This window comes from Pagrus pagrus (genome assembly GCF_965226575.1).
Source record: "Pagrus pagrus genome assembly, chromosome: 9".
Classification (NCBI taxonomy): domain Eukaryota; kingdom Metazoa; phylum Chordata; class Actinopteri; order Spariformes; family Sparidae; genus Pagrus; species Pagrus pagrus.
Window position 1 is genome coordinate 8,707,571 of NC_140193.1, and position 281,122 is coordinate 8,988,692.

The 281,122-nt window shown below is 40.5% G+C and overlaps 1 protein-coding gene and 2 long non-coding RNA genes across 6 annotated transcripts; 2 read left to right on the top strand and 1 right to left on the bottom strand.

Annotated features, from left to right (window-relative positions):
* Nucleotides 1-8,713: 8,713 nt before the first annotated feature.
* LOC311262079 lies at nucleotides 8,714-12,856 on the top strand. Its single transcript, XR_014623207.1, has 2 exons — nucleotides 8,714-9,917; nucleotides 10,041-12,856. It is a non-coding gene; the product is annotated as an uncharacterized lncRNA (long non-coding RNA).
* A 123-nt stretch (nucleotides 12,857-12,979) lies between these two features.
* On the bottom strand, nucleotides 12,980-228,874 carry pard3bb (par-3 family cell polarity regulator beta b). 4 transcript variants are annotated; one of them, XM_084361221.1, is made up of 26 exons: nucleotides 227,891-228,874; nucleotides 215,598-215,699; nucleotides 185,192-185,345; nucleotides 178,474-178,568; nucleotides 169,617-169,687; nucleotides 162,443-162,526; nucleotides 160,959-161,084; nucleotides 155,497-155,755; nucleotides 153,647-153,755; nucleotides 151,871-152,010; nucleotides 151,563-151,691; nucleotides 136,752-136,943; nucleotides 135,973-136,131; nucleotides 132,862-133,015; nucleotides 128,349-128,454; nucleotides 127,707-127,816; nucleotides 123,284-123,328; nucleotides 111,401-111,616; nucleotides 108,349-108,589; nucleotides 96,113-96,223; nucleotides 95,341-95,703; nucleotides 74,530-74,647; nucleotides 36,555-36,631; nucleotides 14,373-14,588; nucleotides 14,031-14,141; nucleotides 12,980-13,904 (listed from the first exon to the last, which is right to left on the bottom strand). In XM_084361221.1, the coding sequence occupies exons 1-26, from the start codon at nucleotides 228,005-228,007 to the stop codon at nucleotides 13,790-13,792; spliced, it is 3,720 nt and encodes a 1,239-aa protein (XP_084217347.1). In that variant the 5' UTR covers nucleotides 228,008-228,874; the 3' UTR covers nucleotides 12,980-13,789. The 4 variants fall into 4 exon arrangements, with proteins under 4 accessions (XP_084217347.1, XP_084217346.1, XP_084217348.1 ...); XM_084361220.1 differs by having other exon boundaries at nucleotides 127,680-127,816; XM_084361222.1 differs by having other exon boundaries at nucleotides 13,768-13,904; nucleotides 13,998-14,141; nucleotides 127,680-127,816.
* Nucleotides 112,207-124,647, top strand: LOC311262080. Its single transcript, XR_014623208.1, has 2 exons — nucleotides 112,207-112,607; nucleotides 124,417-124,647. It is a non-coding gene; the product is annotated as an uncharacterized lncRNA (long non-coding RNA).
* Nucleotides 228,875-281,122: the final 52,248 nt, after the last annotated feature.

The window sequence follows — 281,122 nt, forward strand, 5'->3', positions numbered from 1 at the left end:
TGTAAAACCACCATTACCAACTTTAATCCTTGGCTGTAGCTAGCTGAGGTTAGCCGATTAGCTCATGCCTCAGTTAGCGGGGGAGCCAGTGGCCCTAAAGTTCAGCTGGACCTGGACCTCAAGAGGAAAGTGGGACTGAACACAGCCTCCCAGACCGCCAGATGGCAGTTCGAAGTCTCAGTCTTCAGCACACAGACGTCTTTGACGTTGTTGATGATGTTAGTTTATTTTTTCAAATGTTTTTTGCTCCTTTAAATATAAATGATGCCGCTTTTGGGCACTTGTCGTTCTTTCTTGGCAGGAAAGCCTCCTCGTATCTTGAGGGTCCAACGTTGTTGAGTCATCACGGCAAAAGCACCAACTGTGGTACACAAACAAGTCCACAAAACTGAAAATCACGAGTCTGGTGAAACAAATACAACCTCCAACATATTAATAATCTCTGCTGGAGGTGCACAAGTGCTGAAGGAAAGACCCCAGTTAAAGCAGCGACACCAGATCCTCAGCACAGTAAATGTTTTATGATATTAAAGCAGAAAAAAATAATTGAACTGCCACTAAAAGAAGCAAAGACACCTCACGATTTCAGAATTGGCATTAAATTAAATCCACACTGTGATTCATTATGTTTGTCGCGTGAACATCTTAATAAAAGTAATAAAAGCGGGAGAGAAGATAACAGCACAAAGAAATATAAACAAGTGTGTAATATCCTCTTCATGCCACTTATCTTCCACGCTCCTGTCATCTCTTCCTCTGTCCTCGCGTGTCCTCTGCTGAAACAAGGCCTCGTTTCTTTCTCCTCATTGTGTCTCGAGTGTTTTGTTGTGAAATGTTCGGGAACAATCTTTCCTCCTTTTTCACACAAATTTATCCCTTTCAGTTTTATTTTTTCGGCATCTTGTCTCGCTGCAAAACAAGAGATGTTTGTCAGTCTGTCGTTCCCTCTCTAACTCACTGCCCTGCATAGAAAAATGAACATAAAAAACATGAGAGGGCTGAGGGACAGACTGTACAGAGATTTAAACAGGCATATACTTAATATTTGTGCATGTACGTTCATACCCACTCCTCTCTCCGTCTCCGATCCCTCTCTTGCTTCTTTCCCTCGAGCGATTTGAGCACAAATCCTCCTCAACTACAGACTCTATTAGCTCGGACAGGGACTGTGTAAAGAGGGAGATGTATTTTGGGAAGATTATAATTGCTCATGTCATGCTGGTCCAATCCCTGTGACTGACTGTTCCTGACTGTTTTTATCTCTCTCTGTGTGTGTGTGTAGGCTGAAAGCTCCCCACGGTTAAAATTAGGGGTATAATGATTATTGGGGACGATATTCAGCGTTTTCCAATTATCGTTATTGGTGATTTTTCAGTCAGGTTGCTGATAAAATAAACTAATTTAAAAATGTGCTGCCTATAAACACTAAATAATCTGAATCTGCAAAGTAAATAAAGGATTAAATAATTGTAGTGGAGAGGTATAGTGTAGTATAAAGTAGCAGGAAATGGGAATACGCAAGTAAAGTACCTCAAAATTGTACTTAAGAACTGTAATAATGGGTTTTCAGTCTCCTTGATTTCTAATAATCAGTATATTGGCCCTGAAAATGCCATATCGGTCGTCCCTAGTTAAAAATAATTACATTCAATCATGTAATTTATGTTAGATCATTACCGTACGTTAACTTACTTACGTAACATAACTTAAAAACAAATCAAACCTGACTCTTGACTCTCACAACCCGGGTCTCCGAGGGTAAAAGTCCAGTGTAAGACCCATCCAACCACCCCGATCACCCCCGACTCTGACTTCCCTCACTCTTTATACTACCGGACTGGAGGGGCGCTTCAACAAGTGACAACCACTGACCAGGCTGCTTTATTTTACGCATTGGGAGTGAGAACGAGCAGCATCAGAAGCTGCACAAACTCTTGTTTGGGGTCTGAAGACTACAAGAGAAAAGTCACATGACCAAATCTGTGACCAACTCTTGTTGGTCAAGATGTATTCTGGGTAATGTCTGTTTTTTGTTTGAGTTCAATGTTACAGGAATTATTAGGAAATAATTATAAAAACCAAAGGAATCAATTCATAGATTTTCATTACGATTCTCTTTATCTTTGTGTTTTGTGTGTCTGATTTTAATTACCATCTCTCCATAAAGCACTTTTAATACCGTATGTTCTCTATTAATATGATAAATTGACTTGACGAGTCACATAATTAGCACGGTTGGTTATTTCTGTATGATTAGCTTTTCTTTCCGGCTTATTCTGTTGTAATTATTTTAGAAAACAAAATATTATTCGCCACAAAATCATAATGTTATCAATAGTCAATTGTCAAAACAATGCCAGTGCTGTCACAGCAGCTGACTGACAGCCCCACAACTCCACAGCTGTTTCCCCTCCTCTAATTGAAATGTCACGATAGCTTGGTGCAGAATTTACTTCTTGACCGCAGAGTCAACGAAATCTTCTCAGACTCCGCTGGAAACTTTCAGGGACACATTAGCAATTATGGAAAATTAAGCCATTATTTTCCTCAAATGATTACAGCAGCAAAAAAAAAAACATAAAACAAAAACGAAATTTTCTAACAAGGTCGGAGAAACTTTAGAGAGACACGCGAGCGAATAAAAGACAAACATTAAAGGCTGATGGGAAACGTAGATACAGAGAGACGAGAGAATCGTATTAATGAAAAGACGAGCGGAGTCTGTTTGGTGGTTTGTAACTCCGGCGTGGAGAAAAAGGAGAGAAGATGAAAGAAGAGCAGACAATTACTGAGGTGAATAAAGCGACGTCATTTTCTTTTCAGAGAAAGCGGCAGTCGCCTGGTGTTCTCTCACTTTGTCTATTCTCGCTCTGATGGGTGTCATCTCTCCTTTCATCAGCTCCCGCTAACAAAATAAATACTGCTGCAGCGGAGAAATATGTGTTTACTGGAGATGAGGGACGCAGGCACAGGTGTCGGATAGTGTGAGCTGTAAAGTACGAACCTTGAGAGGAAAAATTCGGTTGACACTCGAAGTGCCACAGAAGAGTTGAAACTGACACCGTTAGCTAAGAGCCAAAGTGCAGCTGATAGTATCAGACCTTACTGAAATGAACAAACTGTTAAAAACCGACTGGTTAACGGTGACAGCACAAGTGTAAACCCATCGTGACATCACACATCTGAGAGGATGGAGCCGGGGAACTCGATGACACGCTGTGATAGCGACACGTCAATCACAAGGTCGCCACGCCCTAAATCATACACTGCGTTATCGTCTACTTTGCTCTAAATGGGACCATCATTTACTAAATGAACATCAGGATGTAATTAAGACTTGTAACTGTAGACTGAGACTGTGAACTCATTAGGAAACGTTTCACTGAGGTAATAAATACAATGAAAAGTAGAGTGATTTTCTCATAAGCTTACATACAATCAGACTTCTTTTGCAACCAGTGGAGTCTCCCCCTGCTGGCTATGAGAACGAATGAATCGCGAGAAAACTATTAGAATTGTACTTGTTATTACTGAAAAACAGAGGAAATAATACTTTAGTTTAGAGCCTGTGGGCCGAAGTTGGCCCGCCATAACATTCAATCTGGCCCGCAAGAGGTTTCAAAAGAATAAAATTGCAGTATAAATCACTGTTCATGCTGTTTTATGTTCTTTAATTAACAACTATTATTCATAATCTGAGCACAGCCGGCAAAGTGACACAGCAGGAAGTCAGTCAATTAAGGAAACTTTGGATCCTAGCACCATTTTGCTTCTTAAATACACAACAGGTGTTTGGTGCAGTTCTGGCCCTCCGACGGAAAAAGTCTGGCTGCTCCTGGTTTAAAGTAATAACAGCCTTACAAAAAAAAAAAATCATAATTCAGACTGAAATTATGTCAAAGAAAAGTTGTGTGAAGGAATCAGTGTTTGGTCTCTAACACACACGGGACAAATACTCTGATGAGTTATGTTGGGCTACACAAACCTGCCGTTGTTGCTGTCGGAGTGTAAACGAGGTAAGATCACATTGAGTACAAGGTGGAGAAATACGAGCCGTGAACTGTCAGTGTTGTGGTTTTTCACTAACCCAACCACATGAAGCTGTAGAGTGCGTCTCCAGGTCTACAGCTACTTTGACTTTGTGTTCAGGTGAGAAAGATAAATAGTGTTTTCAGCAGCTGATGAGTTTGTTTTGTGTTCAGAGAGTCGACGACTGTTACTCACACTCACGCCTGAGTTCTGTTTGTGTTCGACTCCTGGCTGCTCGCTTCTGTCCTGGAAGTCCCACGTTGAACTTGCATCATGAGACAATGCTGGCAAGCAGCCGAACACACACACACACACACACACACACACACACAACAAGAAATCCCACCCTGTGTATCTTGAATATAGCCTGTCGCACTAAGCCAGCCACACACATCTCCAGCAGCCTGGAGGATTCAGAGAGAGAGAAAGCATGAGTATCTGTGCTAGCAAGATGCCTCAAGGTTACCTCTGGGTTGCAGTGTGTGTGTGTGTGTGTGTGTGTGCGTGTGTGTAGGGGAAACAGCTGCCAGTGGAGTTTACCACAAGTCATTACTGCGCACCGGGGACAGAGGAAATGTAATTTTTACACACAAACACTTAATAGGACACACTCAGTGTTCTTAATGTACTGTCCATGACCCTGTCAGGATGTGAATCTCAGGGCTGACACACACACACACACACACACACACACACACATACACACACACACACACATACACACACACACACACACACACTTCCACTTCTCTCTCTGCTTTTTGTAGGTGGTTAGTTTGTTGTCCACAGTCCCACAGTTGAGGTGAAGTTGAGGCCACATTTTAAAGGTTTCATTTACACGAGAACAGGTTCTCGTTTAAAATGATTGGAAAGAGGAAAAGGAACGGGCCTTTTTATTCACATTTTATACACAACTTTTGCCGATTCAAGCTCAAAGAAAATAATAATAACAATATTAACAACCGAAAATCTGGGAAGGAAAACTTCCCCAGTCTTTGAACTGGTCACAGTCTGTTGACACAAAGTCAAAACAGTTTTCTGAAAGAAAAGAAAAACAGCACAGCACCGACTGGTCTTTGAAATGTGCGAGACTTGAGGCTCCACTTTCCTGTATTCCTCTGAAGTGCGCACAAAGTGCTGAATGGGACAATCAAATCTGATGACTTAATGGAAAACTGACATATGACCTTGTGTATAACTTCTGCATATAAATGCTGATTTATACAGTATTGAATTGCACCATCAGTTTCAGTCAATGATGACTCAAACTCACTGGAGTTTCAGAGGCAACAACAAACATGAACACTGTGGTGAATTTGTGATAACGAGATTAAAATGGATGTGTGTGATGTGCAACTCAATCGCCTGCATAAATGTTGGCAAAGTAAGTTTCGGCAGAACCACAGAGAGGTTTAAAGTTCACTGTTTCTTTATGGTTTCAACTTTTCATTTGTTTGGATTCAATTTTACATTTTTGTCTTGTCACACTGCTGCACTTATGCTCTGGTTAGGTTTAGGCACACAAACCACTTAGTTAGGGATCGGAAAGCATCATTTTTTGGCTTAAAATACCTCTTTTTGTCTCCACAAACACAGCTGGAGATGTACCGAGGTCTCCTTAAAAATATCCAGTGGTGCCACACACAAGAGCCGAACCACAATCACTAGCTTGGCCGCCTTGTCAGCTCTTAAGTCCACCACAATCCCATCCACCTCCTGACTCGAAAGTCAGATAATAAATTTGTACTGGAAACGTGATATGACACGTTTTGTTCAAATGTCAATATGGTCTGTAGCCTATGACGCATACACGTTTAAATGTATCTGTGCTTTGCAGAAACATTAACTGCGAACATTTTATCCTGATGTGATACGCGCTTCTCACACATGAATCCACAGCCAAGTGAAAAACAAAATAAGATCGTAAGTTGACAACAATTAATGAGGATCTCGGGAGGTCTGGCAGATCCAGGGACGGCCTTAAAGCACAGTGTGTACATGGAAAAACAATCAGAAGTCAAGGGAACAAAAAGCAGGCTGCCAGGCTGCCTATAATAGCTACAACTGAACAATACTTTGCCAAGCAGACACACACACACACACACATCCACCAACTGGCAGCCACTCATAATAGGAAATCCTAATTACAATGGCTTCCAATGATTATTAAAAGTACTAATAATAACTGCTAATAATTACAGCATGCCAAACCTGCCCCGGGAGGGAGGTTGGAGCAATTACAGCGCCAGTCAGTCAGTGACTAGTTCACACAGTCACAGTGCAGGCTGTTTGACAGTTGGCCTCAAACACAGCATCAGTCACAATTTTCTTAGCAACACGAGGCCACTCAGTCAGTCAGGAAACCCAGGATGGTACCGCAGCGTTAGTCATGATCTGCACAGATAACATGTCAATTAAAGCTGCATTAAGTGATCGTGACAAGACGTCGGACGTCTCCCAGAAACAGACGATTCGAATACACTGTCAGCTTCTTGGATCCTCGAAGTCTGAAAGCTGGGGGACACACGACTGGTTTTAAAATGTGTTTTGTTCTCCCGAAATCTGGATTCACTCAGAATGCAGACCAGAAGCATTTTCCTCTGGCCTTCCCATATTTAGCATCATGTAGCAGCTCAGCTATGCGTTAGCCTTGAGTTAAGCTACATGGAGGTAAGTTACATTTATTTGGAGTCGCGAAGAAGATTTATTAACCTAAAACCTACAGGTACAACAATTTTCTAACACTGCACTGAATATAAAAGTTGTTTGCACTATCTTGGAAACTCTTGAGGTCCCACTCTGATGCTTTAGTAAAATCTCCTGAACTTTTTCAACTCACCCCATCCAAACTACACTTTCTTTATCTTTCTGGGGCGCTGATTAGATGACTTTCCAGATGTTTTTGGTCGTCAGAGAGGTCCCAAAAAAGTGCTTAAGTGACTTCTTTTGAACACCCCTACCCCCCCAGTCTGTCATCTCAAACTAGACTGAACTGTAAGGTGTTTTGATGTATCTTTAGGTTATGTGTTAGCAAGCTACTGTGTGCAACATTAACACCTTATATCACCAGAAGTTGAATATTTACTTTATTTGGCGGACCTTGAGCCTTTAGCTTGCAGGATGTTGGATGTCTTCGACAGTCGTTCATTAACATTCTGTTATTTCAGGCTGTAGACGTCCTGAACAGTTGCTTCATGTGAGTAGGAAGTGGGTCGGTGATGAACCACTAGGACTCATCCATACCGTGAGGTGAAAGATAACAATACTTTAATCTTTAGAGAGGATTCATATCAACATCGACATTTTACTGTAGCTGTAAGTATTTTAATGCAGTGATTAAATTAATCTAAGAGACTTTTACACCCTTTTTACACAAAGATCTCACAATACCAAGACGCTTTCTTCTTTCTTCTTCTTTGTTGGCCCGATGTGTGATTTTGGATAGCATGCCGCGATTCCACACGCAGCATCACATGTAACATAAGTCAGCTTTTAGTGTGATGTTTAACATATGCAGAGATTTCTAAACAATGTCATAACATGGCAATAACAATCATTTACCATCCTTGTTAAATGACAGTTGATCTCGTCTTCTGCTCAGGCGGGAAGGAGCTCCTTGACTCCATGTCGTCTCCCCAATTTGCAGGCATTTTGGGTTGTTGTTTTTCTCCTTCAGTTAGCTGCTAACGGCCGCTAGCTGCTTATTAAATCTCTCGCTTGTGGGTTGCATACATAACACGTCGTCAAAATGTCACACCCATGTCCTGGCATGTTGGCTCACTCTTTATACAGACATCAGTTCGGTGCTGTTACTACCTCTGCTTTCACCTCAGAGGCAGAATAACAGTCCTGCCTTGAACAGGCTCTGTAAAAGGGGACTTTTGGTCAACCACCCAGGCAGCTATAAAGATCAGTGGCGTCAAAATCAGTCAGCTAAACAGTGACGTGTCTGATCCAGACAGCGAGACGAGTCCAGACTACAATTAATCTCTTTAACTAATTTGAGAAACAGCAGAACTTAAATATAATATAATCAGAATATTGGATTTTGAAACACACAGACACATTTTGTAGATCTATATTGAACACTGTGCTCAAAATGAACCTTGGCAGTGACTCGGGAGAATTTAATTACTTCCTCTCCCTCTCCCCATTGGACGAGAGGTCTGGGATATGCTAATTAAGCCTTGACTGATAAAACACTCCCACGTCTCATTACTACTAACTTCTGTGATTGCAGCCCGAGTCCAGCACCCATAGTGTGTGATAAATAAGAAAAAAGCACCTCAAGCCACAGGCTGGGACTAAATACTTATTAAACACAGGGATATGACCTAGTAGTTTGATGGCACCACGCCAGAAGAACTCAAAAAACTTTCTGCCGCAATCAGTACACCTTATCTTCTTTTTCTAATTGATAATTAGTCTTGCATTAATTTGGGGCCAACATCTATCTCTTATCACAAAGGTACAATTTATCTGCAGCTTAAACGATGGACTAAATTGGGTTGGCAATGTTAATGACTCACCTTGCAGTGTATGGGGGACATGAGGGAAATAATTTCTCCTGACTCATATTTAATTAACCTTAGCAGATGTGCTGGGCACGCATTGTGGCTTGAAAAAGACGAGGCACAATGTTTAAAACATTTAACAGATGACATCTCGGGCACATCCGGTCTTAAAATGAATATTTTAATGCAAAAAACAGGTGTTATATACATAAATATAAAATTTAGGAAAACAATCATCGTTATTGTTACAGCTTTATAAAATGAGATTTGTTTTTTTTTTCAGGATTTTCGGATATAAGATGTTTAATATAAAAACGCTATATTTCTAAGACAGACAGGTTGTACTGTATAGTAGACTCCTTCATGTACTGGTCTCTGTAAAGGGAGAACCAGGACGACCAGAACTCTTCATATAGAAGACTCTGGTTAGTACCTTCAGCTTGTGCAACTCATACTGTACTGCCAAACAATCACATTGCCATACTCACAGAATGTTTGACATGTTAACCATGCTATGCAAGCTGACTTCAATGTCTTTTTTTCTGTATTTTTCTTCTCATTTCTTGAAAAACAAGGTTGAAAATCGGTTACTATCATAATTACAGCTAATTATTTCAATGTAAATTGCGTATAAAAGTGAGAAAAACCAACAAGAACTTGATTTTGGATAAGAAAATGCCATCAGTGTACCTCTTTCTGACAGTAGCATGGTAACAGCATCCAAACGCTCTGTGGCTCTGACAGACTCAACCAACAACACAGACTACCATTAAAGACAAATACGTATAAAATAAATGCTTGTGAAGAGTTACATACATGTTATTTGCGTGCTAGTATCAGAGGAGTAACAATAATACACCTTCATGTAATGTTCACATCTCAGCGTACTGTAGCTCGATAAAGCTTCACCAGACACCGACTCAGCATTCAGATACACACAGTTAAGAAAACATCTTCCATCTTTGCATTCTGATCATTCTGTCTTAAAGAAGTGCAATATGTATCCACGTGGCCCCAGCAGATCATTTTCTCTGGTGCTGCAACATTAAACAGACTGAAACACACAGTCCACTGAACTAATAAACTGGTCTTTTGTTAATGAACTGAACTCGCTTTGTTTTGGTATATTGTAACATTAGTTGTCTAATTACCAAGAAGATCCTTGGAGTATAAAACCATTGACTAGTTTGTTATCATATTTCAGGAATGTTTTACTGCAATGACTGCAACGTAATATGGGCAACTCCACTGAAAGTGCTCTTTGTCATAGTTTGAGGTTTTGTTATTTCCTGTTTTATTTTGAAGTTCTATCCTCATGTGTCTTGTTTCACTTTCCATTTCCTCCCTTTGTCTGTGTTTCCCACCTTTGTGATTGTCTGCCCCTCTCTCTCTTGGTCAGTTCGTCTGTTCGGTTTCCTGCTGTCAACCTTTTATTTTTTCTATTTTGGGATTTTTATGGATTTCGAGTTTTCATCTTTTTGTTATTAAAGCACGCAGTTCACTTAGTTCTTGTCTGCCTGTGTGTCTTGCGTTTGGGTCCCCTTTGTTTAACCGTGACACTGTTTTGCCACTGACAGGCTGAGGTTTTATTCAACATTACGGACGGTTCCTGCAGAGATAGACCTTTGTGTTCAACAATAAGACCTACTTTGTAACCAGAGACAGTCATGCTCAAGGAGAAGCCTCGCTCTGAAATCTCGAGAGAGGTGGAAACATGAGTCAGAGAGTTGGAGAGGAGTGTGATGGTTTACTTAGAGGTAAAAGTCGTGTCTGAATATTTAACTGATTTACCACTGTTACAGCTAACTGAGATTTCAGAGCGAGACTTTTCCTTGAGGGAGAATTGTGTTTCTGAATACAAAAAGGATCTTATTATTGAACAAAAAGATTTCTCTCCATTGCAAACATTTTTGTAATGTTGTCAGACACAGAATAACAACCTCAGCCAGTCAGTTGTTAAAACAAGCACTTTTAGTGGACGCAACTCTGATGGTTGATACCGATTCTAAAACTTTTGGTAGGCATGAACAATTTTCGAACCAAACCATGTAAATATAGGGTTTAAAAATACTGGAGTTCCCCTTTGATGGGAACTGGACGCAACGTTACTCACATGACTGATCAGCTGTTTCTGCTGCTGGAGTCTCCCTGACATTAGTGCCAGTATTGAAAAATATCCCCAAAGACCTCTGTCCATTTTCGATGGCTCAGGTGACTGGTTTTGTTTCTTCTTCTTGGTTTTGCTTCTTCTTTCCTTTTTTCAGTTTTTTGTTTATGGTTCATGACCTCTACTTCTTCTACTCTGTTGACACCAGTACCAATCTCCTATACCACCAACCTCTGATGAAAACAGGGTTTGCTTAGCCCAGTTTATTTGCTCCAAACAAGTTGACGGAAAAGCACCTAACTTGCATTTTCTTTTTACACTTTTGCTTAAAATACCCTTGACGGCTATTGTTAGCACTGAGAAAATGATCGAATGGGGCACGTGTTTTATTTTGGTGTTGATTCTCTGTACTTGACAGGTGAGTGTAACACCAAGACAATCTCCTTTACTATTGTCCTTTCCTTAAAACTCTGACAGTTTTGTCTGGAAGTTTGATTTCTAAACTGGTGCAGAAAAGTGATAATAGCATGAAAAAGAAAAATATTTGGAAGTAATTCCCCAAAGTTATTACATTCAGTCAATACGAGCCCACTCCTGTGACCCTCCGCCTACTGCAGCTCAACTGCCGCCCAGATTTTTATGAACTTTCATTCTTTCTTCTGCTCTGTTGTTCTTCTAAAACTCTATGAATCAAACCATTGTGACCCACAAAGGCGTTGGGGTCCTTGCACTGCATCTGATCATATTTCTTCCATCTCCCTCCATCCATCAATACTTTCAGTCTTTTACTTGTTCCTTTAATCCCTCTTCCTTCTCTACGTCCTTTTCCTTCATTGCTTCTCTATTTATCCCTCATTTCTATTCCTTCCTTCCCTCCTTCCAATGTTTTCCTACTTTCTTCTTTCCATTCAAGATCCTACTTTGTCAAACAAACAGGCAAATGAGATGGTTTAGATACTTCATGGTTTAGTTTCCATGGGTTTTTACTCTCAGCATTGACCCTCAGAAACGCAATTCACCTAATCCTGAAATGTCATTTTTAACGTTTAATCCCCACTGAATTTAATACTGCTGAGCTTTGTGGAGAGAAGCGCAGAAACGTTAAGCTAGACTCTAACTCTTAGTTTCACTTAATTGATGGTTTAGTAAGTGGCTAAATGGATACACACTACGGCGCAGCGCTGAGAAGAGCACTCTGAAACTCAATTCACGTTTCAACGGGACTTGTGTGCACTTCAGCGCGCAGTGACGCCCACACCACCAGGTCACAGAGATGTGCCACGAACATCCATCACATCAGAACTACAGTACATGAAATACACAGACAGCGCAGAGAAAAAGAGGCTGCTAAGTAACACAGAGTGGTCAATTAAACCCAAAAAGGAAAAAAGCCTTTTTTGCCTGGTTTACGCACCAGTATGGACATTTGTGAGGCTTAACTCTGCTCCAGTCGACATTAAAGTAACACAAAATTAGTACGAGTACTGGTACAAGATGGCATATTGTAGTGGTTTTATATATTATATGATTCAACTATTCCAACATTTTGGAGTTTTGCTCATTTCCTGCATTCCCAAACGTATTTTACATTGCCGTCTATCTTGTTAAAGCACCGTTATCACGTATGTTTATATGCTTTGGGACAAAAGACTAGGTGTCGAGGAGAAGGCAGCTGTAACAATATAAAATAAAGTGTTGGACTCATCTGGCTTTGGTGTGTGCGTTACCTCGACGGAGGTCTAAGTGTTATTACGAAATGGTCGTCTTCTTCTTAATAGAGTTTCTACCAGAATGTCAATGTTCGTAGGTTGATTCGCATCCTGGTGAAAAGTTTGACAAATTTGGCTTCTTGTTTAAAGTAAAGGATCATCTCTCAAGTGACCCTAGTGAACTTCGAGTCGAGTGGATGTCTGATAAAAAACAATAATGAGCAAAAACTCTGGTCACGCTGGAATGATTCAATAAACACAGGTTCGGATGACTGAAAAAGTAATCCACAAAGTATTGCGGTGAATTCATACATTCAAGTTGAGGTCATTTTAAATAAAGTTAACTTTTCAAAGATAAACGTAGGTCAAACAATGCTAATATGTCCTGACCTGAATATAAATGAATGTAAATTTGTGGTTTGAAATGTCATCGTGGGATTATTTTAAAGCCAGATCAGGGTCATCAATAAGTGGTTGAGTGGTCCTGTACTGAAAAACATATTCAAACTCATCTCTGCTGAGAGAAATATCTTCTAGGCAATCATAGCGTCGTTAAAAGCATATTATTACACTTAAAGATAATTCAAACAGCGCACTATTGTGATTCAGTGCACTGAAAATGTTTCCATAATTAATGGAGAGACGGTGTTAAATCAGACTAGTCACGAGTATATTTTCTGTATTTGTATATTTTCGGTATAGTGGCGTTCTCCCTTTTTGGAAAATAGAGACAAAAGGAATCAAAATGCACTTCATTTCATAACAATGTAACTGTCATTAAAATTTAAAATAGGTAATATTGGCATGTATGCATATGCTGCCTTGTAACAGTAGAGTTAAGATGATATCTTCAGAGTTATTTGCTCACACAGGTTTGGAGAAGGAACATCGTGATGTTTTACAACTTGCCCTCGAGAGGAAACTAAAAGCCTGACAATATTTTTTGCTAAACAGCTGTTTGGCATGTTACACGTGACATTTTAGAATATGTTTTGTCTTGTTCTAAGAGCGGCAGCAGTGAAACCGTCAGGTACGATATGAGCCAGCATCGAGCTGTATGTATGTCTTCATTTAAATGGATCCAATTACCTTTGTGGCTTGGACTGCTTGTTGAAAGAGAAGACTTAATCAGAGTATAGTGAAAAGACCAAACCCTGCTAATTTTATACTCCTGGAAGACTCAAAGCAATTTAAATGACTTCAAACAAGACATTATGCATCACACGCGGGCGACTCTATAATTAACCTCCTTTACCTTGCTTGTCTGTGTATTACCATATACTTCAAACAGCGAAGACAATGTTTGATAATGACGGTGATTCAAATCACACCATTAAAGCGGCTTCAACTCTATATCACTGGAGTACCGAGAGCTGCACAACACAAAGCAGTTAGCATTCTGCTCGTTTTCATTTCTGGACCTGATTCGTCTACACAGCTGCAGTCATGGCGTTCTTCTGTCTCGGGTTGGTTTGGTGTTGCTGTTGCTGTCTTCCTCCCTCCCCAGGATAGCCATATTGTTCTGGACTGGGATCCACGAGGTGCCTGTAACCCATCAAACATTCTCTATTCAGGTGTTAAAGCAGATTAACTGAGTCATTTGTAAAACAAATGAGGATGGCAGATTTCAGAATTTACCTGGGATAATCTTCATCCACAAATCGCCCCTACCTGTAAGCTCCACCCCCGGCTCCACGCGTCATAGTGTCGTACCGTAGTCCGCGAAGGGGAGGGGTGGGAGAGGGGGGCACATCCTGCCGCAAGGGGCCTCTCTGCTGGGAGCTAGGAGCAGAAAACAAGCATCATCACAATATTAGATAGGACAGGTGAGGACAGGTGTGCTCCTTCACAGTAAAAGGAGTAATACAATTGTAATACAAGCTGAATTTATAGATAATTTCAAAAATTATGGGCACAGTTTTTATGAAAAAAAGTCTACTTATGTAAGAGTATAGCTCTACGTACAACATTATATATCACGTGACATAAAGCAACCTCCATGCATTTCATTACCTCGGGTGGGGGTAGTACCCAGGGTCGACGCCCCGTGGGTCACCCGGCCGTGCGTACGGCTGGCCAGGTGGGTATCCAGAGTAAGGTGGTCCAGACTGGGAGTTGGGGTTCGGGTAGGACGGTGACTGAGGGTACCCCTGTGGGGGCTGGGGAGGTCCGGGGTAATGACCTGACCAGGGCTGCATGGGGTAGTCAGCTGGATCCATCGGACCTCGCCTGGAGAACAGAAAGACACCATTTTGAGAGAAATGATGAAGAAATGTAGCAAGTGAGTTTATAATTCTTTGACCAATCATAAAAGAGGGAGACACTCTTAACTGAGGTCAGGTATGTTGCTCATTTACTAGGGGAAGTAGGGAGGAAGCCGAGCTAAGAAATAAGAAGTTAGTAGTTAGAAGTAAGAAATGAAACACATTATTATATAAATTATTGGTACAGACTGAGTGCACTTTTTCCAGGTGCACACCTAAATCATTCTGCCCAATTAGCAGCCGGTACCTATGGGACTTAGTCGCTACATACCGTGTGATCAATGAAAAGAAAGTTGAAGGCATTTTGCTATTATTTTCATATAATGCTGCTACCGCTCGCTAAATTAATATATGAACTTGTGAAAATCAAAAGCTGTGGACTAAATGTTCAAAATATTCATGGAAACCTGCTCAAAAGTATTTGTTGTGGATTGGAGAGAAAGAGAAGGACGAGCCACACACACACACACACACACACACACCTGCCCATCCCAGCCAAAGATCACATAGCAGCAGAATATAAGTGACATGTGACAGTTTTAAGTAGGCTAGGGCTCAGTTAACATGCACACACACACACACACACACACACACACACACACACACACACACACACACACACACACACACACACACACACACACACACACACACACACACACACACACACACACACACACACACACACACACACACACAGCTGTGGTAATCCAGTCCAGTCCTGTTAATAGATATCGATGTCCTGCGCCCAGTGGACAGCGAGTACACAAACATGTGTCGTCCGCATAGCTAACATTATCAGGTATTACATTTTATCTCTCTGTCTTTCTGTCTCTTCATCTGTCTGCATTCGTTTCTCAATCCGACTCATTCCACTTTCTGTTTTCCCTCTTCTTCTTCTCTGTTTTTAAATGTGGATCTTATTCTCTCTTTTTAGTGTTTATACTCATCTTTTCAATGACTTTTTTTACTGAAAGGCTTTCCTATCAAGGTGTTTACAGTTTTAAGTTTATTTTTTCTTTTTAATTTCACTATACTTTATTCCTGACATTATTCTCAGTCTTGCACGTCTCTATTTGTATGTACCCATTGCTTATTTTAACTTTTTATTCTTTGGTGTTTTTATGGTTTTAATCATCCATTGTGTTTAGTTTTATTTCTCTTTTATTACTTTGTATTTCGTTATTGTGTTTATTTTGGTTTTGATAAGTGCTATTAAAATAAACTTGTTGGGATTATCATTATATTATGTTTATTAACATTTTACTGTTTATCATTATTATTATATCATAGTTTATTTATTTTTTTTAATTTAAAATAATTATCATGTGTAGTATTTCAGAAATATTACTCATATTTATCTCATATTTTATCGCTGTCTTGGTGTGCTTAAGTCTCTAAATACATTTTTGTTTTGGTCAGTCACTTGTGAAGCGTTTGAATCACATTTCGATCCGTCTGAACGGTGCTAAATATAGTCTGATTGATATTTTTGTATTTGTATTAATGCATGCTAGAGGTGTGCATATATTAATGAAGTCTGCACCATTTAGGATTATTAATGCACTTCAAACTAATGTGGACTGAAGCATGTACTTGTTAAAATGTGTTCACAGCAGACCCACGTTACTCTCACTGAGTGTCATAATGACACTTATCATTAATATGCATAATTGAGTGGGTGGGGCTCCGCAGCCTCCAGCCAATCACAAAGGTGACCTGTCGCCTGTTGCCTGGAGATAATGTTAATATGGACATGACCATGGAGACAGACACGCAGAGAGCGAGCACACACTCGTGGCGTGCTGGTGGTCTCCATGCTGACGCCTGTGTGTGTCCATTTGGGTGGTCAGCAGTGGAAAGTGTCTAACTAACTACATGCCCATCATGTTTGGGATGTCTGCTGCTGCCCCGCCTGGCTCCATATCTGCCGTGAGAGTGTGTGTGAGAGCACACACACACACACATTACATTTCTGCTTCTCTGTCAACTCATCTGTCAACCTATCTGCCGTCTGTCTCCTGCTTTTTTCGACTTATTCTGCTACAATTATTGTAAGTCACTCTGGGTAAGTATATCGGCTACATGTCTCAAATGTCTCCCTTCTTGATAGCCGCAGCCGTTTTGTCTGCATCTCTCCGGCTGGAAAGCCTACCAACGCGTCAAGTCTGCCAGCTGCCCCGTCTGTCCATGTGTCTGACTGCCTCTCTGTCTCTCTCTTTAGATGGTTTATGGCTACACGTCTGCCTGCCAGTCAATCTGCATGGCCTGCTATCCATCTCTGTATACCTGCGCCCATATCAGTCGGTCAATCCGTCACTCAGCGTTTTGCCCCTCCGGCCACATCAATGTCACCAAGGCAGAGATAAGAGCGGTGGAGAGGTGACGGGGAGGTGAAGAAGGCATGACAGAGAGGGGACAGAGGGAGATAAGATGGAAAGGAAGGAGGGGAGGGAAGGAGAGGTGTAGGGGGAGGTATGAGGGAGAGATGAAGATAAGACAAAGATAAGAGAGGAGAGGGAGAGAGGCGTAGGAGCAGTGAGAAAAAGTTACCATCAGTAAAGTTATCAGTTAATTAAGAGTCATCAGCAGTTTGTGTGTACAAACTTTACGTAACTATTACCTGTGATTTAAAGACAATTAATTGTAACAAATGTGCAAATAGAGAGAAATGATGATCCGTTAAGGATGGGAAGGAGAATAAATGTGTGAGAGAAAAGATATAAAAATACATAGTGAAGAAGAATGAAACAAGATGAACCAGCCCAGTCACCAGAATAAAATGTTGGCAGTTAACATTTCTGCGAATCACGATTACATTCATATTTTTAGGTGTCGTACGTACCATACTGACCTTTCTACTATACATGTCATATCATGTGTACATTACATATCCATGACCTTACCTCCATATCAGGAGGTGGAGGGAATGGTGGAGGAGTCAAACTCGACAAGGCTGCCAATCCAGTGATAGCAGTTCACGTCTCTATTTCAACAGTCCTAGCTGCGAAACCACCTTGTTTTGCATGAGGTGTTTCAACATTTGTAAGCAAGATACCACAAGATATCTTTAAGGAGACCTTGGGGCAATTTTAAGATATGTTTGTGGCGACCCAACAGGTATTTTTTAGCCAAAACGTGATCTTTTCTGAAATGTAAAACTGCGACATAAAGAAATGTTAAGTTTCATCATATCTGTGTTTTACGTAAAACGTGCATTGCCAACATTTATTTTGCTCATTGGTTTGGACGAGGATAAGAAGCAACAAGGATTGAGAGGCTGGTATTCCTCCAAAGACATTTTGGCAGATCAGACACCTAAAAAGACCAACTCTGATTCCACATCATGACTGTTTATATTTTAACTCTGTGATCTTTCAGTGGTTAAAGTTATAAATTACCGCACTAGCTGGTGTGGCTCTGGCTAAAGAATTTGTTCTTCTCGGTTGGGGTGCTTGGATTTCAATACCATCTCCAAACCTCTGTCACCGCCTTATGGGAATGAAACAGAGATCGAATGGAAAAACATATGGGAAATGTTAACAATTTATTAGATCAGTTTATTGGAGGGTTCGGGTTTAACAGGTGCTGGATGAAGCTGGAAATATTCTAAAAAAGAAAAGCGAAAAAGGAAAACAAAAGGAGAATCACACATGGAAGTAGTCAAAGAGAAAATAATTGCAGCCAAATCCTGAATTTCCTTTTTGCAGTTAAAATTTAACATTATCGTCAAGCCTCGGAACAAAGTTTTCCAAAAGTGGCTCGGGAAATGCAACGGACATTTTTCAGACAAAAAGGATTAATCCTGTAGTCAAGTTAAAAAAATGAACAAGACAGATTCATCGATAATGAGAAAAATAATCATTAGTTGCAGCCTCAGAATCTTCTGAGAGTTTCCATATTGGAAACAGAGTGGAAATCCAGCGGGGATCTTTAGGGAATTCACTGTAAATCCGGTGGCAAGTTTGGAATTTCTCCCTCCAGGAACCCAGTCAGCACTGCACAGCAGCTGGGGATTATGGGGTAATGAGGATGGAAGCCATTACTGGCGCGCACACACACACAGACACACACACACACACACACACACACACACACACACACACACAGACACAGACACACAGTGCAAACCTTAGTTTAAATACAGTGCTAGTTCCTAATCACCCCCTTCCAAACCCCACGTACTCTGGAGGAGGCAAATTGGCACACAGCTGGAGAGGAGTTAAGACCAAATGAGGAGGCTGATGGTCTGTGTGTGTGTGTGTGTGTGTGTGTGTGTGTGTGTGTGTGTGTGAGAAAAACACAGAGAAAGATAGAAAGAGAGAAACAGATGTAATGAATGAGAACAGCTTCCTGGCACATGCAACAACTAGTTTAACATAATTGAGGGAGTAATCAAAGCAAAATGAAAGAATTGAAAACATCCCAAGCAGAGCAGAAAACGGCTCAGTGTGGAGGGAAATCCAACTACCTGTTCGTGCATGACTTCCTTCACATAGATAGTGCATAGGTTAGATATTTGAAAAGGATAATTGGAAAGATTCCTCCCCATGTGTGACAGTAATTGAGAGTAATGTGAGCCTTTCTAATTCCCCGGTATTTAAGAGATTTCAGCTGGATTTTGGGGGAAACAACGAGTTGTTATATGTCCTCAGCACCTGCCCCTCTCTCTCATAAACACACTTTCACTTACTCTTTCTAACAGGGCTGGATACAGCTGTTATGCCAGTGTGAACACACACACACACGCATACATCCTCACACACATTCACAGCCATCGATCATCCCGGCCTGTCTCAGAGGGACACAAATACCTTTAAGAAAAAGAGACAAGACGCGGCATTGTGACACAACACATTAAAAAACTCCTGAGAGCCAATGACAGCCGCGTGTCAGATGGATTGTCTCAATAAAACACTGACGCACAAACACCAACAATACCGCCTCAAATGAGACGAGAGGAAAAGTTCCAGATGAGGGGAGGAAGGCTTAGAGAAGGTGAGAGACAGAGCAAAGAGTGATATGAAGAGACGAGGAGGAAAACTGCTACGGCTTTAATTCAGTTATTTCTTTATGAGTCTTCACAGCGCCCACCTTGTGTTGGCATCCATTTAAAACTGATTTTAGGCTTGAGCTTGGGAGAGTACTTCATATATCCAAATTGCATTCAACAGTGTCAGATTCTTTGTCAATGAGAGTCACGATATTTTGACAGCGTGGTAATAAAGCAGATTAATAGCTCAAATTGTTCCACAACTGCTGTCGTAATGTCATTTGGCGAGCCGCATTGAAAATGGAGCGGCTGTGGTATAATGTCCCCCGAGTTAAAACTAAGTTTAGCTCAGCTCCATCTTCTTAATGCGATACTTCATTATGAAGCTTTAATCACACAGGCATCACAGTCCAAACACTGAGGCAATATAAGCTTAAGTGAGAAATAATGAAGGGTGGATAAATATTTCATCTTCTATCTAAGGATGGGGAGGAAAACAGAGGAAAGTCTGTTAAAGGGAAGACTTTACTGGAATCAAATGAAACCTGCGCCACATCTTGCGTTTTTATTTTGCAAATTACATTTAATATTGGTTTTGAACTGCTTAGGAAATTAAATTAAGTTTAGTACATCAATATACTGCAGATTGGAGCATAAAATGATATTACAACACAAGTTATGAAAGATAATCATCATTAAAATCATGTGGTTGAAGTTAAAACAAAGTTTCGCCAAGGAACGAAAAGAAGACCTGACTCGTGTCTAATGGAAGAGTTAGTAGTTCAAGTGTCTCATAGAGCTGCAACAAATAGTCAGTTAATGTTTGAAAAAGACTATTAATTGACATCAGTCAGTCTTTTATGATTGTAAATGAAGAGACTGCTTTGGACTGTTGGTTGGATAAAAGAAGCAACCTGAAGAGGTCACTTTGGGCTCTGGGAAATTATGATGAGCATTCTTATTTGTTTTTGGGACATTTAATAGAGCAGATTATCGTGAAAATATATGGCAGATTAATGGATATGAAATCTAGACTGGCATTCAGTAGGCCCAACAGTCCTCTTAAATTCAATCAAGCCTAATCTAATGTCAAACTGAATAGCCCTATACCACTCCAAATTTTAAGATTATCAGATTATTCCCTGAGAATGAAATGAAAATGTCAAAAATGCCTTATCTTGCAGTGTTAAAGAAAGTGAGAATACAACATGCCTGGATCTGTCCTGTTATCAGAAGGTAATGGGGTCTATTTTGGGCCGAGACCCACTTTCAGTCCACGTTTTCTGAAAATCCATTCAGTATAATCCAGCCAACCTACCATCCCACCCAACCAACCAACTGACCAACCAGCTGACTGAATGACCAACCAACCGACCAGCCAACAAACCTCTGAAAACATGAAACGAGTTTCAAGGAAATCGGGTGTTGCTTATGAATATGCACATTTATGCTGCTTCAAAATCCAATTATATCATCGAATCCTTAGGGGGGATCCTGAGATGTAATTATGAAGTTTCTACCATGTATTGATTGTTACTATGTGTACGACATATCCACACACAGAAACACCAGTGCCACCATGAGTACACAACACCCAGTGTGCAATGCACAACAGTGGTGGCACAGATTAAGATATCTTTGAAAATATAGTCTTAAATCATTGGTGTCCAGAGACATCAGTCAGGCAGTTCACCAGGATTTCAGAGTGATTGGCAGTTGTCTTTGTTTGACTTAGTTAAACCACACTGCTCAGGTACAGTATAAGACATCTGGGACTGTATTAACTGTGAGTATAGTGAAAAAACAACTCTTAGCAGAACAGAGCCAAGTCATTAAGACTGACGCCTGAAGCAGCAGTGAGAGCCTTTTCTGTTTTATTAGGAGAAGGCCAATGAGACACTAAGCTGTTTTCCTACTTATGGTTAAGTGGTTACATACTGTGTGTCTGAGTGCATGTGTGTGTGTGACAGAGATGGTATTCTGTTGGTTCAGCTGTCAATGTGGTTTGCGTTGGTCCTTGTGTGTGTGTGTGTGTGTGTGTTCGAGACCGCTAAACCTCCCTCGACTCCTGACCCCCTAAAGTCACATGATACTCCATCAGTTCCCACCAAACACTTAGAAGGTGGGGTCAAAGGCTAAGGAAGGGTATTATCAACCAGGATTAGGGGGCATACCAAATCCAAATACATAGACATAACATTCAAACCCTCAACACCGTTTGGTAGAGATAACAACCATTTGGTCGAGGACTGGACCCCTGATAACCTGCGACTGCGGCAATGCTGACTTAATGTTTTATTTTCATGGACATCACAAATAACATACTTAAATTCAGCTGGATTTTTGGGGTCTTACAGTATTAAATTAGACTGGTTATTTATATTTTAGAAAGAATAAACTTCACTGGAGAAGCAGCAGCAGCAACTGACCATTCGCTGAGCCTGTACGCCCTAGTTGCGGCTGCTACACCTGTCAAGCTCTCTAATTTGGCGCCTCACATGGACATTATGCATATTTACAATAATCATTTTCAAGTTTATCTTTCAAAATTCACACACTTTTTTTAAACAACGGGCCTGTAATTTTACCCAGTAGTAAACAAAAGCAGCCGTAGCCAGCTGGTGTGGCCTAACGTTCTTGTAGAAGCGAGTGTTGGTCGAAAAACTCTGGAACTGTTTCCAGCTGAGTTTTAAATGTTTCCAGCTGATTTGTTAGAAATGGATCTTAACTATGCTCATGATGGCTGCAACCAACACATGAAAAGACTAAGGCTAAAAGCTGGCAGGGTATAGAAAGCTAGCCCCTTGAGTATATCAGGGTCTAGTAAGTAAGAATGTAATTAAAATGTTGCTTGTTCCAACATCTGCGAACTGGATGTTCTTTGCAGAGTAAAAAAACATACTTGGATAAGCAACATATTAGTGAGATTTATGCTTTAATATTCATATTTCTTTTTTTTTTTTTGCTTTGCTTTTAAAGAGAAAAGAATTTGAGGACAAGGAGTGTCTACTGCAAGTTTGACTGGAGTTGCTTGAGTCTAACGTTCCCCAAACCAAATTAAGGAGCATAGTGCTGCTATTGTTAATCTAAACACTGAACTCTACAGTAGCACTTTGGCTCCCAGACAGCTGATTTTCCAGTACTCCAGTAGGTGTATTTTGCGGCTAAACTTGTAAAGGGCTGACACCAATCTTCCATCCAAGTTTCAAGGAAATACATTCAGTAGATTTTGTGCGATCGTGCTTTCAAACCACCTATCCAACTAACCAACAAACAAAGAAATGGACTCAGGTGAAGGTTTAACCTCCTTCACAAAGGTAACAAACACCCACATTTGAGTGAAATATAGTTGGTGAGACTGGTTGAATGGAGGGTTAGGAGCTTGCAGAAAAATTCAATGGTATTTCATTTGGAATTATTTAAACTTAAAGATGCAATCATTTGTTGTGTTTTTTCTTTTCTTATCTTTTTTGTATTAATTTTGTGTTTTGGACTACGTGCCAAAGCTGTAATTACTGATGACTTCAGGCCAACAATGAGTTTCCAGGCAAAGAGCAACCCACTTAAGAATACAATCTTCATCTGTATTCCTTAAATCAACCAAAGAGCAAAGGACAGAGAGCAGGCAGATGAATGCAAAGAGAATAGGAAGTTAGCATAAACAGGAGACAAAAAGATGTGACCGCAGAGGGTTGAGCCAGACAGGAGCAGAGGAGGAGGATGAGGAGGAGGAGGAGGAGGAGGAGGAGGAAGAAGGAAAAAGACAAGGGCTGTGTCCAAAATCCCTCCTTATTTATCACATAGTGCAAACATTTACTATTTGAAAATCTATCCAATTTATAGTGCCAATAAAATGGAGCAAAACAGCAGTATCAATGCTTTCTGCCAACATTCCTCCAATGAAATGCCCTGTGTTTTTGGATATAAAGATGTGTTTATGTTGTGTGGCTCTACAGCTGCTAGTGTTGATGCTAAATAATGATAATTAATGTCTGATATCTCAATTAACTGTTGAGTAAGATACTGATTCAACATTTTATAGGGAGTAAAGAATCAGTCAGAAAGCATTGGATTAGCCCATCCTGATATTCATACCCCGTCTAACTCCCCATGGCTAAACCTCAACATCCCAGTGAACAAAAGCAACCACTCACAAGTAGAGTAGGTTGGGCCTTGCCAAGAAAAGCAGTGGGCTCATAATAACGCTTCGGACACAGCCCATGTGCAGGGAGGGAGAGACCTGGATTGTCTCTTAACATTGAGATGTAGACAAGAAACAGAAGGGTTTTCAAAAAATCAGCTATAGCCAGGGAAGCCATTAAGCTCTGAAGAAGTAAAAAAGATTCTGACAGGGTTCTGACAGTCAAGTGAAAAAGGAGACAATGGGGAAAAAAGTTGAGAGGCAAGACAATAAGGTGGAGCAAAATGAAGAAGGAAAAAAGAGAGAGCGAGTTTTACATTTGAAAGCTGAAGAAGAAGAAATGACAAATAGGGCTACAAGTAAGAGAGATGGAGCCTCCCTGATGGATGTCTTGTGAGTGAGTCGGAGAAGAAAAACATGAAAGGAGGAGAAGGAAGAAAGGAGCAGAAAATGAGAAGGGAGGGACAACAAAGAAAAGTAATGGAAGGGAGGGGGAGAAGAATGGAGAAGAGGAGAAGAAAAAAGGCAGAGAAACAAGTGGTGCCCTCCAGAGAACTGGCATGCTGAAGGTCAGCATCTGCTGAGAATAATGGGCCCTACTTTAGAGGAGCGTGCACGCGGGCACACGCACGTACACGCACACACACAGTCCCGGATGCTTACTCATACAGTTCACGTCCCAATGAAACTAAACACCTTTCAGGGGCTCCTATATGTCTTTGTCAATAAAGTTCTGTCAAATATGATTAATCCACCTGGATATCATGAATTACAAACTGACCAGTCCAGGAAACTAACATGATTACATTCCCCCGTGTATGTAAGCGTGTGTGTGTGTGTGTGTGTGTGTGTGTGTGTGTGTCAGGGTATGAATGTGAATGTGTGAGGGTGCATAATACAGGGTGCTCGTATTAAAGAACACAGCCGAAGTGTTCAAAGAAAAAAAGCCAGAATGGGATGAAAATGACCACAGGAGGATAAAAAAAAGGATATTAGAGAGCGAATGAAAGAGTACAGTAATATGGTAAGTACTTAAGTGAAAAGTAAGAGGAAAAAGCTACTGCCAGAGAGAGAGAGAATCAAATCAGTGCACAAAAAGGTAAAAGAAAAGGAAGAAAAAAAGTCGGAGAATAAAAAGAGAAACAGTACAGAAAGAAAATGAGATGGGAGAGAGACAGTGGAGAAACCCATTAGAGGAAAGTGAGAGGAACTGAGGGATGAGGGCCTTCCAGATGGTGGGAGACTGTTGCCGCGGAAACACAGAGAGGGCAGAACAATGGGGATTTGGAGTGGTGTTTCGCATCCCATCATAATACGGCCATGCCATTTGGAAACTGAGCAATGAAGCTACAGCCAAAAAGAAAAAAAAAAAAAAACTGTAGAGACTGAAAATTCACTGCAGGCAGCTCCTTAAAAAAATACAATTCTGATCAACATGACACATGAGAGATGAGCTGACACATCAACAAACTCATAAACATGTTTTGTACGACGACATAGTGGGTCAAAGGTCTAATTAGTTAGCTTATTGTTGAGTCGCATTACAGGCTCGTCAAGTACTGATGCCTTGAGTTTCCTGATTCGTCAAAAGATGTTTTGGTTTGGTGGCTGGCCCGAATGAAACTCAACAATCAACTATCGTACAAATTGGACCTTGAAATGTCCTTCAAAACCGATGCTCATTTAATTGCAACTCTGTATCCACTGTATTTTCTCTCTCAATTTGCCTGTCACTCATCAAATCTACTGATCAAAAGCATCTTGACGTTGACCTATCACGATCATCTTTTTCAAATTAGATGGCATGAGTCCAACTTTGATAGAAATAGGAACCCCTAGTGTCAGCAGCCAAAGCAGATACAAACTGTAGTTAACAAAATGTGCAACAAAAACACTCTGGGCTTCAGTACCAGACTCTGCAACTGGTTATTGGACTTCCTCACAAACAGACCCCAGTGAGAATGGATTGGCAGTCGCGCTTCCTCTACTTTAGTGCTTAACACCGGAGGTCCCCAGGGCTGTGAGCTCAGCCCCCTCCCTGTTTACACTGTAGACCCATGACTGCACCCAGACATCAGGAGAACTCTATTGTGAAGAATGCAGACGACACCACCATCATCAGCCGCATTATAATCAACGATGAGAGTTCATATCTGGAGGAAATCGACAATCTTGCAGAGTGGTGCAGAGAACAATCTGTTGCTCATCATCAGCAAAACAAAAGATGATTTGGGAAAAAGGAGGCAAAGACACACTCCCCTGTCTACAACAGTAGAGCTGAGGTGGAGCAGGTTGAACAGTTTAAGGTTCCTGGAAAACAACATCACCATCTATGATGGTTATTACACATTACCATCCTGGTAAAAAACAAAACAAAACATTTCACTCAACTTTTAGAGAGGAGCAAAAGAGAGCATCCTGACTGGAAACATACATAACACCCACCTCGGCCACGGTCCGATTACCCTGCTGCCATCGGGCAAAAGATACAGAAGTATCTAGTGCCGCACCACCAGACTACAGAGCAGCTTCTTTCCTCAGGCTGTGAGACTCCTCAACTCACCCTAAACACTCTACCATAAAACATATTTTTTCTCTAGTAGCATAAAGGGACACAAGAAATGTGCGTACATTTCGTTGTACAACCCTGTGTTAGAGCTACAATTAAATGAATCATGAATCTTTTGTGCACAGTCAAACATTATTAAATATATTTGTCAGTGAACAGTCTACAGGAAAAGTGTATAAATGTCATTATAGCTTTATGAAATATGCAATACATACATCAATGTTAAATATTTCAGTTTCACTTTTGACTGTTCTGAAATGCAACTCTACAAACTATATATCTTCACATGCTTTAATATCAGAGGAAATGATAACCTTTTTGCAGGGTGAACCTCTAGAAATTGGCAACATCGTATAAAGCCATTAGTCATGTTAAATGGTGCAAACCAAGATGCAAGCCATATCAACTTTGAGATAGTTGAATGCGCACCAGCCATAAAGACAGATTGATCACATTGGCAGTGAATTGGCTCCACCTTGTAAAGTACCTTAATGGGTCGTGTTCATCTATACCAGCTGAAATGATTCAAACTGAAGATGACATTTAGTTATGGCAGTATCATACATACCTACTTATAGGCAGTGTAGTGGGTGACTTCCTGAAACATCGCGAAATCCATTACAGATATATCCCATTCATAATAGCTTCCATTATTTCACATCTTGAGCCAATAAGGTTCCCCCACAGCCAGATGTAATAGTTTCAAGCTGGGGACATTTTGCTCTGAGCATGACCACAGGATACAAATTGCTGACAAAATTACGATCCTGCAATAGACGCTAATTTGGTACATGAAGAGGAGTTCTGGAATAGTACTTTCAACAGGGAGAGGGGGGATTGTAAAAGCTCCTGCACAAGCACAAGTATCTTGAATTCATGTGAAGTGACTTTAAATGTAGGATACACACAGAAAGACATAGGCACAATCGTATTTTTAGAGTTTATGAAACACAAAATGTATTTGGACCTTTAGTAATGAATGCAGGGCACTGGGACTCCAGGTAAATGAGTATGTCCATTCGGTAACGTGACCACCACAGCCTCGCTGCTTTGTTTGAACGTCAACCCCCTGCCTGTTGCAGTAATATGAGCTGCTTCCTGTTTCAGCAGATTCATAAATCATCATAACAATTTTAGGTACGTTCCATCTGGCATCAAAATGTGATGTGAGCTCAGTTTTTTTTTTCTTGTGCGTCATGTTGCCAATCATAGTTTATGTTGTCGAGATAAAGAACATTACATGTTTGCAGGAACAATTTTAGTAATCATTTAACTATCCTACAAAACTTTTTGTTTTCTGAGATAAAAGAAGCATGTAGCAGTGCGTTTATTCCAATGATTACTTCCTTATTTTTCTGTTATTGTTGACCAAACTCAAGTTCTTTCTACAACCCTGGTGTTGTAAAATGATAAATAAATTATTTTTTTAAAGCTTTTATTGGCAGAAACTGATGACGTGACGATATTATCTTACATCCCTCGTTTGAATCTGAGGGATAAGCTGGGTGTTATTCTCCCACTATGCAAAACAGAGCTGCAATAATCAGGCAATTTATATATTAGTCAGTTGAGAAAAAATCAATCTCTAACTATTTTAATATGGCAGTAATTGTTTCACTCATTTTTCAAAGAAGAAGTTTCTATTATAAGAGTTTTTATTAGTTTTTCAATAAACAGATAAAGGAAACAGTGTATTATACCTACATATCAACACAGATATCTGTACAAGATGGAAAAATAAGCAGCACAATTAAAACAAAATAAAAAAGAAAAAAAAAGAAAGAAAATAAATAGAGGGACTATTTGTTGCATCGTGAGATGAGGGTATAGAGGTCAAACTCAACATGGACTGCGGCTAGTTTATTTTTCTTGTGACCCAATTTGCTTTAATTTAATTAATCAAAGCAAATCCTGCTTTACATACATACAGTAGTTTCTTAAATGGAAGAATTTGCTTATTTTCTCTTTCATTTATAATAGCAATTTTAAAGTTTTGGTTTTTGACTGTTGGTTGAACAAAAGGAGCCATTTTAAGACATCACTTTGGGCTCTGGGAAGTTGTAATTAGCATTTTTGTCATTTTAAAAAAAGATTTCTTATTGATGACATATTTGAATAAATTAATTGTGAAAATAATCTGTAGTTGCAGCTCCAATGCAAAATATATAAGTGTGAGGATTTCACATTTTGTGGCAAACCTTCCCTCCACATAAGCTTAGTATCACTTAACACCGTTCAACTCCAGCAGACCCAAAGACCTGTTTAACATCCAACAGCTGGGACCTGAAAGAAAAATTTCCTCCCTCACCCCGGGGTCCACACATATGAAAGCATATCATGCTCTTGTCAAGCAGGAGCCCACTGGTTCTGCAACACATTATCGTTTGTAACCCAACTTTTTGGGGTCCACGATCAAGATCAAAGCTGTGACCAGAACTCTTTAAAGCAGCAACGGGTGAACACATCAGAAATACTAGAAGCTAGGAACAAGATAGGGTCAAGAGAGGAAAAAGAGAGAAAGAAAGAGGAGGAGGGGGGCTGGTCTTTCTTGGGAGCCCCTACATGGCTAACAAACAAGCAGAGACTCGAGTGCAGAGACACAGGATAACAAGTGGACAATGGGGCGGATTGTGCAGCAGTTGTAAAGTGGTCTGGGAAACCCTCGGGCCTGGTTGGGAGGTCTTCTCAAGAGAGAGATAGAGGGAGAGAGAGAAAGAAAGAGAAATGAGAGGCATTCTCATTCATTTCCCTTCTCAGCAGACTGACACAATATTCAACAATGTCCTTTTCACCCCAAGTTCAGAGAGAATGAGAAAGGAAGGAGAGAGGCTAAAAGAGAGAAAAATGGAACAAAGTGGAGAGAATTTAATGAAGATATACAACTAAAAGAGACCCACAGAGACAGAGCGCAAGACACAGAGCACAACATCTGCCTTTTCTAATTACTAATCATCCAATTATCATTACAATGAGGAAGTGACAGCCTTCCTAGAAACCTGCACAGCAATTCCGATTGGCTCTTTTAATCTAATAAGAGTAATAACAAGGACAAATGGGAGAGGGTGTTTGGCTAATCCAATTGGGTCAAGGCTGTGTTTCAGACAACTGATCGCTGTTATCAACAAAACTTCCCCGGGGAGCAAAATCATGTTTTTAATCAAGGTTGACTCCAGTCCTGTCCTATCTGCTTTGAAACTCATATTCACAGGACTGATGCTTTCAAAAACAGTCATCAAAAGAAATTTGGGCTCACAGAGTAAAGTGGTGCCACACAAACAGCAAGGAAACACACAGAGGAGGTTCAGTTTGTGAGTTTATGGATTTTCATTATTTGTTATTGTGGTTATTGCGTCTTATTCTTTAGGTTATAGAGGTTCCTTCCTTTTCTTTTGGCATTTCCTTTTGTTCTTTTAAATACATTTAATGAATCATATAGGAGACAGTGTGTGTGTGTGTGTGTGTGTGTGTGTGTGTGTGTGTGTGTCAGAGGGAGAGCAAGAGAAAACAAAGAGTATGTAAATGGGGCATTAATGGTGCACACATGGTAGGGGCGCAACCTGCTAATGTTGACCATACACACTCTCTGATAGCCATCTACTGACCTCAGAATGACCGAAACTCACTCACACACACATGCACACAATTACACAGGTGCATAACGTATTACATGGGCGAATGCATACGAATACATGAAGTTGTTTAGATGCATGCATTCACTCAAGTTGAAACATTAACACAAAATTGGTTTGGTGTAGGACAACATTTAACTTGGGCTGGGTAATATAATATTTTTATTGTCATATGAGACTATACTTAATATTGTCTGAGATTTTGGATATCCTCAAGCATTAGGGTGTCTTTTCCTGGTTTTAAAGGCTGCATTACAGTAAACTGATGTCATTTTCTGAACCTACCAGACTTATTACTTGTTCTAATACTTGATCTTATACTTGCCGTTAGCCACTTAGTTACTTTATCGACATTACTGATGATTATTTATCAGAAATCTGATTGTCAGTGTCAGGTAGCGATACTTTTTCATTACAAGACTACTGCTATTAAAATGTAACTTGTTATGTTACAGTACAACATTACCTGCTGGGAAAGTGACTCTTCAGAGTGCTTTTGCGTTACCAAAAATGAAAAACCCCAGAGTATGCAGGTCTTCCTTTAAATTTACTGACCCTACAGACGCTGAATATACCATATTCTAGAAATCATAATCTGTAATTTTGCAGGCTTATAATAACAGGAATAACGGATGCAATTTCCCCATTCACAGCTCTTTATCAATATTTTATGTTTGATCAGAAAACATAAAATTAAGTGGGTACAGGGCGCATATAGCCTGACACGTTCATACGACATAAACATTTTTTTTTAATTCAACTGCAATCAAAAAGGCTGAATTATTTGAAGTACATAAAAGTAAAGAGATGTTGAGAGTATCTGAGAGGTAGCAGCTGTGCAGCTTTTTGGCTACCAACGATCAGACAGCAAACCTAACCAGGACGTACAGTTTAAGCAGCTGCCTCTGAGAATATAAGACCATGGGCTTGTATAGCCTACAGGAAACCAGAGCTTGCCTTCTCTGCTCTGGTCATCTTGCCAGCTGAGTAACACCTGCGCACTGATACAACACAACTGCACTCACACATCTGCAGGCGGCTGCATAGTAAGAAGTAAGGGAGAAACAGAAACAGTGTGAATGCCTCAGATATTTTCTTATTTTGTTTTTTTGTGGCAACATGGAGAAATTCTTACAAGAAAGGATAATATATTTCAAAACGTAACTAACATATTACTTTCATTCCAACAAAAAAGTAATCTGATTATTCTACCCACAACAGTGGTTAATATTCTGCAAAAGGACCAATCGCCTACAAAAGTGGTTGCATTATTGAGTTTAAGGTATTTGGGCAAAAATATGATATGATACTTGATTTTGTTGCCTAGTCTTAGCATTTTTAAAGTGTTTATGAAAGGTATATCTTGTGTACCATGATATAGCCTCATTCTGAGGCCATAAAGGTGCTATTTGTAAGAAAAGTAGATTTTTGAAAATCTCATTCCCAACTCGTCGACGACCAGCTTTTGACGGGTTGGAAAACACCAAACCGCGAAATCAACTTTTCTTACAAATAGCACCTTTAACCATAACCTTCCAGGTTTTATTCCAGGCAGGATTGTTTGCTTAATGTCACACTTCTGTCTGTCTTTGTCTCAGTCAATCTCTTGACACTCATTTCATAAAATAAGCCATAGTCCTCAACAAATGCCCTCCTATGTTTAAAATTCAAACTCACATGGGTATAGAGGTATAGGGACATATGCTCTCAACAGGGGTCCCTTGTTTCAGTATAATAACCCCACTGAGAGAAAAGTGAGATGGAAGGGGAGAGGTACAGGAAAGTGGTGAAATACAGAGACAAGGTGAGGTGTGGAGGACGGGGGGTGAAGAGGATGGAGAGGTAATTTCAAGAAAATGGCTGTGAGACGAGACCTTGGGGGATATGAAGTGAATGGACATGCGCTGTTGCGTCCTCCCCTCTTTCTTTTTCTGTGTGACAATGTTCCCTTTCCAACTCTGAGCTCTTCAGGAAAAAATACTTTTAAAAGAGTAGGAGAGTTAAGACTATTTTGAGCCAGGGTGATACACCATGGAGCATGAGCAAGTGAAAAATTGAATGTTTGAGTGGGTCACAAGCTGTATCAAACTTGTTTATCACATTATTACAGGATTATTCAACAAGTAAACGTTTGTATAATAAAACGGTTGCAACATTTAACACCAGGTTTAATTACTGTGTCTAATAACGATGTCAAACACTCGGCAAAACACTTTTATGCAGCTGCAAAATCTAAAATATTCCCTCAACAGACTCCCGTGTATTTCATCCAGTGATATTTGCTGACAGTTTGTTCGGTATGTTTGCGCTTTAGGCAGGGAAACATCATCCACTGCTGGGTCATGTTTTAATTTTAGAGCCATCAAAATCTTGTCTCGCAGTGATGCACACGCACACGCACACGCACACACACACACACACACACACACACACACACACACACACACACACACACACACACACACACACACACACACACACACACACAGACAGCACACCCAGCACTCCTGTTAACTGACTTTGAGTCAAACGTACAGTACCTGACTAAGCGACCCTACAGCTATTTTTGGACTCGCTCAGAATAATATAAACACAGACTCACAAACACACTGGTGCACATACACACACATGGTCCCTCCCACACATACATACAGGTATACAGGCATGCGGACACTAGATACACGCAGCCTGCAAGCTATTTCTAGACCAGTGGCAAAATAACATGTTTTGATAAGGTCAACAGTCGGGTTGTGGTTTCCAAACATGAGCTCTGACTCTCTGGACGCTGATATATCTCTTGAGTTAATTGACAGCAGGAGAAATGTGCAGACAGAGATGCAGACGAGGAACATAAGTAAATACAGAAGGAGGGAGGAAAACATTTCTTGGTTAATCTACCTATTTAGTAACAGCTTTCTGGCTTTCACATTTGTGTGTTTATTGTTTACTCGCTTGTTAGATAGTTAGAACAGCAACGCTCGCAAAATATTTGGCATCAGCCACACGAGACGGTGCGACACAAGGCGTTACATAGTTGTTCAATTTAGAGGACAGATCAACATCCAGCTATTTTTACATTAAAACTTTTAGTTTGTGTAACACTGAAAAATCTGCTGCTTAAAGTCTACAGCAGTCGTATTTTTATAACATTCAAAGAGGTCCAGTGTGAGAACATTTCCTCAGGCAGAAGTCCAGAACATCATGTCACCTTGCATTGGAATTCAGTGCTTTAACAGTATATTTAATTTGCCTAGTAGCTATATCAAGGTCTGTAGTCAAGGTATGTATACCAAAAACTGTCAAATAAAGTACACGCAAAGAATATTGTCAAATGTTTTTTTGTCATATGTTTTAAAATAAAACTAAAACATAACAGAGCTTTTGGAAAATGTGCCTTTTAAAATAAAGTGCTTCATTTTTAGAAATGTCATGCTTGTCCAAATGCGCAGGTTTGATTGGATAAACAGCTTTACCTGGATAGAAAAGTGGTGTTTGCTAAAAAGAGTAAAGCTTCATCAAAATTGAATAAATCACAATCATTTCTTGGTTATAAGTCCGGATCAGGATGGGATGGCATCTGGATCCAGACCTGGATCGTGGTCTGCCTATTAGTGACCCAGGCTCTAGAGCATTTGAAGTATCATGCCAAAACATCCAATGTTAAAAAAAAGGCAAAACAGGTAAAGAGGGTGGATGATGCTAGTCCTTCCTGGATGCCTCCACCCTAGCTGCACTGGATCACTGCAAAACCAAAGTTGTCATTACTTTTATTGCAACTGTATGTACTTTATCTTCTTTTTCAACTTATATTTGTTCAATTTGTTTATCAACTCACCTGCACAACACACTTTCATACATGCATGCAAACACATCTAAAAGACAAACAATAACAAAAAAGCAACTAAAAATCTGTACAAATCCAACAGTTAAACATGTTAACCACTGTTTCAGGTGTTATTGTCTGTATATTCTTATCTCTTACCTATAAGTACGATGTCCTATTTAAAAAAAACACAAAGAAATTGTAAGAAAGGTGCAGTATTGGCAGAGTGACCGTTTTAAATCCCACCTCAGCCGTGTAGAAAAATGTTTCAGAACTGTTACCAGGTTGTAAGCAGCCGACTGTCAGAGCGACTTTTATGGAAAAATCACTGGGGTCCTTTTCAAACACGAGGCCTACATGTAAAATTGGCACAGCATTTTTCGGATTACAGTGCATGTCTGAAAGTGGAAACAGAGACAGGGTGTACTGCAGGCGAGTGTGTGTGTGTCCAATTTCCCAAGGCTTTTCAGATACCACAGCCAGACCTCAAAACTATCATCACTGTTCTCGCTCCCATCTGCCAAAGTCATCACCCACACACAGACACTCTCTCTCCCCCTCTTTCTCGCACACACACACACACACACACACACACACACACACACACACACACACACACACACACACACACACACACACACACACACACACACACACACACACACACACACACACACACACACGAAAGAGGTGTGAAATAGCCGTCCCTCACCGTTTTAACAGGGGTGGGAACCTGGCTATAAACTCTCTAACGTTCTTAACTTCTGTCTTTCGGTCCACTCACAGGCTTGCTCACTCTCTCTCCCTCTCACATACGCACACAAACAAACATTTGTTGTTGGCTTGTTAGTCTGCCGAGGTGTCGGTTCTTAGAGGCAAAATAAAACGAGGTGAGAAAAAGCTAGTAACAACTACTCTGAGCTTTTCCCGTTAAAGTTTACACTTCTATTTCCACTCGATTACGTCTTATTTTTAGGTACACGAGGAGTTGACGGTACAGTGACATCAGGCATTTTGAGGGGCTTTACTTAAGTACATTACCACAGTACTACTCATCTTCAGAAAATAATGCAGGAAAAAATGGCAGAGAATATAAAGGACTGTGGAGAAGAGGAAGGAATTAAGAAAGAAGAGTTCAGGAGAAGGAAAAAATATGGAGATGTGAAGGCAGTGAAAGAGTGAAGAAAGAGAAGGGAATTAAAGTTGAGGCCTCTCAGGCAGTGAAAGTCGAAAGGTTGCAAATGAAAAATGAGATGCTGAAAGACCGGGAGTGACTGATGATGGTTGGAGAATATAGTATGTCTTCGACTGCATTTCACATTGAGATGTTTTTAATAGTGAGGGAACAGCTGTGGTTTCACACACAAATTAAACAATCTTTTAAACAGCTAAGGAGCTGAATATTTGTCTGGTTACATCATGAAACAAATCACAAGAACTTAATGGGAAGAATCCTTCGAGATTTGATTAGTACGCTCAAGAAGCTGTTACTGTTCTCGTGTTGGCTAATGTCAGTGGTATTTCATGCTATTCGGGGAGCCACGCAACAAAATGTACCGGGCATAGGCTAACGCATGCCGCACAGAGATAGTCTAAGAGCTAAGTTTTCTGCTTGGCTGTCAAGTCTGACAAGATCTGTCTCTCTGCTGTGTCCTCTGCTCTCCTGCCTTCTGGTTTTTTAACTGGTAGAATAGGTAGACAAAAAATAAAAAACACAGGGATAATGCTTAGTCTGATTGAAATTGATGGTGAAAAACTGTAAAACTGTCTTTTCCCTCTTTTTCTTTGTCTCCTCTCAAAACGGAAACAGCTAATCTGTCACATGAGTTAAATGTTATGCACTTTTTGCTGTTTCCTTCAACCTCTCCTCATGCAATACTTTAAAATGTGTATTAAAATACATTGATGGAACCACAGCTATTAACTCAAATCAAATCAAATCAAATCAAATTTTATTTGTATAGCCCAAATTCACACATCACAGTTTGCCTCAGAGGGCTTTACAATCTGTACAGAGACAACACCCTCTGTCCTTCGACCCTCGATTCGAGTGAGGAAAAACTTGCCCCCAAAAAAAGGCCCTTTTAGCAGGGAAAAAAATGCGGAAGAAACCTCAGGGAGAGCCACAGAGGAGGGATCCCTCTCCCAGGACGGACAGACGTGCAATAGATGTCGCATGTACAGAGCAGATCAACGAGATCACAATGTATTCAATTATAAGCGATGGTTGACAGGAGTGAAAGTACATAAAGATGTATTAACTAAACAATCTTTGTCTCATAAATCTCTCAAATGAACATGACCCACAAGTAAATGTTCAATGAATACTTTCGTTAAATATTTCCACAAAGAGGTTTATTTGTCGAGAAGTATGAATTTCAAGCACTATCTCTAACTGTTTATCTGTTAAAGGTGCAAACATGTTCACTTACAACTTGCAGCTGTAATAAAAGTAAGTAGTAAAATAAATTAACACCAAAAAAAACACTCATGCCAAATTCTGATGCACGTGAGCCAAAGTAAGTTTTGGTGGGGGAGCAGATTGAGGAGTCAGGGATCAGTTTTCAACCCCTGTCTGAGTGTGTGATCCCCAGGGAGAGGATAAGGTGAGTTTCCTGGCTGAGACCGAGGCCTCCAGAGACACTCGCAAAGACATACAGACTAATTAGAGGCTTCAAAGAGAAAAGGATTGAAAAGAGCGGAGAGCAGTGATTCCTGCGGTGAAACATTTACTTTTCAGATCTCCTCACACAAGGACAAGGAGAAGAGGCAGTACCTTGGCAAGGAGGCATACTGACGCTCCACCTCTTCGTAACGTGGTGCCATCCGATGATCTGTCCCTCTGCCTGGCATCTGGTGGAGAGAGACAACTGGTTAGTTTATAGCCTCTATTTTCCTGCCTCAATTACTAATAAACTGCAAAACTGTGAGCCTGAGCATGTGCAGTGTGCACCCATAAGCCCCTCGTGCTCCTTGCATGTGTGTCCGTGAGTGTGTTTCTCTGTGTGTTTGTGATACAGGGGTAATTTAGGACTGACAAAGGCTAGTTATTAGGGATTTAGAGTTTCCGTCTTCTGAGGGTTTTTTCTGGGGGGGATGGACAGGGTCTCCATCCTAGATTAGGTTACTTCAAAACAGGATGGAGTCGTCCCTCTCATACACACACACACACACACACACACACACACACACACACACACACACACACACACACACACACGCACAGACACACACACACACAGACAGAGTCAAGTCTCATCTCCATCTTGAGCAAAAAAAAAAAAAAAGATTAAGTCGAGCTGCTGACAGTTCAATCTCTCCTGCTTCCTCTCTTACTCTTCATCTCACTGGTTCTCTCTCTCACCCTCACATCGCAGTTTTTCTCTTCCTCTACTTATTCCCCTTTCTACACACCCCCTCTCTCTCTCACTCACACACACGCACACACACACACACACACACACACACACACACACACACACACACGCTCCCTCTCTTGGAGATTATCCCGGTCTATTCAGCGGGGAGATTCCAGCCGCTGTGGCGCTCCTTAAAGAAGCCGACTAAACCCCAAACGACAACAAGCTCCACAAACACACACACACACACACACGTGCTGACACAGAGACACACATACAAGCCATTTTCTCTGTATGACACACCGAATAGTGTAAATGAGACTCATTTTAACATAATGTGGGGTGAGAGAGCAAGATATGATTCAGGTGATTGAGCGTTGCAGCATTGTAAAGTATCTTCAGGGTCTGCGTAATGCTGAGTCTCTGAAAACAGCCCATCGAATGGTGCTTCTGTTGATAATGCACGCTGCTATCGCACAAAATTGCATTACACGTAACTATTTCTTCACATACACTGTCTGACATCAGGACAATACTGTATGTCATCTGCATATTTTGGAGCCACAGTGTCCTGTAGAAGTAGGATGTGTGAAGGAAAAAGCTAAAGAGTACCATTAAATCTGAAACATAGTGGAGAGAGGGTGAAGTGTATTTGTGTGTCCCATGGGTGGAGACAAAAAGGTTGAAGGTTTTATAGAAAACTAAGCTCGTTTCTCTTCGACTCAAGGTAATATCGTCAATGCAAAAAGGTGCTGAGAATTGGATATTACAGACCCCAGCCTTTTCTTCTCTCTCTGCATTCAAGGAACGATGCCAGGAGGCATATAAAACAGATTTGCTGGTCCTGCTTTCTTTTGAACACCTGTCTTTATAGCTTCAATATCTCAGGTAGAGAGAGAGAGAGTGAGAGAGAGAGCAGGATATTAGGTTCGAATAGAGAGGTGGAGCGAAAGAATGAAAAGGCATTAGACGGAGAAGAAAGGAGGAGAGAGAGGTAGAGTGAATGAGAAGTAAATGAGTTAGAGAGAGCGGGCGAGGGAGATATAGAGAGAAGGAGGGGGATATTATGAAGCCATTGAGAAGTGGCAGGGAGAGAGAAGGGATGAGAGGTGAATTATAAAACAAGGGAGTGAATGGGGTGAAGACGGGGACGACAGAACGGAGGGGTGAAAGGGACACGAACGACACAATTTAAACAAGATGTTAAAAGAGGGAGCGAGAGATAGAGAGAGGGGTGAGAGATGGGGGGATGACTGCAACAAGCAAAGAGTCATGAATGAAAGAGGGAGGCCGGAGTGAGAGAGATGGAGGAAGGACAGCAGGTGAAAGGTAGTTTTGATCGATTTGATACGGCAGAACCAGAAATATCACCCACTTTAATCCACTTCTTCCTTTTCAAAACCTGTTGCCTACATTACCCACAATGCAACAATTCAAATTCAAAAAAATTGAGTGCCAATGAAGCCATACATCTAGAAAAACAGGTAAAAAATATGTATGGGTCTCATTTTTAAAAACAGTACCCAGTAATTTCCTTTCACAAATGGCATGGTGGTTTTCAGCAAACACAACTTAAATAGTGTAAATAGTAAATAGTGCATTCTTAGGTGGGTATTTTAGACATATTTGATGCAGTGTCTATGGCAATAGTGTGTGGGATTTACTTTAAATAGACCCTATTGGAATTGGTGCTTGGTACAAGCATGGTATTTTTGGACAACAATGGAGGTCTATGGCATTGAGGAATAAGACAAATCTCAGGCTACACAGACAACACTTTTTAACAGGATCATTGGTTTCTGTTATTTTATGGGATGAGTGGGCAATAAGGAAAACTATGAAATGCAGCAAATCACAGACCTAAAGGATGACAGACTGACAGACAGTGTATGGTTTGGTGCTCTTCTGCTCAAGTGTGCATGTCTTTGTGTGTTTCCATACACATGGATTAGGGGGAGGAGATTACTGTGTGATGCCACAGGCTGAGTAAACACAAACAGATGAGTGTGTAGTGAATGTGCATGAGAAGTGAGGGAGTGTATAGAAAGCAAACAATATCTGACCACACACAAAGTGGCATATAGTGAGGTTGTTGGAAGAATGGTAACTATTACTTCATAAGAAGAAAGTTTGTTCATGAAGAACAGTTTCTGATTCAGTCTCTGAGTGTGTTACAGTCTGTCTGTTGTTACAGTTTTATTCATAGGAGTAGCAAAATCAATATGGAATAGGAACTGGATAGTTTATGATTCACAAGAAACCTGGAGAGCAGAGAGCAATGAGCACCTGACACAGACCAGCCGTGACGTAAGACATTTGTTTGTGGACTCCTGTTTTGATGCCTCAAGTTTGGCATTACAGCTGTCGCCATGTTGTTTTTTTGGAGGAACCGTATTTGGATGAGGAGATGGAGCTGTGAAGGATATACTGATTGAGAACCTGTAAGACACATCATGCTAGCGACTTATCAAATCACAAGGTAGCTACACCCTGAAACACACCCTGCTTTATCTTCTATTTTAGTCTAAAGGGGACCGTCATTTACAAAATCAACACATACAAGGATTGTTACCATAAACCCATTACAATCTTGTTTACCAAGGTAATTAATCAAGTGAGAAGAAGGGTCATTTTCTCATAAGCTTACATACACTCCAATTTATTTTTGCAACCAGTGGAGTTGCCAACTGCTGCCTATTAGAAAGAATACAGGTTCAAGGCACTTCCACATCGGCTTCACTTTTCAGACCTGCAAGCTACATCCACTATCTAGACCGAAATAACAATGCTGTTTGAGTTTTCATGCATAAGAGGGAATATTTGAGGTGACCTGAAACTTTTGAGCAGTAGTGTACATACGACTCTACAGAGAGAAATAGTCATAGCTGAAAATCTAACAAAATCCATAAAGTCAACTCAGCTGGAGCTTAAAGATCCCCTAGTTTATTTATGTCTGCAGCTATATGCTAGTGTGTGTCGAGACAGAGGAAGAGAAACAGAGGTGTAAGATGTTAGTAGACAGTAAGCATTCACAGCAGTGACAGGAGTACAGAGCAGGGCAAACACAATGACAGCTGAGCTTCCGTGGGACAAACACCCCTTGCATGCATACACACAAACTCACACACAAACACACACAGTTAAATGCACACACCTGTACCAGCATGTGTACAAAATCCATCTTTCCCAAACCATGCACAATCTCCCTCCTTCAGGGCTACTGTACACACACTCATGTATACTCTCTCTCTCTCTCTCTCTTTCTCCTCAGGTGTGCGCACACACACACAGACACACAGACACACACACACACACACACACACACACACATTTAAACACACTCCCTCTCGCTCAAGGAGGGCTGTGGCAGTAGTGTAGTGCACTGGTTGGGGTAATGGTCTGGTGAAAAACCATTTCACGGCATAGCGAGCAGAGGAGAGGCAGAGAGGAGAGCGCAGAAATCAAGCAGAAGAGACTGATACTGAAGGGAGAGGGAGCGTGCGCGCGCACACACACACACACACACACACACACACACACACACACACACACACACACACACACACACACATACACTGTAAGAGGGGCTCATCTCTCTCCTTTCAACAGACCCTTCAATTTACCCATAAAACAGACCACCCCATCACTTTCAGCACTGACACACACACACACACACACGCATATCTTCCAGTTGTTTTACTTGGTCGGACACACACACACACACATCCTTTTCACTCGAGCTGTTTCAAGGATTTCAAAGGGATTTTGATCGACGTGGTGTATTTGGTAGATGAGACTACTTAGACAAAATGTGAAGTGTCTCTTCCCTTCTTCCACGTCTCTCTTCAACTCCTTCTTTGCTCTTCTTCATCCTCTCCCTCCTCCTCCTCCTCGGACTCTTTCTCACCTCCTGCTTTTATCCTCTCTTCCTCTCCGCACCTCATCCTTTCCCTTCATTAAGCAGCTCTCCCTAAGTGAAATAAAGGGTTCCTGTGAGTACCGTTGAATCCCCCTCGCTAACCTTTAACTCTTACTTAAGGTCTCCTTTTTTTCTCTGTTGTCTTCCTCCACCCATCGTTCTCCTTTCCGTGTGTCCATCCATCACTTATCCCTGAATTTACAACTCTCTCTCTGCTCCAGTTTAATTCCATCCCTCTCCCTCATCCCATCCCCTATTGTCTTTCACTACCCTGTCCCTTCCTATAATCAATGATGACAAAGAGGAACAATATAATGTCTATTAGTCCCTTCTGTTCCTTTCAGTGCTCACCCCCTTCCTAAACCCCCTACTGTTCTTCCTCTTTTCTTCCGTACATCCGATAGAGAGAGGGGGGATGGATCCCTTTGCAACAATCCCCTACCTTCCTCCTGCCATACGTTTCTTCTACTCTCAGTCCATCTGTCTTCTACCCTCACTCCCAGTGTCCTTTTCTCCTTCCCTAAATCGATGGGAAAGGATTCTGCTCCCTTTCTATCATCCCTCCATCATGCCCCTCACCCTGCCTCCCACCCATGTGGAAATCGATGAATAAGGGAAGGCTGGTTTTAATCCGTATCAGTCATATTGTTCTGCACAGCCAGCACTTTGGGCTGACTCAATTAAAACACAGCTCAGAAGTGGCTGCGATTTCTGTGTGTGTGTGTGTGTGTGTGTGTGGTATCGGCTGCCTGTGATACACCTAATGCCTCTGCTTTGGAGAAAAGCCACCTGGAGAAGATTGTTTGCGACTGCAAAGAAGCAAGAAGAGACGAGGGATCATTCTAGTCATACACTGTTAGAACCTATATTCTTTGACATAAATACTTATTACAAGTTGTTTGGACTTGACATTATAAATGATCTGCTTTTAAAGTAAACAACAAACGGCTCGCTTCAACAAAAGTCAATGAGGCGTAACATAAAAGGGGTCTCAGATGAGCAGCAGAATAAAGAATAATAATAAAGCAAACCATGATTAAAAGTCCAATTTGTAAGATAGTGGATACTGACCCTTTGTGATCGTAGGTCAGGTTGGCCGACATCCCAAAGCGTTAGTATTAGCCGAGTTAGGAATGAGACTCATACATCTACTTTCTTACAAACTTCATATTTAGGAACCTTGATCAACTGACCAGTGTGACCAGTAGAGGACAGGCTACAGTGATTACACAGCGTTGGGACATCAAACCTGGAACTGCTGGGAATTGAGTCTAAACACCTCAACTAAACTCAATCAAACATTCAGTTGACAGAACTAGCAAATCCTATACTGATATTGGCACTGGTTCTTAAACCAGCTCCGTTCAGGATTCTCAGAACCTCGGTGCTATTTAGTGAACCAGCCCAAGTTTCCACCAATTTTAAGTGGAACACGTCATCCAACCCAGTATCAAGGCAGTTTGTGAAATAGTGACGAAACGTAATATATGAAAACTGCATACATTGGCATGAATTGTCAATTTCCGTTGTGACACCCAGCACGACTTCAAAAAGGAAAATTTGTGTCTATGTACATGAATCCAAAAGTTCAAATTTCATCACTATTTCCAGTACTGACTTTAACATGTAACCAAAATCACTATCTTTCCGTTACCACAGACCGGATGCAAACACTAGATTCTGGTGTTACAATCTTTGACTTTGTGCGTCTGCCATCCACCCTGACCTGCAACGCCAGCATGGATCACAAATACGGTGCTTAATTCAGCCAAAGAAATGGGGTGCAGGCATGAAATATAGTTATATAATAAGTCACAGAAAAACCTTCAGCATTAGTGACCACGTACTGTACATGAATCCTGTAGATTATATTTCGTGACAGTTTCACAAACTGCTGTGATACTGTGTTGTGTCGTCAACAATAGTAGCAAGATGATGATATGATGTGATATTTGTTTTTAATGGGAAAACAAGCATGGACCAACAATTAATGATAAGAATATGTAGAAGACTATTTTGTGCAAGATGCATGGTCTTCTTCATCCCCTCATTCCAACTTGTAGAATATGTCACAGACGCTGATGTCGTCATGGTCTGCACTTCAGGTCAAGGAACACAGTCTTTCCAAATCAAAACATGTTGGTTCAAGAATGGGATCTGAACCAACCTCAATGTTGGTGGAAAAAAGTTCTCTCTTGCTCCCCTAAAGTTGAATAAACTCATATAAAACTTTTCAGCTGGTGGCCTTATTGAGCTTTCTTAACTTCTACATTTTTACAATATAATGTGCATTTTACAATAGCAATGACGCCTCCGGTGAGTTCTAAAATTAAAAATGTGGCTCAGCATACTGTATGTCTGACCTTCAAATGTGAAGTATGTGGACAGAAATCTCATTTCGCCGATGTGAATAACTTTTTACAGCATTATTCCCTCAGAACCTGCTGTAGTTATACAAAGCTGCTATCACTCTGTCTACAGAATAATTCATAATACAGTTTATGCAGCACGTTTACAATGAAATACTAAATATCAGCCCTCATCTTACTACTTGTCCTTTTTTCGGGAAATGCCTTCCAGCTTTCACTCAGGTTTTGTTACTGTGTGTCAAAACTGCTCAAGGTTTTTAGAAAATTACAGCAACACCTGGCTGTGTGTTATTACTTGGATATTGCAAACGCTTCATATTGAAGGCCGCTCTTTGTGATTACTTCACCCCAGGCGTGCTTTTAGTATTTCAGGGGGATGGAGAGAGATTTAAATACACATACGCACACATACAGTACACACAAAAAGGAAATCCAAGTATCCTATCTATTAAATCTATTGATAAATGATAATATGTTTTCTTGCTCTCTAGTGAGGGAGAAACACATATCACACCTGTCTCCTGTGTGGGAAGTGAGCATTGCTTCGGCTTTTTAAATGGCAAGCACCAGAAAGAAATCTAACAGCAGTCTTTTTTAAAATTATTTTATTGGTACCAGATTTCAATTTGTGATTTCTTCTCCTTCATTTCCTTTCCAACCACATGCAATGAGTTGTGATGCCATCCACTTCCACTCAAGCAGTAAGAAACAAAAAGACACGGTAAAACAAGCTCATTCAGCCTGTTCTTCCTCACACACTTGATCTTTCCTTCCCCCCCCACGGCTCGCCAACCATACACACTTCCTTCCGTTCATTCATTCATCCCTGCTCTCCGTCACATGCATCCCAGTCTTTATTTATTCTCTCCATTAAAACTCTCCATCCATTCATTTAATACTATATACCGTCCCTCCGTGCGTCCATCCGCCCATTCATTCTATAGAAAGCAGTAATTGCCGCTGCTGGTGAAAAGCCATCCATTTTCTCAGGCTAATTACTACACCCTCTTAACAAAGTAGCATTAAAGAAAAGAGAGTTCACTCAGAGGAACATGCTTATTCACATCCACACACAAGTTCACCTCTGCACACACATTAAGCTATTCTGATGAGGCCTTTCTATAGTTCATCATTATAAAGACACGCAGAGAAAGTTGCTCAAACAAAGTCAACTTCATCTGTTGGATGTGTGTCTGCATCGTAGCAGGGTAGCTGGCATAAAAAAATCTTTTCCAGATTACCAGTCAGATAGTTACATTTTTGGAAATTAGCTTTGCATTCCCAGAGTTAGATGAGAAGATTGATACCACTCTGATATCTTTAAGTTAAATATGAAGCTACAGCTGGCAGCTGGTTAGCTCAGCACAAAGATAGGTGGATTATGTTACCTCCAGACAGAACCAGACTAGCTGTTTCCACCTATCATTATTTCTAGACAGAGATGGTCTGACTTCTCGTTAAAAATAGCCAGTTTTGGTCACCAGGTGTCCTAAATATAAATATCCGCTGGTGTGACCCAAACTGTGGTCCAGTAGCTTCTTGGGAATGTTTGGACAGATCCAGGCTAGCTGTTTCCCCCTGTTTTTGGTCTTTTTGCAAAGCTAAGCTATCTTCTCATTCAAAACTCCACCAGAAAGCAAATAAGTGCATGTATTTCTTAAAAGGGGAAATATAAAACAATGCTTTCAACATGGTAGGATATTACCAATGAATACTGGCATCAGGATATAATATTTTACATTTGTGCAAATCACAGATATGTTGACGGTTGACATTTGGTGGTTAGGGTTGCTAGTATTGTAAGCACAGGTGGACCCATCTCCTACCTGTGTGAGTCTGAATCAGATACTCTGAGTAAGCTAGCTCTGAATGAATAAGAAAAGTTTAGTGATGACATAACACAGTTCTAATAATAACACTTTGTCTTTTCTTCTTTTATCCCAAAATATGTTGCACTGTTATTCAACTGCTTGTAGCATCGTGATCCGTCTTTGAGAAAATGAAAACATGTCTACTGTAAGTGGGTGGTATAACTGTGTGTGTTTACAAAACACATTCAAAGCTGTGGGCTGGGAAGTGAAGTTTCAAAACCAGAAATCTCAGCACCTGGCAAAGCAATCGCTGAGTCATTGCTATTGATCGACCACCCCAGTGAAACCTCTGCAGTCATACACCATTTTGGTCACTTTGTGCTGTTGGGCTGTAAAATCTCAGTGGGCCCCGCTGAGAGACACAGCTACTGACAGAGTGAGGGTGATTGACAACGTTAGTCAAAGTCTCTTAACTGTTAAGAGAGGCAGAGGAAGATAGTGAAAGAATAAAATAATCATGGGCAAATTTGCTTATTTGTTTACAACACCAAAGAGGCACAACGCATCTTTATTCACAAACCTCCTCCTACTGAAATGTCAGCGAAGCACTAGAATAAAGGGCTAAGAATTAAGACTGGTGCACAGTTAAATGTCACAGCGCTGTTGAGCCTCTCATACAATTAAGACCACAGAAGGTCAATTTTCCCCAAAGCACGCAGCTTAAAGCGTCTCTCATGAATGCGGCGATTAATACAGCATATCCTGTTTACTTAGTGTAGGTTTGTGAGGGAGTGAGAGTGGCTGCATATTATGTTTGTGTGTGTGTTTGTATGCATATCAGTATGCAGAGCTATCAATCAAATTAATTCCCTTTTCTTAAAAATGGCATTTAAAAGTTATCAGGCAGGTGGCATTACAACAAACTTGCATCAGGCAGTGAAGGAAACACTGACGTGTACACACACACAAACTTGTTTTAGTCTTCATCCACTAACTTATATAATTCCCTGCAGAATTACCTTGACAGCAACCGACACGTGCCTAAACCCGAATATATAAGTACAACCTTTTCAAATGTTCCAATGAAATCAGAGAATGTAACTGCATATTTTTTGGGAGCTCATTCTTTTTGAGTCTACTTTTGTTCAGCATGAACAGGAGGTATGACTAATGTCAAAATGTTCTGACCTGACATTGTAAGTACTGTATTCAAATTCAACCACAGAGCAGAGGGAACTCTTTCTGTTCCCAGAAACCAAGTTTTAAGAGTAAAAATCTAAGGTGCTTTCACACCTGTAGTTTGGTAAATTTGGCAAGGATTAAGACCCCATCTCATTTGAGTTCAGAGTGGTATTCTAATAAAGTCACCGAGACGAGTCGACTTGAAGTCATACTGAACGAATGGTAACTCAATGAGCATTTTGCTCTGCTGTGAGTTAAAATATGTGTGTAGTTATCTTCTCTGATTTCACAAAGAGCTCCCAAGAACGACTGATTATGAGAAATATTATTTGAGACTGTTTATCATACATAGCGACAGGTGTTTCACTTGTTCAACTCACTTTTTATTGGGAAACTTCAGAAATACAACAAGTGGGACCCAAACACAACACACATCTGGCTTCTTGAATTTTCACTTTCCAATGTATGTGTTAGAAATGCACAGATTGACCGGCCAGGGACCGGAGTTCAGCATGACCAGCGCCGGCGACCAGCCAATCGGTCTCAGATATATTCGATTCTGTGCCGGTTACATTTACACACGTGCCACCCGCCCTTCAAAAGGACCACCAGCTCGAACTGACATAAAGAGACTACATATTTCATGTAATTAACCAAAACATGTGCACTCTGTATTTTGCTGTCATTTAACACCCCTCTGCTGCCAGCCAAGAAAATTGCAATCGGTGCATCTCTACTTTTTCATCCAAAGTGCATCTTTAATGCTTTAATGTCTCCATTATAACTACACCTTTAGGAATGTTAGGTTGGAGACCATCAGGCAACAGACTAAAGCAAATGGACAGCTTGAATTTAACCCAAACCAGCAGTTGGTCTGAGATTTGGCTGTTGGGTAGATATCAAAAACACAGAACATTACAACAGCAAACATCAGATTGTTCAGATCACCGTGTTTAACTATTTATTTTTAAATGTTATAGTTGAAAAAGACAACAGAAATAAACAAGTTTGCCGATTCAACATTTTTGCCGATTAAACATTTCTCTGCAATGTAAATCAACCACCAGCTGTCTACCCGAACTGATCTTAATATCTTTTGAGTTCATACAAAAAGCACATATCTACTTAAACACAGTCCCATGTCTGGTCTGCTTTTCTTTCACGCCACAAACAAATTTCACCAAAGTCTTGCTTGGAAGTGGACCAAGACCGCCTCCGGTTGTTTAGCACGCATTAGAGTTCAACCGACAGCTTTCACACCAGCCCGAATGTACTGCACTAATGGGAAAACAAGCCAACTTATGAGTTTATTTGAATGGAAGCAAATACATTAGGTGTGTGGACTGACTTTTTGTCCCTGTTACGTGAATATGTTAAGCTATTTTATTCAACGCGACAAGATAAAATAATAAAATAATAAAAAAAACACACACACAAACATTAAAATGCTGAAATTCTGATCCTAAAGCTATATGCACCTTTTCCAGTTAAAAACTGAGCTATAAGTGTGTGTATATTATTATAAATACTTATATATTTTAGGAGGAGAGAGTGAGGAAAGTGAGGGATAGAAATAAAAGAGAGCGAGAGAAGAGGGGAAGCAGCAAGTGTGGTGGGAGAGAGAGAGAGATGGGGATAAATAAATGATAGTAAGAAGGAAGGTAAGGCGATAGCAGAGAGGATAGGATTAGTCTCTGCTGCAAAGCCTTTGGAGGAATACACTCACACACACACACACACACACACACACACACCCACACACACATCCATGCAGTGGCATTGACACATATTCTACATGCAGTTAAAAATAAAATAAAATACTGGAGACACACAAATAACACATATCTAAAACTAACACACACATACACACACTCACATACACACACGTTTATCCAGTCCTTAGTGTTCTTAACAGTTAAGCTTGTCCTTGAAAGTGCAAGGTGGGGAGTTGATAAGGGGACAGAGAGAGAAAGAGTGTGTCAGGGGTGATGGCAAATATAGAGGGACAGAGAGAAGGATGAGGAGAGGAGGGAGACGGAAAAGTGAAGGAAGATAATTTGGTTTCCTCTAAGCCCCCTCCCTGCCACCCAGATAGTCGATCCCTCTACCTCTACCACCCCCACCGCTCTCCATCTGTGTCTCTCGCTCCTTCTCTCTACCCCAAACTTCCCGACTTAAAAAAGTTCCCCTTTGAGGATTAAGGGCGGAACAAAGAAAGGTGAATTCCAAGGAAGACTGAGGGAGAGAGGGAGACGTACGGGGGAGTGAAAAGACGTAGGGGTTAAAGGGGAGACAGTTTACCTGACAGAGACGTCGGGATGATGGAGGAGAGGACAGAGAATGATGGGAGCAGGGTACATTTCTACCCCCTCTGCCATTTTTATAATGTCATCGCCTTAGGTAGGAAAATCTCTGCTGGATTTTTTTTTTTTTTTTTTTTTGGGATTCTCATAACATTTATATTTTTCTCCATGATATCTCAGCAGCAGGACTTAGCATAAGCGCCCATGCACCGCCACCTTTTCCGGAAGAGAGAGAGAATGTATGCATGTGCTAGCGCATGCTCAAAATCTGAATAAAAGTCTGAAAATACACATTTTTTTTCTGGGTGAGTGTGTGTGATTGCATGACAGTGGGAGCAGGTGGCTACAGTGGCAGGTTAGATGGAGCTGTAATAGGATGAAAGTGACACTTTCTCTTTCTGGCTCCCCTCGCACACACTCTCGCTCTTTCAGATGATTGGCTCCAGTCGGAGGGGGGAAGTGATGGTCGACGTGTCTTTTGGAGTATTTCCTATATTTCTTATCCCTTCTAATCTCATGAAAGTCTTGACCTCTTCTCTCCTATTGTCTCCCCGTGTCATACCGCTCTAGTCTGGACATGTTTTAGATCTTGTCCTCTACAATTGAACATTGCTCTTTTGCCTTCTCGGCTCCTTTGTTTTTCTTCTTCTCTGGTTCTCCTCATATCCTCCAGTCTGAAGTGTAAGTTTCAGTATGTAAGTATGGCTATGTTAACATTCTCTCACCAGCCAATATAGGTCTATAATCTGAACAGTGACTTACTTTATAACAATTAATCATGAGTCTGGATTTTATTTCAATGATGATCTTGACATCAGTAATGGGTAAACAGAGATATATATCAACGTATTTTAGGCCACGGACCCCCTGCTAAATACACTGCATAAATTCTGCATATTGATGGGGCCTACAATAACAAGAAGGGTGCCCTATAGTGTGATGTATAAACAAGTCAGCAGCAGTTGTAGCATGGCTTCTATAAGGCACGTTATCCTCACCCTCTGCCGTTTCTCCAGTGGTGTTTGAGGTGACTTATCTTGCTCGATAAGTTACAAAACAATCCACTGTGGCTGACAAGAATGTCGGTACACTTGGGATAGTAATGCATATAAGTGGCCAGTATGTTTCAATAATATGTAGTTCGCGATAGCTCGCTGTTAAGGGTAGGTGCTGCACAGTGGTTTAGTAGTGTGGTTCGCCTACTCACGCCATATTGGGATTACTACAATATTTTGATGATTTTTTTGGCCCTAATATACACAGAAATATATAAACCACAGCATATTTATCCAACATTGAGCATTTGTGCGTGTGTGTAATGTTTGTTTTAGTGTTTATGTGATAAGTGCGACTATGTACATGTGAAAGGATGAGGCACACTTGGTACAACAAGACGAAATTGGACAAAGAAGTGTGGAAAATTGAGGCAATATTTGCTTTTGTGCTGGATGACGTGCAGTGGAAGGAGGCAGAAATCCACTTGCTACGCTGAGCTTTTGTTCGGTATGTGGACCTGAATCCATGAACAGATGTGTACAACATGTACAGACACAAAAAGCCTCCCAAGGGTTGTCCTTCCTGGGGGTCTTCCATAAAAAGAAATGGGCACAAAAACACACAACTATAAGGTCTCTCAAGCTTAAGTCTTTTCTGACCTATATCCCATGACCCCTGAGAAACCTTCTCTAGTCGTCAGCTTTTTCCAGACATGGAGCAACAACTACTCGTTTAAAGCACACTTTACCTATGTCACGATTTATTTTAAATGGCTGCGCTGATAAGAAGTGATGATGAGTAAGAAAACTATATTCTCCAAGCGACTGACTTAAGCACAAAATTCTCTAAATCCCGACAAAGAGATGAGAAACGTCACTGAGCAGTTTTCAATTTGTCTGAAAGCTCTGACTTGGCTGAAGGGTCAGATATTACCTTCAGAACGAGTGTGGATGGTGCCATCTATCAAATACCCTCCACGAAACGGAGATGGAAGTTTTTCTTGCAGACACAAGCAGTCTGTTGCAGATAGGCCAGGACGTGGACTCAGGTGGGGTATAGGAGGGGGATGGGCAGCGGAGGAGGAGGAGGACAGAATTAGAGAAAGCAGGATGGGTGGGAAAGAAAGAGAAATGTAAGGAGAGAGCAGGACGGGGATTAGAAACCCTCTGAAAGGCAGTCACTTAATTTCCTGGCCAACCTGGCTATGATTATCTCCTGGGTGGGAATGGAACGTTTGATGTCCTGGGACCAGACTAATCTTGGTGACTAACCTCCACCTCTCATTTCCTCTGGATTAGCTCACTCTGCTACTTAATAAAAAAAGGTGGAGGTGGATGGATATTAACCCACAGAGAAAGAGAGAAAGATTGTGTCTATCTTTCTCTGACTGTGGAGACTCTCCTCACTAGAAAATGACAGCATTTGTCGTTCGTTCCAATATTTGAGTTTACTATGTGTTTTCCTGACAAGAACCAATTGTGGCTTTGTAAGTAATGACTGTTGTTTCTGAGAAGCAAATGTGGAGGTATCCAGAGGGATGACGGTGTTGTTGTGCCAAAAAACCTTGGCAGGAGAGGAGAAAGGGTGTGACTTTAACACACAAGACTGCTGTTTGCAAATCATCTTCTCCCAAATGTCATTACAGGATTTTTTTAACTACAACCACAGAGATTCTTTAACCTAAAGGCTGTCACGTCTTATCTAATTTGATCTGCAATGATTTGTTCAAATCAGAGGGTGGACGTCAGACACTAGGCTATTGTTGTTACTTTCTTACACAACACAAAATGGACAAAAACTAGCAAGCTGCACAGATATGAACTTCAAAGCTTTAATTTTCTAAAACACATGTTTTAAATTAGGTTACGTGTGTTGCATTTAAATTAAATGAAATGAATCACATTTTGGTTGGAATTCAACAAAACTCTTGACCTGACTGGACATGCCAGAAAGTTTGTTTCACAAAACCATCCAAACCAACCAACAAGTCATTGTTGCAAGGGTAAGCGCTTTCAGAAAACACCATTTGTCCATCACAGACGTTAAACAACCAGATCAAAGAACCACATGACGTAGTAGCAGGGAGCTACCAGAAAAAAACAGCTGGTAAATCAAACTCTTTCTGAAGCCAGTCAGTCGAAGATTGAATATGAGTTTTCCATTGAGAAGATCTTAAATTAAATATACCCACAGGTTTTAATAGAACTGATGCAATAGCAGCATCTACGCCAACCACTTTAGGAGCAGCTATTGGTTTTGTTTTTGGTCGTCACTCCAAAACCACGCCGAAAGCTGCCGGTCGTTGATCGGTCTGAACCACTGTGCTTCTGACACAAGCACATAGCTTGTGGCTAAGATAATGGCCTTATTTCACGACTCAGCTGGACTTGCAAGGAAAATTTTGACCATTAACTAAAACTTTGACCATGACCACGAGCTTTCCTTAACCTAGTATTTTTTGTTGTCTGAACCAAACCAAAACATGACCATAGACATGGCAGATCAGAGAACATGTATTTTGATGCTAACGGACAAGTTGGACTGTAACAATCCACCGCTGAAGGGAGGATAAATATGTGTACAGTACACAGGGACAAGGACAACCAGGGGAAAGCATAAGGAACCTGAAAGAAAAGTAAAAGAAAGAAAGAGAAACTAAACAGTGGTAGTTAGATTTAAATCACATCGAAGAAGAAAGATAAATGAAGATAGCACAACTAGAAAACTTCATTCAGTTCTGTTTATTAACTGTCAATATCTAGCAGCAGATGAACGCACGCACACACTGTTCCTTGTCATGGTAACCAGTTGGCTGCGTCCTCTTGCCTGTTTGGATTGATATTTTGGTAAAGCTGAAGGTGACACAGTGCCTCCAACAATTTGGGACCTCATGATTGAGGATTATACCCAAATTCACACAAGGACTGCGAGGACTTGCAACTCCCACAAACACCCACTTTCACATCGCTAAAAAGCTGCAAATTAACTAACAATTTTTCAGTTGCCAAATTATACTCAACAGTCTTTCACTGTTGTTTTTTTCTCACCAGGCTTTTCTCAAGAGGGAAAGCCTGAAGTGTTGCCAGGTTACCGGCCAATCTGACCAATGACATGTCACTTGACCCTTCTCTCGGCCAATGCCCTGTCTCCAACAACCGGCTGGGCCCCAGCTGGCCAATTAGCTCGCCTCTTAGTGTGGAGCTCGGCCAATGGAAAGCCCCGGGAGACTTCTGTTCATCTGAACTCACAGATGGGAGGACAGAGAGGGAAAGAGGAAGTGTGTGTACGTGTGTGTGTGAGGGTGTGAGGGACTTGGCCTGAATTCCCAAACACTATTGAGACATCTTCACTGAAGAGGTTGGCTAGTTTTGAGTTAGCAGTTGGAGACAAATCTCTCCATTTAAAAGCGACCAATGGGAGAATCTCATTGCCAGTATGAGTAATACAAAGGAAACTGCAAACTGCTAGATTTTAAGATGAAAACAAAACCTTAAATATCTTAAAAGTTTGCACAGTATCTTTTTAATCTGATGATTAAATGTTTAAATGTCATAAAAGCTTAGTTTTCGTTGATCTAGATGCAGGTTTTTAATGCGCTACAGTAGTTTGCGGTTGTGACTGTTAATATAGATGCATTACACGTAGAAGAGGTTCAGCTCTAACTTAAAGTACCTTATTTTCTTAATCCATTAAGCCTAATTTAATGAAGAGCACTCAAAAGTGAAGTTGGCAACTGGTGAAGTTTTCGGTATTAAACACAAAAGGTCTAAATGTTACTGGGTTGGAAGGAAATTCAGAAAGCCTGTATGCAGAAAATACCACAAAATGCAGAGTGGAACTTGAAAAGCTCTCCTTGCCTCACTAGTTACACTGATACGGAGTGAAAATTCGCCCAGCATTTTAGCAGTATGTCCATTTTTTTATCACGGAAAAACATTAAGTGAAACTGACTTTCTTTCAGTCAGCATTTTGGACAGCTGTATTGAAATGCCACAGTTACATAAGCTGCCTCCTCTCTCAATATCTCAGCATGTGACTTGAATTTTCTCTATTTCTGTGCAACTCTTACTGAATCTGTCCCCGACACACACTCTTCCCCACGTTTAAAGATAACACTTTCTTCCTCTACATCTCTCTCAATTGCGATTTCACTTTGCTTTTTTGGGATGGTGTGAAAGCTCATCTGTGCTGACGTGGAAATCAGGAGAAAAGTGATAAATAAAACAAATACGCACAGAAAAACACGAGTGATATGTTTGTATGAATACTTTCATCTCTGTACACAGTGTTTTGTTTTACAGAAATGCACCACAAACAGAAAGTTTAAATCTGTGTGTGTGTTTATGTTTGTCTGTTTGTCGGCATCTTTTGCAAAGCTCGAATAGAAGTCATGAGAACTAAATAAATTGAAGATTTGATCAAACATAACCACATCAAGACCCGTGACCTATACCTGAATTAATCTAGGAACATGGTGATCCTGCACAGGGTTGCCTATCTCAGCTCACGCTGGGCAAGAGGCGGGGTACGCCATGGGCAGGTCACCACAGGGCTAATGCAGCATACTCAGAACTCAGGGGAAAAACAACCTCTGACACAAACACACGACGTTCAACCATTTTCTTGATGCTACAATGGGAAAACTGTAAATTCTCAAATATCAACTCTCATTTTGGACTTTTAGCTAATGCATGCTAATGTTAGTTGTTTGTCTAGTGGTAGCAAAAGGATCATCAACATGTTGTTTTGCCTTGAAATGTGGCCCAATGTCCCTCTAAATGATAACAATTTCTCAGACTGCCTACATGCAACATTATCCTTTTGATAACAGCGTTCGTGCAACATTCGCACTAACTGCCCACAAAAAGCTGTCGCTACTTTGGTCAAAAATAGATTTCTATTTAGTTCTCATGACTTCTTTTCAAGCTTTGCAAAGACGCCAGCAAACAGATGACTGATATGTTTCAACGACAGATGTTTGTTATTTAACGGCCCATTAAAAATGAGACATCACAGCGTTATCTGAATGAGTCATTTGATATGAGGCCTTTTTCAGAAAGATAACAGAGTTTAAGTCATGAATCTGTTCTATGCAGTTTAAACTACTGATGGTGAATCGACAGTGCTGTTATGGGGAGATTTGTCTTCTCAGGAAAAGTTTTATTTTGTGCTTCCAACAGTGACCACCAGAGTTTATATGTTTGAATATATCTTATAAACGTATATGTCAGATATAAAACTGACACCTACAGTACTGCAGCATTATAAGTATTCAACAGGAGGTTGAAAGGGGCATGTTTGTGTTCCTGATCTTCCTCCCCCTGGCTGTCCAGCAAACTCTCTCTCCTCTGAATGACTTTCAGGTGACTCTGACTCCCTCGGTCAGTCTTTTGTGACACCCAGACTTTCCTAAACATGCTCTCATAGAGGAACTCACTGACTCTCAATCTCTCCGCCGTCTTTCCCTCCTATCCTTTCCTCTCCATGTCTCAGTATTGCTTATCTACCAGATGACTCACCATATTTCAACGTCAGATATTTTCTCTCTCAGAAGCTCAAGCACCGCACGCCGCTGTAAGAATTGCTGACAATCTCCAAATACACACACATACGCATGCACTTTATCCTCGCTTGCTCACACACTGACAAATGTGTATACAGTGTGCTCACAGGTACACACATTTGACACTTAGAGGTGTGTATGTCCTCGACAACACAGCTGAGCCAACAATCAAGAACAACGCGCACACGAGCAAACACATACTCTCACACACGTGCGCGGCAGTTGGCTATCTGTCCCGTCCACAGTGCAGTGGCCATTGTTGATAACACTCTCCACTGGACCAAAACTCATCACTCTTTACACACATAACCTGGACGTGGATTTGTGTGTGTGTGTGTGTGTGTGTGTGTGTGTGTGTGTGTGTGTGTGTGTCTGTTTGTCTGTTGGTATCTTTATCAAAGCCTCAATAGAAGTCATGAGAGCTAAATAGAAATCTAGATTTGATCAAACGTAACGACATCAAGACGCATGAGCTAAACCTGAAAGTAACAACACACAGACACACACACACAGATGCGCACACAGAGCGAAACACACAACCATGACCGCAACCACAAATAGGTTTTCCAAGAATGTGACCTCTGCACAGTAAACTGTATTACTTCAACCATTTCTGCCAACAGCGCTGCAACAAGAGAGGCTTTCACGCTAGATTAAAGGCTATTTTCTATTTCTGCATGTGATATTGATATGGCCCTTTGCTGAATATGCATAAGAACCAGATGAAAACACAGGCAGGGATTCTTTGTGTGCATATGCCTTGAAAAATGTGCACTTTACATGCCCTTGTTTAGACACATATAGACAACACTGCCATTTTAAACACAGGAGTCAAATGTCATTACTTCATTTATTTGGCTTGTTTTTGGGCAAACATCAGGTTTAATACTATCTTTTCATGTGGTTTGCAAACTTTTTAAATTACAACAATGCATAACCACAAATATTTATTTTTCTTGGCTTATCCTGACCCTGTTCCCACATATATTTCTACCAATACATATTAAACTAGAATTACTGCCTCGCGGTTGTATGAGTCCACGCACCACTTAAGTTGCTGTTCCTAAGCTATGGTGTACAACAATGGTCTGAACATTATGATGTCACAGTGAAGTTGACTTTTGACCTTTGGATATAAAAAGGTCATAGCTTCATCATTTTATTCTGTAATTTTTTCTCAGAATTATCATATGAATTTTTGAGAAATAGAAAATGTGTTTTGTGAGGTCACAGTGATCTTCAACAGAAATTTGAAGTAAGTCCCTCAAGGTGTTCCTGAGATATGACACCAAGAGGTCACAGTGACCTTTACCTTTAACAACCAAAATCTAACTAGTTGATCCTTAAGTCTAAGTGGATTTTTGGCCCAAATTTGAAGAAATCCCTTCGATGCAGACAGGTAGACTACTCTTTTGCATGCTCAGTCCTTAGTTTATGTCTCATACCATCCTTTTAACTACTCCTCTCAATCATGCTCACTCATAATTGCCCGGGACTGTCCGTGGACAGCAGCTTCGCAGATTCACCAGCTTCATCGTTTCATCAGCCTATCTGTCTCAGAAGAGCCATCAGCCACCACCTGTGTCTGGACTCCATGGGGGGGATTGTTCTTGCTGCTGCTGCTGCTGCTGCTCAGGGCAGACAACTTTCGATCACTAAATCTCCCTGACAAGACTCATTGTCACATGTCATCTGCTATAATAAACATTTTCTCTGCGGATTGAAATAGCCTTCACAAGACCGAGATGTCATGAGGTCACAATGACCTTTACCTTTAACCAACATAATCTAATCAGTTCATCCTTGTGATCAAGTAGACATTTGTTCCAAATAGAAAGAAATCCCCTCAAGGCGTTGACATATTGCGTTCACAAGAATGGGATGGCGGTCAGATGGATAACCAGAAAACATAATGCCTCCAGCCGTGGATATCGGCGGTGCGAAGGCATAAAGAGCAGATCTAGAAACTGTATTCTATCCATGTATTATACATATCCTCAGTTATCCTGTTCACATCTATTCTTAACCTTTAGCCTGGAGTCATGAGACAGGGCACACCCTGGACTAGGATAGACGACCACAGGGTGAATACATACAGCCCAGACAACCTTTTACATTCTCCTTCAGACCGATGGGAAACTCAAAGTTGCCAACTGACCTAACCTCTTTGGACTGTGGGAGGAAACAAAAGCACAGACAGAACATGCAAACACAGGGTCTTATTGATATTAAAGGGCAAAATATTCCACCCTCAACTGATATATAAACATTTGATAAAATTATTTATTTATATCCTCATTGTACAAAGTAAATTCATGTGTGGCCAAGTTACTCTGCTCTATGAACAACAATATGATCTCCTGAAGAGCGTCTTTCCATTTCTGATCTGCTGTTGTCATGCCTACTGGCGCAGGTGTTTTACAGCTATGATACCAGTGATGTGACTAGCTGAGACTAAATTCATTTATCACCACAACCTCCGATTTATACTCTACTTCACCCATTTTGCACTTCGTGAATGAACCAATATAGCAGGTGCACTTGGAGACGCCCACACAGTCCATTTGCCCCAAGACCTAGCTCCTTTTCATCAGTGGATCAGGTTATACTGCAAAAAAGGAATGGCCGAGAAGTTATTGCTTCTTAAACGACAATTAAAAGAACCAGAATCTCCTTCCTGTGGTGTGCAACAAAACTCAATGATTTCAAAGCTAGTAGCCCACAGTGAACTTTGACAAGGCCACTGGCTCATACAGACAATTAAATAAAGGAATAAAGGCTTCTTCAGTTTTTCATGTCAGGGGCTACGCGTTAACTTTCGCCTCTGACCCTGGCTTCTCAAATAGATTACTGAAGTAGTCATGTGTGGACCCAAAAGTCACTGATCCACGAATCGGTCTGGAAGTTGACCCAAACTTCACGGGGCCAGACTGTAGGGAATCATGCATGTTAAAAACAGATAATAAGTTATGACATGTTGACTCATTCTGCCCTGCTGGCAGAAAGGAGACATAAATCACACATGCCACTGAGGGAGTCTGTGTAGGTCTGTGTGTGTGTGTGTGTGTGTGTGTGTGTGTGTGTGTGTCTGTTTAAGAGAGAATATGTGCATTCAGACATGCTTCCTCAGAGTTAATGTGAGAGCATGCGTTCATTCTTGCATGCGCTTTGTATGTGTGTGTGTGTGTGTGTTTCGGTATATGTGTCTGATGTATGTTTTCATCCTTCCGTACTATTGTGTGTGCGCGTAGCAGACATTCAGCCGTCGTCAGACCAGCCAGGCACCAGATCCAGACAGCGAGGTCAGAGTCATTCACTAATCATATTAACATTCCTCCATAATGACCCAACGCATAACTCTCCCTTTTCAGTCTTTTCCTCTCCCTCCCTCCCTCCCTCCATCTGCCTTACTCATGCTTTCCACTTCACCCCCCTCTGTTGCCCGTCTTTATTTCTTTGATTTTTATCTCATCACCTCATTCTTCCTGCCCCTTTTGTTTTAGCTATTCTGTCCATCTCTGGCCTTCATCAATTCTCTCATTTGTTGACTTTACTCCTGTACGCTTCCCTCCCTTCTCGTTTTCCCGTCACGGATTCTACCTCTCACTCTCTCCAACTCTCCTCTCATTTCCTCTAATTACATCCAGTTTTATCTAACTTTCATCCCCCGTCTTCTTCTCTGGTGTCTGATCCACCAACAGGTCCCTAAATTGATTGTGAGGGAACAGACTTGTGAGCAATGATCAGCACCTTGTACAGCGTTTAAACTGTTTCAGTTTATCATCAGAAAATTTGGCAAAAAGCAGTTCAGCTGTGGAGAAAAGCTCTTTGCTATATTGATTTTGTTCAAAGTTTTCATGTCGCTTCAGCTTTTTTGTCTTAACTTTTTAATCTGGAGAAAAACTTGACTCTAACCATTTGCCGGTAGATTATACAGGATTATTTCTTCTGGATAGTGAATTCACTATTTCACAATTTTTTGCAAATTCTGATGAAATTATTAAGCTAACACCAGCACTTTGGCAAACTTTATTTTAGGTTTACTTTATAACAACAACGAAAGGGAAGCACAAATACTTAAACAAGAGGACATTTGTTACTGATTGGTCCTCGAGGAAACCACATAAACTCTGGGTCATAACTTATAAACAAAATGGATGTGAGAGAGAGCAGCAACAGTCTGTTTGTCAAGTCACACATGCTCAGATGTAAAGATTACAAACAGTTATTCATGTGTGAGGCCAGAAATAGGCTATTAGCAGAACATCTACAGAAGTTGTTTGTATCAAGATCAAATGAGAAGGATCATAAAAGTTAATTTATTTTAAAAGCTCTGGACTAACTTAAAGTAAATGTTTCTTTCAGTATATGAAGCGATATTGTGGAATTATCTGGATGATGTTTGCATTAAAGCGCGTATTGTTGAATAAAAAAAAACTGAAAATAAAAAAGCAAAACAAAAATTCAGAATTTACATTATGCTAATATTAAGAAGAGGGGGTCATATAAAACTAAATCATATCATATGAAACTAAATTAATAAAAGACTGGAGCTGAACCAATTATGACTGATTGAGAAATATTGGCAAATACTATAATAATAGATGAATCATTTCAGTAACTTAAGTAGAAGTCAACATTCTCTGGTTCAAGATTCCAAGATGTGAGGACTTGCTGCTTTCCTCTGTCAGTTTACTGAATTTTTGGGGGGTTTTCAGATTGCTGGTCAAACATGAGATTAAAAAATACCAACTTGAGCTCTGAAGCAGATTGAGTCTAGGCCTGTTGTATGAAATGTGCTATATAAATAACTTGACTGGACTTGAAGCTTTGCTGGATCACAAGCAATTCATCGATGAATTGACAAGGTAATCTGCAGATGTACTGGTAATGAAAACAATCTTTAGTTGCAACCCCAGTCATGGCACAGACTGCATCTCTAATCTGGTGATGACAAAGTCTAATGCTGCGCTTTACAACATATTTGATTGGGTTTATGTTTAAATTAACTTGGTAAATTTGACAAAAACACAAGTTAAGTAATAAAGTATGATGCAACAACGAAGACTGTGCTTCTGTCTCTCAATAAGAGGATGGATTTTCATTCAGCGATTCATCCCGACGGAGTCAAAACATTTCCCCTTGTTAGATAAACATCCATTTATGATCCTAAGGAGGAGCAGAGCTCTGCGGTTATGATTTTCATTACTTTGGTGAGAAAAGAACAACATGGTTGACTGTTAGACGTAAGCTCCAAGATTTTCTGGACCAAATTCTCGCAGAGACGGCTGTGATTCCATCAGTGCGGTGAGTCTCAGTGTTGCAGTGTGTTGCAAGAGTGTGACAGAAGTATGCTTACGATAGGTCAGCTCTGTGTTGTTTTTGGTATTTAATCTTGCTTGGATAATGTGTGTGTGTGTGAGACAGTGAGCGTGTGTGTGTGTGTATGTGGATCTCTATCAACACGCGGTTTGCTTCTACTGTTCTCCAGCCAAATCAAATGGTGGCTGTGTGACTTGGCTTAGACCAGTCTGACTCAAGATGGTAATGCATTTGGCTTGATGTTCTGCATGGGCTCTAGCTGTTTTCATATGAGGCTGAAGTTAACTCCTCGCTGCACAAACACTCACGCAAATCCGTGCTTTCTTGACTTGTGGGGGGACATTGCATAGACTTATGCCCAATCCCATTTCCAGTTTTTACCCCAACTCTTTATTTGCGAGTACCCCCTTGCCCATCAGATCAGAGTTATAAGGGGTAGTAATTGTAATCTCCCCTTTGCTATGGACATTTCCAATATATTGTGCCGTTCTTGTATTGTTCTTACTGGAATCCCTTTTGAGATTTCTCTAGATTTTCTCAGTTACTACATGTGCCATTACACTGCCCCACTCCAGCACACACCCACGCACACATTAATGCACACGCCCACACGCACGCTATCTTACTCGGATGGTCGGTGTGTATGATTTAACTGTTAATGGCTCAAAATCTCTTCGAATGAGTCAGTCGTTAATTGCTCCAGTCAGTCATAACCACCGAACCTGGCTAAAGATTACCTCATGACTCAGTGTGTGTGTGTGTGTGTGTGTGTGTTAAGATGGTGCATTGGTCCACAGGGACAGAAAGGAGACAGAAGGAGAATGTAGGAGAGCAAGGGAACAATAAACGTCTGAGTATGAACGTATCTCCATTATTGACTGAGACAGCCAGAGGATGTATATCATATCTGGAGTCTCTGACTGAGTGTGTCTACGCTAGTCCCAGTGGACGCGGCTATGTGTCTGGGTCCACTGAGTCGGCACTGATCCCATCTTGTCTGACTTGGGGATTACAACCTCCTGACCTGCTGCTGGGCGTGCTCACATACATCAACACAAGCGCAGATAGAGCAATGGGATATAGATGAAAGAGGGAGCTGAAGAGGGTCGTGAAGACAATAATGAGGAGGAATGTTCCAGAATAATCGCAGTAAATGAGTTCTTCCCTGACGTTTGTGATATGCAGAACATTTTAACTTGAAGAAACTTTATAAAACGCACAGTAAAGCTTTGCTAAAAGAAACTGCCGCACACTTAAATATAGAAGAACTGTTCTCTAATTGCTTTGTATTTGCCTCCCTTCCTTCTCTGTCTTGCAGTTGCTCTGGACCATCAGCGTAAGCCCAGTTTCCTTTCTGTTCCATTAGATTCAGCACTTTTATACCGTTCCAATGCTCTACTTGTCCTTATAAGGCCAGGGTGAGTAACAGCATTGGGCTCAATCCCATGATCGCACAGGAACCACTGTCTGACTGCAAAGTATGTATTTGTCTGCAGATGCGTGACATGTGTGTAGGCTAACGTGTTTGCATGAAAAACTGTGAGTGTTTCTCGGGGCGACGCTGTCCGTGTCACTCCCGCGACACGTAACCTTTGCAAACCAGCTTATCTTAGTCACTCAGATGTCTGCTCAGCAACAGTCTGACATTGCTTCTTTATTAGCATTCGCCTATTTATCCACTCAGTCATTCTTGTATTCACTGAAGCCAACAAGGGAGTGCAGGTCTTACCATGCTGTTTCTGGAATTATGCTGATTTGTCAGATGATAAATTTACATTAGAGGTCCCCAGAGATGCCAAACACTGAACCCTATCCAATCTGCGCAATGGGTAAAATCTGTAATGTGATTCAATTCTTGGTCGAATCTGTCAGCAAAGTAAATAAAGAGCCTTTTTTCTGCAAAAATGCTTAGTGCTAAGAAAGTTCCCACAGCTGAAAAGTCTCACACAATTGAGCTGCAGTTAAATATAAGTTAATTACACCGAGGCCGCATTCAGACGGAGAGAGAAACGGAGAGAATACGATCTGAGCGGCGGGTTTTAGCAGCGCTAATGTGTTTTTCCATGAGAAAACCTGTGGTTTAATGTTTAAACTTGGCAGCATACGTGTGAGAGTGCGTTTGGGTGTGAAAATATGCACGTGTGTTATAAGTGTGTTCATGTGCTGCATGTGTTAGCATGCTGGTTAGCTAAGACTTCTTGCATCTGTGTCTTTCCCTAAAGTAGAAATACTTCGTTACTGTACCTCAGTGGATTTTTAAGGTATCTGTACATTACTTGAGTATTTATTTTTTCTGACAACTTTTTACTTTTACACCCTGCAGGCTTAACACAAACATCTGTACATTCTACATTTTCAAAACAGGCTTGTTACTTTAGTTTTAATGCATCTGAGGAGAATTATCGATTAATTTCATTTTGTGTCATTGAAAGTCGCCTCCCCAACATCACGAAACAACCGATCATTGCATATCACACATCAGATGTAGTGAGAGGACACGACATAAATTGCGTAACACGACCGAAACAGACAGAGAGAGACTGGAATGGGGAGAAAAGGCTTGTTAGTGTCTCGTATCTGCAGATACCCTGCAGCTCCCTGCCTGGATTTTCTTATTTTGTCAATTTTGTGCTGTGCTTGGGACACTTTACCAACCCAATATGTTGGTTTTTGACACCCTGGGAATGAGACTCAACAATCAACTATCTGGTATGTGTTGTGTTTACAAACAGCTCGGACAAATCCAACTGATTTGACCTTTAAGTTTAGTAGTAGTAAAATATATGAACATAGTTAGCTTTGCACAGAAATGGATGGCAAAAATGTCCGTCAGAGGGAAACTTCTTACTTTTACACTTTAAGTAAATTTCAGAGCCTGTACTTATTACTTTGACTGAGTAAAGAAGTTGAATCAGTATTCTTACCAGGGTCTTTTAATACACAGTATCTGTACTTCTACTTGAGTAATAAATGTGTGTGCTATTGCCACCTCCGTCTGTGTGTATATACGTGATTTTGAGTGTGTGTGTGTGCTGATTGTGCAAAAAATGACATATAAGACCCCTTTGAAATGCATACCCTTCAAATCATCAGATTAGAAATGCAGTCTGTGAGTGTGGTGGTGCGCGTGTATATGTGTGTGTGTGTGTGTGTGTGTGTGTGTGTGTGTGTGTGTGTGTGTGTGTGTGTGTGTCTGCTGCCAGCAGTGCAGTCTTTAGTGATTGGGTGATGTGGTACAGTATATTCCACTGGATTTATGGTCACCCAGAGCTGGCATTAATAATGGAGACAGGAGAAATATGGCCTTACTTGGTACAGACGGCTTGCTGAAGACCAAAACTCTTTACTTTTTCTGTTTCTCTCTTTTTATTTCTCAAATTCTGCTTTTCTCATCGCACGTGCTCCACCTACATACTATACTTAAGTGTACAATGTACATACACGCTGCTTTGATTTCAATTTTACGATCACCTTCTCCATCTAAGTGCTTGACCTCTGTGATACGAGGATGTAGTATTCGTGAATAGACGGATGTATCAATCATCTCAACCAAAGAACAGCAACATTTTATCCCTCAATGTCACATTTAATAGAAAAATAACAATGCACCTCTTAGAGAGGGGAGGAATGGGCATCGGATGTTTGGAAAGAGACAAAATGGTGAAAGACATGAACCAAAATGAATGCGAAGGAAAACTAGATTAAAATGGAGGGAGGGAGGGAGGGAGAGAGAGAGAGAGAGAGAGAGAGAGAGAGAGAGAGAGAGAGAGAGAGAGAGAGAGAGCGAGCGAGTGTGTGTTGGAAAACAGTTTTTATGTAGAGCACAAACAGCTCTCTTAACCCTGTCTGTTATAACAAAGAGCCACACACAGCTACAAGGTTTACTGCTGTCCCTTCCTAGAGTTGGGGTTCGATCCCCTGCCCGTCCACCTATAAAACACCCAAGGTAGCGCGGCTCCTTCTATTTTATAATGGCTGAAATCACATGAACAGTTTCGAGGTCACAGAGGAAAGGGGTGTATGTGCGTTATGTCTGAGATAGAGAGAGGAAAGAGGGAGGGTAAGGAGGTTTTATTCTCCCGAGCATTGCTATAAAATGACAAATACAAAGATCTGCCAAGTACGGCTCCATGGTATGGACAAAATATCTAATTTAAGAGATTTGTGGCACATTTTTAAGGCTTAACTTTATTGCACTGTAACGACATAACAAGTTTTATCCAAGCAGAAGCTGTTATTTGAAATTATTATTGGTGAAGTCAGATTTATGTGCACTACTAACTGCTACCTTCAGTAAGCAAAAGGACATTTTTTGTTGTTGCTTTGACTCTGTACTGCATCTCATGGTTTTAAAGGGGGAGGACAAAGACTATGACATGAGAGAGTACTAATTCTCAGCTTAGAGCAAAAGTGACGTCACCGCAGCCTGCTCGGAGGCGTGGCGGTCACGCTTTGGCACAAATCTGAACATGGTCCATCTCAGGTGTGGCTCGGCAGAACTCAGTGTTTTTTTCTGAACGTACTTTGACAGGAACAGATTCCTCCCAAGATTATGTTGCAGCCATCGCAGTCCCTGTTGTGCATGTTGGCTGAGGCAATCTACTGGACCAAATCCAAAACCTTTTGTGCCTATTAGTCATTTGGACACCAAATTATGCAACTATATTTGTTTGTTCACAGATGTATCAATGCTATACATCACAGCTCATCTCTACACTTTGTAGTCTGTCTACATTTTTCTATTGCTCAGCGCATCAAGTCACTGTTTTGATGACTTGCAACTTGATTTGAGACTCGAGGCCGTATACTGCAGGTGACACTGCAGTTTCTTGGGTTAGGGGAAGAGTAACTTGACTCGGTAGTTACTTGTGACTGGAACTAATTGATTTAGGTCACGTGTCTGTTCTGACGTTTGAGGCATTTTGGTCTGCCAGCGTTGATAATGGCTCTAGGAAATCAAAAATGAACTCATAGGTTCAATACCAGGTTATCACGACAAAATAACACGTCACAAGTTTAGATGGCTTCACTTAGTTGGATGGGGCTTACCACAAGATTTAACCACAAAAGGTTAACTCGTGGTCAAACTTGGGCAACACAATGAAATGATTCTTTCACAGGACACACAACTCTTGCCCGTAGACACAGAGTGAGAAATATTTGGAGAAAGTGTCTAACTTGAATTCACCCTGCACTCCTAACACAGAGATATGCAGCTAATGGCACTGTTTAATTCTGCTTCTGCAGGATGGAAAAACTGTGTTCATTGTTAGTCATGGGTCTCAGTGGGTGATACTCATGACTAATGTACCCACATACAGACAGTTCATGGCAACAAATTGTGTTATCGTTGTATAAAGGCTCTCTGTTTTTGCCCAGGTCAACACTCAGTGACAGTGTTCCAGCATGTCTGTCCTTTTTTAACTGTGTCTGAAGTTGTGGTTTTCATTTAAGATGTCAAGATCATTAAAAGGTAAGTTGTAGGAATTATGTTTCTCATTATACTGGTTAATTAAGTCATTTTTAACTGAGCTGAAAGATACCGAAGGCATATTTAAGCTCCCCTTTTCATACGAAAACATGTCAGTTTCCATGCTTCCATCACGTTGGCATGAAGGTTAAGCAAAACAATCATGAGAGGGTCAGATGCCTGAGAGTCGAATCAGTTTCGCACATGCCACGACTTCACCTTCGCAACCTTCCAATCTCCTTCTAGCTGTCCTGAAGTAACCGTTTGTCTCTGTGCGGGGCGATGTAACGTCTTAAAAGTTCTTCCATTTTCAAAACTTCTTCCTCTTCTTCCTGTGGTCGTGTCTCGCTTGAGCTGTTGGCTACACTGCTACAATGCTCCCAACGACTGTAGGAGGTCCTGATCTGTTGGTTTGTATCTGCAAGCTTTCAAAAGAAATCAGAAATAATGCCAAAATGAACGCAGAGTATGGACAGAAGGCTTGGTCCATATGCATTTGTGTATCTAACGCTGACCATAAATTAACCTTTGGGATAACGTAAGGCTTTTATTTCAATTCACAATGTTTTGCACACTGTACACATGTTGAAGGTGTCACATCAATGGATGAAAGTGAGAAAAGAAAGAAAACGAAACTTTCAAAATGGGCCAAAAACAATTAAGGTAAAAATAAGAAAGGTTATGGGAATCACACTCTGGGATTTTCCCAAATTCTATTGTGAATCATACAATAGCTGCGTCTGAATGGTGACAAGGTTAGAAAGAAAATTGGACACAGTTCAGAGGACTGCAACCTTGAACCAAAAGACAAAGAGAAATCCCAGAAACACACACACACACACACACACACACACACACGCACACAAACACATGCAAGCACGACAGTCCACATACGGCTCCGGACCGGACATAGTTCTGACAGTACAGGGAATTCAGTCTTGATCAACAGGATATGATACAAGATCCTCTCATAACCGCACATGGGCAACATTTGGAGGCGGCACAGATGAGCAATGCTGCCAGTTTTATGTCCAGGAGCGTTTTTTTTATATTCGCTGCCAATAACAACCAAACTGAAATTTATTTCATATGTTTTCTTGGTCTTGTTGAAGGCAACAGCGGCCACTGCTTTTAAATGTTGCCAAGCCATGATTATCTTCAATGGAAAGTAAAAGAAGGGACTGCTACTGAAACTACATTATCATTTCTTAGAACAAGAAAGGGTGAGGGAAAGTTTATAAAGCCATGGGCAACTTCTGTATCACTAACAATCACAAAGGCACATATTGTGTAAAAGTCCAACCAACTATCTACCAAAATATTTTCAAAAGGTTGTTGCTGGGCTAGACTCAAACACTGATTAAGTTGACTGCACAACAAACCTTTCATAGGGTAAAGACCCCTGTTCTCTTAAGTTGAACTAATCTGCATTACATTTTTGGCAGATTGATTTAGCAACAAAACGGTGAATTTATCCTGAATGACAGTAGTGAGTTTATATTTATTCAAATGGTTGTTATGGAGGGCAACAACTTAACAACTTAATGGCCAGATTTTAATCATATTACTTTGCACAAGCACTGCAGTGTGTATGCTTGCATGGCTTTATGTGACAGCAGGAGAAACTGAATATCCAATTAGTAAATAAAAACCTTCTGACTGTCTACTTTCAAAGATTCATTAGATGGAGAGAACATTATATTGAATGGATAAAATTAAAGACTGCAGGGGACAGCTGACTATACACAGTTGACGCACAGACATAACATTTAAAACTCTTCAGACATCAAAGTATACATTTTTCCAAACCCAAGAATCCCAGTTCTGAGACTTGTGATCTGCCGGCTGGCTCGCTGTGATCTTTCTGTTCGGGGTCTGTTTCTGTGTGGGTGTCTTTCCACAGTCAAAAGATATGAATATTAAATTAAATGTAAATTCCCTGTGCGCCAGGACATGAGACTGAATGTATTCTCGTGCATCAGTATATGTTAGCCCTCTGATAGACTCAAATCAAAGACCCCCGATACTGAACTATATTAATGGATACAGAAAACAGATGGAGGAATGTATATATATATATATAAAAAAAGATGCTGTTGTCAACAGTCCAATTATGTATCAATGCAACTTTGTGAGCAGATATCCTTCCTCAGTATTCAAACTGACAAACTGACAAACTGAGAACAGCACAGGTGTGCTGTATAACATAAATAAAAGCATTACACTTTGTAATGTTTGTTAGCATAAAAATGAAATGATTTACTTAATTAGGACGCTGTGCCACTGATGATTACATTTGTTTTTTGAGGATTCAACACACAGTTTTAGGAGTTGTGCATGTTAATTCAGCATTATTTGGATTAGACTACAATAATACAAATTTACGGGTATTACACAATAATAACAATATGCAATAATACATCTTTAATTATTAAAAAAAAAATGTTTTAGCTGTTAGCATAGCAATCTATGCACATTTCAACAGTTTATTGATGTAATTTAAATGCATTCTAAATTGTTTACACCCATTTATCATTTGTCATGGTTTATTACGTTGTGGTTCTGCCCCTCACCTGTGTCCTATCAGTTAATCAACCCCTTGTGTATCTAAGTCCATGTTATCTTCTCTGTCTTTGTCAGATTTTGCTTGTCTGCCTTTGTGTCTTGTGTTTGGGTCCCCTTTTTGTTTAAACAAGCAAACCAACACACATCGATATAATTGTGCAGTTATGTACAGTCAAAAAAGGTGACATTATTTGTCAATTTGTCAATTACATGCCGTTGGTCTAGTGACAATGTTTGAACAAAATGTTCCCCTCTACATCAAAATACAAACTTGAAGTTGTCCTGAGTCGACATAGCAACACACAACCATGAACTCAGTACTCTATGCCAAACAAAATACAATAATATGGTAGAAATCAATCAAAACTTTGCTCCGTGGTCAACTGGCGACACCATCACTCTACTGTAGTTTTCAAGCAGTAAAATATGAGTTGAGGATGACATGGACAGGAAGACAAGAACAAAGATAAAGGATGTGAATTAGAGGGGTTGGTAGATAAACAGATGAATCACTGTCTTGTCTTAACTTTGACTTCTATTGGTTAGAACTGGAATAAAACACCTGCCAGACAAGTTGACACATTTCTTTCTGTTTGTCAGCCAATAATTGTGGGGGTGGGTTTGACTGGGACCTTGGCAGCTAAATGCCTCTTTTTAACTTCAACTGTCAAGTGCACTATGAAAGGAGGACGTTAAGAAAAATTGACAAATAAGACAGAGAGAATGGGGATTAATAGTCTGAATATCTGTCTAATGCTGTCCAAGCCACAGGCAGGAAGTTGGACACACTCCCCAACTTCTTTTTAAAGCAGACTGTTAGCACATTTTTAAATTAGTTTATTTTATCGCCAGTCCGACAGAAAAATCCCCAATACCGATAATTGGAAAGTACTGAATATCATCCCTGATAATAGGCCAGGTCCGATAATCGGTCAACCTCTAAGCCACATGGTTCCCACATTATGACTAAAAAGCCAATGAACACACAGCAGTTGGATAAATGACCATCCGAGGAACACGTGAGGGTCAGCAGCTGGGAACATTAATCTTTCATTTCAATTTTTTGAAAATCGACACTTTCCGCAGACCTTAATCTCATTAAATAAAGTAGATGAAAAAAACATAAATCCAGAGACGAATCAAAAACGGCGCGGTCAGCCGACAGTAGCGCCACCTCAGTATGTTTTAAATCTGAGACTTCTGCGCTGTTTCATTCTGCATCACGCTACAAAATGCCATCGGTAATTAAACGTCTAACTGCAAATGAACACACATATTTAAGTCAGAGAAAGTGGAGGAAAAACTAGATGAAAGCTTTTCATTATAATTAAATCCTATAATAAAGTCTGTGTCACACCGCCCACAATAACAATTGGCTTCCATACCCTCTGTGTAGGATTGTGTGTGAATATGTGTGTGTGTGTGTGTGTGTGTGTGTGTGTGTGTGTGTGTGTGTGTGACAACAGCAACAGCGCCCTGTTGATTTAGTTCCCCCTCTCCTTAGGGAGAAAGTCTGTTGTTGTCTTCTAAAATACACACACCCACCCACAAGCACACAATGCACTCACTTGGAAACAAACTTGTGGTGTGGCTTTTGTTGCTTGATAATTGTTTTTAGGCGAACATAATTTTGCTAGCAGAGACAGCTAACCCATAACCATGAATCAATGAGATGGTAATGGAGCCATAGGGGAAAAAAACACACAGACACTCAGTATGCTGTGGCACCACTGCACGAGGAACTCTCTTTCTCTTTTTTTTTGTCTCACTCTGTCTTCCACACTTAAGTTTCCATTGCGTTCACTTTTCAGAGTCGTTCAGCAAATCCTATACAAAAAAATAAAAACGTCTTAAGGAGAAACAAACAAACCAATAAAAGTGAAATTGAATTAGTTTGCCATCGCCTCACCTCCATAACCATTACTTCCCCCCCTACCCTTCGCACAGAAAGCCAGTCAGGTAAATAATCGCCTCTGCTTTAATTAATAAATGCATCATCCTTAATGAGAGGGGCTTGTTAGGCGCTGTGGCAACTGCTACTGGTTTGTTTTTCTTTTGATTTTTTTTTCCCACGTTTTTTTTTTTTAAACTTTCAGACTTCAAACTTAATTTCCACCTCTGAAGCATGCTAATTGCTCTCCCTTCTCAGCTTTATAAACAACAGCAAAGTTTTCTCATTTGGAGGCACAGAGAGAGGGGTGTAATGCGAGGCTATCGATCGCAGGGGAAAGGAGATTGCCCTCTGGCTGGTCACAAACCAAAATGACTTTAAGATCTGAATGAAAGTAGACCAGGCATAACTTTAGTTAAACACACTGTGTGGATACAGTGATGAAAGGCCTAAGTTGCAGTATTGTGTTACGTAAAAGTGATGCAATACTACCAGAACCACAAATACATTTAAAATACTACTACGTAGGGCCGCAATTTAAGATTATTTTCATCATCAGTTTATCTGTCAGTTGTTTTCTTGATAAATCGTTTGTTCAATAAAATATGAGAAACCCAAGAGAGGCTTTGAGTTGCTACTGATGTTGAACAAATGATCTGAAAGATATACTTTTAAGCATGACAAGACATAAAAAGGCATAAAATGCTCAAAACTAAGAAGCTAGAGTCGGAGAAGACATTTTTCCCTTCCATTATCAAAAAGTTAATGTTCAATTTTGTGATGATCAGCGAATTGATTTATTGACTGATCATCTGTACAGAGTACTGTGGCATGCTGCAATCAGCACACACGTTTTTAAGCTTCAAATTGTGTCCAATCAAACACAATATTTGGCAGGCAGGAAGATCGTTGGATGAACTAAACAGCACGATCACAGAAACTCAACTGATGACTCGACAATGACTGAACAAAAGCTGGCAAAAACACTGGAAGAAGAGGGGGATGCAGTGCAGGTGTGGAGGCAAAGCAGACTAGGGAAGAGCTCAGGTAACAGGGCTGGGCTAATTAAACAGACACAAGGCAGGTGTGGAGCACAAGAGAACAGGAGGGAAAACAGAGAACTGGACCGTGACAGTACTCAATAATGTAATTCTCCTTTCACCTGTTGTAATCAAATGCCACATAAAACTCAGCACAAAGGCCCTTTTCTAAACTAAAAATACATAATGGGAGCATATTAAACCTCTTGTAACCTCTTTAATTAGTTCATTTCAGAATTGATTTTTAAATTATATCACAAGCTATTAGAGCACTGCATCGCCTGGCACCTGGCTACATTATTGAACCGCGAAGTCGAAGGTCCTGAGATGCCTTTTCAGCTATTCCTCACAGTGGAAGCTAAAGACCAGCTGTGACCAGGGTCCTTTTCTGCCTTTATGCCCCAGAACGATCTGCTTGAGAGGATCTCACTTTTATCAGACAGCTCAGTGTAATTTTAGTTAATTCTACTCCAGTTTCAGGTTCCAGATTTATTACAGATTATTGCTGTAAATCCTTCAAAAATAACCATATATAGGAAACTCTGATATCACAGCAGACTAACAAAGAAACAGACCACCAACATTTCATATGATGGACGTCAGAATACTAATGTTTGTAGTGAGTGGCTGCACCTGTTGGCACAAAACGCTGTGGTTTTTGTAACTATGCAGATCACTTATTTAATCCATGCATTGTTGCATTTACTTTCCTGCAAGCCACACTGAATACTACTATACTAGCTGCACCTCCTGATGAAAGTGCAAACACTGTTTTCCCATATGCAACACTAAATTGTTAATGCACATTAATGTAACACAAACATAAAGCCAAGCTAAGTGTCATCCAAACACATAAAAGCCCCGAGGTGGATTTTTCACTACTTAATAAAGAACACAATCATTTGTTTATTTCTCCTTCTAACTGCAGCGTGATGAGGTTTGACAGTATCCTGGTACAAAGACTGACTGAAGATCACGCTGCAGTGGTGAAACTGTGATGTGCTGCAATAAACCTGTCCATTTGTCATAGCAGATTAATTTTAGCTCCATCACGAAGAACTCATTTTGGTTGCTCAGGGTGATTTTCTTTCTTCATCAAAAAGCCACGGAAGCTTAAATGTCATGGTGCTGAGAAGAGGCAGGGTGAAATTCAGGAGGCACCTGACTTTACAGCAGCAAAATTTGGAAGCGAGACTTAAAGAGACCAAAGACAAACTGTACTTGATGATACCTTTACTGCCTCCCTGAAAGGGTACTGACTGGGATTTGTTGTTGCTAATGGTTTCAGAAAGGGAAGAACAATCAAAAGTTGTTATGTGGCTATATAAGGAGTCTGAAGTCGTCGGTATTACTGTGAATCAGCACAGAGCTGATGTCAACTATCAGTCTACATTTTAAAATAAGTTCCCAGCTGAATGCTTCAGCGCTGATTTGCCGTGAAGCTCCAGAAATGTTTTGTTGACTTATCCTATCCTGCTGCTCACTACACTCTCTGCTGTAGCTATCTTTGCTTGTAACTATAAGTTAGGTCAGTTCGCAATGTGGCCAGATAAGTGGAATGGAGTCTGCCTGGACCACAACATCAGGTCACGGAGGAAACAGGGCTCGGTAGCCTCCCAGTAAACACAGCCTGGACACTGGACTTGGACTGGAAACAGTCACCAAGACCAACAGAGACCAATCTGATGACAGGAAATACATTATGGAGTTTATAAATAGCGTTTCAGACGAAGGGACGAGGAAAACGGCAGATGGAGTGAGAGAGAGAGATCATTCATGACCAGCGTGGGGAAAACAGCTGGAATATTTTACAATATATTAAAACTTTATTTTGGCCAAACCAGAGATGGTTATTGTGGAAACAGTGGAAAGACAAACAAAGATGGTTTTGGTGTTTTAGTTCGGTAAAAAACTAGAATTCAGAAGGTGTACGGTTGTAATTTTGTTTATAGAGAAAAATATATGTATGACATTTTGAGAGTTTATTTTGTTTATTTAATAGACTTAAAAAGCTAAGACAGCTTGTGAAACATGTCGCCTGGCAACGCTATCGCCTCTTGAGATACGAAGTGGTGGTACGAGACAAGACGAGTTGGGGCTAACTGGGCCTTATGTTACAAATTGCTCCTTAAGAAACCTGGAATAAATCACTAGGCCGATGCCAAGCTGTTAACATTTAAAATTATTTTATACAACTGCTCTGCTGACAATGTAACCCATAAAAACTAGTACAGTAGATTTTAGCATTGATGTACTGTATGAAGAGCTAAAAGACAAAGAAAAACAAAACATGGCAGCAAGGAAGAAGAAACATAAGAGACGGGGCGAAGTAACGGCACTGTCAGAGTTAAAAAAAATAAAATCTGTAACCAGAGATGTACTTACAATAGCATGACTGAGATTTGCCTAGCAACGACAGCAAACAAAGTCATAGCAGGGTGACACCTGGTACCAGCGTGGGAGGTGATTTCTTCTGAGCACATTGATAATTTACCCGTCATTACAGCATCACAGATGTGTTTCTGAACTTCTTCCAGCGTGACTCAGCCAGCCTGAGCTCAGAAGTGGATCTGTGAGGACGTGATTGTGATTCTGCGATTGGAAAAAAAACAGTACCTGCAGGATGACAAGTGAGTAAAATCTCTACTTATCTCCTCTGTGTGTCATCCTCAGTGAAAAGTGGATCGTATCAAGTCCTATCAGCTCAGTACCTACAGGAGCCATTCACGTCAAAGAGCACCTGGCGACTGACAACTAAAGGGCCTTGATCACGAGACGAACGCAGAAAAAGCAGCGATCGCTCTGATAGTTGATAGGGAGAAAGAAACCTCACATACACACATACACATTGCACAGAGACGCTGGCATGCACACTTGGTTTACTTGAGAGACTGAACAGCGTGTATGTGTGTGTATGTGTGTGTGTGTGTGTGTGTGTGTGTGTGCGTCTGAGCTTCTCACCCTGTGAGTGTCGTTTTCATGTCCTCTGCGTCGTGGGTCCAGTTCTTCATAAGGCGGCACGATTCCTTCTCTCCTTGCCTGCTGATATTCTCTTCTCAGCTGCTGGATCCTGTCAATACTGCCACACACGCACGCACACACACACACACACACACACAGGAAAGCAGGCACACAAATGCAAACAAGCACCCACATACACACAGAGGAAGAAAAGCAAAAGTACACACAGATTAGATTTGAGATTGAGAAATAGGTATTTAGATCATGACAGCAGCGTGGGTAGTTGGATTGACCACAGCAGCCCCTAGATACTGATAAACGTGCTTTATGTGGATGGCGATCTTGATGTTATTTAGTTTCTACATATGAGAAACAGGTGATACTAACTAGCTAGAATAATCAATCAAGAGCTGCATTTTATCACCACAGACCAGTATCAGACAGGGGTTCATTGTATAGAAAGAAAAAAGTAGAACATTGTTCACTTCTTAGGACAGTTTGCATTTAATCATGTGGGGATTGTAGAGAGACCCAACAGCATTAATTGGGACATGTCTACTTTTCCATGAATTTCTCCACTTGCACCAACAAAGAACTGCATTCATGATAGTTCTCTTCTGGCATGAGCTCCTTATCAGCCACAACATCTGCTATAACCCAGGTTGCATTGCTTACAATATGTCAGCACAGTAAGAGACATGTGAAGTAATTTGTCCAATCAGCACAGCCCTCTAGTTTGCTACATCAATCTTTTAGCTTGTTCACATAGCGCGGATCTGCTAGCTAATGAAGTTATGTGAAGTTTCGAAACAGGAGTAAGAGTGTGATCTCTAAAAGTAGACTGTGGACGCCTTCAAGATTGATCAAGATGTAAAACAATCTGAGCACTTTGACTGACATCAATGATGAGCCAGCCAGTAAAAGCCATCTGTTTATTCAAATAGCATTTTTTTCCCTGACAGACGCCTGCAGAAGTTTGACTGCAGAGATAATGACTAGTAAGGCCCACCTGTGTACCCACACGCATGTGTGTGTATGTGAACGCATACCACACGCACAAAGATCAATCTCTTGATCCTTCTGACTGCCTGCATCTATATCGGTTTTTCCATATTTTCTTTTTTTTTTCTGTTTGCAAAAGGCAAGAAAACAAAAACATCAATCATATGAATATTCTTTCTCTGTCAACAAAATGTGCAGCATATCAACACTGAACCCTGGGAACCCTTGTGAGTCATGCACATACACACACGTAAACACACCCACACGTAATGGAAATATGGAAGTCATATTATACACATGCAGTATGTATCCATATGCACCATTAGAAATGCAATGTGCAATTTCATGAACCAAGTTGATGGAAGAAGGGAAAACACATCGATGCACCATCAGGCGATTAATGAAAAGCCAGAAACATATCAACACACTCCGAGGCAGTCTGTGAACGCAACTATGCTTGTTTTCTACTCGTCTTTGTTCCGCTTCCCCAATCAAAAACACATTTTTAAGTAACTGAAAACCCTAGCACTGTACTAACCTTAATTAAAAAATGATCTTAGCTCAATTGTGTGCTTAACCCACCAACTCCAAAATAGAACAAAACGTAATGAGCAAGTGCACCCGATCTTCTACTGGTGTGTGTGCCATTAGCAGAGTTCATCTCTGACTGGAGAAAAACACAAATATGTCCACATATGTCTGGCAATCAGAGACAGAGGCATTCATTAGTGATGATGGTGGAGTAGGAAAAAACAGAACCAGGCCCCGACCACACACAGACTTGTTACTACAGGCGCCGGCGTGTTAAAAGCAAGGGGGGACTGGCGGGACTCTTATGGTGCATTCATGTGCTGTTGAAATTATCAGAATAAAGTTTTTCAAACTGGGAAAATTCTCATCAATGTCCTCACAATTTGGACCAAAACACAGAAAGTCGATGTTAAGAAACTTTTACCAAAATCATGTATTGTACACTCATTCAAATACTGTAAACAGGTGTCAACTTGTCGTTTAAACGCTCTGGGCGATTACATGCAAAACAACTTCCTTTCAGCTTCCATGTTGCTCCCATATTCCTAAACAACGCACATGAACACACATGAGACCATCTGATGAGCACCTGAATGCAACTTTACAGCTACTGTACATACCAGAAGCATGCTTATAAAGGCTTAGCAACATGCTAGACATTAATGCAGAACAATTAGGTTGCTAAAAGATAAGTAAGCAAGCTCACAGAGGGAAGTAGGTGTTTGTATCCATTTCAAAAGGTACAGTTTTAATTAAATTTTTGAGTAATTTAATTTTTTACTAGAATTATAACTATCACAGAAAAGGACTGACTATAATGTTCCAACCTAAATAATTCTGACAAAATGATAAGCCTACTATCCTGAGAACAAACCCCTGATCAAAAAACAAATCTAAATGTAGTTAGATCTCTGCCTTTAAAATATTTTTTTTTCAAAATGCAGACTCGGGGTTTCTAATTCTCTATATTTTTTCTTCACCCATTTTCTTAATTTGCTCTCACCCTTTCATTTTCTTTCCTCTCTTTAAAAGCATAAATCCGGAGTGCTGTGTGAATTACTATAATAGCTCCAGTGCTGAACACACACTATGGCAGATCTCACATCTCAAATCACGTCTGCTGCATCTGCACTACCTGCACACAACGTAATTCACTTTAGCGTCCTACTTTTTGTTAAAATGTTTAACTTCTTTAAATCTGTTCATTTATTTTAAGCTCTACTGTTAATTTGTGATTGTTAATATTTATTTATTCATTCTCTCTTATCATTTAAACTCCACTGGAGCCATGGGAGTGAAAGTGTAGACTGAGAGAAGCTATTTATGTAGAGTATAGAGAAATGCATTGTGAAACACAATCTAGTCTCAAGTGTGTGTGTGTGTGTGTCTGTGTGAGTGTATTTGTACACGCCGAGCCTAGCAGAGTAGCTGTGTCAGCAGCAACACACAACACCTCCTGTGCTAAGAGTAGATTTGGAGTAGAGTGAAATCAGATGCTAAATGCATTTCATGGCTGAGAAAAACAGTCTCCAATGTTCCATTACATTGTTTTTTCACTCTGTTGAAGTCACGTGTCTCAATTGCAATTAACTTTCCTTAAATTATCTTTATTAGTTTTATTGACGTGACATTACATTTGATCATTTTAAACTAAATCCAAAATGTCTGCCGTTTGTTGTTCCGATCAGAAAGTATCATCACGTTCACCCACACCTTTTTCATCGTGATTGGGACTACAGCATCCCAGAATACAGAAGGCAGAGAAATACCTTAGGCAAGCTGGCAGCTCATCACAAGAGTATCAAAGACAGAAATAAACACTCACATTTATGGACAATCGATTTACATCCCACATCTTCCCTTTGCTCCAGCTCTCACCCTCTGAAGAGTTACACTGAAGAGTAACCTCACAAATACAAAAGCGACTGGTAAATCCTCTTCCTGCTGCTCTTAACACACATCTATCAACAGCGTTGGGCAAGTTACTTCTAAAATGTAATATATCAGACAGTACATGACTAGTTACTCATCGAAAGTATTACGTTTCTTTTCTTACTTTCACCAAAATAACTGCTGTGGATGACTGGGCATTTAACAATGGAACATGGTAATATTGTTTTGTGACTATAACCTTGGATTTCCCTGATTTCTATTGACTATTACACCTTTCACCATCATTCAAAACTTTTTTGTTGATCAACACTTTCCTTAAGTTTTGCGTTCAGCTAACAACTGTAAAAAGACGCCTCTCGCTGCAAAAACTGCCCTCTGTCTGACCAGAGCTGACCAGCCTTCCAAACTGGGAGCGCTTGCATTACTCCAGGGGCTGTCCTGGGGTGAAACCTTAATGGAGAACGGTGGGGACACTTTCATGTTGTAGGCAGGAAAATAAAGAAAACAAACACACCCAACAACACTGGGCAGTAAGAATAGAAAATATGTCTCCTGTAGGAAGAAGTTATGTTTTTGAGTAACCTGGATTAATTTTATGAAAAAACCCTTTTTTGATTCTTTTGATCAGTGGACCCGTACGGACTTAAGGAATATAAATTATCAAAGAATAGACACAAATAAGACTTCAAGACTACTTCAAAGGTAGTCACTGCTTTTATCTGCCTCTCTTGTTTACCATGCTAAAAAATCTGAATGAATTATTCAATGGTTCTTCTGGTTTCCGTTAAACAAACTGAACGACTGAATTGTGGAAAAATCCAACCGATCGAACCGTGTATAGCTTGTTCATATTTACAAAAGTTAAACATTTATACCGTTGGGGGTCTCTGAGGTGGTAACATGTTACCGGACTTATAGAAATGGATTGCATTACTTCTTTATTGCTTTAAGTATTATCTTACTGTTACGTGTTACTTTTGTAGAGTTACTCCCAATACCATTTATTAGCAACAGGTTTCACATCAAGAGCTTCTCAAAACACCACTAAAATTCCCATTAAACTGGATGTCTCTCATAACACTTGTTGTCAATGGTTTTAATGTCATTTCTGTTCCACTGTTGGATTCTTACGAGTCATGAGTGTCATCCCACACTCTTTAATTGGGCCACTTTGGATACGTTTTTAATTAGTGGAGGGGTTAAATGTGAGAAATGGAACAAAAGCTTGAGGTTTTGTTCAAACAGAACTTGAGGTGATTTTTTTTAAACTGGCGTGATTGCATTTAAAGTCAATGGAATCACATGGGAGGGTTCAAAAATACTGTACGTGCAACTCAGCAAAAAATTTGCACTTATCCTGAAGCCGTTGTTGGATGATGGTCAAATGTATTCAACTTTATTCTGTTCGTCTGCAGGCTCTGCTCTGCTCTGTGCTTTTTTTTTGCTGTGCTGTTTTATGTTTATGCATCACAGTAGAAATGATTTGTGTCACAAAGAGCTCCAGATGATACACACTTCACACTCACAGACACACACACACACCACATCACCCTGTGCTCCGTTTTATTGACAGGGGGCCCGGGAGGACAGGGTGGTAAAATGTACACAGCATTCATTACGCATGCACACACACAAGCAAACGCACACACAAGTAAACACACACACAAAGGATACTTTATACGATTTACGACCACACATAAAAGGAAGAGGGTGGGCTCGAGAAGAAATAAACATGATAAACAAAGACATAAGGCAACACTCACACTTACATACACACAGTTATGCAAATATTTCCATGACCACAGACTGAGGAAGTCATTGATTAGCTTTAGAAAAAACAAGTGAGCCACAAAAATCAGCAGACTTGTATGACTTCACTTTTTAACGAGTTTGTGGTCATTAAACACCAATGGGATTGGTTCACAAAGCAAAGCACTGTTCATAGCTTGCGCATGATGACACGAGTCTGCACCAAAAACATGTTTGCAGCTGAAATCTTTATTTCTTTAATCACATAAACTGGCAATACAAACGTTTTATGCTTCAACGGATCATTATGAAGTAAATGTTGATTGCACAATGTCATGGATGTAGAATAATGAAACCATCTGCGTCCACATTGGTTCCCTATAAACCTCGCTATCACTATACAATTTTGTCTGCCACTGAGCACACAGTCACTCGGGAAAAGGAAGGTTGACTGGCAATCCATTTCTCTTATAGACTAAATTATTCAATAAACTCACATTTTGTCCTGTGTTGTTGTTATTTGCAACAGCGGCACCGACAGTAATACCACTTAGAAACACTACAGGGGAAAAGTTGTCTGTTGACACTATAAATAAGTCATATATATATATATAGCTTAAGGCGAGTGTTGGTAAGTTATTCTAGGAGAGTTTTTTTGTTACATTTGTCGAAAATCTCTCAACATCCTGACAGCAATCAATAAATAAAACGCTCTGAAAAATAAGAGAAATAAAATACAGTAACTGGCTCTTGCAGGTCTCTAATAAACCCATCCAATTGTTTCATTCTGCCTGTATGACCAGAGTCTTCCAGAAGGCCTGGTGGATGTATTGCTAATGCTATTAGTGAGTTAGTGGCGCAAGATCGGCAAAGAAAGTGTAGCCAAAATACAATATGCTAGCTCGACAGTGGTAAGTTCTAACAACAGGCATGTCGGTTGTTTACATTCATTGTGATAATGTTCTGTGTTTTCTTACATGTGAGTGAGTTGGATATGTTTAACAATTAGAATGATGCCCAGCACTCACAGTCCACAGCATCTGCGCCTGTTGTTAGCAGCTTGCTAACCCAGTAGCACAAAGCACACAGCCCCATAACCCATCAGAGAGCCCCGTTGGCTGTAATACGGTCCTGTAGCGGCTAACGTTAACATAAAGCACACAGCCCCTAAGCCAAAGAACAGGGTTAGGGTTAGGCAGCAACAGCCTCTTTCAGTTAGCACAATGCACACAGCCTTAGAGCCAAGCTAACCCAGTTAGCACAAAGCACACACCTAAAACAGTAAGGAGCAAGTGCTGTGCTGGGTAGCCTTTTCAGACTGAGGTACGTTCATGACAGCTATCTTGCTTGTGTTAATATGATTGCGGCTTTTTGGCATTTGGGAGTTGTTTATTTATGCATTTATTAGATCAAAGGAGCTAAGAGAGCTTGTTGATCTTAGCAAACTACCTGCTAACACATCTCCCTGCTGGCCAGCGAGAGCGACAAGGCAGTCGGTGTTGTTGGGGAGGGGGTGGGATTTTTCCGATTGCATACTTTCAAATTTCAGCTTGGTTTCTACAATCGTACCCTCCCCACTATAAGAGTTTTAAAATAAAAGCACGGGTCTGAGCTTCAGTACAGCTCTTTCTTTCTCTTTCTCTCTCCTACACACACGCACACACACACAAAAGCCCAGGGAGATCAATCTCTTGCTCTCGCTCTGTCACACCAATAATAATTCCATAAATGTTTAAAATCAGAATCGGAATCTCGGCACAGCTGTTAATAATGCTTCTATTAATAATTAAGACTCCTGTTCCATTAATAACATGCTGAGAGACGCCCTAAAATATATCACTGTCCACAGTACAGCTTATAAATATTTACAAGTCTGGTTATAAAAGGTGCAATTTCTTAAAGTTACACCTTTAAAATGCGTTTTCTGGCTTGCTTTTAATCAGTTTTGGGATGTTTGTGTAAGCCATCCAAAAGTCGGTCTCCGCTGTTGACACGTAATCATAGATCATGTATATTTAACATTACGGTGTTTCCCGCAGACTGGCTGTGTACTGGTGGCGGGAGGAGGGGGATTGTTGGTATTTGACAAAGTGAGAATGAGACTCATAAGTCAACTACCTTTTTCAGAAAGGTATAAGAGCGTTAAGAGTTTGCCTACATTAACGTAACATAGTGTTGCTTTAATTGTCTACCTTAATGCAAGCACACAGGTTTGCCTCTCCTTACTGTTTTCTCTCTACAAGCAACGTTATCCATTTTCATTTTATAGTCACCCCAAGAAACACTTCGCGTTTAAAGATTGAAGCCTTTCACCTGTGATTCCATTGTCATAAGCCACATATATTTGGGCAGTCGTTAATATACCTGGGCCCACGTAAAGTCTATTAGGGGCAAACACTGATTCATTTTAATGACATGATGTGAGATCTGTCAAACATAATTCATTCAGTAAAAATATGCTACGCCTTGTTATAAATTGCTTTAAAGATACTTTATTTAATTAAACTTTAATGTCCACATTAAGTGTAAACACTTTGAAAAGGCATTATCAGCCTAGTGCACTTTAAAATAGACTTAGTAACAACATCAATAATTAAAAACCACGCTATAAAGAAAGAAAAATAGGTAAAGATGAAGATGAAGAGACGGACACAACAGAAAAAAGGTCAGACAAAGACAGAAGAAAAGAACAGGTGAAGCGAATGTTTTTAGTGCCCTCCAACAGGTGATTTTGAGCTGAAGTCTTCATAAATCTGACACAAAATGGCCAAAGGACTATAGTGTAGTCTGCCACACATGCTGCAACACACACAATTAGGTAACATAGACTATAAATAAGCTCACAGATAGACACATGCAGGGATAGACAAACACACAGGTGACGGATGGTCTCCTCTCAGCTCAGTCTGATATATCGCATGTTGGCAAATGTGTACTGTAGAAAATGAGACACTACACAAAACAATGTATAAGAACCTGAGAAAAACCCTTGTTGTAAGATCGTGTCCTGAAGTAAAATTGTACATTGTGTGTATGAGGGACACAGAGTGAGTGTCAGTCTTGCATTTTTGCAAGAAAAGGACAAGAAAAGGATAAAATTGCCAGCGACTAGCAGAGCTGTTGACCTTCTGAAAAAAAAAACTCAGGTAGTAAAGTTGTATTTCCTTTCATTAGCGCAAACACAAAGTCAAGATAGCCATCTGGAAAAATCAATAAAAGCTTGAAAACATGAACTGCAATTGATTTAGAAGCTTAAGAGATGGTACACACTGTATATAAATGGCTCCTTCACCCTCTTCAAGGAAAGTAGGAAATGTGTGACTTTGCATCCTGCTGATGCTGATCAATACAGCAAAAAGCTGTTCTTTTGAGCTGTAAAATGTCAGCGGTACAGATGACTCCATCCCCCTTTTCAATGCAACAGCAAATGAACATCGACCTTCTAATCAAATGAGATGTAATAAAACAGGAACCTAAAAACCTTTTCAGCTAATGATACAAATTACATAAATTACCTTAATTATATAATCACTGAGTTAAATTCAATACAACTTTATGCCATTACACAACACAAATAAGTATTGTAACTATTTTAACTCATAACGGAACAGTCTAAACACATTTATAACAATTATTTTGGAGATGCACTCATCGACCGGGCAGGGGCTGGAATCAGCCAGTTTTCAGCATGACTGTCGACTGTGTCAGTTATATTTGATTCTGTGCAGGACACATTTATACACAACGGAACCGCCGGTCCAAACTGAAAGAAAGAAACTAACTCTGAGAGTCTTTACGGAGTTTTGCCATCATTTAAAGTCATCCTCTCTAACACCTTTCTCCTCTTGAGCAGAGCAGAGACAGGGAAGTCGCTCAAGTTGACGTCAGGATGTGTCGCATGTGTGTGATCTGTTTCACCTGTTTTCTTAAGGGAAAGTCAAGCATGGAAGCCGAGGAATTGCACATTTACTGTGAGGATAAGGATCCGTTGTCTGAACCAGAGAGGCATTTTTTTCCCCGTTTACATGTGAATTGCAGCGCATTACCAGAGTCCTGGATACACCAATATACACTGCATAGATGCTTATACGAGGGAGCCAAAATTCACTTAGACATTTCAGTAACAGGCCATTAAGGTAGCTTACCATGTGTTAATCTTATTAGTTATTTAATTGTCACTGTTTCCTTACAAACACACATTTGAATTTTCCATTAAATAAAGGTAACAGAAATGTCTGTGTATGCTGTATGTGCAAACACATGACAGATGAGAGTGTACTGACTGTCGCAAATGACAAAGCAAAGCAGCAAATCCTTACATTTAAGAAGCTGGATCCAGGGAATGTTTGACATTTCTGCATGAATGATGCATAGATGAAAATAAGTTTACTTTTGATTGACTAGTCGAGCAATCGTCGCAGCTCTAGAAAATATAGTTTATTATTTTGAGGCTTGTACAAACGACAGGACTCAAAGAGCAGTCGATAACTGTGAGGGAGCACAACAGAAGAAATGTAGTTTAATATTGACAGATGATGACAAGAGGGAGTTGTAGTCTTTTTCTTTCTCTGTGTGATGTGTGTGTGTGTGTGTGTGTGTGTGTGTTCTCCCCGGTGTCTAGTTGTAGAGGATCGTTATCAGCTGTGTCTTACAAGGATCAACTAGATCCCAACAGCGCACACAGGTCAATGCATTACCTCACTGTTTGCCTGTATCTTGTATCTGTTTCACTCAGCTGCTCGCTCTCACTTAACCACACACACAAACACACTCACACACACACACACACACAGGATCACCTGCTAGTAAGAAAAACAACTTAATCAATGTGAGCTACTCTCCCTCTGGTGTTGACATGGATATGAGCTTTCTTTATATTATATGTTCTGCCATTTTGACATTTCCGTGATGTATTCAATTTTCCCTTCACATTTTTCTTTACTGTGACTCATTTAGAGCGGTAAATATTCACAATTCTGTCAACCTTTCTCCACAGTCTACTTTGAATTCCCCACACCTCCATTCATCCTTTCCCTCGCTCTCTCTTCCCTCCACAGTTTATGCAGGTAATCATCGCTGCTGTCATTTCCATCCCTACCTTGATACCATCCATCTCTCCTTCCCTCCCACTCCATCTTAATCTCTTCATCATCTGCTCATCTCCAATCGCCTCTGCCCGGCCCCGCCTCCCTCCTTCCTCCCACCGTTATCTCCCTCGTCTCGCTCTTCATCATCTTCTTCTTCCTAATCTCCCGAGCTCGTGCTAGGCTCTAATTAGCTGACGTCTCCGCTAATGAAGTTTGACAACAAAAGATCACCAATGCTGGCAGGTGGGTCAGATGGAAGAAAATGAAAGGGGCAAGAATAGAGAGACAGGGGAAAGGGAGTTTATGTGGAGAGTGTATGTGCTGTCAGGTTGCTCTGTTGCCCTCTTTTCTTCTGCGGGCTAACAGGAAGTGACACGTGTTTTTAAAATGCAGCTGACAGGATATGACACTGCTCCTTACTCGGCGCCGTCGAAGCACGGGGAGCAATTAGCGCTCTATCGACTGCCATGACATCAATCAGACGAGCTGTCTTAATGCCTGCGAGTGTAAAAGGAGGCTGGCATCGGATCGTCATGACGATCAGTGTGTGTGTGTATTGTACAGATTGAAAATTTGTCTGGCATAACATTATTTAGACAAGCCTTCTGTGAGTGTGTGTGTGTGTGTGTGTGTGTGTGTGTGTGTGTGACAGACAGAGAGGGAGAGGGGGAGTGCTACAGGTGGTAAACTGGCTGGCATAAAGTCACGAAGGCAGGATGTCTGGCCCCACGTTCCCTTTTGACTTTAACAGCCGTGTGTGTGGCAGGAGGCCTATTTGCTTAATAAATCTGCCAAGCACAATAGCTGTGAATGGCAACTCAGTAAAGCTGGATTAAAGCGGCTACCTACAGCGCAGGTTCAGATTTATTATTCAGAGTTTTAAGTGGCTGACTGGTGAAAGCAAAACTAGACAGATGTACCTGAGGTGGGAACAACGAGGCACCTGATAACTTGATTAAATTCAAGTTCAGAGGGCTTTGATTCGATTATAAAAAGATCCAGCACAAATTTTGATTTGAATACATGATTTATTTTTTCTCATTGTGTGACTGTTTACAGTGATCCATAGTTAAAACAGATGGATGAATTCACCTTCATTCGTAACAAAGCTAAAGAAGTAGTCTTGCTTAGACCCAGAGTTGTTATCAGGTGACAAACCGATTAAAGCATTTTGAAAATTGGTTGTATGACACATATCCCGCCCCTGAAAGCCAATCACGTGCTTTATCACAGTCAAACTAGGAAACACATCAGCTAATCGTATGGTTGCAGTTGGTTTTCAACCGATTTGGTGCTGATCCAGACGGACGGATATCGCGCTAATGCACATCGTGACCAAGAAAGGTGCGGTTATTCAGAATATAGAGAGAATCTTGTTTTTCGATGTACTTTAGTGTACATGGTCATGTCATTAGTGTTTTTATTCATATTTACCTCCTGCACAAAATCTTGCATTTACTTTGAAGAACAAAGATGGGAAGGTTTGCCTTGTCTCATTACTGAATTGAAGACTACTGCCTTGTGATGGGCTGTTAATGTCCTTTTACTCACTGTGACACAGAGTGACAGTCACAACAAACTGAATTTACACTGAACAGAAATATAAATGCAACACTTGTTTTTGCTCACTTTTGTCATGAGTTGAAAACAAAACATCTACAAGACTATTTTGCTGCACACAAAAGGCTTATTTCTCTCAAATGTTGTGTTACAGATTTGGTGAAATCCGTGTTCATGAGCACTTCTCTTTCACCAAGATAATCTATCCACCTGACAGGTGTGGTATATCAAGATGCTGATTTAACAGCATCATTACTGCACAGGTGTGACATGGGTTGTTGTCTTCACTGTCAACTATCTCTACCAGCAGTAGAAAACACAGCCCGGTCTTCTCTTTACCTCTTTTAACGGTTCCAGTACTCCATTATCTTCCAAGTCCTAATCAAACAAACAAAGGCTGTTTGTCATTGCTTTTAAAATAATCACTAAAAATGTTTTAAGATTTTCATGCCTCATTTGGCAGGACAACATTGTTTGTCAGTGCCTTCCTAAACCAATAATAAAACGATCCATACAAGCTGTCATTTTTGAATGGCCAGCAGTAGTTCTAAGATCTGGGCACAAAAAAACTACTTGGTTAACGTTAGGGAAAGAGTATGACGATGTTTCTCTCTCTTTCATCGCACAGGATAATACATAAAGATAAAAAAAGATCTTTGGCTGTATCAAAGCCATTAATCGGATGTGATCTAAACAGAAAAAGAGAGGAGAACTTCCATAGGAAAGGTGCCGTTTCAGAAAATCAACAGGTGGTCGAGGTCAAACTTTGGCACAAAAAACGAAGAACAATGTTGTGACTTTTCTCATCATTTAAAATAAATTTAAAGCATACCCTTAGGCTGTTTTACACTTGGTCCCAGCTTGATTAAGAGTCTCTCAAATCTCTCCGGAGAAGTTTGAGAAGTCGCTCCAGCTGACCTTTACTTCACATGACCTCATCTCCCCCATGCACTCTGTCAAATCCGCTTCGCTTGTTAGGAAAATATTTGCTGGCCATGTGGACTCAACCAGGGTAGTTTTATTAGATGGAAATGAGCAGCCTTAACCTCAACCGGTTCATACAGCCTTCACCATGATAAGAATCCCTAATCTTTCCCAATTTTGGGTGGGAAATTTTCATTTTAAGCTTTAATTTTATTAGAAATGTGTGATGATAACTTCAGTTAATATGATGCAAACCAAAACCTTTAGGATTTATTCAGACAATATGGCAATAATATATGAACACTTGAGAATGGCATTTATGATTCAAGCTTAACTTTCTGAACCCAACAACTCACTGGCAGGTTAGAGAGGCACGTTCTATTATTAACAATTGCTAAAAATATAAATTATTGTCGAATTTTCATATTTCTAAAAGTCCTTGAGCACATCAAGTGCAACAAACGCTTCTAACAGAAAAAATGACACAATCTAAGCTTGAAAATAGGGATACTTCATTTCTCATTTAAACTTTTACCAACTTTTAAGCATTTTTACGAGCCAGAACTTGTGACAAACATTAAATTCTGGTTAGCTTTGAGTGACTCGTCCAACAGTGACAAAAATTCAGTGATAGTTTGACTGAAGAACTGCAGGAGAAGGAGACAGCACCCACGAGAAGAGGACAAGAGAGTAGATGTTGTAAAAATGTAAAAAAAAAACAGTTAAATATCTAATAGTTTTTCCAATACTGGTAACAGCAGAGGATTCAAAAGCACAGAATCGAGCAATGCTCTGTACATGAGTCATACCAAGAAAAAATAAAAGGCACCAAATGCAGTCTGAGACATACGATGTACACGCTAAAACCACAAAAATAGAGAGTGCATGTTGCTTAGCTACAGGTAACCACCACTGAAATTAAATGAAAACAAGGAATTAGGTTGAGAACAGGAACAACAGACATCTATATAGACGGGAAAGAACATGAGCGATGTACGAAGCTGTGCGTATACCCTTTTGTGTATCGAAACTTTGAGTGCACTCGTCTGTTTGTGTGTGTCCTTTTAAGAGCCCGAGTCTATGTGCCCATGTGTCCTTTTACTGTGTGCGTGCTCCTCTGCGGGAGGATGTCCTTTGCATGGAATTTATTTTTCATTGAGAACTACTTGTGCAAATACGAGCGGCGGAAATCATAAATGAGAGGGAGAGAGTGTGCAACAGGGCGCAGAGAGACCTAGAAAGGGTATATTGAAGGAAAGAGAGCACAGGGGGAGGAAGGGATGGAGCGGACGAGTGCCTCTTGAGAGCTTTTCCTTATTAGCCAGGCTGAATCGCAGGCTTTGAGTCCGGAAAACACACACTCTGGCCCTTTTTTTTCCCTCTGCTCTCCATCACTTGCCCCCCCCACCACCTCTTCTCATTCCTCTCTTTCAGTCCTCTTCACATTCTCTACTCCAAGCATCTCAGTTCAGTCCATCCCTTACTTTTTCTCTACTTTCCCATCTCCTTTTCTCGGTCTAATTTGCCCTTCTAGCCCCGGACATTCACTGACCCCCCCGTTCATTCTCCTTGCATGTCCTCACTCCAAGCGCCTCGTTTCCCGTCTCATCTGTTGAATTATCCCAAAACATCCACTTAGCCTCTCTTCCCCTCTGAATCCCTCGCTGCCTGCCTCTTTTCTTCTTTTCACTTCACTAGTTGATCCACTTTTCTCATTCCTGCAATTATTTGGGTCCACTCACGTCTCCTTTCAGTCCACAAAATTTAGATCTCCTTCCAAATCGTCCTCTTCACGTTCATTTTTTTAAGCTCTAAACATGCGCTGACCCTCAATCATTTTCTCCAAATCTCCTCTTCTCTTTTCATTCTGTTTATTTGTCTGTTTTCCATACCCTCCCTAACCTTTCTCTCCTCTGTTTCATTCTTTTACCCCTTTTCTTCAACACTTCCTCCTGCTAATTTTGTTCCTTCAGCTCCAAACACTCAATCAGGCTCTTTCCTTTCCATACATCTCGTCTGTTTCACCCCATTTCCCGCTCCCTTTCTTTAGCTTCCCTTCTTCTTTATTCCTAATCCCACTTAACCTTCCATTTTACCTCCCTTTAGTTCGAAAACACTCCAAACTCCTCTCTCATATCCGCCCTGGGCCTCGAATCCACCTGCTTTTATCAGTTTTTTAATTAGCTTAAATTTAGGATTTCTTTCCAAAGAGATTCCATAAAAGATGCACTTTTCATTTGATGTACAGAAAGTCTCCAAGGTCTCCAACTGGTCTTTTAAAGAACCCATAATAGCATTTTGTAGATCCCCCACTCCCAATCATTTGACAAATGCTCACTACAGTACTGTTTTAAAGTTTAGTCAGGTAACACTAGTTTGTGAATTCGTAAAATTGCATGTGATTGAATGTCACTGTCATTGAAACACTTTCTTGCATGTGCAGATGTCACAAAGAGACAGAAAAACTTGTATGAGATCCTTGTAGAAGTGACTGAAATGTGTTAGAAACCTTTTGAATCAGGCCTGGGTGCTGCTGCTCCTACAGCAGCTGTTACCCAGTGCACTTTGTGACTTTGAAAAGGACAAGCTAATTAAAAAAATGCAACTTCAGCCATTATCTTCTCACCCCCGTGCTAGTGGAAAGCTGGGTGAAGTTTTGTAGTCCATAAAACATAAAACAACTACAGTGAAGATTTCTGCTTTATAAAAGGGGGTAAGTGAGATCTTTTCAAATCAATGTGGGATCTCTGGGCTTCTGGTGAGTTGGATTACACCAGCCAAACTGTTTGGAGCCATGTTATGTTTTTTCATTCATTTGTTTTCTTAATGTTTAAAACAAGTCCCCATCTCCTTCTGTTATTAAGGAGAAAGCTACGATGCTGTGTTGCTGTGAAGCTCCAGAAATGTTTTGTGGACTACGAAACTTCACCCATTTTCCCATCGGCGTGGGGTTGAGTAGATAATGACTGAATTCTAATTTTAGGACAAACTTCTCCTTTAATGCTTATTAGCGGGAAAATCATGTCACCACCCAAAGCTAGCACAGATACAGACACACATACCCACAGCCGCCGCCGCCGCCTCAACAAAACTAATTACCTACAAGAAGAGAGTGATGTGGAAAACAGCACTCGCACAGACCAACCTGGCACCCACTAAAAGCTCCCTCCACATTGTGTGTGTCTGTGTGAGAAATGTGCAAGACAAAGACAGTATGTATTACTGTGTGTGTGTGTGTGTGTGTGTGTGTGTGTGTGTGTGTGTGTGTGTGTGTGTTTGTGTGTGCGTGTGTGTGGCACTCATTGAGCTGAGAGAATGTCTGATTAATTAATATAAAGGAAAGAAAGCCTCTCCAGTGACCAACCAAGCAACGCTAAAAGCTTATCTCTCCTGTACGAGCTTCCTCTATTCTTGGTCTCTTTCATCATTCTGACTCATAGAAGACATTTTGGGAGAGCATGCTGTTTCAGTTTATGTACTCAGCAACAATCTATACATGCAAGCTCAAATGTGTCAGATAAAGTACGGTATATGGTGCGCATTTGACCATAGCAGTCCAAAAAAGGCTACGCTCCATCTAACTCATTGCCTCACACTTCACAGTCTGATGGATTGTGATACAGAAGGAAAGACTTTTGAGATATAAAGCAGTAAGAGGACGGCTGCTCTTCCAGCACAAACAAAGCTGAAGTTTTCAGAGTTTCTCTCAATGGCAGATGGTGGGACAAGTGAAAGCCATCGGCAAAATCACTTCAAACATGTTTATCCTCTTTAGTCAAGCAAACTCCAGCACAAACACAAAGTGGAGCGACACTATGGAGGAGCAGGAAGTTTGTCTTAATTTAAAAAGTGGCAACAGCTTGTAAATGTTTTCAGTCCGGCAAGTTTGGTGCTTATTTCATCTTAAATTGGTAAAACTGATGGAAGGAGGGGCTGTTAATCCTTTTTTCTGAACCCTCACCAAGTGGTTTCTGTGCCTAAACCTAACCAAACCAGAAATACAGATTTGTCACAACATAAATTGAAAATTTGAGCCCGATAACAGATTTTACCACTGATCGCAATAAATAACCTAACACAATAACTTGACTGTGGTGATTTTCATGATCGGTATAACCGTGAATCTCCTCACATGAATGACTTGAAAAGGCTGTCTAGCTAGCTTATATACAGTCCTACATTGGTTTCCTGCTTTATAGAAATTAGATTGTATTAGATCATCATGACAAGTATCACTGTATTGTATTAGATTACGAGGAGCTGCGCTTTCTTCTTGTAAAAAAAAAAAGAAATGTTGGTTGTTTCTTTTTTTCCCCGTTTCTTTCTTTCATTCTTTATTCTTCACGTTATCCGCTCTCTACTTATCTTTCACTCATGCGCTACAGTACGTCTCCCTCTCTCTCGAGCTCACTCCACTCCGGTCTCTCCAGACTGATTGTTTTCTAATTGGTGGAGTGCCAGAGGTCGTGGTTGTTATGGTAACCTGCGAGGGGCACTTGGAAGGGTGAGACGGTGGTGGTTGGGCGAGGGCGGGAGGGGGGCACCCACTCAAGAAAACGGAGGGCAGCACTCATGCGAGGCTTGGGTGGTCACTTCAGAAAATGGACTCTGTGTGTGTTTGACATCCTAACTACCTCAGTTTAGTAAAAGCAGCTAAGTGTGTGAGCGCACAAAATGTGTATGTGTGTGTGCATTCAGATGGTGGGTAAAGAATCCCGCTCACCACTTGAAAATCTTCTAAGAGCTCCTTTGCTTGAATCCTTTTTTTCTCCCACCCCGGTTCCCGGCTACTTCCTTCCCAATGTGAGCCACTCAGACCCTCCAATCTGTCCATCTGTGTGCTGAGATGGAAGAGAGGCAGAGGAGCTGCAGGAGGTTGGACACCAGGAGAATGACTGTACGTCCACACTGAGCTGACTAAATCTGGAAATTACTCTTTGTTCCAGTCCAATTTAGCACTGCAGCTACACTTGAGATTGCTGTTTGACTCCTAAAAAGTGCTTTTCAGTTACATTTTCGAAATTTAGATGCCTTATTTTTTTATGTTGCCTTATATAAACGATGATGACTACATAAATACCTCTGTTAAAAAAAGAACACTTGTGATATAGTAGATTATTTGGGCCTGTGTTTAAGAGTGTGCGCTTCTTCTCCAAAACACATTCATGCCTTCTTGTATAATCTTCACCAAATGTGTGGTGTCTGCCTGTGTGTGTAATGAGTTTACTAAATGAGTCTGCATTAAACTCTGCCATGCATAAGGAATTGAGCTGGATCTGGCCTTTAGAATTAAAGGTGTTGGGCTGGCAGTGAGGCAGACAGTGTGATATACCGCTGTGCTGTGTGGTTAAATAACTGTCCCTCCATAATAGAGGTGTTTAAGGCAAACCACTGATAAAAAAATAAAAAAAACACAGACATAAATGCACACAAGCAGCCGGGCACATCAATGTGTGCTGGGGGATATAATTGACTCTATTTTAAGACCTATATAAATTGCCACACGGCTGCCTTTGTCATAGAAACGGAGGTGATGTTTAAACTCCTGCAAAAGCGAATTTGGGCAAACTTGTTTCTTTTAGGTTATATCACCATACACAATATATATCTCGATGTATTGAAATAATCTACATTAAGAAGAAAAACTTAATTAATGCAACAATATTTGCATCCAAGCAGCAATCCTTCACCAAATATTCCAGCTGATCTTGACTTTTTAATCAAGGCCCCCTAAAAGTTAGTATTATTCCCACTGTGTGAGCCAACTAGCTAATTTCGACAGCTACAACAGTTTTCCAGGGGAGGCTGCAAGTCAGACAGGGCAGACTAATTTCAGCCGATGGTGTTTTATATCCCTCAAATTATCATCATTATCCAACATTATCAAGGACGAGGCAGCTCCGGTTCGCTGTCTGGATTTTTAATGTCCATGACTCGCTTTTTTAACAGACGGCTGTATATCTTGATCTTATATTTAGTCTGCATGCACACACAACTTTGTGAGCTGTACTGTTTTGGTGTGTGTGTGTTTTGCTGAGGTGCTGATGGAATGGAGCCCTTACTGATTTTGTTTATCTCCGTCTCCTACCGCGGCTCTCGCCTCCCCTTGAAACGCAGCAACACAGAGTCAGGCACGCACAATCAACGCTGACGCACTACCTTCTTTTTTTGGTACCATCGATTACTTTGAACCAGTACCTGGACTTCCTCCTGTCTGCATCATCAGGTTTCAGGAAGTGATGATAAATGAACAGCACTGTCTGCCAGGACTGCTGCGGCCATGGATATAAAGTACAAGGGTTTCCGAAATCAAGACGTTCTTACACTCAAAGTAACAGGATCCCTGGGACTTATTTATTCATCTCAGTTATGAGTTAGTTAAGTCGTGTCTTAAAATAAAAACATGAAGTCTTACGTGTACTATGAATGACATATTTAGCTGTACATATGATCATGCACTGCCAAGTGAACTATGTATAATTACATAAAACCTCACCCATGTGTTACATTAACAGACAGATCTTGGACCCTGCAACATTTTGCCATTTCCTGTACAACTCTTAAATCTTAAACAACATTATTCTACAACTGGTGGCACAGTGGCGCAGGTGTTGGCAGTGTTGCCTCACAGCACAGGTCCTGGGATTGAAATCTACTGGGGCAGGGCCTTTGTGTGCACAGTTTGAATGATGGCCCTGTGCTTGCGTGGGTTACATCTGGGGACTGCGGTTTCCCCCACCACCCAACTTTTATTGCAGATCTGGATAAAGAGACGGATCCAGGATTTTTTCCTCAATTTCTTTAACACTGTGAGTTTTTTTTACATTTTCGTTAATTTCTCAGGGAATAATGCATAGATCTTGATGGATAAGCTGTCTGGTATCTATGAGTGACTACATTTAGATGCGGATCCTAGATCTGGTGAGCTTAAATTATGCTTAGCACTTAGGGTGGTTTTACCTGACCTCAGTATAGTTTAAAAACTTAGGTTTGAAAACACTCTTTGCCCTTAAGAATGATTAAAGCAATTCGCTGTTAATACATATCTTAAAGGAGTCCACCCAAGAAGCCGGCGTCAAATCATCATCTTGACACTATTTATGCATGGAGGAAACAATACTAGGAAGACACAGTGTCAGAAAACATGTCTACGAAGCCTGGAACTGTCCATCAAAAAGGTTTACCTCCCCCGAATGAAGACACGCCAGAGGAATAAGGTGGATGTGTGTGAGAATATCTGTGCTGGTAGATATATTCAGAAGCAAGTGAGCTGTGACTGACATAATAAAGGTGAGGAGTAAGGATTGTGGAGCTGAGAGGAACACATTGAGCCCTGCGGTGATTTCTTCCCTTTTTTTTTTTTTTCTTTTTTTACTGGGAGATCATACACACACACACACACACACACACACACACACACACACACACACACACACACACACACACACACACACACACACACACACACACACACACACACACACACACACTCTATGTATGTCAGTGGGAACGTGAGTACACAGGCGCTCACACTGAAGCTCAAAGCAAGCACAAACAATTCAATCCTTTTTTTGTCTGTCTGTCTCCATCTCTCTCTTTTGCTCTCGAACACACACACGTGCACACACACACACACACACACACACACACACACACACACACACACACACACACACACACACACACACACACACACACACACACACACACACACACACACACACACACACGTGTGTGTACACACAAACTTGCTTGTGGCAGATAAACCTGATTTAGACAGGTGAGGGGAAAGGAGAGGGAGAAATATGAAGCATCAGCAAGATAATATTGCACTGTGCAACAGAAGAGGGATGTGAGAGGAGAAAGCTGGGAGGGCCTCCCCACCAGGTGTAGCTCCAGGAAGGTGGCCCAGGTTTATCCACAGGTTGCAAAAAGACAAAACCCACACTTTATAAGATCTTTTATATGGTACAGTTAAATGTAAGACAAATTGTACCAACCTGCAGTGGCAGGATGTCAGAGCTTTCTTTCAGATTCTTAAGAGTGTATTCTGAGAGGGTCTTACCTGTCATTGGCGGGAGCAGAGACAGGAGGTGATGAAGTTCCAGCTCCCCTTGGTTTATTGACCTTGGCATACAGCCTATCAAGGGGATCGTCATCAGGTGTGGCTGCGGGGCTGTTAGCATGTCCTGGAAAGGCAGAAGGGCCTTGGGGGGAAGGTGTGCGGGCATGTGCGTGCTGAATTGTACTGTAGGGAGGCGACTGAGGCATTGAAGGCATTGAAGGCATGTTTCTGTCCCTGAACGATTGTATTCGGGCATAATTGGGGTCTGCGTCATCATCCTCAACATCTGGATATGCCTGCCCGCCGCCACCGCTGCCAGCTTGCTGCCGAAGGTCTCTCAGCTCAGGGTGCCCGGCCTCGATTCTACAAGACAGATGAAGAGCCAGTTTAGAAATATAAATGAAACAATGACGACTTTGTAAGAAATAATGCTGACTGAGTTACAGCAGGGGCTACCACAAAGAAACATCTTAAAACAAACCACATAGAAGCAGGCCGTTACAATAGAGCTCAGGAATGATAAGAATGGAGTCGAGAGAATAGAGAGAACGGAAAGAATGAGAAGCAATAAAAGAAAGGAATGGCAGAGATGGTAATGAAGTGGTTTCAATGTGTTCCATGAGAATAATTAGTGAGCCATCATTTGCAACCAAGGAGGAAAACCAAAGATGGTTATGGAATTTTCCTCAATGAGAAAAGACAAGAAGACTTTCACTGAATACACATCTGAGTCTGTATGACAGCGAATATAAAATACATAAAATCTCCTCACCTTTCTCGCTCATCTTTCATCCTCTCGAGCTCGTGATCACTCAGAAGTTCTGACTTCTGTCGCTGCAGAGCTGCTTTCGCCTCCTTCTTCTCCTCTTTTTTCTTCCCGAATCTGGACAAAAGACAAAGCAGACAGAAGTCAGAGACAATATAAAAAGTAAGGAGAAAAACATCATCATAAAATTTAATACGTCTTTATTTCACCAGCATTCATCAGGATGTGGTGCTATGGAAGCCGATGAGCAATAAACACCAAATTAACATCATTCTTACAAACAAACACACGACACACAGTACACAGTGACATTAACGTAGATGCACACTGAGTTTTCTCTTTCCCAGCAACATTTTCTGCTTTCTCCGTCAGCAGCAGTTGCTCAAAAAATACATCGTTTGGGAATTTTTCAACCATGAGTTCGTCTCGATCAAAACTAATGTGCAGCAAACGACAACACAACAACCTGGTGCACATACAAGTTTGTACAAAAACAACGGCATAAGCAGAACTACATTAAATAGGAGAGGTCGCATCACAATCAGTAAGTTCACAGGAGCTATGTAGTGCCAGAGAGCATCTCGCTGTCTGTCTGCAGAGCATGTGCGATTGACAGCAGACGTGAGGAGAAGAGCGAGGGCAGACTGTTGACTAGTTAATCAATCGCGTAAGGCGTCGCTCTTTCAGACGGACAAAAAAAAAGTAAATAGTAAAAAATTGCTAAAATGGGTCACCAGATACACCTGGTTGGCCCATCCAAGTAAAGTCTATGTGTGGGAAACACCGATTGTCCTATATGTGCCGATGTAAAGCCTTTTTTTTTTTTTTTTTGAGAACATAGATTTGTATGTTTGTGTTTGATAACCACATTTGAAAGATCATTTGCAAAAAATGAGCGTTCATATATAGAGTATGTTCTGTGTAAACGGTAAAATGCCGATATAGTGATATCTGAATGTTTTGTTGTACGGGCATCGGCCCCAAACATCCAGTATCGGTCGGGCTCCAACAGTAACACAATGAACTCTGGAATGAACAGACTACTAGCAGAATAGTTCAATAAATTAGACAGAGGCAGACTATATGTAACGCTATTGCTGCACACTGTAAGTATGTACTCTACAGAGCTTTATCTAAATTAAAAGATGGCATACACACGATAGACTTAAAGGCCCGTTTTAAGTGGCCACATATCAATACTCAAACCACACCAGTCAATACAGTTTGTGTGTGGTCAGCATCAACAGCACACTCAGCACTACTGGACGCCGGACAAGTCATTACCTGAGGAAGCATCGTGCGCACACACAATTACACACACCTGACTCAACTTCATAAATGTGAATGAACAATGATGGCTTCAGGCTTTGCCAACTCGCTGGCATTTGCTTGTGAATGAAATGAGAGAAACAAACCATTTAGACTAATCCGTTTACCGGTACCACCACAAGCTACACGATGTGATGGTTCTTTTTCTTCTCGGTGGAAGAATAGTTGGAATGAAGTTAACTTTTATGCTGAACAAAGGTCTGATTGATATTTAGTCATCAGGAGCCATTCAGAGGCCAGCTCACGTGCTGATGCACAAAAAAAAAAAGGAAAGTGAAAAAAAGCACTCATTAAACTTTACACCCCAGCAGCTATACAGTGAGCAGGTCATCGTTAATTGAGCCAGTCAAACCTGCTAAATAGTTAATATCTCCAACATGCAAACCGTGACCTTAAAGCACACCTTATGTTTTATTTATCTGGTGAATTTATTGATGTATTATTCTTTTGTCTACACTTCCTCCACCCGCTGCGGCTGCTGCTGCTGATGTTTTTGAAGTATCACTATAAACCTGCCTGTGCATTATTTAAACCAACATCATCATTCTAAAGTGCGTGACTTTGTTTGCGACTGTTTGCAGTTTCGCCTCTGCATGTCTGTGCATCGCCGTTGTTTTAGTGCATGTGCGCTGAGTTAATAAGGTTCTTTGAAATGTTTAATGTGGACTGGGGGGGTAAAGCAGCCCATTCACCACCCACAGAGGGGGGGCTCGATGGGCAATGAAGGGCTATAACCGTGTGTGCGCATTAACAGCCTGTATTTGCCTCACAGGGGACAAGCCTCGCTCTAATTACTGCTACCTACAGAGAAAGAGACTTACCCTTCAATTCAACTCTCTCTCGTCCCCTCACTTACCCATCTCTCACCTCCCTTTTTTTTCCTTTTTTTTTTTTACCTCAGCGCTCTCCTCCTTCTCTCTCATTACCCTCATTTTAGTTTCTTTCTATCCGTAGCCTACCTCGCCGTCTCTCTCGTCGTGTCGCCCCTTGGTATCAAACACTTCTCTCACGGCACTTAACCTCTCTCATCCCCTCTTCTCCACTATGCTGTCATTTCCATTTCCTCTCCTGCCCTAGCTTTTACACAGAAAATGAAATGAGGAAAAAGGAAAAGCAAGGAATTTCGTATAATTTGTACTTTTTGCAAATTGAAATATCTACACACCCAACCTCAAACACTCATCATTGTCAAGTTAGAAAGCTTACAGAGAAGAGCCCACACACGAAACCCATAAATTGATGAGACAGATAAGACAAGCCTCTATTAGACTGTCTTGAAATCGGATGCCTCTCTAAGCGTTCTCTGTGACATGTAATGACAAATGTAGTAATCAAACACATCATAGAGAATCTAATGATAAAAGAGCCATAATCTGCTTTTATTGATGAGGAACTGAGTAAAACCCTCTGCAACTGGATATTGGACTTCCTCACAAACAGACCCCGAACAGTTCTGACTGGCAGTCACACCTCCTCTATGTTAGTGCTCAACAACGGAGGCCCCCAGGGCAGTGTGTTCAGCCCTCACCCAGAACATCACTGGTTCCCATCTACCGGGCATCAACGATATTGGTGAGGTGAGGTGTCTGCACAGAGCCTAAAGGATACTAAAAGAAAACACCCACTCTATCAACCTTCTGTTCACCCTGCTGCCATCTGGCAAAAGATGCCAAAGATATCCACTGCCGTACCACCAGACAACGGGGCAGCTTCTTCTCTGAGGCTGTGAGACTCCTGAACTCATCCTCAGCAACTCACCATATTTGTTTCTTTCTTATGTACTGTAGCACAGCTCACATTTTATAATTGGGCCTTTCAAGGATGAGGAGCTTAACAAAATATTTGCACCTGTATCTCAATGAGAACTGTCCACATTAAGATTAATCAAACATTTTGACTTTTGAGTTTTCAATGTTGATCTTAGAGACCAACTCTGACCAATAGCAATATATTTAAGAGTTATTTTATAGGCTATTTGGACAAATGATGGAAAAGTCCTACTTGCTTTAACGTAAAAAGAAAGAAAGAAAATACATTTTAGCCTCAAAAACATCTCCATTGTACTACTTTGAGGACATAATCAACTAAAATATGACAAAAATAGAGAGTAAATTCATTTTAACCAATGCTTTTAATATTTCAAGCCGTCGTTAAACACATTGGTTAGCCAAGTGAAATATGGACTTTAATTTGTGAGCGTTAAAAACCGCTTTGAAAAGAAAATAATGGCACTGGACTAAATACTGCATATAGTTTTGGATCCATCTATACATTGGACAGTGTTATATGCCTTCTGGATGAATCTCCATCCCTACATCTCTGTCATCATTTGTGAAGGCGTTTTCACCATGAGATCAGGTTTCACCGTGAAGATGAAGAAGACTGATTACAATAAACAAGCAATCACTTTTAATATGTTTGATCTACCTACAGTTTGAAGCAAATGGAAGGGAAAAGAAGAGCAAGGGAGGAGAAAGATGTACAAGATAATGGACAGCTACTGCTTAATTGGGCCAACTCTCTATCTCCAGCCCCTCTTGATAATATTATTACTGGGCTATCGTGGGAGGCAACATGCATGGATGCACAAACAGACACACACACACAGCTGAACGAAGACATACGCATAAAATATAACCAGAAGCATATAGAGGCCGTGGATATACAACAATTAAATAAGAAAGTGTGCATGTGAGGGAGGAAGTAATAGAAATAGGAGGCTCCAGGGGATACTTGATGCTACAGCGAAAAAGGGGAAATAAAGAATGTAAGAAATATAATAAAAAAGACAAGTCCTTCTCCTGACACTGTCTTCTGGGCTGAGATTCTGTGTACATGCAGCATGACTTTTTTTTGTTTCTTTTCTTTCATTTTTCTAGGTACGACTTCTGCAGGAAGGAACTTCCTTTTCATGTGAGTGCTTTTAAAATGTCTTCTGTCCAACATGAGTAATCAGTTAAATCATACACCATTAGCACGAGAAGTGCTGGACGTAAGGCAAATTTCCTCATTTTTTTGTTTCAAGTTTTATGAGTTGCCTTTCTTTTTTGCTATGTGAATTACTGAAAAGTGGAAAATGGAAATATACAGAATAATACAACTGGCTAAAACCTGTAAGTTAAACATGCCTCATACGCACCAACACACGCTGCACACACACACACACAGTAGTCTCGACATCGAGGACATGTTCTAAAATTGACAAGTTGTGACATTATGGCTTGAGCATAATTTCACAAGGAATATCAGAGTAAGAACAGCTGATTAGCAGCCAGTTAGGATGAATAAATTACCTCTTGTTCTGTCATTAGTGGGAACAGAACGATGACTCGTGAATATTCATGACCTAACACCACAATCTGTATGGAAAGTGTATAGCTATACTCATTTGCATGCGAGAAAGATTTAATTAGAAATATATGGACAGGTTTCTTTAAGCTTCCATCTGTGTAAAAAAAAGTATATTCAACCATTCAATCAGATGTCTGATCAAGGACGGAAAGGTTTCTTTGGGAACTGTTGTTTCTTTTCATGGTTGATTTTGTAGAGCTACCAAACAGTCTGTTGTTGTACTCAATAATATCTGTTGTACATAATGTATCCTCATAATTTCTTCTGATGACAGAACACGACAAAATGAACAGAAGAGGATGACTAAGCTTTGCTCACTTTGTTTGCAGCCTGTATCCTTGAATATAGTTTTTAATATTTCATTCATTTAGGGGTTAGTTTAGTTTGTCAGAGACAGATTTTTCATCATTTTCATGCTTGCTTATTTTAGATATTTTCTTCTGCTGCTTCAGGTTGCTCGATTTCTGATGGAAGAAAGAACTAGAAAGTTTTCCCTACTCACAGGCACACACTTACTGATGGGAGGCAAAGGAGAAAATCAGAAGAATGGGATGAAATGGGAATCCTAAATTCTGAAAGAGATCTTTTAATTTTTGTTGCTACACCTAACTTTACAACTAACTTAACCTAACAACAATAGAACTTGCAAATTTTCTGATCTTGACCTTAGATGAGCACTGACCAGCATGAAGGATTAAATGTCAAAAGGTCTAAAACTACAACAATTCATAACAACAAACAACTATAAGACACACACACACACACACACACACACACACACACACACACACACACACACACACACACACACACACACACAAGTTGTCTACATGCACACAGACATGCTACTTGGAATGATGAACAGCAAGTGTTCAGAGGGCTGTTCCACACTTGTGCCTCTGAATGGTCCATGAGCAGGAAAGCCACTGACAAACGAGCAGAAAACGAGTGCAAACATCTGTGAATCTCACTTCACCTATTCTCTCTATTCTTCCGCTCCTCTCTCACTCCCTCCCTCTGTCACGCCATGGACACGCCTCCCTTTGCTATCATTGGAAAATGGATCCCCGAGGGAATCGATGATTGACAAGTGTGCTGCGATAACGAGCGCACACACACACGCACGCACACGCATACAAACATACGTGTATATAAGCAGATAGACACTGTGTAAGAGGGCACGCTTTCAAACACACGCACACACAAACACACACACACACACAGATGATTGGCAGGCATGACATAAGTCCGTGACAGTCCAATGACTTCCTGTCATGATGCTTGATTGGCAGCTGGTGGGCCCTTCCCCCCTTTCAAGCATGTGCTGTCTAATTATGAAACAATGACAGGCTAAGGACAGGGTTCTCCTGCATAAAGGACTTGAATCAGCCTCTTGGCACAAATTTTCATGTTGCCTTTGCTCCCACCTGACCACAATGTTTCACTGCAGCATACTGTAGGTGAAAAGCCGACATAGAAGTTTGATATTCAAATCAAAAGAGCAATGAAATGCATAGGACACTTATCTGAGAATGTTTTTTTTTTATTTTCTTCTGACCTGTATTACAGCCTGTGTCCACATAACATAATATTCTGAGCGCTAGCACATCTTTTAATCTTTCCCATTGAGAAGAGCAGCAACATGTGCCTGACTAGACAGAAGGCGCTGCACCCATTGTCCTTTTTCAGCAGGCCGCTCTGAGCGCTTCTAGTTGAAAATATATGAACTTTTCAGAAAGGCACTGGGGTTGTTACTGTCGCTCTTTTTCAGGCAACCATACTGTATATTAGATCAGGTGGGCCATGCTAGTAACCAAGAAAATGGAGTAGAAGCTCGTTCTCGCTTTGTCTGTCTATCTTGAGCTTTATCACACAGAAACTTTGAGGCGCTGCACTACAGAACAGAGAAAGAAAAGCCCATTTGTGGAAGTTGATTATCAACCTACTCGTCATTAGCTTGTTGTTAGCTGTGCAGTCAGTCCTCTGTCGCCATAGCGTGAGCAAATATCAATCAAATCCAACATGCAGCTTTTTTCTCTCACTTTCTTTCTTCCCCACTGTCATGCTGCTCAATTGTGTAAGACACTATTTAGATGGCGTAAAACCTTACAATAATAATCACCTTGTTCTTCGAATAAAGATATGGAAAAAGCTATACTAGCTATCTAGCAATGGCCGGTAAAAGCACCCCCACCTTTGAGATGGGATAATAGTTGCAGCAAAGGGGCACTTTAAGTCTAACGGAGGTGCTGCATTATGATCAGCTGCAGATGGAGGAGAAAGGGAAAGAAAGGGCAAATATGGAGTGTAATTATATGCCTGAATGAGAGTTAAAGAAAGGAAGTAGACCGAATGCTCAAAGAGAAAGGAGGTGGTATAATTGTGACCATAATTTGAGTTGGTGGATGCATTCTCCAATCATGCCGCTCCTTAAGTTTGAAGTTTTGTGAAGGTAAACAAAATATTTTCTCACCAATGTAGTTATTCACTTACATAGCAAACATATAGATGCAAAGACACACGAATCAGAGCAACAGAGGCTGGATGGTGGCGAGTACAGCAGTGCACGATTAAAACCAAACAGCCAATCGTGCATTTATTATCATAGATTCTCATAAATTCACACCATTTTCAATCTGAAAAATGAACAGCACGCACACATACACAAATCAACGATCACATAAACATGATGCACTGGCAACAACAGCACCAGTCTCTCTGTGGTTCTGATAGATCTTGTACATTCCCAGTCTCACCTAATAGATTACCATATTTTCATTTGTACAGGCCGTCTCACAACTACACACGCACACATATACACACACACACATGCACAGACAGATGACAGAACAGCTCGTAGAACCATACTCTCAACCAATGTTAATTATGTTTGTGGAGCATGTAGTTACGGTCGTGGGTTAATGTCTGTGTGTATGTGTGCATTTTGAATGTTCGGAGGGTTGCCAGGTTTGTTTGAGTGTCGACCTTAACAGTTTGAGCAGAGAAAAGACACACAGATCAGAGAGAAACAAAGGGTCACACAACTGCAGACAATTTGGAGACAACACGGACACACATGGACGCACGGCCTCTGAGGAAGATTCACAGCAGCCATGTGTGCCAACTGTATGACGACCATCTGACTGTGTGACCAATCATGTTTTATCACCACATGAATATTCATGACGGTGGGATGGTTACACACATACACAGATGATTGGCATGTCTGATTGGCAGGTGGCAGCAGTTCAGATGACAGAGCCAGCTGTCCACTTTAAAGGGCATTTCAAACCAACATTCAGAGTGTGATTTTAATGTCCGAGTTAAAAATGTGAATGAAACATTTCAGTAATTATCTTAAACCTCTGTACACCTCTACACCCTCTTTTTATTTATTTGAATGGCTAAATTCTGATTTAAATCAAACTATGTAACCTTTTTACCTTAAAATAACAGCTTCAAAATCATTTTGATGGTAAAGTGTCTTGTAATAGGGTAAAGGGTAGGGGTGGGAATCACAGAGTAACCCGCAGATTCCACTGGATACGGTACGGCTGCGTTACGGCTCTGCCACGGCGGCGGAGCTGATCCGTAGCACTCTAGTCTATGTGTTAACTTCCACCAGGTCCGCTGCGCTGCGTGTCTGCTGTGTCCCAGCTCCGGCAGTCCGCAGCCCTGCGGAGCAGATACGCAGGACTTCTATTCTGGCGGACGCCGCAACACAACGCAGCAATTCAGCCGAATTTAGCACAGAGCAGACAGGAAGTCAGACACGAAACAACAACAAGACATCCGGTTGATTTTCAAAATAAACCACTCCGTGTTGATACAAATACAAAAACCTCAAAAAAGAGACAAATAGGAGCTCTTCTTCTAATCCGTCGGTCGGGAACACTTCCTGTTGTTGTGTTTATAACACATACATATAACTGCGCTCGTGTGTGATTATGTAATTACCGCGGGAATTCCTCAGTTTCGTAACTCCAGCTGATCGGTGGAGCTGTGCCGTGGCGGACTCAAAACGCAACTGGTGGGGGTTGCCGGACGAGGACGACGGAGCACAATCGTACTGGAGCCGTAAAGCAGCCGTACCGTAGCTGTACTGTATCCAGTGGAATCTGCGGGTAACTCACAATACAATACGATTCACGATGCGTTGCCCACAATAACGATAGTATCACGATACAGCAATTCTGTCAAACTGAAGAATACAAAATACCTCTAAAAAAGAAGTTTGAAGCTAGAAAGGTGGCAGGGTCCGCCACATGTAAACAAAGTAAAACAGTATGAAATTGTGTTGTCCTTTAAGGTCAGTTTGTTTATTCAGTTTATTCAGTCATGAAAACAAAGAAAGTTTGTTTATTTAGTTTGTTTAGGCAAAAAAAAAATCAGTCAATGAAGATCCTTCTCTTCTGGTTGCCTTCACTTACATGTTGAAGCGCTTAGGCAAGATAATGAGCCCCAATTTTCTCCCGGCGGCTCTTCCATCGGTGTAGTGCGAATGAATAGTTATTGTTCCCGATGAGCCTCTGCTATCAGTATATGAGTGGGTGAAGGCTGACTTGTTGTTGTAAAGCACTTTGAGTGGTCGCTAAGACTAGAAAGGTACGCTGTAAGTACAGTCTATTTACCATTTACATGTCTTTGCAATTCAAATAAAAAACTAAAACCTGCCAGTCCTCTAACCGGATGTGACAGTTGTTAACACAACGTTACAGTGATTCGCAGTATTGGAACATTTAACAACAATACAAATGTTTACCTTTGCAGCAGGTGCATGGACAGAAACATAAGCAGTACATTGTCTGGAGATCTTGTGGGACAAATGTGAAAACCAACCAATGATGAACATTAACATTTCCCACTGTAAAACCACAGACTGTGGAGTAAGGTTGAGTATTTCACACTACCTCTCCTCCAGACCATTAGGCCAATCAAAGCTGGCCTTAGATGAATGTGACAAATCAGCAGCTCGGCCTAGATTGAACTGTACTGAATAGCACCAATTTGCCTTCTCAGTCTACCACCATTACATGCAATCAAATGCAGATAGGGAGCTGGAGCTGGAGGGAGCAGACTGAGAGGTAAAATTGGAATGATCCGAAGATTATGGGCGAGAGAGAGAGGGAGAGAGGTTACAGAAATATGGCAAAGAAAAGAGCGGAAGGAGAGAAAGAGTGAAATTATCACTGGGCTCTAATCAAGGCCCTCTTACAGTGATGAGAGTTAGGGTGTAGAGGAAAGGTCTAATACGTCCTTGGTTGTATTATATGGTTTCTTAAGGCACTCAAGGCAAGAGGAAATTGGTGGTTAGTTGAAAGGATGGATGGAGGGATAGGTGCGTAGAGGGAAGCGGTTGGAGATATTCACGGGTGTGCTGCGTAGGCTGTCCAGACCATAATCAAACGGAGCGGTAGCTAGGCGTATGAAGGAGAGATGGGAGAACACAGAAAGATTGGGTGTAACCTTCCCTGAACCCTGAGGCACTTAAAACATTGCTAAGTTGGTAAGAAAGAGTGAGGGGTGAAGGAGGTGAAGAGAAAGACATCTTAAGGTGCGCCACAGATTGTCTTGGAGCTGTTACAGAAAAGGAGCAATAGAGGTTTGTGGGAAAGATGGAGGCGGCGACGGAATGAAGGAGATCATTTCATCATCATCATCAGTTTATCTTTTAATCTCATACATTTTCTTTGAATGTTGTTTGTATATAAATAGACAGGTGGGCTGCATCATACGTTTTAAAGTACAGTAATGGTTCACTTTTCTTCCATAGAGTTGAATTGCCATGTTAGCTCTTGTCACTCTTCACTAAATTTGGATGGATTTGCATTTAATCAAGGGTCAGTTCAACCAATTAATAAAAGACAAACATTTTCCAACTTACAACTGATTATGTGGCCATGCAGACAATTTTATTGCTAAATTTGTTTGGAAAAAGCTCAACAGCCATGTCTCTTTTAAGAAACCAGGAATTGTCCATTGACCTTGCTCTTGATGGTTTTCACTATTTCATTCTCTAGAAGAAAACAGATTTCAATGAAAATATTGCGACCAAGGTCCACGGTGAACTGGCTCTTTATCAAGCCTGACCAACCGGGGCTTCTTTGTTGCAAGGTCTCTCCTTCATTTGAAGAGTTGCATTATAAAGCTTTTATCAAAAAAAAAAAAAATAACCATACTTATAGATACCTTTTTCAAACCACACTGCCATCCAGGTATACGGAGGCTTTTAGACATTCAACTGCAGGACAAAAACAACATTTTAACATCAAGGAATATTTCTGCTCACTATAAAAAAAAAAGCCTATTTCTAATGACCAAATACTATGCAGACTGTATGAGAGAGTGAAAGCACACTGAAGTGAGAACGAGGAAAACAAGGTGGAGAGGAGGTGAAGAAAAAGGTGGAGACTTTCAGAGAAAGAGCATTGAACCTGCTCAATCAAGTAAAATTGGTCCATATTAGTCTAATTGCCTAATATGTCACTTTAAATAGCAGATTTAATCATTGTGATAAAATCTGACTTTGAATCTGGAAGTGTTTTTCTGTGTTTTGGTTTAGACAGACTCCTTTTCTAAGTGTATTTTGAAAGGCTGCGCCTGTTTGTTGTAGCTGAGATTGCAGTGCAAGTGTTTTACTTCAGATCTGTATCTTTGTAATGGTCATGTGAAATCCCATTTCAGGAACAACCATGGTGAAAAACACGGTATTAGCTTGGATGGTAGAAAGTACAAATTGTTCACTGAAAACACTTTGCCCCATTCATGCTGCCTTTCTACCTAGACCAACCTTCTATTCACACTGGAAGATAGAGTGTTAAAGTTAATCACATGAAATAGTTTCAGCAGATAATTTTCTACACCTCTTAAGGAAATTGGGGCACCGCTCTTAGAGTGGTCTTTGTGTGCCTGGGAGCATGTGATAGTGTTTCATGTGGGGGAGAAAAGACCCCAGTGTTCACGTTATTAAGCACGTTAAGGGTTTTCTTGTCTGATATTGTATAAAAGCACGATGTGTGCAGAGACTGTGCTTCTGTGCACCTATTGACAGGAAGAACATGAATACACGTTTGTGGATGACAAACTATTATTCAGATTTTTTGACATTAAATAAACACCCAGCATATGCACTGGTTACTGCAGTGAAACAGACTCTGATCTCATGTAAACAGGTCATCTAACAAGTCTGAATATTAAAACAGGCTGTATTATACATAGATTAAGACAAGTGTTGACATACGTGTGCACCTGGATATGGTATCCGGAATGCAAATGACCAGGAAGGACATGACTGTTGATTGCTTTCGTCACGTCAAAAGTGAAATGTGATTCCTGTTACTCTGTGTTTACTTCCTGTTACTCTGCCGCTGGCCCAGTAGCTGCACAGAATAGATGCTGGGGGGCGGCGGGCAAGTAACGAAATCGGTGTTTGTCCGACCACCGCCTAACACCAGGAACAATGTCTACCACTGCAAGCATGACGCTCAAGACCGACAATTTAAAATATAATCATCTAAACTTCCTTTCCCCTTTCTCTCCCTTCCTCACACACAGTTTCTTACCTCAGCAGGCCAAATCCTATTTTCTTGCTCTTCTTCTCCGTCTCCTCGGGCTCCTCTGTTTTCTTTTTCTCCTTCTCCTTCTCCTTCTCTTTCCCCTTCACCTTGTTCTTTTCCTTCTTCTTTGTTTTTGCTTTCTTTTTCTTGTCTTTTTTGCCTTTCTCCTCGATGCGATCCCCCACTCCCTGGCGGGATGAATTACTTGCAGGGGTGTCCCTTCCTGAACTCAGCTCCGAACCGTCATCTGCAGGGAACAGAAGATGAAAAGGAGAAAGGTGGGAGTTGGAGGGAGTGTGAGGGAAGAACGACAGTGTAAAAGAAAACAAATGCACTGGGCTGTTTCTGCTTTCATCATTTAGTTAGATTCAGATCAATTAAAGTCAATGCTTAAACAATTGTAGACACAGGTCATGACAGTAAGTTGAAGTAATAAACCTTGATGAGACTTAAATTAATAAAACAAGATTTAGCACAGATTAAAATGAGTTACTCTCATAAAACAGTTTACGCAACATTGTTCATCAAATGATTAAATGACAACAATGCGTAATGATGGTGGCATTAGGATTTACCATGTGTTAACCATGACCAGGCAAACCACAGGCTTGATCAACGCCTCGTATTAAAGACTCTAAAACATCGCAAGAGTCATTTTCATTCTTTCCTTTGGCTGACACTTTTGTCTGAAGCAAATCACTTCACGATGGTTTGAGGCAACGATTGTCGAGTTAACATGAAGAAGAAGTCAGTTCTGTAAAGAGTGAGGTCCACAGACACATAACCGTGGAGTCATTCTTTGCCAAAGTGACTCATTGTAGCAGAAATATCAAGTAACATTTGCCAAATCCCACAGCATAACATATCAGGTTGTGACACAAATGCATGCACGTATCCCAACAAAAACAATTACACAACAATGTACATATCCACAGATGAGCAGCCCACATACACACAGGCACATAATGCTTAACTGTCCCTACTCGACATGTCCACGGCAGATTTATTAACTTTACAGTGAATTAATTAACTCTTAGAAATAAGAAAGCAAAAATGTTCAAAGCGTAAAGTGTGATGCCTCATTACTTCTTCGACGGACTCGAGGCCTGGGCTTGAATTACAATGATCTCTCTCTCTCCCTCTCTCTCTCTCTCTCTCACACACGCGCACGCACGCACACACACACACACACACACACACACACACACACACACACACACACACACACAGAATACTTGTCAGATTTTATAAGATAACCAAACATAATTAGTTACTTCAATTGAGATTTAACTCTGTGTGGATATTCACTTCAGCCTTAATTACAAAGACTGTCTTGCAACAAAATGGAATGGTAATTTTGTTTGTGTGTGTGTGTGTGTGTGTGTGTGTGTGTGTGTGTGTGTGTGTGTGTGTGTGTGTGTGTGTGTGTGTTTGTGTGTGCAGATGCACCATTTCATGCTTATGCAGGGACCTTTAGTCTGAAGTTGGAAATGAAAATGACCAAAGCCGATATCTTTTTAAAACCTTTTTTCAGTCTTTAATCAGTTTATGGTCGTCAACTCAGTGTGTATATTTATTTTAAGAGTTACTGAGTTTAAACACTGAACCTCATTCACAAAAACTTTTATTTTCTCTCTCAAACAAAGTGCAAAGTCAGGAAAATCTTACATCTGTTTTACAGAATGCGAGCAGACCAATGATTGGTTCTGACCCACTTGGAAAGTTTGGTGGAGGTTGGTGGGGTTAAAATTGGATGTGGGCTGCAGCAACATTTCTCCTGATGTGTACTGAAAACTCAGAACAAATGTAACTGACAGCGACGCTGTTACATATTTTCCATACATTTACTTCACACCATCATAATATGGATTTGTTTTGTTCACATCAGATTCCTGCCACTCGTAGGGATGGCGTGTGAAGGACACATAAGAATAAGAAAAAGAAAAAGAGGAAGGTAAACACAAATATTCAGCATTATAATCCATCCCAGCTGACAAGAAACATCAAAGTCAATGACTCAAAGCCTCTGCTGAATAGTCCTCTTGACATCTTAAGTCACTGGAAACTGTGAAGCACTGCGGTATTAGCTGGATTCAACTCAGTGCATCAGCTGCACATGAACTCTGGCTAAATATTCACTCTACCGTCAGATTGTTAGCAGTGTATTACACCTCTCTAAACTAACCAGATAAGATGATAAGCATTTAGATTGGACAGTGAAGTGAAGTCCACAATGAGGTATAAGCACAAGGCAAAGTCTAAGAAAGAAAGAAGAAACTGTTCTCTGTCAATTAACAGCAGCTCTCAAAGTGTTGAACATTTAGAAGGATAGTGACAGATGTGGCCACTGCGTGTGTGTGCTGTTGACATGCCCTATTAGTCCTATCCTGTGTGAGTGTGCTGATCTGAAACAGCCCGACTCATTACTCTGGTGGTGACTGATAAGAGTGTGCTGCTAATAACACAGCTGGGAATTGAAACGCACCTTCCGGTGAAACTAACCAAGCAGCTACCATTCAGCTCCCGGATAAATATTTAAAGCTAAAGTCCGGATCAGAGTACTGCGAGACAATGCTGCTGCTTTGCTTCGTATGTGCTGACACTTTGAGGTATGGTGTTCTTCTGGTAATGTCCTAGTATTGCTTTGCTGGCAAGCGTCTGATAAACTGATCAGACTTGACATCTAGAGACCTGATCTGCGATGAGTTCAGTCGTGGTGTTTCAAAATAAAAGAGGTGGTTTGTATTAGGGACACATAGCCTGCAACTCAAAAAATATCTTAATTAGGGATTTTTTTCTGAGGATTATAGTCAGGATTAATTGATTAGTCTATAATGCGGTGAAAAAATCGTTAACCAGAACATTTCCAATACCAAAATTGTGTTGTGAGTTGAATTATCTTTGTCTCTACAAAAAGAAGTCACACAGGACTCTTTTTCCGTGCTCTCTCCCTGTTTCTTCAATGTAGATACCATTTACAGACTCATTAACAGCACATACATATAGGAAAAAATGAACAACACACAAAAAGACACAAATGTCTTTCTTCATCCCTTACCATCATCATCTTCAGGTGGCCCATCATAGGATTTATCAATAGCTGCTCTGAAGCTCTCGTTGCAGCCTCTTCCCCTGACCATATTCTGGCGAGGACGGTGGAACGGGAGGAACTCGTTTTTCCTGTTCACCTCCGACATGGCCGTCTGGAGACTCTCCAAGGAACTGGACTTCTTCAAGCCGAGGGTGGGTCCGAGTTCTACAGGAGTTGATGGAGCTGAGGGGACAGAGAGAGACACAGAAAACAGAACAAAGACAGATTTATGGTAAGAGATGTGTTATAGTGAGCCTGCTTAGTTTAGATGGACATTAGGGGACTTGGTTTGGTTTTGACACTTCAGTTGAGACCGTCAGAAATTATTACCAATATTTCAAGGAACAATATATTTTTCTTTTGCATAATAGTTTCATTACAATTCAAATGGAATTGCCAGGAAAATAACTGCTACAATCAAAAAACAAACAACCTCATGTATATAGTAGAGGCTATTTAATGGGTGTGCCGCTTTCCAATTGGTTTAAAAAGCCTGTAGAGGCGCTGGCTCGGAGCCAGAAGGACTGCGACATGGCTGAACTCTGGAGGGCAGAGCCAGGAAAAAGAAACAGTGATGCAGTTAACTATGCTGTTGTTGAGTTTGTGATGGATGCGAGGTCTGCTTCACCGTTACTGGTTCTTCATCCATCATCACAAGTATACAGTGAGAGATATTACTGAGGGAGGGAGGGATCCAGCAGAAAGGATGATGAAGAGCACAGCGATGGGCGAGAAGACAGAGCAATGGCGCGAGCATTCAAGGAAGAGGGAGGTGAAGATCAGACATGTGGCGAAGATGAAAACAAAAAGCGAGAGACGCCAACTCTGCATGTTCTCCTTTAAGCGCACAATCCAGCAATTGTTACTATGCTGCTGCAGAAACCCTGAAGTTGGACCACGTTCAGCCTTAATCCCACTGTGATTTTCCCACAACCTGTGAGAATTGCTGCTTGTAAAACAAAAGAGGGAGAGGAGGTGATGTGAGCCGACTGCCACCCAAAACAGGGAGACGCTGATGGTGGGCGAGATGCGGAGGAGAAGAGACGGGAGGAACGACGACGGGGAGAGAGCAAATTAAGTTTCCTCTGGGGAATACCACGGTGGCAGAGAGGAAGACAGAGAAAAATGGGGAAGGAGGGAGAAAGGCTGGGCTTGCTGCCAGCTCAAAATACTGGTAATCCTTACACACACATACACACACGCACACACATTTTGGATTCCTTGCTGGCTCTGGCTTGTCGATATGATGCCACTGTGATTCATGATAGCTAAACCTGCATCACTTTAGCTAATGATTCCCTATACACACCACTGCTCTGTGTGTGTGTGTGTGTGTGTGTGTGTGTGTGTGTGTGCTTGTTTGTGTGTTTATTTATTTTTTTCTAAAAGCAGGAGATGAGAGGGCTGATGTGACTTCCACATCTATTTAAACAACCATTAACCAAACACACAAAGAGTAATAACACACACCGAATGTATGCACATGAATAATGTAGGTCGGCTGACGAGACGGACAAGGGCCATAAAGTGTGACACTCGCATCCATAAACACAGTCCCCATGACATTCAGATGCATACTGAAGCAGTAAACATTATACAAGTGCTATGTGCTTTTTTGATACGGTTGAAAAGACACAGAGAACACAAAGTTTGCTTATCCCACTATGCATGTGTGAATCATATCTGAGTTAATCACAAACAACAGCAGGAAGTACTTTCACAACTTTGCAATTCAGATTCAGAAGAAGATTGAACGATACTACAGCGTTTCTCGATTTGTAGTCCTGTAAATGCAAACTTTCTTTAGGCAAAAAAATTAAGAAAAACACAAGAAGAACAAGGAGCCACAGGTGGAATACAAACTTTTGTTCCTGAACACAAAACTTTCCTCCCACTTCATGTCAAAAGTTAAGGCAGCGTAACCAAATTCAAGCCTACTGTATTGTTTAGCCTCCACAGTTTTCAAACATCTATGACCCTAATGACTCACTGTGTAATACCACCTTGGGAACATAATGATATTTTATTATGGCTGTATCACTTTTGGCCATATCAGTGTTTCCCATACATGTATTTTACTTTGGGTGGTTTGCCCAGGTATATTAATGCTCGTCCAAGTATATCTGTATCTGTATCTGTATATCTTTTATACCTTTAGATTCTATATTTACTGTATATATTTTTTACTGTCAATCACAAATGCTCTGCAGGGAGAGAGATGCTCTGGTATTACATCCCTCCTTTAAACGCGCTGATTGTAATGCGACATCTTCTATTAAATGTAGGCCTACGTATGACGTGCCCCTGCAACGATTACACAGCCATTCTGTGGGTAACACTGCATATCTACGTAAGTCATAGCCAAGCGGCAACCTCCTGGGCTGAAAACTGAGGCCAACGGTGCCAAAAACTGCAGTTCCTCAAATGGCCACTACAAGTGAGTCAATCCCCAAAGACCACAACTTTGCAGCCCAACTTTACAGTAGAAATAAACTTGTTTACAGCCTGGTAAAACAAACGGGTTTGGTCTCCAAAGATAATCTCCCCGTTCATGACAACTGTAACGGGGCTGCATGTTTATACAACTCACTTGTTTAAATATATTTTAAGGCTCAAAGTTATGCAAAATTGGCCACTTTGAGTGACAGATAGCAGCTAGCTGTCTAGCTAGTGGTCAGAAACAAGACTTCATTCGGCCTCAGCGCCATCTTTTTGCCTCTGCCTCTTTGATTAGCTGGGAGTTAAGTGGAGCCACTACACTGAGCTTCACAATGCTCTTAGGAAACCTGCAGGTAATGTCACAGAGATAAGTCCATTTTTATACAGTTTAATACAGTCTATGGTCATTTCCCTAGAGCTTTGACACCACTGAATTTCAGAGTATGCTTTCTTCTTTGTAATGACATCATCTTGATCAAAAATCAAAACCAAAAGAGGATGTTAAGTGCTTTAGTTATAACATTTAATACATCCGATGAATAGAAGCATCTGGATCTGTTTGATAACCAACCTTATTTCCAGAACCCTGTGTACCTTTGGCCACCAGCCTAAAGCAAACTACAGCAAAAACTTTCTTAGATCCTCGGCCAAAAAGCATGTGTCCGATCTTAGAAATAAATCTGGAACACAATTCTTAAAAGAGACATATCATATGCCAAAACGCATCTGTTCTAGGGCTGAGAGTGCTGCGTATTCTTAAAAAAAAAGGTTACATGTGCTCATTTCACTAGATAATCCACAGCTCGGAAAACTCTAAGGACCGCGGATTAGAGCTGCCAGTAACATTTGAACCAAGGCCACCAAAGGCATGAATAAACTCGACATGAATTGTCCAGGATATTTGATGTATTATTCCTTTTATTCACTCTCTAATCAGAGTCCTGAAAGCCAACGTGTTTGCAGCTGCCAACAACATTTTCATAACACAAACGCCCTCAAAGTTAAAACCGACGTCTGACGTTTTTATTTCAGTTACAATGAATTCATAATCCGGCACACTTGGGCTCAGAAGACGTGTCTAGATTTGTGCGTTTCAGTCACACCAGTCATTTAGTCACGCTTGCCCTTCTATAGATTAATACACTCCATATGAAATATGCTTGCGATGTTCCTCATTTAAATTCAGTGTAAAGACGGCAGGGGTCAAGGGTCATTTTCTACTGCAAAGTTTGAGGGCAGATGCAGATAGTTTAAGAAGTTAAACACAGAAGACACACACAGTTTGTACACAGATGGTGACCTCTGAGTCCAAACTTGTCTGTTTGCAGAGGGCTGGGTAGTAGGATGAAATAAATAGTATTATAAATAGCTTAGCGATGTTGGGCTGGGGTTATCAGGGAATGCACAGCACACGCATACACACACATATGCACAAAAATGCATATATACATGCGCACATACACACTGGGTGATGAGCATGCATCCGCACACACACTTGGTCTCTCACACACACAAAGTATTTTGCTGTGAGTAGCAGGATTTGTGTCATAAATGTAATTACTGCTGTCCAACTGTAAGATGATAGAATTAAGCTGCTTTTAAAGAGAGAGAGCGAGCGAGAGAGAGAGGGAGGGAGAGAGAGCAGGAGGGGGAGAGAGAGAGAGGGAGGGAGAGAGAGGGAGAGAGAGAGAGCAGAAGGGGGAGAGAGAGAGAGGGATGACAAGTAAGACAAGAGTAGCAAAGTGGTTTGAGGGAGAGGATGCGAGAGTGGGGGGTTGGCAGAGAAAAACAGACACTGTGAGAGGATGCTATAGAAAGAGAAACAAAGAGGCTGAGTCTGGGAATGAAGGAGAGAGGATGGTAGTGACAACGAGAGGGAGAGAGAGAGGGAGAGAGAGCAGGAGAGAAGAAAGCAAGAAATGAAAAAATGAAAAAAACAAAACACAAAGAGAGAGAACGCCAAGCTATCCCAAGGCTATTTTGTTGGCAGGACAGCAATGGGCTACTTTCAAAGTCAAAATTACACCAAGGAGCGGCTTAGCAGCACGCTGCAGCAACAAAGCCAGCAGGACTCAGCAGCAGCACCAAGTTCTAGGACACCACATCACACTTTAGAAGCTCTCATAAGGAGAGACAACTCAATTTCTCCTCTCTGTCTCTGTATTATACACACCCGGGCCCTATTTTTTCGGTAAAAGAGGGAATTCGACTTTTCTCGCTGTACTGCCAGTGGAAGTTCCCTCGTGTTCAAACACAGAGTTGAAGGAAAAATGTTACATCACATCTGAAATAGTTGACAATATAGAATATGGAGTGTTTTAAGAAAAAAGCATGGTAAAACTATCATTTCATGCAATCAGGGAATAGCTGCTTTCCAACACCCAAACTACCATCTGAAAGATTTAGTCTGTCCCGATAAAAAAATGTAGCATGCTAAAGATACCAGGAAGTCCTACTGCATCTGATCACATTTTGCAGTATGTATGCTTCTTTGGCTGTCCTGACCAACAATCCTCTGCAGTGAATAGGATACGTCACATCGACTGAGCCGCCAAAAGAGCACAGAACGATGACAGCTCATTGACAGATGACAGAAGCCACAATGACAGATGACAGTGCATTCAAGTGTAAGTGCTACATGTTTTTTGTGACTCGTGTAAATTAAAAGGTCCCATAAGTGAGACTTCCCCGTCTTTTTTAATTTTAAAGCATGCCTAGGTACTTCATAAATATTGTAAAAGTTTAAAAACCCTCAACCCACAGCCCGTATTCAGAAACACTGCCTTCAAAACGAGTCATCATTAATTCTGTGAGTTTATGATGTCACAACTATGTAGTTACCACCCTCAGCAAATGCCCCTAGCGAGGCCATGGTTACGAAAACACGCTCGGTGGTGCCTGCTCAGGCACGTGAGAGCTGACCAATCAGAGCACACTGGGCTTTTCAGGAAGGGGGCCTTAAAGACACAGGGGCTAAAACAGAGCGTTTCAGATAGAGGGTGAACAGATTTTCTAGTAGACATATAAAAGTATGAACCTGAAAATGAGCATAATATGGGACCTTTAATTTTTTTATATACCATTGCTGCATGAAGAAGCACAAAGCAGTGGAGGGTCAAAGGTCAATGTACAATGCTATGACAAAGCAGTCTGTCCAAAACTGTATGCATACGGCTTGCAACAGTATGCAGAACATACTCAGAGTTAAAAAGAAGTATGTGATTAAGTAAAGGTGATGACATAACTTTAAAGTGTTGAACGTCACTCATAAGAAGTATGGTTTGTGCACTGGTGTGTGTATTCTAAGCTGCGGAGGGAAGATCTTTCCAGGAAGCAACAGTTTCTAACATGTTATATGTGTGTTTTATAATGTGGTTCGATCTCCCAGCAGATGAAGTGAGGTTTTGCTATCCCACAGGGCTCCATAACAATTGAAGTGGCATCATAAACCACAATAACATGTGACATCATCAGCCTCATGTCACTATTTACTGGTCGTGTTGGTTGTTTTATCTGCAAGCTGGATTTTCCCAACAACTACTTTTCAAAATAAGCTGTTACTCAAGACCACCTTGTACTTTAAACAACATTTAGACATTAAAAAAATATCTGTCACTGTTTTTTTTTTTTTTTTTTTTGCATTATTCTGTGGACATTGACAGCAATTTATCTTACACAAATGTAGTTCCAGGTAGAGTTGAGAGTTAAAAGAGATTGCATCTATTGTTCTCAAGCACACGCAGACACACAAAACTCCTTCAACATGAATCCATCACGGCGAATGTAACTGATTAGTCCAGGACAGAAACAAATGGCTTCCCTCTCTCTGTCTCAAGCATCATACAATATACAGTACAGCCAATGTCAGTGATCAGTGTGCGGAGCCTGATAGAGACGAATGGCTGCACCAGCGAGAAACGACAGCGCTGACCATCTCCTGATTACTGCTCACCTTTATTGGCTTACTACGGGAGATGGAGAGGGGTCAGAGGGCATTCAATATACAGAGAGGCAGCCGAGAGTACACAGAAAATACAATATAACATCAGTGTGTGCTAAACGCATCAGACAGAAGCAACAAAAAAAACACACGCACAAGCGAACACACAAAGCGAAGGATAATGGTAAAAACGATTGGAGACGCAGCGATTGCTTCGTTCAGCTGTTTGAATTCTGCGTCCGAGAAGCGTTCGCACACAGCGGCGCAGACACACCGAGGATGTACTACTCTGCCTGCGACAAATTAATCCATCAATCCACATCAGTCTAACAAGGTGGCTTTCAGGTTAAGTCCACAGCAAAGTCTGAAAGAGCCAGAGAGACCGGGCAACAATGGAAAAAAGAGAGTGACGGCGATAGAGAGAGAGAGAGAAATGAGGAGACAATCACGGCGAGGGATATGGGGAGAAGCGGCTCTCTAAAGACGCAGTTTTGGCAGAAGCTTGTCAGTGTGTGACTGTCGTAGTCAAAGTCAAAGTTCCACCAGGGAGAGATTCAGACAATGGACTGCACCAGCCTCCCTCAGCATCACACTGGTCCCCTGACACAGACGCACACACATTTTCAGAGGGATGTTGTTCGGTCTAAGCTCCTCTGTCTGTTTGTCAGCCTCTAAGCCTGAATGGCGTTGGCAAGGAAGAGAGTGAGCGGGAGAGAGTGAGAGAGTGACCGAAAGCTGGCGGTGGATGGAGGGACCAAAATAAGGCAATATGTCACATCAGAAAACTACAACGAAAGCAGACAAGTATTTTGGGTAGCATGAGTATTTCCAAAATATGAGTCTACTACTTGAAAAAGTTGTCTTATTGTGTGTTTGAGGAGGGAGTCTGTGTCCTCACAAGTACAGACGAATGAGAATTAATTGACAAAATGACACAGCTTTACCAGTCGTTGCTTCTTTAAAGGGGAATTCTGGTATTTTTAAACCTAAACCTTTACATTTTTTGGTCTTTAAGTGACTAATTGGTACAAAATGTTTTGGAACTGGTCTCAGCTGACAGGCTGCAAGTGCTGCAACGTAATCCTTGACAGCAACTTTGATGATTAAAATATGTCCACTTAAGTTCTTGTTGTTGCCACTGACAGGGTTAGATTGTTATATTAAGTGTCTAACAAAGGATCCCTACAGAGGTTAGACCTTTTTCTTAAAGAATAACATCCCTTTTGTTTGACCACAAACAGTCGATATCGTTCTCTCCAAACCCACCAGACTCCATTCACAGAAACAGAAATTCTATCATCGTTGAACACACCTCATTGAAACTTGACAGAAATAAAATTAAACTTGCTAAAACTTTTTTTTGGTTTGTTTTTCAACTGTTCAAACAAACACAAACTCTGGTTTGGTCGAAATAAACTCCTCATTTAGATGTGAAAATATCAGGAAAGGAGTGAGAGGGAGAGCGGACATCAGAGAGGCGGCGGGTGAAAACAGCGTGACGAGTCAGAATGTTTTCACATCTACCGGGGTTTAAAATAACAGAAGTCTACTTTATGACTTATTACTGTATTGTATTTGTTTTCTTCTCTTTGCTTGTCTTCTTTCTAGCTGTAACACTTAAGCCTCCTGTGGACAGGTACTGTAAATTAGCATCTGGCTATAAACAGTGAGTGCAGTGCATCTGTTACTGTAATGTCAATGTCAAAAAAATAAACTAAATTCAATTTTAAGAAGGACCTCTGTTTGGACTTGTTGACTGAACAACCTTTCATACATTTCAGAACCATTTCTAAGAAGTGTGTGACTGCAGACATCTGGACACGTGCACACACATACAGAAAACATTTTATTCCTTTTCTCGGCAAGATTTTCATCATTCCTGTGGATATTTGCTGCTCACCATTTATTTTCACAAGGAAACATCTCCTATACACTGCTTCACACACACACACACACACACACACACACACACACACACACACACACACACACACACACACACACACACACACACACACACACACACACACACACACACACAGAGAGAGCTCCAGGCTGTCCCCATCACCAAAGGAAAACTTGGTGAGAGAAACACAGCTGCAATCGTTTGCTTTATGTCTCGTCAGCAGCGAGGTTCACTGTGCTGTCCTATTTAAAGTGGCTTCAGGAGAGAATCAGGCTAAATATGGACTTATACATTCAGTTTTTCCACCCTGACACTGATCATGTCTGTATGGCTATACTCTACATCATGACCGTGACATGAATGAATCTAATTATGATGTATTTTGAAGCATCCCGTCTGTCTGTTACTGTATTTCATGCTTTTCCTCTTTCACAGCTGATTTGATTTATTATTGGAATGATTGAGCTCCTGTGTCTGTGCCACCGCAAAGACTGCAGGCCTGTCTGACCACAAAGACACACACACACACACACATTCAAGAAGTAAGTTTGTATTTCTTATTCTGTGTTAATATTTATAACAGCAGAATGCTGGATTGAAGACTTTCTGACCCTTGTTAATGACAAGTATTTTCTAAAGTTTACTGAAGGAAGTTTAATAAATTTGCCGAGCTGAAGCCTCCGCACACGGGACGCACATTGAGTCACACACACACATTTACTTTCGAGAAGGTTTCCACACATGCACTCACACACACACACACACACTTTGTAATACGGTCTCCCATTTCCGTCACTTTGCATCTCAGATTCTGCGAAATTATAATATAATATGAATCTTCCAAGGTTCACATTTTCCACAGGATGATGGAGACTTTCCATTACCATAACATTACCATAACGGTAATAGTTTCGTGTGTGTGGAGCCCAGTGGTTTCTCGGGGTGTGGAAGGAAAGACCATTGCTGGAAGTGAAAAACAGCATTCCCAGAAGTCATTGTCTTTAAACTCCTCACTTCGCAGGACCCCACCTCCCCCTTCTCTCCCTTTCTCAAGTCCACGCAGCTGTCTGACGTCTCAGCAAAGGGTTTGTTGGAAGCATTTCGGTTATAAAAAATACATTAGAGCAAAGGAAAGTGGGTTGGAAAAAACTGCCACGCTTGCCAGACAAACACTCTCTTTAACGGCTCTCTGGGCTGTGTGGCATTATAAAAAAGGGAGACACGTTGACAAGCAACAGGTAAAGGGAACGTGTAAATAGGCCTGAGTAAAAAAACATGTCTGGAAATCTTACAAGACAGAGGCCCTTAAAGGTTTTACACATTCAACAGGCATATTACTGGAAAGAACGGAGCTAAAACGAAATTAAGGTCAGATTCTTAGATTATATCGGGTTTTATTTGGAAACGTATCACTGCAAACTAAAATTAAGGTAAAATTAGGTTCAGTTGGAACAGATGAGGCAACAGTAAACTGGGCTGAACTTGTTGAAATTGCTCTGTTGTTTGCCCCCGTCGGATATTTCAGTCAATAAAAACAGTTATAAGACGGAGTAAACTATTTTCATTCTGCAGCATATGTTCTAGATAGGTGTACAGAAAACAAGCCAAAGCCAATAAAGGAGTGCAAACTGAAGAAAATACTGCAAATTAAAGAAAATACAGTCATGTACCAAATTGGTCCTGTATTCATCTGGGGCAGCGGTGGCCTAAAGGTTAAAGAAGCGAGCTTGTGACCGGAGGGTCGCGAGTTCAAACGAAGGCAAAAACCACTGCAAGGGAAATTGAAGTTTTTAAGGAATTTTGCCCTGTGCCATCAACCTCTCCTAATGCGATAATTCAAAATGTGCATAAAATAAGTTGACGTAAACACAACCATGGCCAATAAAGGCTGACAAAAAACATCAGATCCGGTTTCTAAGAATGAAAAGCTTTGTTTTGAATGTGCAAACAGAGTCTGTGACACTGGGGTTGTGCAGTATCTCTGTTCTGTTTTTCTTTTCTTGCAACAAAGCCTTACCTCACCATGTTTACCATTTCAATTCCTGTGAAGTAATCCTCTTTTCCTGTACAAGATGTTCCTCTGCCTACCTTTTTACAACAGTATATCTTGTCCAGAACACATTTAACCACTGTCCCTCGCTCTGGCTCGTACAGCAAGCCTCCCGGACTACAGGTGGACTTAAGCTTCGATTTGGAGAGGAGAAACTGAAAACTAAAAACAGACAAAAGATGTTTTCTCCATCTTTTCAGCTGAGAGACAAAGAGGAAAGTCATTTTTTGTTTTATGAGAGCTTCACTCATAAAATAAATGTTAAAACTCTGCCGTGCATTCTTTCCATATCTTGTCTTTTATGCTCCTCATATCGCCTTGCTCGCTCCCTTTAGAGCGGTTATGAAGCCAGTACATAAAAGTCAATACCAGCATGTATAAAACCGAGGCTTGGCAAACTGTGGAAAAAGGCTGATTGACAACAATCAAGTGGCAGACAGCAAGAGAGACGCACATATAGTGGTATGAAGTAGAGTGCTCTTACAGTCGAGTAGCTGCAAATGAAACGGGGGAGACTTCAAGGCAAAGCGAAAAAGAAAAGTTTGACACCGAAATTTTAAAAAGACGTATGTGCAGGTGTGTCTTTAAGAAGTGGCCATAGTCTCGCCCCCTTCACTTCTCTCTCCAGCTATTCTGCCAATCTTGATTTTTTTTCATCTGCACTTCTAACAAATCAAGGAGATATTTCCAGAGGAAGGTAGACAGTAGCCAAGTGTGTAGGAGACACAAGATGATGCGAGAGTATAGTTGAAGTGGCAAGTAAATGCAACTGGAGAGAGGGAAGATAACAGAGGGGAACATGGTATATATTGAATTCAAACCCAGAGCGAACATTGGGTCGGGTGGAGAAGGGGTCAGTGAGGTTGTTTTGATCACTCATGGAACAAAATAAATTTGAAGTATATCATCCATATGTTAAAAAAACATTAAATCGATGTAATCTTTTGTTTGTTTATGTATTTTATCATTTTATTCTGTCGGTCAGTGCAGTCAAATGAGGCAATTTATTCTGATTAGCAACTCAGTTTCATTCAATTCCAACAAAACAGGCACACAGACAGACATTATCTCCTGTAATCTTCAGGTTTGCTCAGATTGAGTCTCAAGTGAACAATCCTCCTTTCATATACGTAATTTACCTCCTTTTTTGCTTCTCTTTCTTGGTTTGTAAATATATAGATTTTTAATCTTCACCTTTTTCACCATTCACAAGCAACAAAAAACCCACAATCACCCGCTTGTCATCAATGTGTAATTGTTATTTACTCCCACGCCAATTGACTCTACAGTAGTCACAGGTATTTATCAGCTCCAGCTTCAACCGGCTGTGATGTAAACACATCACCCAGGTGAAAACGTCAATTTTCTCCCTCTTTCGGGCACGATGATATGAAGCGAGACGTCTCACTCCTTAGCAACTTCAGTAATCAGGAAAAAAGGATGTGTTTAATTAAGAATGTTAGGAATGAAGACTTTAAGACTTTTTTCTGGATGTGCAGCTCTAAGTTGTCTCACCTGCAGTCGTTCCAACCAGGGATCCGACGTTGCTCTCATCTGCCACTGAAACAAACAAACAAAACACATGTTAACATATATACACTTAGACGTTTTCCTTTGCTGTATCCATTACTTCCTTCTGTCTTCTGCTTTTTTCATTTTTTGTGCCTGTCTCGCCAAATGTCAAAAGTCACCTGCTGTCCACATGTTCCTTATCCCTAAAACCTGTTGTAATCTTATTGCACTTCTTCTTCCTGTCCTCTCCTCAGCCGCTCCTTCAATTTCTATTATTCTTTCTGTCTTGTTTTACAAGTTGGCGGCGTAGCGGCTCTTTTTTTTTCCTGTGATGTTAACTCAGTTTCGCTGCTACTGAAGTCATTTCCCTTCCTCCTTTCTCTCTCACTCCATTTGTCTTCCACCCTCCCTTCTCTCCTTCAGTCTCTTATACTCCTCAGCCTATCCCTTTCACCTCCTGCCCTTTACCCTCACTTCTCTTGTCTGTGTTTTCATTTTTTCTTAAGTTACACTGACATCATCCAGCGGTGTACTCCTCCTTCTTTCCCCTTCTTTGATCACCAGTCTCTCCATCACTGCTCCTTGTTGATCCTCCTTTCACTTTCAACCTCTCCCCCAGTCTTTCTTTTGCTTTTACACCCTCCTTCCTAAAGCCGCAAAGCTGGCCAGTGCCAACAAGGAACACATTGACTGGTAGCACTCAAACACACACACACACACACACACACACACAGACCACAAAAACCAAGCTATATTATGGCTTCTCCCAGCAAATACTTTTCTAATGAAAACCAAGCCTAAAGCGTAATTCTAGCTGCATGTGTGTGTGTGTGTGTGTCTGACGGCATCTGTCTGCGGTGAAACAACATGACTGCTACAGCAGCACAGTAGTTTGTGGATAACAGTGTGTGTGTGTATGCCTACTTCAGCATATCTGCAGATGCCACGTGTGTGACGCACACAGAGGCACACTCAGACTGCACATACTGGGGCTGTCACTTAAAAAAAATATCAAGTTTGAGTTAACAGGATTACTAACGTGTAATTTCATTCTGATTGTTTTAACTCAACCTACGCAGCCTCATCCTAAACCGAGTTCGACAAACTGATATTTTTTTCTCTGTTTGTATTTGCAGTGAAAGGAGCTGAAAGAAGACAAAGAACAAAACCTAAAGGCAAGGAGAGGGAGAAAAACACTGACGGAGAGAAAAAGAGCCAAAGATTTGATAGAGTGTGAAGGACAGTGAGAAGGAGGGAGGGAGTTCATCATTTGGAACCAATCCTAAATTGGTCTTAATTTTTTAATTGGGCCTGGTTGGCAAATTAAATCAGGACAAATTAAATAAAAAATGAAATTATGTAACTGACCCATGAATGTTGTCTGGCTCTCTTTTTCTTTCTTTACATAAACACAACGGCCAAAACACAGCATGGACTCGCACTCAAAAAGTACCAATGACTAATTATGATGATGCCTAATGAGTTAGGCCGCAAGTATTTACAAACATTAAATGGTGGAAGTTTTAAAAAACTATACCAAAAAGGGTCTTTATTAGCTCAAGAGAGAAAGAAGAGAGAAAGAAATAAAAAGCGATGTTTCTACAAAATAACTAGAATGGCACTCTGTAGAGTGCATACCTCCACCAAGTCCCAACAGTCTATAACTTCTTAACCATAATTTGAGCTCACCAGATCTAGAATCGGCATCAATTGGACTCACTCATAGATACCAGCAACCTAAATATACTCTTTTTAAACAAGAGTCATGCATTATTCCTTGAGAAATTGATGAAAATGATGAAAAACACCCTGTCGCACGATGTTATAGAAAGTGAGAAAAAGTTCCTGGATCCGTTCCTTTATCCACCGACAGTTAATGGTGTCTATTGTGGGCCGAGACCCATCCTCCATTCAGGTTTCACGGAAACTCATTAGTTTTTGTGTATTCCTGCTGACAAACCAACCAACTAATGGACACGGGTGAAAACATAACCTTCTCAGCAGAGGAAATTCAAAAAAGACAGCGACTACATTCATAAACGTAAGAGCTCGTATAGAGGCGGAGTATTATGTCCTCATTCTGTGGCCAATAAATCAATCTGTTACTTAAAAACTGCACATGAACAGAAGCTTCATGTTTGCACCACATGTCCCCATGTAGAGCAGATATTTTTATACTTTGAAAGACAATTTGCATACACTACTAATGAGCAAAATCTTATTTCCATACTATTACACAAAAGCGGAGTATGCTGACAAAGAACTACTTGCTAATTTAAGTACCTGTTAGCTGATTTTAACAGCTCATTAACAACCTGGTTATGGTTAATATTTTGTGGACTTCAAGAGGCTCGAATGTCTCTTGATGTCGGTGTTCGTTTTTTTCTCCCTACTCTGTTTAAACCTGAATATGCACAACCTCCCATGGATTTCCATGATTTTTTGATTGACCTATAATCACAGAGGTACGTTTTTCTCCCAGGTCTGAAATTGAAATCTTAGCACAAGCATTGTTTTCTTTTTTGTCACATGTGAGCAAGCTGTTCTTACTGGACTTTATTTAGACAGCGGGCATGATGGGAATAAGAAAAAAACAGCAGGGGGGGGATCTAGAAGGATTTCAGGCTAGTCCACAGGGATAATATTTATTCTGAAAGATGTCAGATCCTCCAGTTTACACTATTTCTGGATATTAAACATCTTAATCTTAGACAAATCCTGTTCCCCTCCTGTCAGGAAAAAAAGAGACATGTTTGTTCATAAGCTGTTATTCCTGCTGCTTGATAGTTCTGCACTGAAAACACATCACGCCATTCAAGCGTTTGTCAAAAATTGAGTAAAGAGCAAGCGTGTCAAAAATACAAAGGAGGTAACGTACAGACATATCGTACATACCATCAGTCTGTAATTTATGTAGAAATTGACGTATGTGCTTTTCAAACTCCCCTGTTCTTTTGTCTCATTTCCTGTCTCTAACATACACACAAACATGCAAACGGCTGGCAGTGGAGCCAGCTTGAGGAGGAGGACTGAGGGAAGTGACATTTGAAACAATACGCTTTTGTTGTGCCTCACCATCCACTGTCATATTACATAGATGTATGCATGAGCACAGGCACAACTACACACGTGCACTTATCTCTAAAGTTGACTTTTTACCAATCACACAAATGTCACTGAACCCACGCATCAGAATATCAGCAGTCAGGGAGCAACAGGTGACAAAGCTGACGTGGAAAGCGGGATCACAGTGGCAGAAGCAGAGGTAGACTATCCTGCCTTTTTTTTACATAAATAAATAAACCACAATGAAGCTGAATTAACACTCTGCTATACATATGAGTCAGACAGAGACAGGGAGAGAGTAGATGCCACGTAGATAGAGTGTTTTCCAGCCACTGGGGCTTTGTTGGCCACAGAGAAAACCACTGCAAGGCAACAACAACCAGCTGTTTCTCCACTTTCTCCCACTGCTTCAATCTTTGTGTTCACGTACATTTCCTCTGTCTCACCTGTCGTCTGTTACCTTCTTATTCTGTGACACAAAATGGTAACACTTCATATTACGGCACACATATTCACCTTGATCCAGTTGCTTATTAGCTTGAGTCTTGTTAACAAGACCCAGTAAATTAGTTCTAAGTGAGACTTACTGAGAATTGGGAACATATTCAGAGAGAAAAAAGACACTTGTACTTTTGTGTTGTGTTATATAACAAAAGGCAATTGAGAGCAATTGCCCATGGAATAAATGTACTTACAATAAAATTATTGTACTTTGGCTCGGATGGAGCATGCAATTTGCAAAGTTACTTGTAAGACGGATAATTAAATAGATTTAGTGGAATAAAAACAACATAATTTCCCTCCAAAATGTAGTCGAGTGGGACAAACTGGCAGATGATTTATATACTCAGGTCAAGTACAAGTCCCTTAAAATTGTACTTAAGTGCATTTAATATGTGCTTCTAATGACTAATAAACAGCCAATATGCTGCTAATATGCATGCTGATAAGCAGCTAGTTCAGAGTTTAGATGTTTAACCTAATGTCAAGTGTTACCCACAAATCTGGTTGTTGTATGTATGTTTTAAACGTATGTAACATATGTGCTTCCGTACAAGCAATCATGGATGCAAACACAGAACTGTGCCCATTAAACAATCTCTGGATGACCGTTCAGATAACATGTTTTCCCCAAAATCATGCAACAGTGATCATAAGTGGCTGGACAGCATGCAGGTGTTTTATGTCTGCAGAGTCGTCAGCCTGCAGGTGGCCGTGAGGAGCATGCCGTTGGTGCAGCAGCCATGCATCAGCGGGAATATTCAAATTTTCGGTGAGGAAAAGATGCATGCAGCCACCATGCAGAGCTTATAAAACAGTAAGATCTTCCCACCAGTGTGCTGCTGGTTCTGAGTCGTACCCAGGTCCATGCTCTTCGAGGCTTTAACGTGCTGGAACTGCCGCTGGTTCTGACTCTGGCTCTGGGTGGGAGACTGGGGCTGAGCCAGGTTAGAGGTGTGAGAGGTTTCCCTGCAACAAAATTGATTAGATGGTCACTACAGACAATAATGTTGGTCGAGCTTTGACTCTGATTATTTCTTGTGGAAATTACATTCTTAGTAAGCCTTCTTTTCAATCCTTGTGATCACTTTTAGTTACTATATCTTTAGAATGAAGTTGATATGATATTTCTTCTACATTCAATCATTGTGTGTGACCCTCATGCATAGAACATGAAAACTGAACGCTACTGGCTCCAAAGAATTTCTGTCCCTTGAAGTTCCTCAGATAAATACTGAGCTTTAGTTTCATCGCACCAAATGTCTTGTGAGACAATTAGTACAGACAGTGTTAATAAAAACATTGATTAACCGTCCTCCAACTGACTAAATGACAGAATTTAAGAGGAAAAAAGTTTGTTCTAGTTATGTATTGCATTGTGATTGCTTTGCCTTTCCACCTGAATCTTATGATCTGGTTTATATTCTAAATTTAATCACCATACATATAGAAAGCACACTGTACTGCAACTTTGTAAGAATAAAGATACACCACCGCAGACCTTTCCTGCAGATAGGAGTGTTGGGTCGAGCTGCTGAAGTCTGCTTCATGTCCGTACAGCTCCCCGTCCTCTTCCTCATCCATGTGAGAATAGCTCCCATTGGTGACTGAAAAGCAAAGGAACACATCTGCATTTTAGGTGGGAGCAGTGGTGATACAGTATGATGCATCAAATCTCTAGAGCAATAGCAATGTGGATTGACTGAGTTCATTTCGGCTACAACTGAAATACTATACTTTAAATTCTACCGACCTACAACAAAACCCATGTATCTACTGACTGTACTACTGTAGTGTGACACTGATGAGCATGTTAGTGGGTGACTCAGGAAAACTCCCCTGTCCTTTCTACAGACAAAACACAGCTGAGCAGAAGATTCCCATCTGCTGTGTCACATTTATGCTAAAGGGCATGACAGGGAAAACCTACGAGGATATCCTGATCATTTTCCCCCTCAGTAGGTGACAAAATGCTCACTGTTAAGGTCGACAATAGCAGAACTCTGTTCATGGTTAAAGAAGAAGGTTACATCCAAACTCATTCAAGAGCTTCACTGACAAAACGTCTTGAGAATAAAAACTAGAGTGGGTGACAGACAAAAGAAATATGGAGTAAGGCGAAGAGAAAGATAAGCAGTTGGATGAGGAAAAAACCAAGGGGAAACAGAAAGAGGATAAAAACGCAGCTGCTCTACATCTACAGAGTTTTGCTGCAGATGTAGCTCAGCGATACGGCTGCATCTGCTTGATAAACGAGTTTATGACAACTTGATACACAGACGCACAATCCACCCAAGCACAATTTACATACAGTCATCACTTCTCAGAGTGCATAGCTGTCACACAACACATGCCGGGACTATTGCACAATCTTCGCTGTGCTTGCATCCGCACATGTGACTGGAAGTAGAGACGCGGGAGCCGGAGAAGAAAAACAGCAGCGTCTGAAGATATCACATCCTCTCATCTCTATCTCTCACTCTCTCTACACTAATCACCTGCTTTAGTTTTCTTCTGGTCCCATTCTTGCAATCTGATATTTTGGCTGCCATTTATCTCTCCTTTCAGATCTCCCATAAATCATTTTATCTCCCACTCAGTTTTTTCCCCCCCTAAACTTCCTCCCTCCTCCTCACTGCCAGCACCTTAATCAGCTGAACTGTCAAAAACTCATTCTTCTTTCACCTCACACACACACACAGACACACACCACACAGACACACACCACACACACACACACAGAGGAGCTTCTCCCTGACTCCCACTCTTTGAAGTGAAAAAGGCATTTTGCTGTGTGGATGACGGATCAATAGCAGTTTGCTCCAGTAGCAGATATATGAATCCACTTCCTTCCGTCTGTCTACAACATGCCTGTCTAATCATCTCTCTACTGTCCAACTCTTCCATCTTTTCCCTCCCCATCTGTGGGGAAACCAGTGTGTCAACAATTTTAAACATTAATTGACTGCTTTTGAGGAATTCCCTTTACTTTATTTGTTATTAAATCTTTAAAACAAACGTCTATCACAAAAAGATGCTTAAACCGTCTGCTCACATTTAAGTTTATCTTGTATCTTAACAATAATCACACACTGACAAGAATGATAAACCGTGACTTTAGAGGTTTTATAGAGGTTCACAAGACATTATCCTTCCTTCTTCACTGATTACTGATTACTCAACTCGTGTTGTCATGATGGAATTTCTAACTTCAATACAATACCTTGAAAAATATTAACATTTGATACCATGTTTGACATCACAAGGAAAAATTGAGGGCATACGATTATAAATATTTCTAAAAGATTAATATATCCAGGGTTAAATAGCCAAAATAATCAACTCTACACCTCATGTTTGTAACACAGGTGATGACATTAAACCCTGATGGCATGAGGTCAAATTGTCAAATCTGAAAAAGTTCTTCCAGAGCCACAGAAGACATTAAACCACTGTTTTCTCAAGCTGAGCAGCGCTAACCATGACGAGTGAACGGTTCTTCAAAGTGACAAAATTGGAGAAGATTGCATAATACTCAAAGCTCAACTAAAACCGTTTTTATTTTAGTTCATCTCATCCGGTAGATTAACTCTCCAGAGAGAGTGGAGAGAATACAAAGAGACAAAGTGCAGAGAAGAGGAAAAAAGTGAGCAAGAACTGTGGTTTCAGACAGAATGAGATGCAGCAATGGATAAGAGATAAAGAGAAAGATCTATAAATGCAAAAATAACACATCTGCATAAATACATATGGAGAGAATCATTAAACTCAATTTATTCTTCTGCTAGAGCACACATCAGTGCAAGAAATCCTCATTTTCAGTTGGACTTCAATGCCAAATAAAATGGATTCAGTATGTGAAATAGTTCATTAGGAGAGTAAAATACTGGCACATGCACACATGACACACACACACACAGATACACACCAACCGATAACATCAGCACACACAACAACTCATAAAGCCTGAGAAATGTGCTTACTGTATATGGACACACACACACACACACACACACACACACTCTCTAATGTGTGTATGTAAATGACACCATAACTGAGGTGAATTTGAACAGCAGAGTGTGTTCAAGGTCAGAGCTGTTTACCAGATTCAGTGTCAACACACAAAATCAACACTGTTTTATACTGGCCAACAATCACTGAACCAACACACACACGCGTGCACACGCACACGGCAGCCATTAACACGCTCCTAAACACGCACAGATATCATTTAGAAACGAACACACACTTTTTGAACTAAACAGACACACACACTCACACAAACACACAAAGACATACAGATAACATAGGGATGGTAGCAGATACAGTTAGCGAGAGTGATATGAAGCACAGAGAACTAAAATAGCTCTTTATAAGAGGCCAAACCGGCAGGAACAAACAAGCAGAACAACCTTGAGAAACATGGGAGAAAAAACAAAAGCAGGGAGAGAGAGCACGAGGGGTGAGAAATGAAAGAGAAAAAAGGGGGAGAATAATCTCTAATTAAGGCTGCAGCATAGATGGCAATATCTGTTTTGTTTATGTTTGTTTTTAGTTTGTTTTATCTTGGAGACATTGTTTATTTTTCACCATTATTAAACTTCACTGAATTTATGGCAAATGATGTGCCCACCTTTGATGATGCTTCACTGGCACGCAAATAGAGCAGAAAAACAAAATAATGGAAAAGTGAATAAAGTTCAGCTAAAATTAAACGGGTCAGACCGAACACGAGCACTGTTTCAGGAGGAGAAGTCAGGGCTGAGTAGTGTTCCAGAGGAAGAGGGTTTAAAATTGTTTTATTGGAGGAAAATTCATCAAAAACAAGCAATCAGCGGAGAGCCGTTTTATAAAAGCATGCAGGGTTCCCCTCAGTAAACTGCTGCCAGCTCTACCGCTGCCTCGAATGGAAACAGGTAAAGTAGAGGTAAAAGCATTTGGGTATACATCAAGTGCAAACAGTCTAAATGGTCCAATTAACGTCAGTGGATATGGCAGAATTTCTCCGAAGCCAATAACCATGGCTCACATGAATGCCTGCAAATGGGCAATTTTCTTCAATATAAGGGAATAATGCTCAGTGTAGATTACAACAGTTAAGTCATGGCTCTATAGGTTTTTAACGAACATAAATAAACAAGGGAGGCTGTGCTTAATGCTGAATGTTAATACTATACTTAGGTTACAAAGTAGAAAACGATAGATGTGTTGTCTTAGGTTAACACTGTTTACTCAAATAGCAATTGAAATTCATTAAAATATAATTAATTGTATAATATCATTAACCATTAATTAAAATAACTGTAAATTCCCAGACAACAAAAATACAGCAAAAAGCAAAAAGGAAACAGTTAGCCTCCCTGGGTTATGTCAAATTACATCAATTACAGAAACAGATAATTTGTTGATATCTTAGTCTTTTTTTTTTCAGTCAATCTCAAATTAGCAAATATGTTTTCTGCTTTAAATCAGAAATATACTGGGAAGAATAAGTTAACAACCCTAAGAATCTAATCAAGCATTTGATGAAACGTTTTTTGATAATCGACGCTGTGGTGACAACGTTTTCATGACTGAGGCCTCTGGTTACCCTTCTTTGCAGTTTTGATACTGTGCAACAAGGTTTTTTGGTCATTTTACATCGGGGTCGCCCAAAGTGGGGCCTGCGGGCCAAAGTTGACCCACCATAAGGTTCAATTTCGACGACCAGAAAAAAGAGAATAGAGAACAATTTGCTGTTACAATACAATATGTGATTGCTTTTGGCCTGAGGCCCATCATAAGGTTTACGCTTTGGCCATCTAAGGGATAAAGTTTGTGCACACCAGCTTTACATAAACTGTACTCTTCTGTGCTACATACAGCGTTTGAGGTGACTTGATACACACGGACCAAGAGGGACACAATACAGGAAGTAAGGCCAAGGAAATGGTTATTCCATTAAGATAATGCTGTATGTAAATGTCAAGTCTGTTAGCCCGACAGAACTCAGATGAGAAAGAAAATCCACTCACCATTAAATGCATAGAGATTGTTGTTCACCATGGGAGGATGAATAGGGCCGTTTGTCTGACCGACCAATCCCGTCTGTCCGTTCACCGGGCTCCCCGTTCCTGACAGGCCAGAGGAGCCGTCAAATGAGCGATTGGGTGACACCCCATGTTGATCCTGAAACAGAGAGTAAACAACAGCACTAAACACATTTCAAACAGACAGATACAAACAGATCTTCTTTATTCATTAAACCTTTGTGATGTTAGTCTCTGGAATGTAGTTTGCATTGAAACTGAGTGATGACCAGAGCAGTGAGTGAGGGCTTTGTAGCAGTCTATTCAAACACAATTAGATTTCAAGGAGACAGAATAAAGAGAGGAAGAGGGAGACACTCGAAAAGACGGTGGAGGATCAAGGTGATAGAGGGGACGCCATTTCCCATGGCCTGTAGGCTTGTAGCTGTCTGTGGCACTGCCTCGGTTTTCTGTGTGTTTGTGTGAGGTAATGACAGTCGCACTGACAACTATCCCCTCGAGGGATAGCCCTCATGGGGCCCTGTAACAGTCAAACAAAGCATTCATTCCTGTGTTGATGTGAGTCTTTCAGTTTATTATTTCTTTAGGAATTTAATTTGCATTTGTTTGTCTTCTGTGCGTAGATAAATGTATGTATTCATTAACATGTATACATATGTATGCAGTCTTGGCTGTGTGTTTCTCTGTCTTCTCTGTATAGACCCGGCCCTCCACTCAAACAACAAAGAAGACATAAAAGTACTTTGTGTGCGTAATAAATCCCTCTTGTCATCTTCCTCTTGACCCCCCGCCTTGCACCAGCTACCGCCCCTCGCCCCAGCTTCCCTCCAGTTCCCACCCAGGACACATCACTCTTCAGTGTGTTAGAGGTCCTGTGGGCCCCCTCCCATCCCCGGCTCTCTCCCAGCACACATCCCATTAGCCGGTGTCATAGTGCAATCAGATTACTCTCTACAAACAAACGCTTTTTCAGGCAGCAGAAGGAGGTTACTGAGGTATAAAAACATTGTGTTTAGTCACAGCTAAACATGTTTCATTTCTGCAATACATTACCCTCCATCTGTTATTCTCTGTAAAAAAAAAAGTCTTATGAAGGACGGGGTTGTAAGCTTCAGCTGGATTTATACATTACATTTGTCATATTTTTCCTATGAAACGATGTTAACCTGTTTGTTTGTGTACCACCATTTCAAAGCCTCGAGTATGGCATCATAGCCGTCGCTAAGTTGTTTTTTTGTGACCATATTGTGATCATATTTGGATGAGAGGGTGGAGCTTGGGAGGATATGCTGATTGGATCTGACAGATAACCAAGGACACATTCTGGTGGTGACTTGTCAATCACCACGATAGCAACGTCCAAAAGCATACCCTGCTTTATTGTCTATTTACTCTAAATGGGACCATATTTTACAAAATGAACTCGCAAAATCCAACTTCCGACTTCAAATGGAAAGACCTTGCTTTCCATATTTTAAACAGTCAGTGGTCAGGACAACAAACAAATCTAAAAGAAAAAACGATAAATCCAAACAACTAGACAAATGTAACTATTATAAGACAAAGTTCAGTAAAGACTCCATAATGTGAAATGAATCACTTGAAAACTATCAGTAAAGGTAGTACATTACAATGACTTTATGTTGCACTGAAATTCAGATGTTGTGACAACCACAGTGCCAATGTTTAAAAACAGCCTAGGATTACTTCCATGTAACCTGTGCAGGGTTACCACTTATTAAGCTTGGAGACAGAGGGTGTTTGGACAGTTACTGGATGAAAAGAGCAGCTGGATAAAATGAGAGATTAGAGAGGACTGGCAGGAGATGAATACAGTAGGAAGGCCTGAGTGAGAGAAAGAGCAAAGGACACAGGCAAGAAAATGGAGGAAACAAAGATCAGAGGGGGAAAAGAGCAGAGTGGTCCACTTCAGTAATGTTAAAAGCATCAATACTGAAGCCCAAAAAAAGGCTTTTAAAGGCACAGTCTCTTATCTATCTGCCTTTATCTTCCTTTTTTATCCTTTCTTTTCCACTCTTAAGACAAAGAGGGAAACATGGATGCAACTCTTTGATGTTGCCAACAGCTTTCACCATCAAGCTATTGACAGGGGGTGCCCTGAGCCCAGCGAGCCCAGCACACCATTACATGCACACATAGACTCATTATTATTAAGCACATTCACTTAAAACCAATGCGGCTTGATTTGCAATAAATCCTGCTGCATGAGGGTTATTAAGATCAATTTTTAGAAATGTGTTTGTTCAAATGTATTGTAGTGTGTGTTTCTGAACTATAATGTGTGTGTGTGTGAAGTAATGCCTCAATACTGAAACTTTTTTTATGTGTGTTTGTTTTTGTGTGCTTGTGTGTGAGTACATCATGCAGGGTGTACGCTATATGTTGCTTTTTTTTCCATTAACAGCAGGTCAGGCAAAAGGCCATTCACACTTGAGCCAACAGCCCAGCTTTGTGTGTGCAAAAGGTTTGTGCAGACGTTCTACAGAGCCGTGTAAAAGGCATCAGCTGAAAGCAGCCGGGATGAAAAGCATCTTTTATTTTTTTCACTCATACAGAAAAGAGATAGAGCTGAGTGAAGAACACTCTGGCACACAGACACAAAATCTGAATAGCTCAAGTGTAAATGCTCTTTTTGCCACTGCTGGTAAGAGCAGGGAGACTAGTGTCAAGTATCTGAAGAATGGATGGAAGGGCCAAAAAGTCAGTGTGTGTAGAAAGAGAAGCAGAGAAGCAATAGACTGACTGAAAAAGATGTTTTAAGTCAGTCGGAGAGGATAGGAGCTACAGACTGAAGATAAAAGAAGCACGTATGTTTGCTGTCAAGGCATACAAGCGCTCTGTTTCTCACAGCAGGTGTCCTGACCTACATTCTGCATTTCGCTGACAACAAAAACAGACATTTACGTATATTATGAATAAACTTAATGCAACCTGTGTTTCACCTTTGTATGTAAAGCTGCTCCAACCACACATCAGCATTAGGCTCTTTGCGCATGCATTTACGCACATACACATAAGAAATATGTAAAAGAGTACAGCTGTGTGTCAAACTTGTGCACCTATGTGTGCTTTTACCTTCAGAATTCTTAGCACCACTAGTTGGATTGTTCCTCGTACGTTCCCCTCCTGTGACATAGAGCGACGCAGAGTCTCCATGGCCACGTGATTGGAGCATCCAACCAGCGATTCTCCGTTTACCGCTACCAGCTGGTCATTGACACGCAGACGGCCATCCTGGAAAACATACACACACACACACACACATATAAGAGTTGGATTGTAGATTGTAGTGTAGTGTAATCAATTCATTGACTAATTGTTGTAGCTTAATCTTGAAAACCAAAAACTGCACATGATACACACTAAATCGCACCAACAGCTCCATCTGTCTGACTTCCCAGGTGTGTTACAAAGCCTTCACAGCAGACCTGTTTCCATCTATTCCTGTCCGTGCAGGGATAAAAGCTACACCTGTGTATGTGTTTGTGCATGTGTCTGCTTGTCTGTCCTGCTGCTGTTTATGACATTTCAACTGTGTCCTGGTGAGTAAGAGGTCAAAGGTTAATAGAACAGGAGCACATGACAGCTGATGTGGCTACAACACTCTTCAGAAGACTGTCTCATAAATAATGTGTAATGTTATTTATCACTTCCCATAATGCTTCACTCTCTGTTCATTGAAGAGTTCATTGACTCCCATTGGAGAATATTGTGCCTCCTTTTACCACAAGGATATTTGGGCACCATCTTCAGAGGCTTACTTTTTTTTCTAAATTATCAATTAGTGTTTTCTGGGACAGTTTATCTTTTTTTTTTCTTTTCTCATTTGAGTATGTATGAGAACATTATGTCACCTTGTATGCAGCCCCTCCATGTATGATGGATTTGATGAAGATCCCCAGGTCCTCTCCCGTCTCCCTGGATTTGTTTCCTTTGAGGCTGATGCCGAGCCCCGCAGAGCCGCTGTCATTAAGCGGCACCTCAAACATAAGCTGCTCCTTCCCATTCTCAGACACAAAGACCGGCCCGCGGGGCACCTCGTCCTTCTGGGAGGGATGAGAGAGAGTAATGGAGGTAGAAGTGGGGAGACATCGATGAAGAAGAGAGAGGGGTGGGGACAGGGTGAGGGTGAGGAGACAGAGGTCAACTCATTGGGCTTGAATAGTCTCCAAAAGCTAAACTAAAAGCTTTTCCATTTGAGAGAAACCATCAGAAGGAGCTTTTCAGCTAAATTTCTCCATGAGTGAAAAATTGCGTCCAGAGTCTATTTTCAAAGGGGGAAAAAAGGAAAAAGAAAAAAGCCATTTGGACTGTCTGCTTTTATATACGCATCTTTTTTCTTCTCTCAGCTCAGCAATATCAATAAAATGACCTGTGCATTTTCAAGAGGTAATTGGAGAATACGGCAAACACGGCGAGCCGGAGAGACAAAAGTGGTGGGAGCTGAGGGAAAATGGAGAGGAAGGAAAGATTGTAAAACAGACGAAGGACTGACTATATAGATAAAAATTACTATTATAAACCCACAGGGATGGTGAAAAACAACATGTTATCAACAAGGAGGTATGGCAGTAATGACCAAGTCTGAGACAGAGTGAGTGGGAAAAACACCAGAAACAAAGAAAGCAAGTGGATCCTGCCAGATGAAAGCTAGTTTAAAGCCTGTGATGGCTCAGTGGGTGAGGTAGCACTGTTGCACTACATACGGATTATACTTTTTTCATGATGTAATGACACGTGAACGCCATTTGTCAAATGGCAGTACTTCATTTCAAATACACAAACACTTGTTTGTGAAACTCTGGAAAGAATAGTTCAGTCTATATTTCTGAAATATAATCTAGTTGTACTATTACATCAAGTAAATTTTATAAAAATCAAGTAAAGTTTATGAAAATTGTATTCCAACTTTCATTAGAGCATTATTTTATTCACATGATATCCTACAATAAAGTTTGGATGTGGTTAAGGTAAAGTTTATTGATCTATTTGCCAGTATACAACAGAGGGTTGCATAACGAAATGAAAGTTTGTTAACTCCTTCAAGCTACACAAACATAGAACATATATACAGTTATTTATGTACAAATACATGTTGTGTATTCATTGTGTATTTGCGTAAACAGCAGCAACAAGATGATGATAATAATATGGTCGGCATCTTCATGTTAAAAGTTTGACATCTGGGACACACTGTCGATCAATCTTGACTGTATTTGAGCACTAAGCATCAATGACGTAAACACAGAGTCCTCTTCTTCTGTAGTTACTTTGTTGAACACGATCAAGCCAAAGCTTGTGCCAGGATGTTGTGGTGGAGACAGGTCTCTGTAAAGATGTGGGCACAACACTTGCTTGGGCAACCTGGGCCGCATTTATCCATTTAATTTTCCTGTGACCGGACATTAGCCAGGAGCAGCCTTAAGTCCAACCTGGTTTAGCCTGGCTCTTATCCAGACTCTCTTTCTCCCTGGGCTGGTCCAGCTGGTCAGGATGGATGGTCAAAAGATGCTGTACATCCAAATCCTGAGCTTTCTTCTCAAATGTTGATGACAGTATTTTTGCCATAGGCAATTCGTGTTTCAGCAATAAAGCTGAACAAATTACAATTAAAAAACATAAATGTAGCGAAATTTGAAGACGCTACCGGCCGCGACATCTGTACAGTATGTGCATTGCCATTGATTGTCAAGTGTTTAGGATTTAGGTGATGTATCGGCAGAATGGGAATATAATAGCTAAAACATAACATGTTTTCATTGGTATACAATCACCTGAAAATGTTTTGTGTTTTTGCTTCCTTAGTATTATTATTTGATATCTACAGAAGGAGCAGGTCCAAAAGTAGCTCTAGATACCAATAAATCCTCCACAGTGGAACATTGAAGGTAGGCACAGAATATATGTAGGTATTGGACTAAAAAGTGTGCTGCAAATTCATCTTTTCTGATCATTCTTTGACTGGGCTGCATGGTATCCAGAGGTGTTTTCTAATGAATATTCAGGACATATTTCAGGCTAAAAAAGTGTTTTTTAGACAGAGGAAACCTGTGTAAACAGAGTCTAGGCAGGCAAAGGAGGAGCTGTGTGTCAATTGAGTTTGTAAATGTAGTTTTCACTTTTCACAGACAATTTTATTCTGTCAGTGAGTGTGTGTCCAAAAATCCATGAATAATTGTATGTGCTTATGATAGAAAGTCCACGTCTGTTTGCTTTAGTTTGCATGTGCCGGTCTATGTATATGCATGATTTCAGTGAAAGCATGTGTGTTTCTGTGTGTGAGTATGTGGATGATTGCGTGGGTCAGCAGTGTCAGGTTTAGACAGTGTTTGTCTGCGGGGATTGTAGGTTTAACAGCGTTAAGCCGACACAAAGTCCTCTACTCTGCAGAAAACTGTTTTCCCTGCTGGAAAAACTCCCCACATCAGACTGACTGTCCAGACCTGATACGAAGCTCCACGACCTTGGAAAGAACTTCAAAACACCCAGAAGAGAAATGTTAGCTGCTTTCTGCACATAATTAGAGTGAGAATTTATTAGTCTCTGGGATTCTGTCCTAAGTAATGTTCATGATTTGGCAACTTTTCAGTTTTTCAGCCACCTCTACATTCTTTATTCATCCGATTTAACTTTCCCCGCTTTGTTAATTTATGATTTTCCTTTTCTTGCACTCAGTCAGCATGGGACAGAACCAATGCCAGAATGAATTTAGAGCAGAGGACGGCTGTTGTTCTACTGCGGAAAAGTTTGAAACAGCAGTTCTCAGCATTTGGGGTCAGGACCACCCACAGGCCTGCGAGATGTTTTATGGAATCTGACAAAAATATGCAAATGCATGTAAAGTTGTTTATCTGGGTGATGAATTCAATTTCCCTGTAAAACAATGAATAAGCACGGCCTCTGGGTTTACTCCGATAATTTACCAAACAAACAAACGGCCCGTGAGGAAAATTTAGGAAAGAAATCATAATTTTCGTTGTCAAACCTGACTGTTTTGTGGGTTCTTACAACCAGCTGAATAGAGAAACAAAGTGCTTGTATTCAGTGGGTGAACTGAGAAAAAACACAAAATTAAACAAGGCTTCTCTTTTTCATTAACAGAAATTGCTTTAAACACACACAAACACACACCGGAGTGGACAAGGCCACAACAAATTGTAAGTGCACGCTGCAATTTCATGGAACATTTCTATTATCTCAGCCTCATAGCTATGATCAGTGGTTATATCTGTGTGTGTAATACTAAAATAATAAACAGTGGTGTGCACTCATGTGTGTGCTTTCTGCTTGCCGCTATAAAAAAGGTGTTTGTATCTTTGCTCCGTGAACTCTATCAAATCCATCCGGTTATAGAAAAAGCTGTTTGCATAGATGAACCTCCTCACGCCGGTCGTTTAACATTTAAATGGGTTTGCCACAATGATGGATCAAACGGGAGGACACGCCATTAAAAAAGACAGCTCAGTGTCTGTCGGCGTTGTGTGTGAATGAGGTTGTGTGTGTCGTTTTATTAAAGCGAGGCAGTGTGTGGGAGAAAGATGGAAAGACACATTATGTTCAAATGAGCTGAGAGCGGTAAACTAAAACACACAAACACAGATTTTAAAAAATGCCTCTAACTCGCACCTAAAGGCAGAGATTAAGTGCGAGGCGGAGAGAGAAATGGAGAAAGATAAAAAAGATAAAAATGGGGGAGGAGATAAGAAGAGTGATGATCATAATTTTACTTATCAGTTGTGTGGGTAATATTAGACGTTGACTTTAATAATACTCTGCTCAACACTTTATTGTCCCTCTATTATTTGTGTGCTTGTGTTTAAGGACACCTGGTCATGGTCTTTTAATGAGAGCTGCATGCAGATGCCCTTCTGCCCAGTCATGCAGAGAAACTGTGTGTGCGTTCGTGTGCGTGTATGTGTGTGTGTGTGTGTGTGTGTGTGTGTGTGTGTGTGTGTGTGTGTGTGTGTGTGTGTGTGTGTGTGTGCGCGCATAAAGCCCCATGCAGTGGAAATGACTGCCCAAGGATCCATTTTACAAGGCCAAACAACAGTAACCGCTGTGCTTAAATGTGGCAATAGGTGTGATAACACACCCACACCCACAGAGACACACAAATGCCTGGGGTAAGTACTCCCTGGGAAAAAAAAAAACCTGACATTATGGGCTATGCTTTTGACTTATGAAAATAACTGTCCCATCACTGACCACTCAGGATGGGCCCCCATTGTCCAATCCCAAAACCCAATCACCTCCCACCATCCTCTAATGGTCACTGTAAATGCTGTAGTGGGAGACCCATAGTCCACAATCTTAGTGTGACTAAGGAGCATTCACAACCCTACAGAGAAAGGAGGAGGACGGGGAGACAAATAGATAAGGATGGAGAGAGAGGGGTGCAATCGACAGTGGTTGTTACGGCTAACAAAAAAAAAATGTTTTCTCTTTCTCATTTTCTGACATCCTTTTCACACTGACCAAAAAACCTGCTAACACCCACTAACATCTGGCCTTTGTCTTCAGTGGTAAAGGGTGCAATTGCCATTCATACCAGCGTCGCTAATTTTCACCCCTTTTCTGGTGCGTATGTTGGCACATTCGATTTTTGAGCGTGATTACCTGCTTTTAAAAATCCTGATAATGTTTGTGTAAAAATGGTATTATTGCTTTCTTAATGTAGCCGTTCAGAATATTTGATGCAATATTTGGGCTATATCAGCTTGATTAAATGCACATATTATCAGGGAAGCACAATATTTATTAGACCAATACATCAGCTCGATATTTGGAAATGTATATTATCTGCTATTTTTCGCTATCAGTGAAATTAAAGCTGTTAAATAGAGCCAGTAATATGAAGCTCAATTGCTTTCATTGACTTAACAAAAGCAGCATTTACTACTCTGATCCAGTCTGTGGCTGCTTGCATCAAGTCTGTGAGTTTAATCAAATCTTATTAGAGCTGTGGAATATTAAATCATCCATCTTTGCTCACTAAATCTTAGCCTCTTTTACACTCAGCCGTGCATAAACTACAGGGTATGAACTTCTTTTTAAAATGCAAAACTAATGTTATTGGTTATCTTATCAGTTTTGCCAATGAGAAGCAGGCAATTGTTGGTTATCAATATCAGCAGAAAGAAGTCCATATTGTGCATCTTTACTATTGTAAATTGTCAGCTAAATGCAATGTAAATTGCCCACAGTGAAAGCAATCCATTATGAGTGACAAGTGTCTATATCTAGGGGATGAAAAGACCTTTTTTGAATAAAGGAATTGGTTGACATGAATAAATGTCTCTGTGGGTGCGATACAGAGGAATACAGATACAGTACTGCATATTCTGACTTGTTGATGTCGACAGCCTTTTCTTCAAGTACAGATCTAATGCCGTCAGTGTACAATCTCCCCTGGAGCTGCATATTAGAGGTCTGTGTATGCAGGGCAAGCCGGCCTGCAGGTCTTGAGGAACCCAGAGCAGATGTTAGCGGCACGGGGTTCGTTTTCCAAGGCTACAAGTGTTCATGGGCGGTCACGTTGTAATATGGGGTCATGGTGCGCGCTGGGCAGCCTTCTGTTCATGTGCCGAAGCTCCCCACACGGACACCGAATTGCTACTTGGCAACAGTTTGTAAAATCAGCGCCGTTGTTCTTCTACATGTTGAAACATTAAAGGGATTATTTTACAGAGAATGCCAGGCTGGACTGGACTATTTGATGAGACTTGATTGAGACTGATGAGTGGGTGTGGTAACAATGAGTAGTGGGAGCAGAAGCAGAAATGTTTGAAAGAGCATGTGGTTAAAAAAAGAAAGCGGGTACAGCCTCCAAAGACATTGTGCAAACCTCTACTTGGCATGTAAAAATGTTCTCTTTATGTGTGTGATATTGATAGAGGAAGTGTTATACTGTTTATTCAATCAGCCTGAAATCCTGACTCTACACCCACAATGTTTTCACTGATGTGGGTTTAGAGTCAAAATACATATTTTATTTTCTATTCTCATAGCCATGGCAACATCAGACCTTTGATCTTTGAAATTGTTCGTGCCAGTGAAGATACAGACTGTTAGCTGTCTATTTTGTTTATTTCAGCCAGTGTTGACATTTATTCCTCCGTCTCCTAGCTCTTAAAACAGCAGTTCGTAATTTTTACACACTTCAGTTTCCAAACGGATTAAATAAAAGAGATATTTAAAGTTAATTAGTGCGCTTAATAGGTGATGTTTCCATTCTTTGTGCTAAACTAGGTAGTCGGCTGTTGGCTGTAGCATCATATTTAGCTTCTTTATCCTCTTCTCATCTAATTCTCTGTAAGCAAAAAAGTGTATTTCCTCAAACGTCCACATGAAACTGATTTCAGGAGATTTATATTTATCCATTTTTTGTTTTCTCAACAAAACTGTTCCTGTTACTTCCAATAAAACAAAGGTTTTGTTGGTAAAAGTGAGAGCAACGTCTTGCTGTGACAACACTGATGTTGATCTCCGGCGTCTTGAACCCACAACTGACATGTGTGTGTGTGACACTTGTGTGCTGAGGGCTTTAAGACACAGCAGCGACTTTAGATGATAGGCTGATGGAGGAGCAGATAAACCTTCAATAAATAGAGGAGAGATGTGAGATGAGGCAGAGCCAGAGAGAGAGAGAGAGAGGGAGAAGAGAGACATGATACCCTTCTCGGCTGCTCTCCACTGGGATGATGGCAGCTCCTGCAGAGACACCAAGCTGCCAAAGAGTTTGTGTGTGTGTGTGTGTGTGTGTGTGTATGTGTGTGAATACACAGGTCTCTGAGGGCGTAACAGATGGGGGATCTACTGTAGTGATTCTGTGAGGTCACATTGGTGACGATATCAGTGAGATGTAACACACATGCACACACACAAACGAAAATACACAACAGACTGCAAAGAAGTGCACAGACGCACACACTCTCTCTCTCTCACACACACACACACACACACACAACGCTGCAGTGGTGATGGATGAGGGATAATCAGAATGAAGAAACTGTTCAATAAAGTTGTTTTGTTTTGAATGTGCTCTGTCACCAGCTGCCAACTGTTTACTGATTTAATACGTCAGTGTGTGTGTGAGGAGCATCTGGCGCTAAGGAGAATGTTTCCTGTTGTAGAAAAAAAAAGAAGAGGAAAAGGACAGAAGACTGTCGTGCAGCTCATTACGTACTGGAAGCTAAAAGTTACACAGTTCAACCTTTCATTCAAGCCTCTTTATTAGTAGTCAGAGTGCGTTACCGGATGGTTTATATTCATATCCTCATCCATCGCGTTATATTACTTTTTATTATTTATGCTTTTGCGTTTAAAGTGAGGAAGATGGTGATGAATGGACTGACAGAAATCCCATCATGCCCTGAATCTGCTCTGTTTTCATCTAGTTTATTCCTGTTTTTGGTTCATCCATAACTCATTCCTAACTTAAAGCCTACCTCTACTTTTTTCTTTGCCTTTTATTATTTGGATGTGTGAGCTTCACCATGCAGAAGGAAAGAGTTTAACACTTGCTGGGGACCCCCTCAACCCAGTCAGGGACCCCAGTTTCAGTACCACTGAAGTTGGAGACATTTTGTGTCCAGCAGTTAAAACTTTTGGGGGAAACAAAATAAATAAAAAAATCCAGAGGAAGTAATGAGGGAGAGGAGGGAAGTGTACTTCTACAAATGTGTCATAAGTTTATTGACCCTTGTTCACTTTTTAAATATCTGAAAAACATTTTAAATGTTAGCATTTTTACTTCTCTTTCAGTTTTTGTCAGAGAAAACAGAGGTCAAATCTGTTCATATTTGAGGATTATTTACATAATCCTTGTATGGTAAATTCTTCAGATTTGCTGAGTCTGCAATATCTATGTTGTAATCTATAATCTGTGTTCAATAATGTGCTATATTATTGTTTTTGGTGCTTGTGTTTGTTTGGGTTTTTTTTGTTTTGTGGTCTAATTATTTGTTTAAGCCTTTTTGCTTAATTTTGATAGGACAGGCTAAAAATGACAGGAAATGGGGGAGAGAAAGAGAGAGAGGTCCTGCAGCAAAGGGCCCACAGGTTTAAAGTTGGGTGATGTGACATTGAACAGAACATGTCCAAACGAAAGCAGCGAATCTTTTCTTTTTTTTTTCCTGGGCGTCGGACTGAACCCCTTGCACATTGACATATAAAGCTAAAGGGGTAAAACAAGGGAGTTGTCAGTGACATGCAAGAGGAATTGGACTCCGTGGAAGAACAAGAGAATGGGAGGGAGAAGGAGAAAGAGAGGTGTGAAATGTCTGGAAGCAGAAAAGAGCATCTTTGTTTCAAGCATTAGTTTCAAGGCACCGGCCAACTCAGCAGGCGTATGCTTGTTCGTGTGTGAAGAAAAGGACTGAAAACTGTCTTTTTATGTTGTGTGTGTGTGTGTGTGATTGTGTGTATGTGTGCACAAAATGCCTTTACACAGAGCCAACACAGCAGGTGGATGTATACTTGTTATATTGTGCGATTTGTATGAGTATGTTTGTATGTCACAGAAAAAGTGACTTTGAGTAAGTGTGTGTGTGTGTGTGTGTGTGTGTGTGTGTAGAGGTGGTGTAATGTCTTTGTTCTACAGCGAGCACAGACATTAGCAGACAGCACCAGATGGTGGGCTAAAATGAGACAACGGAAGAGGGGGTGGAGAAGATAGACAAGATCCTTCCATCATTTCATCATCATCCTTCTTCTGTTTCCTCTCCGTTAACACAAACAAGTGCACAACTCTGAAACTGTAACCATCTGACAGTTAAAAGTCTGCTGGGAACACAGTGTAAATTTTTTGAAACTGTGCATATTTAATGACATTAACCCTCACAGCCATTCCCATCTGCAGCCTGACAATATCTACAGAAAGACTTCAAAATAACACAACTTGTTTTTCAGCTCTTGGTGGTAGTACAGCTTTGTTCCGTGTTACTTAAGAAACCCATTTCAGTGTTTAACAAATTTCGGGACACTGAGATGTGCAGTTTTGTCCTTAGCAAAGACTTACAAGGAGATAACCTGGAAGCAGACTAACTATAAAGGAAAAGAACCATCAAAGCTTTATCATGACCTACCTAGAAAATAACAAGGTAAACACGCTCGGCTTGGAGTGACCAAGTGGGGATTTTGATTTGAAAGTTATATCTCTATACCCTTATTTTGCTAGTTTCTGTTCAATATTTATAACAAATGAAAGTCATCAGAGAGGACAGCAAAGTGAGTGTAGTTTAGTGTTGGTTTGCTGCCAAATGTGAAGTAGTTCGGATGAGGGTCAGTATTAAAACTGAGGCTCTAATGTTCTTGTTGTGGTTGATGCCATGTTACTGCACCGAGTGATGGAGTTCAAGAATATGGGGTTCTTACTCATAAAAACCTTTTTCTCTGCAGAAACGAGAGATCTACTCTCTTGTTTCTCTTGGCACAATTTTGTTTAGGTTTGTGTGAATGCTGTTTATGTGAAACAGACATTGCAAAACTTGGAAGCCATGCTGGTTAGTGAGGTGTGATAATACGACCAGGCTTATGCTTGAGTTTGAGGTGTGAAAATACAAACATGGTGTGAAGTTCATCGTTCAATGCACTCTTCAATTTGAATACTCTTTATTTACAATATTAACCAAAAAAGGTAGGAACCAAAAAAGACTTTAATCCTCATGTCTCCCCATGTTCAGTCATAATGTTAAGCTTCCTATATTATTTTTCTATCATGCTAACCATATCACAGAAAAGTGTTTATTTGAGTCTTTACTATGCCAAGAGAGTTGCAGAAAGCTAACCAAGGAGCAAAATACTCATGACTGGTGATCGCTGACTACCCCTCTCCCACAGTATGCAGAACATTGTGATCTCACAGTGTCGAGTTGACCTTTTTGTCCTTTCGGATATCGGATATCATTTTATCCTGTCAGTGGATGTGTTTTGTGAAGTCACAGTTACCTTGACCTCCGACATATAACCACCAAAATCTAATCAGTTCATCCTTGAGTCCAAGTGGATGTTTGTGCCAAATTTGGGGATATTCTCTCACAGTGTTCTGGAGATATTGCATTTGGATAATAATAATAATAATAATGGCTATCACCAGTGCGGAGGCGGAAAAAGGCTGAGGAGCTGCACCTCTGGGCCTCTTGGTCACTTATGCTGCTGTATTACTGTATTGTGTCTGTTGTCTGGTCTTAGTCTGTAGCTCTTTTGTATGCAGTTGTCAGGTTAAGGTCAAAATGGTGGTGATTTTGCTGCAAGATTAATGAATTAATTACATTAATTATTTTAAGTAAATAACACCAGTCTAAATAACCTTTACCCGAAGGGCAACTGCCATTTCTTTTTCGTTTAATTTCCTTCTTTACGATTGTATTTAGTTAGTTCAATGGGAGTTAGAGTTTAGCATTATGATTTTATTTCTATTCAGTGCTGGTTTGTTTCTTACTTTGGTTAGGGATTTCCCCCTGACACTAAATTTAAGCTTCCATGTCTGGCAAAAGAAGATTGAAAAACTGATTATTATGTTTCTCCACTCTCCCCGAGACTAACTTGAGGTGGTAACACACACACACAGTAATTGTAACGCACTCTAACACATTTAAAAATTTCTATTGAGTGTGTTTAGAGCTACCCTGTGCAAAACTGCAATTGCATTTGTTCCTGAACACTGCTGAATGACTGCTGAACAAACACCCTCAGCCGTTAATTAGATAGAAGTGAATTCTGTTAGGGCGTACTGTCAGTCAGGAAGAGAGGGTGAGGGCAAGAGGGAGACACTAGGGTAGAGAAAAGTCTGTTGATTGAAATACCGTACAAAAGTGAATGACAGCAGTGGTGTAAATAAGTTTGTCTAATATTCAATGTTCTGTTGTTTCTTTTATCAAAAACCACCAAAGCAAAAGCAGTCTCCTCGTTCAATTTCCTGTTTGCCAGCCCACATATCCCCCAGTCTTAATTATCATCATCATCCATCCACACACACACACACACACACACACACACACTCATCATCTACCTAGAATGATGTATTTAAACTGAGCTAAGCGTGCCTGTGAGAAACTGCAGCTTACCCATGTCATTTATCAGTTTTCACACCTAACTGCAATGAAGAGTCAAACCATCCATTCTTCATGCTCATTCTTCATTTCAGGGTGATGGGCCCGGAGCCTAATCAGTCTGCCTTTCGACCAATACATCATTATACATCTTTCAATTGCATCTCTTCCATTTTGCCCAAGATATAATTTGCATACTTATTCATTTAAATTCAGCCACAACAGCGGAAATACCAATTCTCGCAATTAAAGAGCGAAATGGGATATCTCCACCACCTCCTTACCTGTGGCATCAGCTGTTAACAATGCAGTATAGAAAGCCCAAAAATATATTTCTGACATGCTGCCTCGGATCTCTGGATGTCTACACCAGGGACAATAAACTAAAATTCATGATAACAGACAATACGCTTATAAAAAAAAAACATTTGTGATTATTCCAGCAATGAAATTAAGCTGATCAGGTTACATGATGTCCTTACGAAACTCCAATAAGCCTGTCTTTGCATTGACACCATAGTTCATGGCATGTAGTTTGCAGCAAAGACTATATTTTCTTTTATTTTCTTTCATTTTTATCGGTCTTTATTGATGTGTGTTGTGTTGCACTTAAAGTACATCCTTCTCTCTAATGTCTCAATATACTCCAAATGTATTTTGTTTTATCCATGTCAAAGTCAACAAAATCTGACCAAACACAAGACGGAATTGATTTTTACCTCCACCGAGGAGGTTATGTTTTTATCCTTTATCCTTATCTTTTGTTGGTTTGTGTGATGATTTGTTTGTTTGTTTGTTGGTATATTTGTTGGCTTATTTGTTAGTTTGTTGGTTTGCTTGTTGGTTTGTTGGTTGATTGGTCACAAAAACTACTGAATGGATTTCTACAAAACTTGGATGGAGGATGGGTTTTGTCCCAGAAGGGACCCCATCAACTATTAGTGCAGACCAGGACAAAGGGATGGATCAAGGAGTTATTTTCTTACTCGCAAGAAAGGCAATTTTTCAACATTTCTGTTAAATTCTCAGGGAATCTTGATGTCACATATTTAGGTGGCTAGTATCTATGAATAAGTACAAAAAGGGACTGTTGGTACTTGGCAGAGGTATGCACTCTACTATGTTAAATTCTAGTTTAAAATGTAATAGATCAGGAAAAATCAGCCTAAGAAATTGGTCTGGCCACTGTGTATATCAAGAGCGGGAAGTTAACATTGAATAAATGTCTCTCTCTCTCACACACACACACGCACGCACACGCACGCACACACACACACACACACACACACACACACACACACACACACACACACACACACACACACACACACACACACACACACACACACACACACACACACACACACACACACACACACACACACAATACACAATTGCAGGCACACAGCCATAAACATGCAAACACCAGAGGTGTCCTTGAATCGTTGCTTGGTTTAAGCAGCCCTCCAAATAGACTGAGACAATTCAGAGAACAAAACTTCTCCTATGGGAGACATTTTGGTGTGTAGTTTTCTATGCAGGAGGACAATGCTCAGACATTTCTTTCTTCTAAGTGCGACTGAGTGAGCGTGTGCATGAATAACACTGGACCAAAGGGAGAACAGGTTTCGTGACTGAGTGAGTGACATTTTTGGTCTATTACCCTTGTGGTCAAGTTGTACGGCAAGAGGCTCAAAGTTCAAGTGGACAAGAGATGTTACTTTAAATTTATCTCAAATGCTACACAATTAAATACATGTTTTAATTGTGAACTGTACAGGTGGCAATCCTATGAGCCATATATAGGCTATATGCATATCATTTCATAACCTTAACATGTACACGTGTCAGCTATTGTTCTATCTTTGTTTTATCTGTGATCAATAAGTCAGTCAAAAGAAGTTTGAACTGAAATGTGTTGTGCTTGTATCCTACTTTGTGTACATTTTTAGAAAAGTCTTTCACCATTTTACAGCAACCATCCATCTGGGGGTCTATCAAGCATTGTGATGAATTGGCTACCAAGGGAGTTTTTGACGCAGGTGGCTGTGTAACAGTACAGTTGTAGAGAAGTGTGAGGAGCACTGCGAGAATAGAAAGGTATTGAGTGAACACATGTAACAATGTGAAGTGCAGAGGTATTCACATATGTCACAGAGTTCAGACATGCGTACATGGAGAAACTGTGGACTAGTTACAACACTTATAAATGATCCGAAATGTTAACACACTCCTGCACAGTGCTCCTTTTCCTGTCTGCAGAAACAGAATTTCCTATGGGGCTCAGGGTCGCATGCACGTGTGTGTTGGGAACTTCCTGGCAGCCGTTGAGGAAACATCAGTCGATAAGAGCGGAAAGAGACACAAAGACAAAAGAGAGACAAAAGGCAACATAAAAAGAATTAAATACAGTAAGAGATGGAAAAAATGCACATGAGTGATGGATGGAGAGGAGATCTGGGTCGTATAATATCATAAGGAAGTAAGACTGTTTGTGCTAGTGTGGACATGTGAGGCAAAGTGACACCAGACTGTGTTGAGAGCTGAGACACACCTGCATTTCTTTGAGCTCTGTTAACCTTGTCACTATTTTCTGACTGCTCATAAGTTGAGGGTGTGTTCTGCCTTTTGACAAATGGTGACCATGTCATGTTTTTAGCTGCAGCAGAAAGTTTGTAATTGAAATGGTGACTATGATATTATTGCTTTTGTTCTTTTGATATATTTAAAGATGTACCATATGATGTAGTTAATGTAAATATTGCTGTTTTTATATGGATATGGTGAGGGATTATTAAACAATAGCACAATTCATAAATAATGATATGTTAAATCTCGCAGCACTGTTGACCGCCCACAGCACCCACTTCTTTTAGAAGAAAAAACCTTTTCAGGAAAAAGACTACAGATTTATCCTACAAGTATGAAAGCAGATGGAAATGAAGAAAATATTTCAATAAGGAAAATGAGTCATTGTGTTGAAGAGCAAATAGCAGGTAAAGACAAATAGGTAAAGACTCTGTCATGAAATAACAAGAAATTTAGAAAAATAGATATCATTGGCACCTGTAGTTGGAAAAGCTATGAACGCATGCACAGTATTTGATCATGCAGAGTCAGAATGAAGGAGAAAGCATGGAAAAGTAGAGCAAAGATGAATAAAATAAGTGTTTATTAATCAAAACAGTGTTGAAATTCAGCAGAAACAATGCGGCAGGGAAAGACTGGCACAAAATATTACCAATTTAAGTACAAATCTTTTGCTTCACTCAGAATGGAGTTACCAACACATGATAACATGATTTCTTGGTACAGTAGATGTATCATCTTTTTGATTATTTAATGACATTTGTGGTTCATGTCTATAAAAAGAAGCCTTCCTACAGGCTGCTGAGCTGTGCATCATCCAGGCAAGCCTGTTGATTGGACCAAAAATTGCAAAATTAGAGTTGCAAGTTGAAAAAGCAAACTGGTGATGTAGTCATGTGTATGCCTGTCTTTCTGGCTGCTTTGTTCGAAACGTCAGAATTCTTATAGCTGGCCACTGACACACCACCCAACCAGAAGAAATTGTCACGATGGCCGAGAAAAACATGCACCGTGATTGGTTCTTACCATCTCTCGGGGCAGGAACATGTCTTCCTGCCGCAGAACCACGAGACACACACTCTCTCCCTGTCGCGTGCTGCGTAGCATACACACCAACTCTTCTTGGCCCACACCTGTGATATCCACACCGTTGACCTAAACACACACCGAGCCAAACACCACCATTATCAGCATAACCATCATTTTTCCTTGTCTCCACTACACTTAACCTATCATCCTTGTTTCTAATCTTCACTTCAATGCCTCACATATTTGAAATTCTACTAAAAAGCAAGACACAGATGTCTGTTTTTAAATGACTGAATTGCCTGTACCTCAAGTATGCGGTCACCAGACTGCAGGCGTCCATCTTTGACAGCGGCTCCACGTGGCAGAATGTTTTTGACAAGAATGGGACCAGGACCGTGGACTGAAGAATCTCTGGTTACCACAGTAAAACCAAGACCTTCTGAACCTAGACACACATGCACAAATACACAAAGAAATGTGAGTAGAGGAGTGAGGTATGTAAGTAACACTCCTAGGCGTATCTCAACATAAAAATACCCTGTATAGCTGTTTACTCCCTGCCTCTATATTTGTCTTCCACTGGCTTGGAGAGTATATCTCGTATCTGTCAGCCCACACACACCTTAAACCACTCCTGAGAACTTCAACACAATGTTGTTGACTCAGCTCCTGACTACATACTGCAAGTGTGATAATTTAAAGCCTTTTGGAGATTGTCTGTGTGTGTCTCTTTAAACCCTTTAGCTATAGCTGGTGCTACAGTATCTGCAGGTGTGAAGGTTTTAGAAACGGGTTCAGGTGTGGGGCAGAGAAGAGGAAAAGAAAATGAGAAAGAGACGAGGTAAAGGTAGAAGAGAGTGTAACGCAGCGGAAACAGGGAGTGAATGTTCTGGAAAGAAGAAGCGATGAAGATTAAAATAGTAATCAGCAGAAAAACACGTGCAGACACAATCGTGTGTGAAAGTGCTCATAAACACGCATGCATGAACAAAAACGGACCACACACACAGACAGAGAGGCTAGCTGTGTGCTTTATAGACTTCATTTAGTCTGGTCTCTTTAGCAGAGCCAAGTCAGCAGTTTGGTCCAGTATGAATTCATATCAGCAGAAATGAACAGATCAATAAAGACTTAATAGACCCTGAAGAGAGGGAATCAGGAAGATGGAGAGAGGAAGGGTGTGAGGAAGGAGAGGCAGCCAGGGAACAGAGAAAGGAAGCTTTATAAAAAATAAGCACAATGCTGGGCGAACAGCAGGAGAAATAAAGCAGGTCAATATTATACATTTAGAAAATTGAAAAGAAATAAAGAGGGTGAATAATGTACACTCGAAAATTACACTGAGAGAAGAGCAAAAAATGGGCAAATATATTTAAAAAAATAATAACAAATGTGACTCTAGAAATCTTTACAGCCCTACCTTAATCTATAAAACATGAAAGCTGATCTGATATACACTCACAGCATTTTTTTAATTTAAAGTATTAACAGTATGACAGGGCATTTTGGACAATCTATATGGTAAATGGTCTGCATTTATATAGCACTTTTCCAGTCCTCTCGGACAGCTCAAAGCGCTTTACAACACATGCCACATTCACCCATTCACACACACATTCATACACTGATGCCGGAGGCTGCCATGCAAGGCGCCAGCTGCTCATCAGGAGCAATTTGGGGTTCAGCATCTTGCTCAGGGATACTTCGACATGTAACTAGGGGGAGCCGGGATTCGAACCAGTGACCTTCCGATTACTAGACGACCCGCTCTACCTCCTGAACTACAGCCGCCCCCATATATAGGCAATCCAAAGGGCTCCAAAATAGTCATCATTCATACACAGGGACAAAAAATATCTTTCTTTTCAGGATAACTGAACTTTTGAATGTTTAAGTGTTAAAAATGAACAGTGAATTCAAAGGACACACTGTATCAAAAGATAAGAAATCTTCTGATATATTTCCACTTGTCTGTAAAGTACAGTAAGTAACATTAGCAGACCAATTCTGATCTAAGACCTCTCTAAAAATTTGCCTGACTCTGTGAGTGAGGCTCTGCTCTGCAGCCAGTTGTTCCTCACCTTTCTTTAGATCGATTCTCAGCCTCCGTCCTGCTCTCTTATTGGCCACCAAGCTGGAGAGGCCTGGACTTTTCTTCAGAAGGGGACTCTCACTTCTTCCCTTGGGTGTCTAGGTAGAGAATGCAGAGCATTTAAATAAATCTTATCATGAAAACACTTTAAAAAGATAAGGCTACAGAGGCTGCATGGGATGTCAAAACAGGGTTACGCCACCACAATTACAACCAATAAGTGGCTACATTGTTAAAGCCTTGGTCTACGCTTTTTTCTGAGTGCCAGCACTTTTGTCAGTTGTTCCCAATGAGCAGAGAGCACATGCAGCAGCATGTTGCCGCCTAGAGAAAAGCACTGACTGCAGCCAGCATCATTTTTTAGGGAGCTCCACCTTTATTGTGCAGCCGCTCCAAGCGTTTTTAGTTGATATTCTCTCAGCTTTTCAGAAAGCTACTGGGGCCGTCACTGTCACTGTTCGTCAGTCAACCAATCGTATACTAAGTTGGGTGGGACTTGCTATCTGTCATCCTTGTAACCAAGAATGTGGTGGAGAAGCTCGTTCTGGACATGTCTGTCTATCTTGAGCTTTATCAGACATAAAGGGCCATTTGGGGGAGCAGATCTTCCAGACACTGAATGTGAGCTTGAGCTTAAATTTCACAGAAAGCCAAAAAAGCACAACTAAAGTGGAAACAACTGTTGAGAGATTGACTGTACGAACAGGTTCAACAAGTAATCTGAGCTATCAGGCACATATAAATGTCAGGAAGCCTGATTGCTGGCTACATGTCAATGTCCAGGGAACACCGGTTCTATGGTAAGTTGTAAGAATCACTGTCTATTTCAACTGTAATTACCTTTAATTTGGCTGGCTTCAATTGTTCCCCTACTAAATGCAGCCAGGTTACAACGTTAACGCAAACCCTCTTTAAGTGAAATTACCCATCACGACTGGACCGTCTTTATTAAAACAACATTTAAAAAACTTACAGTGAGGTGATATTTAAAAACCTATGAGTCACTGTCAATGCCTTCCACTCATTAAGTACTGCTTATAGAACGTTTTCTCATACAAGCTTTTAATTTGTTATTGTGGGAAACTTTCTGGGTGTTTGAAAATGATCCAAACACACTTCATAAAAAGCGAAAAGGAAGTATCACATAAATCCATGAACACTTTACTGTGAAAAGCCTGGACAATATGTATCACCATGTAGGGAAAATAGTGTAGAGTTGTGCCAAAAGTTTATGAAACTGTGCTCCAGAAACTGTATTATAGAGCCAAAGATAAACTTTTTTTTTTTTTTTTTGGTATAAAATAAGACGATAATCAGCTGTTGCTTAGTAACTGTTGTCTCTATGCCAGCTGTTTTTCAAATGTCAGCCATGTCACCATGGTGATGTTGACGACACAATTACATGTGTTTGAAAAAGAAAGATTTGATAGTTCTAGGACAGAAGCAGGGACCAAGTTACAATAGTGGGCTGGACACTGTTTCTATAAACTGAACATATTCTGATAAAAATTCAAATCATAAAAGAAGCGAAAAATACATACGAGTATGTACAGACTGAGATTAATTTCCATAAACTTAAAAGCATGACATTTGATACCATTAAATCATTTACAAATTCAGTTAATTAACACCTCTGAGTGGTTGCAAATTTATGTAATAAAGGAACAGTAACTGGACGTTTATGTAATGAGTTGTAATGAGTTATTTTCCCATCAAATCAGGCAAATTTATTGTGTTTTTAAAAAGTGCTTTTTGTAATAGCATAAACTATTGTTAAGTTAGATTTTAAGTTCACAATCTCAAGATGTTTCAACTTCAACTTGGAGCAGAGCAACTTACGTTAACAGCAGCTTCCATAGAGACAGCTTCCTCTGCCAATCTCGTGGCTGGATTCTCCGAAGGCTTAAACACGGGTTTGGCTTTAACTGGTGGAGGGGGCTCTTTGGATTTGGCGGTTCTGGGGCTGCTGTCGGGACCGGCACCGTTGCCAAACAGCTGACCAATCAGACTCTTCTCGTAGCGTTCTCTGTTGGAGGAGGGAACTACTTCCAAACGGACAAGTGGGGAACGCATTGCCTGACGGAACACTTCCTGGGCTCTGGGAGGACAAGAAGAGGTGAGAAGAGAAAAGACGAACAGAGAGAGAAAGAGAGAGAGAGAGAGAGGTGAGTGATTGGTGCAAATAGTAGAGAAAATGTTTTTTTTCCAACAAGTGGGTGGAATTTTAAGCACTACATATGGCATTTATCATTATAACTAATCCTTCCATTAATCACAATTATAAATAGTGTGTAGTTATTAATGTCTGACAAGGAAAGTAATTATCAAAGGACATATAACTCAATTAGGAGAAAAATAACATTAAGATTATAAATCTGATTACAGATGACAAATTGAAAGAGTTCCAAGAAATTGCTAATTATTATAAATGAGGTGCACAAATTTAAAAACCTGTAATACACCGTAGCATATCTTCGGCTCATACATCTTAACTAAACTGATGCTAAGTGATCGTCAATTCCAAAACTGATGAGTATTGCAGTTGCTAGCGACTGTTTTAATTGGAAACTTTGTTTTTTAAGGAATCCAACTAATTATATAGTATCTTACCACAATGTCATTTTGAATTTACATTAAAATGAAACCAGATGATTAGAAAACGTTGGCATTTCAGAGGCTGGAACCCAACAGACTACTTCATCTAACCCATATAAATCTTGTGATAAAATGTCGTAATCACAGTGTAGCAGAACTAATGTTACACCGTATTCTGGGTTCTGTAATCTCTTCCTTTTAAATGTTTTGTTCCTGTGAAGACCAAGCAGCGAATGTGAAACCAGGTGATGAAACTGACTACACTGCAGGCAGTTATTCCTAGAGCCTGATGTAAATATGTTTGCAACAATTGTTGTCTGGCAAACGTTTGTTAAACAGTGAACGGCATGTGATATAAGATACATTTCAGAGGAATCTCATATATTAAGGCCCAATCCCAATACACCCCTTGCCCTTCCCACTCAGCCCTAACCAACCGTTGAAAACTCTGGCCGTTCAATGCATTATGGTCCTTCTCTTGGTAACAAGCATGAAAAACTGCTGATGTCTTGATAACTAACTTTAGCTAGCTAACGTTACATTGTTATCTCATGATAGTCCTGCATTTTCATGTTTTTTCAATGTTGCATTCCCACCCTTCTGATGGCATATGATGCCTGAAAATGAAGTCAATTCCAGTAGTGGGGTTACTGCAGTCGGTACCGCTCCTCTTATATCAGTGCAGACAGGCAGGAAAGATGCACAGGTTGCTAATGTTAGCCTATATAGCTCGCTAGTGGCCAGGTAATGAAGCATTGTTATTTTTAACTTGATGACTTGATTGATAATGTCAAGTTGTGAACAAATTGCGAGTGGCCATGCTTTTCTATATCCATCAGATAAATGTCAAATGGCACTGTGATAACACCAGGGATACCACAGTTACACAAGAGAAATCACCACAGCTGAAGACGGCATATTGGCAATATCCAGTTTCATCTGTTTACATAAATGCCATCGACCACTACTGCTGATGTATGAGGGTCTTGAAGGGTTGTCCCATTTCATAGGGGGAGACTTCAACCATCACCCCTTTGTGCTGTAACTCTGTCCTGAGGGGCAAGGTGGCACTCGAAAATGAGGGATAAGGGTAAACATTTTAAATAGGGTTGAGCCTAAGTGAGACCAGATCAAATGAGATTAAAACAAATAGACAGGCTCATTAAAACACACAGTATAAGTACTACTGTGGCTAAGAATTTACTAGTACTGTGTGTACTAAATTATGCATAACTTTATTTAGGACACATTAAAGCCTGAGATGTATGCATTAATCATTTGTTAACTACAGTTTATTACCGTCTAAGATACATTATATCGTACATTTTTACTTAAATCTGTATAAGTCTGTCTAATTCTGTCTTTTCTTAATTCATCAGTAGTTACTTGTGTGTCGCTGTTGCTGTTCATTTATCGCCATTAACTGAAGGAAGGACAGAGCAGGAGATGCAACACAGAACCATGACACCTGTGTGGCAGGCCATTATAATCTCATGATCTATAAAAGAGACAATTTTGCAGAGAATTAGTTCATATCAGATTATGCTAAGTAAATTAGAGGGACCATTGTGTCAGGGGCGATCAGTGCACACCATCATTCACCTCAGATAACCGACAGAGAAAATCAAGTTTATTTTAATTTTATTGGGTTAAGCTCCTATTATTTCCCGCCTAGATTATTATTAGATGCACAATGATGATAATGTTCCTGTAACTAGAGACTGTGTTTAGAGTCGAGTATGAAGGATATACACATTTTAATACATTGGATATGCAATGATAATACTTAATATAATAAAACTTTTTTTATTAAATGTAAGAGAAAGGCTTGCGGGTGTAATGCTGGTGAGGTAAGTTCCCTTTTCAATCAATTGATTAATCACAAGAGGAGAGCAACTGTGCTTAAAGTATGAATACCGTCCATATACAATCAACTGAATGTGTGGCTGTATCTATGTATGAAATATTTATTCACTGAGCCTTTCTTCAGAATGAGGCTTCCAAGTAAATGTACCTGAAAGTCGTCTAGGAGGTGAAGGTATGAGAAGCTTGTAATTTAATGCACCAAACTCTTTGAGCTGGTAGCAAATGAAGTGAATATATTGTGCAAATTACAAATTCTTGGGGGAAAACTTACAACTTTGTGGCCATAAAGAATAAAAATAATTGTACCACTTACACCTGTCAGCAATCATAGAGTACTAAGTGACCCATTTATATTGTGCTGCACCAACTTCTGTGAATGATGAACTCAGTAAGAGTAGTTTTAAAGTAAGTGTGAATGTGTGCGGCCAGCTCTTCATTCGTTCTACTCAGACAGGATTTGCATATTGAAACCGTTAAACACACCAGGCAGTCTTAGCGAGTCCTTGTGTCACACCTTGCTGAATGACACTTGTGGTGATTTCTATTGTATTAAGACCACAATACAGGACAATGAAACTAGATGTGAAAGCCGTGTGTGTTGATGTCTGTACAGGGACCATTGTGCACAGATGATATCATTATTGTTCCTGATTGGACAACGTGTGCAGGCACATTTGTGTAAAAGAGATATTCTAATTAAGCAGGCTACCTCAATACAGCTGCCAAGCCAGGACAATAGAGGTGTGTAAGTGTGTGTGTGTTGTGTGTGTGTGTGTGTGTGTGTGTGTGTGTGTGTGTGTGTGTGTGTTGTTTGTGCGAGGCACTCACAGGGATCAGTGGACTTTCAGTGGCCTACTTACACATATTTCACTGGACCAAGCTACACATCTCAATACACCTGCCATGACAGAACAATACTGGCAAGAGTGTGTGTGTGTGTGTGTGTGTGTGTGTGTGTGTGTGTGTGTGTGTGTGTGTGTGTGTGTGATCACAGTCAAGTCTGTCAATGTTAAGAAATGGCTTGTAGGCAAGATTAAAGACTAGCTTGTTTTATTCATATTGACATTGGTCTGTTTGTTTACATGCATATGGATATGTTGCTTGTTTGTTTTTAAGTCAGTGTGTACGGGTTAAAAACTGTGTGTGTGTGTGTCCATGTGTTGTGTGTGACTGAGTGCACACAGGACTATACACATGTCTTTGAACAATAGGTGCAAGCCCCCCTCCAGTGATAATCCATTTACCTACAGTGCAGCATAAAATACCTCTCATATAATCTCATTACCACACTGAACGCTGGACAAGGACCACTGTGCAGACTGTATAGTCACTGTAATGCGCTGTAATCATTACAACATCCAAATCAGCCCATGTAATCTGTTGCATTTCGCTTTTACAGGTGTGTCTTTTGTCATTTTAATGCTCCGTAATCGCGTTACGTCCCCAAATACCCTTGTGTCAATGTGCTTTTTCTCTGCTGCTTCGGTGGTACAGTAAACAAACTCTACGGAGAAACGCACAGGCCAGCTGTAACAGAGACGCACACACACATAGATGAATTTGGATGCAACGCTCCCCAAACATCTGCCAAGTGTCTTTTCTGCTCTTCTCTATGATGGCAGTGCAACAGTGATATAAGCCCTCTGACAATGGAAAGAGAAACAAGACACCCAGAAGCAAATCCAGCAAGGAAACGGGAAGAAAATGCAGACAAGACCCGACTTCAAGTGGTCTAAGACATGAAACACTTCTACTGATATATATATATATATATATATATATATATACATACACTACAACAGGCTTTCTATCATCATTCGATTTTATGTATAGGACACATTTCTAACTAAAAATTGTTTTAACTTTTATTTCGCAATACTGCTACTGCACCTTAAGCTATTATAACTTTTATTGCTATTTCCAGCCGGATACTACACTTACTGCTTTATGCATTTTTGACATAATACCTTTTTATTTCTATTTCTATTTTGTTTATACTTGCTTTTACATAAAGTATTTGCTCTATACCTCTATACCCTACATCAAATGTACTTGTTTACTGTTTTCTGTAGTGGAGCCACTCAGCCACAGAATTTCACACAACTGTACTTGTACAATCGGAGTGACATTAAACATCTTGACTCTTAAATTAGACTCTTTCGGTCCACATTCAAGTTGAATGTATTAGTGTGGTGACTTCAACCATAGACTAACCTGTTTTATAGATCCTAAATCCCTACAGTAATCCAAATTCATATTTTGAACACAGTAATATATAATGACAGTAACTCTTGTACAACCCCAATTCCCAAAAAGTCGGGGCACTGTGTAAAACAAATAATACAGAACGTGATGATTTGATAATCCTTTTTGACTTTTACTCAGTTGAAAAACTATACACAACAATACATTTAAGGTTCTGATTTTATGTAAACATATGCTCATTCTGATTGTGATGCCAGCAAATGTTGCACACAAATTGGGACCGGAGCATGAAACTGTTGTCGGCAAACACAGTTTTTTTGCACATGATGTATTCTGTCTTCATTTACGTTTGAGACAGCATCCCAACTTTTTATGAATCTATGTTTTATCTGCACTCACACTTTTGCCATTTTGCACTATGAATATACAATATATTATTTTTATCAGAAAAGCAAAACGTGAGAATACAAGGACCACATTGTAATATGCTGCATTAGATACTGTAGAGACAGCTCGTCTATTTTTGCTCTCTAATATCCTCTAATATGGGATGTGCCTTTGCAGCTATTAAACTGATCTCAGAGGAATGTGTCTGACGTCTGAGAGCCGACACACACAAACAGAGTTGCACTCACTGGCTAAATGTCTTGTCCATGAGGTCAGTGTTGTTGATCATGACGATGCACTCGTCCTCTTGGAACAAGCCCTCCTTTCGGGAGCGACTCTCCTCCTCCACTCCTCGAATGTACAGACCGAGGGCCCTGACGGGAGAATGAGCAAGGAGAGGAAGGATTAAGGCATGTTTCTATCACTGCGTGACTTTCAGTGTGTTTCCAAAGAGACTGATATGCCTGATGGTGTATCCCACAGAGAGCATCCATATGTTTCACTTAGACACGACTATGTCAGACATACTGTACCTCCTAACTGTCTGTCTGTGTCCCATTGTGGATTTCCATCAGTGCTTAAATGATCCACCATAACCTGATACAAGCCAACCTGGGAGCACTATGGTTGCACTTGTAAATAACAATACAGAGAGGTAGAGCAACAGACACCATAACAGATAAGGACAAGCAAAAGCAAGATATAAAGGGGAACAGACATGTAGAAAAACATGTGATGGTGACACACATGTTAGGGCTTTCAAATTTAAAGACAGTGAGATGGTAGGAATGAGTAAAAAAAAACCTATGTCAGTACCATCTGTCCTCAAAACACAGCTTAACAAAGAGGAGGCAAGGACGCTGACACACAAAAGATGTCAGCTGCAAAAGGATGAAACTAGGTTAAGAGGTGAAAGGGATGATGGTAAATGGTGGAAAGAGATGGAGGAGGTTTTCGGGAAAGGACAGGAAAGAAGGAAAGAGAGGGAAAAGAGAAGACAGACACAAGCACGGAGAGGAATTCAAGGAGGAGATTGGCAGGGTCAGGTGAGTCGTGAGAACAGCCATAAAAACTCATCCTGCTTTTCCTTTAGGAAATCCCCATCCACTGTCTGACTGTCACACACCCAAAGAAAACCCAAAGCTGTACAATTATTCTTTTTATCTTTTTCCCATTGTGTGTCTGCGTGTGTGTGTTTGCAATGTTTGCGCCACACAACACTTTTTGAGGTTAAAGGGCAGAATTTGGGCTGACACCAGTGTTGTAAAAAGTATCTTACTGAGTGAAGATATCATGCTAAAATATTACTTTGGTAAAAGTCTAAGTCAACCATATGGACAGTACTCAAGTAAAAGTCTTAAAGTATCTGATATTGAGTGTACGGTCAAGTACCAAAAGTACAAGTAAGAGTAAACTATACATATTTTTAAACGATTATATGCATGTATATACACTTATACTATGGGTTGACCGACTAAGGAGCCTGGCTGATTATCGAATCTAACATTCAGCACATTTTTTAATCCAATTTGCCAATAAAAGAAAATAATTATAAAGTAGCAGAAAATGGAAATACTCAAGTAGAGTATAAGTACCTCAAAACTGTACTCAAGCACAGTACTTGACTAAATGTACTTAGTTAAATTCAATCACTGGCTCACACAGATGGGTACCTGTTGTTTTGTGCGCATGTATTTTTGTGTGTGTGTTTGTCTGCGTGCACACAACTCACCGTCCACTGAGTGATGAGCAGTAAGGGACCACATGGATTCCCAGAGGACTGTCCTCTCCCAGGATCTCCACTGTTCTAGTCAGGCTACAATTAAACACACACATACACATAAATAAACACAAACAAACCAGTGGAAAGAAGACAAGAGAAGTTATATCTGGACACTAGAATTGGTACCACTTTACAATGAGACTACTCTTATCAAGGGTTTATAAATGGTTTATAATCAGGTTATTAATAAGGCTTTATTAATCATTAATAAACCATTATAAACAGTTATACAGCATTTTTTTATACACTGATGGAGCATAAGCATTTGCCAAGATCCAGTTACTGCTTACTACTCATTAATCTTACTAATGAGTTCATAATATCTATAACTGAAATAAAAGGCAGCAAGAAAAGAGGACTGACTACAAACATACCTGGTTTAACAGTGTTGTGCTATTCTGTTGTAATAATAGAAAGTGCTGATTCTAGGTTGAAGACAAATCAAGAGAGAAATCTAAAGCGTACTGAAGGAGTTAAAAAAATAAGAAGAACATTTATTTTCTGAATCCCTGAGTCCAGTGGGAACATAGGTGGCTTGCACCAGTGTACACCTTGTTTTCAGGCTTCTGTTTGTTTCATAGATGCAACAATTTAGCAGCCAGAGACTAATCTGTTACACAAGCTAACATTAGCTGGAAAACAAACAATATGAATGTAAAGACGTCCAATTGATCCTTCCCTATACACATATGCACAAGACAGAAAACACGATGCAGAGACAAAGTGAGGAAAGACACAGAGAAAGACAAAAAAGCACGATGACAAAATTATAGGCAAGGTGTCGTGTAAACAAAAATTCAAACAGTCTTGAAAGTGTGCGTCTCCTGAGGAAAAGTTTGAAAAGCAGCATCCTAGATTGACACATCGCTTCTCATTAATGCATTCATGGTGATAAAAATATGTTTTTGTCAAGGACTTAATCCATGTTTGTGAAGGCGACCCTTAGAGAAGGGAATGCCGACACTCTATTCAAAGTCAACAAAACTACAGACTGCTCCGTTTGTGTGTGTGTGTGTGTGTGTGTGTGTGTGTGTGTGTGTGTGTGTGTGTGTGTGTGTGTGTGTGCCAAAACATATTTGTGCCATTCATCTATACGGGTTTATTCCTCTCTTTCAGTCTCTCAATGACTCTGTCTAGTTTGGATTATTAAAGTGTGTGTCTGATTTACATTCTGTCTGTGTTTTAATGTGTGTGCGTGTTGAAGTCTTTGTTTGTTTGATTAGTTTATCTATCAGAGCACAGCCATTAATCCTCTCCTGACCTTCTCCCTGCTCCCTGTGTGTGTGTGTGTGTGTGTGTGTGTGTGTGTGCGTGTGTGTTTTGTAAGTGAGTTTGTCTGAACTTAGTTTTGTACTCTTTCGTTTTACCCTCCTCTCTCTCTCTCTCTCTCTCTCTCTCTCACACACTGTCTGCTCGTTTTGTCTTCCTCTCTCTCTCTAGACCAACCATCCATCCCTAAACCCCCATGAACTGATAGCGGTACAGATGCTGATAAACTCCAGAGAGAGGGTGGTTGTTGATGATGCTGGGTGGCAACAGGGGAGAGATGCAAAGTGCACAAAACAAGTTCTCCATCTCTCTTTGTCTCCGTCTCCCTCTCTCTCTCTCTCTCCCTCACAAGCACACTCTCACACGTACACAAAAGATGATGCTGCCTCATCGTCACTCAGCACATTTGAGTTAATCCAGACAGTGGGAAACAAGGGACTGCAAGACAGGGGGAGAGAGAGGAAGGCAAGGACAGAGGGAGGGAAGATCGAAGAGGGAGGGTATAGAGAAGGAAAGGATTAAGGGTAGGAAAGCAAGAATGGAGAGAGAAGAGAAAGACATTATTAGTAGAGATGAAAGGATAAAAGAATGGAGTTAGGTGAAAAAATAAGACTAATATGCTGCCCCAACTCCATGATCCTTTCCATGTGTTAAACTCTGAGTACTGTATATCCTGATGAATTCTGGAAGGAGGCACGGGGTCCCTTTCAGTAAGCACGTTATAAACTTTCACAAGATAAGTGCAGGTTCCACCTATTGTTGTCCGTTTGTAAGCATTTGAAGTGAGTTGCATTGTGTGTAATTTATGTATAAAGATGGCTGACAAGTAGTTTTTGCTACTAACTGTGTTTTACTTGCTGGGTTGTTTTTTAATCTCTCTTTAAGCTCTCACGTGTTTTTACTGTAGCGTAGCTCGAAAAGAAAAAAGGGAGAATGTAAAATATTTGGAAAAACTTTCTGCTTTGTTTTTGTTAAGTTTAGCTGCCTGTTTGACTGATGTGAATAGTTAAGTATGTTGATAAGAAAGATTAGTATAGTGCAGTTTATAGACTATATAGATACACTATCAGCTCATAGCATTGCTAAGAGCTAAATGTTAACACCGATGCTAAAGTGGGAAATGTTTATCCTTTTTATCATGTTCAGCATCTTAGTTTAGTGTGTAAGAATGGCAACATTTGCCAAGAAGCAGTCGACACAAACTATAGATAAGGTTAATCTCATTAGTTTTGGTTTTAAACCAAAGCATTTTAAAATAAATAAATACATTTGGCCCTAATGGTTGTGCACATCGATGGGGTTTCCATCCAAATGTATCATGAGGAATTTTCGAGGAAAAATCAGCAAGAGAGAAAGGGAATGGATGCTCATTTTTGGTTCATTGAGATAAGCAGGAGGTGAGGAAGGTCAGTCGAGCCTCAAATGGTGAAAAACAATAGAAGGCATGATGGATATTTTTGTTTGTGTCATGTATTAATGTGGGGAAGATTACATAAGATCTGTAAGGAGCGATGAGGAGAGCGTTTCAATCTGCCGCTATTTCACGTCTCTTCTCTCGGAGTGGAAACAGCCAAAAAACAGGAGAGCAGAAAAAACGAATTAAGAGAGAAACACTGAAGAAGAAAAGATTAAATCAGGGAGGAAGAGAAAGAAATAAAAAAGGTAGGAAGCAAGGGAGCTCTGGAAGGAAGACATAGTGAAATGAAGGGAGGAGGAGGCACTGAATTAATTAGACAAGGCTAATGAATAGCATTAATATGAGAGGAAAAATAACATCCACCCCTCCCTCTATCCCTTCCTGCTGCCGTGCCTCTGATCTCTAACACTCCCAGAAGAACACACAAACACACACACACGCACACACACACACACACACACACAGAGAAAGCACACAAGCACTTGAGATCCATTTGCGTTTCCTTTTTTGATTTTTTTGTGTGCGAGATGTTTGACAGGCTGCATCACTGCTAAAACTGAAGTGGGGGCTGAGAGAGAGACAAAATGGGTGAGACTTGAGAAAAGAGAGAGCGAGCGCAATGAGAGAACAAGAGACGGAGAAAAAGAGCCAAACTCACAGAGTGGGAGAGAGAAGCAGAGAGAGATGAAGAGAGCAGGTGTTCTCTTTATCCACCTGCCACTTCACTGATCCTCACTATGAAAGACAGAAACACAGAGGAGAAATAACAAAAAAAGGAGGATGTGCATTACCGAACCACTCTCTTCCTCTCACTACATTTCACCCTCTTCTTAGTTATCACCTCCCTTTCTGTCTCATTTTTCTCATTCAAACTAGACAGATGTTGGATGTAAAGTGTATGTAAACCAGCAAAAATGTGTAATACTGCTAAAGGTTAATGTATGTAAATACACAAGTATACACATTTACATATGAAAGTACAACACGCTTAATCAGGAGTCTTCAATGTTTTTAGACCAAGGACCCCTTAGCTGATGAAGAGATGCAGCAGGGACCCCCTACTACATATACCGAATAAAATTATGTTAAACTAGGCCTACAAAAATGTGTAGAGGGGTTTATAGTGCCAAATATAAATAAGTCGACAGCTAGTGTAGCACGGCTAATGTTGAGCACGTTGGCCTCTCAGCAATTTCTACATGCACATATCTCCAAAACTATTTACTTCAATTTAGATAATGCACCAGGTTAGAGCATTCCTTGTACAACTGACAGCATCAGTATCTCCTATGTAAAAGGTGAAAAGTATCTTGGTTATTATTAGAAATTGTGCAAGTGCTGCATTATGGTAATACGACTGTAAATATGAATAAAGAAACTTCATGAGGTTGGAAAAGCAGAAATAGAGAGATCAAGAGGAACAAAGGCGGAAACTAAAGGGGGAGAAACAAAAGAGAAGAGGAGGAGAGGGAGAGATGAATGGATCCAGACTGAAGTATCTCAGAACGATCACAACAGGGATCCTCGCTGTTGATGAATAGAAGTGTTAGGTCCCAGAAAAAAACATATGAATAGACTCTGTTAACACTGGAAAACCCATTTCCCATCCAGTTTGTCTTGTGCATCCAGTGGAACCTATTTACCTTTTCACCTCTAACAGTAGCTTCCAAAACACAGCCAACACAGTGCCTTATTTCACAGAGAAATATAATACGCCTGCCAAGTTATTTCAATAAACCAATTTACAGTAAATCTGTTTGCCTGTGTAAAAAGCACATTTTGATTCAAAGGTAATGAGTTTCCAGTGACCGTGCTGTGTGGTTAAAATTATGACGAGCCATTACTGTATTTATAGGTATAGCTTCACAATCAAAGGTTCACAAACACACACACAAAGAGAGCCACAACTCGCATTGAAACATACACAGCAGCGCACACACACACACACATTCATTTAACATATGCTGTACTGTTCCAATATTTATGGCTGCGTTTCTCTGCTCATTTTGGACTTTTTTGCAATTTCAAGGATCGTTTCCCCGGCGACCACAAAAACCATTACATCACTTTTACATTACTCACAGCTGAGATGGTTTGTGTGTGTGAGAGTGCGTGTGCATGTGTGCAAAACATATTCACTGCAATGAATTTAACTCTACCTATATCAATATTCTTTGATTCACTGTCTTTGTTCACATGTACTTATTTTTATCCGAATGTGTTTCTCAAGACTCCATGTCATAATTTGATCAGAGATAACTCATTTAAAGACAACAAAATGCCAATTATTGCTCAGACCTTGCATGAAGAGTACCTGTATAAAGTGCACGATGAACGTGAGTGTACATGAGCATCCGTGTACGTGTTTGTGTGTGTGCGTGTGATCTAATCTCAGTCTGTGCTCTGTGGTTGCAGCTGGTTGCCATGGGGAGAGGCTAAAACAGCTCAGGCGGAGGTCACACATTATTCTCTGCACAGAGCTCTCTCATAGCTCTCTCTCCTAAAATGTCCTCTTTACAGGTTAACTACATATTATTTTGCTTCAGTATTTATGATTTAACTGTGGGTTAATTGCACACCCAGACCGACCTGTTGATTTCAGAAGTAATAGACTGTCCATTAACAGAGGTCAGTGTTGTCAGACAGAGCAGCTCATTGATCAATGATGCAACATGATGTAAGCCACTTTCTTAAATTTACAACTGACCTATTCACTTCCTTGGTTTCCTTGGATTTGTATTGTAATTATTCTGTCAGAGAGCTACCATTTAGGTAACGGTAATAAATGAATAAAAATAAATACAAATATAAATGATATTTAGTTGTTTTTAATTGCACGAAGGCAACTGATGGAATAATTAGGGCGGTTTGGACATAATGCTCAAGGGATCAAACCACATTAACACACAAACCATATCTTAAATTTAAAGCATTTATTCTGTGACATGATGAGCAGGGAAAAAATTAATGCTTTAATAATAACTCCACAAAATCCTACTCTTATTTTTTTAGAACACTAATAAGGTAGAGTTCGATAAGGTAGATAAGAAAATATACACAATATTAGTCGTCACTTTTTGTGCCCCAGTATACCGCTTCAACCCTAACAGGCTGGAAACACTGGATGCGTGTGCAGCGCTTTTGCATGGCGTCACCTTTCGCTTTTCATTTCGGCATCCATGTTAACAGGTGAGACTGGCCACACTGGATGCATGAGATGCGCTTCTCGCGCACATGTTAAGGGTGGCTTTTGTGTTGCTTTATATAGAGATTCAGAGTCTCGCCCATTTCTACAGCGACACGCACGCACACGGTTCTCATCAAAAATAGACTTAAAAACCACATATCCACATCATACCTGCATTTTACTACAGATTTAATGTCTCTATCTGTAGAATTTGCCATAGACATGAAGAGAACACACACAACAGGTGAGGGGTAGCTTCTTTCCTTCAATTTTACTTTTCTTTCACTTTCACTCCCTCCCTCCCTCCCTCTCTTTCCCCTTCTGGCTTTCTCGCTCATTCAAAGGGGATAAAGGGAAATCACATCATCATATTTATTGATATTTATCTAAGGCAACTCCATGTAAACAGATGCTGGTGCTGCAGCAGCAACGCAGCCGGCACGCAGTACACAGGCGTCCAGTGTGTCCAGCCTGTCGGCATCATGTTACTGTATGTGTCAGGAGAGGCAAAATACTTGAGGATGAACGCTAAATGATAAGCCTTCTATGATTTGGATGCTAAATTAATTTTTAGGGGCTGTCTAAATCTTAGCTAAGACTATGCTCACAAGGAAAAAAGGATTGTTAATAGACCGGTAATAGAAGCAGCAGATGTAATGCCTTACTCTGTTTACTCATACACAATCAGAGGAGCCTAGTATATTGTTCTGCATGTTTGTTACATGTAAGATAACTGTATGTCCTTGCTCTGTTACAATGCATGAGCCCCCTACCCCATGGAGTGCAAAAATAAGCATACACACACGCTTAAGAGGCACACAGGAGACATGGGGCATGCAGCAGCTCTAGCACTTAATTAAGCAGCACTCATTAGCGTATGCATGTGTGTTCAGTTGGGTCTGCCTGTGAAAAAATGAAGAAGAAAAGATGCAAGCGTGTTTAAAGCCGTTTATTTTTGAGGCCATGTGTGTATGGCGGTCGACACATGTGTGAGTATGTGTGTATGCTTGTGTGTGTGACCCTGACCGTGTTCTGGCAGTCTTTTGTACTGGGCTAATGATGGAGCTACTTTAAACTAACTATATCTGTAAGGGCCTTGATCTGAATTAGAATCCAACTTTAATGAAGGGAAAGTAGGACACATGAACATCAATAAACATGAACTAAGACAAACACGCGCATGCACAATTAGATAAAATACATAGAAGGACTGCAGTGGAAGAGTTACAGTCACACACAAACACACTGACCTGCCAGTGAAGGTGTGTTTGATTTGGGTTTGGTCTACCCCTGCTGGCCTCGCCACAGCGGGACTGGCTGCCTGCAGAGAAAACACACGCAGAACAACTTCCTGTGAGTGGCACTTGGAGGAGAGACGATAAAAGGAGCAGAACAACAAGCTCCAACAGCACTTTCACGCTGTCGACAAGTGGAGAATTTAAAGGATGGTCATAAGAAAAAAAGAGAGGCATAATGAAATGCATATTGTTATTTAAATTAACAAATAGCTGTGAGTGAGCGACTTAGTGGAGGATTTAAGGAACTACACCCAATCTGAAATCCTGAGCTCAATCTGAAAGACATGGGAACAAGGGAATGAGTGAACTGATGAGTGAAGTGACAAGTGGAGGAGCTGCTAAATTGATGGATGGATGATGTACAAATAGCAATTAATATGTGAGGCAAGAAGACAGTGTTGTCAAGCAGTAATAAATAACACTGTCAATGGGCAGACGAACAGAGAGAAAAAGAGAGAGAGAGGTGTGAGAAAGAAGAGTGTAAATGTGAGCCAAGGGAGCTGTAATAATTACTTTATACAGTGACATATGGCTTGTGTGAAGTGTGTTTCTGTGTGTGTGTTTGTGTTAGAGACAGAGAGGTGAGCTCCACAGGGATGAGGTTACATGCCCAACGGCATAGAGGTGATGAATCATCTAATACTCGAAACGTGACAGAGGCATTCCTGAGTGGATGACAGTAAACATGCTTCTGCAACAACCTACCACTGCGACATATGTTTGCGAGTGCACAAAGTTAACACTGTATCAGGAATATCTGTAGAGTTTTATCACATTTGACAAAGACCTGCAACAAATCCCATTGTTGATAAGCTTATAATGCTTTCAGACAGTTAGTTCATAATGTTTATCAGTTTTCAGACACAGCGAAGAAGAAGTATTAATTTAATTGGTCTACAGAGACTCAAGGTGTCGCCTTTAAGCCAGCTGCTTTTGTATTTGCTTCTAAGTTTCAAAGCAAATCATTGAGGAGTTCTCTTATCCTTTTGAAAACATAAAACATGTTCCTGATAATTACTTTGTTAACATACAAAAAGACTACATCTACACTGAAATTTAACCCAGCGCATAGCACATCATCATCATCGTCGTAAATGTTGATTTCTCTTTCAGTGGCTAAGTTGCATTGTGGGTAATGTAGGCACCGGGTTTTGAAACGTACACCACTGGTCTAGCATTGCACTTCTATAACACTGATTTACTCATTAATCACAACAAATTATCAAAATCGACACAGCAAAATAAAAAATAAGTTGAATTACCATTAAAATGGCACCTACATTACCCAAAATGCAAGTTTCCATAGAGTGACATCACTGGAGGCAATTTATCAGAGTACATGCAGCTTTCTCTGGAGCCACTAAAATTACTATACTGCTTTTTGAGTACTTCTCAAGTGTTGTTACCAGAATTTAATGTGTAAAATTGGTGGATTTCCCCTTTTAAGACCACAAACTACTAACAAACAACTGAATCATTGAGACTGTTCATACCACTCATACATAGAATACAAATACAAGGACAGAAAATATAAATTTAAACACAAAAATATATATATTCTTTAACCAATAGGCGATAATATCATCACTATTGCAATATTTGGATGGGTCGATAATGTGATATCAAATTTTATATCGCCCAAGCCTCATCTGCTTATGTGTGTTTATGTTCAGAAATACATTTGTGTGTCTGAGCTCAGGCATGTACTGAGTATGCGCATGTTTGTGTGACCAGATGCAGACAAATGCATACAGGTCAATAAGGCTCAATGTTAGTAGTAGGCCCTAATGGACTCTTAACATGACCTTTCACCTTTGCCCTCTCACCCTATTGCCATCTGACCTACGCAACCTGTCAGAGAAGGGCAGAGGGAAGAAAAGTAAGAGTAGGCAGCTGAGAGCAACACACATGAATAATGAAGAGATAAAATGTGGGTAAGATGTCAGAGAAGGGTCAAGAAACAATGGCTGAAGATGTGAAAAAAGAAAAAGGATGAAAAAAATCAGAGACAGACTTATAAGAGGAGTGGGATGAAGGTGAGCTGAGGCTCGACAGTGAATGACAGACTGCAGATACTGTAACCATATGTTTGGGATTTGGTGGCTTGGAAATCAATTAGTCTGGCCTAGCTGCAGATGCTGACATGTGAGCTTAATTACTGCAAGATGACAGGTAACATTAATTATCCTAACCTCTTTGTCATAACAACAGCCACTCGTACATTAATTGGAAAGTCTTTGGTGCTTAATCGTACGTCTCATTTAATAACTGCTAGTAGAAATAGTCTCTCTCCCTTTGGAAGAGCGGCATATTAATTACAGGCTAGCAACGTACGTTACTTATCAAAGGGTAATTTAGAACAAGCAAATGAATCTGAACGCACAAATGCATCTCATTATTCATATTAACCTTATAATATCAAAGATACAGAATCCTAGCAAAATATACATTCATTGAATGGTTAGTCGTTTGTTCTTTATTGTTTCTCGCTTGAAAAAGCTTAAAACCTTTTTTCATCTCCTTGGCAACGTGTCAACCTACTCGTGTGACCACCAATTACACATTTCAAATACCACAATTATGGCTGTCATTTTCACATAATTACATTATACTTTTTTTCACCACTCGAAACATTGTGCACCTTTATTGAAAATGATAATTGAGGCTGCTGCAAAACTCTTACACATTAATGTGTTTCAAGGTTTATCAGCTCTGTCAGCTAAATATGTTTTTAGAAATTAATAATTACAATGTATTTAAATGTAAAGTACCACAAACAAAGTACCATCAAGAAGTTTTTCTGCATAAGAGGTACACGCTCACCAGAAATTATTATTTAAATCTGGATGCTTTAATAGAGAAGAAATCCCAAATATAAATGACAAAGATTTATTAGAAATACATTGAGGATAAATGCAGGGGAAAAAATTAATGCATTAGTCTGCCGACCTTGGACAGTTTAATCGATACTTGTGAGCATTAGTGGCCCTCCAAAAACTGGAGAACAGAGAAGCAGGATTTCCATTTTAACTCAATGATGGATAATCCTACCTTGAACAACTATGCCTATAATAAATGGGTCTTCTCTGTCCAATCTAATAATTGCTAAAAGTGGATAAAAACAGTGAACTATTAGCGGTATTACTAATTACAGAATAACCAATCACGCTAAGTGTTCCCTGGAGTGAGTATGATAAATTACTAGTAATGCATGCAGGAAAGTTTGGGTGTATCTGCCTGTGTGTGTGTGTGTGTGTGTGTGTGTGTGTGTGTGTGTGTGTGTGTGTGTGTCTGTCTTTAATAAAGTGATAGACCTAAGGTAATCTTTCTTCTCTTTGGGAATGTGGCTGATGAATGGAAGAGTGTGTGTTTCAATGAATACTAGTCAGATGGTCAGAGGTCTGAACAGGGAAGTAAACAAAAGCAATAATTTTTCTATTGAATACATTTAGTTAATTTGATTGGAATGATAATAGCTAACACTCCTTTACAGGGTTCATTTCTTTCTAACTTACATGTAACAAACTTAAAGGGGCCGATCGTTATTCTATATTAGCAGACTCTGTTCCTAAACTAACGTTAGCTACTGTAACTCTCTGTTAGCGGAGCGGAGAGAGGCACTTGAGAATGTGTATAAAGTCACATCCTTGGTACTTTTGCATAAAATCCGACCCAAGTCCTTCATAAAGATTTCCATAGTCCAGCAGCTTTAGACAACTTTAAAAAATCTGCCACAGTCTTGCACAAACAACAAGAGAGATGTGGTAGGTTTCATTTTTCACTCTACATTACAATCCACTCACATATGATACATAGATACATACAGTACATAGAGCCCCTTTAAGCTGTTTCCACTGTCAGCATATTTCCGGATATTCCCAAAACAAGTGAGGTTTATTAGCCGGTGGCATACCACTGGTTTTGTTTCTAGTACGCGACCTCTACTTCTACTATACTTCTACCAACATCTGGTGAAACTACGCTTTGCTTGGGCTAGGTTATTTGCTCCAAGCCTATTCATTTATAATTTATAACATTTATATTGACAATGTGACATATTTTTATGTTCTATTTTTTTTGTTCAAACAATGTAGTTGGAGGGAAAAGGTGAATTACTTAAGTAGGTATCAAACAAAACCACATCATGAGCACAACAGTAAATTCCTTTTATGTAATGGCATCGTTGTGTACCTTGTCAGATTCATTTGGCAGACTCTGTAAGTTCAGTTCTCTCATTGTACACACAGGCATTAGGTAAGGCACAAACAGGAAATGGAAAGATACAGACACAAAAGAGAAAGCACATTCACATAACAACCTGCACAAATGCACATGTACAGGCATACAAAATGGCTTCACTGACAGAGATGCAAGCAGACTGCACAAGAGCCATGACACACACGAAGTTAAACACACACACATACACACCCAGGTGGAGCACAATAAATAAGTGCTGTACTGCCTTATTAGCCCCAGTAGTATTCTGGGCAACAACAAATACTCCCAGTCTGATTAACACATTGTGATTAACCTGCAACCCTGTGTGCGTGCTTCTATGTGTGTTGTAAGCGACAGAGGGAGAGACACATTTTGTGGCTTACTGTACTCATTTGTGCCTGACTTTTAGAACGGAAGAGCTGCACCAGTAAATCTTTCTGGATAGAAATTAAATAAAGGGAGGGGACAGAGAGTGGGAGAAAAGACAGAGAGAGAAGAAAGACAGAGAATTACTGCTAGAAGAGTACTGTCTTCCCCTCATCGCTCTCACCAAAAGGCCAAGTGACAATTTGAACAATTACCCAGAGCCATTACCTCTATCTGAACCTGGCTGGTTGAGAAGAGACAGACCAATGAGCGAGCAAAGTGTGAGAGTGAGTGTGTGTGTGTGTGTGTGTGCATCTGTGTGTGTGAATGAGTGAAAGAGCAAGCGACAGTGAAGAACACAAAAAATGACTGTCACTGACTGAGAAAATGATGTATGAGGAGAGGAGAGAAAAACAGAAAGAGAATTCCTGTATTTACAGGAGTCACAGAGTCATTTACCACTTCAGCACTCAGGTGGTAGTTATTGCAGAAACAGTAGGTGTGAGACAGAAAAGCATAGACGGAGGGAAGATGCGAGGCACTGACGAGCATCAAGCAGAGAGAAAGATGTGAGGGGAAAATGGTTGAGGGAGATTGTTGACACTTGTGATGTTAGAAGTTGTCAGAAATTTCAGGACATTTAAATCAATTTGCTTTTTACCATTTTTGGTTCAAGTTTACAAAATAAAGAATGTAAAACTGAAGGTAATATCAGGTCATACTAAGGTTTATTTCATCACAGCTGATTGTCAAAGCCAGCGAGACCCTGGTTAAAGACGCATATTTAAAATGGCCGCAAGATGATGGCTCATATTTGGTATGTACAACTGAGTTATGACGTCTTTGTCAAGTCAATACATTTTTCACATGATGCAGGCTACAATGACTTCACTATATTTGTGATTTTGTAGCAATTAAGCCTGTACAATATAAGGAAAATCTGCAATGTGTGATGACATTGTTCAATATTGAGCTGATGATTTGACTTGAAATACGTCTAATAGGTCAAATCTTTGCAGGCAGAGTCTAAATGCACGGCACGTATAAATAAAACGATTTTTTATCTTATTCTTTGCATTTCAGGGTAGTCTTTTGTGATGTGTCATATTGTGCATGTTCATACTGCAGTGACTCAATAAGCACTAGTAGCAAATCTCTGAAAAATAGCTCTGTCAAGCAGATGAACTGTGTATGCATTGACTTACAGTTTTCTCTGCAGCTTCGTAACACTGCTTAGATGACATCAGCTTGCCAGGCTGCTAACTGTCATTTAGCTTACTTGGTGACTACCTGCACAACATGTTAACACATCTTACTTAAGAGAGGTATTTAATCCATTGACTCCTGTCTCTCGACTCTCAACATTTCTTTTGTTCCTTCAAAAGTTAGCAATGTTCTTGCTACTATGTTGGACACAGAGTTGACCCATTTTATTACAAAGCTATAACGGTTTAAGTTTCAGTCAACAGTGATAGCCATTTAACATAACATTGTGTGGATTATTAACCATCACAAAACTATGTGATAGGCTAATGTAAGTTAGAGAGCTATTGTTCTGATCAAAGCTTAGATGTTGTCGGTGAAATGAAGCAGCAGGGAAATCTGGGAAACTAGCATGAGCTGTAATAAAGAGACTGAGTCCACAGCTGGTGTGCTTTAGGTCACATATATGCATGCTTTCATGCAAGCGCAACAGATAAACACCCAGACATGCACAGTCTGGACAGGCCTACTGTGTAATTGACACTCAGGCATATTTCACATGGAACAGCCACAGGAGCGGTGAAAACAGAGTTGAGACGTAAGAAGTGGTGGAACGTGGGCTCAGCACACCATGATCTACATTCCTAAACTTTGGCTTAAATTTCACCAGGAAAAGCACCTAGATTAGTGTTGGCAGGCCACATTTATTAGTGTCAAGTGCATGCAGGTTTCATTTCTGCTAAATTGGACTCGGTGTGGTCGATTAAATAGTTAACAAGTCAGTACAACCAGCGTTTTGTTGTCAAACGTATAGTCACTTGAAATGTTATTTGTGCTCAGTTTACATCCCTCTCTATGAAGCCCCTCTTTACATAATATCTTATAAAAAACATTCTCTTCTAATTCAACCACTACTTCAACAGCCTCAGCAAAATTAAGCGGGGAGATTGTCGACCTCTGAGAACCAATCACATTCCCCTAAAGAACTGAACCTTGCAAACAGGTTGTTCTACAGGGAATACGGCATGGCTATAAAATGATGTTTGTCCAGTGAGCAATCTCAAGGGAAGAGGCCTAACCACTCATGAGTCCAATCAGCCGAGGAGTCACTTTAACCAGTGAACTTGAGGGATTAATCGTGTCCACCTGTCTACAGAGAGTGTGAGACTGTAACACTATCATAACAACTAAATAAAACTGTATCTATACTGGCATCAACTGGCAAACTGTGTTATGATAATGATTATTAGCTCATAAGTCAATGCTTATCTGTGTGCACGACTGTAGTGTGAATAAATAAGTGAAAGGGTGTGTATTTGTGTATAATACATGCAGATAACAAGCATCACCTCACAGATAAAGGAGTAGAAGAAGGGAACAAAGGAGGGAGTAGGTGAGTATCTGGTTTTTTACTCTCACAGAGAGAACAGAGTCAAGTTTCGGGCTGATAATTATGTGATACACCTGTCTTCTACCTCCTATAACATGTGAAATGTGAAACTCAGAATAAGCACTGACAGCAGCAGAGAATGTAAAGATTAGAGAGTGAATTTAAAGAGATGGAACAGCTCATTCTCAGCTTGAGTTCAAGTATTGGAAAAAAGAAATAAGCTTTATCTGAATGTTTAAGTCCCTTTTAGATGCTGTTTTAGACTGAACTGGATTAACAACGTTACTGTTATATTGTAAATGTACATTTCCATAGAATACAAAAAAGCATGGCTTATGATAAACAAAAGAAAGTTAAGTCTTGTAATACAACAAAAGTTAATTTTGTGCTGCTATAGGGACCCAAATTATTCATTTTGGCACCATTTTGAAGAAAATAAGTACGACCAGCAGAGGTAAGGAAGCAGAGGAATAGGAGAAGGAAGCAGATGAGAAAGAGGAGAAAGAAGGAGTTTGCCCTCTGCCCTTTTGAGAGTGGGAGAAAAAAAACAGGGATTCATCCATCTTTGTTAGTGGAGTTTGATGTGACAAAGCATGTCTGGATTACAAAGAACATGTCGAAACCACTGGCACCACTCACCTCCAACCCTTAAACACATACAGTATACCCACTACACTCAGAAACCCACTGCTGGTTTATATTAGAATTCCAGTTGCGGCAAAAAAGACAATAAGTGGTAGTCAAACTTGAAAAGCAGCGGGTCTCCTCAGAATCCTACGAGAAGAAAGGCCATAGGGTCATTAAAATCAAAGTGTTTGTCCCCTTAGGAGTATTAATGTGGTTAGTATTCTTCATGGTGATCTGCTTATAAGATTACAGCACAGAGGAACGGTGATAGTGTCCATGAGGATTCATCACTAAATCAATATCTTACAAAAACAGATCAACTTATGTGAAGGCAGAAAATCTGACCGCGAGACTTGATGAAGACATCTCATGACACAAATCAGTTTTCTGCTTACACGTCTTTTAAAAGTATTATCTGACTAATGCTAATGAGAATTCAATATACTAGGTTGTATTAAAGTAAATCAATGTCTTTTATACGAATACATGATGCTCCTTTTGCATTGCTAAGCAGCTATAGCAGTAAATAATGATGTGTATGCTAGCAATCATTAAGACACACTGTGTGTTTCTCACATTTAGAGACTTGTTGACACTTGAGGGAAGTTTATGGGATATCCAACATGAGGGGTTACTCTTGTTCTGCCTTCTTCTATGCTTGACAAAAGCTGAGTGGGCAACAAAATCTTAAAGAATATTCCATATTGGTTCACAAAATGTCAGATATAGCCATTCTTCAGCGAGGACATTCTGTTGCTAAAGGGACAAAATGTAGTAAAGTAAAGCTTTTAGGTGCTTTTTTCAAGAATCAAGACTTTTAGTATTGATTCAGTGCTGATTATTTTGAATCACTTGGTAATGTCCATTAGGCTCTCACCAGAACATGTTTGTCCTCAGTCACACGGGGAGAATATGCTTACTGTATGTGTGTACAATGTGTGTATGGTGTCTTTCAAACTGTTTTTGTTTTGCTGCCTTGCTGTCTAAGTGCCTCTTGGGTCTTACCATCACGGCGGTGTCCTCATTGAGGGAGGGTTCGGTCTCTGTCGGCTGGGGGCCGAGGGCTGAGTCACTGCTGCTTCTCACCAACAGGGGGGTGTCTGTGGAAAACACAAAGAAACACACATCTGATATGTGCAGGTAGTTTTGATTTTGATTTTTTTTTTTTGCTGCAGCCTACTCTTAAAAGATTTGGGTGGATAACTAAATCAATCAATGCCAAGGTGATTATGTGTAGTCTTTAGCAAAATCTACAACTACAAGATAATGAAAAGTTGAGATTGGATCACTACAGCCTCACATAGTTTTGCAGCCGGACATGTTGAAGAGACTGCTTCACGCAGAAGCAGAGATGAGTGTGTTTATACAGTACATCTGCATTCACTGGAAAACTGTGAAGGTGTAGAAGTTCTACATCCTGTAAATCAACCACTTTGTCTCATTTCTGTTTATAGGAGGTATCTGCAGGAGGAATTGACCACCAAACACAAACTAAAGAGCAGTTTTAGTCTATGAAAAATAAATTGATCTACAAAAATATGAAGAACCACCGATTCTAAAACATTATTTCGTGTTTTGTCGACTGCTATTTTTTTCCAGCTGTGCTCTTTTTCCTCCCAGTTTCCTCTGTTAAAAGCAGAGGCACCTGGCTCTCTGTCAATCCAAAATGACAGTGTGACTGCTTCCTACCAGACGGTTAATGGAACAAGAGATATGACGGAGAGGAAAGAATAAAGCAAAAACGGTGAGAACAGAGAAAGTCTGCATCTGCACTCTACAGCCACACACACAAACACACACGTGACTGCCTTAAAATTGCTAATGCTATTTTGATGGAGTCACAGTTCAGCAAAATTCATGTCTAATAATAATCTTTTAGATGACAAGATACAGACCCTGAGCCACACTACAGAGAGGAGTTTGTGTGTGCTTCTTTGCGAGTGTCAAAGCACGATGAGGAAGAAAGAGAGAGGAACGATGAATATTTCTATGTTGTTAGGTTGACAAACTGAATTTCCGCTCTGTCACTGCAATGTGCCTCCGCCATCAGTCCAAGTCAAAGCGTGCTTTCAAACTAAAACAAGAACATCCCGATATTCAGTGCAATAAACTAGCAGGCTGGTCTTGAGGAAAAACAATGCTTATCGTAAAATTATCTAAAGACATGAAAATAAATTGCTTAAATGTAAATATAAATGTGTCTGCAAATGCATTTATTGGATTTAAAACAGACAAGCTTTTCACTGCTACAGTATCTAAAACTTAGACTAAGACATATAAATAAGATTTTTTTAAAACTTTTTGAGATTTTTTTCTGTGCCAATGAAGACATCAGCTGAACATGTTTTGTCAAACAGATGCCAAAACTGGCTCATTGCCAATTCCATGGAAAACTCAGATAAATCTACCATTTCTTGGCTTGTAAAAAGGAAATAAAGTGTGATCCTGTGTTATGACTAGTCGTCGGGGGATAGAAGATAGAAACAATGAGAAAGACAGCATGAATCCACCATGTATAGTAAATAAAACCTATGGGTTTCATTATTACTTCCCTTAATTATCTAAACTCATCAGCCAGCACAGCCTGAGACATTTATGTGCATATGTCCATATCTGTTGATCACATACTGTAGCAGAAAGCTCATTTCTAAGTGTTGTTTTGGAAGACTTGAATGTGCATCGCTCCATGTTCTCATTTGGTCTGTAAAGAGCAGATCTGAAAGGCATGAGTATGTGAGAAGTTAATATATGCCTCCCTTCCTTTCATATCCTTTCAGTGAACACACTGGTGTTCATGCGTCCAAATGGCCAATAAGCAGCTGATTTGCACATCTCGGTGTGCATGTAGGTAACATATGATAGTGTCTTCCTCTTCACATCTCACCAGCCCACTGCATAAAATCATCATTTAACAGAAGCTGATGGATGACGCACACCACACTATTGCCTGTGCGGCTGCTGGAGCTTGAGGAACTAGTAAAATGGTGAGAAAAGTCAACACTGCAGAAAGCTCTGAAAATAAATAACATATATCAGTTGAGGTATTATTATGATCTGATGCAAGCTGCCAATCCTCAAATCCACCACCCCCATTCATAGAGTCCATCAATCCATATATACATTAAGAACATTGTCATGTTAGCCTCTACAGTACCACTGGGAATAAAATGAAAGGTGGAGATGAGGGGGGAGGAAACCTCTAGATGAGCGGACTACTCAGAACACATGCCAAATGATATTTGTAGGGTCATATATTGATTGTCACAAAATGGACCCTTGGTGCTCTTAAGACCGGCTGGGGGGTATGGATTACATGAAACCCCTTAATCAATTCATCTCTTCAAAGAAAAGCAATGAATGAGGGGTAAATGGATAGAGGACAAAAGACATAAAGATGATAGATAAGAACAAATACATATATAAAGGGACTAACATAGGACAATCAGTGAGACACAAAGATAAAAAATGTACTGTTGGTAAGTTAAGACAAAAGAACAAAAAATCTGAGCAACTGTTAAGACAACAATTAAAGAAGCCGTCCAATACAATTCAATTCTATGCTTTTATATTTCACTTTAACACCTTTCCCAGTTTGAGACTAAAGCAGACCTGTCAGACACAAATCCAGAGGTCATCTGGGGAAAATGTTCCATTGTGTTAGGGTCCATGCTGTACATTTCCAGTGGCACATTAAGATAGATATCAACGGCTACCTAGGGACAAACCTAGCCTGTAGGCATTCAGTGATCAATACTTTTTTTTACCAGATAGTTCTTGCAGAATGCAATATCAATTTTACATCACCTCATGATCCCCATTACCCTGCAGTACTACGACTATATAGAGCTAGACTATGGAAGCCAATATAGTATTGCTAGCATGATAGGCGACTGGATATTGTCTTGTATTTTGTTATTGGAATATCAGCAAAAAAAATAAATGTTGTCTTTCCCTGGATTTAAGGAGGCTGCATTGTAGTCATTGGCTGTAAAAATAGTGGATAGACTATGATGTCACCCATAGGTTTCCAAAGAGCCAGAGACTTCGCACAAGAAACTTCCTCTAGTCGAGCCAGCTAACTTCCAGTGTAACGCCTGGCTAACTTGAACGGGGATTAAACAGGCTTGTGCGATTAAACAACGGCAATATGTATCGGCAATAAGATAGTAGTTCGATAAAATGCTCGATAGTTTCCTATGTATGCATTAAATGCAAACCATCATGAAAGCACATAACAAATACGATGTCAAATCCCTTGATAATGGAGCATGCTACAAGTGACAGGCATGTTTTTTAAGTCGGACAAATATAACACCGTTGTGTGTAAACTGCGCAAGTGGATCGCCCCAACCAAGACCGGAAGTACTACAACCTTATTTTACCTCCTTAGCTGCTTCTACCGCAGTAGATAAGATGTTCTTAGTCACGACCAACTACATCTGCTGCTACATCTCAAGAAACAACCTACAGGTAGTCCATGATGGAGAGGTACTCTGCTGTAACATTGTATGACAAAGCATCTAAGCTGTATACTGTATATGTGCATGCTGTAAGGACATAACCCGATAAAAATTATCCGTGTGCCTCAATAAAGTGGTTAAATTCAAAATAAAGAGGTTAAAATCAACCTTTTTTCAGCTGGTCTTTAAAAATGATTTAAAAAATAGGACAGGTCATTAAAAATGATCAACAATTATCTATAATCAACCTATAGGAAACTTTACTATCATTGATTTTATGATTTCCAGCTGTGCATTTCCTACTGAATAGTCAAAAAACAACCCTGATCAGTGGTCTCTGACTACAGTGAGAAGGCCTTTCTTATCCATTGTAATGCTGATCATGTATCCTGACCAATCACTTCACTTTGATTCCTAATTATAAACAGAGGCGTTCAACAGCACTACTATACCTCTGTTTTTGAGTCCTTCATGGAGATTTGATCGTGAAACATCACATGAGCTTGTAGATAAAAGGGACAAGTAAAGAAAACCTCTGAAGTAGAGAGACAAAGGATACAAGAAAAGTGGGACAGGCAATTCAAAAAAGGCGATGAAAGAAGTTCACAAAACAAGAATAATGGAAAAGAATGAAGGTGATTACACAAAGGAAAGTGGTGTAGAGGAAAAGATGAGAGAAAGACAAAAGAAGATTTGGAAAGACAAAGAAAAACACATTGAGGCAGGAACAATGAGCAAGAGACACAGACAGTGAGAGAGAATCAAGTGGTTAGAGTCAGAGGCAAAACATTAGACAGTGATAGAGGCCTAAGTCTGGCCTTCTCACACTGACACTGATAGTCTCCAGAGCTCCGTTACCTCTAATCTACCATGACAGTCACACATTACTGCAAATCTCTGCTGACAGGCGACCGTACTGAAACAGACTAAACTTCCTGTCTTAACAGTGTCTGGATCATACAGCTAAGGCCCCTTCACGACTCAGGAAGGTCAAACAAGCTGAAATTTCAATTCTCATCTCAGCAGTACAGTATTGTAATATATACAGTATGCAAAATTTGAAGGAAAGAGGAAAAGAATATGACCGCAATAATCTACTGTACAACATTATGATTTTAGTTTCAGCGTGGGAGTCCTTGAGGTCAGTAAACTGTTTAACATCCTTCACGTTGACTGAGAAATTTTAATATTATCACCAAAAACAACAAGAATGAAAAATAATGAAAGCTAGAATGCAACTTATAATAGACAGAGGAGAATTATCACACTTCATTTGACATATAATGACATTTTGAAAACAACCATGACGGATTATGTTTAAATGTCAAGCGCTCAAATGGATGGATGGCGCAGCCTGTGCAACAAAGCAGATACAGAGTCTACAATTCATAACTAAAGGAAGTGGAATCTGTGATTAGCTGGCAGCAGGAGGCAACTGGAAGTGATGCATAGGTTTTGGCAAACTGTAGCTACACACAATCCATCATCCGCATGGTTTGTTATGTTAAAGTGAAATTAAATTTGGACAAGTTGCTGTGACAGCTCTAAGCTCTCTCACACTCACATCTACAGCACCTCTCCTGAACTGCCACTTGACTTGAAGTAAGACAGAAAAGAGATGAAGGAAGGGAGAGAAAGAGGAACCAGGAAAGAGAGGAAGACAGGTCATCCAGATAGGTCTATTCCAGGTAACAGTAAGCAGACACAAACATCAGAGTTCAGTCTGCCGCCTGACATTACACATACACTTCCTGTCTCATTCATCCCTATCTTATGCTGCATCTCAGAGACAGTGCTGCCAACGTTTCAGCTGCCCTCATCTTGTTTTCATCACTGTCCTGTACAAAAATGCCCATCACATCCTGACCTTTATCTGCACTGGGATTCAAAGTTAACATTGTTCCTATCGTCTACAAAACACATGTGGCTTGGTTTTTAGACTAAGAATATTATCTGCCCATTAAACCATGATTCCATGTCAAATGTGTTCTTTATTATTCCTTATTTTCTTTTCTTTTATGTTTCTCATTTTAGCCATCAATCCATCGCTGTTTTGGGACTTAGTGACTTGGCCCTGCAGTCAATCACATCAAATTTCAGCCCCACTGAACCTGTTTCTCATCCAACATCAGTTGTGATATTGACCCGTTTACGCACTAACCTACAGGTCACACCTAAAAGGTAAGACTAGGGATTCCCCAAAGGACTTTTTTACTTTGTAAAGTCAGAGGAGTAATTTGAAAGAGCATTTTAACCATTTGTCACTAAACCTTGGAATTCCCAAGTCCAAGAAAGCAGAGATGGGATTACTTCACCTACTTCGAAGGTGCATGGAGTGGGGAAAAGGGTCAAAACACAGACAATACAGCTATTGCTTCTTCATTACAGAGTCCCAGCCTAGTCAGCAGGGTGGTGGTGGGGTGGGGCGGGGGGGTACTGGAAATACTTCAAGGTTTTTGTCTACCAGAGCCAGCAGGGTCAGACACAGAGCGGTTGCGGTTGCCAGAGTTAATATAGACTGCCTTATCTCCATAGGCACAATACTCTGTCTAATTCGGACAAAATTTGTGATGTGATGACAAATGCCAGAGCCTAATTGATGTTATTGTTATTGTTATTGTCTTCTAGAGAGCAATGGCCTTACATCTTTGAGCGCAGAACTGTGGCTGGGATTAATATTTATATTACATCCAAGTAGGGATGTTCCCAATTACTTATTTCCCCAACAGAAAATATCAAAATTGAGCACAAATTAAGCTATTAGGATAAACATTGTCCGGAAAAACTTGAAACTGTTCGTCAATAACCAAACTGTATTTCAATCAATAAGTGTGTACATCTATAGAATAATGTCTTAAACCTGGTGCTGACTGTTGAGGGTAACAATATATGATCAACAAGTCAACTATCAGCACACATCTCTACACATACAGTTGGGCAAAACATCTTCATTTGTCCAAATTGCAAAACTTTGCAAAGAGTATTTACAGATCTATTTAGGTTTTAAAAGTGAACTTTCTGCAAAGTGTGTGTCAATAAAGAAGAGCTACCAAATGTCAACATGTAAATCACACAAATGTTAGAATGTAGCTCTGAATGTCAAACCTCACTTCAAACATCGGTCTGCAAGCATAAAGATCTCCTTTGATTTGATTTTAGGGGTGTGGGTTTTATAAACACAGAAGTGAAAATGCCACATGTCAAAGGTGAAGCTGAGCACTACCAACAGAAATACACAGTTAAATAAATGAAAAATTACTTACTGGATTTGAGGGCTGAGGAATTGACTTCAATCTCGCCTCCTGTGATTGGCTGGAAGACCGAGAGCTCAGACTGGTAGAGGTCTGGGCTCGGGGCTAGGCTTGTGTTAGCCACACCCCTCTGCTGGGCTTCCTGTTCCTCATACACCGCCATCAGCTAGAAAGAAAAAAACACAAACAATGAAGCTTGTTATTGTTATTTTTTTAATTTACTTCTATTCTTTTCATCCATTATGATGAACTCAATATTTGATCAGAGTGGAGCAGCAGTAATTATGTTCAAGGATTACAGATTATGACTGCACTCACAGTCACTCCAGGTTTTCTATTTGCTACCCTCTACTCATTCTCCACTCACACTGACAGCAAAGCCACTCCAATTTGCTCCATTCTGTTGCACTGAATGGTACCATATGAAACAAAATATTGAATTAACATGAATGCAAACAAAGTACAGACAAAAAGAAGGCGAACAGAGGTGACCAGATTTTTTATCTGTTCTTAAAAATGTTCAAACTTGAGCCATATTGCATTTACCAAAAGATGTTTGATTGCACTAAAGACGCTGTGCATGGACAAGACAAAGCTGGGAGAAACAGTTTTCTCACAAATCTCAAGACAAAGATGGCAATACACCCAACCGATCAGGTTTCTTTAAATAAAGCAAGAAATGCTGAAGAAAAAATTGTATTTAGAAAATGATGTGTTGCTTTATTTGTACATGCACACAATTTCCGTGTTACCTTGTGGATGAGGACCCCATAGAGGACGTCCAAGGAGCCCAGCATTCCTGCGACAGAGTGTGTGTCTACTGTTTAACAACTGCCTCCATTCGTGTGTCCCCTTTGCGTGTGTGCAACACCCTGCTAGCTCTAACTGTGTTATATAGTGGAATCCCTGTCTATTGAGCATTGCACTGAGTCTGCGTTTAGCCTAACATAGCGCAGAGCGTGTCAACAAAGTGTTCTAGGGGCCTCCACGTAAAAGCTGAATAGACCTGTGTGTGTGCGTGTATCCATACGCGTGTGTTTCGTGTCTATAGTGGCCAAGGGTAAAGAAAGGGGACTTTACCAGTAAAGCCAGAGGCTTCCTGCTTCACTGGAACCCACAAGTGTGCAACATACGGACATGAGCGTATATATGCATGCTACTAACAGGCACAACTAACTAAAGTGTGCACAGTAGTGTCACTGCACTGTGTTTTGCTGGCTGTCTCTCTGCACAAGAGAACAAAAAACAACATTATAAAAATGTCATTCTAAAACGCAAAGTGATGCCAACACTCTCGACTAAAAGCTTATGCAGGTGCTCGTATAGAGAAGCCCAGCGACGGCATTTTTTCTTTTAAAGCCAATGTGATGATTAAAGCAGGTTTTCACTGGAAATTTCTTCATTGGGTTTTTGATAAATTAGGCTCTCATTGCTCTCCCCCCCTCTCTCTCTCACTCCCGGTCCTTCTCTAACTCTTCCTACAAAGAAAAGGCCCTGTGGCACTCGTGTCAGACGTAATTGAGTGTGGAGGCACTTATTCTCGAGGCTTCTCCTTGATCTACTGTGACTGGGGTTGTACCTCATTTGTACTCTTTGGACAAACGCATCTGCCAAATGAACAAACGTAAATGTAAAAGATCCCCAGTGACACTGAAACATTTAGGTTCGCATGATGATTACGCAAATAAACCTTTTACAATTTAATAGCTAAATAAACTTTTAACATTAATAAAAACCTTTGTGTCCCATCTTTCTTGTTTTGTATTGGTACACAACTATTATTATTTATTATGTTAATATAGTGAAATTAATTTTGCATCGTCCATGTCCCATTTGGGTTTTTTACTTTATATCCTTTTGATTCCATTACACCCATGTAGGACTGACGAGAATGTCAGATTATATGGCAGTGTTTGGATTAAATGTTAACTTTAAATATTAAATGTTTGCATGATGGTAGGAAACACATAATAATTTCACGTAACTTGTTATATGGTATTATTAGGTGTAACTTTTGGCCTAGATTAGTTAGAAGAGTTATGTTTATGAATTGAACCTGTGAGCAATATCGTAGCAGCTTTAGGAATAAGCAACTATGCGACAAAATCAATTTGTATACAACATATCTTCTTTATGGTTTCTCCCAACTCTTTCCAAAAACTTACCAACTACAGTAATTAGTTAAACTACAGCAAGTCCTATGAATGTACGCAATCTAACAAACTGTTGTAATTTCACTGCTTCCTGGTTGATTAGCAACTGTAACAACAATGGATAGTTCAATCCAGAGCGAACTGGACCATATTTCAGGGTAAAACAACTAGCTTCAATTAGACAGCTAACATTAGCATTCAACCACCATTAGGGAAGGGGTAAATTAATTCTAAAAATAACAACACACATCTTGGAGACAGAGTGAAACACAGAGGTTCAGCTAATGAGTACTCAAATATGGCTAAACTTGCCTCCTGATTTTCACTATCCATCATCTTTTCAGTTCCTGATTGTTTGGGAAGCTGTAAAATGACAACGATGTGTCAGATTATCTATGTTTATATGACTTGCAACCTGTAACACAGCAGCATTACTGTATATTATCCCAGCATTGAGCTTGACATTGGAGGAAAATGGCCGACGTGTGAATAAATCCTATGGGGCCATCTGAGGAGCACATGGATGCACTATAAAGTACAAAATCCTGTTTTTAGTGTGCACATCGAACAACATGTGAGCTATCTTTCCAGCCTACCTCACCAAGCAGAGAGCAGAACAGTATCAAGTTACAGTATAGCACCTTCCACCTCATCTATATCTCACCAACTTTTCAGCACAACCAATGTCTCTCTCACACTCTAACCCGTCTTCTATCAACACACAACTCTTTTTCTCTACACTTTTCACATCCCCTACCCCCTCCTTCTGTCTCAGCAGGGATTTACACCTTTCAGGGTATAAAACCTTGGTTAAGTTAAGTAACTGCAGCGCTATTAATTTGATAATTAGCATTTGTCACTTTTCTGTCAAGCTGCTTTAGTGAAAACATTTTACAACTATTGTCCAGCAGCTACCGGCAGGGATGGCATTTAAGCAGACAGGATAAAAGGTAGAGATGGGAAGATGCTAAAAACACATAAAATAAAAAAAAAATAGCTTACATTCTTTACCAGTTTCAGTAAAATCTGCCAGTTAGGGAGAGCAGAACAAGACTAATAGCTTTGAGATAAACACACACACACACACACACACACCACACAGGGGTGGCAGAGATTCTTTAAAAAGAACATCTGAACGAATGACAGGAAGAAAAATGGGTAGACAAATTCAACATAGGCTTGCTGAGTCTCTTAAAAAGCAGAGGTGGAAAGACAAGGAAAGACAGCCAGATGAGAGAGGGGAGGACTTTGCCTCTGTTCTCTTCGACAGGGAACTCAAAGACCTGCCAAACAAAATGACACCACAGCCTGAGCATGAGAGGGAGAGGGAAGAGAGGGGTGATAGAGACATAAAAGGTGAGACTGCATAGAGAGAGAAAAGGCGAGACACGACCATTGAGCATGTGAGAGACAGAAGCTGGGAGAGGATTATAATGATAATAATGAGGGGGACTGACAGATGTGCTGTACTGTAAAAACCTTTGGGGTGTCAGAGAGTAAGAGCAAAAAGCAGACCTGAGACTCGAGATTGTCTGAGAGTGTCACGGTAACAAGTGGCAGTGCAATGATGTGTCCATTTTCAGCCAAATAAAGTTACATGCTGCCAATTCTGTCTCTGTCCCTCTTGCACCACAACCTTTTTAGTCTGGCAATGAGAGCAAAGCTTTATTGTAAGCTTACGAGCTGTTTCCAAGTAGTAGACAGCAAATGTTATTCAGCCTTTAAGTAATAAATTAATCGTTACTTTTTGGATTGAGCACTCACACCGATGTGCGTCTCCGTCATGTTATTATACGTAACATTTAACCTTCTCATCAGCTATCCTGTCAACAATCTCGACAGACGCAGAGATGCTAATAAACGTCTGATTTGTTTTCTGTTTTTCAGTTTCAGCTTACTGTCAAAACACACATTTTACTTTGATCGTGTTGCTGACAACTTCATGTAGAAATGCCTTTATCCATGAGAGAGCCTGAATACTCAAGCTCATAGATGCATCTGACTAAGGCTTCATTTTCTCTTCATTTGAGTGACGATGCTACAAACCGTAGTAAAGTGTGTTTTTTTGTGTCATTTTGTTGTTATATGTTCCTTTCCTATACTCTTAGTAAGGTCAGAGGTTGGCTCAACCACAAATGATAATTCTGTAGCCAGGTGACTTTGAGTGCCTAGCTTAAAGACACCTCGGCAGTATAGATGGCATCCTTGGGGTTGACCACAGCTTGTAAAGATGTCCATACTCACAGAATCACTCTACTAACACTAAATGTTATACAATGAATGTATCTGTTACTTTTCTTAAGATTATATATCCTTTTACATGTGCTTTTATAGCAAAACAATTTTATAAATACACAACAACTGAGTCCCAAGATGAGAAAGTTTCGGACTCATGCTCAACTGAGTCCTTGTACACTTTACCAACTTACACAAATGTCCATGACCTATTTGGTTGTCAAGTATAGAATAATTTAATGAAAACTAGAGCTGTCTCAAATATCAACTGGGGGCTTCAAAGCTTCAATGAAAATAACATGCAAATATCTGAAGCTTCAGCAGTGCGGAGGTGGGGTTGTTATGTACCCATATACTTTGCTATTTTTTAGTATTTCAGGTAGTTGAGTCTGATGAGACATGAAACAGAAGGGAGACATCAGCCACATTTGACAAGTGAGCTGCAGATGCATGCAGCTCCCTTGCTGTTTTTTATTCCCGCAGGTACTGAGAAAAACGCCACAAAGGAGCTACATCTCTCGCTCTCTTCATCAGATATTTGTCTCTTTCTGGTTGCAACTTCGAGGCTCCAAAGCATTTGGGTCAGCCCCAATGAAAAGGAAACACAGAGGTTCAAATCTTTGCCCCAAAGGTTACTTCTAAGCTCTCTCACTTCATCCCTTCTCCACTACCTATATTTATCGATAACATATGGTCAATACAAGGATTATACAAGTTAGTGAAGACAAGTGAAGACTAGCGGAAGTAACTCACTCGTGTGTGACTACCTGACCTGAGAGCATGGATCAATGAAAGGCCAGATCCAACAAGCCAAAATCAAACACTTCCACCACAACACATAAGCCAATTCTTGTGACATTAGTCCAGTGTTGTCTGTCTCAAATGCTTGTAAAATCAAGTACTACAAATTTTTCATAAATCCATTCTTTTTAACTTGGGTTGCAAATAGCAGTGTCCGATCCTAGGCTGTCTTGGAAGGCAACAAATGGGCTTCTACTTCTTCACGGGGCCATCGCTAGAAGTGTTACCTATGATTCAAACTTTTATTTGAATGTGAGAAAAGTATAAATGCATTACCAAATGGGACCAAAAACGTGCAAGCAGCTAATGCTCAGCAACGGCTCAGCATCTCAGAAAGTGTGTGTGTGCCTGTATTTGTGTGTGTGAGAGCGGATGGAGAAGTGCAGAGTTGGTGCCTTTCCTTTTATTAAAATTAAAAGAGCGCATGAAATTGGTAGGTAGATTAATTGCAGTTCAGGATCTAAGTGCATAACAGCGTGCACACACAGACACACACACGCACATACACAACCAGCTTTTCGCACATCATACCCTTTATAATCTGGTCGATTAGGTTCTGATTGATTAGCTTGGAGGGGATCAATAAAAAGCTCCAATCAGCCAAATGCATGAGCATACATACTGCTCACAAACAGTGCACACACACAGAAAACAATCTTTAAATATGCTTAATCTATCTATTCACCACTGAACTTTGATTTCCACTCATGACCACTTACCATAAAAAAATCAATGGTGTTTAAGTTTGTGTACGTGTGTGCCCATGTGTGTACTTCGGCATCTTATGCAGTCAGCAACATCCTTCACAATGATCAATCCGTCACCATACTCTTAGTTGAGGTGGCCACACATAAAGGCAGCTGTTCATCACACGTGGGATGGGTGTGCAGGTCATGACGTCTTACAACTGGTTCGGTTGTTCTAAGTGATACACTAAAGGATTGGGGGAAGGCAAGATGGTGTACTAAAATAAGAATTTTCTATTTTTCTCCCTGCAAATATGCTAATTTACTGCCAACTGTGCTATTTCAGCTTTTCGTGTTGCTTTTTCATTAAAGAGGAATGTTATTAATGATCTGCAATGATCTGAGTACGACAATAAATTCAGGATTAATAAATGTGTCTTACCGGTTCAAAATCACAAAGCTCTTCCTCTGAAGCAACTGTTCCTCATAAGAAAGGGACCAGGTTTGATCACTCAGTGACACACACACACACACACACACACACACACACACACACACTATGACAGTGCATAGACTGACAGCACCACCTAGCTCTACACAACAGAAGCTGCATCTGAAATGCCCCCCTCCCCCTGCAGCTCCTCCACTTGGCCCTTAACATACTGTTATTGTGTCATAGATGTGTTTCCTATCTTAACAAAAGAACAGTGTTGTGCTTGTGAGAAGCAAAGAAAGCAGAAGACAAAGTGCTTCAATTACTTTGTTATTATTTGTCTCTGTCAGCTCACAGGAAGACAAGCTATATGGAAAAAACAATGAATGCATGCCCGGTGGTATGCAGAATGATTTAAACTCCATCCTTTGTGTGTTTTTGAACTATGTTTCTTCACTACACAAGCCCAGCGAGACGCCTTCTATGAGCATGTCATCACTCCCCTCTCCCTTTTGATGTAATGCCAGAGTAAGAAAAAGGCATTTTTATGTCTCATGACATAATTTTGAAGCAGCTCTTTGTGGTGAGGCCATAAAAGAAGTCAGTGCAGGGCTGGGAAGATAAGGTCACTCAGGCAGGCACACAGGCACTCTGTAACGCCAGCACGAGGAGTAATTTCTAAAAAGCCTCGCACATTTCTGTGTGATGCCCATAAAAATAATTGTGCAGATCACAAAGAGAATTTGAATGAACCCCGAGGCAGGTCAACTCTTCTCTGCTAGGCTATGGAAAAGTTGGCCTTTTCGTCTTTCATCAGCAAATATTCCTGCTTAGCCCTGTTTTCCCCTCTGGCTTCACTTTGCCTGCTCTCTTTAGCTTCCTCTCGTTTCCCCTCCCTTCTCCTGCGTTTCCTCTTCTCCGGTTGCCTCCTGTCTGCTTCCTCTCATTTACCTTGCCTCCTTTTGCATCTATTTTGTCTCCTGCACCTGCTCTTCCTCCTCTTCCTTCTCCTCTCCGTCTCCCTCTCCCCTCTGAGTTGCAGTGGTTCCTTACAAATCAGCTGATGTAAATCATCATGTTCCAGCACTTTGCTCTATTGGATACACCCACAAAGCAACAAAGGGCTTATCGATTAAAACATGAATGTGATACACCCGCGCTCACTCTCTCAGTCTCGATACTTTTAATCTCGCTATTTTATTCCTTCATGTTTTGTTCTCTCCCTTTCTCTCTTGTTCTATTTTGTTTCACAATCTCCACGGAGTCAAACATCAACAACAATAGATTTATGAAAAATTACACACTGTTAAAGCATTCCTATATACACTGCACATAAAGACAGGGACAAATGTATTATACTCCGACTATGACCTCTGCTGCAGTCGATCCATCGCCGTGGTAATCAATAATCAGGACGGTGTTGTCTCCGTATGGAGAATATGGATGAATGAAATTCACCTGCTCAGCAGTTTGAAGTGTTTGTGTGTGTGTGTCTGTGTGTGTGTGACCCTCTATTGATCTCCAGTCACCGTACCTCTCAGTAGAGCATGAGAAATCCAGACAAGACAGACAGAAGGAAAAAGATTAATGGGGGACAGAAATACTGTGAAGAATGAGAAACACAGACATAAAGAGAGAGAGTCACAGGCATACAGTACAGACTGCCACACACACACACAGCAGAGAGCAAGATAAGAAAGACATTATATAGACGTATTTTTGAGAGATAGAGAAAGCAGAAATGATTTCAACTGTCAAAACTCGCACATCCTCCATCAGCAGCAGCGCTACAACTGTTCAGTGACTTTGTGAACTTCAGACACTTCAGTGTTTGTCGCTCGGCCAAAATATAATGACAACTTCTGTTTCCTCAGTCATGCAGATAGTGTGTGTACTGGCCTGCATTCATATTTGCATGCGTGTGCATGATTTTTTGCGTGCTTGTGTCTTCACACATATACAGTATGTATGTATGCTTGTGCATGAGGAAGAATATCTGTTTCTTCGAGCGTGTGTGTGTTAACCATCTACCACAAACCTCCCTGAGGCTGTGTGTAGACCACACTTGGCCATATGGAACAGCATTATGGAGACACACAGTGGCACAGATGGACACATTCTGTGCAGGCCATATTCTCAATGATCCACCAGTAGCACTCTGAACGACAATACTCATAAACCAGGGGAGCCTATTAACCAAAAGGAAACGGCACAGGATCCACCCGCTGGGAGGAAGGGAGTATTAAATCAGTTTATGGTGGACACATTATTCACAAATTCAGGGAAAATGGTGAAAGGAAATGGCATTTGGATTCATTCTTTCAGGCAAACGAAATCTTTTCTTAAAAAAATGGAAATTAGGAACATTTTGCCGAAGTTTTAAGTTTTGTCAAATTCCACAGATAGTGGCTTAGAGAGACGTTGTCTGATCACTATTGCCTTGACGTGTAAGTTACTGGACAACGTAGAGGCACTAATACTTAGCGTACACACATTTATATCAATGGGTTAGACCAAAAATCAGAAACTAGGGATAGATTGATCTGATCTGAGTCGAAGTATATTATTATATTCTCCTAAATCTTGATTACAGTTTGTCAGATGTACTGAAATAACAAAGAAAGCTGACAAAATCTGGCACACCTTATTTTTCAAAAGCTTTCTCATCCAAAAACTGAGTGGAGTTTTTCTGATTACTGCACAAAAACAGATAAAAACCAGCAAAAGTAGCCGTCAGTGCCGGCTTAGAGCTACTCCCTGAATGTTTTGTACACTGCTCACTGGAAAAAGGGAGGAAAGATAACAGATTACTTTGCGTTGAAGTTTCACAAATCTGCCTGTTACATTGTTGCACCAACATTTTAAGTACGCTAATTGTTATATGTATATAAGTGAAAAGCTGGGTTGCCCTGTCAGCTCACCTGGTAGAGCAGGCAGCCTATGTACTGAAGCCCAGATACCTTAATTTTACACCAATATGTGATTGCTGAATTTTTCATTTCAAAACAGAGGGCTTTGGTATTCTCCATGTTTTTCCAGAACCAAACTCAGAAAACCATGTTTTACATGAGGCTACTGTCATATTTAAAAGGAATTGGATATTCATTTTTTTCAAATAACAGTAATGTCTAAAATGTTAATGATTTGTCAAAGCGCAATGCATATAACCTTTAGAAGTTGATAGTGTTCAAACCGACGTCAAGGTTTAGTCTCTCACATCCCCTGATGGCTCATTTATCCAGCTTTGCTTTCCTTCCTCCTCTCCTTTCTCTCCAACATCTTATCTCATTCAATTGGCTCTCCACATAACAATGGATGTCTGAGTGGCTTTTGAAGTAGGATTTTCTGTCTGTCAGATGTGACTGATTAGGCTACACACACACCCATACACACCATGTTCTCTCTCACATACGTGCACGCAGTTTCACACTGACGGTGATTATCGGAGGATTAACATGTCAAAATGCTTAGTAGTAATAACTGTCAGCTGACAGTCCTGAACCTGGATCAGTGCACACACATCCATGCACATACACACAGAAACACAGAAGAATTAAGAGAATCAATTGTATCACACCTTCTAGTACACACTTTATTAGTTTTTCAAGAGAGAACCCCGAAAAAAATGTCTGATTTTTAATTGTTTTTTAATAATCCTTAATAATCCTTTTAAAGTTTAGAAAACTTAAAACATGTTTGGGGGAGGGTCTCTGTTCTCTTCTTTAGAACACAGGATTGCCTATTCAGCCATTCACATGCCTATAATCTGTGACCACTTTTGGGATTATGGGGTTAATTGGTGAAAGCCTGTTTCCTGACCCTGAGTCAGCTTCTCTGCCTTCAGAGATGAAGGAGAACAATAGATTTTATCTCAAACCAGCGCAAAAAAAAACACATACAAAAATAAAAATATCACAACTATTTCTACCCAAGGAGGAATAACTTTACCAAACAAATCGACCATTTCTGTCAATGAAAAAAATGAAAAAGACAACTTAATTCATCATCCTGAAGCAGCTTCCTATGTTTAGTCCGCGTCTTCTAAACAGAAGCTGGTCTTGTAAAGCTATGTTGAACATTATTTAGTTTACAAAGACAGTATTTGCTATAAGGGCATCACATTAGAGTCAATCTTGTTTGCCAAATGTCATGTTTTTACCGTTGATCAAAAATGTCGACTACTATCATCTCTTATACAACAGCCATTTGATTAATGACACAAAACAAATTATACAATTACCTTATTACTTGTGCAACATCAGCTACAATACGGACATGTCGCATACTGTATGTTAGGATTTAGTGTAGATTTGTGAAATTACCAATCCTCTAGTTTCAATATGCAATACCATTTTTGACACAACAGGAGAGTACAGACAAGTAAAACTAATCGTTTGCTTATGTTTTACAACTTACAGTGGTGTGTCTAACTACATTTCCCTCTGACCATAGTGTTCTTTATGTAGCTTTTAAATTGTAATTTCTGTTAAATGAAGAATTCCAGTCTTTTACATCTTTGAATTTGTGTGGGGTTCACGTCTCAGGCAAATGTTTATGCGCCAAAGCTAAATAGGATGACTTGGCATCAAAACAAATTGTGCAGATGGGGCAATTACAAAATGAAGTGTTTCACGAGGAGAATTATAGGCTGTTGGCAACAATTTTGTGACCTTAAGTTTGACCTAAATTATCTTCCTGATTGGAAGGATCTCTTCCTATGTGGGGCTGTGTAGCTTCACTCAGTCCATTCATTAGTGTCTGCAGACGCTCCCATTATAAAGTGTGTGTGTCTGTGACTCAGTGCGAGGAAAGACAAAGAGGGAGGCAGTTAACATGTTTAGGGGTTTAATGGTAATGTCAGTGAATTCATGCACAAGTATAACATGCTATCATTCAGATTAAAAATACATACTAACAGACAAAAATATCTTTCTCCGTGCCTGTTAGGCCAAAAAAGCTTGTTCCAATATAAATTTGCTTGCAAGGAGATAGATTATGTTAATTAACAATGACGCGTATAACCAATACTTATGAGCTCCATGCATGAGCCCAGTTTGAATAACTGATTGGTCAGAACAAAATGCTATAAAACTACAATTTACTCCTCAACAGGATATGTAGCTCACCTCCTTGTACGCCTGAGTCAAAAATGAACCTCGTACACTGTCCGTTTTTGAGTATATCTGGATCATGAGTCTTCATAGAAAGCCAATGTTATTTCTTAAGTGGTCCTCAAGTCCACAAAAGACAACCTTTACTTCTATGTCTGATTTCCAATGGAAAGATGCTGCAGCTGGGTGTATTCAACAACAGAGTTGAGCATGGTTTCCGCAGAAGTAAAATAGTAAGACTTTAAACCCTCTGCCTCTAGCTCCTACAACCAGGTCCTTTCCCAAGCATCTGTAAGGACCAAAATTAAACATATTTCAATACACATTCATATCTACACGTGTAAAACTAGGGATTTTGTGCCAGCGTCTTGCCAGGATGCAGCTGACATAGGTTAAACTCGGTTTAGGTTCAAAAGGGAACTTTGCGGATTCTCAACCAGATTTGTATCACTACAATGTCGGTAGTATATGCAAGTGAACAAAGGTTAACAATGGATTTTAAAAAAAAAACACGAACTGACGTAAACGGGTCATATGGCAGATGTACAGATTGCACTTCCGTTTTTGTATGTCCAAATCCACGGACACACATAGTATAGTCAGATCAAGAGAGAGAGAGGGGCATCTCACCAAACTCCCATCAAACTGTAAAAACTAGGCAGCGCTGATGAACTTTAAACCAATATTCTGTTCCTAGACTTTCTGCTTCTCACCTTAAATGTTATCACAAACATATTTTAGCATAGTGTTTAGCTGCAAGAGAGAGAGTCTGCAATCCAGGGCTCACTAAAAGGTTTTCAGAAACTCATTTTAGTGTAGTCTTTCGCTAACACACTATTGTTTGTTACCAGTCGGCCACCTTGATGTTTCCTGTTTCAAAACAGACGACAAGTCAAAACCATGCACTGCCCAACTTGCAGTACATCACCAATCAGCGGGAGTGTTCATTGGTCCAGTGCAACACATTGCATTCTAGTTGTTGTTAGCAAAAGGGAATACCACAGAACTTTGCCTCCATTCTGTCTGGTCATGTTGAAACAATTTTTAAAATATCTGGCGTCTTTCTACTACGAAACAGCCCAGTTTTATGTAAGTGCCATCTTTCCTGCGGTGAAATACTTCTTTAAGTGAATTTCCAACTGTTTACCAAAAGTGGAAAGCTATTAAAAAGTTAATGCAAACAGCCTCTGACCTCTTGGCTCCATTTCTCTCTCTTGCCGACTGATTTTTACTCTTTTGCTTGCTTTCTCCGACCCTTTCCATCACACTGTCTTACCTCCACCTCCTCAAGGTGAATGACAGATATAATGTGACGCCTACGCAGGGAACTGATGATCTGTGTGTGTGTGTGTGTGTGTGTGTGTGTGTGTGTGCGTTTGTGTGTGTGTGTGTGTGTGTGTGTGTGTGTGTGTGTGTGTGTAGGGGTTTGGGCAATTAAATGAGCCTGTTATCATCACTCACACACATTCAGGGACAGGTTCACTCTTTATAAAGCTCTCACCGCCCAGCGCATTACTCTGTCAATGTATGTAAATCTTTCTGCTAACTGCTGCTAGCTTTGTGTGCGTGTGATGAAAACACACATAAATCTGTCCTGAACACATGCACACACAGCCCCTACAAAGTGCACACACACATCACCTTCTGCTTTTCTTTTTAAAAGGATCGACATGAGAGGTGGTCCTTCTAACATTTCTATGATTGAGGTGAAGAGTAAAGCTCATAGCCAACACAGAGTGATTACATTAATCTTCCTAACAGATCATATCTTCTATTCACAAGACCATGAATCAAATCCATCTTGACACTAAGCGATGTGTACTTAAAGGGACAATCCACCTTAATACACATTTCACACTGCCAAAATCACATCTGCTAAAAGTCTCTAGATGAAGTTTCATGAGGTCTGCTGCAGCAAAATGCAAACTACCTTGAAACATTTGCATGGCTATGACTTGAGGCTTTTAAGTCATTAGATCAAGCAGCAAATTATGCTGTCTCAGTGTAACCACAATGAACTACAGGATGAGACTGGCAGGTCTTCAGAGGTTCCATGTGAGGGACTTAAAGGCTGTTTTTTCATCTGTACAAATCTCTATGCAGTCATATTCTCATGTGATTTGACTTTTCTCATACACCAAATAATTATGAACAAATTATTTCTTGTCATTTCAAGAGCAATGAGTTCTTTTAGCTATCTATGAAGATTTTTTTATCCCGTCATTTTTGATTAACTCAATAATAGTCATCGACTACTGAGCCTTGTACCATGGTAACGTGCTGATTTAAACGGCATCCCACTAGAGAGCTTAAAAAAAAGTATTGTGTCCTCCATTATGTCTCCATGTCCTGTTTGTTATTTTCGGATTAAACCGGCCCAGTTAGGCGAACCCAAGACACTCAATGACATTGGTGGCTCAAATTCACAAACATAGACATCACCCAACAATGTCATCAACCATCATCTTTTTTTATTGCCACATTGTGAAAGGCCTTTTAGATCATTTATTTCTAACAACTAATTTTACCTACTTATTATTTTTTTAAATAAAAAATGAATTGTGATTCAAGATATTATCCTTGTAATTATCAAAATATTTTTAAAAAAACAAAAACTGGATAATAGAATCAGTAAACAGTCTTCATTTCATATCCCTTCCTTATCTCTGCGTACATATAAAATAATTATATTATTTTTTTCTGATTGAAAGCAATGGCACAGATTGATGTGCTGCCTTGGCATCGTGATTCAGAGCCCACATTATATTTTCCAAACCCTCTAAAATGTCTAATACAGTATGAGAAAATGCCAAACCATCAATCCGAACACAAAGCTTCTTTTCTAAATCCCTAAAAATGTGATTAAGTCCTACAAGTTTGTAACACACTGTCAAACTCCTTGTAAGCAGAGAAGAGAGAACAAAAAGGGGAAAGAACAGGCTGGAAAAAAGAGCAATGAATGGGTGCTCAAAATGTCAGCTTTACTCCACTTTTCTGCTTTTCCCTTTCTGTCCATTACACTTGATTTTCCTGCGTGTGCCCACACACAGGCACATGATGGACTGATTCATAGTCATCTGGTCATTTAGTCAGCCCATCCCTTACAAACCCCACATTCAGGCACTTCATTAAGATAATTCATCAGCACAATGAATCCATGAGGAGGTGGACTTCATAACAATAACAATTAGTAACACACACACACACACACACACAATTTCATGCAGTACTGTGTATCCATCTATTCTAGGTGGGTCCCAGGTGCAGCTGTGTTTTCTTAATTAACAGCCAAGGTCCATGAAGACTACAGGCTTCATCGTTTATCATATTCATAATTAACCCTTTCTCTCTCACCCTCTCTGCCTCTCTCTTTGTTTCATTTCAATCACTCTGTTAACCCCTTCACTATCACTTAAAATCAATCTTCCATATCCTGCTGGTTGGCTGCCTCATGCTGTCACCTCGTGCCCATCTCACACACCGTCACCATTAACCCCACATTTGTCTTTATTTCACCGTATCTTCCTCAATTCTTTAATTACCAGCCTCCTCCTGTCTTTCATTTTATTCACTCTAGCAATTAACCCCTTTCTCTCTTGCACCCTCCTGCTTCTCCTCTTTTCATACGCTCTTACAAATTGCACCTATCTGCCTCGTTCTCGCTCTCTTAACGCTCTCATTCCCGTCATTTCTCCCTCTCTATCTCTTTCTGGCTTTCTGTTTCATCCTCCCTCCCTGTATCTCCTCTCTCTCTCTCTCTCAAACGCCATTGCTCAATTAACCCCCCTGGTTCCTGGCTAAGGGTCAACATATGTATCAAGTCTGGATCACGTCTGTATCTGCCTCAGTCCACATACACACAAACACATGTGCACACTGAGGTGTGACTCAAAAATGATTGGATTCATTAGAGAAAAGAGCCAAAGAAAGAGGCGTGTGGTGGAGGGGAAGGAAGGGGGCGAAAGGAAGTGGAGGGGTGGAGGCCACGGCATCACTAAGTACTGGTAGAGGACTCCGGACATGTTGAAAGAAGAGCTGTGAACAGTGAAAATATATGAAAGAGAGAAGCTAAAGCAGCACAGCCAGGAAAGCATAGATATGGAGGACAGGGCGAATGAGCGTAGAGAGGATAACTGCTGTCAATAAGTAGAGGCTGCTGTAGAGGTGGAGCACAGGGATGAGGTGAAGGTGAGAGGAAGCATTTAGGTTCATTATGGTGAGATCTCAATGTCCTCTCTTCTTTATCCTGTCATAATGAGCAACCTCTCTACAAAACAGAGATAGTGATTATGAGCCATGTCCGGACGAGCTTTAGGAAAAATTTCCATTAATTAGAAACTCTTGTAGTAAGCCTCATGTATCTTAAACACTGGTTCATTGTAGTGTTTAAGGCTGTTTAGATTATTTTGAAATTTTGAAATTATATGATGAATAAAGACATTTTTTTATTCATTTTTGATTCATTTTGAACTTTCTTTCAGTTAATTTTCATTACTTTCTGTAGGTCAACACTTTTTTTTTATCTTTTGCAATCAGCTCATTGATGCTACAACAACAAAGTCAAATGGCACTCAGCAGAGCATATACATCCCCAAGACCCAATAGTCCCTTTTAATTTACTTATTCCTAATCCAATATAAAACTCGATAGCCCTGTATCACTCTAAATTATAAACCACCCATAAATACTAACCAAAGTTGTACTCACTCAAAGATACTAGACACCTAAATACACCAGATTTTCTGGTTTTCAAAATCCATGTATCGTTCCCTGAGAAAGTTTCCTGCATCAGATACAGCTCTTCATTGATTGTTGTCAACATACTTAAGGTATATATTATATATCTTGCGTGTTTTCTCTTTTCTATTATTTAGTTAATGAGAAGATATACAATTCTGAGATTACAGCTGCAACACTTTGTCGATTGATAATCGATTGTTTCAGTTATTTTTCAAGCAATATGTCAAACATTTGCTGGTTCCAGCTTCTTAAATGTAAGGACTTCCTGCTTTTCTTAATGATTCATTCAGTCTTTAGGTTTTGGACTGTTGGTTGGACAAAAGAAGCAATTTGAAGATGTCACTTTGGCCTCTGGGAAATTGCAATGAGCATTTTTTAGACTAAACGACTGATTGAACATTTGTGGAAATATTCGGCAGATCAATCGAAACTGACAATAATCGCTAGTTGAGAGACTGCGCTGACTAACTGACTGCATCAGCCAGTTTAACATGATGAGTGTTCATCAAAGCCTTCAAAAAATCAGGCTGATCCAGTCATATGCATGTGTGTGTGCAGAAGTACACATGCATACACAGACCCACAGAAACAAAGACAGGAATGCGTGCATTTAGCAGATGGCTGGTGGTTAAGAGAGTGTGAATGATAAAATCTCCCCACTTTTCCATCGCCTTGTCCATTATTCCACTTCACTGCTTTTAAAGAGTGTGAGGGTGTATGTGTGTGTGTGTGTGTAGTAGTAGTAGAAGTATATTTGTGTGTGGACTTTTTCATCTTCATGTATCTGTATCTAAGTGAAACAATCTACTCGCGTCACTTGTGCCGTAAACGAGCAATATTAAAATTAAACCATTAAATTACAACATAAAAACAGCCATTTAATTGCGTTTTGCTCTATCCCGATTTTATTGTTTCTACTCATCATGTGTGACAGGTTGTAAGCAATCAAACTAATGGAACATTACGAACCTATTCAAAATGTGCCACATGAGTTATAATATTGAATTACCCATCTGTGTGTGTGATCAAGTGAAACGTGACATGTCTGTAGCATATGAGGCTGTGCAGCATTAAAGGTTATGCTTGCAGTCTTTGTGTTCTTGATGAGTTATGTGCGTCTGGGTGTCTTTGTGTAAAAGAGACAGACATACAGATGGAGGTGGCTGCTGTCAGCAGCATTTTACAGATGATTCACTTGGAACACACATAAAGAGTTCATTGCACACACCAATAGCCATACCTAAAATACATGCATGATTAAACGGACACATGGTGAAATCTCATATAGAGTTTACTGACAATTAAGATTAAAAAAAGGGCACTACCTTGCTCTGACTGCATCCCACACCCTGAGACACTCAAACACAATCACAGACATTGTTTTATGTGTCATAATGGATCCCTGTTAAATCCCCGATCATGAATATATACCCTTTTATCCTTTCAAAAACACAGAGGAGGATATTCATGACACAGACTGACGCTGTAAATCAATTCTAAAGATATAACCTAGTGAGTCACATATCACTAAAAGCTGATAATTCAGCGACACACGTACATACAGTATGCACATACAGCAAAGGGTGCTATTATAATATATGTTGACTGTCATTGTAGACTGATATATGTGTCAGTGTACTTCACTTTACCAATGAGGCCATAGCCTCATCAAATATAATTCACAATTCGGTTGATAGCATATATCTCAGCTCCTGCAGAAAGGTAAGGTTTATGGTCCCACTACCCTTCTCAAGGACTGCCATATACACCTTCCCATCAATGAAAGCTAAAACATGTGATTATTATATAATGATAAATGTCAGGCAACATAAAGAAAATGACAAAGGAATGACATCTGAGTCACACGTACAGTAGACAGGCAGGACGCTTTATAGCTCTTGTATCCTTTTGAAGGACTAGGAAGAGCAAGTACACATGTGCATACATACATTAGGACATAAGAAAGTGGTGACAAAAACTAAAATCTTAGGGTTGTATGACACTGGTTGACATTGTTTTACAATGTCTTATGCTTAAATGATGTTGGTCGCATTCAAATTTTGAGGAGAAAGTGCTATGTGGAACTTTTTTTTTTGGCCTTGATAAAAAAATTCAGCCCTGAAAACAACTTTTGTAGCCATATTGGCACTATAAGATCATTTTAAAAATGTGTCGGCTAGCAAGTTAAACATCAGTTCTGTCACTTTGCATTCCCCATCAGCATTTATTAATGACCTGGATTGTTTCTTTAAAGCCAAAGACAATTTTTGTATCCCCCTAAAGAGGAATTCTGGTTGCCCCGAAGGATTACATTGCTGCCTTTGCTGCCATTGCAGCCACTACCAGCTGAGGTGATCTACTGGACTGATTTCAAAATCTGCAGTAAGTATGAATCATTTACATGCCAAAACCTGTGAAAATAGGGCCCAGGTTTAAATCGACCAGAATACCCCTTTAAGAGACAGACCAAGCTCAGCAAACAATTCACACTTACCCACCTTTTCAATTGCCACCAAAGCTACACCCCAAGAAATACAACATTGGAAAATGTATCCAGCGTCTCCTTGTACTTGTGCATGTGCATATACACACATCCCCACCCATGCACACACCTACACGCTAAGAAATCCAGTATATAAAAAACCGTGCTATGTGTGAAAGCAATAAGCAGCACTGCTTTCTTTAGTGGAAGGTCAATATTATCTCCCCATGTTGGCCACTTCATATGGTGGGCTGAAGGGGCAAAGGTGGCTATAGTACTGTTAGTATAACATGACCATACTGTGTGTTTGTGGGCATGTGTCATACTGTGTATGTTTGTCCTTCCTGCTCATTCACTTAACCCTTGCAAGCTGCAATGTCTGCACACTTTTAAAGGAAAATATGTCTGAATTCAGTTGCCCTGAAAAGATCTATTGATAGATATGATTAGGAAAAGCTGGAAAAACAAGAAAAAAAGATTGTCAAGAATGTCAATGTGTAATGCAACAAAACAGCGAAGCATCGCCCTAAGATAAAATATATAATATATAAGATAAAGTAATTACTAAAGAATAAAATAGTTACAAAGAAAAAAATAGTTAATAAGGATACAAGGATTGCCAACACTTATCTCTTCTTTAAAATACAATAAAATTGTTATCCAAAATTAATAGAAATAAAAAACAGAGCGTAGTCAGCACATATTTACAATATTCTTTTCTTTCAGAATTTAAGAAACTTTATTTAGTTCAAGGCTGGTGGTCAGATGCAAGCTCAGGCACAAACATAAGCCCCTTTTTAAGATGTACTCGTAGTTGCAAGTGACTGACATGTTCTTTCAGTGGTTACAAAAATTAAAACTGTAATCTATAATCAAAGCAAAATAAAGGTGCAGGCCAAGTAAAAAATCAACAGAGAACCCACTCGAACACACACTTGAATAGAAAAGCTTTCCATTAGATAGACTAAGTCTAGGGTCAAGCCCCGTCAACCCCAAGAGCTTGAGATAACAAAGCAGCCACTCAGAGAAGCGGTAAGAAGGAATCACCCTCAGTGGTATATGAAGACATGCATATAGAAGGGCCCACTACAGACATATGGTGCCAACTATTTGCTTTCCATGTAAATATAGAATTAATACAGCAGAAGCATGCTAAAATTGGTATTATAATAAAACTTGAATTAAAAGCTTCTCAGCCACGACAGTGCAGGATAATAATGCCAGCAAGACTTAAAGATACTGGCAAGGCTACAAACAAATAATCAGCATTTATTAAATACTTAACACACGCCTAATGTAATTATTAAGCTCAAGACATAGCTCCAAGGTGAACAAAGAGATTTGTTGGATGCCTGTCTGCATGGTTTGTTAAACTGCCTGGGATTAAAATGTTGTGATTAAATGTGGACTGTGTCAGAGGCTACCCACACAAACTGCTGCTTCTCAATATGTCTGCATGTTTTTCCAAATCCCTTTCATGTCTAATTGTTTTGATCTGGGTCACGGTTCAATTAATATCGACATGTTAACCAGCAACACACGCGCACACGTTTAAAGCCCTGAAGAATCCTGTCATCAACTACCTCAATGCACAAATGTGAAACTTATACAGTGTGCTGTAGAATCCAATCAAATACTGCGTCTGTCTGGTGTCCATTGTCTTCATTATCATGTCATGCCAGAATAAGCAGCTATAAATAATCACATTAGAACTGCACCATCTTCACTAATCAATGCTTTAAAAACAGCTTTGTGCATATGTGTGTGCATGTGTGTGTGTGCGTGTGTGTGTGTGTGTGTGTGGCTGAAGCTGGTGTTCTTCACACAATGTCAGGACGTCTCTGTCAGCACATATATACTGCACTGACTTAATGTACATGCCATTTATGATGAAAACTGTAGAGGAGGATTATGGGGCATTATGCATAATAACCCTTCCAACAGGGTCATAATTGCCTCATTCTCACTGGCTCGTGTTTTGCTCCTCTAAATGACAGAGGGAGGCTGGTGAGTAGGGGAAAGGGGAAAGAAAAGAGAAGGAGAGAAAAGGTAGGAGAGAGAACAAGAGGACAGCCATGTGGAGCAGTGGGAGAGCAGGATGAAGAGTTGAGGAGGAGGAGAACTGAAACAGGTTTGAAAGCTGGAGAGCAGGTTTAGATACAGTACAAGCTTTTTCTATTATTCACTTTCACTGCATAAGGGCCTCTTTTTGTACTTTGAATACCAAAAGCCACCCTCCCCATCTCTACCGATGCTTTCCTTTTCTTGCGTTTCTGTCTTCACCTTATCTCCATTGCTTCAGCCATCCTTGCTTATCAGTGTTCATCACACATCCATACAGTACATCTCTTTACCCTCCAAGTTTATGCTCACCCATCTAGTCACTGTTTTAACAACATTCATGCACACCCCTGACTCCAAAATAGTCGGGTTGCTGTGCAAACCATAAATAAAAAAGATCATTTGCTAATCTTTGCCAAACAGTACAATTATGTGCTTACGGTGGTTTTGATATAGGCAATACGATAATGCTCAAAAAACACCTGTTTAGAATATTCCACAGGTAAACAGGTTTACTGGCAACGGGTGATAGTACAGCATGAGTGTTATTTGTCACAAAGTCTGTAAATACACCATTTTGATTAAATTCAATTTAGGGACCTGCTATCAATATGAGACAATATCATTTATACATGTAACAGTTACAGAAGAAGCTGCTACCACTTCCATTTTTGCTTTTGACCATATAGAAAATAACACCAAGTAAATAATTGTATGCAGCTATGTGTAATAAAGTTTACTTTAAACTGACTTCACTAACACACATAAAACATGACTTAACAACAAGAAAATGTAGTAGTTTCACACTGAGAGGGGAGTAAATATCCTCATAATCTTTTTTGGCTGCTTGCCACTACCTGCCTGGCACTATCACTGATTGACCATTTAGGAAGGAGGTGCGCTTAGTTGGAAAAAGGTGATGCAGATGTGCCTGGGGAATTTCAAAATAATAGCGTAAACCTAGATATGATGATGTGGATCCATATTTTCAAGTAAATCGTGAATCATTACATCGATGAATCGGATTGATGGATTGTTACACTCCTATCAAAAGGCTCAGTCATTCACAAGCAAGACTAGGGCGAGAGATTCACCACTTTTTCAACGACCTGATGTATAAAAGATATTACTACATGGGCTCAGGAACATACATTTGTAAAACCGTTGACAGTAAACAAAGTTTGTTTACAGATGATCGCATTTAAGTTTTATACACAATTTTTATATACAATTTTGACAAGTTCAATCAAAACACTGGTCATTCTTATATGTTTCATGCATTTACAAGGCCTCTTCAAGTGTCTTGGCCTTTCAAAATCTTTCTCTTCACACTTCAACAATATCTGCCTACTGTGTAAAATTTCAGACCTCTGTTACAATACCAAAAAGAGGTCAGTAATTTCTTCAACCAGACATACCTGCTGAGGTAACTAACATCATCCCGACACAGGAGGCAAAACTTGAACAGCATGTTATCAGCATAGCAGCAGCAGCCCTTGTGTCCACGCAGGACACAATCAGACAAAGCATTGAGTGTAGGTCACCTGTGTTTTGGCAGTACTAGGGGTCCAATACATTTGTGCAGATGTGCACATAAAATGGTCGAAAATAGACTTGAAGTGTGAAATTGCACTGTAATAAGCCTCTCAGAGCAACAACATTTCCCCAGGCCTACCATCCCAAATCTTATGGTTTACTCTCCTTTACTCCTTTCCTTTATTTAGCTTTTTGGTTCACATCATTTCCATTATCATACTACTACTACACACTTATCCTGGCTCCAGGATACAATGAAACATAAGTATACATAGCTAAGGAATATGACGAGATACTAGTGCACAAAACATTAAATTAGCTGGCTAAAGTACTTTCCGAACAAAACAAAAACTGTATCGGAACTTAATAAATGTGTTTTCAACCAGATGAGGCTATTAGCACCACAGTTAATTGCCTTATAAAAAGTTAAACTAAAACTATCCATAATGATGAATGTCTAAACGATTATATTCCAGCTCCGTTGTAAATGCTTTTAACGAGTTCACACACTCAGTGATGACAGCAATCAATCCGCAAATGATGCAACACATACATTATCTCGGCCAAATTACTTTTGCTGTGTGTGTTTATTTGTGTCTGTGTGTGTGGACGTCATTAACATTTCTCACTTACACTTGCTAAATGAATATTTTTTGTAAGCTCTTAATTGATTGATTAGCAGCAAGAACTATCACGTCGAGCAAATATAGCATTAATGTGCGTGCATGCTGTAAGTTACAAAGGCAGTGCTTAGACACAGAGACAGAAATAAATTAGCGAGTTTGACAGAGCTGCATCTGTTAGCAGCAGCAGCTTGTGTTATTCACCAGTGATCAGCAGAGTTTTGATGATCATGGAGAAGGAAAACTGCAGAATTAGAGAGCACAGAAGGAAGGGAAGGGTCAGCCTATAACAAGGAACCTGCTCCGAATAATTTCCTCATTATTAGAGATTTGGCTACTCTGTTAATGATTCTGGTATTGTAGCGACCTTTAATTGCTTTAATTATTTAGGTTTAACTGGCGGATAAATCATTTGAAGAGAGGATTAGAGTTGTTAGAGAAGTAAAGGAGAGTATTTTTAAATTAAAATTGAATAATAAAGATATTCAGACAAGGACAACTGCTAATTTTTGGATCCATTTCTCACCTTTGATTAAAATGTAGGATAGAGTAAGACGCTCCAAATGAAATAACTTTATTTAGAACCAAATAAATCCTCAAGGCAGGTTCTCCTGTGTTATAAAATATAAAGTTTATCTTTCTTGCACATTTTAAAGCCATATTACTTCTATGGTCGGTATGCCAACACCACAGGCGCTGTCTATATGATTGCCAGTCTGGTTGTCTGTCTGTCCCCACTGTGCTGTTCCTACCCCCCAGTGTGATGGCAACATGGGCCAGGAAAAAAGAGACAAGGAAATCAGATTTACAAAAAAGAAAGTAAAGAGGGAAAGAAAATGACAGCATTAATTAAATGTTAATTACACTGAGAGATGAACTGTTGGCCTCTTTGTATTAAGCAGCAAATGGTTTTGGCTGACTGGAAAACTTACACACACACACCCACACACACACTCACACACACACTCACACACACACACACACACACTAAGCACTCCCCACTGAGTTGGCTCGAGTCCACCAACTGTCTATCTTAACGTCTCCAAGTCAGACTTTTTAAGGTTGTTTCGTCTCATCAGCCAGCCAGACAGTATAATCGCCAGACATACTTCAAGTTTGATCAATTCAAAGTGCATTTTAACAGGATTAACGAGGCAATTTACAAACAGTTCTACAGGAAATCGCACTATTGTGGAACTGAAAGGCCTAACTGACTTCAACATCACTGAGAAGGTGCCCATTGGAGAACAACAGGAACATCAGAGATCAATCCCTTCTTTCTTGATGTTCATGCCAGAGTTGTTAACATAAGAAATTAATCTGTGACGACATTATTGATGCGCAGATCGGGGGGGGATACAAGAAAGTTTCCAAGGCGCTGAATATGCCACGCAGTAGAGTGTCAATCATTAAAATATGACAAGAATATCTGAAGCTCCTTAAACCGTTTCTGATCAAGTATTTACTAAAGAGATCTATCTCTAATCTTAATAAACGGTGTATCCTCTAACATGAATATTGATGCTGTGGGAACGATGCCTTTGAAGTGAGCGCAGCTCATTCACTCATGAATGTAACCATTTTGCTAGAAGCAGAACCAAGAGGAAACCCTGCTGAAGGCCAAAGGTATATAAATCTCAGTGAGGATGTGATTTAAACCGTTAGCTACATTTTGTGCATTTGTGCCTCTACCCATCTAAATGTACCTGTCAATGGGATAAACAATGACTGGCACAATTACCCATGAAGTTTTGTTTCAAGAGCCTTTTCACAGTGGAAAGTTTTTCTTAATATTTCAAACATGATGCATTATGCGTATCAGGGATTACAGATTACTTTCACCGTAATTGTATCATATTGATATACCTGATATAATACTGTGTTATCATGTTACAAATTGTCTGGCCTAAAAAATAATTTAAAAACAGACAAAATGATCATTATGTACGGTAGTTTTGTCATACTGTCAAATCAGATATATGAAAAACAAACGTATTAATATTGTAATATTGGTTTGGCACCTTGTCCACAGCACTTCTTAACATATATGTTGCCTGAAACTACTGACAGTACTATAGACATTTGTTGCTGTGCATTATATTTGTGACTGCTTAAACGAATGTGTTAAAATAAGCGTTAAGAAGACAAAGTTCAAATGGAGCAGTTTCACAGTGTGTGATGATTGGAAGCTTTTAATTAGTCTCCTCCACATTACTTGATAAAATGAAGCCTGCTGTTTGTGCAAGGCATATACACTCCATACGAACACACAAATGCACAGACTGCATACTAATAAACTCATTGTATGGGTTGCCAAAGGTGTAAATGGATGCTTGCTGTCATCATGTGTGTGCATGCTAGAAAAAAATATACTTATGTTTAACACTGATGTGTGCAAAGGGACGCATGCTGTGTGTGTGTCTGTATGCATGTGTGTGTGCATTTCATCAAGAGTAGTGTTATTAATGTCCCACAACAAACATCAATATCACACATGGTAACAGTGTTTCTCCCCTCTCACTCCATTACCAGCTAACCTTTTAAACAAACCCTCGTCTCTGTGAGGCTGTTTCTGCAATACCTACAAGATTGGAAAAATACATTAGGAATTACACGTCCAGCAACACAGAAAATGCTGATGGGAATCCATACTTCCTGCTTACTTTTCATTTTCTTTGGCATAAAGCTGTGAGCGAGTTTGAAAAACAACGTGCAAGGGAGACATTAGGGTAATGGAGAAAAAAGGTGGGGGTGTGGGTGGTGGTGGTCTAAAGGTAAACTTGCATGCACACCACACACAAAAATATTTTCCCCACAACATTTTCCACTTGCTATAGTCGTATCTTTTCCTTGAGGTCAGAGTAGGGCTGCACAATTATGCTGCTCGATTCATGGATTTTGGGTCAATATTGAGATCATGATTATTTAACATGATTACTTAATGCTGGAAATATGATGCATTTTTTTAACTTAAAAATTCAGGATATCCTGAATCTTGTCTCTGTGGCTTCATCATTTCAAATACGATGTGGTGTCATTTTTATTTCATATAGAAAATGTGAAAAGGGATTACTGGACAACAGCTCTCTTGTTCTTTTTGGCCACTTCAAGCACCGGTACTGCGACCGCACAGATAGACACGGTTCAAAATCTCAACAACAGCTCACTTGGCCACAATGAGCTGAACTAAGCATGCCACAGTCGGGCTAAGACTGAGTTTAGGCTTTTAGAGAGGGGCCTAATCAACCCGCTGTAAAGGAAAAGGGTACGCTGGATTTTTAAACAAAAGACAAAACAAGAACATGATTGCAAAACAGGACACGGCAGAGTAATCGTTTTATCTATTATCTTGTTTTCATAATCAGTAGAAGCCAAAATCATACTTAAGCATTAAATTGTTTTAATTGACCAGCCCGAGGTAGGAGTGGGGTTATGTTGTGGGTTTAGCAACTGACCAATTTTTCTAATTTTGTCACTCAACCATCCAAGGCCCTGGTTTGTTAGGAGAATTAAATCACGGCATCTAAATGTACATTAGATGTAGCTATTGACACACCTAGGTGGTTTTCACTGTGCTCATAGTCTTTGATTGAGCTAGGCTCTGTTCTAGACACACGGAGAAAAAAGCTACAGAGATTACTATCAATCCACTCATTAAACAAAGGATAAGATAATTGTAAGTTTGCTTCCCAAAATAACAGTGTTGTATAAACATGCTGTGCTGCTGTGCTTTTATTTGCTGGCATAACACTTCAAGCTGTTTTGAATGGTATAGTTGTTTGCCTTATACTAATATATTGCTGTTATATATTACAGCATTTTTCTGTCTATCCTAGATATACTGACATACGTGTATACCAAGTATACAGGCATATACAGATACATACCCTCAATTTAAACAGCACACACACACAGATTTCCTCACACCCTCGAACCTTCATAAATTTGAGCCATCTCTTCTTCAAATGCCTCACTCGGGTATATTTCAGCTGTGGATTTTCGAAACTGTATTTTTGACCTCCGTCTTCAGCAGACCTTTAAAAATCTTCTCTGTTTTCTTTGTGGTTATAAACCCAAAGCCAGGCAGTCTGAGTCTGCCTACAGTAAAACACTCATCTGGGATTATGAGCCATTTATTAATCTCAGCTCAGTAATACTATGAGAGCCTCGCTTCAGAATCCAATGAATATTTCACACTTTCATTTCATATGCAATCTCTGTGCTCAGAAGTGTGTATTTCTGGGTATCATTCTGTGCGGTTTATTTTTCTGTGTGTGTGTGTCTCGCCAAACGTGTGTTTGGGGAATGATTGTGTGGCACTTTATTTGATCTCAGTATTGAAATGTGTATTTTGTAGTATGTGTGTGCTTTTATATTACGTTTTTGCAAACGTATTTCAGTTTTGTACAGCTTCACTGCATTCAAAGGATATTAACAAAAAGCATTACTATCCTTTTTGAGAGAATATGAGGAGAGAGTTCAAAACATAGAGACAAACAGCCCTCCTACACACACACAAACTTACGCTGACAGTCATTTTAACTCATCCTCGATGCATAAACCTGCTAAACCAGCTTCGAGTCTGGATCCAACATTCAAATGATCCAAGACTTATCTGATCATTTTACTTCAAGCCAGACTGATATACTTTCCCTTCTCTGATAACAACTTAATGTTTCCTCAAATAATGTTCACAGTGAACTGACTACACTAAATCACCACCATCACTGATCTAAGTAGCTTTTAGCTCAGTCAGCTCAGCTGTGATCCATAGTTTGTTACTCCCTTGTAATAGTCATATCAAATGACAATAAATGCCAAAAAGATATTCGATCTGATCAATCGAATGACCTGCTAACACCAGACTGGATGTACTACTGAATTTAAAAAAAGTCGCAATCAATGCTGAACTTCAGGCTGTGTTACTAGTGATGCTTCAACTTACAGACGCGCCGACTGAAATGCAGTTAAAAAGATACAAACTAACTAACTGAAGTGATTATAATCAACAAAGTGATCCCTGAGTTACACCTCTTCTTCATACCACAAGGAAATAATAGTCTTTATGTAGTGATCTGATACAATAAGAATCTCAACAACTTCATATTGGTTCTGTCACTGTCTTTCCTACATTATTAAACTGATATCATTATCATTTTTTTGTGATTATATATTATACTGTATTGTATTTTTGTTTATGAGGATTGAGATCATTTGTTTATTACAGTGACCTGAGGAGGTTGGTTAAGGTTACGAAAACATCATGTTTTGGTTTAAAAATAACTGTTTGGGTCACCACAAACATGGCACAAGATGTTCCAAGGTCTTTTTAAAACACCTGGCTGGAAATGGACTCCTTAAAAGCATCCAGTAGTGTCACACTTGAAAGCTGAAATACGGGGTCGAACTGCAGTCATTGGCTTGGCAGCCTTCTCGCCTGTAACTCAACCGCCATCCCATTTATCTCCTGATACATGATGTAGAAAAGTCAATATGGTATGTAGTCTATGACACGTAAAAAAGGTGAACATATCAGTGGTTTGCAGAAAAGTTAACTGCCAACATTTTATGATGGTGACTGGGCTGAATCGCTGCCACATTAACGTAAAGGGGTGCATGTCTGAAAAGGGGCTATAAATAGCTTTTACTGGCATGTTTGCAACACTTTATCTCCATAGTAACAGCAGAAATCAGTACCTACTGGAAGCAGGGGCATTTGGCTTTGTGCCAACTTTTTGCCCTACTGCCCTGGAAACCCTTAAAGGTGTAGTGCATGAATGTACTGCATCGCATGACTGTTAATTCGCATCTATAAAAAATACAAAGCACTGCACTGTGAGATTGTGAGCAGACAGTAGTGGAGATGCCACAGACTACTGTTTTCCTTCCATTGTGAAACTTTTGGATGGCAAAGGGTAAATTTGCAACAGTTGGACCAATGCATGCTGCTCTCTAGGTCTCCACAAAACCATAGCAACAGGCCCCCGTAATAGTAATCCCCTGGGTCAGTTCCTGGTCTCCTGACTCTGTTATTACTCCCGTCACACAGGAGTCATAGTGCTCCTGGGCTGCAGCTTAGTATGACATGTAACAACCCCCCGCACACACTTTGAGACATTAGAGCTCATCAGGAAAACTCATCCAGCAGAGAAAACAATCAAGGATGTAAATATTTCTCAAATGTCATGTTTGTTTAGTTCTCATCAAACACATTTCTACAGCAGGTCTGTGTTAACCTCGTCAAGGCAATAACGCCGATGATAACACAAGATTATAAACATTTTCATGTTGCTAGACTCAGGCGAAGTTATTTTGGTCACAAGATCTAAAAGCCAAGATCTGAACAGAGGCCTGAGTCCTGTTTAGAGAGAGAGAGAGGGATCAGCTCAGTACTTCCCAAAGGTTCTTTCAGCCCCGAGAGAAACTGCCAACTAATGCAACTTTGTTCTTAATTAGTTCAAAGAACCTCCAACACATCCTGCAGTATTTATACACCCTTAAAGGCATACAGTACGAGCCAAGGACAGGGAAATATACTGTACATTATATTTTTTTGCCAGTAGCTTCTTCTTTAACTTTTTTTAAGCTGTGACCTAAATGAAATATTCAGTACACCATAGGACACGGGCTCATTAAAACATGTTGATACTGTTTTAATGTGCAAGAGGCACCAAGAGAAAGTTTAAGACTCATTTAAGGTCCTAAGTCATGGTTCAAAAAGCCCTTAATGTAGAACATTCATCACGTTCTTATAACACCGATGTCTATGAAATGGTATGAAATAAAAGTCCATTTTCCAAAGGGGAAAATGAAAAATGACACGTTCCTCAGGGGAATAAAGAAAAAATGGGGAATATATGGATTGAGTTTGCTAAGTCTCCAAAAGTGAATTGCTAATGACACTGCCTAACGCTGAAGGCAAGTTAAAACCTTTTCCCTTTGAATTTTGCTTGTGAGGCAATATTCCATCCAAGGAGTAGCTTATAGGCCGCTGCAGCTCAATACTCTTGAGTGGGAACACACACGCACACAAGATACCCACTTTTTCTACAAGCACACGCACACACACTGGGTTATGAGACTAATTAATAGGTATAAATCAAAAGGATCATATGCATTATGTGGCAGATATCAAAAGGTTTGAAGGGTTAAAGATGGTTGATTTTGTAGCTCTGTGTAGAGAACAAGAGCCACCCACCACTTGTTCCTCCTCTTTGTGGACTGCCTGGCCGGATATTTGGTTAGTCACATCATGCGTGTCTGTGTACTCTGCTTACCGTTGGTCATTCAGGAAACAGGCCATTTTAATTAAAGGCTATTAAAGTCTAACTTCACACGAGTTAGTTTCACTTCACGGGTATTAATTAAGAAGATAAATGTGACACGGCTGTTTGTGGTCAGCTTAAATCCACATAAAACCACTGAATTCCTTGTTCACAGTTTCTGTTCTTTTATATTAAAGGAAGTGAAAATATATGAAGTAAAACTATCCAACCAATCTTGTTGATTACTTTATCAGATTTAAAGCAGCAGCAAACACAAAAAAGATGTTCTTACCTTGTCCTTGTCCTCCACCAGATCACTGAGTATGTCATCTGGGTCCAGAATCCCCCCGTCACAGTATTCGACATGATGAGTCCGAACCAGAAAATCTCCTTCCTTTAACACAGGGCACAAGCAATGTGATTAAACAACTTCATATGTGAATAAACCTGACACCAGCAGACGATCTCCCCATTAAACTTATAGTATACACACATATGTATCTGAATAATCTTTAAAACACTGCAGGTGTCAGTCACCATCAAATCCCATTCTCATTAAATCACCCTCTAATTAAATTAAGCCACAAGCGCAAAGGCCTCACTTGCAAAATTTGACTACTAATGGTTTGTTGTAAATTATAAACACATCCAGAGTGTGTTGCATGTTGTTAATCAGAAATAAGGGTATCATTCAGACTAGTGGAAGCCCAGAAACTTCTATCTTGTTTCTAAAAGTCCACATTAACAGTGCAGCACCTGACTTCCTCAATCAGGACTCAACACTAACTTTCAAAAGTGGTTGCCAAAAGTTAAAATATGGTTGCAATTTTTAGTCACCATATATTTTCAGTATTTAAGATGCTATGCACTTTATAATCAGATTAATAAGATGTGACATTAAGGAGCAAAAAAAAAAATCTTTTTTAGCTTGTCCAGTGGGGTGTAATTGATGTGTCACTTATTGAGGTGTATGCTGTACACGTTTTGCAGTATAATTTTCTGTCTAGCTCAAAGCTGGCAGGATATTTCGCCGCCCAAGGCTTCACAAATTTCCTTGTTGTTCTTAGTTCAGATTCCTCTGGTTCTTTGTCAGCTGAATCACTTTGCACATTAATTTGTAATGTTGTCAAACTGTCCACCTCACAGTCAAACAACTTAATTTGCTTTGCCCTGGCCTCTAAAATAGGGTGCCTGTGTGCATGCGAGTGAATGCCACATTGTCCGGTTCTGGTTTCAAGTGCAACAGCAATATTCAATTGCCATTAATGCAACAAATATAAAAAAGACATAATGGACAAGACAATAACTCATGATGGGATATTTGAAAATGCATAAGAAAGGCAGTTTCAACCCATTTAAAACATGGTTTGGGATTTTATTCATCCCAATGGATACAAGATCAGTGCTCACAGCAAAAGGCCTCCTGACTGGTCACCGACTCCCTCCCTATGCTCCTGATTTACAGTATATACCTCTCCTTGTTTAGCTCCCCATCCCCACTCCCTCAATTTCTGCCCTGTTCTTTGTTTCCTTCCTCCTTACATCTTCCCCATCTTTCCCTCTGTGCCTCGTTCAGATTACAACTCCAGCCTGGCTCTTTCTCTCTCCCTCCTCACTCCCGCTCTCCGCTGTGTTGGGTCTGTGATTAATGACATCGACACTGCACTGGACAGCTGACTACATAGAGCTGGTTGTTGAACAACATATTGAGACAACACTCACATCCACGTGCACGAGTACACACAGAAACACACAAACAGCCTCAGGAAAGGTATGACTCAAAATGTTACATGGGGCTGCTCCATTAAATCACTATTTCAGGGTCAGGTGCTTGTCAATGCCTCTCAAAAACTCCCATCAGGGAGAGGGCAAGACAGAGCAAGGTGCTCTGTGTCCCTGGATATCACTGAAAGTCTCGCTGTCAATACCAGTTCCTGCAATAAACCTGGCACTACAGCAATAAATCACTTTTCAAATATGTTTACACTTTTGTTGATAATTAGCAATATGCCAATTGGCGAGTGTATCGTATTAACAAATGAAGGGTTGTTTTTTCAAATGCCAATATTAAGGCAATTTTAATTAACGATCAAAACTAAAATAATATGTCAGAAAAAGGAAGCGATGCAGCGGGAAACCCTGGATATTAAATATAAGATACTGAAAAAAGGAACATGATGCTGTGGTATTTGTCAAGTTGGGTTCTTTCAATAACACCTCCGACTACTATGAGCACCACAACTTTTATTGAACATCACTCAACAGCATTAGCACTAGGCTAATTTAACCGTAACTGTCTCCATTTGGACACACGCCCCTTGTGACCACTGAACATTGAAGTAAAGTGTTAAGGGTTAATATACAAGAAGTAATGTTTTTCTTTGATATTAAGTCTAAGTCTTCCATTTTGCCGTTTCACTAGCATGCTGTTACATAACTCCCCCCATCCCCTCCTTCAGACCACCTGTCAGTGATCTCGAGTGACCACGACTGGACGATATGATAATAGATCAATTATCTAATAGATACATTTGTCAATTTGTACATTTATACATTAGATCTGGTTAAAGATGCATCTTCCTTTCTCACCTGCACAGAAAGGTTTTGGAATATCAAGTAATTTAATTGGTGAAAGCTTTAAGTTAAAAGATAAGTGTAAGAGTTACTACACAATTGTTCTGCTTTGAAAATATGTCATGTCTGTCTCAGTTATTCATCCAACTTTTTCCTAATGGGTTGGAAAAACACAGAAAGCAGGATTTAAAACAAAGAACATTTTAAAATGCTTTGTGTAGTAAGACTATAAATAAGTAAAAGGTGTGACATGCTTATTCTATAGTAAAAACACTGCTATTACACCATACTTCTTTCATAAGTCGACTGAGATACTTCTGTGTTACGCAAAACATACAAAGTTTGATCTTGAGTTTAGTCATTCTTCACTGTCACCTGGCAACTGCTGATATATGGAACAAGTAACTAACAAACATGGTTGTTTGCTTACTTAAAATAAAGCATTTATCCCAAGTTAAACATACCCTGGGTCCATAGAAAAACACATTTCTTTTTCTATTATGTCACAAAACCAACTACCATTCAACCATTACTGTTACACAAGACTCTGACATTGTGGGTGTTTATACTGTTAAATTGTCTCTCCCTCCCCGCTGGAATTCATTGTATGACTCCATTGTAACACTGACTTGGGCGACACCCAGGCCAGATGTATGAGAGAGAGAGAGAGAGAGAGAGAGAGAGGGAGGTTTTCAAACATCATGGTTACATTGTTTTACTCTCTCTTTTTTGCACAGCATTTATCTTGCTCGAGCACTATCAGTCAGAGTTTTGGGGCATATTAACTCTGGTACAACACGTGAATGTTTTTTATTATTACTAGGGAAAATTCTGCCCATAACATCTCACAGAGACCAGTGTTTCTATTACCGCTTGGGCTTCAGGATGAGTTACAATAGTTTTACATTTTGTCTATGCTGGTTTAATTGGAAGTCCTCACTCCATCATGCCCATACAAACAGTGAGTCACTGCACAAGCAACTTCACTGACGCCTTGACAAAAAGAGAAGATTAACTCCATGTTTTACCTTCTTATAGAAAACACAGCTCCAGAGAAGTATTAAGGTGACATTTTCATTAGTTTGCTAATCTTTTATGTCAACAAAGCCCACCTTTGTCATCCTGTAAAGGTCGCCCTCGGGGTGCCTGGGGGCCCCTGCTGACCTGCAGTACAGTTCACACATCCAACTATACATTTCACTTTTCATTTCAGTTAATATTCAGCTTTAGAGGTGCAAGGTCCCAAACAAATTAGCAATTTATCAAATTACAAAAGGCCAAATGACACATCGTAAACATGGAGCTTTCAGGCACCCTGGAGATCTGTGGCCTCAGGGCAGTTTGCTCGTTTTGCTCACTTAGCTAGTAATCTAGCTCTCTGTGCAGTGTACTGTTTTATTTGAGCTGGAGTAAATATTTTTCTTATTATTATGCAGTGCTCCTGCATTAGCGCTTAAAACAATTTGTCAAGGGACAAAATATATTAGAATTAAAAACCATATTAGTAATTTATCAAACAAAAAGCAAAATAATTGTTAAGTCATTTGATGTCATACGATCACAAAAGCAAAGCTGCTTGCCTTTCTGCATTTCTTGTTAATAGAAGCCACATTCAGACATGAAACGGGCAACATTGTTGGCTTAATTCATCTGTCAAAGTGATGCTATTTTGTCACTCTGATGGGACATGTTATGTTAATGTTCCTTACATTATGAATGTGGCAGAGTTACTTTTAACATCTTTAGTTGCACTGTTTTATCTGAAAATAATCTTATAACTGGATCTAATTGATCCAAGGTGAGCCTTGGGCTGGTCACATAAAAGTCACTCTAAAATATGCAGTTATATCTTGGAAAAAGACATTAAGACATTTATTAGGCAATGAAGTATGGACTTCACATGACTCAGGCCAATATTTGGTGTGGTGTGACAACCATTTTTGCCTCATGCTGTGTGACAAATCTCCTTTGCATTGAGTTGATCAGATTGTTGATTGTGTGGCCTATGGAAATTTGGGACACTTCTCTTCACTGGCTGTGCAAAGATGCTGGAAGGTAGCATTGCACAAACCGATCCAGAGCAGCATAACAAGCTCAAAGTCAGGTGAGTATTCACACCGTAATTGGGAAAATTTCAGCTTCCAGGAATTTTGTGTGGATAAATGGCATAACGATGGGCTTCAGGATCTTGTCATGGTATCTCTGTGCAATCAAATTGCCTTAATTTGCAACGGAAATTCATCAATGAAGAAAGAACTTCTCAAAAATGCCTTTGTGAGGACAATGAGCAGGCAGATGAGCTAAATTCTCCAAGCTTCTCAAAGCAAATTCTCACAATTATCCGTAGTTGTAACACTTAATCAATTTGTGAATGACCGGCATTATTTAAAATATTTAAAACTGACCACTGCAGATGTTAGCAAGGACACATGAATCACAATTAAAATTAAAGGTCTCGATTACAGAAGGAAAACGAGACCTGTGCTTGTTTTTAGGTCAACAACCATCTTTGATCTCTTTTTACAATAGGAAAGCTGTACAGCTAAAGAGACGAGAAATGGAAAGCTAGAGAGATAAGAGCTGTGAGCACACTGATCTAATCTGATATTCAGGGGGAGTGCAGGGATAATGTGTTACATATTTTTTGTGAACTGCAGAAACCCCATGCCTCCATGTCTGGCAGTTTAAAAACCTACAGGGACATTTAGATATTGTAGGACTAAAGATAAGAGTTGTAAACACACTGATCTAATCTGAAATCAAGGGGATTAGCATTTAATACAGCTTTTTGCTTGATACTATTACAGATAATATTGGGCAATTTTAGGTTCTTGACTCTCAGGATATGATCTAGAAATTATTATCAAGTTGTAGTAAAATCCCACCAGAGTTAAAATACCATGTAGATCTGTCAGTGTTAGGTATGTGTTTAACCCCCCACCTCTCCCCCAATCTTTATCTCTCAACAGTAGGCCTTTCTAGTCTGGCAGTTGACACAAGAGTTTGGTATGCATGCTGTCGTAAAAACTGGAGGCAGTGCAAAGAAATGGACATGGTCACACCACATGACACTGATGTGGGTCATTTTGCCCCCTCTATAAAATCATCCATCCACTGCACACACTTGCAGCTGAATACTGTAATAGGTTGATTCTGTAGCAGCTCACATCACTAACAACAGAGCAAACAAAAAAACTTGATTTATATTCATGTGTGGAATTAGCACAATGTAATCAAAAAAAAGTTATGTCATTAATGCTGCAAAGTATTAGTTTATAGAGGCAGGAGGTACTGATGCAGTGGAAAATAACTGAATCTGAGTTAGATTGTCTCTTGACCCATCTTGATACCACGCAGGAACAAAGCTTGTCTTTTCTGAAAAGCAACGCCAGAAAATTGCAGAAGGAAATGCCATGGCAACCATTACTCACCGTGTTAACATTTCAGCATGCCAAATTTAAGCGGTGCAAAAGGCGATTTCTAATGAGGCAAAAGTGCATCTTGATCGTTCCAAGTCAGATTTCATTGGCATGTTAGTAACTACTAGTCAGAATTCATAAATGCTTTTTTAAACACTGTCTGATGAGCAGCAATCCTTAGGTAATTCATGTGGCATGTAAAACATTTAAACTGATCAATGATTACATTTACCAGCCAGGATGATCTGCATACAAGGGTATTCATTCTTGTATTGTTATGGCTTAGCTATGGCAAGCTTGTCAGGCTAATTTAGAAAAACATGTGTGCCGTCACAGGCTCCGAAACTTGGAGAATAGGATAGAATAGAATAGATTAAGGTCCAACATCGTCCTGTGAACAACTGAAAGAGAGAGATAGATTTGTCCCCGGGTAACCTCGGGGAAAAAAGAGATTTTTGTATGCAAGTATGTATTGTAAGTCATACTGTTACTATAGCACAATAACTGGTTGGATACTCAGTGCGAGACCTACGAAAAATGTGATGCCTTCAAATCCGAAAAGTTGGCAGGAATTTCACTATCAATGGGGAACACACCCTATTTTTTCCCTGATAATGCTACATTGTGAATCCGTTTTGTAATCAGGAAGAGTAGAACTAATTAGCTGCTACCTGTTAGCAGCAAATACAGATAACAGAGCTAACAACTAATGAAGCTAATGGCTTACCACTGCTAGAGCTAACAGGAGGTAAAAGTACTTTGAATGCTAGTACTTTTAACTAACAACTATAAAAGACGATAATAATGTAAAGAGACAACATTTTGATTTTGGGACTGTTTGGGACTAATAGAATAGAATAGACTAGGTGTCAGGCTGTATAAACACATTCCTGCAGTATGTCTGCAAAGACCGCGGCACGTGTCTCCTCCCTTCTCCTCCCTCCCCTCCTCAGAAATAATTGCCTGTGCTCTGGCATGAGGCCAGAATGTTTTACGGTTTTATCAGCTTGTTTGGCCACGCCTCATCAGCATTCCTTTCCCTGGCTAATGAAAATACAGCACACACCCACATAGGCTGGGACCCTTTGTTGCACATCCACCTTATAATGTACACGTGCAAGTGTAAACATACGAAAGTGTACACAACCTTACAAAAGGTACTTGTTTCTATATTTATGAAATACGTATAGAAATATACAACCATGAAACTCACAGCACCAACATGGTTTCTAATATAGATAAAGTCCAATAACAGAAACATAAACTGAATATATATGTATATTTTAGAGACGCAATTTATTCCATATTCATCGTAAAAAGGCATATATATGTTGATGTGATTGTCCAATTTGATATTATACTGAATACAGCAGACTGAACCTGAACCACATAAACAGGCATCCATAAACACACAACTACACACTTGTCTGTTTTGCCAAAGGTAATTAAGAAGTCTGTCAACAAGCTGATAACTTCCTGACAACTCCCCACAAAAAAAAGACCTCCGCTCCCCTCCCTCTCGTCTCTTTCTCCGTCCACGCTTCCTCTTCACCCTGCTACGCCAGCTATCTCCCTTTTTACATTCATCATCTTTGTTCTGATTGCTTCAGAAGGTTCATTCATTTCCTCCCTGTTACCTCTCTACAAGAACCTTGTGTACTATTGTTTTATTTGCTATTGGACACTATCATTCTCCTTTTCCAATGCCACAATTTCTGCTTTGCCTCCGTGTTCATCCATCAAGAGTGATAGCTCCATATTATAGCTGTCAGCAAGCTGTTTATGCCTCTTGATTTTATAACAAATTATTACAGAACATGGTGCACTTAATTGCCTGATTTAATGAGTGAGGTGAATAGCAATTAACCTCATAATCAGACACTTGCTGAGTGACAAGACTACTGACTGACTCCCTTCAACAGTATAACCCCAACCTTCAGCTTGGCATACTAACTACTACACATGTGTCAAGAATCTGTCTGAGTGGCTGTAATGGAAACACACTTCAGTAGATCGGTATTGGCTATATTAAATCCAGCCAAATTCATTTTCGTTCTAGTGCTGTCTTATTGTCTATAAATTGATATTGTTATTAAACCCTAACCCAATTTTTGGGCAACAAGGTATATATTTTAAGTAGTAACTAGGCAGCCAAAATGTCTTTCAATACATTCAGATACGTTGTACTGTACGTGTCATACATACCATATTGACGTACATGCCATGTCTTATGTCTTGTTATGCTCACATTTATATCAGCTGACTAGCATGCCGGGAGGTAGAGGTGATGGTGGTGGAGGTACAGCTACACAAGAAGGCTGCCAGTGAGCTCTGATTAAGCCTGTGTTTGAACATTTGCAAGTGTGAAACTGCTGGATATTTTTGACAAGGGGCCATGGCATTTCAACGTTTGTAAAAAAAGACACCACTGGATATTTTTATGGCGAGCTATGGACAATTTCCAGCCGTTTTTTGGGCTTTACATGAGCTGACTCTGCAGAATACTTAGAAGAGACTTTTCAATGCAGTAGTAGCATGATAAAAGTCTGGTGTATCCTCAGCTCTCTCTTGTTGTCTTTTATTTTCTTATCCCATGTGTCTCTTTTATCCCTGTTTTGATTCCATGCTTGGTAACACAAAGGGGTACACTAATTCTAATAATTGGGCTGTGATCAATGCGAAACCCAAAATAAAAACCAAAGCAACTAAAAAACAAAACAAATCCTCTCTGAAACTGAACTTAAGACTAAACCTCAAGGATCCCCTAACTAAAACATTATGTTAATGCCTACTCTGAGTGTTAGCGCCTCTTAAGCACTGCTGTGGGAACGCCAACAAAGTAACTGATAAGAGTGAGTTGGCTACAGTGGATGCACGCAGGAACACACAAGATTAAAAAAATGTTTTTAATACAAGCCACATACTTTCTGATTAGAAGGAAGCAGATAGGGGGAGGGGAGAAGAGGGAGATACGTACAGAAAGCGAGCTGTCTCTGTGACAATTTAAAAACATGATTTGCCTAGCACTGGGGGGAGGATTAGGGACTGGACTGCTCTACAACACACATATCCTGCCTTTCTAATCCTGGAACACATTAACAGCCATAATTACACAGCTACAACAGATTAGTGTTGCAGGGAAATGACTGAGTGATGGGAAGAGAGTGAGAAAAATACACAGAAACAAATACAAAGGGAGAGGAGGGGGTGAGCAGTTAAAGAGAATACATATTCTCCATCCCAGAAAAGGAGGAGGAGAAAGAAATTCAGGAGGAGGGAGTCAACGAAGGTAAAAGGGGAGACAAAAGCGAACACAAACAAAAGGAGAGTATTTAAAATTTCAAACAACAAAAAAGGAGAAGAGAAAGTGGCCAAAACAATCAAAAAGTGGGAAGACAATGACGGCAAAAGGAGAAGTAAAAACAGAAATTACAAAGGGAGATTACAAAATGCTGACAAAGGTGTGGGAGAGAGTAGGAAGAGCGAAAGAAAACAGAAGAAGAAGAGCCGTGGGAGAGCAGGCCAAAAAGCACACAGTGTGCATGTGCTTAACAAGGCACTGCATTCACACATACAGGAAACAAAGCATTTACACACTCCGTAGCCTGATCGATATAGCAGGGAGGTGCATCATTGCACACATCGTAGCTCAAGGAAACACCTGGAGCACTCACTCTGCCTCTCACTGAACATTAATAACACCTAATATGTTGTCTGAATGAAAATTAAGATTAATTTGTCTTCAGAAAGTGTAGTATAAAGTATATCCCCCTGATGTTTTTCTTTGACTTATCTACTCAGTAAGTCAAAAATGTAATAACTCAAGAAAAGAAATATATTTTTCTATGCATCTCCATTATCCATGTTGTGGCACAATCATAAGTAGAGCTGCAACTATTATCAGTTGAAGGAATATTAATTAATTAAAACTATTTTGATATTTAATTCATCATGTCAGTCATTTTTCCAGCTAAATATTCAAACCAGTTTCCTTAATGTGAGGATTTGCTGCTTTGTTGGTCATCTATGACAGCAGAAGGAAAATCTTTGGGTTTTGGACTGTTGGTTGGACAAAAGAAGGAATCTGAAGACATCAATTTGGGCTTTGAGAAATTATGATGAGCATTTTTTTTTTCAAACTTATTGACATTTTATAGATTAAACGATTTATCGATTCATAGTGAAGATAATCGGCAGATTAACTGATAATAAAGAAAAATCATTAGTAGCGGCTCTAATTACCGTGTAACTTAACTGAGCAATGACGTTAAAGTCTGATCACAAGAACTGGACACATGAAAGAAAAGCTAGCTAGACTCCCTCCTTTGTATAATGTGGGAGGAACACGAGTATACACAGGATCTGTCAGTGACTTAGCAGGAGCAAACTGAGTAAACAACAGTTATGTGTAGTTGTTTCCACAACTAGCTTCTGTTTTCAAAGTGTTTGCCTCGCTAGCAAGCGCAGGTGGAACAAATTTCACTCATGATGCCTCTGTTCTGTTCCATCACATGTCTCAGCAAAGCAATGCACGTGAGCCAGTATGCACAACACTATGACCCTGGAAGTAGCTCACCAAATAGGAATGCAGTATCAATTTTACCTGTGTTTGACCTGCTACAGCAGACCAAAGTGTCAGAAAAACAGATGCAATATCATCACAGTTTATATTTCCTGACACAAAAAGTGAGATGATTCTAAATTTAATTGACTACTAAAGCTGTGTACACTGCTCCTGCTTATACCCAGTTGTTTAGCAATTTAAATACATTTGAAATGTACGCTATTGATCTCTACTTCTAGCGGAACAGAGTTATCTCATGAAAAGAGAACTGGGGGAAGGCGGAAGTGTTGAAACAGGAATAAGAGTCCACATGAAAGGGAAGCCAGAGGTTTCCAGCTATGTGGAGAGCAATGTGGAAGGTGAAGAGGCGATGTACTTGTGAGAAGAAGAGGATGCTATGTACAGTAAGAGGAGCAGGGGAAGGGCTGATGTACAGGTAGATCAAAGCAGATTAAGAGGCAAAACAGGTAGAGAGAGAAAGATAAAGAGGAGGGTGGAAGAACTGAGTGACGTCTCGGTGTCTGTCTCACATAAACACAAAAACACACACACAGCTTCGACATCTCCCCCCTCAATCACAACCGCGGCCGTCTGTCTATATGACTGGTGTGCTCTTTGAATAATGGAGCCAATATGAAGCGAGTCACTGAGAAGATTTGGTCGTCTGATGGGGGTCACAGGGTTCCTGCCCTGAGAGCAGCACGGGGAATCAACAGCAGTCATAAAGGAATCACCAGAGGGAGTCATTTGCATTTTACACTCACAACTAAAGTGGAAACGACTCATTTCGGCTCCTGTCTGCACCATCACAACTCATATCAGACATGCTTTTAATTTTTTATACAGCAATTATGGAGAACTGGACCTCCATGGCTTTGTCTAATTTCCCAAGACTTTGAGATGTGAAAATCATATGGCCCTTTCATGGTGTAAAAATGACAGAGCTTTCGATTATTCTTTTATGACTTCAGGGAAAACCTCAAATGTTATGAAAGAGCTGTTTCATAAAAAGTTATCTCGCCTCTTTCAGGAGTTCATAAAAATCTTCACACATTATTACAAAACTACTTCTGACAAATGAATATTGTCGCTAACTGATGACTGAAAAGTCAAATCGGCTCAAAAGAGTTAAAGTTACATTTGTTAACGTTCTTTCTTCATGTTCTCTGGCACACTGAACTACTTGGTATCAATGAAAATTAAACATGATTCGACAGCTACAGTGTTTTCTATCATGGGTTTTGTAGGGGATTTACAAGGTGAGTACATTTTGAGATGTACTTGCCACAATATCTGTTTGGAGTTACTTTCGAATCATAGTCCTTTTCTGTGAAGAGTAACCAATCCAAAACTGTAATGTCAACATTCACTGAAGGGGCCTGATATACTGTATTGGCTGGTCGATCACAGATATATCAGTATTGGTGTATATGTTGTCCGATTTTGACTTTTTTTTTTACAGAACCATAGTGTGAATATAAGAATATCAGCCTTAATATCTACATCTGTATTTACACTACTGCTACTAGGGATATTGGGATATGGGTGCATGAAACAGTCAAATGAAATGTGTCGCATTATTTATGGGGAGCAAAAATATTCATAGAACACTAAATAAAAATGTTGATATATCACAGAATATCAATCAATTGAAATACTCCCAATATCCCTAACTAATTGTGGTTGTCTATATATTTACTTAATAATATTGGTATCACTATCTGCCCCAAAAATCCTATCGGATGGGGCTCTAGTATTGAATTCTATGGTGTTAGTATAATTAATTAAAATCATATTTCAAGTTTATATCAAGTTTAATGTCGGTACATAATATTGTGTAAATCTATGATGAAGCCTTGGATCCAGCCTTGAAGAACCCTTCTGTTTTCATTCCTCCAGGGATCGATGTAGCTGATACTGATAATAATACCTGACCCTCGGAGCAGATATACCAAAACATGTAGTGCTGTGTCAGAAAGTTGAGTCTAATCGTGAAGAATGGTGCAGTTCAGGATGCATGAAGGGTACCTGCTCCAGGAGTTTTCTGTATCTCTGCGTGGCTTGCTGGATGAGGTCCCTCACGGTCCAGCCCTCCTTGCAGGGCACCACCACACCTGTCTGCCCAAATGTCACGGTCACCTTCATTATGGCACTTCCCACTTCATCCAAGACGCGGGCCCTCTGGATGTGGAGGCGATGGGGATGCAAGGAGGCTCCAGAAAAGACTCGATTAAAGAGGCAGTGATGTGACCAAAAAAACTGATAGTGGGTGGCTTGAGGTTGAAGACACTTACATCACTCAAGACAACTTATTCAAAAGTCACACAGCTTGTCAAGAAACTGTGTCAAAGTGGTTTAAAGTCAAAAGAGCTTCTTAATCAGACTGTTAGGTGTGTTTACTGTCAGTCCATCCCATTACTACCCATCAAGAGTAATTACATCCAGCTCTGTTAGTACTGCCTCATGCTACAGTCACCTGGGTCATCACTCCCTTTCTCATCATCATCTCACATCTCCAGTAGCATCCAACAAGTGTTCATACTCTTCAGTTCGTCCACGTAACTTATAAACTTCAGTTTCCAGGCAGGCTTTTCGTGCTGGAGCTGGAGTGTTAGCTGGTGTCATGTCATTTTCTCCCTGAGAGTTACCGTTAACTTGACTCCACTTGACAAGAGAAGGCTAGCCTTGTCAAGCTAGCTCCACTTGGCTAAATACGGTTAGCTCGATACTCTAACCTGGTCCGTGTTAAGGCAACGAGCCGAGGGTGAGCGTAAGATATCCCCACGCCACATGAGGTGATGTGTTACTACTCGTGTGCGAAAGTTTTTTCCGAAAGTTTTGCGAGCTGACTCCCTCCCGCGCTAGCTAACGTTAGCCACCTTAGCTGAACTTTGGAGGGAGGGATGCAGTCGCTGGGGCATCACTCCACAAGTTGTTTTTTTTTTTCTTTCCTCTCGCAACTTTTCCTTCTTCCGAGCATCCACTTCATCACCGACCCGCTCAGCGAGGCCACGTCGCCGTTATGTATTTATTTTTCTTACATTCCCGGACGAGCTTGAAGCGAAGTGAGCGGACCGACAGCTCTGTGTGTTGGAAAAAGTTTTTGGGATTCCTCCACAGCCGTCCGCTCCTCCTGGCCAGTTCCTGACCAGCTCCTCCACCGCTGCTCACTGTCACTTTCTTAAAGGGGAAGTGCTCCAGTTACTGTCGGCTGAAAGTGTGCAGACACAATGAGCAGCTCATGGATCCTCATTCTCAGCACGCCAGACAAAGAAAGAAACTCACTGTGAGTTTATAACATGAATGGTGAATGGACAACACACACACAATTAAGGATAAAGCTGCTGATATTTTCATTATTGTCAATAAATCCCATGAAAAGTTGCTCTCTGCAACTCCTCTCAACTCCACGGAGCATTATCTTTAGTGTCTTTCTGCTCATTGTTTACATGTTTCTCTCACAACTTTAGGGCAGCAGCTAATGATTATTCTCATGATTAATAGTTTAGTCAGCACAGGCTGCCATGCAAGGTGCAATTTGGGGTTCAGCATCTTGCTCAAGGACACTTTGACATGCAGGTGGGGGAGCTAGGGATTCAAACCAGCGACCTTCCAATTACTAGATGACCCGCTCTTCCTCCTGAGCTACAGCCTGAGCTACTTGAGGAGTATATTGTTATAAAAGATAAGAGGTTCTAATACAGGAGAGTTGCAATTTGTTATTCATATATTTATTGATGCGTAAAATCAAATCAAATCAATTTTATATATAAAGCCCAAAATCACAGTTGCCTCAGTGGACTTTACAAGCTGTACAGTGAATGAAGAAACCTCAGAGGAGGGATAGGGACGGAACAGAATAACAAAATCACAGTTTACAAATTGCACTGACAGAATATCTGATGCAAGTAATTATACAATATACGTGAAGTGTGTGGATCCAGGAAGACTACTGAGCAGGCCCGAGGGCCGTGGCATCGCCCAGCGGTGCTCGAGTCACACGCCCTCCACTCCAGCGTGGTGACCTAAGAGAGGACACGCCGCACAAGATAATTAGCAATGAAAAGGAAAACACCAGAATGAAGAAGCATTACATTTTACAGATATAAGGAGATAGTAAAACAGAAGAGAGCAATGATCCGTCGGAGCCCAGGGTATGACGATCATGATCCGTATAACTCAGGAAGCATTAAAGGTCTGATAAGCAAGTTGTAACGTGGCATCACATCATTGAAATAAGGACTCTACAGACAATGTGAAACAACGATGTGTAAAAGAACTGAACATTGAAATACCTGAGAACATATGGCTGAATGCCTGGACCCATTGTTAAGAAAATATTGTTTGGAGCTTTAGAGTAGAAGTATAGCCATGTTTACAATCATCATAATATCACAAATAAATGTACTACTTTTGACAAATAATGGCACTATAGACCTTTTCACACAAGACATTTTGATTTTGACATGACACTAGAATAGCACAGGTCGACTATAAACAATAAAAATAATGATTCTGTTCAACTGCTTCAGTTTTAGGGCTCTGATTTTGTTCATGCAAGAGTAATATTTCATGAATTTGTTTATATGTGTGTACTGTATGTGTGTGTGTGTGTGGGTTTTTTGTCCCTTCTAAAAAGGCAAAATCGCAAGAACATTAGACTTAAAAACTAAAAATAATACACAAAAAGGGCACCAGACTGACTGAATTATTTGATAAAATTACCATAAATAGTAATAAATGTTTTGCCTTTGTTAAATCTAGAGAGTTGGCACAAGTCTTAGGATATAATTAAATGTCAAAGCTATAAAGGATCCACATTAATACAGCAGACAGTCAAATTTGCATCTCCCGAACCTTGAAACCTCATCAAACCCCTCCAAAATCTGGCTGACACCGGCTCAGCATTGTAGCGTTGAAGCCAGCCAAAACACTGTATTTTCAAAACATTTTGACTTCTCACAGTCTGATTCATCTTCAAAGAGGAATCCCCTCCCCGAGAGGTGGAGTTTGGCTTTGTAATTAGCAGCTCAAATGAATGCATGTGTATGTCTGCTAATTGATTTGGGCTAGGTTTAGTTTCTGGGTCACTGAATTCCATTGCTGCTAATGAACCCCATGGGAGGAGGAACATTGTGCATGCATGCATTTTTTTCTTCTTCTTTCTTTCTTTGGTGAAAGTTTGAAAGTTAGAAGTACACTTGAATAATCGTATAAGATGTGAATTTTGAAATGTTTGAATTAACTGCGGAGTTGAAGAGTAACAGGAAAATACGTTTTTTTTAATCTCTTTTACGTAACTTGTCTCTTTGGAGTTCATATTTTTGGACGTATAATTCTATAAATAACAAGTATATCGTGTTAATGATGATGTTTAAAATATTTACAGTCATAAACAAGGAAAAATTCACAGTAAATGTATTAAATTAAGATTAGAGGACTGAGATTTAGTTGCTTTAATATCCTTCTATTTAATCTCAAGGAATCTAGCGCAGTTATTTTCATTCTGTGACATGTGATTTGTCAACACCAATAAACACTTGATTTGTACAGATTTACAGATTTTTAACTGTCAAAAGACATTTTTCCACAAAGAACATTTTGACATGTTGTGACACAGCGCATGTGTTATAATATATGCTATAATTAATGATAGCTAACTTCCTTTTAGCTGCCTTGGTTTCAGGGTCCTGGTATTGTGCACGCTGGCTCACTGCCACATCACATGGCTTACTAAGACAATTGAAATGCATTAACCTTAAATGTGATTAGTGACACCTGTGCTTTTCCTGCTAAGATAAGTCAGAATGTCTGCTGGGAAAGAGTCCTATAACTGAGGTCTTAGTCACACAATAGTGGATAAATATAGTCTTCTGCGAGAAACAGCACGATAAAGACCAATCCTTCCTTAGTACCAAGCAGCCGCAGAGACAAATTATGTGATGTGTTTGTTTTCATGAGATAATAAATAGAAGACTAACATAACAACCAAAATAATTCTACCATAACTGTGAAAGTTACCTAATTAAATTAAATACAACAAATTATAATTACTCATAGGGCACAAAATTAGCACCAGCCGCCAGACAAATGCTGGTAAAATATGTAAGTGGATGGTAGATTTGCGTCACCCACGTGGCAAAAAACAGTTAGTTTATTGAGTGACTAGTAAAATAGCACCCTGACTGCTTTACTACAGAGCCTCCTAACCTAAGGGTCATGGCAAGGATACTTTTGCATTCCCTCGCAATAGTTTTTTCCTTCCATTCCTCCTGAGCAGCTTTATTATGGATCAAACACACCGACCTCTTCAGTCTCTGCAGTTGTGACAGCCAAAATGATGGTGTGTTTACCGGCAGGGCAACTAAGGCTGACGGTGGCTGTTTGTTTTCCCAAACCAACAGCGAGAAAAACACAAGTACAATTAACAACAGACAACCACTGAACTTTGAAAAGTGAGGAAATAGCACGCTAACTAAAGTTGGGTTTTTGGAAAACAGTTTCCAAAGACAACACCTCATAAAAACACTTACAATGCAAACATACTAGTGTTGCTACATGGAAGTAGAGGGAGATGAGTTCTTGCAGCACGCAGGTACAGCGCCATATTGGCTCTTTAGGTAGTTTGCTGTTGTTTGAAAGGAACCATTGCCTGCTACCAGTAGCCGGTAAAGGCCTCCTCCATGAGATAAACACCTGTCTACATACATGCACACACACACAACTGTTAAACATCAGATGAATTCATTCAAACCATTCAAGGAGCAACTGTAACACAACCAAAGTTCCCCCTCGGTGATCAATAAAGTTGATTCTGATTGTGATGGAGAGATTGCCGGTCATAGTGACAACAACAGAATAAGACTACTGTTGAAACACCAAACAGACGGGGCAGTAACAAAAAATCAGAATACAAATTTGAAAAACTCATCGCTGCATGACATAAACACCCAATCTCAACCCAGCTGCTAAAAAACAGCTCCCACTTTGGTTTTATTTTTCCCTCGCAGAGACACACACACTTGTATTCAGTCTTTGCACAGTTGATCCATATGGTTGCTCATTCCCTCTCCTCGCCCTATATGGTAAAATCCTAACCACAGCAGTGTCCCGTGTCGTGCCTCCTCCATTATGAACTGGTATGAACCACGGCGAACATGCTAGGATGTGAATGGCACCCTGCTGTTGGGCCAGGTGCATCCAGACCCTGGCAAACAAATCAATACGTGGGGTAGAACATGTTCTGCTTGGCGAAGAAAGAGGAGGAAAATGAAAGTGCGCAGTGGGAGAGAGCGTTATACGACGCTGGTGTAACACATGCACAATGGAGACACACACACACATACATACAGTGCATACTGTACATGAAAGCACTTAATTACATGGACACATCATCTTTTGTCCTTTGTGCAGCCTCTCCATCACCCCCTGCTACTGAAATAACACAGAATAATAATGTTGAAAATCATATACCTATTTCCACATGCACCATCCATCATGCTTCTAAATCACCCCCAAGGAGCCTCGGATCATTCAGAGAGAGGCACATCTGGCATCAAACAACAGGGGGCCACATTCACAATAATACCTACAAACACATTCTTTAAATCAGGGCAGCCATTAGGCTTAATGTTCATGTAACACACTCCCTTCTTCGGGGTTTGTATTCGACCATAAAGCTTTTTTTCCCTGTATTCATAATCACAGCCAGTTTTCACCTGAGAACAAAGACACACAGTCAGATATCTGATGTAAAAGGCATAAACGTAGATAACATCTCGACATGATTATAGTTCAGTCCAGTACTGTTCTGCTGCTCTGCATAACTCCAAGAAACATAACTTTTTTAACATTAACCCATCTCATTTTTCTAAATGAAACGTGGGAATACTGCACAGCAGAAACATGGGATTTGCTGAATGTGATGAACAAACAGACACCAGAATGTTGAAGCATATTTGCAGAGCTGGGGGACAGCAACAGAGGTAGCAGCATTTTTTGCAATAGTGATGACGATTAAAAACAGTGTTGTTCTATGGATATTATAGATAATATAATATATGTTGTGATGTATTTACAAAATACAAGGCAAATATACAGGCCAGTTGCCAGGATTCACTCACAGCTGCATGTGTCATATCGACATTTTTAACGAAACGTGTTATATCACATTCACATAACACCTTTATCAGGTGACTGTCACATCCAGAGGTGGAGGGGACAGTGGTGGAGTTACAGGTGAGAAGGCTGCCAAGCCAGTGACCGCAGTTCAAGACTGAGTTTCAACAACATATTTTAGTGTCTTTCAGCTCATTTTTGGTTTCACAGCCCATAACCTGACTGTTTCACTTTAGTCTCATCACTTTCATCTGCATTGTTTACAGACCCATAGCTGTGTTTTTTGTTTCTTTCTCTCTGGTAAATCCTGAATGTGTAAATTGAGCTTAACAACTTTGCAATGTTGTTTGCACTGCCCACATGTGACCAATAATGCAAAATATTTTTAGTTTTATTTCGTTATTTCTATCATCAATTTTAGTTGCACACAGTACAAAATATAATATTTATTGTGGAATCATATTAAGGGTGTTTTTTGCATTCGGACAATACATTGGAGAGAGCCAGAAAAGAGCAGGAGTGATGTGTCCCAGGATGGATTCAAACCCAGGACTTCATAGTTAAGTCATCAACCAATCTGAGTCATAAAGTCCCTCCTACCCCATTTTTCACTATGTGCATACAACCCGAACCCTTCTTTAGCCTTGATGGCCCTTGAATTCATTACACATTGAATAATGGTTGACTTAAGAATACATTTTTATAGTAAATGGCCTTTTTGTGGGATAAAGGATGCATGTCAAAGGGTCTTACATCACTGTCTTCTGTAACGTCTTCTTCATCTTAATGCTTTTACTTTTGCATTGTGCTTATTTGTTTTCTTCATTCTGCTCACATCATTTCTCCCGGCTCCGCGTCGCTTTCTAAATCTCCGCACCTCATCAATAGATTACATTAACAAAATGAATCCAGCCCAGACAGAATGACATGGCCTGGTGCTCAACATGTTATATGTTACTGAAAGGTTTTTCCTGCACTCTGCAGACTTGTGTGTGTGAATGTGTGTGTGTGTGTGTCTGTGAGGCCCTGTGCTGGCCACAGATAGAGATGGATCGATGTTAGGACTTGTCAGCGGGGAGATTTCGATCAGTCCACACCCCTAAACCATCAGCCCCCCCATACACACACACACACACACACACACACACACACAAACACATGCGGTCACACCCGTATCCCACTGCACAGTGGGATATGTAGTGCCTGTTTTTTGCTTTAATTCTGAAATGGATCTACGTTTAATTTTGAAAGATCTGTCCTTTGATTTAATGTGCCGGCTGTGAAACGACTTGGACGATATTTTGTATCTGAGAAGAGTAACGGAATTAAAGATTAGGTGATTTAAAAGTGATTCAATGACTTTCAGACTTTCAGTGTGACTCAATTACAATTATTTCTGTTTAAATAAATCTGTGAGATACAATATCTGCTACTTGTAACTTACAGTCCAAGTGTTGTGTGTTGAACTTGTTTTCGCCCCACGTCGATGGAGATGTGGGTGAATTTTCTTGGTCCATAAAACGTTTCTGGACCAATGCAGCATTCTCCTAAACAACTGAAGCAGATGGGGACTTGTTTAAAAATGTAAAGAAAATCATTTGAACAAAATATAAAATGCCTCCACACAGCTCCCCCAGTGTAATCCGAGTCTCCAGAAGCCCCGAGATCCCAAATTGATTTGAAAATATGCTATTTACATCCGGTTTTGAGCCAAAATCTTCAGCTGCCAAGCTAAAAGCATTAGCGTGCACCCAATCTGAAGTGTGTGCATGAGCTCGCCTGCTTGTCAAGAGTGTAAATAAAGGCATTTCAAATCAATTTGGGAGTTCTGGGCTTCCCAAGACTTGTGCCTAGTCCACACATACACGGGTGTTTTGGGAAACGTAGTTATTTATTTATTTATTTATTTTGATTTTTTCTCCCTCCAGATGAGCGTTTTAGCATATCCCATGCCCATTCGCATACACTGGGCAGGTGCATAACATTGTACACAGGAAGCAGATTGGATACAGTCATTTTCGGTTGTTTAGCTACAGAAATGACTATGAACAAGGCAGGGAAAAGCTGTGGCACAAACACTGATAAACGTGTGTGTAGGTGTGATCATTTCCAAAAATCTCAGTTTTTGTCCATCCAGATGTAAACACTGAAAATGCCGGTCGAGCTGTGTGGAGCCATTTTTCTTTCAGTTATTTTTTTCTACGTTTTAAAACAAGTCCCCGTCTACTTTAGTTTTTCAGAAGAATGCTGCAATGTTGTTTTGCTGTGAAGCTCCAGAAATGTTTTGTGGACCGAGAAACTTGGCCCAGCTTTCCATCGGAACGGGGTTGGGAAGATAATGACTGAATTTTCATTTTTGGGTGAACTTATCCTTTAAAGAGCCAGGTTGCCATAAAAAAACAAACAACGAAATAACCCCAAATTTCTTGAATTACTAGGAAATAAAGCTCATGTTGTCCTGTGTCAGCTGCATTTTTACCGGGGCCTGTGAGGCACTGGCTGGCTGTAAGCTTCATTAGACAGCAGAGGTGAAGGAGAGGTTGCTTGGACCGGGAATCAAACATGGAAAAAGGCACAGAACATTTGGCACAGATACTTGAAAAAACTTGGGTAAAATAAAACAATGACTTAAGTTTCACCGCGGGGGAAACGGCAAAATGATGCAAAAGAAACAGAAAAACGAGAAAGAAAAAACATTTCTTGGTGTGAACGCCACAGAGAGTTTGAGAAAACACAGCTATTCCGCTCAAGAGGGGCAAAATGCTGAATAAGGAGGAAACAACAGCGATGACTCAAAAACCCTGAAGACTTCAATTTCACTTGTATTTACATTACAGGCAACCTGAAGTAGAAATGTCAGGAGCAGCATTTCCCATGAACATCGCTGTGTTTCTCTGTTTACTGTAGGTGCAGGCTGCCAAACATTTGGATGATATTTTCCAACGTTGTACAACAGAGAAACATGCAAGAGGAGCAGATAGTCAAGCTAAGCAAAATCAGAACAAAAGCATCTCAATGTAACCTGTTAATTTTACACTCCTACTCATTTAAAGCCACTTCTTTTCGTGAATGTGACAAATGTGTGTTAGATTTAGCTTTGTAAATGCAAATTTTCCTCCTTTCTCCTCTTTAATATCACCTTTCAACACTCCCTTTGACAGACACATTTATATTATTTCCCTTCCGGTACAGAAATAGACTAAATAGTACAAAATATAAGACAGTTTTTATATTTCACACCTCTCAGTCTGATACTGTTAGCAGGTGTTAATGAGAGAACGACAGGAAATACGGCAAAACACCTGTGATGAGGATGCACACACTCGCATCTACCATGATCTGAACCTAAACACGCCTTTGAGTCTGCATCTGTCTTTCACACACACAAATACACACACACACACACACACACACACACACACACACACACACACACACACACACACCTCTGGCTAATAGCTCAATTAACACACTGTCACGTCAGAAAATGTGAGCGCGCTAAATCCACGTGTCTCCGAGGAGGATGGTGAAGAGAGAGGAGGTAATTGATACTATATTCACGGAAAGCTACTTTGAAAAACTAATTATGTGTGTATAACAAGCAGAGAATTATTCCGACAGCTCCTGAAACCTATTAGCATTGGGGACCGAGGTGTGTGTGTGTGTGTGTGTTTTATCATGTGACTGTGCTGTGATCGCTCCATTCACCGCTGATGTCACAGAACAAAGTTGCAAAGGCAGAGCGTGACGCAACTGGGGACATAAAACTTGGAAGCTGATCTTTATTTCATTTTTATGTAATTTACTCCAAGAAGTACACAGTTAACTCTACGATCAAGAAGAAAAGTGGCTCAGGATTGAATTAAAGTGGCTTTTTAAGGCGTGTTTTGGGAGAGGCTGGCCTGAATTGGATTAAGGAAGTGTGGGGTAATCATGCAAATCAAACAGATATGAATTTACAGCAGTGGGAAAAGAAACCAAGACGACTGAAAAAGCTTTTGTGATCACAAGCAGAGAAAATGTATGACTAATTTCAGCAAATTACACAATTCTTCTCCTGTGACATTGTGATTTCCCTCAAATGGGAATCCCAGCACTTTTAAACCGAAGTGTGAAAATTACTAATAGCTGCAAAAAGTTTTGGAGTAGGTCCAGTAGATAATCTCACAAAATAGTACGCAATGTATTTCTTAAGGGCAACTTCCACTGTCACAGTTACGTCTAAGTTAAAGTTGTTGTATTGGCCCCTGACAGGTTCACGGTGTTATTCTAAGTGTCTGACAACATTAAAGGATCCATACAGAGATCGATCTTTGTGTTAAAGAACAAGATCCTGTTTGTTTAATCAGAAAAAAGCTGCTTTATTGCTTTAAAGCAGGCTCCATTTACAGAGACAGTCATTTGATCACTGTACGACGCACTTCATTCAAACTTGACAGCAACAAAATTTATCTCACCAAAACCAGTTTTAGTTTGTCTTTTGGCAGAAATAAAACTTTAATTTATTTAATTTAGATGTTGAAATGGCAGAAGAGGAGTGAGAGGGTGTAGAGCCAGAATATTAAGGCTGGCATCTTTCACATTTTTTTTAAACGTGATAGTCTGTATATATATGTATATGTATGTATATATAATACTTTCTAGTTCAGCTACCTCGTGTGTGGCACTCAATCCCAAACTCATGCTTGTGGCTGAGTGCAACAGACTCACTGAAGATGTAAATTTCAAAACAAGTTGGTTCTTCATCTTTTTTTAAAAGGCATAGTAGTTTCCTGAATGAGCCCAGTTCTGTAGCTTTTAGCATTAATCAAGTAAATAGTGCTCTTTTTGGGAACTACTGTCAGCTGTGGGACACATTTTGTATACGAGTGTCTGAGGTCCTGTTTTCGCTGGGCTATACTACCTGAGGACCTTTAGTTATTTGTAATAATTGTGGAGTTTGTCTGTGATCTGTATTTGCAAATTGTTACTTAAAATTCCACCATATATTACCTACCATATTTTGCCAAACACAGAGGTCATGTTTTTTTTTTTGTTCGACAACCGAACAAGTAAGAAATCTGATCACGGCTCATAATATGTTTAACAGCAGGCATTACTGATGTTTTAAATGAGCGACAGAAGAGGTTAAGAGCAACAATAGGTTTTCATATCCATGTAGAGACACAAGCATCTTTCACTTGATCTAAATTAGCTCAAAATGTTTATTTAATATGTTTGTTACACATTCAGGAAGTGGGCAAATCAACTCTAAACTATAGTTATAATATGGCTGCTGAAGAACAGATAATGTCAGCGAGTATAAGTCAAATACAGACTTCGCTTATGTCGTACAAAAATGCGCCACACGAAACATAAACCTGGGGGATCATTTCTGAATCACATGGAGTCGCCATTGGAACAGGGGCTTTGTGGCTACACAGACAATACTTAGTTGACTCAATTCATCGTTGGGTTTGAGCGTTTCGTGGCATTCAAAGGCCGTCAGAAAAATGTTGAATATCACCAGCTGGGTCCTTTAAATCAATACAGTTGGCTATATTTGCCTTTTCAGTGCAATAAGAATTTGATGCGGGCTGATGAATAGGGCAACGGAATGGGAAGCGGTCTGGCTCTGAATTGGATTCAGAGAAATTGCCGACCAAAAGACCAACGGGTTCACGCCCTCCATCTCCTTCCTCTCTCTTTTACAAAAAATATGACATTTTCAATGCATGAAGCAATTTAATCTCTCTCTCTTGTATGAAAACGCCTGTAAATGAGCGTCTGTGAAATTAAGGAGATCGCCCAGAGATTGGTCAGTCCGTCGATCTCTCTGCCTTCTCTTCTCTCTTTGGCTCCGTCCCGTCTCCCTCTAATACAAAATATAAGATATTATCAATGCATGAAGCAATTTAATCTCTTTCCCCCGCGCTCTCTCTCTTATGAAAACGTCTGTAAATGAGTGTCTGTGAAATTAAGTGGGGGATCGTTCTGTTTTCTCTGAGGTCAGTCTCTCCCTCTCTCTCTTCCTCTCCCTCTGTCCTTCTTTCTCTGCTTCTGTGATCAGTCCATTTGTCAGAGGTCAGACTTGTTCCCATCTGGGAGCAGCATTCTGCCAGCCAAACATTCCCCATTACCGTATGTAAATTCATTAATTGCAAACCCATAACTACATCATCCTCATCCTCTGACCTCTCTTATCCAGTGCCCACACACACACACACACACACACACACACTATCACAGCCCCTGCCCTCATGCAAATGAGAAACAAATAAATAAATAATTGAATATACAAGCATTTTATGTCTGGGGCAACTCCTCAGAGAGGAATGAGAGAAACAGAGAGATGAGAAAAGGCAAAAATGTGAGGCTGGAAAAATAACGGGGGAAAAAAAAAAGGCAAGAAAGAGAAACAGAAAGAAAGAAACGTTGAAGGCTAAGAGAAAGATGGGGCTTATGGGGGCTTAAACAACAAGGCGATGAAAAGGAAAAGATGATAGCGGACTGACTGACTGACTGCCTGAATGAAATCAAGGTTTTTCAGAAAACAGAATAAGATGCTGGGAAAAACATCCTTTTGTTATGTTAAACACGCCAGCTCATTGGAAATGTCTTGGCCTCCTTTATTCTCCCTAACATTGTCATCGCGAATAATAGTGGAGATTGACATAGACTCTTGCTTCGGATTAATCCCCGAGCAGTTCAAAGAATTTTACACAGAATGCAATGTGTCCATGCCCCTAAGCTGGAGAATAATATGTATATGCACTTCTAGCTATCCACCTACTGTAAGTGTGCAAACTCTTAAGCTGTCTTAGTAATGGCAGCGCTCGCAGAGAATTGTTCATTGTGTGCGCTTCCTGTATGCAAATGGCACGCTCCCTTTCAAGTGCACTGCTGAAGATGAGGACTATAAAAAAGCAAGTCATGCATCCTTGACAGGGATGTGTACAGTGCGCTTCTGCTGCAGGCGCCACTGCCTGCACCTAATGTCTTTCCTAAAAAGCACAAGTTAAACATACAAGTAAGTTTGCCTCATCTCAGCATGTGTTTAATGATTGCATTAAAACTGGAAGCAGAATCAACAATGGATTAAATGTCTATATGTACAGTTATGTGAAAGGGGGCACTCATAAGACAAAAATGATCACCAGACCTCAGCATTGGAGCGTTGGTGCGTAATGGAGCGTCTTAATGTCTTTCAGCTTATTGTTTTGGTTTAAATGTTCTAATTTGGTACCAGACTGCAGAAAGACAAAGTTAGTGAGTAGCTGGTGAACATAGAGGAGCATTTAAGAGCAGCTCACGACCCATGGCCTGACTGGCTGGACCACCCCTGGAGGAGGAGAGTCGGAGTAAAAGCCATGCTAATCCAGCTTAGTTTACGACGGCTCCTGGCTAATGTCTGGTCACAAGACAAGGAAATGGACAAAATGCGACTCAGGCTGGCCAAACAACGTGAAATCAGAAACTGTTGTACCCACAGAGACCTGCCTCCATCACAACATCTCGGTCACGCCGTTGCACTTGATGTACGGATGAGGAGAGGTGGACTCGTACGTTTAATATGAAGATGCCAACCACATTATCATCACCATCTTGTTTCTCATCTACAGTATTTTCTTCTCTTTGCTCCTGTCCTTCCGAAATGCTTTCACAAAGAGCAGCCGCAGAAGAAGACTCAACACCTTGTGTGTGTGTGTGCACCAGATTATGCCATCATTAAATGTGTAAATCCATCCTAAGCCTGCCATCGCAGAGTTATTGTTATTTTTCTGTCCTGCATTGTGAAAGAAGGTCTGACCTGCACATGAAGTTAATAAAGAGAAACTGAGATAGAAATGGAAGAAAATGAAAAAAGAAAAAAAAAAAAGACGGACACACCCAAAAGGGAGAGAAAGGATTCAAAGAGACGACAAGAAAGTGAAAATATTCAGTTCTGACTGTGAGAAGAAGTGAATTTATTTTGGGGGGTGGGACTGTATATTCAACTTCATGCTCTGTTCACAGCTAGCTTAGAAAACACCAACAGATCTATTTATTAGGAACAATATTTTCATAGTCCCCCTCATATAAAATTCCATTCCTCTTTTCACTTTGGCAAAATAGAAGCCAACGGAGTATGAGATATCACTGTGTGCCTCGTGAAAATGAATAATATATGATTGTCCTGAGAGCGTTGAGCTCCTGAAACCACAGGAAATCATATCCCTCTTCTTCACACTCCTTTTTTTCATTATTTCCCTTTTTCTTCTTCTTCTTCTGCGGTTTCTGTTTGGAGTGTGTGTGTGTGGAGTGTAGAGGCGGCTGGTCAGTGAACTTCTTAGCCTGTAACAGTGGGGGCAGGGAGGGAGGTAGACATCACAGCACTCCTAAATTGAATTTTCAACGGGCCACGGTCGGAGCAGGTCACAGGGCCGAGAGAGGGAGAGTGGAAAAGAAATTGTGAGAGCGATGGAGTAACAGTGTGTAAAAGACGGATTGTAGTGTATTGTAAGAAGAGTGAAAGAAAGAGAAAAGAGAAGAGAAAGTCTATTTTATTTGGCATTCAAGTGTGATGGCTGCCACACACACACACACACACACACACACACACACACACACATGCATACACACAAACACACACACACACACACACACACACACACACACACACACACACACACACACACACTGACCTTTCAAAGCTTTCCCCACATTTTTGATAACCTGTTCTTTTTGCCTCCTTTCCTTTCATTACGACTAAGGGTCATTTTCCTTAAATCACACCCAGAAGTACAGTGATGAAAAAAGCAAGCAAGCATGCAGAGAAAGAAAGAAAGTTAGAAAGAAAGAAAGAAAGAAAGAAAGAAAGAAGGAAAGAAAGTTAGAAAGAAAGAAAGATGGACAGACAGAAAGAAAGAAAGAAAGAAAGAAAGAAAGAAAGAAAGAAAGAATGAAAGAAAGAAAAAAAGAAAGAAAGAAAGACAGAGAGTAAGAAGGAAAGACAGAGAGTAAGAAGGAAAATAAGAAATAAACAAATAAGGAAAGACAGTGAGGAGTAAAGAAAGAAAGAAAGAAGGAAAGAAGGAAAGAAAGAAGGAAAGAAAGTTAGAATTAAAGAAAGAAAGAAAGAAAGACAGAAAAAAGTTATAAAGAAAGAAAGAAAGAAAGAAAGAAAGAAAGAAAGAAAGAAAGAAAGAAGTTTCATATTGAAACAGCTCTTCAAACTGTCGCCCAGAAGATGATGATGACTGCAGCAGAAGATGTCCCACTCATCTATTGTAATTCTGAGCCGGTGCTCCAGCCTTCAGCCTCGTGACATATACTTCACTGACAGGTACTGCATTTTAAAGACGTCAGCATGAATGTTAATGCTCCATCCGATCGATAGTGTTCCTGAGAGTGTGACCCTTTAACCTTCTCAAAGAAATAGAGGTGCTGTGTTTTCTGTAAAGCAAATCGAATTGACATTTCCCCCTCAACATTCAGTGGACAATGGTGTGCATCATTCAAACATTAATCTTAAATCATTGACGTCTTACAGGACATCTGTATCTCGACATGTTTTCAAACTTTCTTATACTTTTAAAGAAATTGTGTGGCATTTTGGGAAAAAGGTTGAGTGGTCCCAAAACGACATGTATCACTGTTCCCGAAAGGGCGTGCAGCGTACCAGCAACAGGCATACAAGACCTTCATCGTCACAGTTTTGGTTTTACTTTTTTGTGCCATCATTTTTTTGACAGCCGCAAGAAGTCACTGGCTAACAATAAATGTAAGAAATATGTCATCATAAACTGCTTGTCCACCTACATGCCCATTTTTCTGATGAGCACGGGCATGAGATATACATATCGCTCTAGCTGGAACCAGCAGCTAGTTAGCTTGTCGTAGCACAAAGACTGGAAACAAAGGGAAACACCTACCATCCCCTCTATAGCTCACTAACATCTTAGATCTTTTTTACTTAATTTGAACAACTCCAGGACTTCCCTGACTGTCTCCCAGCCAAGAAATTGTCCCTCATTTAACCCTGCGTCAAGCGGCTAATTGTAGTTTTTACACTTCTGTAAGGATTAAACGAACAAGATATTGGTTGTTAATTTGCGAGCTTTTGTGGTGCTGCTCTGTGGATTTTATTATCGTTGTACAGATCCATGCTAGCTGTTTGCCTTTGTTTTCTAGTCTTTGTGCTAAGCCAAGCTAAGTGAGGTCTGGTATCATATCGTCTCATCTGCGCATGCAAGTGTGGTTCTCAAAACTATTCCCTTAATATAGAGGATTTTTTTAACCAGATAACTGCATGTTTTTCAAGCAAGAAAGCCCCAGTTTGACCTTAAATTAGTGTTGTCAGCTGCTAACTGCCCCCAGCGTCACTTCTACTCGTGAGTGTGTCAGCGTGTTTGATGGTTTGAACCCGAGTCATGCGCACATGACCTGTTCATGCTTCTGAGGAGAACAAAGAACTTTTTTCTTTCTTCTTCCGTCATCCCTCTTCATCTTTTTCTTACAGCTCCCTCGCTTGTTTGTTTTCCCCCACTCCCTCTCTCTCTGCCCTTTCATCTTCATGTTAAACTCTTTCTGCCCAGTTAATCTGAGTTTATGACTTTTTAAATATTATTGTATTTCCCTCCCCTCTCAGAGGTGAACTTCCTCTTGGCGTACATAACGCTCCGTTGATCCCCGGTAAAATAAATCCTGAGGAAGGAATCAAACGGGGAGAAGAAGAAGGGTGTGAGGAAGCAGATAAATAAAAGACGAGTTAAAAGATAAGAGATAAACAAGATGTTCTTTAGATTCCTCGAGGAGAGATATGACAACAGCCTCAAAGCCTGATGGAAACCTAAGCTTTATGTGTGTGTTATTTTAGTATCAGGTCTTTTCCTTTGAAGAGGGTTTGTTCCCATTTGTCTTCGCAGGGAACGATTTCCAGCCTCTCCATGACCTTTCAGACTGTTTTCATCTTCTTTCACCCTCCACCTCGTCCACCTCTTCTTCCCTCCCTCGCTTTTTCTCTCTCTCCTTCCATCCCTCCATTACTTCATCTCATCTCCATCCCTGTGAGCTTGTCATAATCACAGCACCTTGTCACGCTGTGCAATCTCACGTTCCTCCTTTAACTTTTTCCTTCCATTCCATCCCTTTCTTACTCCCTTCCCTCCACCTTTCTATCGTCTGTACCCAGGGGACGGGAGAGGAGGTTTCATGGGAGGGTTAGGTGTGAAATGAGCTGAGCCACTAAGCCTGTAAGCCAAAGTGAGGACGGTGTGGACACACGGAGAGAGGCTCGGAGGATGACACCATCAATGCGAGGATGGCATTTGTCTTTAACGACAGAGGACTGTCATTGTGGATTCCCCACTGCGTGCAACAGTCCCGCAGCAGTATATCAAGAAATATGAGATGGTTGCAGCAGTAAAGTGTCTTTGATATGATTCTGAATCACAGTCTTCTTCTATGATTCACGTTTCAAAAGGAATATGCTGGACTGTGTGACCAGCAGAGAAGAAAGGGACTCTCCGCTGTACTGTGTCAGTAGTACAGGCAAGACACGAGTCTCGGTTTATGCTTGGTTACCATGGCACCGCGATGACACCCACTGTACAGCTGGCTGGGGTGCAAAGAGGGAACAGGCTGACACAAACCCAGTGTCGGATGTGTTTGTCAGTGTGTGCCTGTGTGTGTGAATGTGTGTGTTTATGCGGCGTGAGGCAAGAAGGGCAGCGATGTTAGCATAATGGAAAGGATGACATTTATCCCACAAATTGCCTTGAAGTCAGCAAAATAAAATCCAGTCCTGGCAAGAGAGGCTGTCTGGTGAAGGAGAGAGTGTTCTGGGAGAGGAGAGGAGGGAAGAGAGGAGGAGGCACACGCTGAAAAAATAAAATGAAGAACAGTGTTGTAAAGGCTTAATGACAAAGGGAACAGCTTGTTTTCACAGTTGGAGAGGTGGCACGGTGGTTAGAGGAATCAGCTGATTTAGAAATGTATTCACACACTCCTGTAGGCCTCCTGTACAGGGATCATTATGTCTGTTGGCAGCAGAAAGCCTCCTACAAGCTATTTGGCTTCGACCACAGGATCATAGAGGTGTTAGGTGTTACGGATATCTGACCCCGGAGAGGTTGGTTTGAGCCTGTTCTGACAGACTTCAAAGAGTGACACTCTGCACTGGTTGCATTTGTCCACCAAGGATCCACCCAGATCACTGTCTTTGTTCGAAGCCTTTCATTTAGAAACACCTGGAAAGATTGTTCGCAACCTTCTTCCAAATAAAACACAGGAGAACAGCCAGAAGATGATGTGATATGGATGTGTGATGCATGTATGAATTACCAAGAAGGCTACATTCATGCAAGCGACTGGTCTATCTGTATTTAAGCACAGTGGTCCTTTGAGACAAATGATTAGGTCGACATGCAAACTTTCTGTCTGTACAACGACAGTGCTTACAAACTGAGAAAGTAATAGTCAATCTCTGAGTTTTGCATTGACGTATGCTAACGTTTGCTAATTAATACTTAACAAAAAGTACATCTGACACAACCCAAACATCAGAAGTTTCCATTTAATGTGTTTTTATATTTTTGTTTATGCAGACGACGCTGTGCTTATGATCTGGTCAGGGTTAGGCACAAAAACGACTTGGTTAGGGTTAGGAAGATATCTTATTTTGGTCTAAATGTGCAACATGTAAGAATCAGAAAATGCAATTTATCAACAGAATATGACAAGACAGTTTTGACGTGATGGCCTCTATGTATTGTACTGCAAAGATATCTACTGAGTTTGCAACACTAATAAGCTAGCCCCAACCCGTCCCAGTCTAAAGCTCCTAGACAGACAGTCAATTCTTACATTGCACCTTTAAAATACCTGCTTTGGTCACCACAAACGCGTTGGGAATTGTCTCAAGGTCTCCTGTCTAGGTAAGCCTAGAACTTCAGCCATTGGCTTAGCAGCCTTCTTGCCTGTAACTCCAACCACCCCATCAGTGAGGTCATAAACATGTAATGGGAACTTGATAGGACACGTGTACATAGCTTATGATGTGTACAAATGTGGACATATCAGTGATTTGCAGAGTTGACTGGGCTGGACAAATTACAAAGACATTATGATAGTGGATCAAAACTTGGTAGCAGCAGAAAAACACAAATCATCATCTTGATGGTAGCACTAGATAAATTGTCAGTCACCAAAGTTTTTATCGATTATCTTCTGGGCACCGCAGATATCTGTGCTGAATTTCATGACAAATCTATTAAGAAATTTTGGTGAAATTTCACGATAAGCTGTGAAAGTCAATCTCATCTTGACATTAGGGCAAAAAGTCAAGGGATCACCAATGAACGACCAACATGACCGTTCCTCAAACCATCCATGGTGGCTAAAAATTGTATAAAAGAATACATTTGAGCTGATTTGTCCGTTGATGTTGGCGACCATTTCCCCCGCCAGAGAAGACAAACAAAGCCTTCAATGCCCACACATGCCTGTGTGTGAATGTTTTCCACTGAAACTTACTGACAAGATATAAGAGGCAACGATGACTCTTCTAATTTGTTTTCCTCCGTAGCTTCATCACAGCTCATCTATATTTACAGATATGCTGACACCCTCATCTTTACCTGTGGCTATTTTCTTTTGTTTCATTGTTCCAGACTTTAGCAACAAGGCTCAAGAGTAATCTCGACACGAAAAGTAATTCAAGGATGCCCCTCAGTTAATCAAACTCTACGGTTCAGTTTCACCCGCCATTTTCCCAACCAAATCTGCAACAGTAACAGGTGCAACGAGCTGCATTATGCAGGAGTTGGACGGCTGCAAAAAGGACCTGATTTGCCATCAAGCTCTAATTGGTGCAAAGACACAACTAATGATCGTTAAGTGGGGAATGATAGCCCCAAGCTAACTTTTCTCACTCCATAAGGATATAATACATAATTCATAGCCAACAGCTGAGCAAATGAGGACAAAGAGAGAGAAAGAGAGGAGAAGGGAAGAGACGGAAGAGGACAAAAAGAAAGAGGGCCAAGGAGGCTGAAAAATATACATGGACAAAGTGTGTGTGTGTGTGTGGGGAGGGATGATGGATGCAAGTGTCATGTGCATTCATGTGTGGGTGTGCATATATGTGAATTTGGACGCTTAAGTTTGCATGTGCACGCGTGCATGATACGTGTGTTTGAGTATGTGTGTGTGTGTGTGTGTGTGTGCTGTTTGGCAGGCTGCTCGGCGTGTGAAACTGTGATTGAGGTGACAGTGAGCCCGCGAGAATAGTTAGCATCCACCAGCCACACACACAAAGTCACTCGCATAAACACACACACGAACGCACGCACACAAGAACAGCAGCTGTTGCTAATTATTAATTCATGCTCAAATTCCTGTGAAAGCTCAGCGTGGCAATGAACACTCGGGACAGGAAGAGAGGGAGGGAGAGAATGGAAGACAAAGAGGAGGAGAGAGAAGACAGAGAATGATGGAGGGAGACAAAATGGGAAGGTGGGAGAGATCGGCCGTGTGTGCAGCAGAGGTATTTCTTTAAAAACTCCACGTTCCGATCATACTTTTCACTAGATTAACTATTCATATTCATTTAATTACTTCTGAAAACACTGTGCCGTTTGAAAGTATGAAGGAGACTCAGATGTTACGACCTCCTGGGACTCGAACAGCGCTGCAACGGCGCAACACGCTTGCAAAGCTGTGTCTCGTAAAATGGCTACATCTGTCTCACTGCGATAATTACATCTCTAAAGATGATCCATATGGTTACACATGTTGATCTCCATTCTCAACTGAAAAAGTCCCAGTGTAATACAGCGGTGCTAAAATCACACACGCTGAAGGTATTCTCAAAGTAGAGATGGGCGGACGATACCGAAGCGCCGAAGCTTGTTTCAGTCCTGTTTTTAGAGCTCCTGTCAAATGAAGAATACAACATGACTGATGAAGTCCCAAGCTTTAAACGTCAGTGGTGCATCAGAAAAGCGCTTCATTCAGTTTGACAGCCTTGGAAGTGTTGCAGAGCGCCACCGTGACGGAGCCACAAGTCTACAATTAAAGCTAGCTGAAATTAAAATACTGCAACCCATTAGCCGTCACAGAGAAGTTAAAACTTTGGGTTCAATTTTCAACTTTATTTGAAAATAAGTACATGGACATCAAGCTTGAAACAAGGATGTTTATCTTAGCTTCCAAGATAAACTCGAATGAATATTTTCTAGGAAATGATCCACCTCAGTCGAAAGAATTGACATCCATCCAAAAAAAAATCGAACTCAGAAAGAGCATATCAGCCGTTTTTGAAAATTTCTTTGTTTCGCTGAAGCATCGGATGCAATCATAATAGCCTTTTCTTGACATTTCCAGGCAATCAATAATAACATGCGCCTGGAATTTTTGTGAATTGCCTAAAGTGCAACACTTTTCATAAAGACAGGGAACCAGAGGCTTATTAGCTTCACAAAGCATCGAGGCTTTTGCCTGATTCAGAAACAGAACAATACTCGTCCAAATATATGGTGACATTTGAGAATGCTACAGTCAGTTATTCTTGTCCAATGACATTTCATCGTTACATTTACGCAGAGTTTGTTAGATTTTCGCTACCTCAGGATAAGGACATAATTGATTGTTATTTGGAAATGAAATGGGAATATTATGAAGGTGTGTGTGTTTCAAAAATGTCATTATAAAGTTAAAGCAGTTAACACAAACATGTAGTATGTTGTCTGCACATCTTCTAACTATCTAATGTATATCTTTTCTTACAAGTTCTATGTTTAAAAGTCATTTCCTGAATTATAAAGTCTGTGTTTTGCCATGTCAGGCTCTAACTGTGAACCAGCCGTCGAAGGTGTTGAGGTTGATTCAACTGTAAATTAACACTTCACTTTAGCGCTAACTTCACAAGCAAACAAACAGCGAGACTCTTGTCTGGTAGGTACTGCAGAAGTTAAATATTCAAATCCCAGTGACAGATTGGCAGGAGCTACAAAACTACTGAATACTAAGAGTCATAAAAGTGGTTCCCTTTCCTTTGAGCAATCAGTTCACCATAGTGTAAAGGCAGTTTTGTTGCGGGCAGGAGCTTCACACTTGGCTAAAGCGTGTCTTTCCAGCCTAAGTCATTTACATTACTGTAAACTGTGAGCCACTAATTCTGCATTTGAACATGTCTTAAAGAAAGGACAGACAGGAACTCTGGTGACGCCATTTATGTATTTCCACAACTTCATTACCATGCAGAGCTCAGTCCACTGTATAATGAACCATGGGTGCACGGTTTCCAAAGAGAAGCAGAACAAAGTCGGTCGAAATTTACAATTCTTTAGTATTTCTTTCATTTTTAATAAATCAGTCATTTAACCCACCTTTAACTTGAGTGGCCCTCAGCATCCAGACTAATTGCTGGTGTTTTCAGACATGTTGCTCGTTTGCTCGGTTCTGATTCAGGGGCTCATTAGATTCAACTGTTGCATTTGGTTCGCCCTATCCCTCAGATTTCCATGTTCACGCCTCGGGGTAGGGCAAAATGTTAGTGCTACATGGCCCTCCAAATGGAGGTGAGAGGCACACTTTACCAAGAGTTGTGATGTTTCAATGTATAATGGCAGTTTTCTATATAAAAAGCATGAAGACAATTTCTACTAGTTTGACGATGTCTTGGTAGCTAACTAGCTAGTTATCTAACGCTACATTGATGTTGCTGATATGTACTCACCAGTCCTGCATTTTGACATCTTTTAATGTTGCATTCACCCCCTTTGATGGCATATGCGCCCAAAATTTAAGTCCAGCAGCAAAGTTGCAACTTTATGTTTCTTTAGGTTGAATGTATAATTTACCTGACAATGCTGTGCTTATGCTCTGGTTAGGTTTAGGCACAAAAACTACTTGGTTGGGGTTGGGAAAAAATCATATTTTGGCTTATAGGTTTTTATTTAAAACATAAAAAAAAAACTAAAATTATCATCAGAATGTGAATAAAAAACATATGTATCTTTATTTATGCATTGGGTTGCAGAGATATCTATTGAAGTCAGCATGCTAACCAGCTAGCCTTCAGCCACTTTGTTTCTCAACAGATGATAGCATGAAACTAAAGAAAACCAACTTGCCTCGGATCAGGTAATAGGATCACTCGCTAGCTGCACAGCTAACTGAGCTTACCAGCTAACAACAGCTACAGTTAGCAACAGTTAGTTGGAGCTATTTGGAGTACATTTAGCTAATTCTTACATATAGCACCTTTAAAGCTTTTTTTGGTCACCACAAACACAACAGGAGATGTCTAGAAGTCTTGTTAAAAAACACCTGGTGTGGTCGCCACAAACACGGCTGGAGAATTGTCCCAAGTTCTCCTTAAAAATATCCAGTGGTGTCTCGGTTATAGCTGTTGAAACGCAGTCTTGAACATGGGTTGGCAGTGACTCAACTGTAACTCCACCACCATCCTCTCCACCTCCTGATATGCAGAAATGTCAACATGGTACTAGCCTACTAGCCATGGTACTGCTAACATTTTATCCTGGCGACTGGGCTGATCATAAATGGCAGCATATGCACATTAGAATGTGTGCATTTACTTAATGCATCCATATTTGCTGAACTTTGCTTCTGTTATTTGGTCCAAATGTAGCTGCAACCTGTGCAAAATACTGTTGGACCTCCAACAGCCACATTAAAATCCTCTGCAAGCCCCTTATAGTCATTTTTTTGATGATTCTGCCACTTTTTTCATCGAGACATTACCAAACGCTGTTTGGAGACTTGGCTGCCATAATCTGGAGTCCTTCCTGCTCCAGCTCTGCACTTTTGTTTGATTTGTGATTTGGTTTATGAACCTGCAGAGGCTTTAATGGAAGAGACACACACTCTCTGATCCCCATTATCTACCTTCTGCTGCACAGAGAGGCAGATAAGAGGGGGAGGAGGAGGAGGAGGAGGAAGAGAGGAAAGAGGCTAAAAATGAGGACCAAGTCACGGCCCTCATTATCAAATCCCATCAATGGGGGGTGAAACAGTGTGAGGGGGAGATAGAGGGAGGAAGAGTGGTGAGGGGGTGTGTTTGTAAATCCAACAAGGGAGGAAATAGCGGGATGTTAATGGTAAACTGAGACGGAGAAAGAACAGAGGAGGAGTGATTTACCAACAATAAGAAAGTGAGGGTCGCCTATGGAGCGGGAGATAATAGGAAGGACAGGCCAAGTCTCTGATGTGCATGTGCGAGGGGATGAAGGAGCCCGGTCAGCCTTCATAAGCCATTGATTTACACAATCCCAGTCACCACCTAATATTTCATCTGTGCTACATTTGCAATCTCCCATCCGCTGAGGCCATGAGCCATTACCGATGGCCAGGATCACAGCATGGTGGCCCCCTCGGAGTAATGAGATAGAGAGAAGTGGAAAGTGAGAGACAGGGCAGTCGGGGAAGGAGGTGGTGGAGGAGGAAGAGTAGGAGGAGGAGGAGGAGGAGGAGGAGGAGGAGAGTAGAGGACAAAAAGGGGGATAATGGAAGAGAAGAGGAGGATGGGTATGAGGGTGGATGGAGGTTTCTCAATATGCCATTATGGAGCATGAAAAAGAGAAAATCAGAGATGGGTAGAGAGAGAGTGTGATTGAGATGGGGGTTGAGTGAAAGTACAGGTAGAGAAAGACAGAGAGAGATATGGAAGGGAGATTGCTTTTCTCTAATTATGTCCCCTTTCACTGTCAGAGAGATGGATATAAAGCTAATTCCACCTGCCCTCCTTCTCATTCCCGCTTTTTTTCCTAAAAGCCTGCACTCGTTTTCTTTACCCCCTTTCACACGAAGCGTGTTAGAGGCTGTTTTCATGACACCGAAATGAACAGACGGCGATATCAGCCCTTACAAAAGAGACATTTTGTGGCCGCTATTACCGGGGACGACAAACCCCTCGACCACCCGCACAATGCACTTTGCTTCAGTTCCCTCGGAAGGCAAAGCTCCCATCTCCCTCTCGGGTCTACCTCTATCCGTCCATTCATCTGACTCTCGTCACCCTCAGACTCTCTTTGATATCCGCGGGCATAATCAGCGGCAGCTATTGAAGCCCATCACACCGCCTGAACGGATCTTAAAATTGAATAGTCCGCACAATGCTGCTCGTGTAAAAAAGGTGACGGCTCTTTGAAGGATAGACTAAAAGCAACCAGAAGCACAATGTAAAGATGTGAGATATCAAAAATGCAAATGCCCAAGCCCACTTCATCTACATGCTTGAGTAAAGTATAAAGCGTAATCTCCCCACCATACATCAGTAGACCCGTAATTGGAGCATTTCTTATTAAAAAGCATATTATATCGGAACTTTATGCTACAGATAAAAGTCCTAATTATTCCGTTCTGATTATATTTGATTAAGTCTTTCTCCCCGCACCCTCAGAAATCACACAATCTCATTGAAGGGGTAATTTCCTACTTCAAAAGCTAATTAAGCCAATCAGAGGCACAAAGGACTGGCTGTAGCCATGACCCAGCATGTACTACATTTAACGACCCAAAAATTGCTAACAAAGTTTAATTTTTCCTCCTTTTTCTTTAGCAAGGTGATTTACGCTTCCCCAAAATAACTTCATATTCAGGGCAAACTTTTTTTGCAGCTCAAACGAGGTCATCCATCTATCCATCTGTAGATAATGGAGTAACTCTAGCGAGGGTTGTATTTTCGGGAGGTGATGGTGGCCTTCAGTTGCGGCAAAAAAATGACAAAATTGGAGATATGCGATCTTGCTTGGACACCGGCACTGTGCACTTTTCACAGCGGTCCAATGCACTGCAGAGAACTACAGAGATGAACCGCAAAGTCCTAGCGAGGGAAAGCCCCTCTGAACGTGCCCAGAATGAGTGGCAGGACGCTCTGAACACGACTCCGTCTTGCCATCGCCGCAGGAACAGTGGAACCTGAACGAAGGGCTCTGATAGGCCCAGTGGGGAGGAGATTGCTCTGTCCCTGATTGGATGATTAGGGGCTGCGGGGGCTCAAATCAGCCGTTTTCAGGAAGAGAGTGGTTTGGTTAAGTGGATTGGCACTGTGCGTGCTCTGTGTGTGCTCTTTGTGTGCGTGTGTGTGTGTCCGTTTCCTGTGTTTAAATGTGTGTACATGCCGCATGTGTGTTCAGAAATAGGTGACTCCAGTTCGATAAGCGAGGTAGATTTGCAAGAGGAAAAGAGTAGGGACCGAAAAACTAAACAAAGGGAGGAGTGAGGAGGGAAGCAGAGCTCGCTGTAGGTTGAAGACATTTAGAAAGAGGAAGCAGGAGGGAGGAGGAGGGGAGGTTTGTGAGTCCAACTAACGATGGGTTAAGTCTAAAGATGGATGGATGTGAAAAAGTAAGAAATAATAACCAAAGGAATACAGCAAAAGAAAAATGAGAGATGTAGAGGAAGAGTAGTACAGGTGTTTGAACAAAGAGCAGTAGTTATTTCAGTCAGCTGGGTACCCATGACAACTGTTCCTCTGCAACTGCTGCTGTCATTACTCGCTGGTAGGATGTTGAAATAGGTTTCAGAGACGGAGACCTACATTTTATGGCTTCCATTGTCTCCACAAGCCGCGTCTTTGTGGTTTGTCCTGTTGGAAGTCGCGGTTGGAGAACCTCCACAGCAGGACCTTCAGAATAATTTTCTTTGATTTGAATCTGGGAAGGCTCAAATTCGCAAGAGCCTGCAGATACAGTGCTCAAGATGTGGATTAAAAAAGGCTTATATCATATTTCTGCACATTAGAGGCTTCAATCAAGCCTTAGAGCTATCTGCAGATCCATAAGTTCCTATTTCTCATTGTAAAGAGTATCCCATTGTATCGTTATGCTGTAGAGAAGTCCTAATTATTCCATTCTGATTACATTTGATTAAGTCATTCTCCTCACACTCTCAGAAATCACACGATCTCATTGAAGGAGTAATTTCCTACTTAAAGCTAATTAAGCCAATCAGAGCACAAAGGACTGGCTCTTGCCATGACCCAGCATGCATGACTTTTAATTATCTCAAATTGCTAACAAAGTTTTAATTTTCTTGTCTTCTCATTGTGATGAGCCTCACAGTTATGTGGCCTAATAATGTGTTAATTAAGTCCATCGTGAGTTTTGCACTAAACCTTGAAACTTTGTGCTCTCGTTCCAGGTTTCGCTCAGGTTATAGGAGACGTGGATGCCAAACGGGCGATACAGTTTTAGTCTGCACTTGGATGATTGTAAGATGTTTTTAAAACCATGTTTGAGGCGACCAAAACTGGATATTTTTCATGGGAAGTCGGGCCAATCGCCAGCTGTGTTTGTGGCGACAGAACTGGGTGTTTTTAAAGAGACTCGGGGACATCTCCAGCCATGTTTGTGGCGACCACAAGAGGTTTTTTAAGCCAAACCATGACGGTTTCCTAGTGTTTTTAGAGCATAAACGCAGTGTTGTGACAAGAGAATTGAACCTAAACAAACGTAAAGTTGCAACATTAAGAAACCTACAGCTCAAATGTATCTGCAGTTTTGCAGAAATGTACTTAGCTGACATCTATCCTGGTGATTGGGTTGCCATTTGCTGAATTTCTCGCTGACCAAAATGTGCAAGTATCATAAACTTGTGTTTGCCACAAAGCTTATTTTCTGCAATAATCCAAAATCCAATAAAAAAAAAATCCCATAGGTGTTTTGTCGAGGGAACCAGGGCGATGCTAACTTCTGGGTTAGCTTACAGAAACACGTCATCCCTTCTGCTCTCTGTACGATTTATCTGCCAACTGACTTCCAACTTGGTCCGATCGGTCGTCATGTCCAAATGGTGCTTGGCAAATGGTCAGTTACATATGGCTGCCATTCTTGCATTCATTTCCAGCTTTAACCTTGAGTTTGCATCGTCTTTGCAGATTTTCAACATTCATTTCTGGACACTGAGCTCTTGTGTCATGCTCGTTGTCGTTTCTGTAACTGTAAAAGTCTGGAACGTTCTTTTTTCTTTTCTTCATTTTTCCCCCCACATATGTTTAGGAATCAAGTTACATGATCATTACCTGCTGTGGAAACTTGTCCTCATTCTTGTGATCACCGCCTTTCCATCTCCAAAGAAAGAAAGCCTTACTGGCTGCGTGTAAGAACATTTTCACAAAGAAAAGCAGCTCACAATTCACAACTTATATCCTTTTGCATTCTTCAAGGTGGGAATACAAACCAAAGTGTTTAAATGTGACTGTTAATGTTGGTTTGGTTGTACATCGAACGTGTGAGAGCGACAGCTTGCGTCAGCTCGATTTTGTTTGTTTAAACATGTGCTTGTGTAGCTCCTCAGAGCTTCTTTGTGTGCAGGGGTGTCCATGTGTATGATGTGCATGTACGTGTCGGAGTGTGTCATATTCAGCTGTGTGTCCTGTCCTGTTGTACCGTTTCTTCACAGTAAACACATGTTCAGTCGTTCCCTCCAGAGGGACCGTGGACCCCCTCACTACCTACTGCTGTGATTCCACCAGCTAATGAGCCTGTCTGACAGACACACACAAGCTGGAGTACAAACACACACACACACACATATAGTCCTACACATAAACATTTCAAAAAATCATACACAAGTATAATCCCCTGAGGGGTTCAGAAAACATATTTTCAGGTTGGGGGGGAGAAAACAATCACATGTATCTGTCGGTACAGTACATGTTCTGCATCATCAACACCATCAAAGTGAAACTCCCGTGCACAATCTGTCTAATTAATCACACGTTCAACAAACCGGTCAACTCGCTCGAGGAAAGAATGTGTCACTTAATCTGTTCAGCCGTGAATAGCACAGAAAGAAAAACAACTTTTTGCCCTTAATATGTTTTTTTTCCTCGCTTTAGCATGTGACTAGCAGAGTTTAGCGCCGGGGTAATTAGCAAAGATGACACGTATCCATACAGTTGCAATTTGTGTAGCTGTATTGTGATGCTGTTGAGTGAGCGTATACGCTGACCCATGCGTGTCCACTTAACAGTAAGATTAACACTTGTTTATCAATACCATCTCAGTGTGTTTGTAATAAATGCTTTATTTACCTTTTGCTCACAGCCTTGTTCACATTACAAACAAAGAAATCATAGAGCTACAAGTTATCTTTGGGTTAAAAACAAGCCTGTTAAACCAGATTACGATGCCTCCCAGACGCCTCCCTGTGGAGGTATTCTGGGCAAGTCCAACTGGGAGGAGATCCACAGGGCAGACCCAGAACACACCAGAGGGATTTCATGTCCCATTGGGCAGGGAAATGTCTAAAAAATGCCTCAAAAGGAAGCTTGAGGATGTGGTTGAAGAAATAGATGTCTGCTATGGAAGCTGGAGGGTTTTGTCTGCTGAGACTGAGGCACACTCCTGCAGGATAATAGACTGATAAAGGTTATTAAAGGTCATATTGATAACATTTGTATGTGGACAAATCATTTTTCTTTTATTATGATTGTGAATCAATAATTAAAAAATGGTACTTTACTGCCCTGATGTCAGCTTGCTAGAGTTAGTGACGTTAATGTTAGTTAGCGTTAGCAACGTTAACATTAGCCAGTACAACAAACTGGCAACAACTTAAGCGGGAAGATGATTCGAACAACGTCAGTATTGTTACACGTCATGATCAATAACACCTTCAATGTATGCCATAACACTGACAGACAAAATCAAGCTGACCATAGCATTTGTACACAGTGAAGAATGAAACTTCTCGGTGATACTTTTTAAATTTGTTTGTTGACCTGGAATTCCAATTAAATATCATTTTCAAGGTCCTGTTAGTTAAAGATAGCTGATTTTTAAGTCTCATTCCCAACTCGTCAAACGCTGACACTTTAGGTTTGCCCAGCTCATCAAACACTGACGCTTCCGGAGGGCGACTGACCCGACCTACATGTCGAATCCCAAAACGTTAATTTGAGTCGAACTGGGAAACTCAAAGCGTCAGTATCACTATCTTACCAGCAGGAGCTTTTAGATCAAAGAAGTACTGTACCCTTCTGACAGAACAGTGGGAGACCTCCTGGTTGGACTCCTGAAAAGTTAGCAGATGCAGGCACATTTATAGCACACATGCTACTGTAAAACACTTTGGATCACTACATGCCACTAAAGTCACACGAGAGCTCACTGAGTACCTCATGCTGTATGAGACTAAGAGCACTGGTCCTGTGTAGCGGGTCATGGCACAATTCCTGCTGCACGGTTCATACTAAAAATATACTGTAGGCACTCAGGCTATTGTAAAGCACTTTGGCATGTCATGGAAACAGGGAATATAACAAGTTTGGGCTAATTCAGGAGGGAAAATGCACTGACCCTGGGATGTTTTTCCCTCCTTTTCTCTTGAAACATTTATCTTCCCATTGTGTCTTTCTACAAAGGGAAGCAAATGTTTGTGAGTGCAATTTGGAGGTCAGCTCAATGCGTGTTACTTTCATAGTGTGGGAGTCAGAAACAGTTGGTACCTAAAAAATACTGTAGAGATACAGATGTACTTTAGCTAAACATTGGAGTCTACAGCTACAGAAGTCTGTAGTAAGGCTGTAGTAGAGCCTCCTTTTAGTAAAAAGTAGTAGTAAAAACCCAGTTCTCAGTCAGATTCTGATTATTCAGCGTTTATAGGCTATCAATTATGACGTCTTACAAATAAGATTGTTGTGTGTGGGACATTGTACGAGAGGATGCAGCATCAGAGGCAAAATAACACTTTTTAAGTTAGAAAAAAGCAGAATATCTGCAAGATAATGGTCCAGGGCCGATAATCGGTCCACCTCTATCGCACAGAATACAAATGACTACATAATGTTACTGTTTTGGGGCATACAGAAAAGGGTAGGACCACATGAGGTCCATGTTTTGTGATTTTAATTGTCAGTGTCAGGTGGTTCTCCACCTCTGCAATCCATTCCAATTGTGGACCACAGTAGGTGATAGTCTGGTTTCATTGGACACAAAGACTAATTTCACTGATTGCTCTCCGATCAAAAACATGGCCAAATTACAAGAACAGAGAACAGCACTACATTCAGCATGCAGGACAATATTATTAACCTTCACAGTGGCAAATATGAACACACACAAGGCTGAACCAGACAAAGTGGACAACTGCCCTCAGGCCCCAGGCTCCAGGGTTCACTGGGTGGTAATTAGTCCGTGGTCATTTGATTAATTGCACCTTTGTTTGGTTGTATGCACCAGCAGAACACAAAACAAGCTGAACTGATAAGGGCCCTGCTGAACACGAGGCCCTGACGCACTCCTCTCTTAACTCTCACACTCATTTTCACACTTATTTTCTTACTTCCCCTGACGCTGTCCTTCAAACCACAGGCGACCAGCGTAGCCGTAGGTAACACTAGTCCTCCTTTCTATCTTTTATCCTCCTCTCAACATTAGTCGATCTGGACATGCAGATCCTTGCGAGGTTTGAAATTGATTTTGCGTGATGCGCTTTATTTTTCTGCAGTTACACAGCTCCATACTCTTCACCTAAACTGCTGGAACCCAAACTGCTGATTTTATTACCTACAGTTTAAGGCTTGTGCATTCATTTAGAGCACCTGTGTCAGAAGTTTCTCATTATTCTGTTCGGTAACTTGAAATTAATGGACTCCTGCCAGCTAATCAGAATCATGAATTTCACGGTATAAAGGTAAAAGACTGCCTACCAACCAATAAGTATGAACGCATACTGAATATCACATTTGAATTTCACAACACTGAGGAATTTTTGCATTCATTGTTTTCCTCAGCGAAATATAACCCCAGTAATGGAGGATATTAAATTCATGCTCCGCATCTGCCTTTTCCCACACACTCTGTACGTGCATATGTGTGTCTCTCTGTGTGGGTTTCGAGAGGACGAGATGGTAAATATGTATTAGCAAATATTATTCTGACTGACAGTGTGTGTGCATGTCTGTGTGTGTCTGTGTTTAACAATCTAGAACTAGATTATTATGACCAGAACACACATGACAGAACCAACATGCTCTCACTGTCAACTCATCAATACGGCAGCTTTGGTCTGTGAATTTAAGCTTGAAACTATGGCGCTCTACTCACCGGTCTAGCACTTGTTTTGCATTTGCAGTCAAGTTGGTAGTTCCGGTTACACTTTCAAAATACAGCCTTGCTAAAAAAAGCTACATATTACGACTTTTGGGCTATTAATGTTGTGAAACTGTCACAGTTTGGTCAGATTTAGGCATCAGAACTACTTGGTAGAGAAGAAAAAGTCATGAATTCAGTTACGGAAGTTATGTAACTCACAAACAAGTCATCGTTGTTTACTTACACACAGGACTCAAACTTGGGTCTTGATTCCTTGGATTTCCCTTTGGTATATAAAACATGAAAAAGTGTCCTAGTGTGACTCAATGTGTGGGTGCCTACCTAGGATGGCCTTCCAGTGGAGAAAATGTGATAAAGTTCTCTCTAGGGAGCCTTCCTAGGGAAGAAAACATGATCAGGTACTCTTTAGGGTGCCCCCGGGTGGAGAAAATGTGATCAAGTGCCCTCTTGGATGCCCCACCACTGGAGAAAATGTAATGAAGTGCCATCTAGGGGTAACTTTTCAGGGAAGAAAACATGTTAGGTGCTCTGTAGGGTGCCCCTCAGTGGAGAAAACAAGATAAAGTGCTCTTTATGGTGCCCTTTAGTGGAGAAAACTTTGTGACCTCTCGGACGATCTTCCAGTGGAGAAAACTTGATTGTGCCCTCTCTGATGCCTGAAACATGACAAAGTGCCCTCTCGGGTGCCTCTCCAGTGGATAAAATGTGATACAATGCCCTCTTGGGTGTTTTTTTTTTACCCTTCCCCTCAGACAACCTAAGTCCGCCACTGTATCATGGCAATACCATCATGCACACAGTGAGGTCAATAAAGAGATGGTTTTCTTTGTCTTGGTGTTAAAGAGGGGAACGCTAGCGATATCATACAGCTTTAGCAGTATATTAATGCCTATGATGTTGGAATTAGACGTTCTACAACCACCCATTGGTGTAAATGTGGGTTTACTCATACTTTGGGACATGCTGTGCACTTATCTGGCTTCCTTCAGGTGGCTGAAAGGATTTAATCATCCGAAGGGGGAACGGTCTGCAAGAGACTTGATCTTGTTGCAGACCTCCATCCTTGCTCCTGCTAGTTTTCTGCTACCATGAAAACAGATTGCATCACAGCTGTTACCAGTCCAATCAATCCTAATCTTTTTGCACACAGGTTTCTTCATTATTATCTTTGCCTTCTCACACATATAGACACCACCCAGAAGGACACATAGGAAATCCTCATGGGGCCACAGTGTTGCAACATTAGAAAGTGAAATGGACCAGACAATGCCACAGCATGCCTGTCTCCCCCTGAGCTGTCGGCTGCATTGGACCAGGATGGTGTAGCCGGTTACACACTCACACTAATATTCCCATTTGATTACATCCAGGGTTTTTCAGTTCAGACAATGTGTCCAAGATGTGTGTTGATATGTCAGAATTAATTAATTATTGTGTTGTGTAACACAATATAAAGGCCGCGTTAGCTAGAAGTGGCTGAAGGCTAACGTTAGCTGTTGTCCAGTGGGTCATCATATACAGTGTTTTACCTTGAAATATGGCCCAACGTTCCTTCCAAATTTGACCTCTCCATCTTCTCAGTTGCTGATCAATCAGGAATGTTGACAATTAGTCCGATTAACCTGGAACGCAGCGCTACGACATTTAAGCTTCCCACCCTGAGCGTGATCTCAGAAGGAAATTGGCCGCCGTGTAAATATGGTCTCTCGTCTTTGGACTTAATAAAATCTGAGTGAGTGAGATAGTTTTAATCACACTGTGACTTTTTAATAACAGTATAAAATATTCATACTTGATTGCTGAAGTAGAGAAAGTTCATTTGCACACGGGCTGTACAATTTAAAAACTGTGAGTATGTTCCCAAACAGAGGGCTGTCACACCTGTGTGTGTACGAAGAACTGAAAAACTACTGGGTCATGAAGTCTTAGAAATCACGCAGGCAGGTTTACAGCATTTTACGAGCAAACCTGTTGATATAGATGGTGATGTTTCTGCAGTTATTGTATTTCTGTATTCATTTCACAGAGGCAGCGAGAACTCACACTTCATCATACACTAGTGTACTTACCTGAACGGGAATTATTCAAGCGGACCAGCCACGGTATTCATGTTGTATTCATGGTGTTCATGATTGAGCACATTAGATGCAGGTGGCAGCAACCAAATAAGTGGAAATGAATGATGAAAGGAAGGAAGTGTGGATTAAGGAAGGAAAGAAGGAGGGGAAAGAAACATCAAGGTGAGGCCCTGAAGTCGAGCTCACTGTTCAAGAGTGCCACCTAGTGTCGACAGGTGGAAACACCGGATGGGTTTCAGCGTTGGCCCACTGTTGGACCCTGGTTCATTAAATGTACTCGAGCAGAGTAGGGAGCCCACAGCAGGAAATAAAAAAATAAAAAAAGCATATAAACCCCATTTCGGGTCCCTGAATAATAGTTGAAGAGACATTGATGGAAATGTACTTTGTAATATAAAGTAATTCTGAAATTTTTCTTTGCTGCCTTTTTTCTCTCTCTACAGTGTTATTCCATTAGCTGAAATGTGCTCTGCAAAACCTCCTCTCTCTACATCCATCACTGATCATTATGGCATCTTAGCGTAATTGCCCTCCCCCTGTTGTGTGTGCACACTCGCCGGCCCTGAATGCCAGCAGTAATATCTCTACAGAGAGGGAGAGAGAGAGAGAGAGATATGCATAACCAGCTCATTTCCACTGCCAATCAAATTACCTGACCCAGCCGCAATACATCACTGCCAAACTGTTTATTAAACAAAAAGCCATGATTAAATTATTAATGACAGAGATTAATTAAGACCCCATGCGCCACACACGCGCACGCAGGCACACAACGGTGGCGAGCAGCGAGGCGTGCATGCACGTACGCATACATCCATACGTGCACAGAGGCAGGAACGTGCACGCACAAAAATTCCACCACTGCTTCACACACTTTTCGAGCACACAATGTGGAGCGCAGGCACACAATAAGTTACAGCTGCTCCAGAGAAAGAGGAGGGTTGGGATGGGAATAATTTGACGTACAACTTTTATATGTGCAGCACATACATAAGGAGGAGTTTGCCGGCTGTCTAAACAGTAAACAGCGTCAACGAGAAGTCAACAAACGAAGCAAACAAACAACATTAACGAGCTCGTTGTCAGCAAACTTTTTCTTGATGTTTCCGCGGAGGGTTTGTTTATGGTGGTGCTTATGCTGCTGTAATGGTTTGTTAGGGGTAGCATCTGTTGCAGTTTGGGGCTCAGCGTGTTCGTGTGTGTTCTCACAGTGTGTGTGTGTGTGTGTGTGTGGTTATGTTGTGCTGCGTGCATTAGGGTTTCAGTAACAGCCAGCAACTTAAAAGGACGTTGAGTGAGGCCGGACTTGAGAGTCTTTCAGCGTCAGCGACAGGTAACCTCAGTTTGTCAAACTGGCGTCCTATGACGGCGTCCCATATGTGGAATCTTCATTGCCGCCTCACACTGTACAGTTGCTAAACAAATAACCGAAGACAAGTCATTTCTCAGAGTTGACATACTGCCAAGTGATAGCGAGACATATCTAGTGCAGAGGTAAACAGTCAAATGTCCAATAGTGTTGGATTGAAATTACAATTACAGTCAAATGTCATAATCAACTAATCATGCACATTCATACAGAAGCAACAGTCTACAGCCACTGTAAAGGCTCTGTGAGGCTGTGGCAGTGGTGCTTTGGGCTAAATCCTAACTTTAGCATTGCTATGACAATGCTAACATGCTCATGTTTAGCAGGTGTAACGGCCCTGACACACCTGGGCCATCGGTGGGCGTTGTTGCAGTGTGCCCTTCACCTTTGGCACTAGCGGGCCCTTCATGGTGGCTTTTTGGCCGATTGAGTTGGAAGCGAGACCGTTGGCGAGAGAAATAACTCTGATAACTAAGTGGATCAGTGCACAAGAAGAGAAAGCCACTTGAGCCTGTCACCGTGCTATCAATTTTACCCATTTAGTGCGGTTCCTTCTTATGTTACAGCTCGACCTCTTTGCCAGTGCCATTTGCGACTTTATATCATTAGATTTAGGTTAGAAGAGGCTATATTAGCAAGAGTGGTGTCAAAAAATGCCAAGACAGAAGCAACATCAGTCAGCCTTTGACTCCACTTGTTCTCTGATGTCTGGGCCCTAATATTTGAAATGATTATCATCTTAGCTCAGTTAGCATGCTAAAATTTGCTAATAAGCACTTCCAGAAAGTACAGCAGAGGCTGATGGTAATATTTTGCTTTTGTGGCTAATTAATTGGTCCAATATACATTTTGACCTGACGACCCACACATTTTCGAACACATTTTCCTGGCCATCCATCTGACAGTCGTTGAGGTATTTCATTCAAATCCAGTAACATTTCTGCCATGCAGTCTTTTAAAATCTGTGAACTTCTCTTTAACTTTCTTGAATTGATTTTTTCTCAGGAAAACTACTTATATGTTGTTACTAAGGCAACAGATGCTCTTCCTGGTTCAGCTGTGTGTTTACCGTCCCCAAAAATAACATGCTTAATAAAAAAGGCTGCTGCTGCATTGAACACATTTTCTAAAGTGCTCTCACATTTTTCCAGCACAGACTGCAATATGGTGAGCTTGTTTCACGCAGTTGGACTTCTGTCTCTTTTCTGTTTTTCCGACCGACACATAAGACCGAACGAGGCTGCGGTGGTCGGAACAAACGGAGGACATCTGCAGAGGAGATGCACGATGAGAGATTTCCAGCATGGCTCCCACACTCTTACTCCACACCACACTCATTTTATGATAAGGGAGATCTACGGCTTGAGATTGGTCCCAGGGCAGACCAGTAGACACCGGCAGTAAAAATACACAAGCTATAAAAGGATGGTAATGTGTGTGTGCATGTGTGTACGCCTGAAAGACCGAGAGAATGAATCTGCATTGTGTGTGTGTGTGTGTGTGTGTGTGTGTGTAAAAGAACAAGCCTGAAGAGGCCAAAACAATCAACCAGTATCAGCACTTTATGGTGGAGAATACTATATCACTGTGACAACAAAGGCAGTAAAGCGCTGTATGCTGCTGTAAAACATAGTGTGATTCTGCAGTGAGATGATCGTTAGCACATCTGGTTAATTGCCTGACCACTCCTCTCCTGACACACACACACACACACACACACTACCTTACACACGTGTGTTTAGCGCAGTGTGTGTGTGTGTGATCAGAGACTCAAGGATGCCCACAAAGAGACATACAAGTACGTACACGTCCACAAACCATTCCCCAAAGACGCCATAAAGATGTATGATGGATGAAGGGGGAGCTGGTTCAGTATAATCAGTCAAGGAGACAAGGCAGCATTCAGATGCTGCTCGTTGTTCCAAGACAAATTCATCACGCCGCAATTAGTTTGCAAGACTTCCACCCCACAGTCTCTTTATTGCTTTACTGACACAACCCTGCGTGCACTGTACCTGCAGTGTTTGTCAATATAAACTGTGTCCCAGTAAAAAAAAGAGCAGGAGGTTTTGCAGCAGTGTTGTCACATGGAAACTGAAACCTGAACATAGGGGAGTAGATTTCTTTCATGCCCTCTCCAAAAAGCATATTAATTATGAAGGTATAATTTGAAAGGGTACTGATTAAGTTACTGATTTGGCAGCTCCCCTCAACTCTACAGAGCTTTCAAGCATCCTTTCGGCGATTCTTGTGACTTTCTCACCTGCGACTGTGCTGAGTCGGATCAGTCTCACTGCTCTCACCAACCCGTTTTTTTAGCCACATCAGGCAGCTGTTTGTAAGCAAAAGAAAAGCTCAGATAGACTCACTGTACGCCGCCAGTGAGCACAGTAAGCAAACGAGCCAGACGTTTTCCTCAGGAGATCAAAAGAGTTAAAAGGAAAGTGAATAGCAGATGAATGCTAATGTTGCTCAACAACTTTATGTCTTATGCAACCAAATATGTTTTTAATTTTATGTCAGTGTTGTGTCTACAGCTTGGTGGAGTGCCCCGAAGTAGTAACATAAAATCCTTGCAGATTTGGTTTGATATCCACAGGAGGCACAACGGACAAACGCGTCACACTACAGTGTTGGCGTCCGGTGTGACGTGTCATACACATGGCAGTAACAGTCATTTACCCTCCTTGTTATATGGCGGTTGATCTCGTCTTCTGCTTGGAGCTCTTTGTCTCCCCAGTTTGCAGACATTTCCAGCTGGTGTTTTTCTTTGAGTTAGCTGCTGAATGCTGCTTTTTAAAACTTCCACTTGTGGGTCGCACACATAACACGTTGGTAAAACCTTACACCCCTTTACCTCTTTTGACATAGACGTTGAGCAGGAACGCTCCCCGTTCCATCTTTGTACCTTTCAAACAGAACGACGAGGCAGAATAACAGTTCCTACCTCGAACAGGCTGTGTAACTGGCCCTTTGACAAGCCAGCTAGAAGGAAAACGCTAGTAAGAAAATTACATGATCCCTCACTGGCTTCCCATCCTCCATGTGTGCTTGACTGGGTGAAACTGGATGCACAGCTACCAGCCACTGAAACGCTAAAAAGTCCATGTGGTGATGGTTTTGAAATACTTTTTTCCCCCTCAATCACCTGTCCATAAAGTAAAACACTATATTTTGTACCTCTGTGGTGGATGAAATCTCACGATGCTTCATTATGTGCCTGTTACGGTACATCTATGAGAAGTATAATTCTATATTTTTTGTTTTTCACAGTCCTGTGAACAGCAAACCATTAATAAAGTTGACAGTGCAATAACACTTAACAGTCTAAGGGTACCATTGGATTGTATCCGTTGCTAGTAGAGGGCTTCACTGTGACTGGACTGATAATAAACTTTTGATCGACAAGCTTCATTCACACATCGTTTTTGTTTATTGTTCATTTTCAAAACACGCAGTATGTTCCCCGAGTTAAATTCATTTCCTGTCCTTGAGCCGGTGCACTCAATGATCCTTTCAGCCTTACGTGCTGAGAGGACGTCCAACATGGCTCCGTCTGGCATGTGACCAAACCCTAAGACAACACAGTCAAGCACATAGACAAACAAGGAAAAGTACTTCCATATGCTTGTATGCGTATGCGCGTGTGAGGTCTGATAAAACCGGCGTATTCGCAAACAGGAGAACGAGTGTCAGACTCATTAAAGGCATCTGTCAGATAACTTTCTACACTGTGCATGGTTTTCTCATATGAGAGTGAGAGGGAGGTATCTGTAGTATAAACAGCGTCGGTATCCTGTGACCTATAAATCAGACACAGTCTTGTGGTAACAGTAGCGGCTGAGTGAAGGGTGTGTGTGAAGGGTCATTTAAATTAACCGCTGTAGAAAAGAAATCATACAAGCACCCTCTCTTTCATCCGTGAAATTCCTCTCTCCTCTTCAGTAAAGAAGACATAGCCAAGAAATGTCATCCCGCGATTCTCCGCGCTTTATACGGAACAAATATATTCAAGTAGCACGAGCAGCTGCGAGGTTAAATGGTAAGTTATCGGAAATCATCAAAAACAGGGCAGTGTGCGTTCTTCGGAAGAGGAATGGCCAATTCCATCGAGTTTCTTTTCAAGTAAATCCACGGTTAACATCCCAAAACCAATGATACCATTTCTTAAAGTGGAAACTTAAAGCTCTCTCTTCGCCTTCATTGCCTCCTTCATCTGCGGGGTAAGTTGACACAGAGTCTCACAGATCATTTTATTGTATTTATCTTACTGTCTCGTTGTTGAGCAACAGGCAGATCTCCCAAAACCCTTATGAGTTCCCATAACGTTCTACAGAGGTTGAGTGAAACAATACAATCCTCCATCTTTCTGTTGTCCCTCGCTGTGGAGTACACACCATGCATTGGCCCATGTAACGTTTATGCATGCAACAGTGTGTGTATATGCGTGTGTGTGTCAGTCAGTTTATAGCCAGTCAGCACTAACACAGGCACTCAACGATAATGAGCAATGAAGGGGCATCAATAACAGCCATGAGCGACATATCTGACTGGACAGCTTTTAATAATGGCCCCCGTCAGCAGAGACAGACAGACAGTCAGACAGAGAAAGAAAGAAAGTGAAGCAAAGTAGAGATGGGGGGAGAGAGATGAAGTGGTAGAAGAGGGCAGGAGAGTGTTGATAGAGACACAGGGATAAAGATCAGGGGAGAGTGAGTGAGGGAAGAGGTAGGGTAACAAATGGAGATCGAGAGTAGCCGGAGAGAACATGTGATAGAGGGCTCGAGGGTGATCAATCCCTCTATTTGTCCATTATCGTGCCTACTTATCCTGAGTGGGGGTTTGAGGGGGACTGGAGCCTATTCCAGTATGCTGTGGGTGAGAAACAGGGTACAGCCCGGATCGTTCCAGCAGATTAAAACCCAGAACCCCTAAGCGGTGATATAATGCATCACATCCGCCATGCAAGTCCAGGGTGATCAGCGTAAGTAAAATCTTTGAGGAGAACTACACATAGGTAAAAAATAGTGCCTTGCTTGCTTTTAAAATTGTGTGAGTAATCTACCCACAGTTTTCTCCATGATTCACTTGACTTTGTGGTAAGTAATATTTCACATTGTGGCGACATATTAAAGTTACAGAGAAAAACGTCCTGGTCCACCACTGCATCACTTTTTCTTTTCAAAGCTTTCAGGCTGAATTTGCTGTCTTTCGCATTCGGTTTAAAAAAAAAAGGCTCTACATATTTGAGAAATACACTTATTTCCTTTCTTGCGAAGAGTTACATGAGAAAATTGATACAGCTGTGTGTGGAGGATACGGCTAGAGACAGAATTTAATCTGGTGAGCAAAGGAGGTGTGAAAGAAGCTGGCTTGACTCCATCAAAAGTTTGCCTACCAGCACCTCTACAACACTCTCAGCAGGAAAGTTTACTGTATTTCCTAATATACAGGACATTTTCAGACAACTCTTAACAATTCCCAGGAGCTCAGCTGAGCTCAGAGACACTGAAGCTGCAAAAGCCGAAGAGGTTGGTGTGTTTACCAGGGAAAGTACAGCTCACAATCTGCTGTATCAGCGCCACTGTTGGCTGTATGTTTTGCAAACCAGCCTTGGGAACACCACAGACAACACCAGACAACCACTGACAACCATACAGATAGGTCATACAACGCTAATGGGCCACTGAGCTCCCTCTTTCTGGTTGTCCAGTGGGATACTAGGGCATGAGGGTGTGTGGACATGGGAGGACAGCCAAGAACAGAGACTCCACCATGGGCATAGGTCCCACTGATCTCCCTCCCTTCCCCCCGTTATCCAACAGATCACCAGGGCAACAAAGTCTCTGTCAGTTTTTTTCAACGGGAAGAAGTTGCCTCTCGGTTGAAATTTGCCGCTATTCTCCACGTATCCCATTAAAAAATGTGATGGATGTATTTACGAAGGAGTACCCAGACCACAAAGCCTTCAAGGCTCCATCATACGAGAGTGGGCGTGGCTTTATTGTGGAAAATCGATAAGCCAGTCAAAGGCAGAGAAGCAGTGGGATCCATAAAAACGTGCATGTGCCTTGGATCGATTTCATATTCTTTTCTGTTGCACCTGTTATATACATATTTTCCTAATTTGTTTCATATTTATTCTCTGGTTAGTTTCAGGTATGCACTACACAAAGGCGCTGGCATATGCTCCCTCGTGTTTGCTTCAAATGCATGCATCACATTCTCAGAGCATATAACACTAAAACGTATTATTACGTTGATGATTAGATTGGCATTAATCTCGTGAAGATTCTGTGGCATTTTGATAATTATGTTGTAAATATGGAAGGTGGGGAAACTGTTTCAATTTCCTTCATGGACTGTGGGAAATGACTCAGCTTTATGGAAAGCAAAACCAAAAGCAATTAAGACCTTTTGCAGTTCATCACTGAAATTGAATTGTGTGAAATACAACCCAGTCATTATTAGCCGACTGCTGGGCCGTCGCCAGACACTGATATATATATAATTTATTTTATTATTTTTTTTTTTACAAATAATTGCAAAAAGCAGAAGAAAATGGATAGCGCAATTTTAATTAGGCTACAGCTATGTATTATGTTTTCATGTATGCCATCATAATAAAGAATAGCCATGGCCAGGCAGAGATAAAGTGTCTAATAAATGTTATGTCTGTTATTACCTTAATAATCAAATTGATTCAAGTAATCCTGGTTGACAGAGAGAAGATTTATTGGTAAAATAATTTGCAGTTGTGGGAGGATATGTCTCTTTTCTCAGTGTCTGGTTTCATGTTTTTAATGAATGTGTCTGTGCAGCAATTTCATTTGGTTGACAGAAGCGCAAACTGTCTGTGGAGATGAATATACAGTTTGACATTTGTGTTCGTGTGTGTGTTTGAGGGTTGAAGATGGACAGAGAAACAAAAACAGACAGACGGACAGACAGGAACACAGACTCATTAAACCTCCATCGTCCGTCTTTCTTAAAAAGTAAATGGTTGTGTTGGGATTGGTTAGGACTTTACTGCTAACGAGGCACATTGGGGTGATAGATGGGGCTTTAATTCTGAAAAGGAATTGAACTACAGGCCTGGGAAACATTAGTTAAGCAGCATGACACTCTTCCCATCCATCTGTGCCTCACCATCCTCCCTTTCAGCTCTTTTTTACGCCCATTCTGCCACCTTGGTTTACCATTAGTCAGACACCATGTCCTGTCTCTTGCATCTATCAATCTATTGTTTCCTCCCTCTTTCCCTCCATCCACCACTTTTTTCCATTTAAAAACTCTTTCATCTGACTATCCTTCCTTCTGCCTCATCGTCATCCTCTATTAATCCCTCCAGTGTGCTTATCGTCCATGTAGTATAAATACGTTTTTTGTTTTTTTAAGTAGTGGTTGGATTTCTGAGAGATTTAGCGCAGATATTCAAGTCCCCTCCGGATTAAGTGTAATGACTTTGTTGATCTCTTCACTATCACCCAACCAACCACGTCTCATTCCCAGGGTGTCAAATACAGACTTCGATGTAAAAGTAAATGTTCCATCTGATATAGTATCCAGAGCGAAAAAGTACCCACGAACTTCACCCAGGAGTTTGTCTCATCCATCATACCATACATCATTGATCTTCTCCTTAAGTAGCTTTTCTCCCTAAACCTGACCAAGGTGACGTTTTACATTAACCACGTGTTGGAAAGGATTTTTGCCAGGCTTTGTCCATCACACACAGGTGCTAAAGGGTGTCTTGTGCTTCTGATTGTTTCGCTATCTAAATTTGAGGCATTCAGTCCGCTAACATCTGGAAAGTCTAGAGAAGTGGCATCAATAACTTGTTTAGTTCCCACAGTGTTAGCGGAGGGCGAGGATGGAAGTTAGCTGCTCGGACGGTGGAAGTCTCTAGTGTGCACGCTGTTTGTAAAATTACCTGGATCTCAACGTGGAAGCTATTCAGAAGATCCAGGTAATTTTACAGCCAAAAGGTCAAACTTCTTTTGACTTCGTGCGCCACTGAGCAGCTACAGGAATTCATAGGAATGAACGGGGCTGCTCCTCCGACGCTGTATCCACATTTCCCTTATTGGATCCATGGTTGATTGGGTTGCTTTGTATTTGTTAGGGTTAGGGTAAGAACATAAGCCAATCAACGGCAGAGTAGGACAGGTCATAACTTAGTCATCCTGGGAAAAAAAATCACTCTGAAGGCTTAAAGGCTTTTTTTCTTACAGCCTTGCATTTTATATATCCAGATTATGTCTTCAGAGAAGCAGTTTGGATCAGCACAGGCAGTCGAAACATTTGAAAACACTTTGCAACATGTAATGATGTTCGATGATGATATAATTTAAGTGTGTGGGTAACCCTGCATCAGTATTCCTTCCTCATTCTTTCCATTCCCTCATCTAGATTTCCTTACCATCCTCCCGCCTACAGCGTCCATCGTTCATCACCCTGCAGCAGACACTGTTTCATTCCCACTGTGTACTTACCTTCTCCCCCTTCTTCCCCTACAACACATTATTCCTCACACCAGCCATCCGTCCAGCCGGTTTGATCCCTCTCACTCTTGCACTTTTTCCTCCTCATCTCTTCCTCACATCTCCCTCTCTCTTCTGAGTGTCTGCAGCGCCACACCCTGCCAACCCTGCCTTTGTGTTACATATCCTTCTCATTTATCAACTCTCCTCTCTTAAATCTAAACACTCGTCCCTCACAATTCATCTCCTCATCCTCTTCCCGACGTTGATCGTGTCAAGAAAACCAAATTATGGTGTCAACCGGTTTGGTAGCTAAATTGTTCGTCCTTCCTTTCTTCTCCTCTTTATACTTCTGTCCTGGGATCCATATACGATTATACAGTCTGAAACTATATTATGAGCTCTTTCTTAACAAAACAATTTGTTCCTCTCTGCTTGTGGTCAATCCATCTTCCCCTCTTGCCCCTCCCTCCCCTGACCCCACCCTCTCTCGCTGCCTCCATCCATCCATCCACCTCCCCTCCTCTCCTTAGTGTTACATATGAGCCAGCGGCGGTGTAATGATTGGTTTAAACAGGTAGTCTGTATGCATGGAGGCTCACTAAACTATACTAATGTGTGTGTTTGTGAGTAACTACCCTCTGTTGTCCTCTGTGAGTGTGGCATGAGGCTATGCTCTTTTTTATCTCATTATTAAGCAGCAGAATGATGAGTTTGTGCTGCCAGGAAATTCATAGCCAGGTGTGCGTTCAGTGGTCTTATTGTCTTGTTAGGTGCTTTATCATGGTTAAATCACTGTTATGGCTAATAGGGACGGTGTGTGTATGTGTGTTGTTCTTGTTTCTGACACACATTGTAAGTAAGTGCTAAAATCAAAGGTGACTGTGTGTGTGTGTGTGTGTGTGTGTGTTTTGCATCCTTCGCATTCCATCAAGCAATAATTTGATTTGTGTTACTTTTGAAACTGTGCAGAGCATTTGAGGCTTTATCCCTGAGGCTTCTTACAATTGTATTAGAAGCATTTTCATCCATATAAACCACTTACAAACTTACAAAAAAATCTGCTTACATATTTATAACAGCTAGCAGTCTTCGTCTTCCCTTTTTTGCTAGCACAGCGCTGCTACCAACTGGATTTGCGTGAAGCTATTGACTGGAACATGCTTGAACATGCATGTACAAAGAAAAGGGGGACCTGCTCATCAAAACAATTTTCCATAGTGCCGAAAGTGGTCAAAAAACCTTCAAAGATGGCCTGTAACGTGCCAAAAACCTTGTTTTTAATGACACCAGTTGCAGTTAAATAGGTCATGCTAGCATACGTAGCATTTTTGTGCCTGTAAAAGGTCTGCAAAGTGAAAAAGCCCAAAGTCCACACCAAGGGCAGTTACTTTCCCCCACAGAAAACACTGCTCTTGCGCTACCTGAAACGCCTGGTTTGGAGTCGAGCCTTTACTTCCGTAACTTATGTGCATCACTATGTAATATACAATTATATATATTTATATATATATTATATACACTCCAGTCAGTCAGCAGACATACATTTGCTACTGCTGCAGCGTTATTTTAGATCGCACTACCTTGTTCAGCATGACCCGCCCTACTCCCACTCTGTAGCTAAAACGGAGCGTTCAACACACAGTGTGAAAAGGGATGCTGCAGCAATGCACCGTATGAGAAAAATTATGTGTTTTTTGAAAGTTAAAGTATGTAAACCTATTCTACAAGGACACCCAATTAGAAGTATGAACCTGGAAATTAGCATAATATGACCTCTTTAAAAGCAGTAAGCACCCTGTTTCTTGTGCTCACAGTAGGCTAGGTGTGCCACGCAAGCGAGCAGCTTGGCATTGGTCAAGACAGTGACATGACGTACACAAGACTGAACGATGAAATGAGCAAGTGCAAGATTACTGCAAAGCATCCCAATTTAACCATGTATGTGTCTTTTAAAAGCCTGTCTGAGAAGTGGTGTTGGTTGTGCTTGTTCATGTGTGAATGTGTGTGTTTCAGTACAAATGGAAAAAGCGAGAGTAAAGAGAGATAATAGGCAAAAGATAGGGAGAAAAATGATTTTTAAAAGGGCACATGCTTAAATGAGAAACAAAAGGTCACACCATCCCTACATGCTCCTGTGAGTTTTACATCATGCAAGATGAGCACACAAAATCCAGGTGTTGCGTCTCTAGATTGGATCTAGATTGAAGATCATTACCTGATGTCCGTCATTACAATGGTTAATGTTGTCTCTCATTTAGAATAAATAAACTTTAAATGAAGTTCACGCCGTCAGCTCGAAACTTGCATGATTTGTTCCTCCGGTCTGACCCTGAACGTCTGCCACCAACAGCTCCGACACAGCAGCATGAGAAATGATGACACCCCGACACATGCAGGAACACTGTTTGCATCTTATGTAGGCCAAAGGGCATTGTCTCCTCAGAGGACAGTCGGGCAAGGGGCCCAACACAGGTTGGCTCCTTTGTGTGCACATCCATGCTTGATTACTCCAGAGGACTATCCATCTTCTACTGTGGCTGTGTAGTTGTGTTTATGTACAGTAATGTATCTCTGTAATTTGACAGTAAGGACCACTATGTATAGTGAGACTAAGAGATAGAAGGGGAAGAAATAAAACAAGGAGATAAAAAAGGGAAAGATGAAAAATAAAAACGGACTGAGTCTCAGCCCACTGTTAGGTTAGAAAACTCATTGAAACTGCTGGTAAAATGAATCAAGCTTCACAGTTCACAGTTGTGTGCTCATTTGTGTGAACCACCGCCTACACACACCCACACACAGAGTCACAAAGAGTGAGTGAGAAAGAGTAAAACTAAGAAAAGACCTTTGATATTTTCGCTTTCGTTTTTTGGGAAACATCTGCTGCAAAAATCCAAATGAGGGAAAAAGAACTGTTTTCTTTTTGGCCTGAAACAACCTAATGTGGTATATAATTTGATGCTGCTTATTGTGCGATGCGTGCTGTATTATGAGTGTATGTTAGGATTCATTTAACCTCATCGTAATCCTTGAAATTTATGTAAAATTATCCTCAACTCCTGTCCCCCTGGCCCAAAGTAAATTCAAAGCTGTTGTTGAACCATTTGGAGCACAGGCATGGTTTTGGGTTATTTTGTTTTAAAGGTTATGAGCTGAATTTTCTTTCCAAGCTGTCAGAAGCCCTGTGACTGCTCCTGGCATTAATCTTTAGGAATTTGAACACACTGAATTATTTATTAATTTGTCTTGGCTGCATTTGTTAATGCAGAAATAAGCCTGCAGATGCCCCCAAAAAATACCCTTTCAGCTGGAAAACACAATGAGTGTGAATTATTACATGGTCCAAGTTCAAGTTAGATAACAATATCACTGGAAATGAATACTCATCACATGTTCTTCTAACAGTAACAGGGACAAAAACTCATTCTGTATTTCCAAAAGCATGTAAACGAAAAAAAAAAGTTATTTGCAGGAAAAACAGCCTATTCAAAGAACAAAAAGCATACAACTACACAAACTTGCACAATTTCCAAGTTTAAGGCTTTAAAAACTGATATAAACTATATATTCTGGATTTGAAATGTCATTGACTACATGACGTATCAATTATCTGGAGTCAGGTGTGCAAGTGGCTCAGGAGAGAGGAGAAAGAAGAGAGAGTGGGTCTCTTGTCTACACGATCACTCTTTGGCTGTTGTAGGCTTTAGGGTGGGCATAGAAGCTCCCATCTGCTCAAATGCGCTGTCAATCAAATGCCGCTGTCTCAGGATCGAGCTGGTGTAGAGGGATAATGGCGTCTTCTGTGAATTGAGAGGAGGGTTCAACCTAATTAACTGACAGGACACTTGGCTTACAGCTTCTCCTGTGCTCCCCCTCATCCACGTCAAAAAGTAGAGTGCCACACACTATGCAGCAAAGTAATCCAGATATGCTGCCTCACTTGATGGTTGTCGGTGTCTCTGTTGTCTCTGTTTGCTGTTCAACAGTGCCACCCTGAGGTGTAGGGAAGTATAACAGCAGTGAGCCTGTGTTGGAGGTGGCTGCAAATCTCCCTCTCTGCTTAAACAATCAGCCAGGATCTGTTTTCTTGCTTCAAAAAGACACAAAGAGAACGATTGGACTCTGCAATGCTGTCCCACTGCAAGTGTTTCTGAAAGGGGAGGAAGAAGATTGTGTGTGTGTGTGTGTGTGTGTACATGTCTTGTCGATAACCTCCAGCCTTCCACAATGGTCAAGGATCTGTGCAGTTATTGATTACCATCATTATTCATGATCAACTGTCAGGTCATGACACATAAGCGCTTACACTAATGCAAACATCGGCACACAGACGCACAACTGACTTTCAGACACACACACACACGCATACACACACACACATTCATTATACAGTCCAGTGGTACCATAAATCAACATGCAGATCTATAAAGCCGCAGATCCAATCCATCATGAGCATATTACTTTCTCATACAAACCCAAACTCGTGCACAATTTCCCAAGATAATGAAATTAAGTCCAAGTTTATTCCTCCCCAAAACCATTCAAACTCCATCCAGGAACTGAGTCATTCTCTGCCAGATTGAAGGTTAGTTGAAAACATTAAAAAATGAACTAAAATCAATAACAGAATATGAAGAAATAACAGTTTTCACATTGTGACATTTAGGTATTGGGTCGCAGAGATATTTGATAAAGTTAGCATGCTAAGATGCAGCTAGCCACTGCCCATCCTGGTCCAGAGCTCTCGTGCTAGCAGTGTAAACACAAACACTTCCCCGGTAAGCCGAGCTCCCAGTCTGGACTAATAGCTGCACGGCTAACTGAGCTAACCAGCTAACGTCTGCTATACTGTAGTTAGCAGCAGTGGGCAGTTACTCGAGCAATATGCTGGCCTCTATTTGTTTTGAGAACGAGATTGACAGGTGGAGAATTCTTACATATCGCACCTTTAGGTTACTGAGTCTTGATCACTCAGTTTCAGATGTTTTACCATGTTGAAGTCGGAGTCCACTTGTCCAGAGAGACTATAAGATATACAAACTAAAGCGCTACACACAAATTCAAGCACGCCAACACTACATAGCGCCAGAATGGAGACGTCCATCAGGGCATTCTGTGCTTTCCCTCTGTGTATTAGTGCGATATTGGCTATTTCCTGTTTTGATGGCAAGCCATTGTACAGGCGCACAGAGACACAGATGGCCTGGTCACCTCTTGGTGATGGTCTGTGACTGGCATGATTGCTCTGAGGTCTCTGTTTGTTTGTCTGTCTCCTTCTATTCCGCTGAAATGTTCCTCATTCACTTTTTATCAGTGTCCTTCTTCATGTGTATCCTGGCCCCTACTATCTCTGTTGCTTTACCTCCTGGTGCGTGAACAGGAGAAACGGATGTGAAATATTTTCATAGTCATCTCGTGTAGGGAATGTTGGGTCAACAGTTGTGTCTAAGGTTCAAGGAGGTGCAATTGTTCATAGATGAAGAAGAGCTGTCAGTCACAAAGGTTAAAATAACTTTAGGAAGCTTGTGGGCGACCTGAGCAGGGGGACGCAACAGTGGAAACATTTCATATTCTGTAATGAAACATCTTAAAGATTTAGGGAAAGACTTGGATACAACAGAAGCTAAACTGTTATTTCTCAGAGAGAAATGTCTAAACTAAAAAAAAAGAGAAAGCTGGCCCCGGTTGGAAAGTTCATCCTGGTTAAGTAAATAAAATAAATCACCCCTGTGCTCACACGGTCACTGGTGAGAACTGGGACGAGAGAAACAGTCGATTATTCATGTTTTTACAGGAGCACCACACCTAGTCCCTGTCTGCACATCAACATATCCTGTTCCTCTGAACATCGCTCTGCTTCTTTATCATCACAAGTTGCAGAGGAAACCGCAATTATTACGTGATTAGCCTTAATGAGCTATGATTAGAGACGAAGAGAAAAACAGTTAGGAATCCTCAGCTCTCTCTTCATAGTATTAAATCTTTAGTTGAAATAAGTCTGTGAAACAAAACATCCACAGTTATTATTTAGTAAGAGTTTAATGCTGAAGAGCTCAGCTAACCGGCTTCATCGGGACTGTGTGTGTGTGTAGTTTGGTGAGATTTGATGTGATGGTATCTTCCTGTAAACAGCCCTGGTTGTAAGTGTTACAAAGCTAGTAAGTTTTAAAGAATTTTTTCAGACAGGTTAAAGCTGCTCTGATCAATATTTTTATTTTCATTAAACTTTAATGACATAACTGTGTTTAATGTGAAAAGTTCCTCACAGAGACAAACCTGTGAAAGACCTGAATAATCCTTTGTGTTTTTCACGTTTAGGCTGATTCTTTTATTTTGAAAGTGTCTGTTCCAGATGATACTTTTGGTTGTTTAGCACGGCTGATAAGGCCACAGGGATTGTCAGTGTATTGAGTTTAAAAGGAGTACTCGACATATAAGCAAGATATAAGCAAGCAAAATTGTCTTTTAGCCCAAAGCACTAAAAAGTCTGTCATGCGTAAGCAGTTGATGACCCATATGAAGGCCACAAGCCAAAACACGTTGGACTAATAAAGTTGTTCTATGTGCAAGTGACTTTTTGACCTCTTTAGACTTTTCCCCTCTCTATGCACCTTGGAAGTACAGTAGGTAGTTATTTAAGTTTGTTTTACAATAATTGAAGTGTATCTGAATGTGAAAGAACGACCATGAAAAATGCCGTTGTCAGAGTAAATTCATTACTCAGCTAGCTTTGCTGAGAAAAAACCTCCCACAACGAGTCAGCACCTAATAAGTTCCCTTCAACTCTCCGGAGAGTTTTAGCATCTTTCAGCTCATTTGGTCTTTAGCCCAGAACTTGACTGTTTTGATCCAGTCTAGCTGCTCGCAACAGTGTCACTTCCAGAACCAGCAGGCAGATGTTTTCAGTTTAAAAGCTGGAACAAACCGACCTGACGTTCTCGGCCCAAAGCTGAACAAAGCGGTGAACACATTGGCATTGGTGGCACATTAAATCGATAAAGATCCACATATACCTGTCAGGAGTTGGTGGAGACTGCAACAGAATCAAAAAAAGAAAAGTCAGAAAGATGTCTCCAAATTTATGCTAATGCTCCTCTACATCTGGTGGATGTGTAACTAGGCAACTAGTTCATATTTAACTACAGTTACAAACCAAACCAAACTAAGTGCCAGAATAAATGTCAGCAATGTACATTTCTGCAAACTTCAGCTACAACTTTACATTTCTTCATGTTGCAACTTTATTCTTTTCAGTTCAATTTGTACTTTTATGTTTATTGTAACCCCAAGGTTAGTGTAGGGAAAGGTCATGTTCTGGCTTAAAACATGTTTTGGTCGCCACAAACTGGAAAGTGTCATTAGAAATATCCAGTATTTTCACAAAACTGTTCTACCTTTGTCACAAAATACTGCAATCATGATATGAACACAGTGATTGGGAGAGACTTACAATACAAACATCTTAGCCCACTTTTTTCAATGACAGGCACCAAGGTGAGCATCCAGACAGATATGAGAAAGACAGGAAGGAAGGAAAGGAGGAGGTTGTGTTGTCTACTGTGCCATCTTGTGATAGCCTTCCCAGAATGGTGATTTAAAATACGGTCTTTGTGTGTCTCTTGTGTCAAATTCTTTCCAGCCACCTTTGTCTGAGTTTTATTATTGTGAGTTTCCTCCCTCCGTCTGTCGGCCAGCCAGCCATTCGCCTCCACATCACATCACACCGTCGCATGCAGACATATCTACATATCATCGAGGACTGCAAGCGTGATGATCCCGTGTCATCCGGGAGCCAGCTTTGCTATTGATCACCAGATGTAATGATCAGGAGATGCAGATGATGGCGCCGCCCTCATTGATTAGCAGCGACAGTTAAAAAGCATGGCATAATTCCCATTGATCGTCGGTGACAGTGTGTAAGAAATGGTGTCATCTGCATTGATTAGCAATAAAAGTATGTGGCAAAGATGTGTCATGGGTCCACGGCAGAGGGGCCCTCTCACACACACTTCTATTCGTCTTCTGAATGTGTGTGGCACACGTGCACACACACACGTTTCGAAGAAGCTGAAGCCGAGTCAAATGAGAATTTAACGGTAGTGAAACGTACCGCAGGAATCCTCTCGTAGACGCTCTGTTGACACTGAGGGTTTTCCCACCGGTGTCCATGTAAAATAGAGCGCAGCAGACAAAATCTGGGAAAGGTTCTCACAGTAGTCTCGACACTTACAGAAACAAAAACAAGACTTCTCCTCTTTCAACCTCTGACTTCTCGAAATTGCACCCTGGCTGCCACTTTGGGGATTCACGGAGAGTTTGTGAGAGTTTACACGTATCGCCTCGCCCTGAAAATACATTGTGAAGCCTGAATAAACATATTACTATCATTTCCTTTAGCCGACCACGATTGACGTTTCAGCAGGGTTTTCATTGCAGGAAATGTACAATCATCATCATTTCTCTCTCATTTGATTCTGTGAAACTCTTTATCATTTATCTTTTTTCCAAAAACGTCTCCGCTGACATCAAGCAGAGCGGTCGCTGTCACACGTGCCCCTCGGTGACCGTTTCCTTATTGATCGGAGACTAAAATAGTCTGTTGAACTATTGCTCGACGATATCACTGCACCAATGTGATTTAATGAGCTTTGGCTGGGTCAAAGACAACTAAAAATAGGTTAACAAGTCTCACCTATGTGTGCTATTGAATTATCTTTTCAATAAAGGCTCGGCTCAGTCGTTAAAAACACTTAGTAAAGATCAAATCGAAGCCGTCTGTTAGCTGCCACCCTTCACGACTCAGGATCTTTTTTAATTATTTCTGCAGAAACAATAGATGAAAGATGATAAGATACATTTTTTTCCTCATCTCTTTATATGTTTTATAAACTTTGAGACTATTTTGAAACTCTTGAATCTTTCTCTAACTAAATGTACTTCATTTCCTAGATAAAACTGAGATGCTGATCATCGGCACAGTGAGCGAACTCGAGTATTTCTGTTACACCGAGAACATTTATGACCATTAGCCACCATAAGCTATCGGTCACGCCACACCAGGTGAAGCTGTACTGTCGCTGCAAAATCCGTGGCATTTCTCGATTTGAGCGGGGGGTGAGTTTTATTGATTATAAATGGAGATTTTCATTTCAAGAGACTGA

Coding starts and splice junctions, on each gene's coding strand:
- pard3bb (XM_084361220.1), bottom strand. CDS start 228,007: ATGAAGGTGACCGTGACATTTGGGCAGACAGGTGTGGTGGTGCCCTGC. Junction 162,527..169,616: donor AAACACACCTTCACTGGCAG/GTCAGTGTGTTT, acceptor GTTTAATTGTAG/CCTGACTAGAACAGTGGAGA. Junction 151,692..151,870: donor CTGGTGACCGCATACTTGAG/GTACAGGCAATT, acceptor GTGTGTGTTTAG/GTCAACGGTGTGGATATCAC.